This window comes from Chelonia mydas, chromosome 1, assembly GCF_015237465.2.
Source record: "Chelonia mydas isolate rCheMyd1 chromosome 1, rCheMyd1.pri.v2, whole genome shotgun sequence".
Taxonomy (NCBI): Eukaryota; Metazoa; Chordata; order Testudines; family Cheloniidae; genus Chelonia; species Chelonia mydas.
This window is the reverse complement of record NC_057849.1, coordinates 10425771-10638097: the sequence shown is the minus strand read 5'-3', so window position 1 is coordinate 10638097 and position 212327 is coordinate 10425771. Positions and strand designations below refer to the sequence as shown.

Sequence of the window (212327 nt, the reverse complement as noted above, 5' to 3'; positions counted from 1 at the left end):
CCCATCTCCCTCGGTCTCTTCTTACCACCAGTGATGGTTGTGGAAGCAATCTCAAACTTGTTTTGATAAGTGCTTCCCTAACACCTTTGTGTGTGTGTGTGTGTGTGTGTGTGTGTGTGTGTGTGTCCCTGCCAAATTCACATGCATGAAAAACACATCATGGACCATGAAATCTCCCCAGTGAAATATGCTGAGAAAGGGCAGAGCTGGAGGCGCCCCAGCTGGGGCTTCTGCCATGCACTGGACTCCTGCTGCTAGTCCTGGCAGGGCTAGGGAAGGGCTACACTTCCTCTTCTCCTGCAAGGGCCACTCCCAGAGCCAGGTCAGACCCCCTCCAGGAACCTTCCCTGGCTACAGGAAGCTCAGCACTCCAATCTGCTTCCTTTCCCCATTGCTCCTGAGCTGCAGAGGGAAGGGTCACTACATAGGGAGCAATCACGGAGCTGGCCCTCCCTGGCTCTGGACCCAGAACTTGGGGCTTAAAGGGGCATTGGATTGGCTGTGGGGGGGGAACACAAGCCCCCCCGACCACAGGGCCCTGGGCAGTTGCCTACTTGTAAGGCCAGCCCTGCACCCCCAAAAAAGTGATGACCCTCCCATACCATGCAGCCCTCACGTCTGTGCTATTTGCTGCTCTCCGGTTGCCCAACTCTAAGGCAGTGCTTCTCAGCAGCAGCACAGAAATAAGGGTGGCAATACCATGACTCTCTACAGTAGCCTTGCGACCCTACCCCACAACCCTCTTTTGGGTCGGCACCCCATGGTTATAACACCATGAAATTTCAAGTGTAAATATCTGACACTGTGAAATTGACAAAAATGGACCTTGAATTTGGTAATGTTATATATATAGATGATATATAAACTTGTCTAAACTAAAATCTAGCACTTAAAACTAACATTTTAAGTGCTAGATTTTAGTTTAGACAAGTTTTTATCTTTCAGTACCAGGCTTCACGCCTGGCCTGCTGAAAATCTTTGGAAGAATCCCACATCAGTGACAAATGTCACATTTGTAAAATATTTAAGCTCCATTCAATGAAAGAAAGAGTGGTGAGGCTCAAGTGTTTACTCGTGGAAGCAGCACATTAGCCTCCATTGGACTCATAGGGAGAGCACTCCAAGTACATCAGTTTCAGTATGGAGTGACCCAACAGAGATGTCTGCATCTCCTCGGTCCTTTTAGCTGTTGCTGAAGAAGAGGCATAGGCCCTCCTCAAGTTAGGTACCTTGCTCGGGTATGTCAATACCGAAGTCAAGTAGGGGCAGAGACTCTAAAAGACATTCAGATGAGAGTCTCTTCCTAGAGCACTCTTCAGCGAAGAACAAGGGATCCCTACCTCTGGAGCTTGTGCCAGGTCTGTCAAGGGCATCCCCTGAAAAATCACTGTGGTACAGCCATCAGTCATTGCCACTCTCAACCACCCCAGAGGCATATGCAGGTACAAGGGATCTGCTTATCCGCTCGGTACCAATATCCCAGGCAATGTAGGAACGCTTACAGTCAGTTCTGAAACCTGCAGCTCCTACCTCACCACAGCAGGAACCCGTGGTACCATTGCCTCCCAAGCTTGTGCAAAGGCCAGTGCAGTTGAAAGGCAAGCCTCTGAAGATATCCCTAGCACCACCATCCCCAGGTTCAGGTTACCTGTCCACAGTTCCAGCTGGTTCTGCCCCCCAGCTGTCATTCATTTGATTCTTCTTCAGACTTTGAAATGCACTTGTCTGTATCCCATCCAAGACCGAGGGCACATGCTTCATCAGAGACATGGGGAACATGGGTTAAGCAGGAATCTCAGCACTGGCAATAACCTGGTCAAGGATAAGTGTCAGGCCCAAAGAAGTGGCCATCCCCTCCTCCCACTAGGGTCTCCCTGCAACCTGGCTAAGTTAAAGTTTAACTTCTCCATTTAGTCCTATCAGAGAGGAGTATCTCTGGAGCAGGCACCCCTAATCCTCGTACTGCACTCCTTCTACACCTAAAACATCAGAGTTTGGCTATTAGTTTTGTACGAATACATATTGCAGCGATTTGGACCTTGCACACCTTGGTGGATAATGGATCCTGTTTTTCCAACCCCATCATCACCAGATTCCTAAAGGGCTGGGTCAGATTGTACCAAAACATGCAATATCCTATCCCTCCTTGGGATCTGAACTTGGTCTTACCAGAGTTGATGGGACTGCCATTACAATTTTGCTCTCTGCTCCACCTATCTATAAAGGTAGCATTTTTAGTTGCCATTACCCTGGCCAAAAGATCAGGTGAGTTAAGCGTCCTAGTGTCTCGACTGAAATTTCTCACCAAAGTAGTCTCTAATTTTCATTTTAACCAGGTAATCTGTGAATGTTCTTTTTTGTAATCTCATGGGCAGACTACCCTGTCACAGGGGCCAACTGCCTCTTGAGTTCCTTTCTTTCACTGATGCAGAGGGATTGAAATGGCTAGCAGTGTCCTTACTCTAGCGCACTTGCGTAGTTAGTGTTTTGATCAATTTGTATATAATTAACTTTAGAATAGTTTTTAATGTAGGTTATTTGGTGGGGGGTTGGGCAGGGATTGATACATTTGTATTTTTGATAGTAGTGGGTTTAATTTTGGGTAATCCTTCAGTCCTCTTCTGTTGTCCTGGTTTTAGTCTTCTGGAATCAAACAAAAGTCTCACAGTTCTTGAAGTGATTATCCACAGAGATGTCACACTGGGTATGCACGCCTCCCACATCCATAAGACTGGATTCTTTTTGAACAGAAGTATTTGTTGGGGCCTCATCTGCACCTTGGAAGTCCTCACAACCATCATAGCTGGGAGTATAATGGGCAGGACAGTCTTAACTGCCATTCAGTTTCTGCCGTTCAGTACCTTCCTATCACCCTTGGCAGTGACAGGGAACCCTGAGGTGTCTGCATCTCTTGCACCTATAGAGAGAGTTAATTTTCAGCTATTTCCTTAGGTAAGCTTATTTACACCATTGTTGTTTTAAAGTACTTAGTTACTCCATGGTATTGATAGGTTTTCTTGCCCCACCCCCATCCCTTGTAAAAGGGTTAGACTCCCCTATGCAGAAAATGGCCAAAGTTAAATCACTAGGATTCTAGATCTGCCTGTACTGTGATGCAGAAATGCCAATAAACGATGGGTACTGTTGTATTCATTTATATGGAATATATTGGCTAAAAGTTTTAACATAACCCAGTTACTGTCCAACATTAAATGGTGTTAAAAAAACAGTTTGGGGTTTGGTATACAGAGACCTCAGCCTGCTTAGTAATATAGCAAACCCACAAATAAAATCCCCATTTTATTAAAGATAAAGAAAAGAAGGAAAACTACTTAAAGCATTTGAAATGTTAAGCATTAAATAAGACGTTCATTTTAACAATGTCCCTCATTCCCTTTCCATTTAGCTGGAGAGAGTTTTTAAAGGGGAAATAACCTTCTCGTTTGACAGTCTCTTTGATGATAATAACTTGTTGGGATACCATTAAAATTAACTGACAACTAAGGCCCCAGAACCAAAGCACCTAAAATCTGTAACAAGAAAAATGGTGATAAGACTTGGCCATACAAAAGTATAAAGTTTTTGGACTTTGAGTAAAATAAAAATCCCCTGACAAATTTGGGGTTGCAGAGGATGAGAAATGTTGACATTAAAGAATCATAGTGTGCTCTCCAAAATCCTGCTTCGAATAAATTAAGGGGGAGGATAATATACAAATACTGAACTATAACACTAAAATGAAGGATTGCTAATGATAAACTTTGTTAGTTATATTTTTAATAAATTATAATTATGGATAATGACTAAGTAGAGATAAGGTAACACACCGCCAAGGCTTTGCCTGGTATTAATGTATTTTGTTAGTTTCCTTCTATATAATTTGCTGACTTAGTTAAAATGGTAATGTTGGTAAGATAAGTTATGGGTTGTGTTGGAAGATGTAAACAAGAGGTACAAACATGCAATGACAAATTTAAAACAACCTTTTTCTTGGAAACTTAGAAACAAGGTGACCCAGATCAACTTTATCCAGAAATTGCAAATTCAGCAGAAAAAATATGGACAATAGATAACTAAAGCTTGGAGGAAAGTTGGGCAATGGAGAATGTGAAAATATATAAGAATCCAAGTAAAAATCAGCCCAAAACTGGAGAAACACTGGATCAGAAAGTGGAGAATGGGAGGACTTGTGGCACCTTAGAGACTAACCAATTTATTTGAGCATGAGCTTTCGTGAGCTACAGCTCACTTCATCGGATGCATACTGTGGAAATCGCAGAAGACATTATATACACAGACACCATGAAACAATACCTCCTCCCACCCCACTCTCCTGCTGGTAATAGCTTATCTAAAGGGATCATCAAGTTGGGCCATTTCCAGCACAAATCCAGGTTTTCTCACCCTCCGCCCTCCCACGAACAAACTCACTCTCTTGCTGGTAATAGCCCATCCAAAGTGACCACTGTCTTCACAATGCGTATGATAATCAAGGTGGGCCATTTCCTGCAGAAATCCAGGTTCTCTCACCCCCTCACCCCCCTCCAAAAACCACACACACAAACTCACTCTCCTGCTGGTAATAGCCTATCCAAGGTGACCCCTCTCCTTACAACCTGCATGAAAATCAAAGTGGGCCATTTCCAGCACAAATCCAGGTTTTCTCACTCCTCCACCCCCATACTCACACAAACTCACTCTCCTGCTGGTAATAGCTCATCCGAAGTGACCACTCCCCCTACAATGTGCATGATAATCAAGGTGGGCCATTTCCAGCACAAATCCAGGTTTTCTCATCCCCCCCCCCCCACAAACTCACTCTCCTGCTGGCAATAGCTCATCCAAACTGACCACTCTCCCCACACTGTGCATGACAATCAAGGTGGGCCACTTCCAGCATAAATCCAAGTTTAACCAGAACGTCTGGGGGGGGGGGGGAGGAAAAAACAAGGGGAAATAGGCTACCTTGCATAATGACTTAGCCACTCCCAGTCTCTATTTAAGCCTAAATTAATAGTATCCAATTTGCAAATGAATTCCAATTCAGCAGTTTCTCGCTGGACTCTGGATTTGAAGTTTTTTTGTTGTAAGATAGCGACCTTCATGTCTCTGATTGCGTGACCAGAGAGATTGAAGTGTTCTCCGACTGGTTTATGAATGTTATAATTCTTGACATCTGATTTGTGTCCATTTATTCTTTTACGTAGAGACTGTCCAGTTTGACCAATGTACATGGCAGAGGGGCATTGCTGGCACATGATGGCATATATCACATTGGTGGATGTGCAGGTGAACGAGCCTCTGATAGTGTGGCTGATGTTATTAGGCCCTGTGATGGTGTCCCCTGAATAGATATGTGGGCACAGTTGGCAACGGGCTTTGTTGCAAGGATAGGTTCCTGGGTTAGTGGTTCTGTTGTGTGGTATGTGGTTGTTGGTGAGTATTCGCTTCAGGTTGGGGGGTTGTCTGTAGGCAAGGACTGGCCTGTCTCCCAAGATTTGTGAGAGTGTTGGGTCATCCTTCAGGATAAGTTGTAGATCCTTAATAATGCGTTGGAGGGGTTTTAGTTGGGGGCTGAAGGTGACGGCTAGTGGCGTTCTGTTATTTTCTTTGTTAGGCCTGTCCTGTAGTAGGTGACTTCTGGGAACTCTTCTGGCTCTATCAATCTGTTTCTTCACTTCCGCAGGTGGGTATTGTAGTTGTAAGAATGCTTGATAGAGATCTTGTAGGTGTTTGTCTCTGTCTGAGGGATTGGAGCAAATGCGGTTGTATCGCAGAGCTTGGCTGTAGACGATGGATTGTGTGGTGTGGTCAGGGTGAAAGCTGGAGGCATGTAGGTAGGCATACGCATTGTGAAGACAGTGGTCACTTTGGATGGGCTATTACCAGCAAGAGAGTGAGTTTGTTTGTGGGAGGGCGGAGGGTGAGAAAACCTGGATTTGTGCTGGAAATGGCCCAACTTGATGATCCCTTTAGATAAGCTATTACCAGCAGGAGAGTGGGGTGGGAGGAGGTATTGTTTCATGGTGTCTGTGTATATAATGTCTTCTGCGATTTCCACAGTATGCATCCGATGAAATGAGCTGTAGCTCACGAAAGCTCATGCTCAAATAAATTGGTTAGTCTCTAAGGTGCCACAAGTCCTCCTTTTCTTTTTGCGAATACAGACTAACACTGCTGTTACTCTGAAAGTGGAGAATGAGGCTGAAGATTATAGCAGAGGATCATTACCAAGCAGGTCATGGAGATCTTCTTATTGGCCTTACTCTTCTGATAGACATTTGAGATTTTGTTCTTGGAAGACTTAAAGACACTCATGAGAGAGCTCCTTGGAGCTCATCTCACTGGTCATCCATGCCATCCCTACGCTAGCCTTATAGGACAGCCTGGGAAGTCTCTCAATTGACAAAGATGGATTTGACTATCCATTCCAGACATAGGCCTCCTCCACCTCTGTCTCTTTTGGAGGATCCATTGCTTCCATGGGTCTCACAATAACTGGACAATCCTGAGCGGGCTTCTGGTTCAGCCTGAAGACCTAAGCCCACCTCAAGATCTATCTCAAGAGGCATTACTGCCTCCTCTCAGTCTGTAATAATCATGATGTGGCTCTTGTTCCAGGATTCTCAATACCACTACCAGATTATTTTAAAAACTTACTTTAGGACCAGGCAGAGTAGCAGTGCCTATTAACTAGGCTGTATTAGATCCTGCCACACTGTGGCAGACTCCAGCCAATCTCATAATGCCAACAAGAAGACCTGACAAATGCTATTGGGTCCCCTCTAAGGGTTCTGAGCAGTTCTATTTGCATCCCACCCAGACATCCCGGCCATGAACAAATGATAGCGCCAGGAATACTTCCACACCACACCAAAAAGACAGAGAAGCTAGATTTATATGGCAAAAAAGTGTACTCTACTTGAGTCTACAAAAATGCATATCTACCCACCAAGCACTTCTAACTATGATTACATCATCTGGGAATCAATGAGTAAAATTGTGGATAAGCTCCAGCAGTATGCGAAGGATAAATTTAAGGCTCTGATGTCTGAAGGGCACCTTGTGACTAGATCTGCTCTTCAGGCCACTTTGGACTCCACAGATTCTGCAGCTGGAGTAATGGCTGCAGAAGTCATTTTGGCTCCAGAACTCTGGCATACCTACATGACACTCAGGGATACAACCCAGACCAGTAAGGGGGTTTATCACCACCTGCTCTGTAACACTGGGTGCCTCTGTGCTGTATAGCTTTGGTCCAGAGCCCTGAAACCAAAAGCATATTCACAGTACAAGAGCCTGATCTGGGCTTCCTTGTAGGGTGACACCCACATCCTCCCAGTCCCAAGTGCTCCCAAAACATTTTTCTTTGCAGTGCTCAGCCCCCCCTTACTGTAGCACCCACAAAACCTTATGAAGTTCACTGCTCCTTCAAAAAAAAGACAGCACGCAGCAACTTATTAACTTAACTAGGGTTAACAAATACTCAACATCAGTCAAAGCCCTGTGTTGGTTTATGGTAAAAGTAAAACAAGTTTATTAACCAAAGGACATAGATGTAAGGGATACCTAATAGAAATAACAGGGATAGAAATGGTTGCAAACAAACAAAAGTAAGAAAACATTTAAGACTTCAATCTAACTTAACAAACTAGAGTCCTTTGTTCAAAGAGGTTTTTCTACCAGTCTTTCTTCCAGTTTTTTTGCTTTTTGTTTTTTTGGCCAGGAGGCTTCACAGAGTGTAGTGTTTGGGGTCTTTGTCTCCTCGGATGCAGGATAGCTTCGGGGTTTTCTCCCCCTCTCTTTATACTCCAGTGAATCTTGGAAATGTATTCTTCTGAAGGGTCTCCCAGCTAAAGTTCTTTTTCCCTGCTGGTGGAGATGCCATGCTGTAGACTCCAGGCTCATTCCCCCACTCCCCTGATGATTTTTACAATGCAAATGATCTTCCTGAAACCTCCATTGCACATAGTCTTTTGGGCACACCAGGCATAATTTACGTAGGAGACACACACAAGCAGGCAGAACCACATTCCTTTGCCTATGGTGGTGTGACTTATGTGCTGCCTGCTACACATTTAAGGAACATAATTTTTAGAACATATTCATAATTTTCCATGCATCCCCTGTAACCCGGGCTGCAGGGGCCAGGTGGCAGGGCAGTGGCAGCCCAGACCCCAACCCTGAACCTCTGACCCCCATCATGCGGGGCCAGGCAGGCGGCTGCCTGCCCCAGTCTCCCAACACACGGCTGCCCCAACCCCTGGAGCTTGTGGGGCCGAGCGGCTGCCCTGGACCCTGTGGGGTGGGCTGGCTGCCCTGGACCTTGGGACTCATGCCATGCAGGGTGGGCTAGCTGCCCACCCCGGTTCCCTGATGCATGGCTGCCCAGGCCCCCAGAGCTGCCCAGGCCCCGCAGAGCTCATCAGGAATATGGACTTTTGCAGTCTATGACAATTATCCCATTCCCATGCTACTGGGAGAAGACTTAGCCAACCATGTGAGGCTAACAGAAAGGGTGGGGATGGTCACCCGCAGCCAGGCTAAACAGGCCTCCACGCCTAACTCCATTCCTGAGCCTCCTAAAGTAACCCAGCCAGAGGTGGTGGAATGAGACTCCAGACCAGAGTCTATGGCAGCAGCTGTAGATCCAGTTCCTGGAACCCAGCCAGAACCAGCCCAAGAATCGGAACTGGCGGAGCAATCAGCACCAAAGCCCACGCTTGCAACCCCACCAAAGTCAGGGGAGCCAGCACCAAAGGGCTCCACAGAGCCTGCAGCTGTAGCAGCAGCTAAACCAGGTTATCTACCAGTCTCTGGAAGTTGGTGGGTGCATTTCTCAGTCCAAAAGGGAGCACATTACAGCCAAATTGCCACCCCACTGACAGACCTGACCAGGAAAAAACAGCCAAATGCCATTTAGTGAACTGAGAAGTGATAGAAAGTCTTTAACCAGCTTAAGAAGGCGTCTGACCCTGTACTGATGGCCCCAGACTTTGACCAACCGTTCATTGTAACCACAGATGTGTCCAAGGGTGGTATGGGATCAGTTTTAATGCAGGAAAGACCAGATCAACAATTCCATCCTGTTGTGTTTCTCAGCAAAAAACTTTCTGAGAGGGAAAGCCATTGGTCAGTCTGAGAAAAAGAATCTTATGCCACTGTGTATGCTCTGGAGAAGGTACGCCCATACATTTGGGAACGGCAGTTCCACCTGCAGACTGACCATGTTGCACTGAAGAGACTTCATACAGTCAAGGAGACTAACAAAAAACTTCTTCGGTGGAGCTTAGCTCTTCAAAACTTTGAATTTGCAATACAACACTTTTCAGGATCCTCTAACAAAGTGGCTGATGCACTCTCCCAGGAAAGTTTCCCAGAATCAGCCGGGTAAAAATGTCCCTGCACTCTAAGTCATTGTAGTCCTTGAAATGTAAAAGTACTGTTTAGTTCTTCATGTAATTATTAGTGAAATCAGAGGTTCATGTATCTTATTAACTCTGTTTCCTAAACCTCCAGGAAGAAATCCCAGTCATAAGAACATAAGAATGGCCATACTGGGTCATACCAAAGGTCCATCCAGCCCAGTTTCCTGTCTACCAACAGTCACCAATGCCAGGTGCCCCAGAGGGAATGAACCTAACAGATAATGATCAAGTGATCTCTCTCCTGCCATCCATCTGACAAACAGAGTCTAGGGACAACATTCCTTACCCATCCTGGCTAATAGCCATTAATGGACTTAACCTCCATGAATTTATCTAGTTCTCTTTTAAACCCTGTTATAGTCCTAGCCTTCACAACCTCCTCGGGCAAGGAGTTCCACAGGTTGACTGTGCGCTGTGTGAAGAAGAACTTCCTTTTATTTGTTTTAAACCTGCTGCCCACTAATTTCATTTGGTGGCCCATAGTTCTTATATTATGGGAACAAGTAAATAACTTTTCCTTATTCTTTCTCCACACCACTCATGATTTTATATACCTCTATCATATCCCCCCTTACTCTCCTCTTTTCCAAGCTGAAAAGTCCTAGCCTCTTTAATCTCTCCTCATATGGGACCCGTTCCAAACCCCTAATCACGTTAGTTGCCCTTTTCTGAACCTTTTCTAATGCCAGTATATCTTTTTTGAGATGAGGGGACCACATCTGTACGTAGTATTCAAGATGTGGGGGTACCATGGATTTATATAAGGGCAATAAGATATTCTCTGTCTTATTCTCTATCCCTTTTTTAATGATTTCTAACATTCCATTTGCTTTTTTGACTGCCACTGCACACTGCGTGGACGTCTTCAGAGAACTATCCACGATGACTCCAAGATCTTTCTCCTGATTAGTTGTAGCTAAATTAACGCCCATCATATTGTATGTACAGCTGGGGTTATTTTTTCCAATGTACATTTCTTTACATTTATCCACATTAAATTTCATTTGCCATTTTGTTGCCCAATCACTTAGTTTTGTGAGATCTTTTTGAAGTGCTTCACAGTCTGCTTTGGTCTTAACTATCTTGAGCAGTTTAGTATCATCTGCAAACGTTGCCACCTCACTGCTTACCCCTTTCTTCAGATCATTTATGAATAAGTTGAATAGGATTGGTCCTAGGACTGACCCTTGGGGAACACCACTAGTTACCCCTCTCCATTCTGAAAATTTACCATTTATTCCTACCCTTTGTTCCCTGTCTTTTAACCAGTTCTCAATCCATGAAAGGATCTTCCCTCTTACTCCATGACAACTTAATTTACATAAGAGCCTTTGGTGAGGGACCTTGGCAAAGGCTTTCTTGAAATCTAAGTACACTACGTCCACTGGATCCCCCCACATGTTTCTTGACCCCCTCAAAGAACTCTAATGGATTAGTAAGACATGATCTCCCTTTATAGAAATCATGTTGACTTTTGTGCAACAATTTATGTTCTTCTATGTGTCTGACAATTTTATTCTTTACTATTGTTTCAACTAATTTGCCCGGTACTGACGTTAGACTTACCGGTCTGTAATTGCCAGGATCACCTCTAGAGCCCTTCTTAAATATTGGGTTTACATTAGCTATCTTCCAGTCATTGGGTACAGAAGCTGATTTAAAGGACAGGTTACAAACCATAGTTAATAGTTTCGCAAATTCACATTTCAGTTCTTTCAGAACTCTTGGGTGAATGCCATCTGGTCCCGGTGACTTGTTCCTGTTAAGTTTCTCAATTAATTCCAAAACCTCCTCTAGTGGCACTTCAGTCTATGACAATTCCTCAGATTTGTCACCTACAAAAGACGGCTCAGGTTTGGGAATCTCCCTAACATCCTCAGCAGTGACGACTGAAGCAAAGAATTCATTTAGTTTCTCTGTGATGACTTTATCGTCTTTAAGTGCTCCTTTTGTATCTCGACAGTCCAGGGGCCCCACTGGTTGTTTAGCAGGCTTCCTGCTTCTGATGTACTTAAACATTTTATTATCTTTTGTGTTTTTTGCTAGCTGTTCTTCAAACTCCTTTTTGGCTTTTCTTATTACATTTTTTCATTTAATTTGGCAGTGTTTATGCTCCTTTCAGCCAGTGAGAACCCAACCTGAACGAAGCTGGCCAGCACCATCTGTGATTTGGGGGGCGTGTGATAAATGAAGGGAGGGGTAGCTCCTTTTTATGGACACCCAGCCAGCCAGTTATCTGTAAAATCCTCTTGGTAGCTGTTCTCTGCTTGCTTTATCTGTAACGGGTTAACAAGCCTCCCTGCATAGGTTTAATAAAGGGTGGGGGAGTGGGCACCTGACCAAAAGAGCCAATGGGAGGGCTAGAACTTTTTAAAATTGGGGAAAAAACTTCACTTTGTTGTCTGTTGTTCTCTCTGGGCTGCAGGGACACGGAGCAGCAATGCTATAAGCAGGAATGCTGTATAAGGTTTGAACCAGGTGTGAAAAATTTTATTCCATACCTAGAAGGAATCATTGGGACAGGGAATGTTTAGATAGACATGATCAGGTTTATTTCTTTATTTTGGCTTGTGGATCTCCTCTGTGCTAATCCGAGATGCTTTTGTTTGCTTGTAACCTTTAAGCTAACCCCCCCACCTCAAAAGCTATTTTGGGGGCTTAATTTTTGGAATTGCTCTTTTAAAATCTAGCAAAAGCCTAAATTCGAGATGTATTTTCTTCCTTTTTGTTTTTAATAAAATTTACCTTTTTTAAGAACAGGACTGGATTTTTGGTGTCCTAAGAGGTTTGTGCATATGTTTTTTAATTAGCTGGTGGCAACAGCTAATTTCCTTTGTTTTTTTTCTCAGCTCTTCCCCAGAGGGGGGTGAAAGGGCTTGAGAGTACCCCAAAGGAAGGAATTCAAGTGCTCCTTCCTGGGTTCAAAGGGGTTTTTGCATTTGGGTGGTGGCAGTATTTACCAAGCCAAGGTCAGAGAAAAGCTGTAACCTTGGGAGTTTAATACCAGCCTGGAGTGGCCAGTATTAATTTTTAGAATCCTTGCAAGCTCTTGAAGTGCCAGAGTGGGGAATCAGCCCTGACAGCTCCTCATTCCCAAAAGAAGGGGGTGCTCCCGAGTCCTGTCCTGGACCTGCAGAATTTAAACAAATTCAATGATAGATCAAGTTCAGCTTGGTCTCCCTGGCAGCTATCATCCCATCTCTAGGTTTTGGCAACTGATATTCTGCTCTTGCTGCCCAATATGCCTGCTTTCCTGTGAAAATCTGGGCCACAGAAAATATCTAAGGTTTCTAGTTGCGGACCAGGATTACTAATCCACTGTCTTCCCTTTTGGCCTGCCATCTGTTGCAAGAGTGTTTAACAAATGCATGGTAGTAGTAAAAGCTCACCTCTGGAGAGCGTGCATTCAGGCATTCTCCTACTATTACCCGGGGTTCTTTTAACCCAAAGCTCTTGGTAACTTTTACTCTGTGCGAGGTGGTGTCAGGAAACAAATCAGGAGAGACACAGCCGTCTGACTGATAGATGGCTGGCACAAACAGGACAACACGAGTGCTTTCTCTTAAAACTAAACTTTACTTAGTCTCAAGCACTTACACATGTCTGCAATAGGTTAGTAAAACACCCCCAACCCTCGATAATTACCGAAGCTGTGTGTGGCTCTCGAGTGGCACAGTGGCAGGTGGGGAACACAAGATGCATCCAGAGGGACAGTCCAGTCCTGAAGTGTCCCCCCTACTTCAAACTTTTCCCCCTTATTTATACATTTCATTTAGTAATAGAATGACATGTTCCTTAAAGAAAACTTGTTAAGCAGGCAGTTCCAATGGTCCAGCAAGAGGCTCCTTCTGATTACTGATTGATCAGCTGTGGGTTTTTCCAGAGTTTGCAGCCTTGAGGCCCCAATAGACATTCCTGGGGCACATCCTGCTCTCCTAAAATGTATGTATCAGCAACTTCAACACAATTCTTATCAGGAAGGACATCAAGCTGCCCTTTCTATGGCACTCGGAACCCCCCCCACCCCCTCCGCCTTGGTCAAGCTGAATTTGCTACATGGCCACTTTACGGCCTGCTGACTTGGCTGCTTTTAGCAATAAGTCATAGTGGTTTCAGACCCTTTACTGGTTTGCTGACATCTCCCCGTACACTACCTGGACAAAGCATCAAGTGGAGATCAGTATTCAGCAGAATTTACTGCTTGTTTACTCAACTGGGCCTAATAATAAACAGAGACAAATTGGTTCTCAAACCCATTCAAAGAATCTAGTTCATTGGGGCGAAACGCCATTCCGCAACAGAAACTGCATATCTGCCCCAGTACAGATTTGATGGTCTGGACCTGTGCAACAGTCTACAATCTCACCCCAACACAACAATGAGGTCTTGTCTAAACTGTTGTGACAAATGTCATTTGTCACTTACATGGTTCACTATGCCAGACTGCCTCCGATGCTTACAAGAGTGGCTGAAGTCTGCATATCATCCAACCAAACATCCTCTGGACATGCGGATTCATGTTCCTGCCATGGTACTTTCCTTGCTGAACTGGCAAAAGGATCCAACCAACATTGACAGGAGAGTTTTCTACTCCACTTCTCTTCCACCTTCACTTTGAGTAGACACACTTCTCCCGCAGTGGCGAGCCCATCTGGAGGAGCTACGGCCACAGGCTCTGTGGTTGGAAAAAGAATCATCACTCCAGATCAATGTCCTGGAGCTCCGAGCCATACATAAGTCTTGTCAAACATTTCTCCCTCATATCAAAGGTGCCAGATACACATCATTGTTTTGTGAGGCTATTAACCAATGGATATTTTTTATCCAGAATGAAATCACACTAACAGAGTCTCACCTTCTAGGAGCTCAGAATGTTATAAGAAAGTGCTTGCAGCCTTTTTCAGAGCAACTCTATCACTGAAACAGTTTGAGAGATCAAAATGAAATTGGGCATGGAGTCAGCTGATATGGAAGGGAAGGTCCTTTCAGCATTCCAGTGAAAACTGATTTCAATTTGGTTGTGTTATGACAGTTTGAAAATCACATCAATTCAGTGCTTCTGGATTTATACCTGTGGAACGGAGTGTGCATCTTGTTCAAGACAGCGGTGTCTGTACAAAATGTTTCAGATTATAGAATTATGTATTTTATAATTAATAAAATGTATTTGCCACAGAATCCACCATTTACTGTACAATACTGCTCCAGAATATAACCAGGCTGTTATTAAAATTGTGTTTCTAGCCCTTATGATTGAAAGAAAACTTTAAAAAGTTAACAAAATGTTCTCCTTCTAAATTTGAAAAACAGTCTGAAACTATCGCACCGAGAAATGAAAATGACCTCAATTCTTCAACCGCCTGTTAACTCTGAAACCTAAGGATCACTGTTGTAAGGCTTTTCTAACACTAAAAGTTGACATTTCTTGACTTAGAGATGACTAATTGGACAACTTTAATGTTCTCTTACTAAATTTTTTGATTGAGCAAATATAAATTGTATGAAGAAAACACAGTATAATATGTAGTTTTAGCAGAGAATGCTGCCAAATCAGTCAGTATGCTATAAAGTGACACTACTTAAGAAGAGATCTATATAAAGGTAAAACTGGAAAGATGACAAACTTGTGCAGTTAAACTCTATCTCTTTGGAAAAGTGGAATAATTTTTTGAATAGAGTATGACTTTGAGCACTAAGTGACAGATCCTGATAGACTGTGGACAAGATAAATGTGGGAACATAAAAAGACAGTACATGCTTTATTTGTGTTAGCTTTCTGGAAGACCCTGTGTGAGGAAAGCAAAATTCACTCTGAACAGTAAAGGGGGAAAATGTGTTTTTTAAACATAAGATAACGGAAAGTTGAAAAAGTACTGTTTTTCTTATTAGATCAGCCACTGAAAGTGGGTGAGCCCATGCTGAGGAGGCTGTGCACCATAATTGCCAGCTTCATGGGATTCATGGAGAGATTATTTTCTTGTTGGAACTCTGTCAATTTATTTTGTTCTTCTGTTCAACTTATCAATAAAATGTAGAGCAGTGATTTGGCAGAATGGGCCTTGCAGATGGGGCATTCATAGATGGGAGAGATGGGAGGGACAATGCAGCTAGGTTTGGGGGTGAACGGGAAGTAGGAGAACACGGCCTGGTGATGAGGGGGTGGGCGATGCACTGAGGGTGGTTCAGGAAGTGGAGCAGGGCCCCTCGTGACGTGGGGGTGAGTTAGGGAGGGAGGACAGAGCTGGCTGAGGGGATATGGTTGGGGATGAACAGGATGGGAGGGGAAAAGGGGCTTGGAGAATGCAGGGGAGAAGTTCAGGGGAAGAGCAGGAGGGTGAATCACGTCCTGCCATGGGGAGCTGGGTGTAGGGGGACTGGAGTCAGGTATGGGAGTGAGTTGCTGTGACGTTATTGACAGAATCTGTAACCGAAAAGATCATTGTTGCAACCAAAGTCCTGTAGTGGAACCGAATCTTGTATAAAGCAGGTCAAATAAGGTGTCAAAGACAAGGTTATGGTTTGCAGGGTATAATTATGCTGTCTATATGTGTGTATCATTTTTGTAGTTAAAGTTATGAATATTGGCTCTATACTGTCTGTATTTCAAACTTATGCTGTGCTTCTGGATGACACCCCAGACAAGTTGGTGTCAGCTCTGCCTAGGCTGCTTGATGGCCCATTAAGGACCATCAGCTACACAATTGTCCCATTGAGAGAAGGCAGATACGCCTTGTGACTCATGCAAAGTATGCAGGGATTGCCCATGTGACTCCAAACTCCATATTGCTGTAATTTTCCACAGTAAGAACAAAGAGGCGTTCTTACACCTGGAAAAGACTATAAAAGGCTAATGCCTCATCTCCATCTTGTCTTCAATCCTGCTTCATACCTTTGGAGGAACTTTGCTCCACTGAAGCTTTGAACCAAGGACTGAAAGACCCATCCCAGCTGTGGATGTACTCCAGAGACTTGATTTGAACCTGCAGTTTATTCTATCACTGCTACAAGCCTGAACCAAGAAATTTGCCATTACTGTATGTAATTGATTACATTTAACCAATTCTAGCTCTCATCTATATCTTTTTCCTTTTACGAATAAACCTTTAGATTTTAGATTCTAAAGGATTGGCAACAGCGTGATTTGTGGGTAAGATCTGATTTGTATATTGACCTGGGTCTGGGGCTTGGTTCTTTGGGATCAGGAGAACCTTTTTTCTTTTACTGGAGTATTGGTTTTCATAACCATTTGTCCCCATAACGAGTGGCACTGGTGGTAATACCGGGAAATTGGAGTGTCTAAGGGAATTGCTTGTGTGACTTGTGGTTAGCCAGTGGGGTGAGACCAAAGTCCGCTCTGTCTGGCTGCTTTGGTTTGCCTTAGAGGTGAAAAAACCCCAGCCTTGGGCTGTAACTGCCCTGCTTTAAGCAATTTGTCCTGAATTGGCACTCTCCGTTGAGTCCCACCAGAACCAGCATCGTTACAGTTGCACTAAGGGGAGAGTTGGCGAATAAAGCCAGGAGGAAGCCGGCAGCCGCTGGGGAGACGTTTCTCAGGGCTGGCGTTCACCTGATGTTGGTGAGGACTCAGTGGGGATGGGGACACCCTCCCAAGGGATGTGTGGGTCTGTGCTGCTGCTGGGGGCTCTGCGCCTCCCCCTTAGTCCACGTGGAGAAGCGGATCAAGGCCAATGGAAGGCAGAGGAGGAGCACAGCCCACAGGGGTGCATGGGGGCACTGAACAGGGAGGAGGGAGCAAGGCTTGTTGGGTGGGGCCTGCCATGAGGGGCAGTTCAGGAGCTGCAGGAGCAGTGGTGGTGTTAAATGGGGGGGATGGAGCAGGGGGGAAAGGAAATGGGACTTGCCATGGGGGGTAGTGGTGGAGCAAGGAGAGAGGGGAACACGGCTGGCTGAGCGGGATTCACGTGGGAGCCAATCAGGGAGGGGGTAACAGGGGCCACCAATGTATATTTGGGGGGAGCTAGACGTGCAGAGCAGGGATTTGTTGAGGGAGTGAGGCAAATGGGACGTGGCAAAGGGCAGGTTCAGACGCGGGGTGGGAGGGTCTTGGGGCTAGGAGGGGGCGGGGATAGAATTGGGTGGCAGGTGGGGCTGGGCCTGACTCTGGTGGAGGGAGAGGAGGGGGCGGGGCTGGCACTGAGGCAATAGGAGCAGAGGGGGCGGGGCTGGGCCTGAGGCAGTGGGAGGGGAGAGGAGGGGGCGGGGCTGGCCCTGAGGCAGTTGGGGCGGGGCTGGCACTGAGGCAATAGGAGCAGAGGGGGCGGAGCTGGGCCTGAGGCAGTGGGAGGGGAGAGGAGGGGGCGGGGCTGGCCCTGAGGCAGTTGGAGCGGGGACGGGGCTGGGTCTGAGGCAATAGGAGTGGAGGGGGCGGGGGCTGGGCCTGAGGCAGTGGGAGGGGAGAGGAGGGGGCGGGGCTGGCCCTGAGGCAGTTGGAGCGGGGGCGGGGCTGGCACTGAGGCAATAGGAGCAGAGGGGGCGGGGGCTGGGCCTGAGGCAGTGGGAGGGGAGAGGAGGGGGCGGGGCTGGCCCTGAGGCAGTTGGAGCGGGGACGGGGCTGGGTCTGAGGCAATAGGAGTGGAGGGGGCGGGGGCTGGGCCTGAGGCAGTGGGAGGGGAGAGGAGGGGGCGGGGCTGGCACTGAGGCAATAGGAGCAGAGGGGGTGGGGGCTGGGCCTGAGGCAGTGGGAGGGGAGAGGAGGGGGCGGGGCTGGCACTGAGGCAATAGGAGCGGAGGGGGCGGGGGCTGGGCCTGAGGCAGTGGGAGGGGAGAGGAGGGGGCGGGGCTGGCCCTGAGGCAGTTGGGGCGGGGCTGGCACTGAGGCAATAGGAGCAGAGGGGGCGGAGCTGGGCCTGAGGCAGTGGGAGGGGAGAGGAGGGGGCGGGGCTGGCACTGAGGCAGTTGGAGCGGGGGCGGGGCTGGCACTGAGGCAATAGGAGCAGAGGGGGCGGGGGCTGGGCCTGAGGCAGTGGGAGGGGAGAGGAGGGGGCGGGGCTGGCCCTGAGGCAGTTGGGGCGGGGCTGGCACTGAGGCAATAGGAGCAGAGGGGGCGGAGCTGGGCCTGAGGCAGTGGGAGGGGAGAGGAGGGGGCGGGGCTGGCCCTGAGGCAGTTGGAGCGGGGACGGGGCTGGGTCTGAGGCAATAGGAGCAGAGGGGGCGGGGGCTGGGCCTGAGGCAGTGGGAGGGGAGAGGAGGGGGCGGGGCTGGCCCTGAGGCAGTTGGGGCGGGGCTGGCACTGAGGCAATAGGAGCAGAGGGGGCGGAGCTGGGCCTGGGGCAGTGGGAGAGGAGAGGAGGGGGCGGGGCTGACACTGAGGCAGTTGGAGCGGGGATGGGGCTGGCACTGAGGCAATAGGAGCAGAGGGGGCGGGGGCTGGGCCTGAGGCAGTGGGAGGGGAGAGGAGGGGGCGGGGCTGGCCCTGAGGCAGTTGGGGCGGGGCTGGCACTGAGGCAATAGGAGCAGAGGGGGCGGGGGCTGGGCCTGAGGCAGTGGGAGGGGAGAGGAGGGGGCGGGGCTGGCCCTGAGGCAGTTGGGGCGGGGCTGGCACTGAGGCAATAGGAGCAGAGGGCGCGGAGCTGGGCCTGAGGCAGTGGGAGAGGAGAGGAGAGGAGGGGGCGGGGCTGGCACTGGCACTGAGGCAGTTGGAGCGGGGGCAGGGCTGGCACTGAGGCAATAGGAGCGGAGGGGGCAGGGCTGGCACTGAGGCAGTAGGAGCGGAGGGGGCGGGGCTGGCACTGAGGCAGTTGGAGGGGGGGCGGGGCTGGCACTGAGGCAGTGGGAGGGGAGAGGAGCTGGCACTAGGGCAGTTGAGCAGAGGGGGTGGGAGACGCTGTCTCTGTTCTTGCTGCACGTGGTTGGCCGGTGTCTGTGAGGAGCCTCAGGGATGGGGCTGCAGGTCTGGGCCCTGCTCCTGCTCCTCAGCCCAGGTGAGGGGGGCAGTGAGTCTGGTGGAGATGCCAGAGCGGGTAGATATTTGGGGTCATGCTTGCAAGGTGGAGGCCATGCAGGGAAGGGGGGAGCCAGGAGTCAGAGCAGGGTTGTGAGGGAAAACAGGGCCAGAACAGGAGGAGGAGCAGGACTGGGGCACAAGGAGGGGAACAGGGGCTTGAGGGGAGGGGGAATATGGGGTCTTGGGGGCAGCAGGGAGCACTGGGGGGTAAATCAAAGGGTGGGGGATTTGTGAAGCCGGAGCAGGGCGCACGGACGGGAGATTCAGGAGGTGCCAGAGTGGGACTAAGAGCAGGATTTCCTGAGAGTAGGTCAGGGCCCGGAACCGGGTAAGAGGCAGAAAGGGGATGTGGGCCTAAGGGTTCATGGAGGCAAACTGGGAAGGGGGGCAAAGGGACTCTTTCGGGGGCAGGGAAGAGTGAGCACAGATGACCAAGGGGGAGGTCCAAAGTATGGGGCAGGGAGGGGTTAGAGCCGGAGGTGATGGGCTGTGAGGTGTTTGGATCCTGGAGCAGGGTGGCCCTGAGCACCAGCTGGAAAGGGGCGAGTTGGATCAGGGAGGGGGCTGGCGGGATGCGGCTGAGGTGATGTCTCTCAAAGACAGTGCTTGGCTGTGTGTTAGGAGCCTCTGGGGTGGGACTGCCTCCCGAGGGTTGCGGGACTGGGCTGGTGCTGAGACTTTGCTCAACTCAGTTTAGATGGGGAGAGGGGAGTGGTGCCTGTCGCGGGGGGCGGCTGGGATGGCAATGAGGGGGAATGGAAGAGGGACCTATTCAGTGAGGTTGGAGGAGGGATCGGAGAGGGGCCCGCCAGGTGGGATTCAGAGGGAGGCAGAGCAGGGAATGAGGAGCCAGGCCCATTGAGTTTTTGGGAGGTTGAGAAGGATTTTTGTGGGGGCAGGGGCAGAACAGCGTTGGGGAGCAGGGGAAAGGTATGGAGTAGGGAACTGAGGGGTCATGGCTGCAGTCAGAGATAGTGGGGAGCAGGGTCCACAGAAGACTTGAAGGGTGCTTTTACAGGGAAGGTGGTGTGTACCCCACACAGGGTGAGTGTTCTGGGAGGTGGGGGGAGAGCCAAAGTGTGGTGGTTGTGAGGGAAATAGGCATGCTGAGGACTTTTGGGAGCAGTGCAAGGGGGGCTCGGGGAGCTGAACATGGAGCTCGGCCCCGTAAAGGATGTTTCCAGGAGCTGTTGTGAGTGAAGAGCAGTGCCAGCTGAGGTGGAGTTTGTGGGGGACTGAATCAGGGGCAGAGAGTGAGGCTTGGCAAAGTGAATTTGGGAGGAAAGAATAGGGAAGGAGTGTGGGATTTGCTGAAGGCTTTATTTGGGGTGTGGAGCAGGGAGGGCAGAGTGAGTTCCTCTGCGGGGTGATCTAGGGTATAAAGGAAAGAGAAAGGAGTACAGATTGCTGAATGGGGAAGTTGGGGGGACTGCAGGGAGAAGGAAATGGGTCTTGCCCAGTGGAATTTTGGAGGGCCTGAGCAAAGAGAGAAAGACAGATCTCCACAATGGGGGTATAGGTGGGAATGCAGAATATAGATGAGGGGAATATAGCTCAGTAATGGGGGATTTTGACTGAGTAAGGGGGGCCAAATGTTCTTTTGAGAAGAGGTTTGCAGTGGCCAGGAACAGGGAATGGGGAGTGTGGCTTACAGAGTGTGGTTTGCAATAGTAGATGATGAAATGGGGTCCTCAGTGGTTGCAGGGGCAGAGTTGTTGACACCGAGGGAATAGTTGTGGCGTGCGAGGAGGACAGAGCAGGGACAGTGAAAGGAGGTATCTGGAGCATAGGGCTCATTGAAGAATACAGTGCAGCAATGGGAATATGGGGCTTGCCATGGTTGAGGGTTGTGTGATGCAGAGCACGGATAGAGGAGCAGGGCTTAACATGGGGTGTATTAGAAGAATGAAACTGGGTATGATGGGGAAGGTGGACCAGGGAGGTGGAGTCAGGTAGAGAGGGTAGGTGTTTGCTTGGAAGAGAGCCTATTGAGAGGGGAATACAGTGGGGGTGGCTGGAAAATCAGGGTTATGGAAAAAGGATGGAAGGGGCCTGATGGAGAAATTGGCTTGTGTTGGGGTTGGGAAAGAGAACCAAAGGAGTAGTAGTGTTCTTTCTGTATTTAAGCTTCTCAAATGGTTTACGAACATTATTGAATTAAGATGCAGACTTCACCTATGTCCCTGGAATTGTTCTTCCTCGCACATTGTACAAAGTGACTTCTGTATAAAATGATTTGCAGTGTCAGAATCTAGAAGCACATATCCTAATAAATTGTAAACGCATATTCTATTTAACTTATTTGAAACTATTTCTCTTTCTAGGCTTTTCTGAAACTTTGAAATTCTCTTACTCTGAAGTAATAGTGCCAAGAAAGCTTGAACCAAGGGATGGCATAGATACCAAGGTAGTACTACTTTCTAAGAAACTTGGAATTGCTATGCTGAATCAGACTAATGATCCACGAATCCTGTCTTTGGTAACCACCAGTACCAGATGCTTCACTAGGAGGTATAACCACCTCTATAATAAAGTATGTAGGGCTGAAAGTTTCTTCCTAATCCTGAGCAATTAGTGGTTTGGTTGTCCTCTGAAGCACAAGGTTTGATAATCTTTAATATAGTCTGTGCTTGCCTGTGTAACTGCACTTGACATTTTTATGAGTGTAACTCAGTGTGCATTAATAACATTTATCATTTGACCATAGTTAAAACATATAGTACCCCTCTACCTTGATATAACGCTGTCCTCGGGAGCCAAAAAATCTTACTGCTTTATAGGTGAAACCGCGTTATTTCAAACTTGGTTTGATCCATCGGAGCGCGCAGCCCCACCCTGCCCTGCCCCGGAGCGTTGCTTCACAGCATTATATCTGAATTCGTATTATATCGAGTTGCGTTATATTGGGGTAGAGGTGTATGTTGTTCATTGCAAGAATCTAAGGAATTCAGAAGGTACTTATTAACAAGGGATAGAAGCATTACACGATGTTTAAAATATTTATCCTCACAAAATTCCTGTAAAGTAGGGAAGTACCTCTGTGAGCTGGGAAAATCCAATTTAAAGAATAGTCATGCCATCATAAGGCTCTTCTTGTCTGTAACTTCTGGTAGGGGGAAATAGCCCATTTGTCTGGGCTTCTTTAAATCCCCTGAGATAGGGGTGGCCAACCTGAACCTGAGAAGGAGCCAGAATTTACCAATGTACATTGCCAAAGAGCCAAAATAATACTTCAGCAGCCCCCCATCAGCTCCCCCGCCCTGCTCCCAGCACCTCCCACCACCGGCAACCCCACTGATCAGCGCCTCCCCCTCCGTCCCCACACCTCCCGATCAGCTGTTTTGTGGCTTGCAGGAGGCTCTGTGGGACAGGAGGCAGGAGTGAGGGCATGGCAGGCTCAGAGGAGGGGGCAGGAAGGGGTGGAGTGGGGGCAGGGCCTTTGGCAGAGCCAGGGGTTGAGCACTGAGCACCCCCTGTCACATTGGAAAGGTGGCACCTGTAGCTTCAGCCCCAGAGTCGGTGCCTATACAAGGAGCCGCATATAAACTTTGGAAGAGCCGCATGTGGCTCCAAAGCCACAGGTTGGCCACCCTTGCCCTGAGAAATAGTTCTGGCATTCTGACTGTATTGATAGTCAGTCTTGAACTGCTCCTTATTGTACTAGGATTAGATGTTCATGCTATACATCCTTTAAAAAGGTAATTTTGCTTGGTATGAGGTATAGAATTTGACCTAAGTTGTCATAGTTTACAATTTCACATAGTTTAAGGATTCTTAATATATCTTTTCCTATTGGAAATATTCTACAAGACTTTTATGAGCACCAAGTGGTATAAGAGTCTAGAAGAATGCAAGTTTTATGACCCAAATCTTAACCAAGTGAGGCAAGTACCGGATGAAACATTCTCCCTGTAAAGTAAAACAGACAAAAAGCCAAAAACGAACTCAGCACTTCAAACTGAATTTCAGCCTTCTGTATCAATGTTTGACTCCTGGGGAACAACTCCCTCTTGAGGGCTGGTGTACACTACTGCTTAAGTCGATGTAATTACATCACTCAGGGGTGTGAAAATGACATCCCCCTCAGCGACGTAAGTTTCATAAACTTAAAGCGGTGTCCACACCAAGAGAGGCTTTTCCGCTGACATAGCTTCCGCCTCTCACAGAAGTGGAATATTTATGCAGACAGGAGAGCGCTCTCCCATCAGCATAGTGCATCTTCATTTCAGCCCTGAGTTTCCACCTGGAATTGTATGTCTCCCTGGCTCCTGCAGCTTTGTGCTCTGGCTAAATATCACAATATAGCCCTTATGATAAAACTGCAACCAGTAGTCTGTGATTAAGATAGTGACTTAGGACCAGAGTTTTGAAGGTATTTAGGTGCCTTAATATTCAGATAGTCATCTAAATACCTTTCAAAAGACTTTGGGCTAAGGGCCTGACTTTTTTAAACACAACTCATCTAAAGAATGCCTGCATCATAGAACACTATAAGGAAGTACGGTGTTTTCTTTCTAAAAATCAGAAGGTTTCCCTGACAGCAGGTCCTGACAATGGACTGGCATGTGTGGGATTCATGCTCTACAGTTAACATACAAACTATGAGGTTGAGACACCTTTTTTGTGGAGCACGCATGCTATGCAAGAATAAATCACAATATCCACTGAAAAGGTGTTATCCTACAGGGCAATGTGCAGTTCTGAGCAGCTGTACAGAAGAGACTGCTGCCAAGTTAAGACAATAAGAGCATCAAACTCTGTTCGATTTGACTCTACCCATTATTCCAAAATTGTTGTTTAGCCTCAATTTGCGACTGCATAGTAGTGCTATGGCAATGGTGTTTAGTGTCGACTGTGAAGCTCTGTCTATGTTAGGGGAATTCTCTACATGTTTCCCATTTTTGCTGACACTGATTTGAGCAACACCAGTTTTAGCAATACTGGGAAGCCTAATGAAAACACTCCCACAGCCACAGGCATTTTTCACGTTGTGAACTAGACTTGTTCTGAGCACATTTAATTGATATGGTGTTAAATACTGTTGGGACTGTGGGAGGTTGGTTTATATTGTGGATCCTAATACTGCTCATGGTGATCCAGCTGGACCAGTATTGGCAACTTTGGAAAATATTAGCAAATCTCACTACTATAGAGAGTCCTTTGATGAAAGGAAAAAAAAAATCTTCTCTGAACACAGTCTGAGGAAATGTATGAATACATTTTTTATAAAATGGGATACAGTATAGGTATTGATTAGTAAGAGTTTTGGAATACTATTGAATTATACTTTTTATTTGAATGCTCTAGGAGGAGGTGTCTTATCTAATTAAAGTAGAAGGAAAGTTCCATATTGTTCACCTACTACAGAAGAAGTAAGTGACTGCTCTCTTCCAAAACTTTCATCTGCTCTTTTTATATAGAAATAGGTGTACATGGGGCTTTACAATCAAGTATGAAGACAAAAGCTCCTGGCCCCAGAAGCTGTCAGTCTAGATATGGAGAAATAACAGAAGTGGTAAAAAAGTAGAAGATGGGATGCAAGGAAAACTGCTTTTATAGGGGGCATTAGTTAGAGCAGTAATAATTAGGGAGGGACAAGTGTCTCCATACTTTAAAGTTAAAGCTACCTGTCCATTATAAACTTTATTTTTTACATGTTTTCTAACTTTGCCAAGAGATACACTGGACAATATATGCTAGGTGAGAACTCAGACCAGGAGGCTCTTCTTGGAGGTGGTCTCTGCTGTGATACAGCATGGGCAGAAGGCAGCAGGAGAGTGATATGGGAGAGAGATGTAAGCCCCAGGATGAGGAGAAGCATTATTCCCTGTAGAGGGAAAAAAGGTTGCTATAGATTAATTAAAAGTACCTGAAGTCAATTAGGGAACCTGAAGCCAGTCACCTGATAAAAACCCACTGCTTCAATCAGCCAGAAAAAGGAGTTGAAGCAGTTTGAAGGAGTTGGAGCAGAGTGGTTTGGTGTTGGAGCAGAAAGCAGTTTGAAGGAGTTGGAGCAGAGTGCAGTTTGGAGGAGTTGAAGTAGAGGAGAGTTTGGAGAAGTGCCATGGCTGGCTAGAAGACCAAGACCCTAGGTAAAGAGATACCCTGCCTGTGCAGAGAGAGGGCAGGAAGCCCCACAAGCTGAAGAGCAGAAGTAGTAGAGGGAAGTAGCCCAGGGGAAGGAAGCACTAGTTCATGTGGTTTGCCACTATACCTAGGGCCCCTGGGCTGGGACCCGGAGTAGAGGGTGGGCCCGGGTCCCTCCCTCGCCACTACCCTTCTCTGGGTTACTAGTGGGACAACAGATACCCTCGTTCAGGGGCAGGAAACTGCGCCCTGAACCCCTGCCCCCCACAAGAAGAGGAAGCGCAGGACCCATCATAATTGTGCTGGCAATTTGCCACACTGCATATTGGTACAAATAAGATTTGTGCCTCCCTGTGCTGCTGAGCTTTGGCAATCCTCTCTTAAAGAGGTGTCCATGGAGACCACATGAACAGTCCCTCCCAGAGCCAATGTTCAGAGCCAATGTTAGGAAATGTCATTGTGATGGTGTACCCCATAAGGCTTTATGGAAATATGCTTATGAATGTATATATGACATAACTGGAATATATATTATGCTACATATGCCATATAACATATCTCTGTAAAGGTTATGATCTACTGAATCTATTCATCCCATTTGTATGCATGTATCATTTTTATATTTGAAGTTATGAATATTGTCTGTGTGCTTGCTTGATTTTTAAGTAGCCTTAGTAAAGCATTTGGTCTGCTTCTGGAGAAAGGAATGTTCAAATTAAGTGCCCAATCAAGAAACACTTAACAAACAATGGATCTTGGAAGGCTCCAATCCACATAAGAAGTCTACTTGAGGATGTTCAAGGTAGCATGTGACCCATGGCTGCTACCTGTAAGTTCTGAGTCATGCACGGACATGTGACTCCAAAACTCCATCTTGGAGCTGGACTTTGCATGGGGGGGTGTCTCCACCCACAAGAATCTATTTAATCCCCTGGGAGACCCCTCCATTTTGTCTTCAGCTTGCTCAAGAGATAGCCTCTTCACCCTCAAGGATACCTGAAAGAAACTGGAACAAAGGACAGTAACTACAGGGGATATGAGTGATTGCTGGACCCAGACTAGAAAGAGACTAGTCTGTAAAAGGAAGCTTACTGGAACACCTCTGAGGGTGAGGTTTTATCTGTATTCAGTTTTCTTACTGTATTAGACATAGACTTGCGTGTTTTGTTTTATTTTGCTTGGTGATTCACTTTGTTCTGTCTGCTATTACTTGGAACCACTTAAATTATGTATTAATGCCGGGGGGGGGAGGGGGCGACAAACAGCTGTGCGTACTCTATATCAGTGTTACAGAGGGCGAACAATTTATGAGTTTACCCTGTATAAGGTTTGTACAAGGTAAAACAGATTTATTTGGGGTTTTGACCACATTGGGAGTTGGGCATCTGAGTGTTAAAGACAGGAACACTTCTTAAGCTGCTTTTAATTAAGCCTACAGCTGTTCGGGGATGTGGTTCACACCTGGCTCTGGGTTTGCAGCAGGAGAGCAGGTCTGACTCAAACTGGGCAGGGCACTGAAGTCCCAAGCTGGGCGGGCAGGGAAAGCAGAGGAAGAAGTAGTCTTGGCACATCAGTTGGCAGCCCCCAGGGGGTTTCTGTGATCCAACCCGTCACAGTCATACAATCCCTTATTGCGTTGGCTTCTTCTTTTCGGCATGTAGCTGCAGGTATTGGAGACCATCTTTCTGTGCCTGGAGAGAAGTTCTACGTTTTTTTAAATTATCCTCACCATCATAATCACCAGTTGCTGTTACTCTGGCATTTCCCCAAGGCACACAGGCTGGGATACAGCTTTTATTATATGTTGTTCTGATGCCCACTGTGGTTCATTTATGAAGGTTTTAACATTTTTCTTATTTGAACTTGAACATAAGAAAGACCATACTGGGTCAGACCAAAGGTCCATCCAGTCCAGAATCCTGTCTACCGACAGTCGCCAATGCCAGGTGCCCCACAGAGAGTGAACTTAACAGGTAATGATCTAGTGATCTCTCTCCTGCCATCCATCTCCTCCCTCTGACAAACAGAGACACCATTCCTTACCCATCCTGGCTAATAGCCATTAATGGACTTAACCACCATGAATTTATCCAGTTCTCTTTTAAACCCTGTTATACACCTAGCCTTCACAACCTCCTCAGGTAAGGAGTTCCACAGGTTGACTGTGTGCTGTGTGAAGAAGAACTTCCTTTTATTTGTTTTAAACCTGCTGCCCATTAATTTCATTTGGTGGCCCTTTGTTCTTATATTACGGGAACAAGTAAATAACTTTTCCTTATTCACTTTCTCCACACTACTCATGATTTTATATACCTCTATCATATCCCCCCTTACTCTCCTCTTTTCCAAGCTGAAAAGTCCTAGCCTCTTTAATCTCTCCTCACACTGCACTACTTTTGTGGTACCCTGTTTTTCATAGGCTAACTCATTAGTTCTCTTGTAATCATAAACCTTTACGTTACTTTATGACAACAGTAAAACGTCGTTACGCTAAGGAAGTCTCTAAAATTTCTTCCTGGCTACCAACTGTCACTTTGTGGAATCTACTCAGCTATTAATTTCAAAACATCAGGATATCACAAACATAGACACAAGTTCAGCAGGTTCTTTATTAAGTTACTTGTGCTAATATATCCTAAGGCCTAATTATTGACTTCTACATCCTAAATTTATCTGATATCTTTTAACTCTGACTACACCTCATTCCATTTAGCTGTAAAAAGCCTTTAGAAGGGGAAAACCCCCTTTTTGACCGTTTCTTAAATGGTAATGACTGTCTTTTCTTTTCTTTCTTAAAAAAAAGGTAGTTGACGTGCTGGAGCTGTTGTTGCTTTTGTTGTTGAAGTTGGATCCCATTGCCTAGAAAACAAGACAAAAACACACAAAACGGGAAAGAAAATAAATCAGCAAAGATGAAAAATGCAGCTTCTGTCTCTGGTGTTGATTCTCATCTGCAGGGGCAGCCCATCCATGTAGGCGAACTAGGGTGCCAAGTTAAACGGGGTACCAAATTTGAGGAAAAAAATCAATTTGAGAAAAAATGAAATAGATGAAAAAAATACATATAAAATAAAGATGTCATTATTTCAATTCCTGTGTGTGTACAGAGGGAATATGAATTCTAATTCATTTATCTACATTTCCAAGAATTTATTAATATGTCAAATCTTTCATTTACTGCAAAAATAAGTCATATTTTTAGCAAAAAAAATTTTCAATTTGCAACGCAGGGTCAAGATGATCCACTCCACAATTTTGATAAGCAATAACTCAACCATAATGAAACATCTGCCAGAGGCAAGAGCTGCAATGCTAGTGACACCTAACTCGAATATACATCAAGGTCGCATAGCCGGAAATTCATGTAGAGCGGAGATATCACGAGTTGATACATGTCAAACGGTCACTTTAACACACGTCGCAGGTAGACGATTAAGAATTGATTAAATTGATTAAAAATTGTTTCTTGGTGCCAAAGAATAACATCTTTCAGCATTATAAATCCAAAATGAGTATCTTTAACCATTATTAAATCTTAGAGTTATTATCAGGCTGTATAATTATTAACTTTCTTTGTTATAACTGGTTCACAAGTAACAAATAAGGTCCATAAAACAAAAGTAACAGCGTTAACACTTAATAGACTATGAAAGTGATGATGTCACACTCCAAGCGGGTAACTGTGAGGAAGGGGTGTCCTCCAACTGGTGTCAGGTTATAACGCTGAAAAAGGTCATTTTGTTTCCATGTAAATGCTGTAACTGTTTTAATAGGTAGGTGAGTCTATGTTACTAATCATTGAACCTTTAAGCAGTGAAAGGACATGTTGGGATGGCTACAATGTGGTTTAAATCGCCAATCATGTGGTGTGTCAGCCATCCTGAACGCTATAATGCTTGCTGTCGGGAGCACAGTTAGTACATAACAATATTTAAAGGCCCTATTGCAGAAAGAGGAAAAAGAAAACCCCCAGGAGCTGAGTATCATAAACAAAATGTTGAGAAGGAAAAGGACCAAGCAAAACAGCAGGGATCCTTCTTGAAATATTTTCTCTTTAATCCAAATAAAGATGGAAGAAGTTCACAGCATCCAGAAGAAGGAATTTTACTTGAAGAGGAGGTTAGCTCACATCCGCATGGAAGTATTTTGGAACATCAAGATGAAGGTATATTACTTTGAGATGAGGGTAGCTCACATCCACAAAAAAGCAGTTTAGAAACTCAAGATGATGGAAACTTACTTCTAGATGAAGGCAGCTCACAGCATCAGACTGATATGGAAGTGGAAAAAAATTATTTACCTTCAGAGACATATGCAGAAATTGAAGTAAATGAAGTAGAATTCTGGAAGAAAGGATGAGGAAGTTACAAACAAGTTACAGTATGGGGCCCAGCTTCGTGGCCCAGATGTGATGACAGTGTGCGGCAAATTCTCGTGGAACAGGGTCCCGAACAAGTTCATGAATTGCCCTTCCCTAAGGATGGAAATAAAAGAAAATTCGCTGCTCAGCATTACAAGAGGAAACTCATTAATGGGGAAGAAATTCATTGAAACTGGTTACAATATTCAGTGTCGAAAGACTCTCTGTGTTTTGCTTTTGCTGCAAATTGTTTAGAAATTGAGCAATTGGTACATCACTTACTGAAAATGGTTCAAAGGACTGGAAAAACATATCTTCAATTCTCTCTTCACATGAAAGAAGTACAGAACATTTGGAATGTTTTCAAAATTGGAAAGAACTTGAATTATGATTGAAAAAAGGAAAAACTATTGAAGAAAATGTACGTGTGATCAAGGAAAATGAAGAATATTGGCAACAAATATTAGAGCATCTGATTGCTTTAGTGAGTTCTTGGTGGGCAAAATTTAGTATTCCATGGCTGTGGTAGAAATGAAAAATTATACACTCCAGGTAATAGAAACTTTTTAAGATTTGTTGAATACCTAGCTTTGTTTGATCCAGTCATGAAGGAGCATCTACATAAAATAACTGATCATGAAACATAGGGTTCATTACTTAGGAAAAAATATTCAGAATGAACTGATTCAAATCCTAGCAAATGTCATTAAAAAGAAAATTGTAGAAGCTGCCCATTCTGCAAAATAATTTTCAATAGTACTGGACTGTACCCCAGATGTGAGTCATGTTGAACAAATGATGATCATTTGTTTTGTGGATATGGAAAAGTCTGCAGATGAAGATGGGATTTGTAATAATAAAAAGTATAATTAAAATTTTAATGCATTTTTTTTAAAGTGAACTGAAACATTATCTAGCTGTCGTGTACAAATCTATTCGGAAAATTTTGTGTCTCTATTTGATCTCAGAAACATTGGTTGGACAGACAGCCGGACAGACAAACTGAATAATTAAGCCTCTGTTTCTCCTTGCAGGGGAGAAACAGAAGCCTTTGACGTATTTATCTAGCTCCAAGTTCGTGGAATACCTTATGTCCAGCTTTGGAGCCACACTGGAACTGAAGCTAGATTTGTCTTGAGCATTTGTCAGTGCCAAGGGCTTCAAATTTGCCAACTGTAAGGCAGGAGCTGATGAGTGCAGATGGTGATGGTCCTTCAGTGCTGGGGACCTTGTCAGCACTGGAAAAGCTCCAAGTAAACATGCTTCTTTCAGTGTCACATTTCTCTCAGATCCAGCATTTATAAACAAATTCATACAAAACTCTCTCTCTCTTGCTCTGTCTCTGTGTTGCCATGTCTGCAATGTCTATAATAATACAGAACTGTTGAATGAGGTGTTCTTGGGTTTACTTAGGAAATGTGAGTGATGCCCAGTAGATAAAGCACTGGATTGGGATTCTATTCCCAGTACCACTGGTTCATTGAGCAACACTGGATATGTCATGTCATCATCTTGTGCATTAGTATAATGCAAAAAGGAGTACTTGTGGCACCGTAGAGACTAACCAATTTATTTGAGCATAAGCTTTCGTGAGCTACAGCTCACTTCATCGGATGCATACGGTGTTTTCTCACCACCACCCCCTTCCCCCCCCCACACACACAAACCCACTCTCCTGCTGGTAATAGCTAAAGTGGATTTGTGCTGGAAATGGCCCACCTTGATTATCATACACATTGTAAGGAGAGTGATCACTATAGATAAGCTGTTACCAGCAGGAGAGTGGGGTGGGAGGAGGTATTTTTTCATGCTTTGTGTGTATATAAAAAGATCTTCTACACTTTCCACAGTATGCATCCGATGAAGTGAGCTGTAGCTCACGAAAGCTTATGCTCAAATAAATTGGTTAGTCTCTACGGTGCCACAAGTACTCCTTTTCTTTTTGCGAATACAGACTAACATGGCTGTTACTCTGAAACCTGTCATTAGTATAATGGTATCTCTGCATCAGGTACACTCAATTCAAGTTTTTCTTTACAACCATGAGAACTAGGAATATTTTTGTAATTAATGCATAGATGCTGGAGCACAGCTTTGTGGCAAGAAGAGAATTCTGCAGCAAATTCACATCTGCAGAATGCACTGGGTCTTGACTGTAGATTCACATAAGACCATTTAGGTGGCTAAATAAAGGTATTTAGCCATCTAAATTCCACTGAATTTAGTGAGAGACAGACACCTAAATACCTTTGAGGAGCTGGGCCTTAGACCTTCTGTAGCCAACAGATCACATGCATCAAGACTGCAAGCAGCAATTGTTGGAATTTTTGGATCTGGTTTTAAGACTAGGGTATGAGTAGACAATTCACCAGAAGTACCTTTTATTTCCCAAAGGCTGATCAGCTTCTTACCAAAGGAAGTACATCCTCTATGCTGTACTCAATGTCACTATAAACCCCTACTATGATAATGTTTCCGTAAGTGTAAGGGTTCCCTCCCCACTCTGAACTGTGGGGTACAGATGTGGGGACCCGCATGAAAGACCCCCTAAACTTATTTCTACCAGCTTAGGTTAAAAACTTCCCCAAGGCACAAATCCTTCCTTGTCCTTGGATGGTACTGCTGCAACCACCAAGTGAGCTAGACAAAGATTCAGGAAAATGACCACTTGGAGTTCCTGTTTCCCCAAAATATCCCCCCAAGCCCTTACACTCCCTTTCCTGGGGAGGCTTGAGAATAATATTCCAACCAAATAGGTAAACAAGGTGAGCACAGACCAGACCCTTGGGTTTTTAGGACACTAAAAACCCATCAGGTTCTTAAAAGCAGAACTTTATTATAAAGAAAAATGTAAAAGAAGCATCTCTGTAAAATCAGGATGGAAGGTAATTTTACAGCGTAATAGGATTTAAAACACAGAGCATTCCCCTCTGGGCAAAACTTCAAAGTTACAAAAAACAGGAATAAACCTCCCTCTTAGCATAGGGAAAATTCACAAGTTAAAACAAAAGATTATCTAACACATTTCCTTGCTATTACTTACAATTTTTGTAATCTTGTATGCTTATTTCAAATAGGGTTTTAGGAGATGTTTTTTTTTTTCCCGCCCTGGTCCCTCTCTGTCCCGAGAGAACAAAGAGAGCACAAACAAAAATTCCCGCCCCCCCCCCCAGATTTGAAACTATCTTCTTTCCCCATTGGTCCTTCTGGTCAGGTGCCAACCAGGTTATTTGAGCTTCTTAACCCCTTACAGGTAAAGGAGGGATTTTATGCTACCCTTAACTGTATGTTTATGACAGTAAGACTAAACAATGGCTTGTTATGTATGGTAGAGCAAGGAGGAAGACCCATCACATCATCCAGGTGTCCCGTGGTCTTGGCTGTCCAACAGGCCTGCTGAGCTAAAGCTTGATGCTCAAACCCCCTTTTTGTATTCCATACCTAAATGTCAAGTGCACATATTTGTGTCAGCTGGTGTTCTGCTTGTCTCAGATACATTCTACTGCAACAGTTGCTAGTTGCCTCTCAACGCAGTTTTAACTAGCTTGAACTAGTTTTGCGGTTTTAGCTGACAGCAAAACAACACCTTTTCTTCTTAGAAGAACGACTTTAATTTGCCCAACAACAGCAAAACTAATTATAACCAATTTTACCTAATGACTGACTATCCTGATCTATATTTCTTCAGCAGGGTCCCCTGCTTTTGGATTTCTAATTTTTTTTTAAAACCTTTTATTTTCAGAATGTTCATAGCCCCAGATTTCCCAGTTTTTACTTACAATGAGAAGGAAGAATTAATAACAGATTATCCATATATACAGGTAAGCATGAGATATGTACTCTCTAAGGTACAATTCTGAATAAAATTAAACTGCCATACTCTAAAGACTAGATGGATGAAGTTTGTCAGTTTTGGTAACAAATTACTGGGTTTTCAAATTGGTTCTAATTTGAGGGACTTTTCTGAGGAGTAAGACATTTCCTGGGCTGAAAGATGATTAATTTAACCCTAGGTATGATTAATAAACCCCTGGTTAATTACCTTACCTTAGACTTTAGTTCCTTCTGAGTAGCTGACACATTGGGCAGTTGAGTTCCTTCATTTAAGGTCACTTGCTAGTTGTACTTCGTCCGGGGTGATGCCAGAGCATTCAGTATTCTCTGTCGCTGTCTTCTGCCAGTTCTTCCTTGGCCTTCCTCACTTACACATTTCATGGATAATAATCCTGAGGTAAAATACTGAATTTTTAAAATTCATTAGATAAATTCTAGCTGAAAGAGGGGATGACATGAAGAAAATGGGTTGTCAAACTGCTGAAAGTTGCAAAGATTTAAAATAAAAGTTTAAAACATTGTTGGCCATTCCCACTATCTGTTTCCATTTTTCCCCCTTCCCTTGTTACAAGTGAGCAGGACTCATCTTCCCTAAATAGTGGCAAAATATTTTTGCTTTAAAATCAAATTGTTAGGGAGCAGTGGTTGTATTCTGCCAAGTATACAATGAATGTAGAGGCAAATGAATAGTTACTGGAGGGCCAACAGCCTTGCTGAGCTGTAGAAGAAAGTAGATTGGGAAAGTATGATGATGGGAAGAGCCCAGTCCTTTTCCCACTGAAGTAATTTGTTAACCTGATTTTTATAGGGCTGATTTATTATAGGCTCACCAATTATCTGACCAGAAGATAATTAGGTTCTTATCCCAAAATCAGGCTACAAAATTACACAACGTAGAGAGTTCAATACTTTGTACAGACACTCAGGGTGTGTGGCAAGGACATTCACACTGAGGACAAAGTCAGGCTTTAAGAAATTTTTATTAAAATAAAGGAAAGTTATCAAAGCTCCAAATCACAGAGCCAAAAAAAAAAAGTAGTAGTAAAGTAGTTCTATAGACACTTGTGGTATCATCCCTTTACAAAAGGTATTTAAACTAGAGTGTTCACACCCTTCCTTAGGGACCTGGTGGTGAGAGACAAAGGACCAGCCTCTTGTCTGGCATGCCAAATGAGTTTGATAGTCCAGGTTCTTCAATCTCAAGATAATGGAGATCAGGGTCGAGTGCTGAGTAGCTCAGCTATATTGCAAAAACTGAGCTGGTAGCTAAACAAAAGAGGACTTGAAGCTAAAAGAAGGATGCCTCCACATGGTGGTTTGCCCTCCTATAGGATCTTGGCAATATCCTGAATATTCATCTCAGTGCTCAGCCTTCCATGCCCAAATCTTATTTCCTCACACGAATAAATCTTAGGGTACACTTACTCTATAGTCTAGCATATTCTTACTTATCAATAAGGCTAAGATTTTGTCATGGATATTTTTAATCAGTCATGGACAGGTCATGGGCAATAAAGAAAAATTTACAGAAGCAATGACCTGTCTGTGACTTTGACTAAAAATATTTGTGACAAAGTGGGGATCTGTGAGTACCCACACTGCCTGCAGTGAGGCAGCTGCACAGCGGCTAGGAGCTCCAGGGGACCCCACCAGGGGTTGGGTGTTGGAGCTCCAGGGTCCCCCACAGCCGACTGCTGGGAGCTGTGGGGCCTCCTGCTGCCTGCAACAGCTGGGGGTTGGGGGGTACCTCTGCTGCCTGTAAAGTAGTTCTAGAGACACTTGTGGTATCATCCCTTTACAAAAGCTATTTAAACTGGACCGGGAGATATGAGGTACTCCCACCACCCGCGGAGGCCTGGAGCTGTAAGGTTCCCCTGCTGCCAGCAGCTCTGGGGGCCCCCACTGCCTGTGGTGGCCGAAAGTCTTGGGGTTTGCCCACAGCGGTCGGAAACTGCAGGGTTCCCCCACTGCCCACAGCTCCAGGGCCCCCCACTACTGAGAGCTTGGGGCCTAGCGGCCAGAAGCTCGAGGGTTCCCCCGATGGCTGGGGACAGCTCTGGGGGCCCTCACTGCCTGCCACTGCTGGGAGCTTGGGGGTTCCCCCGCTGTCCACAACCGCTAGGAGCTCAGGGGCTCGCCCGCAGGGTGTACCGCCACTGCCTATGGCGGCTTGGAGCTGCAGGGTTTGCCAGAGGCAGCAGGTGTATCCCACAGTTCCTGGCCCCCGTGAGCAGCAGGGGACCCTACAGCTCCTGAGCACCACAGGCTGAAGTCACGGAGGTCGCTGGAAGTCATGGATTCGGTGACTTCCATGACCTCCATGACTAAATCATAGCATTATATATCCATAACATATCCATACGTATTAATGCCGATTATTTCATTTGTTAAACTGTTTCCTTTGGCCCAAACCATTAATTCCTTGTTCTTGTGGTGTACCTTGTGATAACAGGTATGTCCCAGAATTATGGTAAACATTCAGTTCCGCAAAGTCAAAAAGGGTAACTGGCAGGCCATTTATCTATGCCAAAGTTTACAAGTACTTATGCTAACTTGTTCTGGCTAATCATACAGGATACAGGCCTGCAGTGTTCCTTGCATTACAGCTAAATATAATGAAGTAATTGTGACGGTGCACCCCATAAGGCTTTATGGAAATATGCTTATGAATGTATATATGACATAACTGGAATATATTTTAGGCTACATATGCCCTGTAACATATCTCTGTAAAGGTTATGATCTACTGAATCTATTCATCCTATTCGTATGCATGTGTCATTGTTGTATTTGAAGCTATGAATTTTGGCTGTGTACGTACTTGATTTCTAAGTAGCCTTAGTAAAGCATTTGGCTTCTTGAGAAAGGAATGTTCAAATTAAGTGCCCAATCAAGAAACACTTAAACAACAATGAATCTTGAAAGGTTCCAATTCACATAAGAAGTCTACTTGAGGACGTTCAAGGTAGCATGTAAGCAATGGCTGCTGCCTGTAAAAACTGAGTCATGCATGGACATGTGACTTGCCCATGTGACTCCAAAACTCCATCTTGGAGCTGGACTTTGCATAGGAGAGAGGAGCGGACTCTCCACCCACAAGAGAGAGTCTATGTAAACCCCTGGGAGATCCCTCCATTTTTTTCTTGAGCTGGCTCAAGAGATAGCCTCTCCACCCCCAAGGATACCTGAAAGAAACTGGAACAAAGGACAGTAACTACGGGGGATGTGAGTGATTGCTGGACCCACACTAGAAGGAGACTAGTCTGTAAAAGGAAGCTTACTGGGATTCCTGTGAGGGTGAGGTTTTTATCTGTATTCAGTTTTATCACTGTAGTAGACGTAGACTTGCATGTTCTATTTTATTTTGTTTGGTAATTCACTTTGTTCTCTCTGTTACTACTTGGAACCACTTAAATCCTACTTTTAATAAAATCCCTTTTTACTTATTAATTAACCCAGAGTATGTATTAATGATGGGAGGGGCAAACAGCTGTGCATACTCTCTATTAGTTTTATAGAGGGCGAACAATTTATGAGTTTACCCTGTATAAGCTTTGTACAGGGTAAAACGGATTTATTTGAGGTTTAGACCCCATTGGGAGTTGGGCATCTGAGTGTTAAAGACAGGAACACTTCGTAATCTGCTTTCAGTTTAAGCCTACAGCTGTTAGGGGACGTGGTTCACCCCTGGATCTGGGTTTGCAGCAGGCGAGCAGATCTGGCTGAAACCAGGCAGGGCACTGAAGTCCCAAGCTGGCAGGGCAGGGAAAGCAGGGGCAGAAGTAGTGTTGGCACATCAGGTGGTAGCCCCCGGGGGGTTTATGTGATCCAACCCGTCACAGTAATGTCTACTGAAATTTTTCAGTACAAAAATATAAGTCAAAATAATATATGATGTTTTTCTTTATTAATTTGATTATAATATAGCAAGCTAGCAGGCTAGCCCCATAGACTACAAATTTGCCAAACTTCCATTGATTTCACAAGGAAAAGTTTGTGCCTGAAGGAAGGAAATCAGAGATATAAAAAAAACCACTCACTTGTAGCAGTTTGCAAGCCTCATTTTCTTTGGGTTATTGGTAGTTTTTCCTTCTTTCATGTAAGCTTTGGTGCCCTTTAACCTCAACTGAAGGGAGAGAGCAGTGGAGGTGGCCATAATTGTTGCAAGCCATCATCTTAAATTCACCATTCCGGAGCCACTCAGAAGAGAGATCACAGTTGCCAAGCACACTAGAAAGATATGGTTGACATTCTTACCTCTCCCTTGCACGTGCATTGTTGGTGGATGAGCATTACAGACCCTGGTGCCCCAGTAACCCTTAATTTCCTTTCCAATGCATACATAGTTAAGCTGACTCTTCTTGCGTCTCTAGGGAAGCTTTTTACATACCAATATAAATACTGTCAAATGTGGAGAGGACACAGCAAAGGAGGCAATGCACTTCAGTGGCTAATTCACCAGAGTGGAACTGAGGCCTGGGTTTAATTCCCAACTTTATCTCTGACCAGTTGTGTGGCAGTGGGAAAGTCACTTTACATCTTGTCCCACCCATTTGTCTGTCTTGTCTATTTAGAATGTAAGCTCTTCGGGGCAGGGACTTTTCTTACTATGGGCTTGTCTATACTTGAAACACTGCAGTGGTACAACTGCAGTGCTGCACTTTGTTACTGTAGCACTTCAATGTAGTCAGTAGCTATGCTGATGGGAGGGGTTCTCCCATCTGCATAGGTAATCCACCTCCCCAAGAAGTGACAGCTAGGTTGATGGAAGAATCTGTCCATTGATCTAGCACTGTCTGCACCAGAGGCCAGGTTGGCTTACATGCTGCTCAGGGGGGTGGCTTTTTTTTACACCCCTGAGCAGCGTTGACCTAATTTTTTAGTGTAGACCAGGCCTATATATTTTCACAGTGCTGTTGTGTTAATTTTGATGGAATAAATGTGCCCAGAAAGTCAAAGGTGTTACTGTGACACTGTCCCTGTACAGTGTTTATAGGGCTTGATTTCTGGAATAAATACAGAGACCTTGGCCTGCTGAGTGCCATAGCAAACACGCCATTTAAAATTGTTTCCACTTTTTATTAAAGATACAGCAAAAGAAGCAAAAAAAAGTTGAAGCATTTGAAATGTAAAGTATTAATTAAAGCTTTTGTGTTAACAATATCCCTTATTCCCTTTAGCTATAGAGTTTTTTTTAAAAGGACCCCCCCCCCCAACCCCACCCATCTGACAGTTTGTTCAATGGTATCAAAGATAGTGATATATCCCCTTTTTTGTCAGGGGAAAGAGAAACAGTTGAGATGGGATGGAGCTGCTGTTTAAAATCTAATCCTGCTTCCTTTAAGACAAAAAATGAGAAACACACACAAAAGAGGAGAGAAAACAACAGCTAAGGTAGAAATGCAGCTTCTGTCTCTGGTGTTGACTCTTACTTGCACCCTCATTGCTGGAGAAACACAGGCACAGCACATATTCTTATCAGGCACTCCTATATCTGGCAGGAGGTTTAGGGCATTGTTTTTCACTACGTATCTGGTCTCAGGCTTACAACTTTGTTGCAGAATACGATCTTGGCCAGCTAAGCCAGACTGTTGTTGGGGAAAAAAAAGGCAAAAGGAGAGAGATGGGAAAGAGAAGAAATGAGGTGGGGAAGGAAAAGGATACACGTTGGGGGAAGGGAGATGACAGTCTCACAGTCCAGGTGGTGGTCAGGATTAGCCAGATTCAGTGGAGGTGGTGTTATTGAAGTCCAGCAAACAGGGAAAGATTAAGAATAAGCTCTCAAAACTGGATACTCTCATAAAAAACCAACCTTCCACACAAACTTCCTCGTGGCTGGACTTTACAAAAACTAGACAAGCCATTTACAACACACACTTTGCTTCTCTACAAAAGAAAAAGGACACTGAACTATCTAAATTACTAAATTCCACAAGGGGCCACAACAGTGGTTCCCTTAACCCACCCAGCAATATTGTTAATCTATCCAACGATACTCTTAGCCCAGCAGAAGAATCTGTCCTATCTTGGGGCTTCTCCTTCTGTCCCTCCACCCCTATGAACATGATACAGTTCTATGGTGACCTAGAATCCTATTTTCGACGCTTCCGACTCAAGGAATATTTCCAACACACCTCTGAACAACATACTAACCCACAGAGACCTTCCTACCAAGACTAGAAAAAGAAGGATTCTGGGTGGACTCCTCCTGAAGGTCGAAACAACAGACTGGACTTCTACATAGAGTGCTTCCGCCGACTTGCACGGGCTGAAATTGTGGAAAAGCAGCATCACTTGCCCCATAACCTCACCCATGCAGAACACAATGCCATCCACAGCCTCAGAAACAACTCTGACATCATAATCAAAAAGGCTGACAAAGGAGGTGCTGTCGTCATCATGAATAGGTTGGAATATGAACAAGAGGCTGCTAGGCAGCTCTCCAACACCACTTTCTACAAGCCATGACCCTCTGATCCCACTGAGGGTTACCAAAAGAAACTACAGCATTTGCTCAAGAAACTCCCTGAAAAAGCACAAGAACAAATCCGCACAGACGCACCCCTGGAACCCCGACCTGGGGTATTCTATCTGCTACCCAAGATCCATAAACCTGGAAATCCTGGACGCCCCATCATCTCAGGCATTGGCACCCTGACAGCAGGATTGTCTGGCTATGTAGACTCCCTCCTCAGGCCCTAGGCTACCAGCACTCCCAGCTATCTTCGAGACACCACTGACTTCCTGAGGAAACTACAATCCATCGGTGATCTTCCTGAAAACACCATCCTGGCCACTATGGATGTAGAAGCCCTCTACACCAACATTCCACACAAAGATGGACTACAAGCCTTCAGGAACAGTATCCCTGATAATGTCACGGCAAACCTGGTGGCTGAACTTTGTGACTTTGTCCTCACCCATAACTATTTCACATTTGGGGACAATGTATACCTTCAAATCAGAGGCACTGCTATGGGTACCTGCATGGCCTCACAGTATGCCAACATTTTTATGGCTGACTTGGGAGCTGAGGAAGCGTTGTTCTGTCCCCTAATGCCCCTACTCTACTTGCGCTACATTGATGACATCTTCATAATCTGGACCCATGGAAAAGAAGCCCTTGAGCAATTCCACCATGATTTCAACAATTTCCATCCCACCATCAACCTCAGCCTGGACCACACCACACAAGAGATCCACTTCCTGGACACTACGGTGCTAAAAAGTGATGGTCACATAAACACCACCCTATACCAGAAATCTACTGACCGCTATGCCTACCTACATGCCTCCAGCTTTCATCCAGACCACACCACAGGATCCATTGTCTACAGCCAAGCTCTACAATACAACCGCATTTGCTCCAACCCCTCAGACAGAGACAAACACCTACAAGATCTCTATCAAGCATTCTTACAACTACAATACCCACCTGCTGAAGTGAAGAAACAAATTGACAGAGCCAGAAGAGTACCCAGAAGTCACCTACTACAGGACAGGCCCAACAAAGAAAATAACAGAACGCCACTAGCCATCACCTTCAGCCCCCAACTAAAAGCTCTCCAACGCATCATCAAGGATCTACAACCTATCCTGAAGGATGACCCATCACTCTCACAGATCTTGGGAGACAGGCCAGTCCTTGCTTACAGACAGCCCCCCAACCTGAAGCAAATACTCACCAGCAACCACACACCACACAACAGAACCACTAACCCAGGAACCTATCCTTGCAACAAAGCCCATTGCCAACTGTGTCCACATATCTATTCAGGGGACATCATCATAGGGCCTAATCACATCAGCCACACTATCAGAGGCTCATTCACCTGCACATCTACCAATGTGATATATGCCATCATGTGCCAGCAATGCCCCTCTGCCATGTACATTGGTCAAACTGGATAATCGCTATGTAAAAGAATAAATGGACACAAATCAGATGTCAAGAATTATAACATTCAAAAACCAGTTGGAGAACACTTCAATCTCTTTGGTCACTCGATTACAGACCTAAAAGTGGCAATTCTTCAACAAAAAAACTTCAAAAACAGACTCCAACGAGAGACTGCCGAACTGGAATTAATTTGCAAACTGGATACAATTAACTTAGGCTTGAATAGAGACTGGGAGTGGATGGGTCATTACACAAAGTAAAACTATTTCCCCATATTTATCCCCCCCCCCCCCACTGTTCCTCACACCAAAGTATGTTCTGGGACTCTGACTGTGGGAGCATGGGACGTTATTTCACTTGATGTGTTAATCTGTCAACTGCTGGAAATGGCCCACCTTGATTATAACTACAAAAAGCCCCCCCCCCCCGCTCTCCTGCTGGTAATAGCTCACCTTAAGTGATCACTCTGGTTACTGTGTGCATGGTAACACCCATTGTTTCATGTTCTCTATGTATATAAATCTCCCCACTGTATTTTCCACTGAATGCATCAGATGAAGTGAGCTGTAGCTCATGAAAGCTTATGCTCAGATAAATTTGTTAGTCTCTAAGGTGCCACAAGTACTCCTTTTCTTCTTTGTCTGTCACCCAGTTTGGTCAGGCTATCTCTCACGATGAGAACGGTGAATGTTGCACAGTGTTAGGGTGGATCCTGGGACCCCAGGAGACTGTGGGGGTGGCAGCCACGGTGGTGAAGTTTGTTCCTCCCAGTCCGCCTGTCTTCCAGCCAGCAGATACGTCTCTAAAATCATGATTTCTCCCCACAGTTTCTTTATGTTTAAGAATCCTAAAAGGGAGTGATAACCAGGATAGCCCATGCTTTCATTTTGTTCACTAATTAGGCCTAATTTGCGACACACCAGTTTAGGACCAGTTTAGTAGCCCCATGCTACTTTTGTTTACCAGACATGATTTCAGCAGAGTCCTTGAATGACATCACTAGGCCTTTTTGTTTGGACTAATTTGGCCCTTTTGTATCTTTCCCCATTAACATTTGTTACAGGTGATTGGAACATTTAAGCCTCTGCTGCTCTGGATTCCCCTAACAACAGTCCTAATAGATGGCCAAGAGACGGTGCTTGCTAGGGTCTATGACAGAATGGTAGCGGAGATGGGATCTACATGTTAGTCTATGAAGTTTTTTTAAGACACTTTTGGTGGGGGATTATACTTTTGCTCTACACTGAAAGTCGGGAACAGGTCTGTTAGTTTGTCTCAGGTATAAGTTAATTAGCAAGCATGAATTATGAACACTTCATGAAAGAGCAGCTTCTGAGCATGTGTGCATTGCTGCGGATCAGAAGAAATCTAAGTTGGTGACCATGCTGTGCTCATGTCTTGAGGTAGGATTGGCACTGCCTCCAGACCATTAGGTCAGAAGGGCTCCCTTTTTCTTCTGCAAGGCAGGCAGTTGACCGAAGAGATGGTGCCAGAGACTGTTCCACTGATGATTCTGCAGATGTAGCAGAAAGGGCAAGAGGTCCAGAGCTGTGAAGGCTGGAGTGGAAATGAAAGTTCTTGGAGGAGAGATGGTTGGAGCTGGTGGCCAAGTATCAGAAAGAGCAGATTGAATTGGATAAACAGAAGCTTGTTGACCAGGTCAAACACTGCTGGCTCAAAGAGAACAGAGTCAAGTCATGCCCCTGGGACCAAGGAAGAAGGATATACAACATGCCTAAACAGGGGCTAATAGGCAATCAGGTGGGCGTAGAATGAATCCCATCACTCTGCCTTTAGCCTGAGTCAATATGGACACCAAAGTATGTTCTGGGACTCTGACTGTGGGAGCATGGGACGTTATTTCACTTGATGTGTTAATCTTGATGTGTAATGATGTAATATGGTTAACTTCTGAAGGTTCAGGTGCAAGCTGTCAAGGCCAGAATCAGTGGCTGGGGCGTGAGATCTCTGTCTACCCTCACCTGGGAAACTAAGTCAATGCTGAATGTGTCTGTGGCCCAGATTTCAGCTGGGAGCAGTGAGAAACTGGTACAGCTAAGAGATGCTCTGGACCAGACCTCCTCTGGGGGCAGGGAAGACTATGGCACAGCTGACAGATGCTATGATTCAAAATTCCTCTGGAAAAGGGAAACTCAGGCACAGACAAAAGGTGCAATGTGTCAAAACTCCCCCGGAACGAGTGAGGCTAAGAGTGGTAAAAAGAGCTGCCAAATTCATGATAGTCACTAAAAGGTGGGAAATGCTCCAGAGGGGTGTGAAACAATCACTGGGAGAGTGTAAATGAAAAGGAGGTGGAAAAGTTCCCCTTAATTTCTGGCTTCCAGTTATTTGGTCATGATGTAATTAAACTTGAGGGAGATGGAGGGGGAAAAGCACGTCACCTCTCCCAGGAGGTGTGAAGATGGGGACTGGGCTTGGGGGAAAGTGAATAGATTCCACGTCGACCCAGCACCAGGGCCACTCTTTTCACAGAAGGAGACCCAAGGATCTTGGGACCATCCCAACCAATCCGAAATACTGGGGTGACTAGCATACGGGGGCCTGCTAACTCTGCAGCTAGTTCCCCTTTCCCTGGGATAATGAGGGAGGGAATTTATATAATGTAGGTAGGAGCCTAACTATGATGTTTTCATGATGATTGGAAGTGTTTAATGACTGAATGCATGTATTAGTTTGAATTAATAAGTAGTCACACAAGATGCACTGTCTGAAGGTGGGGTGCCAAAACATCCCTGGAGTACTGGTCAAGTAATCAAGCAAGAGTGCTTTCAATAAGGGAGAAATGTGATGGATTGGGAGTATGTCTGTACAATTTACGAATTCTGGTTCATCTTGGGAAGTTGTACTATGAAAACCTGCTGTGCCTATATGCATGTGGATCTATTATTGCTGACAGATCCTGTAGCAGGTACACATCAGGCAGAAATACAATAGGAGGGTGCTTAGGACTCCCATGACTCTATTCAGGAGCAAACCCTCTGAACAATGGGTGAGCTGCATTCTTAGCACATTGGTTTAGCTGACTCCCGTAAAGGGAAGAGGAAAAGAAAGAGCAGTAGAAAGTTACCCAAAAGACAGACTAAAGGAAGCCAGGATGGATTTAAAATAGCAAGCCACACAGAAACAGGGAGAGCCAGACAAGAAGGAGACCTTGAGAGCAGGAGGGAGCAAAAATCACCCAACATGTAGGAACCCTATGATGCAGGGTTTTCAACCCTGCCTGCTTTTCTGAGCCCAGATGGCCCTACAAACTCTGGGCAACCAAAGAGACTGACTTAATCCCAAAGAATATCCTGGTGTGGTAAGGAAACTGAGACAGGTACACTACATATAATGTTTACTGTTTTGTATGATTCATGGTCTCCTGTGCGTCACGTACTTAAGTAGGTCTGTTGTGTCCAGGTATTACAATGGAGTCTGCACAATGGGGCCCTGATTATCCTCTTGTTATTTAGGCCCTCCTATAGTATAAATAAACAATTAATAGGAAACTTCATTCAGGTTTATGAGTATCCTTTTTAGTATCCCCCACATCTGACAGTCTGACTCTCCCTTTGAGGATCGACTCATTTATTAAGTAATTTGAAGGAGAAGATTGGTTTATTTTCTAAAGAAGTATCCCCTAATCTCTTATGAAGGCTCTGTTGGAAATGACTGGAATCAAATAGTACTTGACTTTTATGCAGTTGTCTTCTAAAGTGGAAAAATAATATTGTTCTGGAATTGGTCTGCCTCCAGTTGGTGGGCAGAAAGGGAACAGTCCCTTGTCTGGACATGGTGGTTCCTAGGAAGAAAATACACAGATAAGATTGCATTTTCACTTCAGTTTCTTGACAACACGCCTATATTTTTCAGAAGCTTGTTACAGATGGTGTCGTATTTTCATATAAACCAGTAGTCTTTCCTAAACCTTTTGACGGAGCAGGTGAAGCAAGGTTACGTAGTTTGGGAGTTAAATTGAATCTGATTTATCCCTCTTCCTTTACCTTCCTTGGACATGATTCCTTTGGAAACATTCATGTCATTTCCAATAGGCCTCCTTTTCTGTTACTATCAACAGCTCGTTGAAGATGTAATAAGGTAGCAGAAGCGTGAATAGTAAGTATTAGGAATTCATTGTGTGAAAGGTTTAATATTTGAGAACCTCTCTTTGAAGCTCACTCAGTTTCAGCTGCATTATCTCTGCACTGTTAACATGAGTGTAAAGCAACAAAACTTGGTTTTGACACCAAAGTCAGCAGATCTGAGTACACAGGAGAACAGATCTGCTGAGTGAAAAGGTAGCATTTATACAGTCATTTTTCATATTAGAACCACATTTTGAAATCAGATGCAAAAAAATTAGCCATTGCATTGTGTATATTTAATTTAGTGTAACTAGAATTTGCTATTCTATTTGACTAAAATTAATGATAGAAAAGGAAAACTTTTTTTTGGACCATGCAGGACAATTGCTACTACTCTGGGTATGTGGAGGATGTCCCAGAATCTGTTGCAGTTCTCAGCACCTGCTCTGGACTCTGGTAATGTAAACTCCTCAGTATGCTAGATTGCAAACATTATGAATTTTCTTCTTCTGAAATGGGAAAGTAGATTTAACATAACAGAATAACTAGTTTAGTGCCCTTTTACTTTTTCCTAATGCAGATTTCATGCTAATGACCATGTTAAGGGTCATTTGCTGCCACTGCATAGGGCTAGAATCAGAAATTTATAATCTTATTTTTTTATTCTATTTTATAGATTGTAAAACAGTATGTAGTGCAGTGATGACTGATCTGTGGCCATTTGGGGGCCTTCTGGCTTCTAATTGTGCCTCCCAAAGGTGGCAGTGTTACCAAGAACACTGATACTCAATTGTAAATTGGAAATGTTTTTCCCTCGATAGCACTTTCCTTTTAGAAGGGAAGGGAGGAAGTTTCTATTAAAGTTCTACAAAAACTGCATTATGTATCAAAAATAATTCAGATGGAAAATTCTGGACCAGCTCTAATATTTTTGTAGAATTTTTCAATTTTTCCAAATCTCTAAATCACACTTCAATTTTGCAATTCTCAGGGGACATTTGAAGATTTACGATTTAAACTATGAAATTGAACCTGTTAAATCTTCCTCTACATTTCAACACGTTATTTATCGAATGGCAGCTGATGAAGACTCACCTGGTCGATGTGGAGTAACTGATGAAGATATCGAAGATCAAACAGCTAAAGGCAGAGACCATCAAATATCTAAGGTTCAGATGGAGAGACAGCTTGTAGTAGATGTAAGTGTTTTATATGCGTTCACATAAAGTAAATTGGTATTATGTGCAGGGGTAGTCAATAGGCAGACCGAGGGCCAAATCCAGACTGCCAGGTGCTTTTGAATGGATGCCAAAATCTTTTTATTTATTATTATTGGATTTTTTATTATTTTCTCTGGAGTCTGGATCTTGACTATAGCTTGACCAAGAAATCAGGACATTGATAAAAAATAATTGACCACCCCCAGGTGGAACATACTGAGCTGTGAGTGCGAGAGGAAGACCCTTTGGAGTATGGACAGAGAGAACTCCAGAAGGGACTCAAAGGCAAACCAGTGACACCAGCAGAGGAACAGAATCCAGAGTAGGAAGTGGCCCAGGGAGGAGACGTAGATGCATCCATCCCATAGGCTGCACATTTTCAAATTGCTGCTTAATTGGGCTCTGGGTTGGAACCTGGTGAAGCAGAGAGGGCCTCGGTTCCCTTACTCCCAGCCATTGATGCTTGCTGCTGGGTGACATAACTCAGAGTACTGCCACCAGAGGATGTTACTGGAATTGGACCCAAACCCACCACCTCCTATATGTGGTGGAGAACATTGGCAACACCCAAGTCCTGTTAAAAGGACCACTGGAGCACTGATTGAATGACCTTGAAGAGGCCATGGATATAGGAAAGCTGCTGAAATGGATTTTGGAGAACTACCAACAGCAAGGACAACGGCCCAGCACCAGACAAAACAAGAACACCTGATCCAGCAGGTGGTGATGCTATTATAGCCCAAGGGGGCATCCACATCACAGCTCCTGGGCCTATAGGAGATGCTCTCCCCATTGAGCTGCTCATCTGGCTCATGAAAATGGGCCCTGGAGATGACTCCGAAGCCTTACTGATCACATTTGAGTGGGTGGCCACCGTGGCACTTTGGTTACCAGAACATTGGGCCACCCTGATAGCGCCATACTTCACCAACCCTGTGCAATTGTCTGCTGGAGGTTGGACCCCACTGAAGCACTAGACAACACCAGGTAAAAGCAGCCATACTTGACTACTTAGGTATCAACCCTGATATGTTCCACTGGAGGTTTATTAAAGAGAGATACCTGGCCCTGTGTGGTGGCCCAGTGTCTCAAGGACACTGGGCATTGGTTAGACCCAGAAAAACAGGCATAGTGCAGGTGGTGGAAATTCGTGTGTTAAAACAGTTCGTCCGTATTCTCCCAGTCATGGCAAAGGAGTGGTGGAGCACTATCCACCGTCAACCCTGGCAGAGGCCGTGACCCTAATAGAGAACTACATGTCTGCTGAGGGGCCAGCCTCACTGACACCAAGGGCAGTGCCCCTGAAAGGAAGATTCTGACCTCTAAAAGGGGCCGGGCTCGGAAGGAAAGTTGAGAACAGCTAAATCAACTGTTATCATAGGAGGTGCCCCTGGCTGCAGGGAGAGGCCTAAATGCAGAGGCAGAATGGAGGGGGGACCAGGGCCCCCAAAGAGGGGGATATGCCCCATCAGGAGGACCCACTGCACCAGAGGCGGGCCAGCCAACAATGACCCAAAGGGCACATGCTTTGAATGTGGATAGCAGGGGCATTTCAGGTGGGAGTGCCTGTTTGTGGACTCCAATTATGGGTAGGCATGGACGGCAGTCACCGGAGCCTGGAAACAGGGCCCAACTAAAAGATGCTGCTGTCAGTATGGGTCAATGGCACCAAAGTATGGGCGTGATGGACTCTGGATGTAGCCAGACCATCATGTGGACTAGCGTTCTGGAGTCCCCCTACATGGTGGGGCCCCACTATCTACCTCCAGTACATCCATAGGGATGTGCTGCCCTACCCCGTGAGAAAAGTGCAACTGGAAGTACAGAGCCACACTGAGACTTGCCAAGTCAGCTTAGCGACCACTCTGGTCCACCTAGCAATATTGGGTCAAGACTGGAGATGGTTTGGATGGTTTTGTTCCACTCCAGCAGCAGTGGGCCAAAAATCCCATGGTCAACAGAGGCTGACCCAAACCCAAGAATGAGGTGCTTATGTGACAGGGCAAGACCGAGGGTCCTGGTGGGGGACCCTCAGGCCAGACAGGAATGCTGACCCACCAGCACCACATCCAACCTTCACCCAGTTTTAGGACATAAAAAACTAACGTCTTATTTGTACTTCAGTCCTTTTCTGCATTAAGGATTGTGGGATTTGGTGGGTTACACCAAGCAACTGCAGGTAGTTTTGGTTTCCCAGTGGAAGAACATGAAGAACCACTGCTCTAAAGAAACCTATTAGCAAAGAAAAATTATTATATTTTATAGTAGCACTTACCCATTGCTGTCAATTAGCTTCATGCAATTCTTTTCCAATTTATAGTGTTGGTGCCAAGAAAATGGTATTTTGCAGAATCATAGTATTATAGAATTGTAGGACTGACAGGGACCTTAAGAGGTCATCTAGTCCAGTCCCCTGAACTCATGGCAGGACTATGTATTATCTCGACCATCCCTGACAGGTGTTGTCTAACCTGCTCTTAAAAATCTCCAATGATGGACATTCCACAACCTCCCTAGGAAGTTTATTCCAGTACTTAACCACCCTGACAGTTAGGAAGTTTTTTCCTAATGTCTAACATAAACTGTCCTTGCTGAAATTTAAGCCTGTTGCTTCTTGTCCTATCCTCGGAGGTTAAAGAGAACAATTTTTCTCCCTCCTCCTTGTAACAACCTTTTATGTCCCATCAGTCTTCTTTTCTCCAGACTAAATAAACCCATCTTTTCCAATCTTCCCTCATAGGTAATGTTTTCTAGACATGTAATAACTTTTGTTGCTCTTCTGTGGACTTTCTCCAGTTTGTTCATGTGACGGGGTGCGCTTGCCCTGCACTGGTACTGCAAGGGTTAACTCTACTCTCTGGGCTGACGAGGCCATGCCCCTCGGCCCTGCTGGACATGGTCTGGCTGGGGAATAGGTATAAAAGGGAGCAGCTCAGCCCATTCAGGGCTGACTAACCAAGAGGGAGGACACACACTGCAAGCTCCAATCCGGGAGCAGCTGAAGCCCAAGATAGCAGAAGCCAGAGAAACCGAGACCCAGGAGGACACCCAAGGAGTGACCGATCCACATAGACCAAAGTGTCCAGAGACCCCAGAGATGCCAGGACCACTGTGCCAGGGACAGGATAAGAAGTAGCTCAGGGGGACTAGTCATTGTGACAAGTGGTGTCAGTATATTTTGGGCGGATTTGCCACTGACCCAGTGGCGAGAATACTTGCCACTGACAGGGCCCTGAGCTGAGACCCAGTGGAGCAGGGAGGACTTGGGTCCCCCTACCCGGTCGCCACCCCTAGGTGGTGGCCTACTCCCCTGACCGGCCACTGTCGCCACACAGCCCTACTGAAGTGGGCAGGTGTACCAACTCTGGTCATTGGGCCATGCAGCTTTCAGAGGGGGCAGCCCTACTGACTCTGGCTGCTAGGCCACACAGCCCTCCTGAACCAGAAGGTCATACTGTTGCTGGCCATACACCCCGGCTGAACCGGCTAGCCATACTGACTTGGTTAGGTCCCACAGCCCTGTGGGAGAGGGCTGTCACACTGTCTCTGGCTACTGGGCCACGTAACCCTGAGAGAAAGGGTGACCATATTGATTTTTACCCCTATACCATGCTACCCCAAGACTGGGGTGATTGGGTAGACGCAGCCGTTGTGAAATAATTACCCTCACCCCACCACAAGATGGGATGGGACGCAGTTTCCCTGTGACAGTCCACATCTTTCCTGAAGTGTGGCACCCAAAGCTGGACACAATACTCCAGTTGAGGTCTTATCAGCTTGGAGTAGAGTGGAAGAATTATTTCTAACGTCTTGCTTACAATACTCCTGCTAATAAATTCCAGAATGATGTTTTCTTTTTTTGCAACAGTGTTACACTCATATTGACATTTAGCTTGTGATCCACTATGAACCCTGTGACATTCTATACCTTGGGGGAGCATCTTGTAACCCCCATATTCTTCATTTGTATATAACTGTGATATTGCATATAAAGCATGCCATGTGACCTGCTGAAAGTCATTTCTCTATCCATATACGTATATCATTAATGCATATGGAGTTATGAGAATTGTGTTGTATGGTGGTCACTAAAACATGCTGTAAGTTGGGGAATCAGCCAGATAGTAGCTCCCCAGAGGCAACAGCAAGGAAAGTAATCAAAATCCAAGTGGGGTGTCAAACAACCCATCAACAACCGCTGTCCAGCAGGGGAGCTACAATGCAATGACTCACCTGCATGGGGCCACACCAGGGGAATTGCTCAACTTTGCCTGGAGACTCAGCAATGCCCACCCAGACATGCCTGGATTTCTGTTTTCCAAGCACATGGACTGAGGATATAAAACTGAACACAGTGGGTCCATGCTTGGCCTTTCTCCTGCACCTACCTATGCTGAAAGCAACAAGGACACTCCGAAGACTCCAACTCAGGGGACTGACCCAGATTTCAAGGTGAAATCTGTGTACTATGGACTGAAATATCCAGTGGGGTGAGAAAAACTGCTTAATCTAGATGTTGCCCAGTCTAATAGGGTTGAGAGTTTAGACTGTGTGCTTAGATTTTATTTTATTTTGGTAACTAACTCTGACTTTTTGCCTATCACTTAAAATCTATCTTTTGTAGTCAATACATTTGTTTTAGTGTTTATCTTTATCAGTGACTTTGTATAAAGTGTGTGGGAAATCTGCTTAGGTTTTGCAAAGGCTGGTGTATATCCACTTTGCATGGAAGAAGTAGTGAACCAATTAATAAATCTGTATTGCTCATCTTGAGCAGTGCAAGACGGTATATTCCTGAGGTACAGTGCTGGGAGCTGTGGGGCGGAATTGGGCTGGTGCCTTTCTCTGTGTGATTCATGAGTGGCTCTGGGAGTATTCCTGCAATCTAGCTGGGTGTTGGGCTCCACATGCGGTTGTGCTGAGTGATAACAGCACCTGGAGGGGTTTGCTGCTGATCATTAGCAAGGCATTGTGAGAGACAGCCCAGGCTGGAGAGAGTTCAGGGAGCACAGCGGTCCCATGGTCCCAGGCTGCACCCTGGAGATCCTGTCACAACTTCCAGGTCCCTTCTGTAGTACTCCTTTCTAGGCACTTATTTCCCATTTTGTATGTGTACAACTGATGGTGCTTTCCTAAATGGAGTACTTCGCATTTGTCCTTATTGAATTTCATCCTGTTTCCTGCAGACCATTTCTCCAGATCATTCTGAATTTTAATCCTAGCCTCGAAAGAACTTGCAACCCATTGCAGCTTGGTATCGTCCACAAATTTTATAAGTGTACTCTCTATGCCATTATCTAAACTGTGAATCACTGATAACTACTCTCTGGAAATGGTTTTCCCACCAGTTATGCAGTACCTTATAGTAGCTCCATTTAGGTTGCATTTCCCTAGTTTGTTTAAGAGAAGGCCATATGAAGCAGTATCAAAAGCCTTACTAAAGTCAAGCTATACAACATCTACCACTTCCCCCTATCCTAAAGGCTTGTTATCCTATCAAAGAATTATAATTCTGTAAGATTTTCCCCTTGGGTGAGTGACATAATACAGGAGAGTATGATTCAGGGTTGTATTTCTATGATTCTACATGCATTTAAACGCCTCAATTTACTCTACATAACCATGCTTTGTGTCTTTACTTCCAGAAAAGTGAACTAAACACTTTGTACACATCTACCAGATATTTAGAGTGTTATTTTGTTGCAGACAAAGCAAAGGTAAGTATTCAAATGATAGTGTTTTGTTCTAATTATAATGTCAGACTTACAAACTATTTTAGTAGTGATCCTTCTGCTCTTAAATCTCCCAGTAAAAATATATATATATATGAAACACTGAAGTTTGATGTATAGATTAGGATGTGAATTATTCTCCTTAGTCATTGGTTAGAAATATAGATATGCCCTTTAGTTGATGAAAGTTGGGCATTGTAAAATCAGCAGGTCCAAATAACTTGCGTCAAACAGTTTTAAGAGAGATGGCTGATGAATTTGCTGAAACACTGATGCTGATTTTCAATGAGTCTGAGAACACTGGGGAAATTCCAGAAGAATGGAAGACATTTATGTTGTGCCAATACTATAAAGGGTAAGTGGGATGACCCAGTTAATTATAGGTAAGGCTTTGATTTAGTGACGGAGGTCACAGAAGTCACAAATTTGTGACTTCCAGTGACCTCCATGACTTCACACTTCGGTTGTCAGGAGCTGCAGGGTCCCCCAACACCTGCAGAGGCTGGGAGCTGCAGCATTCCTCGCCGCCAGTGGAGGCCGGGAGTGCAGGGTTCCCCGCCACCTACAGGGGCAAGGACCTTCGAGGCACCCCTGCCACCTCTGGTGGCCCCCGGAACTCCAAGTCGCGAGGGGAAACCCCAGAGCTCCCAGTTTCCGGGGACAGTGGGAGAACCCCCAAGCTCCCTGCTGCCGCCATGGCCAGGCGGAGGGGCACCCCCCCCAGCTCCCAGCTGCCCCACTTCAGGCAGTGTGGAGACCAACAGATCCCCATTTTGTTACAGATATTTTTCGTAAAAGTCACAGACAGGTCACAGCTTCTGTGAATTTTTCCTTTTTGCCCATGACCTGTCTGTGACTTTTACTAAGAATATCTGTGAGCAAATCTTATCTTTAATTATAGGCCTGTCAGACTGACATTGATCCCGGGGAACATAGTGGACTGACTGATACAGGACTAGATTAATAAAGAGTTAGAGGAGGGTAATATAATTAATGCTAATTAACATAGGTTTATGGAGAATAGATTCTGTTAAACTAAGCTGTTCTCTTTTTTTATGAGATAAGTTGGGCTGATAAAGTAATAGTGTTCATGAAATAGACTTATTTAAGGCACTTGTCTTGATACTGCACAACATTTCAGTTAAAAAACTAGAATGATATAAACTTAACATGGCACACATTAAAAGGATTAAAAGTTGGCTAAATGGTTTGTTCTCAAAATATCAGGGTGTAGCCATGTTAGTCTGTATCCACAAAAACAAGAAGGGGTCTGGTGGCACCTTAAAGACTAACAGATTTATTTGGGCATAAGTTTTCGTGGGTAAAAAAACACCTCTTCAGATGCATTTTTACCCATGAAAGCTTATGCCCAAATAAATCTGTTAGTCTTTAAGGTGCCACCGGACTCCTTGTAGTTCTTAAAATGTAATTGTAACAGGAAATCATTATTGAGTGGGTGTGTTTATAGTGGGGTCCTGCAGGGATCAGTTCTTGTCCCTATGCTATTTAACATTCTTCTTCGAGTGCTTGTTCATGTCTATTCCATTGTAGGTGTGTGTGCTTGCCATATGCACCGGTGCTGGAAGTTTTTCCCTCAGTGGTATCCGTAGGGGACCGGCTCTGGCACCCTCTGGAATGTCATGTGTATGCCGAGGCATAAGGGACACTGCCAGCTCCACCCACTCTCAGTTCCTTCTTACTGCCATTGTCAGTGCTGGAACGTTTACTTGCCTTGGCAAACTTACTTCCCTCAACTGCTCATTGTGAACTTTGCTGTATATAGTTGTTGAAAAGTTGAGAGTTTTTAGTTCCCTTAGTGTAGTTTAGCGTTAGTTTGTAGTCCCTGATGGAACTCAGCCTTGGGACACGGCATGCCCCGGTCCTTGGGCTTCAAACCCTGTGACTTGCAGAAAACCTATGCCAGTCAGTGACCCCCACAGTATTTGTTTGAAGTGCTTAGGGGAAACCCATGTTAGCAACAAGTATTGTATTTGTAAAAGCTTTAAACCTTGGACCAAAAAGGAGTGGGACATTATGGAGTTGGCACTTACACCGGCACCAGAGCCATCCAGATCAGACTGTGCTCCTAGCCCCATGGTCTCTGTGCGGAGCACACCACCGGCGACAACTTTGGACCGGCGTTGATTCCCCTCCCCGGTACCAGCTAGAAAGCAAAGAAGGGCCAGGAGGGGACATTCTCCTGTGTCCCATACAGGGAAGGAGAGGGCCGGAAGAGAGCAAAGACCTGTGAGGGGCAGCTCTTCACCTCCGGATGGAGGTCGGTCCCCAGCTCCTGCTAAGTGAACTAGCCCACTCCAGGACTCACCCACCACCCCGGGAAGCAGCAGAAGCATTTGGCATCTGGCAGTGTCGTCCACACCGGAGGCCTTTCAGGTCTCAAAGGACATTCTGTCCCTACCAGTGTCACCCATGCTGGCCACAGAAGTTTCCCGTTCCAGGGGAAAACCTGCCTTGGGACCCTTCCAACGGTCCCCATCAGTGCGGCACTGCTCCTCACCACAGGAAGTGTCCCCCCAGTGCTCGCCTGCACAGAACCACCACGCCCCAGTTATGGGTCAGTCCACTCATCAGAGTCATAGAATCATAGAATATCAGCGTTGGAAGGGACCTCAGGAGGTCATCTAGTCCAATCCCCTGCTCAAAGCAGGACCAATCCACAACTAAATCATCCCAGCCAGGGCTTTGTCAAGCCTGACCTTAAAAACCTCTGAAGAAGGAGATTCCACCACCTCCCTAGGGAACACATTCCAGTGCTTCACCACCCTCCTAGTGAAAAAGTTTGCCCTAATATCCAACGTAAACCTCCCCCACTGCAACTTGAGACCATTACTCCTTGTTCTGTCATCTGCTACCACTGAGAACAGTTTAGATCCATCCTCTTTGGAACCCCCCCTTCAGGTAGTTGAAGGCTACTATCAAATCCCCCCTCATTCTTCTCTTCCGCAGACTAAACAATCCCAGTTCCCTCAGCCTCTCCTCATAAGTCATGTGTTCCAGTCCCCTAATCATTTTTGTTGCCCTCCGCTGGATGTTTTCCAATTTTTCCACATCCTTCTTGTAGTGTGGGGCCCAAAACTGGACACAGTACTCCAGATGAGGCCTCACCAATGTCGAATAGAGGGGAACGATCATGTCCTTCCATCTGCTGGCAGTGCTCCTACTTATACATCCCAAAATGCCATTGGCCTTCTTGGCAACAAGGGCACACTGTTGACTCATATCCAGCTTCTCGTCCACTGTAACCCCTAGGTCCTTTTCTGCAGAACTGCTGCCTAGCCATTTGGTCCCTAGTCTGTAGCGGTGCATGGGATTCTTCCGTCCTAAGTGCAGGAATCTGCACTTGTCCTTGTTGAACCTCATCAGATTTCTTTTGGCCCAATCCTCTAATTTGTTGAGGTCCCTCTGTATCCTATCCCTACCCTCCAGCGTATATCCTCTCCTCCCAGTTTAGTGTCATCTGCAAACTTGCTGAGGGTGCAATCCACACCATCCTCCAGATCATTAATGAAGATATTGAACAAAACCGGCCCCAGGACTGACCCTTGGGGCACTCCGTTTGATACCGGCTGCAAACTAGACATGGAGCCATTGATAGCTACCTGTTGAGCCCGACAATCTAGCCAGCTTTCTATCCACCTTATCGTCCATTCATCCAGCCCATACTTCTTTAACTTGCTGGCAAGAATACTGTGGGAGACCGTGTCAAAAGCTCTGCTAAAGTCAAGGAACAAGACTTCCACTGCTTTCCCCTCATCCACAAAACCAGTTATCTCATCATAGAAGGCAATTAAATTAGTCAGGCATGACTTGCCCTTGATGAATCTATGCTGACTGTTCCTGATCACTTTCCTCTCCTCTAAGTGCTTCAGAATTGATTCCTTGAGGATCTGCTCCATGATTTTTCCAGGGACTGAGGTGAGGCTGACTGGCCTGTAGTTCCCAGGATCCTCCTTCTTCCCTTTTTTAAAGATGGGCACTACATTAGCCTTTTTCCAGCCCTCCGGGACCTCCCCAGATCGTCATGAGTTTTCAAAGATAATGGCCAATGGCTCTTCAATCACATCCGCCAATTCCTTTAGCACTCTCCTATGGATTTGTGCTCGTCCAGCTTTTCTAAATAGTCCTGAACCACTTCTTTCTTCACAGAGGGCTGGTCACCTCCTCCTAATGCTGTGCTGCCCAGTGCAGCAGCCTGGGAGCTGACTTGTTTCTAAAGACAGAGGCAAAAAAAGCATTGAGTACATTAGCTTTTTCCACATCCTCTGTCACTAGGTTACCTCCCTCATTCAGTAAGGGGCCCACACTTTCCTTGACTTTCTTCTTGTTGCTAACATACCCGAAGAAACCCTTTTTGTTACTCTTAACATCTCTTGCTAGCTGCACCTCCAGGTGTGATTTGGCCTTCCTGATTTCACTCCTGCATGCCCGAGCAATATTTTTATACTCTTCCCTGGTCATTTGTCCAATCTTCCACTTCTTGTAAGCTTCTTTTTGTGTTTAAGATCAGCAAGGATTTCACTGTTAAGCCAACCTGGTCGCCTGCCATAGTTACTATTCTTTCTACACATTGGGATGGTTTGTCCCTGTAACCTCAATAAGGATTCTTTAAAATACAGCCAGCTCTCCTGGACTCCTTTCCCCCTCATGTTATTCTCCAGGGGATCCTGCCCATCAGATCCCTGAGGTTGTCAAAGTCTGCTTTTCTGAAGTCCAGGGTCTGTATTATGCTGCTTTCCTTTCTTCGCTGTGTCAGGATCCTAAACTCGACCATCTCATGGTGACTGCCTCCCAGGTTCCCATCCACTTTTGCTTCCCCTACTAATTCTTCCCAGTTTATGAGCAGCAGGTCAAGAAGAGCTCTGCCCCTAGTTGGTTCCTCCAGCACTTGCACCAGGAAATTGTCCCCTACACTTTCCCAAAACTTCCTGGATTGTCTGTGCACCACTGTATTGCTCTTCCAGCAGATATCAGGGTGATTGAAGTCTCCCATGAGAACCAGGGCCTGCGATCTAGTTTTCCGCGAGTTGCCGGAAGAAAGCCTCCTCCAGCTCATCCCCCTGAATCGGTGGTCTATAGCAGACTCCCACCACGACATCACCCTTGTTGCCCCCGCCGTCAGTCCTCAGACTCCAGGCAGTGCTCCTCTGTCTCGAGGAGGCGATCGCCAGGGGAACAGCGCAGACCAACAGAGGTGCAGCACCTGTCCTCGTGGCCCCGGTTCCAATGATGCCCGAGCTGCTCTCCCAGTGTACAGCACTGCTCTGGCAATTTGAGCTGCTGGTCCAGGGGCCATTACAAGTTGCCGGAACACCAGTATGGTTCTCTGCGGGTGCGCCCACGATCCCTGGTGCAACGGCCTAAGTCCTACCATTCCCTCTTCCGCTTGATGGACTGCTTGCTAAGCGTCAGGTGTAGATCGCCAGGTTACCATCGCCAACCCACTGAAAAGCACCACCAATCAATGGGATCGCGGCACCGAGGGTCATCGCCCAAGTGCAGATCCTCAGCAGAGCTCCGGGTTCGGCACCGACAGGACTGGGGTAGCAGACGGCCTTGGCACCGTCCTGGTCCCCCAGATGTGGACCTTCCTCCTTGGGCTCTGACAGCAAGGAGGATTCCCTGCCAGTGGGTCAGGGCCACCCATCGGGAGCACTGGCTTTTGCCACAGCACCTCCCAGTGCAGCATGGCCTCAGGGCTAGTGGCCTGCTTCCGGCACCTCTGGAATCCCTGAGGGTTTCCACAGCCCTCATAGGGGCATAGGTTGGCTTCGGGGGCATTGGACAAGCAGTCGGCGATGGTCTACCACCCTAGATGTGACCCTAGAGCGGACCCCTCAGGGTCACCTGGCCGCAGCAGAGGTGCCCATGGAGGAGGCGACAGAGGTGGCAGACCTGCCGGTACCCGCCTCCTCTTTATCCTCACCTGATGAGGTGATTACGGGACCCTCTCACCCAGAAGGATGACGCCAGGGCTCATCAAGAGCTTTTAAAGAGGGTCGCCTCAAACCTGGGGCTTGAAACTGAGGTGTTGGTGAAACCCTCAGACTCCCTCTTCAGTGTGCTAAGTTTGGCAGCCTCTGCCAGGGTGGCATTGCCTGTGCACAAGGGAGTGGCAAAAATTACGAAGACTTTGTGGCAGACGCCTTTGTCACTGTCCCCCATGTACAAGTGGGCAGAACATAAATACTCTGTGCCTGTTAAGAGTTACGAATACCCTACCTCTAACTCCCTCTCCCCTTCCCTCTTTGGGGACCCCTCTCATGAGAGACTGTTTGCTCAGGAGGTGCAGGGCCTTCTGCAGGTGGGAACTGTGGAGGAAGTCACCCTAAATTTCAGGGGCAAGGGGTTTTACTTCTGTAATTTTTAATCCCAAAGGCAAAGGGGGGGGGTCTAAGACCTGCAAGACCTCAACAAGCATGTCTCCCTGGCCTCCATCATCCCTTCCCTGGATCTGGGAGACTGGTACACCACCCTCGATTTGAAGGATGCTTATTTCCATGTATCGATATTCCATGGACACAGATGTTTCCTGCGCCTCATGGTGGGAACCACCCACTAACAGTTTGCAGTGCTCCCTTCCGGCCTAGCAACAGCCCTGAGCGTGTTTACCAAGTGCAGGTTGGTGTTAGTGGCTTACCTCAGACGTCGAGGTATGCAGATTTACCTGTACCTCGATGACTGCCTCATCAAGGGCCACTCCAGGACCCAGGTCCAGTGCAGTGTCAAAGTGCTGCAAGCCATGTGCCACACCCTAGGCCTGTTGATAAACAGGCAAAAATGAACATTAATCCCAGTCCAAAGGATAGAATTTATTGGAGTGGTACTCAACTCTATGCAAGACAGGGCATTTCTGCTGCAGAACAGATTCCAGACAATGTCAGATCTCATTGCCAGCGTCTCCATACATCCACTCACCACGATCCGGGTCTGCCTTGGACTATAGGGTCACATGGCAGCGTGCACTTACGTCATCCGCCATGTGAGGCTCAGACTGCGGCCCCTTCAGTTGTGGCTAGCGACAGTCTATTCCCTGTCCATGGATTACCTGGACAAGATCATCACAATCCTACCGAAGGTACTTACCTCTCTGCAGTGATGGACCGACACAAGGTTGGTGCTGGAAGGAGTGCCATTCAAGAGTCCATGGCCCACAGTCTCCCTGTTGTTGGATGCCTCCGACCTCAGTTGGGGAGCACATCTCGGTATGCTGCAGACCCAGGGGCCATGATCTCTAGAGGAGCTGTCATTACATATAAACGTCAGGGAGCTCAGAGCCATCCACCTAGCCTGTGGTGTCTTCCTGCCACAGTTGTTCAGTCGAGTAGTGCAGGTGTTGATGGACAACATGGCCTCGATGCTCTATGTCAACAGGCAAGGGGGGTGTGCGCTTGCCAGCTCTCTGTCAGGAAGCACTCTGCCTGTGGGACCTTTGCATCCAGGACGCGATCCACCTGGAAGCTTCGCATCTCCCTGGCGTCCAAAACACGCAGGCGGATCACCTTAGCAGGTCCTTTTTCTCTCAGCATGAGTGGTCGCTCCACTTGGAGGTCATCCGTATGCTCTTCCAGAAGTGGGGGGCTCCCTGACTAGACCTGTTCGACACCAGACAGAACAGGAAGTGTCATCAGTTCTGCTCTCTCTAAGGCTATGTCTACTCTATGAAATTAGGTCAAATTTATAGAAGTCGGTTTTGTAGAAAGCATTTTTATACAGTCGATTGTGTGTGTCCCCACACAAATGCTCTAAGTGCATTTAATCGGCATTTAGTCGGCAGAGTGCATCCACAGTACCGAGGCAACCATCAACTTCCGGAGCGTTGCACTGTGGGTAGCTATCCCACAGTTCCCGCAGTTTCCACCGCCCATTTGAATTCTGGCTAGAAATCCCAATGCCTGATGGGGTAAAAACATTGTTGCGGGTGGTTCTGGGTACATATCGTCAGGCTCCCCCTTCCCTCCCTCCCTCCGTGAAAGCAACGGCAGACAATCGTTTCGCAACTTTCTTCCTGGGTTACCCGTGCAGATGCCATACCATGGCAAGGATTGAGCCCGCTCAGCTCACCATCACCATATGTCTCCTGGGTGCTGGCAGACGTGGTACTGCGTTGCTACACACCAGCAGCTCATTGCCTTTGGCAGCAGACAGTGCTGTATGACTGGTAGCCATCGTCGCCATACTCCAGGATGCTCTTTTAGCCAACCTCAGTGAGGTCGGTCAGGGGTGCCTGGGCAAACATGGGAGTGACTCAGCCAGGTCATTTCTCTTTTAAGTTTTGTCTCATGGCGATTCAGTCCTGCCGGCAGTCATACTGCACTGTCTGCTGCCAGCAAGATGTATAAAGATAGATGAAGTGGATCAAAACAAGAAATAGACCAGATTTGTTTTGTATTCATTTTCTCCTCTCTTCCTCTGTGAAATCAATGGCCTGCTAAACCCAGGGTTTTGAGTTCTATCCTTGAGGGGGCCATTCTGTTTCTCCTTGATGCAAAGCCACCCCCTTTGTTGATTTTAATTCCCTGTAAGCCAACCCTGTAAGCCATGTTGTCAGTCGCCCCTCCCTCCATCAGAGCAACGGCAGACAATCATTTCGTGCCTTTTTTCAGTGCAGACGCCATAGCACTGGGAACATGGAGCCCGCTCAGATCACTGCGGCAATTATGAGCACTATAAACACTGCGCGCATTATCCAGCAGGATATGCAGAACCATAACCCGCAAGAAAAGCGAAACCAGGCGAGGAGGCGGTGACTGCAGTGCGGTGACGAGAGTGATGAGGACATGGACATAGATGTCTCACAAAGTACGGGCCCCTGCAATTTGCACATCATGGTGTCAGTTGGACAGGTTCATGGCATGGAACGCCGATTCTGGGCCTGGGAAACAAGCACAGAATGGTGGGACCGCATAGTGTTGCAGGTCTGGGACGATTCCCAGTGGCTGCGAAACTTTCGCATGTATAAGGGCACTTTCATGGAACTTTGTGACTTGCTTTCCCCTGCCCTGAAGCACAAGAATACCAAGATGAGAGCAGCCCTCACAGTTGAGAAGTCAGTGGCGATAGCCCTGTGGAAGCTTGCAACGCCAAACAGCTACCGGTCAGTCGGGAATCAATTTGAAATGGGCAAATCTACTGTGGGGGCTGCTGTGATGCAAGTAGCCAATGCAATCAAAGATCTGCTGATATCAAGCGTAGTGACCCTCGGAAATGTGCAGGTCATAGTGGATGGCTTTGCTGCAATGGGATTCCCTAACTGTGGTGGGGCTATAGACAGAACCTATATCCCTATCTTGGCACTGGAGCCCCAAGGCAGTGAGTACATAAACTGAAAGGGGTACTTTTCAATGGTGCTGCAAGCACTGGTGGATCACAAGGGACATTTCACCAACATCAACTTGGGATGGCCGGGAAAGGTACATGACACTCGTATCTTCAGGAACTCTGGTCTGTTTCAACAGCTGCAGGAAGGGACTTACTTTCCAGACCAGAAAATAACCACTGGGGATGTTGAAATGCCTATAGTTGTCCTTGGGGACCCAGCCTACCCCTTAATGCCATGGCTCATGAAGCCATACACAGGCAGCCTGGACAGTAGTCAGGAGCTGTTCAACTACAGGCTGAGCAAGTGCAGAATGGTGGTAGAATGTGCATTTGGGCATTTAAAAGTGCGCTGGCGCAGTTTGCTGACTCGGTTAGACCTCAGCGAAACCAATATTCCCTTTGTTATTACTGCTTGCTGTGGGCTCCACACTATCTGTGAGAGTAAGGGGGAGGTGTTTATGGTGGGGTGGGAGGTTGAGGCAAATTGCCTGGCTGCTGATTATGCGCAGCCAGACACCAGGGCGGTTAGAAGAGTACAGGAGGGTGCGGTGCACATCAGAGAAGCTTTGAAAACCAGTTTCATGACTGGCCAGGCTATGGTGTGAAAGTTCTGTTTGTTTCTCCTTGATGGAACCCACCCCCCCCGGGTTCACTCTACTTTCCTGTAAGCTAAGCACCCTCCCCTCCCCCATTCGATCACCGCTTGCAGAGGCAATAAAGTCATTGTTGCTTCACATTCATGCATTCTTTATATATTCATCACACAAGTAGGGGGATAACTGCCAAGGTAGCCCGGGAGGGGTGGTGGAGGAGGGAAGCACCAGGTGGAGTGGTGGAGGAGGGAAGGACAAGGCCACACAGCACTTTAAAACTTATTGAATGCCAGCCTTCGGTTGCTTGGGCAATCCTCTGGGATGGAGTGGCTGGGTAGCCGGAGGCCCCCCCCGACCGCGTTCTTGGGCGTCTGGGTGAGGAGGCTATGGAACTTGGGGAGGAGGGTGGTTGGTTACACAGGGGCTGTAGTGGTGGTCTGTGCTCCTGCTGCCTTTCCTGCAGCTCACCCATACTCTGGAGCATATGAGTTTGATCCTCCAGCAGCCTGAGCATTGACTCCTGCCTTCTTTCAGCAAGCTGACGCCACCTACCATCTTCAGCCCGCCACCTCTCCTTGTGGTCATATTGTGTTTTCCTGCACTCTGAGATTGTCTGCTTCCACGTATTTTGCTGTGCTCTGTCAGTGTGGGAGGACAGCATGAGGTCAGAGAACATTTAATCATGAGTGTGTTTTTTTCGCCTTCTAATCTTCACTAGGCTCTGGGAAGGAGAAACATATGCAGCTGGTGGAGGAAAAAAAAGGGAGAGGGGTTGTTAAAAGGACACATTTTATAGAACAGTGGGTACACTCTTTCACAGTAAACCTTGCTGTTAACATTACATAGCACATGTGCTTTCATTACAAGGTTGCATTTTGCCTCTTATTGAAGGTATGCCGGTTTGGTGTGAGAGATCACTCACGCAGGGCCGGGCAACAGAATTCAGCTTGCAGGCAGCCATTTTAAGCCACAGTCTTTTGGCTTTTTCAACCTTCATAACATGTGGAAATGGTTTCAAACACAGCGCCCTCATTTCCCATACGAAGTAGCCGTTGGGTTGGCCATTTAAAAGGAGGGGCTGCGGTTTCTAGGTTCACGTGCAGCAGAAACCCATCCACCCCCTCCCCACACACACACACATTTCTCTGAGATGATGTCTTCACCCCTCCCTCCACCACCTGGCTAACAGCGGGGAAGATTTCTGTTCAGCCACAGGCAAACAGCCCAGCAGGAATGGGCACCTCTGAATGTCTGCTTAGTAAAACCACCCTATTTCAACCAGGTGACCAGAAATGATATCACTCTCCTGAGGGTAACACAGAGAGATAAAGAACGGATGTTGTTTGAATGCCATAAACACCCGGACCGTATGCTGCAATGCTGTGTTCTGCAATGATTCCCGACTACGTGCTACTGATCTGGCGTGATAAAGTGTCCTACCATGGAGGACGGAATAAGGCTGCCCTCCCCAGAAACCTTTTGCAAAGGCTTTGGGAGTACATCCAGGAGAGCTTTATGGAGATGTCCCTGGAGGATTTCCGCTCCATCCCCAGACACATTAACAGACTTTTCCAGTAGCTGTGCTGGCCGCAAATGCCAGGGCAAATTAATCATTAAACACGCTTGCTTTTAAACCATGTACAATATTTACAAAGATACACTCACCAGAGGTCCCTTCTCTGCCTTCAGGGTCCTGGAGCCTGCCTTGGGTGGGTTCGGGGGGTACTGGGAACAGGTCCAGAGTGATAAACAGATCCTGGCTCTTGGGGAAACTGGTTTCTCCGCTTCCTTGCTGCAAGCTATCTATAACCTCATCATCATCATCTTCCTCGCCCCCAAAACCCGCTTCCATGTTGCCTCCCACTCCTTCGATGGAGTCAAAGCACAGGGTTGGGGTAGTGGTGGCTGCACCCCCTAGAATGTCATGCAGCTCATCATAGAAGCAGCATGTCTGGGGCTCTGAACCGGAGTGGCCGTTTGCCTCTCTGGTTTTTTGGTAGGCTTGCCTGAGCACCTTAATTTTCAAACGGCACTGCTGCAGGTCCCTGTTATAGCCTCTGTCCTTCATGCCACTGGAGATTTTTTCAAATATTTTGGCATTTCTTCTTTTCGAACGGCGTTGTGCCAGCACAGATTCGACTCCCCATACAGCAATCAGATCCTGTACCTCCCGTTTGCTCCATGCTGGCGCTCTTCGGTGATTCTGGGACTGCATGGTCTCCTGTGATGATGAGCTCTGCATGGTGACCTGTGCGGGTGAGCTCGCCATGCTGGCCAAACAGGAAATGAGATTCAAAAGTTTGCAGGCCTTTTCCTGTATACCTGGCCAGTGCATCTGAGTTGAGAGCGCTGTCCAGAGCGGATAGCTCCCGGAGGCCAATACCACCGAATTGCATCCACAGTACCCCAAATTCGACCCGGCAAGGCCGATTTCAGCGCTAATCACTCGTCGGGGTGGAGTAAAGAAATTGATTTTAAGAGCCCTCTAAGTCGAAAAATAGGGCTTCATCATGTGGATGGGTGCAGGGTTAAATCAAGATAATGCTGCTAAATTCAACCTAAACTTGTAGTGTAGACCAGGCCTAAGGCCTTGGCGGGGGTGCCCTTTCAGATACCTTTCTCCTGTCATGGGTGGGGGATCTGATGTACGCATTCCCACCAATTCTGCTGATCATCAGGGTCTTATCAAAAATCAAAAGTGACAAGGCTCGAGTCATTATGATCGCCGCGGTGTGGCATCGCCAGCACTGGTTTGGCACGCTCATGGATCTGGCCATGGCTGCTCCATGGCCACTGTCCAGTTTCCCAGACCTAATCTCACAGGCTCACGGTCGGCTCCTGCACCCAAACCTTCCCTCTCTTCACCTCATGGCTTGGCTGCTGTGTGGATCAACCCAGAGGAACAGGCCTGCTCTAGTCAGGTACAGCAGGTTCTCTTGGAAATCAGAAAGCCCTCCACCCGAGCGACTTACCTGGCAAAGTTGAAGCAGTTTTCCTGCTGAGGGTTGGAGCGAAGCATCTCCCCGACCCGGTCATCTCTGCAGTTCTTCCTGGATTGTCTGCTCCATCTAAAGCACGAAGGCCTCATGCTTTCTTCCATCAAGGTGCACTTGGCAGCCATATCAGCCTTCCACCCACATGTCCAGGGCAAATTGGTGTTCTTGCATGAGATGTCGATCCGGTTCTTAAAGGGCCTTGAAAAGCTCTTACTGCTGGTCCAGGATTCGGTTCCCCATGGGATCTCAACCAGGTCCTCTCTAGGCTCACAGGCCTGCCCTTTGAGCCTATGGCTTCTTGTTTCATTTCCCATCTGTCGTAGAAAGTTGCTTTCCTTGTAGCCATTACCTCGGCAAGGAGCGTATCTGAGATTAAGGCCCTGACTTCAGAGCCTCAGTATACAGTGTTCTACAAGGACAAGGTCCAGCTGCAACCTCATCTGGCTTTCCTGCCTAAGGTGGTGTCCCCTTTTCATGTCAACCAGGATATCTTCCTCCCAGTGTTCTGTCTGAAGCTGCAGTCAACCAATGAGGAGAGGCAGCTACACACATTGGATGTTCGGCATGCCATAGCATTCTACCTGGAGAGCCCCAAGCCCTTCCACAGACTGACCCAGCTCTTTATCACAACAGCGGACAGGATGAAGGGTCTCCCGGTGTCCTTGCAGAGGATCTCGAATTGGATTACCACCTGCATCCGGACCTGTTGTGAGCTGGCTTAGGCCAAGCCACTGCCTATAGTGAAGGCCCACTCCTCAGTGGCCTTCCTGGTGCATGTTACTATCCACGACCTCTGCAGGGCTGCAGCATGGTCTTTGGTACACATGTTCATGATGCACTACACCATCATCCAACAAACAAGAGATGACGCTGGATTTGGCAGAGCTGTGTTGCAATCAATATGTCAATGAACTCCTACCTGCCTCTGGTGGTACTGCTTGGGAGTCACCTACAATGGAACAGACATGAGCAAGCATTCAAAGAAGAAAAGACAGTTATCTTTTTTTGTAACTGGTGTCTTCGAGTTGTGTTACTCATGTTCATTCCATGACCCGCCCTCCTTCTGAACTGTCAGAGTTTCTGACAAGAAGGAACTAAGGGTGGGGGGAACCGGTAGCATCCCTTATACCACGGCATACATGCACCACTCCAGAGGGCACCAGAGCCAGTCCCCTACGTTACCAATGAGGGAAAAACTTCCAGCACCGGTGCATGTGTCAAGCACACACATCTACAATGGAATGGACATGAGCAACACATCTTGAAGAACACCATTTACAAAAAAAGGTAACTGTTTTTTAAAATCAGTAATGTAGAAGAGAACATAAAATCAGCATTGATAAAGTTTGCCAATGACACCAATGGGAGGAGTGGTAAATGTTGAGGACAGGTCACTGATACAGAGCAGTCTAGATTGTTTGGTAAGCTGGGTACAAGCAAACAATGCATGTTTTAATATTGTTAAATGTAAACGTATAACTCTAGAAACAAAGAATGTAGGCCATACTTACGGGATGGGGGACTCTATCCCGGAAAGTGGTGACTCTGAAAAAAATTTGGCCATTGTCAAGGTTCCTTCCCCACTCTGAACTCTAGGGTACAGATGTGGGGACCTGCATGAAAGACCCCCTAAGCTTATTCTTACCAGCTTAGGTTAAAAACTTCCTCAAGGTACAAACTTTGCCTTGTCCTTGAACCCTAGGCTGCCACCACCAAGCGTGTTAAACAAAGAACAGGGAAAGAGCCCACTTGGAACATCTTCCCCCCAAAATATCCCCCCAAGCCCTACACCCCTTTCCTGGGGAAGGCTTGATAAAAATCCTCACCAATTTCCATAGGTGAACACAGACCCAAACCCTTGGATCTTAAGAACAATGAAAAAGCAATCAGGATCTTAAAAGAAGAATTTTAATTAAAGAAAAAGTAAAAGAATCACCTCTGTAAAATCAGGATGGTAAATACCTTACAGGGTAATCAGATTCAAAACATAGAGAATCCCTCTAGGCAAAACCTTCAGTTACAAAAAGACACAAAAACAGGAATATACCTTCCATTCAACACAACCTATTTTACCAGCCATTTAACAAAAGGAAATCTAACGCATTTCTAGCTAGATTACTTACTAACTTAACAGAAGTTCTGAAGAGCATTCCTGACCTGGTCCCAGCAAAAGCATCACACAGATAGACAGGCCCTTTGTTCCCCGCCCCACTCCAGCTTTGAAAGTAATTTGTCTCCTCATTGGTCAATTTAGGCAGGTGCCAGCGATGTTATCTTAGCTTCTTAACCTTTTACAGGTGAAAGGGTTTTGCCTCTGGCAAGGAAGGATTTTATAGTACTGTATACAGTAAGGTGGTTACCCTTCCCTTTATATTTATGACAGCCATCATGGCAGATAATCAGCTGACCTCCCAGTGTGGTGCTCTGGCCAAAAGGGCTAATGTGATCCTTTGATGCATAAATAAGGGAGTCTCATGTATGAGTAGAGAGGTTATTTTACCTCAGTATTTGGCACTGCTGCAACCACAGGCATGCAGGAGTGAAATCAGGAAGGCCAAATCACACTTGGAGTTGCAGCCAGCAAGGGATGTTAAGAGTAACAAGAAGGGTTTCTACAGGTATGTTAGCAACAAGAAGGTGGTCAGGGAAAGTGTGGGGAGGCAACCTAGTGACAGAGGATATGGAAAAAGCTGATGTACTCAATGCTTTTTTTGCCTGTCTTCACAAACAAGGTCAGCTCCCAGACTACTGCACTGGGCAGCACAGTATGGGGAGGACATGACCAGCCCTCTGTGGAGAAAGAAGTGGTTCAGGACTATTTAGAAAATCTGGACAAGCACAAGTCCATGGGGCTGAATGCACTGCATCCAAGGATGCTAAAGGAGTTGGCGGATGTGTTTGCAGAGCCATTGGCCATTATCTTTGAAAACTCATGGTGATCGGGGGAGGTCCCGGAGGAGTGGGAAAAGGCTAATGTAGTGCCCATCTTTAAAAAAGGGAAGAAGGAGAATCCAGGGAACTACAGGCCAGTCAGCCTCACCTCAGTCCCTGGAAAAATCATGGAGCAGGTCCAATTATGAAGCACTTAGAGGAGAGGAAAATGATCAGGAACAGTCAGCATGGATTCACCCAGGGCAGGTCATGCCCAACTAACATAATTGCCTTCTATGATGAGATAACTGGCTCTGTGGATGTGGGGAAAGCAGTGGATGTGTTATTCCTTGACTTTAGCAAATCTTTTCATATGGTCTCCCACAGTATTCTTGCCAGCAAGTTAAGGAAGTATGGACTGGACGAATGGATGATAAGGTGGACAGAAAGCTGGCTAGGTTGTCGGGCTCAACAGGTAGCAATCAATGGCTCCATGTCTAGTTTGCAGCCGGTATCAAACGGAGTGCCCCAAGGGTCAGTCCTGGGGCCGGTTTTGTTCAATATCTTCATAAATGATCTGGAGGATGGGGAGGATTGCACCCTCAGCAACTTTGCAGATGACACTAAACTGGGAGGAGTGGTAGATACGCTGGAGGGTAGGGATAGGATACAGAGGGCCCTAGACAAATTAGAGGATTAGGCCAAAAGAAATCTGATGAGGTTCAACAAGGACAAATGCAGAGTCCTGCACTTAGGATGGAAGAATCCCATGCGCTGCTACAGACTAGGGACTGAATGGCTAGGCAGCAGTTCTGCAGAAAAGGAAAGAGAAGCTGGATATGAGTCAACAGTGTGCCCTTGTTGCCAAGAAGGCTAATGGCATTTGGGGTTGTATAAGTAGGAGCATTGCTAGCAGATTGAGGGATGTGATCATTCCCCTCTATTCGGCATTGGTGAGGCCTCATCTGGAGTACTGTGTCCAGTTTTGGGCCCCACACTACAAGAAGGATGTGGAAAAATTGGAAAGAGTCCAGCAGAGGGCAACAAAATGATTACGGGACTGGAGCACATGACTTACGAGGAGAGGCTGAGGGAACTGGGATTGTTTAGTCTGCAGAAGAGGAGAATGGGGGGGGATTTGATAGCTGCTTTCAACTACCTGAAAGGGGTTTCCAAAGAGGATGGATCTAGACTTTCTCAGTGGTAGCAGATGACAGAACAAGGAGTAATGGTCTCAAGTTGCAGTGGGGGAGGTTTAGGTTGGATATTAGGGCAAACTTTTTCACTAGGAGGGTGGTGAAGCATTGGAATGGGTTCCCTAGGGAGGTGGTGGAATCTCCTTCTTCAGAGGTTTTTAAGGTCAGGCTTGACAAAGCCGTGGCTGGGATGATTTAGTTGTGTATTGGTCCTGCTTTGAGCAGGGGGTTGGACTAGATGATCTCCTGAGCTCCCTTCCAGGGAAAGGTATAACGTGATCCATTGGCTGGAAATTGAAGCTAGACAAATTCAGGCTCAAAATAAAGTGTAAATTTTTAACAAGGGAAGGTAATCAACCATTGCAATGACTTACACAAGGGTCATGGTGCATTCTCCCTCACTGACAATTTTAAAATTAAGATTGTAATTTTTTGAAAAGAATATGCTCTAGGAATTATTTGTGGGAGGTTTTATAGCCTAAGTGATAGTGTAGGTGAGACTAGATGACCACAATGGTCCCTTCTGGGCTTGGAATTTATGCATGAAGGAAAAAGTTCACTTATACAATGTGCCTGACCATGAAATATAATTGTCATTTGTCACTAGCTGTAGTTGTAGTTGTTCAGCCTCTGTGAAAATTATATTGATTAAGGCTGGATGAATCCACTCAAGATTGAGGAAGGGGTCTTAAATTATATCTAGAAGAATATGTTCTGTAATAAAATCCACAGACTGCCTCCTGTTGGCATCGGTTCTGCACCAATACATTGTGGATTGTTTTCTGAAAACACCCACTCAATATGCAGCAACAGTCACAAAAGCTAACAGAATGTTGGGAGTTAGGAAAGGAATAGATAATAAGACAGAAAATATCATATTGCCTCGGTATAAATCCATGGTACACCCACATCTTGAAGACTGCACACTGATGCAGTTGCTATGTCTCAAAAAAGATATATTGGAATTGAAAAAGACACAGAAAAGGACAACAAAAATCATTAGGGGTATGGAACAGCTTCCATATGAGAACAGATTAATGAGAATGAGACTTTTCAGCTTTGAAAAGAGATGACTCATGGGGGATATGATAGAGGTCTATAAAATCATGACTGGTATGTAGATTGTAAATAAGGAAGTGTTATTTATTCCTTATCTTAACACAAGAACTAGGGGTCACCAAATTATATTAACAGGCAGCAGGTTTAAAACAAACAAAAGGAAGTATTTCTTCACAAACTGCACAGTCAATCTGTGGAACTCTTTGCCAGAGGATGTTATGAAGGCCAAGACTATAACCAGGTTTAAAAAGGAACTAGATAAGATCAAGGAGGATAGGTCTATCAATGGCTGTTAACCAGGATGGGCATGGATGGTTTTCCTAACCTCTGTTTGCCAGAAGATGGGAATGGATGACAGTGGATGGATCACTTGATGATTACCTGTTCTGTTCATTCCCTCTTGGAGCACCTGGCATTGGCCACTGTTGGAAGACAGGATAGTGGCTAGATGGACTATTGGTCTGATCTAGTATGGATGTTCTTATGTTCTAATACATATTTTGCTCATATTTATAAGTTATTATTATATAATAAATAAGGCTAAGATTTAGTCATGTGGATTTTTAGTAAAAGTCATACACAGGTCATGGGCAATAAACAAAAATTCATGGCCCCATGACCTGTCCATCATTTGTACTATAAATACCCCTAAATCTTTGGTGTTCTGGGGGGCTCTGGGGGTGCAGCTGCTGCTCTGGAGGGGTTTTTTTGGGGCACCCACTGGTACTGGGGGGGTCTCTGGGGCACCCACTAGTGCTGGGGGGGGGCCCTCTGGGGTACCCATTGGTGCTCAGGCAAGGGGCTCTGGGACACCTGCTGGTGCTCAGAGTGGAGGCTCCATGGTACCTGCTGGTGCTTGGGGGGAGAGGGGCAGCCTGGGACAGCAGCAGCCACTGCTTGCTGGGGGTGGTCCTGCCAGCCCCAGACCACGGCAGCCGCTGCTGGTGGGAAGCAGCCCCGCCAGCCCGGGACCGCGGCAGACACTGCTGGTGGGAGATGGCCCAGAACCGCCACTGTTGCTGGTGGGGGGGTGGTGTGGCTGGCCCCAGATCCGCCAGAGCTGCTCGGGCGACCATGGAGTCAATTGCTCTTGCTGGCTGTAGAAGTGATGGAGGTCCCAGAAAGTCATGGAATCTGTGACTTCCATGACCTCTGTGACAGACTCGCAGCTGTAATAATAGATAATAAAAGGCTTGAAGCTAAAATAGGGAATTATAGTAGCTAATTTGTGAGTTCTTAATTTTCTAGAAATTATTAGCTATTTTTAAAATAGGCTATGGAATTTCATGGTTGTGACTGCTTCAAAAATATTTCTGTGCAGCAGCAGTTACTATACCAATTCCTTGCTTAGAAATCATTAGCTATGTCACTCTCCAGTATAATTTGGGTGATTTGAAAACTACTAGAAAAATTGTTATGGGGCACATATTGAGCTACAGGAGAGAAATAATAAGATCATCTTCTGCCTTTCATATTGTATTTACTTAACTATTTCTATCTCTAATTACATAGTGAGATATGAATACCTAAAAAGAAGAAACTAGCCAAGCCTATACTCTGATATTATTACAAGTTTAGGTGATGTATGTATATACATGCAGTGGAGGGGAATCACAGCTGTAGCTCATATTGTAGACATAGCCATAAATACAGAGCTGGATTTACTTCAGCTAAATGCACTGACAGGGTAAAAATGCTCCTGCACAGGGGCTCGATGAACAGACATTTATAACGTAAAACAATCCCTAGAGCGACTCCAGCTAGAGTGGTACTAAAAAACCCTTGATACACCTCCAGAAATGTTTGTGCCAAACGTGTCGCTATAATGCCAGGGTGGATGTAGTTACATTGCTGTGGGCCATATATGACTCTGCAGTGCGGATACTCAAAGGAGGGTTTGTTAAGCACATATTTGCATGGATGGGAGCTCAGACACCTGTAAACTCTGTAGTGTAGATAGACCCTTAATAGGTGTCCCTGCATTTGTCTGTATTAAAATGGGCTTAGTTAACTAAGCAATCCAGATAGTTCTGTGTAACGGAACTGTCTTTATTATAAACTTTACTAGTGATGAGAAACCAATTTAAAATGATTCAAGATCAAATATGCCTACTGGCGGGGGGAGACCCAAAACGAACAAAACTAGAAATGTTTCAAGTAGAGAAACAACATGAAGAAAGAAAATCTCCACACTCTGAATGGAGGTGAATGCATGAGTGAGAATCCAAACATAATGTAATCTTCTCTTCTCTAAAAATAATCCCAACCATTATTCCCACTCTTGCAGAGCTAGACGCTCAAATAAGGCTGCAATGAGTAGCAATCAGCTTAAGTGGTGATTTGATCAGCCTGTAACATTGGGAGATGATTTCTGATAGTAGAAGATTCTCTAGTCTACCAGACACAGAGATAACAAGACTTAATGTCTGGAAATTGAAGCTAAATAAATTCAGGCTGGTAAATTTTAACAAGGAAGTTAATTAACCATTGGAACAACTTATGAGGGGACATGGTGAAGTTTTTTAATCAAGATTGGATGAGTTCCTAAATGATATGGTCACTCCAAACTGAACATGAGCTTCCAATGTGATACTGTGGCCAAAAAGGCTAATGTGATCTTTGGATGCTTAAACAGGAATCTTCAGTAGGAACAGAATAGTTGCCTCTGTATTGGGTACTGGTGCAACCACTACTGGAATACTGCGTCCAGTTCTGGTGTCTACAATTCAAGGAGGATGTTTGATAAACTGGAGAGGGTTCAAAATGCCACCATGAGAATGATTAAAGGATTAAAAACATGCCTTATAGCAATAGACTCATGGAGCTCAATCTATTTAGCCTCAACAAAGAGAAAGTTAAGGAGTGACTTCATCACAAACTGTAAGTATCTACATGGAGAACAAATATTTGACAGTGGACACTTCAATCTAGATCAAAGGGTGAAAATCCTGACAGAATATATTCAGAGGAGCAAAATCACAGAAATATAATTGTCATGAAAATGGAAAAAGTAAATGAATAACAAAAAATGAGACGTGAAATGATATGTAGGCATATTTGTGTGAATCACAGTTAATTTGGAAAGATTTTTTCATGAAACATCTGCTGCTGTTTAAAGATCTCACATAGAATTAATTCTCTGTTCAGAATGGAGATTCTAAGATGTTTTGGTCTTTTTACTCCTAGTTTCGCCACGAAGATTCCAATGAAACTTTGTTGACATTGAAGATGCTCCAGTATGTACATTTAACAGACGAGGTGAGTTATTTACTCTTATTTATTATGGGCACAAATGTGACTGACATTATACATCTGCACTGGGGAATTGGGACATAAGAGGCCCTCTTAGCCTCTACACAGGTTACCTGTGTAGACTGTTGCATCTCTGGTGTAGATTAAGTCCAAATGATGTATCACCTTCTTTCCCATTGAAAGCAGAGCCTGTCATAATTTGAGGAGGAATTCTGTATTTTGGAAGAAATCAAGCCAGCTTTGTTTCCATGCTCCCACTAATTATCATCTTCATACCCTGTTCAAAAGTTCTAACTGTTTTATCTACTAGGTCATTGGAAACTGATGGTAAGGGGAAATTTAAATATGTTTTATCGCATTGCTGTTGTTGCTCCACTTTAGGTGAGTCTGCATCCTTGCACCTGTGATCAGAGCTTCTTAGTAGTGGTGCCCATTTGGGCCGTACGTACCCCCTCCCCCCATTTCGTGTTGCCCCCTGGCGGCTATATGGCACTGTGCGGCCAAACTGCCCTCAGTTCCTTCTCCACCGTCTTTGGCCTCAGATGGAGCCCTTGGCAGCACCTCCTTAGTTTCTTCATGTTTACCTTTTAGAGTTAGTATTAGTATAGTTATACAGTAGAGTTAGCTATAGCTACCCTCCTCTCCCCCATTTATTTCTTTTTAAAAAATCAATTATTAGTTACTGGTAAAATTCTGTTCACCCTTATAGAGTAGTCTAGTTTTCACTTCCTTTACTTGAGGGTGATCCCATGTATGATGAAATGAAGTTGACCTCACATTTAATGATCTCAAATTCATGCTTAGGATTCCTGTTGCTGATGCAGTAGTAGGTGGACCAATTGAACAAACTGTGTTTAGTAGCCTTCCATCCAAGGGAAGGTTCTTGTTGTGCCACTTTCCCTTTAGAGATTACCTTTCCTGTTTCCTGCAGGCATGGAGTAGAACCACTGTTCAGCAAAACATAGTCTATCTGCGATGGTGGTACAGACCCCACACTGTAGAAGCCATGAAAGAGTTGATAAGTGGATCAGTTATGTCTCCAGCCACAACTGTGTCCAATTAGCATCAGCTCAGATAAAAGTCTCCAATTTAGGCAGAATACATGGCTGCCAGAGAGGCTGAGAGCTTGAGGAAATGGGCAGCAGCAGACTGGGAAGAAGCGGCCCAAGGAGACAGATCTCTGTGGGGAGAGGATTAGAGAGTAGCTCTGTGAAAGATGCTTGTAAACAGGCATAGATGGAAGCAACCCAGGGAAGCAGCAGGGGATTGTATGAAGCAGACTTTAGCTGATTAACACAGGGACCCTGGGCTGGAATCCAGAGGGGAGAGAGGATTAGCCTGGGTTCCCCTCCCACTCTCCACAGAAGAGAGGTGTGAGCCTCAGGAGTAAATGGGCAAGGAAAACTGAGCCTAAATTAGGTCTGAAGGCCTGGTCAAAGGTCATTAGACTTTAGATTTATTTGGACTTTTTGTTTCCCTGGGAGGGATGAGGCTCTAAATGACTTGGTCCAGCAGCTAGGTCAAAAGAAGGGACAGAGCATCTAGTGGCCAGAGCTGCTGCTGGCGGGAGGCAACAGAAAAAGGAGCTGCTATGCCATGTCTAGCCATGAGGCGACATAGCAATCTGCGCCTGGTCTGGAGCTCACCAACTTCCAGTCATCAGGTACCTGAAAAGGCTTCTGAATTTAAAACCTCCATTTAAAAATCAACGGAGTAAAGAAACAGCCCTCACTGCACCCCCACCTTCCTCTGGGCTCCCCTTGCTAGCGAGCACTGTGCTACGTGTCTGGGAAGATGGGAGCTCCCCTGCCCTGTCACTAAGTTTCCACTGATTCCCTGCCATGTTAAGGGATCTGGATGATGAGGAGGAGGTTTTTCTCAGCTGCCCCCTCGGCTCCTTTGCCCTTTAACTACATGCAGAAGGAAAGGAAACCTTGGATTTTTGGGGGGAGGTGTGAGTGGGAGAAACAGGCCTTACCTGGTCTAGGGCTGTTGTTTTCAGGTCTGTCCGTTCTCCCTTGCTGAAAAGACCCTATAAATATCAATGGGATCATAAGAGCCATTATAAATAGCTTTTAAAATAATTGTATTTTTCAAAATGTCAGGACATACTTATTTAAAAGATGCTTTACCAGAAACTTGAACTTTGGAAATCTGTAAGGGTTTTTTTTTTTTAAAATAAAAAGTTGAGTGTCCCTCTAAAAAGTTTTACTTCGTATTAGTGCAGTTAATACATAGGTCTTCTATCAAGCCTCATTTAGTTCAGCCTTCTGCTAACATACTGTTGGATTGTTCTCTGCAATATAATTTTAAGTCATTAATGGTAATCCCCCGACTCAGTTACAGGAAGCACCATCCATGAGGTCCCCAGAGCTGTGCACAAGAGTGGTGATGTCATGTTAATGCATGAGAAAGTACAAGTGTCCATCACCAAAACAGAACAGAGAAACTGGCTGTATACAAAGTACTGCCAAACGCAAAAGTAAACAAAAGAAAGAAATAGATATTTTTCTGATAAATTCTTTCAGCTTTAGTAATCATGAGTGTTGTTTGTAACTATAACATGTAAACATTTTTCCAGACAGAAATGAGATTTTTCAGATCAACAGTGTCCCTTTAATATTATGATTTTATTTTGAGCTCCAATGCAGCTTCTGTGGCTGAAGAGGTAAACTGGAACACAGACTGGGGAGTGACACCAGCAGTGTGGATTATATGAAGGATTATATGGTTATATATAGCTTCAAAGTGTTACATGTAGATGATTTTTTTTTTAATATTTATGTTTTTAGATGTACCGTCCATTTGGCCTTCATGTTGTTCTGATTGCATTAGAGCTTTGGACAGAAAGGGATCTCATTACAATTACTCATCTTTTGGAACAGGTTATTGTATTTTATTCAACCTATGTTGGAAAATTCCTGATGGGCCGTGTACATTTCGACCACACACAATTAATTGTGTAAGATTCTTTTATTTTAAACTTTAAAAATATAGTAATACTGTTCTTTATATTTATAACTGTCAATATTAAATTCAGACCTTGAAGATATTCTGCAAGATTTTGTTTGGAAACTAGACAAAGTACCCCCACCCCCAAATGTATCCATTATTCTCCTGCATAGCCCAGCTAGCCATTGCAACATTAGGTTTTCCCTTGGGTTCTGTAGCCTAAGAAGCGTGCGCAGCTTGATAGTCTCCACCTACTTGGGAAAATCCTCAGTTCATTCTACCTCTTATGCAACAGCACAGATGGCTTCCAGACCTCCAGACCCTCATAGTACAAAGCAAATGTGAAACCCTGCTCAAATTCTAAATGTTTGGCCAGTCCTACAGTTTCTTATTCAGTTTGTTTCTTGTAATTGATTTTTTGGGGCAGATTTGCTCAGACTTCAGTTCTACATCACTCTGCTTTATTCACTATTCATGAACCAGGGTCCCAGTATGCAAACGTTCATAGATTATAAATCCAGATGCGACCGTTTGATGTCTTGTCTAACCTGCATAACACAGGTCATAGGACTTGCTTGAATTAATTCTTGTTTGAACTAGAGCATTGTGGTAGGAAGAGGTCCTGAGACATAAGCCCTTGTATCAGAGGCCTGGTATGAGGCAGGACCTGCTCACAGAATCTGGCAAGAACAGAGCTGATATTGCAGAAATACACATTCCTAAGAAGTGCTGGTCACAGAGTACTCACGCAAACACATCCCGATATCAAGTGGTACCAGAACATGTCAATATCAAGGATAGTATAAAAACATTCCCCAAGGGTAACAGGAACACACTGACCCCTCCTAAAAGATAAGGTCAGGATAACAGTACATAATAAAGGTGTTTTGATGGAACCAACATGTACAAGGTAATGCATAATAACTAGCCATGTCAGGGGTCAGTAACTATGTCAGAGGGGGAGTACTAACTTGTTTGTATTGGGGTATAAAGATGTATCTCAGAGGGAGTATCTTTGTCTAGCCTAAGGAGGAACGGAAAGTCCCGCCGTTCCCCGAGCTCGTCTATTGTTACAGGCATACATGTATTAGTGGTCCGGTAGAGTCTGCGGGATACTAGTACTGTGCTTCTCAACAGTAAACCTGGCTGGGTGCCTTCATCCTTTAACAGAGCTTGTGGTGATTGGGTAGTTTTGCTCAAAGTCTGCTGTGCCAGCTGTCTGCGCATGGCTGGGGCAGCATACAAAGGGAACACATACACTCAGCCAAACAGCTATCAACATCTAACAACAAACATATCTTTTAGAAAAACATCCTATCTTGATTTTAAAATTGCCAGTGATGGAGAATCCACCACAATCTTTGATAAAATGTTCTCATGGTTAACTACCCTAACTTTTAAAATATTTGCCTTATTTATGTCTGCATTTGTCTAGCCTCAACTTCCAGCCATTGGATCTTGTTGGGGGAAAAGCACTCCTCCAGGTTCCCCGGGTTTTAAATGCTTCCTCACTTGCAGGTTTCAATACTTGTCTCAGATGGGCACTCACAGTGTGTCCACTAACTCGGCAAGAAACATATACCTCAGAAGTGCTTGTACTGCCACAACCTCAAAGCCCAGACCAGAAAGGTGAGAGACTTACAACTTAAACTCCTCCTCCTAAACTGAAACCCCATGCCTTGGCATTGGCAGAGCCAACTAAACACTCAGCACTGAGTGGCTCAGCACGTCTGCATCCAACGGCACCACCTTCTGAAAGCACCATGAATTCGGTACGCATGCCGGCACCCACAATCATGCTGCAAAAATTGGTACCGATAGATATGTCTTCTACGGTACCAATGCCACCAACAACACAACAATTCCTGCACCACAAAGACCTCATGGTCAATTTGACACCTGCATCCCCTATTCTCAGCACTGACACTGCCCCCGCATGGTCAGTATTGAGCCACCTCACAACTCCATCATGTTTTTCTCCACCATTTTCGAGCAATAAGAATTATGAGGACAGATATTCTCCTCAATGTTCTTCTCTGGGCCACGATCCACGAAGACCAGACCCTCCGCACAGGGGATATTACATTGACCCCAAAGACACACACTGGTACGGTTACCCATGGTTGCCACCAAGACCATTTCCCCCACCGTGGGCATATTGGAACCTATGGGCAACATACCCCCCACAACACAAACCTTCCAGCCCACCCAGGGTGAGCCTACATCATTCACCCATACCTTTGGTACCAGGACCATTGGAACCTATAGAAGAGAGGGCTGAAGAGGAGGAAGAACCCTCTGACCAGGAGATGGTGCCAGCAACCCACTTTTCTTCATCTTCCTCTGAGGACACCATAATGACACCAACTCCCAACACAAGAGATGATTTCAAACAATTTCAAGATCTCTACAAAAGAGTTGCGAGCTCACTAGACATCTCACTGGAAGAAGTTAAGGAGGCACAGCACAAACTCCTGGAGATTTTACATACATTGGCCTCTTCCAAAATCACGCTTCCTATGAATGATGCGATTATGGAGCCAATTAGGTCAATCTGGCAGACTCCAGCAGCGATCCCATCTACGTGCAAGAGGTTGGATAAAAAAATATTATGTATCAGCAAAGGAAACAGAATTCCTCTTCTTGCACCCTGCACCCAATTCATTGGTGATGGATGCAGTTCATGAACGGGGCAGACAACAACACCCCAAAAACATGCCCTATGACAAGAACTGGAAGAGGCTCAACCTCTTCAGCCATAAGGCATACTTGACTGCAATTCTACACCTGAGGATAGCCAACTATGAAGCGTTACTGGCCAAGTACAATCATAATAATTACGCCAAACTCTCAGAAATTATTGAATTTATTCCAGAATAGAAAAAAGAGCAATTCAGGTCCATAATATTGGAGGGACAATTAATAACCAGGACAGTACTGCAGTCTGCTCTGGACTCAGCGGACACAGCAGCGAGGTCTGTAGCCACTGAGGTGGTGATGAGAACGGCGTCTCGGTTCCATCAGTTTGACCATGTGCTTGATTGTTTGAACGGTGAATTGGGAGTGCTTTGTTCCAGATGGGCCTGATTGTTATGAAAAGGCAGCCAGTTGCGACCCAGCTGAGCCGCGAACAGCGGAGAGGCTAACAGAGGGAGTTTGACTGGGTGTTTGCCTGGGGAGAGCCCACTGAGGCTTTCGTCTTGCAGGTTTCTCTGAGTAGTTACTGCAACAGCTGAGGAAGCTCTTAGAAGGAAGGTAATATGGATGGTGAGCCATCAGCTGTTGTGACCTGCACAGGATGTGCCATGTTTGTCTTTTTTCCACAGGACAGAAGCAACCTTGTCTGTACAAAGTGCAAGCTGGTCTCCATATTGAAAGAGAAGGTTCAAGGTCTGGAGAATCATAGTATATCAGGGTTGGAAGGGACCTCAGGAGGTCATCTAGTCCAACCCCCTGTATCAACTCTGCGTTGCATAAGAGAAAATGAAGATTTGCTGGACAGACATCAGGATATGCTTCTTCGGGCACAACATTCTGAAGAATCAAAGCAGGATGTGGTTATGAGAAGAACATCATGGTTGCAGGCTTCGGGAATTCCAAAAGAACTACAGCTAAAAGTGGAGGACCTTCCCTTCGATAGGGATAAACTATTCTCGTCTCAAACAGACGATGTCCTCCATACCATGAAGGCCTCCCAAGCAATGCTGTGTACAGTAGGCGTACACCCACCACCTGACAAAACCCCTCGCTTTACACCATACCTGAGGTCACGAGACACCTCATTTAACCATCAACAACCAAGATACTTCACTCAGAACAGACCCAAACAACGGGCTCAGAGATGAGGAGCTCCACAGAACCAGGCCTCGTCCACCCGTCCATCTACATCTAAGGCACAATTCTGAAGTCTTGGTCAAGGGTATGCATGATGTCCCCGCACCTCTACTGCCAATAGATACCCAATCCCACAATTTTGGTCACTGCCTACGCCCATTTTACCATGCCTGGGCTGCGATAACCACAGATCAATGGGTTCATACAATCCAGCTACACCATTCCTTTCACAGCTATACCACTCCCCTCCCCCATCCCTCTCCAGGGCTCCTCTCATGAGCACCTTCTGCAACAGGAAGTAGACCACCTCCTACTGCTGGGTGCAGTAAAACCAGTATCACATCAATACTGAGGGAGGAGTTTTTATTCAAAATATTTTCTGATAGAGAAGAAAGGAGTGGGATGGAGACCAATCTTAGATCTCTGAAAACTCAACAGGTTCGTAAGCAACCACAGGTTCAAAATGGTCACTCTGGCCACAGTAATCCCAGCGCTAGGCGGGGGGGGACTGGTTTGCAGCCCTCGACCTCCAAGCTACATACTTCTGTATTACAATACGTCCTGCCCACATACAGTTCCTGAGGTTCACAGTAGGACCCAACCACTACCAATACAGGGTCCTTCTCTTCTGACTGTTCACTGCTCCCCGCATATTCTCAAAAATGCTTGTGGTAGTAGCAGCACAAAAAGAAATCCACCCTGGAACTAACCCAGCAATTGGAGTTTATCGGAGCCGACCTAGACTCCATACAAGCCAAGGCAATATTGCAAAACCACAGATTCACTACACTGACCAATCTTATTTCCACGGTGACTATCCGCCCACAAACTTCAGTGAGGACATGCCTTCAGATTCTGGGACATATGGCAGCTACGACTTTCATAGTAAAGTATGCCAGACTCCATATGTGCTGTCTGCAGCACTGGTTGAGCATGGTCTATGCACCCAGCAAACACTCTCTCAACAGACGTGTGACACTACCACTAAGGGTTATCCTCTCCCTACAGGTTTCAGAGTGGTAGCTGTGTTAGTCTGTATCAGAAAAAAAAACAAACAAAAACAAAAACGAGGAGTACTTGTGGCACCTTAGAGACTAACAAATTTTTTTGGGCATAAGCTTTCATTGGCTAAAACCCACTTCATCGAATGCATGCAGTGGAAAATACAGTAGGAAGATATATATACACAGAGAACATGAAAAAATGGGTGTTGCCATACCAACCCCTAAAACCAGCTTCTAGCCAGTGACCATGCCGCACACCTCCACCTCCCAAACTCATCCACCAAACTCCATCAGAGCCATGCCAACCCCAGCTGCCACCTGCAATGTCTATATCCCAGAAGGTCCCATGGTCACAACTCTCCCCATTCCAGCTTCCCTCTCTTCATCCAAATGCACCCCATATCGGACTGGCTGCCCCCTGGTTGCGACAAGCCAGGCATACCACATCACGTCCCCTTCCCCGACGCTTGCCTCACACCATTTACCTACCCGCAACTCAGGTGCGTGTAGCCTCCCTCCCTTGGCATCCTATCCCGTCTGCCCTGCGAGGCACCCAGCCAGCCACCCTGATGCACCAGCCTGGGCACGCCCCCACGCCACTGGCTCCCTTCACCCCATGATACACCCACAGCCCCCGCCCCATCTGTCCCTTCACTCTGCCATGGGCCCCCCACACACACCATGCAGCCCAGTCACACCGTCCTGGTGCCCCGCAACGTGCCCCCGCCCATTCAGTAGACAAAAGAAAGTAGAGAGTTTCCTGTATGTAGATTCCTGTCACCTATATGCCTAAGTGTAAGGTGTTTTGCCTTCTCTCTTTTATGTTCTAGTTCTTTGCATGCTGATTCCCAGTTGTACCACATGGTGTACACATACATGCCATGTGCCCAAGTTTCTAACAAGCATTTCCTTTTTCCTCACATGCCCAGTAGACCTCCTTATGCTCCTGACCAAGGGCATAAGAGGGAGTGTGCCTCACCAGTTTCTTCTTATCGCTTTGTGGCCTGAGACAGAATTCCTATGTTCACAGATTTCTCCAGATTTTTTTTTAGATAGAACTTGTAAATAGATTTCTAAAGTTTTTATTCTTTGTAGCTTTTATATGAGTATAGTCAGAGTTTTATATTCTTCTTAGTATAGCTTCAGAGGGGTAGCCGTGTTAGTCTGTATCAGCAAAAACAACGAGGAGTCCTTGTGGCACCTTAGAGACTAACAAATTTATTTGTGCATAAGCTTTTGTGGGCTAAAACCCACTTCATCAGATGCATGGAATAAAAAATGCAGTAGGCAGGTATATATATGTTACAGCACTTGATGTCAGCACTTGGTGTCCATTTATTCTTTTGTGTAGAGAAAAAAAAGAAGAAAAAAAGAATAAATGGACACAAATCAGACATCAAGAATTGTAACATTTAAACACCAGTAGGAGAGTGCTTCAATCTCCCTGGACACTCAATAACAGACTTTAAAGTGTCCATTCTTCAACAAAAAAAACCTTCAAAAACAGACTTCAACAAGAAACTGCAGAACTGGAATTAATTTGCAAACTTGACACCATCAGATTAGGCCTGAATAAAGACTGGGAGGGGCTGGGTCACTACAAAAAGTAATTTTCCCTCTGTTGATACTCACATCTTCTTGTCAACTGTTGGGAATGGGCCACATCCACCCTCGTTAGCACTACAAAAAGTAATTTTCCCCTCCCTTGATATTCACCCCTTCTTGTCAACTGTTGGGAATAGGCTACATCCACCCTGTCTGAATTGGCTTCGTTAGCACTGACCACTCCCCCCCCCCCATTTGATAAGGCAACTCCCATCTTTTCAGGTGCTGTAATATATATCCTGCCTACTGCATTTTTCACTCCGTGCATCTGATGAAGTGGGTTTTAACCCACAAAAGCTTATGCACAAATAAATTTGTTAGTCTCTAAGGTGCCACAAGGACTCCTCATTGTTTTTTAGTATAGCTTGGGTTTTATACCTTATTGGAGACTCCCTCCTCATAGTCTGAGATTATATTTAAGAGTCCAAGGGCTCAATAATTGTGTTTCCTGCCCTTGCTCCTTCACTGTCAGTGACAATCACATTCTCTGACTCTACTGCTTTTGCATATCTCTGCAAAGTGCAGAATTTGTGTCTTGTTTCCACCAAGACTTGGGCAAAGCTCATGACCTTCATCAAGGAAACACCTAATGGAGAAGATATGAGGCCCCACTCTGACCCAAGCCAGGGAAACCCCCCTGTATATCAGCCCCAACAGGTAAGCAGTGCCCCTCCAAGCACATGCTTAGGAGCGGAGTCTGCGGGTCCTGAGCCCAAGGACTCTTTCTCCATGGCTTCCCATGAGAGTAGGGTGCAAACTCTTGAGAGCAAGGACAGATCCCCATCCAGGACTGTCCATAAGAGGTGTGATCCCTCCCTGAGCCCATCGAAGTAGGGTGAGCCTTCATGCATGGATCCTAAGAGACCATCTGGAAGCCCCCAGGGCAAGTATGAAAGAAAGATCTTGTTCCATCAGTGATTCTCTCTGTGAAACACAAAGACAGTCATCTGCAGTGCAGGAATGCAGGTCTGGATCGGTCATTCACATCAGCTTGCTCACCCAAGGACTGCACTACCTCCCAAGGGGTACCAGAACAATCGGTCCTGACCGTCAGAACCCCCTGGACACCGGGATATACAGAGACATATATGACACTGGAGGATACCTTCCTCCATTATCCACAGTCTCCCATCCTCTCTGGCCCAGGCCTCCTCAGGGACATTGCTACACCGGAGGAGGATACCACTTCAGTTTCTCAGAAGCCGTCTCCACTCCAGCCATCAGGAATGAGTGCCCCAGTCCTGATTTCTCCACCATTGGAAGGAGAGAAGTTTTTGGACTCAGACTTGTCCGACCTTTTGGCCACTCATCCACCTCCTTGGAGAGAGACAAGTTCTGATGGTCAGTTGAGATCAAGGTGCTACCCCTCCAGATATGACTTCCCCAGGGACCGCCCGTACCCAATGCAAACAGGTCATCCACAATCAGCAGAACCCTTTTTCTGGCCTTATTGAGGCCCATGGGATCTCTATGACATAGCCCAGCCCAAGTAGGAATCCTACCACATTTTTCTTCTCAGCTCCCACTGGATCCATTAGAGTATGAAGAGGAGCATATTGACCCATATCTACAGGTACTGATAGTAGCAACGGGACTCTCATCCTTGTCTCCAGATGAAGCAGTCCCTCCTTCCTCTCCATCTCTTCTGGACAATTATAGGCAGTACCAGGAGCTACTGCAGAGGATTGCCAATGACTTTCTGATACTGATGGAGGAGGTCCAGGACCCACAACAGTCAACTCCTGGATATTTTGTAACCTGGAGGCCCAAGTAAGGTGGCGCTTCCAGGTAATGAGGCCATTATGGAGCTGATTAGATTGGCCTGACACATTTCAGCATTCTGTGCCCCCACATGTAAGAGTCGAGAGGTGCTCTTTTGTCCCCCATAAGGGAGCTGAATTTCTTTTCTCCCATCCAGCCCCCAACTACAACAGCAAAGGAACAACCTGATTAACAAGAACTAAAAGAGGTTGGATTTCTTGGGGAAATATGTCTTTTCTTCTACGGGACTGGAATTCCATATTGCTAACAATCAGATCTTGTTAGCAAAATATTGATTGTAACAGCTGTTTCAGGCTAGTGGACTTTAAGGACAACCCTGAGGACAGGGTCCAATTTTGGTCCTTCATTGAGGAGGCCAAGTTAGTGGCTAGAACATCCCTTCATGTTGCAGTGGATGCATCCAGAGACCTGGCCACTGGTATAATCATGAGGAGGAATTCTTAGCTACAGTCTTTGTGTTTCCCCAGGGAGGTCCAGAATACCATACAGGACCTTCCCTGTGATAAGTGGAATCTCTTCAATGAGAAATGGATGAGTTCCTGCACTTTTGAAAGAGCTCAAGATTGACTTTTCACTCCCTGGGGATTTACAGTCTGGTCCCAAGGAGAAAACACCAGAGACAAGGCCACCCCCTCCTCAAGCGTTCTACCACCAGCATCCGTTGATCATGACAGACAGTTGACTCTTCGAAATTATCGATCAAGGTCACTCTATCGAGTTTATCACTGTCTCCCTTCACAAACCCCCTTCCTGGTCCCCCTTCAGGGACCACTTTCACAGGGTGATTCTTCATCAGGTTGCAGACTCCCTCCTGCAGTGCATCTCATCTGAGTCTCAAGGTAGATGTTTCTGTTGACTGTATTTACTAGTTCCCAAAAACACAGAGAATGAAGACCCATTCTGGACCTTTGGCAACTCAACATCTTTTTTCTGAAAGTTGAAATTCAGGATGGTTAAGTTAGCATCAATAATCCGCTCCCTTCAGAAGAGGATGTGGTTTGTGGTTCTCAACAGGAAGGACACAGGCTTTCATTTAGACATTCATCCCGACCAGAGAAAATTCCTGTGGTTTATTGTTGGCCGAGAACATTTGCATTTCAGAGTTCTTTCCTTTGGGCTAGTAACAGCAACCAGAATGCTTACACAAGATTTTCTTTGTGGTGACAGCCCAAATGAGATGTCAGAGTCATCCAGTTTTCTCATCTCTGGACGATTGGCTCTTGGTAGGTTGCTCCTGCCAAGAGGTCAGATCACTGATGGAGTTTCTGCTCCATCTTCTAGCAGCCCTGGGTATCTGCATAAACATAGAAAAGTTATTTATTACCCACAGAGAAGATAAACGACATCAGGGTCTGTTTCCATGACAGCAGAAAGATTTCCCACAGAAAGATTTCCATTAATGAGCAACCTGATAACAAGGATACTTGCAGACCAAGAACTACGGTGAGAATGTGCCTCTTGGTGTTAGACTACGGACTAGTCTACATTGGCAATGTTAAAGCGCTGCTGTGGCAGTGCTTTAACGTGGCTTGTGTAGTCATGGCAGAGTGCTGGGAAAGAGCTCTCCCAGCGCTCTCAAAAAACCACATCCGTGAGGGGCGTAGGGGTGCACTGTCTACACTGGTGCTTTACAGCGCTGAAACTTGCTGAACTCGGGGGTGTTTTTTCACACCCCTGAGCAAGACAGTTGCAGAGCTGTAAAGTGGCAGTGTAGACAAGCCCTATATGGCCTTGTGTACTTTTGTGATGGTGTTTTGCAAGTCTTCCTCCACAATGTCTGCAGGCCTGTCTCCGGTTGGTCTACTCACCAGATAGATCACATCAATTCCAGAGCGACTGTTCTCACCAGAGTTGTCACGTCCCTCATCTGGTGGTTGAATCAAAAGAGAGTGAGAATGGGTGTTCCTTTCAACTTTCCCATCCCTGTCACCATCATAGCAGACACTTCTCTTATGGGGTGCCCACCTGAAAAGCCGTACTGCTCAAGATACCTCAACCCCATGGAAGACCAGACTGCACATCAATATACTAGAACTGAGAGCTGTCCATCTGGCCTTCACAACCTTTCTCCCACTTACACATTAAATTCATATCTAAGTGATGTCAGACAATATTACCATCATCTTTTACGTGAACAAACAGTTCAGAGCAAAATTTCTTTCTGTTTGCCTGGAAGCAGTCAGGCTTTGTAAGTGTTGCTTCAGAAATCGCATCATTATCCAAACTGCATACCTACCTGCAGATAACCCGAGCAGGCATTTCTCTGTGGATGACGAGTGAGAGGTTCACGACTCTGCCCTGAGAAAAATATTCACTCAGTGGGGTACACCTGTTCCCAAATGAACAGAATACTTCTCTGTTTTGCTCCAAAGGAGCTATGTGTCACAGCTGCCAGGGCAACACTCTCCTGTTGTCATGGAAAAACAATCTGAGATATGCCTTTCCTCCCATTCCCCTGGTACCATAGGTCCTGAGAAAGATCCATCATGACAGGGCTAGAGTCATTTTCCTAGCACCCAGTTGATCCAGGCAGTTTTGATTCCCAGAGCTCTTCAAAATATAAGCCTGTCACAAATCAGGATCCACTCCTTTTCAGACCCCCTAACTCAGGAGGGGGGAAGAATCAGACACCCTAATCCGGATTTGCTCTGTCTCATGACCTGGTGTTTGGATGGGCATTGGAAATAGAATACTCCTCTTCTTCACCTTTTCAGGCTATTCATACCTAAAATAGGAATGATTCAAGTAGGACCTGCTACCTAGCTAAATGGAGATGTTTCTCTGCATGGGTGTAGCATAATCATCCTTCTCCAGGCACTGCAAGTATTCTGGTCATTTTGGATTATCTCTGGTCTCTAAAAGCTTAGGCCTTTCCATTAGCTCGCTATGTGTCCATCTCACAGCAATTAGTGCCTTTCTCTCTCCAGCAGACAGACATTTTGTTTTCACTCACCCAAGTACCATTCCTCCAGTGGTCAAACCTTCACCACAATGGGACCTCAGTCTTGTCCTGTGAACACTCAGCGGACCACTATTTGAAGCCCTGGTGACGTGTTCCATGTCCTACCTGTCCATAAAAGTTGCATTTTTAGTAGTTATCACTGTGGCCAGGAGAGTAAGTGAGTTGGGAGCCCTCATGGCAGACCCCTCTTTTATGGATTTTCACAGGGAAAACATCTCTCATCGCCTCTAGTCTAAGTTCCTTCCCAAGATTATTTGTGAATTCCATGTCAACCAAAGTATCCTTTGACCTGTCTCTTTTCTGAAGCCCCTTGATTCTGTCGAAGAAAAAAGACGTCTTTCTCTCAATGTCAGACGTGTCTTGGTTAGTATGGAGTCAGGGCATACTCCACAAGAGCACAAAACTGCCTCTACAGCATCCCTGCAGGAAGTTCCAATACTAGACATATGCAGGGCAGCCACCTGGAGCTCCATCCACATGTTTGCTAGATATGAAATGCTGGGTGAGGCCACTGCTGCAGGTGGGACAGTGGGAACTGAAGGACTGCAAGCATCTTAGCTGCTGGCTTCCTTGCACTCCCCTCCAGTTTGAGCATTGCTTGTCCATCATCCACATGTGGAATACACTTAGGGACCAGCACTTGAAGAAGAAAGTGAGGTTACTCATCTGTAACTGGAGGTTCTTCAAGATGTGTGGTCCCTATATGAATTCTATTACCTGCCCTCCGTACCCTCTGTTTTGGATTCTGTTGGGTTCGCAGTAAGAAGAGGAACTGGAGAGGCATCAGCCTGTGCTGCTTCTTATGCCCTTGGTTGGGAGCACTAGGCGGTCTTCTATGCATGTATAGGCCAACAGACACTGCTTGTTAGAATTTCCAGACTTGGGCGCATGGTGTGCATGCAATACCCTGTGTGTGTCATACTGATAAAGACCACACATCTTGAAGAACTTCCAGTTTACAAGTAAGAAAATTGAGATTATTTATTTTTTAAAAATTTTCTAGTTAGTTTTGTTGTCTAGTTATAACCAGCCACCTGAAAGGAATTTTATAAGTGCTGTAAGTTATAGATTCAGAATTGGAGTTGCTGCATGGGTGAGAAACTAGGAGAAGGTCCAAAAGTTTTCATATTTCTGATTAGACAAGTTGCTGTTTATTAACAAGGATGCTTGGGCATCGTGATCCAGAAGTTAGGAGTCTGTGTTTGAAGACAGAGAAAATAAATTAAGCTGATGAAATTTTGGATTTAATTTCCTCGATTGTTTTTACTTGCTCTTTCTTAACGCCCTTCATTCCAGCTCTCCGAGGCCCATATTCAACTAACCTTTTAGCATGTGGTTAAATCCCATTGAAATCATTGGGTCTTTGCTAAATTGGAACCTGAAAGTGCAGACAGCAATAGTAGGAGTATTCAGAGCCCACCAACAGCCCTATCATCTCAAGATCAGGTACCAGAATTCTTGAAGGCAATTTCTAGAATTAAATCACTTGTCAGATATCCTGCAGCAAAGTGAAATCAGCAGCTGGAAACAAATAGATACTTTATAACGTCATATAAAAGTTCACAACCTGGGTGTATCTATATACTTTTACCAAATACTGTAAAATAAACTTCAACTCATTGCGTGATGATGGGCCTTTCTAAGCTGCCATGTTTATATAAATACTTTCATTGCACCTTTTTCTGTACTACCATAAACCAGTTAACCAGTAGTGAAGATAATTTGGGCCAAAGCATCAGATGATATAGATTGGTATAGCTCCATTAAAGCCAATTTACACCAGGTGAGGATCTGGCCCTATGTATGTGAGAATGGGACAATTGCATTCTTACATGTATATTTGTCCTCACATAACATAAGTGACTTATTGAGAGCAAGAAGACAACCTTCACGTGGTGTTAAGTGTTGGGTTTTTTTGTGTTTTGTGCAAATTCACTATCATAGAAATCCACTGGAGTTCGCATTACCAACCTCCTACTGAAAGTAGCAATGATTAGATTTCCTTAAACTGCCCTTTTCAGAACTAAAAAAGAACAATTGGACCAGTCCTCCAAATATATCAACTTAATGTAGAAGGGATTTCCATAAAAAAAGTGGATTACCTCTCGAGGACTCTCCAAGACCATCATATTGACATTGTGGCCCTTCAAGAAACACATATGAAAGAAGACGACAAAGCTGCCAGACATAAAAATCTATGGCTATACCAAAATCACTGCTGTCAACCATCCAAAATATGGGCTAGGAGTGTACACATGGAATGGATTAGAGGATGTAGAAGTTTTGGAAGAATCATCGACTAGCAGAAGAGAGATCAGCATGGTTAGAGTGAGGGACATCATTATAGTAAACATATACAAGCCACGTAACATAATGTGGCCTGATCTCATCTTCTCTTCCCTTCCTCATCCGGCCATGTACATAGGCAATTTTAACAGCCATCACAAAGACTGAGGATACTGCTCAAATAACATAGCCAGGGAACAGAGCACAGAATGGGCCTCCCTCAAAGACCTCCACCTGCTCTATGATCCGAAGCAATCCATATCTTTTCTGTCTGCAAGTTAGATAATGGATCACAACCCTGAACTGTGTTTTGTGACCCATAACAGCACAGGCATCCCACTGGCCACAAGAACCATCTTGAGTCACTTCCTGCATAGCCAACATCACCCAGTTATCCTCCAGTTAAGCCTGAAAGTGCCTCTTCTGCAGTCGGTGCCAAAGCTGTGTTGGAATTTCCATAAGGCTGACTGGCCCACCTACACTTCAGAAACAGAACATTGGATCCCATGGCTCGAACTGATTCCTAAAAACTATGGCCATTTTACAAACATCCTAAAATTGACCACAAAGAAGTACATCCCATGCGGCCACCACAAGGCTTTCACCCCCTGCTGGACAAAATCTGAGTCTCTACTGAGGAAATAGGAAAGGAGCATGTGACGGAAGCTGCCCCTCACTGGCTGGCAAAGGGTTAATAGCAGCCCTTGGAGCATCTGCGCAGAACCCAGCCAATCAGAGGAAGGCTTAGAAGCAGCCAGAGCTAGGCTGGGCCCTATAACAAGGGCTGCAGGGCAGAGAGGAGCTCAGTCTCTCCCTGGAGCTTGAGGGAGAAGGACTGGCTACATGTAGAGAGAAGTACTTGGGACAGAGCAGTGCTGGGCAGGGTCAGGAGAGCAAGTGGAGCTCCAGCCTGGCTAACTCGCAGACTGTGGCCTTGATACAGAGACTGAGTAAGTGCTGGGGCTACGGGGAAGTGGCCCAGGGAAAGCAGGTAGCGGCAGAGGTGAAGGAGAGGCAGTGAGTGGCTACCAGATTGTGGCCCAGAGTACTGGGGCGGCCTGTCCCCCCCACTTTGCCCCACTGGCCGCCGAGGGAAGCGGCCAGCCAAAGGACTCCAGTTTGCCCCTGAGCAAGGGGCTGGACTAGGGTCTGCAGTTCCTCACTGCAGCGAGAGGCTGGGCGAAGGACTGCTGGTTCCCGCTAAGCGGGGAGACAACAGAGTTGGAGCACATGGTCAGGGAGTGACGTGGGTCCCCACAGACAGTGGAGACAGTGGAGAAGCAGTGACAGAGAGTGAGACAGCACAAGAGGAGGGCGCTCTGCTGGTGGACAGAGCTAATTCCCAGAGCAACCAGCAGGAGGTGCCAGGGTGGTGAGCATAACCTATTACAGCAGCAACCCAGATAAAGCCACTGCGCTGCTTCAGTCCTTGAATTCGGTGCTCCTGGAAATGTGGGAAGAGATTGTTGAATCTTGATTTCACCCATTTGAGCTACAAGGGCTCTTTTGTGGCAACTTGGAGGATCCCATCCAGTAATGCTACACCTGGCAAAGGTAACTGAAAATGCTGTCACCTCTCATCTTCTTTCTAACAGCAAGATGCCAACAGTGCTGGGGCTAGATTACGCGCCAGGAGGTCCAGCGGCAATTCCGTAGAAACCTTCACCAATGCCCGGAGGAATCTCCATTCTCCTCTGCATACTCTGTTGCAGAGATCAATGTTGTGCTATCAGAAACCAAAAGCTGGAAAGCTAATGAGATTGATGGCATTCCTCCAGAGTTTCTCAAGAACATGGGGAGATATTGATGGGAATGGCTGGCAGCGCTTTTTATTGCTGTGCATAGAACCAGAGAAGTGCCAACAAGCTGTCAACAGGCAACAGTGTTTGCCTACTGAAGCCTGGGAAACTCCCAGAGGATGCAGCCAACTACCACCTCATCTCTCTCCTTTCAACCATCAGCAAGCTCATGGAATGGGTGCTGCTCCGCCATCAGTCTGACATTCTCGAAGACATCCTCCCATGGAGCAGGCAGGATTTTGCCTGAAGAGGAACTGCTGTGACCAAGTGGCATCACTTACCAGCCACATTGACAGGATTCCAACGTAAATTGAAGATGGGGATTGCCCTTGTTGATTTGTACTTGGTATACGACACCGTCTTGAGACAGGGCCTCCTCCTCAAGATCCCCCATGTAATTCATTGCTAGCAAACAATCCATCTCTTGGTGGCAATAACTAGGGACTGTCGCTTTGAGGTACACCTTAATGGCCACATCAGCAGACGAAGAGCTCTTAACTCAGGCATCCTTCAGGGCTCCATCATGGCCCCAATACTTCTTAATCTATGTGCCATGGATATACCAACCAGAGAGTTGAGGAAATGTGTACATGTGGATGACATTGTCCTACCTGCTTAGCACACAAGCCTCCATGCCATCAGCTGCACCCTAATCCAAGATCTTAGCACAATGGCTAATTATTTCCAACGCTGGAAACTTAGGCCTAACCCGAAAAAAAACACGATGATTACTTTCTATCTGAACAATAAAATGGCTAATACCAAACTTGATGTGCAGTTCTGAGGTGAGAATGTCGGCCATGAGGCTAACCCAAAGTATCTCAGCATTACACTGGACCAGAGTTTGACCTTCCAACAAGATTTTGAGAACACCCACGTTAAGGTCAGGTCTCATGTCACCCTTATCAGGAAAATGGCCAGAACATCCTGGGGCTCCAATCTATAGATCCTGTGAACTGCAACAATTGCCTTTGTATATTCTGCTGCTGAATAGTGTGCGCCAGTATGGTCTCACAGCATTCACACTAAACTCCTTAATACCCAATTCAGTAATGCCATGTGCATAGTGTTAGGGATGCTCAAATCAACTCCAGTTGATTGGCTCCCGTTCATATCACATATCCAGCCTCCACAGATTAGAAGAGCTGCCCAGACATCTCGCTTTCTCAACCATGTCAATGCAAACAGGATCCCTTTGCACGATGATCTGCACAACCCGCCAAAGACAAGATTAAAATCTCACAACCCTCTGTGGAACCGCTTCAAGTCTCTTACACTTAACTTCAACACTGAGGCTCAATGGAGAGCCACGTGGAGTGTTTCGATGGCTCAAAACAAACAGCTCATCGTCGACCCCTCCAAGGAACCACTGGGTTTTGACTAATGTTGGAAAAACTGGTGCAGATTGAATCACATCAGGACATCTCATGGGAGATGTGGACAAACCCTCTAAATGTAAAATGAGGCAAATACCGGTATGCAACATTGTGCTGGCTATCAAACGTAGATATAGATTTGTAATTGTTGCTACCAAGGCATATGGAAGAAGAAGAAGTGACTTATCTTTTAATACAGTCACTAGTCTCAGCAGAAGACACTTGAGCAAAGATGTTTCCAGTTGGTTCTGATGGGGCAGACTTTAGCTTGTAAGTAATTCTGGATAGGTGAACATTCATATTATGAGAAGACGTATTTACAAGTAAGAGCATAATGTTTTCTTATAGATCTAAATACGGATCTTATATTTCACTCTTTTATTTATACTGAATTTATTTACAGCTATAAAGAACAGTTTAATATCAAATGCAATTCTGTATTTACTGTATTTACATTTACTTTATTTTGTATTTTAGGGGTGGAAAATATCCAGGGATTGATGGATATTCATATGGAGACTATCTGTGCACTGGTACTCCCTCAGTAGCTACTGTCAAAGTATGTGAAATATAGTCTACAGTATGTACACTTCAAAAATTGATATTTTAATTAATATAAATATTTTCTCCAGTAACATTACCCTAATAATTGATTGTTTCATAGCATTTAAGTCTAGAACTATTAGATCATCTAGACTGACATCCTGTATATCACAGGGCATTAAATTTCACCCAGTTATCCCTAGATAAAGCCCAATGACTTTAGTCAGACCTAAGCCTTTCAGTCCTTAGATGACTAAACTGTTGTGTGCCACAGCAGAGAACAGAAGAGACCAAGGTGCCACCAGGGCTCCTGCAATGGCAGGGAGTTGACTAGGTGAGCTATGCCTAGATGATTCCAGCATGTGATCCATGTCCCATACTGCAGAAGGAGGAAAAACCCCAACGTCCCTGCCAAACAGATCTGGGGGAAATCCCTTCCTTAAAATCTGGTGATCAGTTGAACCCTGAGGGTATGAACAAGGCATACCAGCCAGTCATCTAAGAAGGAGGACTCCCTGCACCTCCTCAAAGTCCTAGTCCGCCCATCCACTGTCTCATCTCCAGCTGTGGGTAATTGAATACACTCTGATGGGTCAGAGGAAGGTGGGGAAAAAAACCCAGGGTACATTTGATAAATTGTGCATTTTGGGGGCAGGGGAAATCCTTCCTGACCCCTGCAAACACCTGAAACCCTGAAGCATTCAATTTGATTATATTCCTTGTACTAATGCAGAGCTGCAAGTGTTATGAGCATGTTGAGGGCAATGCAAAGCTTTCTGTTCTCCATGGCTCATGAAGAGAGGTAATGAACAGGGGATTCATAGATTCCCAGAAGTCACTCAGGAGGGACCACTATGACTGTCCAGCCAACCACCCACACACAAAGGCCATAGAATTTCTCCCAGAATCTTGATTAAAGCATATCTTTTAGAAAGATACCTAATCGCTATGAATTTGCATCTTATTTCGAGGTTCAATTTGTCTAACTTTAACTTCCAGCCATTGGATCTTGTTATGGCTTTGTCAGCAAGACTGAAACTCCCCCCTCTTTATCAGATATCTGGTCCATGTGTAAAAAGCTATACACAGCAATCAAGTTGCCTCTCAACCATCTCTTTAATAAGATGAATAAATTGAGCTCCTTAAGCCTCGTGTCATAAAACTTGTTCTTCTTTAAATGCTCGCTCATATTCATTCCTCCACGTTAGGTGTATGCGTGCCATCTGCACAATCACTGGAGATTTTTTCCTCAGTGGTATCCATCGGGCTGGCTCTAATGCCCTTTGGCACTAAGCACTCATGTGCTGATAGGGACCCAGTTGGTTCTGCATCCTCTCAGTTCCTTCTTACCTCCTATGATGGTTGCTGGAAAAGCTCCTCTTGCTTACTGGTTTCGCTATCCCGGTTCTTTATTTTCTCAGTTTGGACTGTTGTAGATTAATTTTATATATAGTTAGTGAACACTTCTTGCCCTGTTAGCGGATTTTTGTCTGCTCCCGGTACTGGGGCATGCCTCGGTCCCCAGGTGTCAAGCTCTGTGCCTCCTGTAGCAAGCCCATGCTTGTGAGTGACCCACACTCCATTTGTCTGAAGTGCCTGGGAGACTCATATCAGGGACCGCTGCCAGATCTGTCAGGACTTCAAGCTCTGTATGAAGAAGGACATGGAGGCCAGGTTGAAGTTCCTCCTGATGGAGGCGGCACTCCATCCCTAATCAGAGCTGAGCCAGTCTGACTTGGCAACCAGTATCTCAGCATTGGTGCGGAGTGCTCCTTCTGACATGAGAATCTCTGCACTGTTCTTCGCTGGTACCAAAGAAAAAACGTAAGAAGTAGCTGGCAGAGAGGGGACATTCTCAGACTCTGGAGAAATCCAAGCACGTAGAGTGCCATGGAGTATGACCTGAGTCTGGCCAGTCCTCTGCCCCCACTCTGAGGGCGGCACCGTCAACTCCACCTCATAGGCAAGTTCCACTGAGTCCAGTCCTGGACCATCCTGTGATGGGTTGGATCACAGAAACCCCCTTGGGGCTGCCAACTGATGTGCCACGGCTACTTCTGCCCCTGCTTTCCCTGCCAGCTTGGGACTCCAGAGCCCTGTTTTGTTGAGCCAGACACGCCAGTCTGCTCCAACACAGACCCAGAGTCTGAACCACGTGCCCCAAATCTGCAGACTTAACTGAAAGCAGCTTAAAAAATGTTCCTATCTTTAACACTCAGATGTCCAACTCCCAAAGGGGTCCAAACCCCAAAGAAATCCATTTTACCATCTATAACGCTTATACAGGGTAAACTCATAAATTGTTCACCCTCTATAACACTGATAGAGAGATATGCACAGCTGTTCCCCCCTCCCCCCCACGTATTAATACATACTCTGGGTTAATTAATAAGTAAAAAGTGATTTTATTAGATACAGAAAGTAGGATTTAAGTGGTTCCAAATAGTAACAGACAGAACAAAGTGAATTACCAAGCAAAATAAAATAGAACATGCAAATCTATGTCTAAGAAAACTGAATACAGATTAAAAACCTCACCCAGTAAGCTTCCTTTTACAGACTAATCTCCTTCTACTGTGGGTCCAACAATCACTCACACCCCCTGTAGTTACTGTCCTTTGTTCCAGTTTCTTTCAGGTATCCTTGGGGTTGGAGAGGCTATCTCTTGAGCAAGCTGAAGACAAAATGGAGGGGTCTCCCCAGGGTTTACATAGACTTTCTCTGGTGGGTAGACACTCACTCACTCCCCCTGTGTAGAATCCCAGCTACAATATGGAGTTTTGGAGTCACATGGGCAAGTCACATATCCATGCATGACTCAGAACTTACATGTAGCAGCCATGGGTCACATGCTATCTTGAACGTCCTCAGGTAGACTTCTTATGTGGATTGGAGCATTCCAAGATCCATTGTTCCTTAAGTGCTTCTTGTCTGGGCACTTAATTTGCACAATCCTTTCTCAAGAAGCTGACCAAATGCTTTACAAAGGCTACTTAAAAATCAAGCCAGTACACAGCCAATATTCATAATTTTGAATACAAAAATGATACATGCATACAAATAGGATTAATAGATTCAGTAGGTCATAACCTTTACAGAGATATGTTACGTGGTATATGTAGCATAAAACATATTCCAGTTATGTCATATATACATTCATGAGCATATTCCCATAAAGCCTTATGGGGTGCACCGTCACACATCCCTTGGCACCGGAGGAGCAATGCAACACCAGCAAGATTGTGGTACCATCTATTCTGGAGGCATTTGTTGCAGCCAGGGACCTGCTGGCTCTTTCGGTACCACCATTGCCAGTGGTACAAGAGTTGGTGGTGTTGGTACCGGGCAGCAGAAAGGAGCCTGTGGCCCTGGGCTCCCATTCGGTACAGCCACCTCAGTACCATCTAGGCGGAAACTGTCCTTGCTTGTGTCAACCCAGGTATTCCCACCTCAGCACCATTCCCCAGCACCGATGGATACCTCCCTTCCATGTTCCCCAGAGGAAGGCTCATCATTATACTTGGAGGTAAAATTATTTTCCCACTAGAGGAACTGCTGTCAGTTCCCCACTGGGCAGCCCGACCAGTTGATGGACCTGGGCGCAGGGGTGTTGCTGAGTACTTGGCACAATGAGCACTGGCTTATGCAGATACAACAGCCATTTTGGAACCTCTGGGGTTTTCCCCCTATGCAAGGGCCCTCTTTCAGACACTCTTACTCTGTAGTCTCGGAAGGAAGAATGCCCCCACCCTACAACCAGCACGTGACCCGGACTCCAGTACCAAGCCTGAGGACCTAGATTTCTGGGACCCAGTCAGTGCAGAAAAAGAGGAGCAGGACCCCCTTCCAATATAGACCTCTTCTTTCTCTTCCCTGGATGAGGCAGTGTCTGGGATGCCTGTATCCTCCCCTCATGACGACTTTGCAGCTGACGAGGAGCTGAAAGTGGAGGTAGTCAAAGAATCCTCCCATAGCCTGGTTGATATTTTGTCCACTCCGGGCCCATTGAAAGTGACCTTCCCTCTCAATGAGGCCATTATGGTACCAGTTAAAGCCTTGTGGCAAACCATGTCCTCCCTACCTCCCACTGCAAAAAGTGCTGAAAAGAAGTACTTTCTTCCCACCCAAGTCTATGAGTACTTGTACTCTCAGCCCTCTCCAGGATTCCTGGTGGTCTTGGCAGCCAATGAGAAGGACAGACAGGGACAGCAAGGGGTGACTCCCAAAGCAAAGGACATAAAGAGACTAGACCTGTTTGGAAGAAAGGTTTATTCTACAGGAGGTCTACAGCTCCACAGCTCCAACCAGCAGGTGTTGCTGGGGAGATACAGTTTTAATGTTTGGAAGTTGATGATGAGATTGAAAGACTGTCTTCCCTACAAGTCCAGATAGGAGTTCTCTGATTTGGTGGAGGAAGGGAAGTCTGTGGCCAGTGCCTCCCCACAGGCCACCGTTTTTGGAGGCTGGATCCCTGGCTTCTGCAGTGCTCATGCATATTGTGACAGGGTCAGCCCAGATGGCTACAGAAGAGTGATAGAAGGCAGATATATTAGTCCCAGATTAAGTACTTTTCCCTAGGTAAGGTAACGGGCAGTTCCAAAACAAGCACGAACTTGCTGGAACCATTTAAGGCAGGCAGGCTAATCGGGACACCTGGAGCCAATTAAGAAGAAGCTGCTAGAATCAGTTAGGACAGGTTTCAGAGTAACAGTCGTGTTAGTCTGTATTCACAAAAAGAAAAAGGAGTACTTGTGGCACCTTAGAGACTAACCAATTTATTTGAGCATAAGCTTTCGTGAGCTACAGCTCACTTCATCATCACTTCATAGGACAGGCTGGCTAATCAGGGCACCTGGGTTTAAAAAGGACCTCACTTCAGTTAGGGAGAGACGCGTAAGGAGCTGGGAGTGAGAGGACGTGCTGCTGGAGGACAGAGGAGTACAAGCATTATCAGACACCAGGAGGAAGGTCCTGTGGTGAGGATAAAGAAGGTGTTGGGAGGAGACCATGGGGGAGTAGCCCAGGGAGTTGTAGCTGTCACAAGCTGTTCCAGGAGGCACTCTAGACAGTTGCATTCCACAGGGCCCTGGGCTGGAACCCCGAGTAGAGGGCAGGCCCGGGTTCCCCTCAAACCTCCCAACTCCTGGTCAGACACAGGAGGAGTTGACCTGTTCTGTGGGTTCCACCAGAGGGGAAGGTCTCTGGGCTGTTCCCCGACCTACATGGTGGATCAGCAGAGACTGCGGGGGTTGTTCTTTTTTTCCCCATGCTGGCCAGTGATGAGGTTATCTGACTGAACGGCAGATTTGAGCCACGAAAGTAGCCAAACTGAGGGCTGCCGTGAATCTCTGAGGTGAGCAAATCCGCCAATAAGCGAAGGACCCACCAAGGTAGAGGAGGAACTTTATCACAATATATATTCTGGGCTCCAGGCCTTGGGTCTGGAGGTCTAACAGTCCATCCTGAACCTTCCATTTGAATGCACTTTGCTCTTCTCCAGACAAATGGATGTGAAGTTTTACAGCCTGAAAGTTTCTAGAGCCACCCTCAAGTCCCTAGGTCTATATGCCCCAGTGCCTTCGAGGAAACACTTCAGGCCTCAACAACCAGTCCACTTTTCAGCTCTGCTACCATGCCAGGACCTGTTTAAGACGCGAAACAAGGGTTATAAATGCAAACATTTGCCCCTGTCCACTTCAGCCTCACTACTGGGCCATCACAGATACTTGGGAGGCCCCAAGCAGGACTTTTGATGTGGCACCTGAGGACGTTATACCAGTTTCTGTACCATATCTGTCCACCTTTTGTTTTCAAACCATCTCTCCCACTTCAGCCTAGTGTAGTCCCTCATCACCTCGGACCACTGGGTACTGAGTATGGTGGAAGAAGATTGCACTCTTTAGTTTATTTCCACCCCTCCCTGACACCCCCCCTTCCCCACCCCTCTTCAGGAACCCCTCTTCTTCTTCTCACAAGCAGCTTTGAGCCCTGGAGGTGCAACCCCTTTTCCGGGTAGGGACCGTGGAGGACGTACCTCAGAGCTTGAGAGGGAAAGAATTTTACTGCCATTATTTCCTAATCCCAAAGGCCACAGGGGTCTCAGACCCATCCTAGACCTGCGTTTCCTCAGCAGTTATCTCAAGAAATGGAAGTTCTGCATAGTCTCCCTGGCCTCTATTATTCCCTCCCTGAGTCCAGGGAACTGGTACATTGCCCTCAACTTAAAAGCCACCTATTTTCACATCTCTGTATTTCAGGACCACAGAAGATTTGTCAGGTTCATTGTGAACCAAACCCAATACCAGTTCCCTGTCATCCCCTTCGGCCTGTTGGCAGCCTTTCAGGTACTCACAAAATGCATGGCAATAGTGGTGGCCTTCCTCAGAAGGCAAGGGGTGTGAGTCTACCCTTACCTTGACAACTGGCGGATCATGGGCTCATCCGAGGCCCAGATGAGAGCCAGCATCCATCTGGTCCAATCTATGTTCCAAGCACAGGGCCTGCTGACAAATGAGCAGAAGTCAACGCTCATCCCCATTCAGGGGACAGAGTTTATAGGTGTGGTGCTTGATTGCACCTGGATCAGAGCCTTCCTCCCAGAGGCTTGCTTCCAGGCAATGTCATCCCTAATATAGCAGGTCAAGGCCCACCCCGTCATGACAGCCCATTTCTGCCTCAAACAATTGGGTCATATGGCTGCGTGCACATACATGGTACAACACACGAAACTGCATCTTAGACCTCTTTAAGCATGGCTGGCCTTAGCATACTCACCAAACCATCATGATTTGGATTCAGTGCTTACAATTCCCACCAAGGTTCTCACCTCTCTAGATTGGTGGAGGGACCCCTGGAGGTTGGCTTTGGTATTCCCTTCATCAGTCCCCAACCCTCAGTATCCCCAATCTTGGATACATCTAAGCTAGGTTGGGAGATTCACCTTGAGCACCTCAGGACTCAACATCTGTGGTCCCAGGAGATGTTCTCCTAGCATATAAATGTCAGAGAGCTCAGAGCAGTCCATCTAGCATGCCAGGTGTTTTTACTCCATATCGCAGGCAAGGCTGTGCAAGTCCCCAAGAACAACACAGAAGCCATGTTTTACATCGACATGCATGGAGGGGCACACTCTTCCCCCCTGTGAAAAGAGGCTATTCACTTGTGGGAATTCTGAGGGAAGCAATTTGATCCACCTTGTAGCTTCTCACCTTCTGGGATCCTGGATCAATGTGGCAGATCCCCTCAGCAGACCTTACTTCTCTCACCATGAGTGGTTCCTTTGTCCCAATATAGCCATGACCATCTTCTAGTCGTGGGGGACTCCCCTCATAGACCTGTTCTCAACCAAGCAGAACAGGAAGTGTCAGCTGTTTTGCTGTCTATGTGGGCAGAGCCTGGGCTTGTTCTCAAATGCCTTCATGCTCCCTTGGAAAAGCACCTGTTCTATGCATTTCATCCCATTTATCTCATGAACAAAGTCTTACTCAAAGTCAAGCAGGGTAGACTATAGGTTATTTTTAAAGCCCCATGCCAGCACTGGTTCACCACGTTATTGCACCTGATGATGCTTCCTCCCCTCTCAGACCTGATCTCACAATATCACAGCTGATTGCTCCACCCAAACCTCAAGGCCCTCCACCTGACTGCAGGGAAACTTCATGGTTAAACCCAATGGAGGTGGTCTGTTTGGTGCAAGTTCACCAGATGTTGCAAGATAGTAGGAAACCATGTACTAGAGCAAATTATCTTGCCAAGTGAAACCGTTTCTCCATGTGGTAATTCCAGTGAGGCCTCTCACCTGCTAGGTCACTTCTCCAGTCCATGCTGGAGTATCTGCTGCATCTGAAACAGCAGGGCCTAGACATTTCATCCATTTAGGAACACCTAGCATCCATTTATACTTTCCACCCTCCAGTGGATGGTATGTCGGGTTTTGCTTCACAAAATGTCCATTCGCTTCCTCAAGGACTCAGAGAGACTATACCACAGATTTGCGAATCCGTTCCACCGTGGAACCTAAATCTTGTCCTGTCCAGACTCACAGGCCCTCCCTTTGCGTAACTGGCACCATGCCCTTTGTAATACCTCTCCTGGAAGGTTGACTTCCTGGTACCAATTACTTCGGCAAGGAGGGTCTGGTTGATCCAGAGCTCTAATGTCAGAACCCCCATATGCGGTGTTCTTTAAGGACAAGGTGCAAGTTCACCTTTTCCCCATGTTCCTCCTTAAGGTGGATTCACAGTTCCATAGTAATCAAACTATCTTCATGTCAGTATTCTTCCTGAAATCACATAGGAATAGGGAGGAGCAGCAACTCCACATGCAGGATGTTAGAGGTGCCCTGGCCTTCTATATCAAAAGGACCAAATGGTTCTGTCAGTCCATGCAGCCCTTTGTGGCAATAGCAAATGGGATGAAAGGCCTGCCAATTTCGGCCCAAAGAATTTCATCCTGGATCATGTCCTGCATTTACATGTAATATGAGCAGGTGGATGCCCCAACTCCTGCCATCATGACCGCCCACTCAACCAGAGCTCAAGCTTCCTCAGTGGCATTTCTGGATATTTCTAGAGTGGCAGCTTGGTCATCGGTGCATAGTTTTTCATCCCATTATGCCATCATCCAGCAGGCTAGAGATGATGCTGGGTTTGGTAGAGCAGTCTTGCAATCCGCATATCTATCAACTCTGAGCCCACATCCTAAGGTACCACTTGTGAGTCACCTAATATGGCATGGGAATGAGCAAGCACTCAAGAAAGAAAAAATGGTTATTAATCTTTCTGTAACTGTTGTTCTTCAAGATATTTCACTCATGTCCATTCCACAACGCACTACCCTGCCCCTTGCTCAGAGTTAGCCAGCAAGAAGGAACTGAGAAGGTGCAGAGCCGGCCAGGCCCCTCATATGTACACATGAGCGCATGACACCAGAAGGCATTAGAGCTGGCCCAACAGATACCACTGAGGGAAAAATCTCCATCGACTGTGCACGTGGTGCACGCACACCTAATGTGGAATGGACATGAGCATCACATCTCGAAGAACAACAGTTGCAGAAAGGTTAGTATCTGTTTTTTTTCCAGCCCCTGGATCATTTTTGTGGCCCTCCACAAAAGTCCACAAAACTCTCTCCAGTGTTTCCACAGCTTTCTTGAAGTGTGGAACCAGAACTGGACACAATATTCTAGTAGCAGTCTTACCAATGCTGTGTACAGAGGCAAGACCACTTCCCTATTTGTATTTGATATTCCTCTTTTCCTATGTTCAAGGATTGCGTTAGCCCTTTTTGCCAGAGCATGCACTGACCGTTCACATTGAGGCAATTAGCTTTGATGATCCCCAAGTCCTTATAATCACTGCTTTCCAAGATGGTGTCTTCCATCCTGTATGTTAGCATGCATTTTGTTCATCTTTCTCAGATGTGCTATCTTACATTTGCCTGTATTAAAACTCATTTTGTTGGACTACGATCATTTAATCATGTGGTTCAGATCTATTTGTAACAGTAGTCTGTCTCCCTCATTATTTACTTCCCCAACAATATCTCATCTGCAAACTTTATCAGCCAAGGTATCGTATCATCATTGTGATGGGGTGTACAGGCCCTGAGGCCCCCTACTGGAGACCTTGTGGTCCTGCCACCCCACATCCCAGAAAGGAGCAGGGGAGTTGAAACCTCCAAGTGGCCTAGAGAGGCTGCAGGGAAGCAGCCAACCTGGACCTAGACAGCCCATGTAAAAGGAGCTGCAGTAACAGAGTTAGTCAGTTGCTGCCTGGAGCCAGAGGAGTGAGAACAGTGCTTCTGGCTGGTTGAAGGAACTGCAATACCAGGGACAGAGCAGTTACTGGCAGGGACTGCGGGAGCAAGAAGCAGCACCTGGCTGGCTGCTGGGACTCAAGAAAGACTTCAGCCTGAGCTAAGGGTGAAGGAAAGGTACTGGGAGTCCATGGAGAAGTGGCCCAGGGAAACGCAGCAATTAGTACCGGGACGCAACAGGTGGCTGCTACTTCTAGGGTCCCTGAGTTGGGACCCAGAGTAGCGGGCAGGCCCAGGTTCCCCCCCACCCCCGAAGAGGGTCAGTAATTATGAAAATGTGATATACCCTGGAAGGGGATCGAATGAACTGAATTGAAAGTGACTCAGCTGGAGACCTATTTTCCCAGTTGATACACCCACAGCTTAGTGGTTTTGTTATAATAGCTTTGTAGGGAACATTGTGCCACTTGATCATTTTTACAAGTAACTATCCAGGCACTCTCCAAAGTGAGGGGAATTTAAACCATATTTTCTGCCTTAGTCCTTACTCTCACCAGTATGAAGTCAAGAATCCAATGGGTCTGTATCCTGTGCAGTTATTTAGAAATATTAAAAAATGTGGACTCCCTACAACCAAGATATGGAAGCAATAGGTGAAAGTTATTTACCTACTCTTATCTTATCTGAAATTGATATCAGTGATCCATTATGACTAAGTTCTTCCTCCTAATCTTCCAAACATAGGGTTTCCATTTTCCCTCTCCCCCATTACCTACTTTTTACTTTCACATGAATGGTGAAAAATTGGAAGTGGTTTAGATGAGGTATAAGAATGATTCAGTCTGAAAAACCTGCTTTAAGGTGAGAGACTTAAAAAGTTCAATCTATTTGTCTTATCAAAGAGAAGAATCTGAAACTGGATGAATTCGGATGGGAGATAAGGCACAGTGAAGTTAATTAACCTTTACAAAAGCTTGCTAAGTGTTATGGTGGATTCTTCATCACATGGAGTCTTTAAATCAGGAATTGATGTCCCTATAAAAGAAATGCTTTAGCACAATCAGAAGTTCTGGATTTGATGTAGGAATTATTGGGTAAAATTCTATGGCTTGGGAACCTTGGCAGAACTAGACATATCACTTGTGAGTGGTTCATTTTTTCCCACCTCTTAAAATGATCTCAGAGGGCAGTGTAAAGAAATTATTCCTTCACCCTGAAAGTTCTCTTGTGGGATTCTGCAGTGTTCTAGATACATGTTTGCAAATGATATTATCCAATGTGTTCATGCAGTCACACAACACTTAAAATTTGGCTTTTTTATGTTCATATGTAAGTCATAACGCCTTGTCTTGGTATTTTGTCTAACTGTGTACAGGCAAGATCTAGATCAGTGCTTTATGATGCAATCAGTGTTGCACATGAGATGGGCCATTCTCTTGGCTTCCCTCATGATAATACTAAGAGAAATACAGCTAGAGGCTGTGTTTGCAAATGCCCTGGAGGAGGAAAATGCGTGATGTGGTCATATGCCTCGTGAGTAATGCTTGATTTTAAAGTTTATAATACAATAATTATGTCTTTTGATTAGCTCATTGTAAAGAAGTCACCTACATTTTTTCTCCCAGATGGTGGGATGGTTATTTACACTGGGTGGCTCCAGCACAGGCCCCAGTTCCTTCAGTTTTGCAAGGAGGCCCTGCCCTTTGTGGGGCTCCTTGAGTCTTTCTGGATGGTGGAATCAAAAGGAAAATTAAGTACCCCAATGGACTCGAGAGTTTCCCCTTCCCGGGGCCCCTCATGGGGGGAAAGAAGGTCCACAGCGCTGCCAACAATACAGGACCTGTGTAGTGGGTTTTAAGAAATCTCTTGGGCTGGGCTGCTGAGTCAGGCTTACTCTGTCCAGCTTACCATGGGTGTTTGCTATACTGCCCACAGGTTGGGGATAAGGTGTCCTGGATGAGAGTTCCGCTTGTGACTCCAGGAGTCACTGCAGCAGCCTCCTGCTTAGGGTAATCTTCCTCCTCCCCCTCCAACTGACTGCAGTTTCCTCCATTTCAAAGACCTCCTCCCTACCATATATGATTGACAAGACCAGCAGTGTGGGGCTAGCCCTTCCCCCACGGCATCTCTGGCACCTTCCTCATCAGTGTACACCCTATCACAGTCACTGGAAAATTAGGAGATTGTGGTTTTATTTGTATGAACTGGTTGCCCCTGGTGCACATGAGACAGGATGGTCCTTCATCTACATTGCATATTATATAGGAGGCACAGAATACCAGTTGAAAATGTTCTCATGTTCAGTCACTAACTCTTTTGCCCTTCCTTTTGACATGGATATTAGGCTTCCTGCCTTTGAAGAATCAATTAAATTCAGAAGTCTTTTCTGACTTGTATATGTGATATTTTTCCTTTGTTTTTTTTTGTCTCTCTCTCTCTCTTTTGGCTCTTTATTCCACATTTGACCTGATATCAATTGCTTTGTGGATTAGTTTGGAGTTCAGGTTGAAACCCAAGAATACTAAGGGATTATGGGCCCTACTCTCCTTTTACTGGCCTGTAGCACTTTGCAGCAGTGGTTCTCCTTCAAGTTATTGCAGATGTATACATTCCATTGTAGGTTTATGTGTGACCAGTGAACAAGAGTTGAAGATTGTTGCAATCATTACCACTGGGATTGCAAATGTGTGCTGTGTCCTTGTGCTCATACCTGAAGGGTATAAAGGACAATGCTTCTCCAACTCCCTCTCAGTTCCTTTTCTCTGGTTGTGATGGATTTGGAGCGCCCTGTGTTCCTTCAAGCCCTGGTTCTTTCAGCTCTCTTTCTCATCTATTGTTACTTGCAAATAGTTAGGCAGCAGAGGTGAAAGTAAGCTGGTACGGCGTATCGGGAAGAGCCAGTACGCCGTGCGGGACCGGACTGGCTTCCCCAGGCTGGTGCTTTAAAGCACCCCCGGGACTCCCCGCAGTGGCCAGAGCCCCAGGGCCCTTTAAAGTGCCACCTGAGCCCCGCTGCCGGAGCCCTGGGGTAGTGGTGGCAGGGCTCTGGCAGTGATTTAAAGGGCCCGGAGCTCCACTGCGGTAGCAGTGGCCAGATCCCAGGGCCCTTTAAATCGCCCCTGTGTCCTGGGGCTCCCAGCTGCCTCTGCAGCTGGTAGCTCTGGGGGTGATTTAAAGGCTCCATGGCTCCCAGCCTCAGCCAGCGCCCTGGGGCCTTTAAATCTTGATTTAAAGGGCCTGCCTCTTCCGGTCGAGGCCATGCCCCCTGTTCAGGACTCCGGAGTACCGGTAAGTCCTTTAAGTTACTTTTACCCCTGTTAGACAGTCACTAACGTAAATAGATTAAGTATTTGCTAAATGTTAGTTCTTCTTTGAGTGATTGCATATGTGCGTTCCACTCTTGGTGTGTGCATATCCCCGTGCACAGTTGCCAGAATTTTTTTCCCTTGGTGGTACCCATCAGGGTGGCTTGAGTGCCCTCTGTTGCTGTGCAACGGTGTCACGGGTACAAAAGACTCACCCAACCCTCCTCGGTTCCATCTCACCCCCTGTGACAGTCACTGGAACTGCTCTTTTTGCATTTGAAAGTTCTCCCAGTGAACTATGTTCTCTTGTTTTGTAAATAATTAGTGTTAAGGTTATTAGTGTTTAGTTAGTTAGATTTTTTTTTACCATCTCAGGATTTCAGTCAACTCCCAATACCCAGGGATGCCTTGATCACCCAGCTTCAAGCCCTGTGTTTCCTGCAATAAGGCTATGCCCATGAACAACCTGCACTGAACTTGCTTGAAGTGCCTTGAGGAAGCTTATATCATAGAGTGTTGCCAAATGTGTAGATTTTAAGCCACACATGAAGAAAGATCATGAAGCCAGGCTAAAGTTTGTATTCATGGAAGAGTTCTCGAGATCTCTATCTGAACCAGCTTAGTCAGACTCAGCACCAAGTGCCTCAATGTCAGTAAGGAGTGCGTCTCCTGCTATACCTGAGTACTGACACTGCTCGCATTCCCCAGTGGCTAAGAAGAGGCATAAGAAGCAGATGGCCGAAAGGGAGAGATCTCTGGCACTGAAGTCTGCTAGGCATGGGGATAAGAGTAGACTGCGGTCCAAGCCCAAGCACTCTTCTGAGACTGCAGAATAATACACTGTTGACTTCAGTGCCTAGGCAGTTTTCATCTAGTCCAGAGACAGAAGGAGCTCCTTCCTCATCTGTGGCACCACAATGACACAATCTTAATAGTGACCCGCCAGAGGCATTTGTGGCTGCCCGGAACATCCTGACCCTGTTGGTGCTGGTATTGCCAGCAATACAAGAGTCAACGCTATCGGTGCTGGCACACATGGGACAATGGGCAGGATCGCTACTACACTTGGTATTGTACCAGCCTCATGTACCCCTGACAGCTCACCCTTCAGTACTGTTGAAGAGGGAACCTGCAATGCTCGCTTCTCTGTGGGCCTCTCCACCTCAAGCACCAGTCGCTGGCATCATCTGAAACTGCACCTCCATGGTGAACAGAAGGAGAGGAGTCGTCTTCTGAATCAGAGGTTCAATCCTATGTTTTCCGTCCTCTGAGTCACTGTCACTGCTCCTCCTCCAGACATTTCCACTCTTCCATGGATCCACTCATAGGAGTACCATTGAGTGGTTGGCAAGGAATTCACTGGGGGCCTACACCTGTCCCGTGGGGTCTATGGAATCCGTGGGGCTTTCCCCCATTTACAGATTGTATTCCAGGCACTCCAATTCAGTTACCTCAGAAAGGAAAGCAGCACCTACCCACTGGCAGCACCTGTTCTTCATGTAGCGTCCCTATGGGTGCTCCACTGTAGGTGTGCTTGCATCCCTGCACTGCTAATCGGAGAACTTCAGTAGCAGTGTCCATTGGGCTCGCACATGCACTGTCTCTCCTCGTGCTGCACCACAAGGCTAGCCTATGTGCATAGGCTAGCCCTCCTCAGTTCCTTCTCAACCACCTCTGGCTAGAGACAGAGCCATTAGCAGTCCATTAAGACTGTTGTCTTAATCTACATACCTATAGTTAGTTAGTCTCCTAGTTATAGTTCTAGTTGCTGTTTTTCCCTTGAAAAATAAAGTTTCTTTTTCTTTTTACTCCCATGTTTTCTTCCCCATTGGGGATCTTTCCCCCAACAAGGTATGCCCCCTTTTCTGGGCTTCAAAAAGTGCCTCATTTGTAAAGAGGTGATTCCAATTGCAGATAAGTGCACTCATTGCATTTGCTGCCTTGGGAGAGGCCACATACAACAGAAGTGTGGTCTTTGCCAACAACTCTGGCCAAGATCCTGCAAAGAGAGAGAGCTTTCCCAGAAGATTATCTTCATGGTGGCAGCTAAAACACCAGTTTTCTGGCAGACATGAGTCTTCTGTACAGCCTTCTACATCTAAGGACTGAGGGTTGAAGAAGCAGGCTGTGGAGATCTCTCACAAATCATCTAAGAAAAGAGCAGGAAGCCCCCACAGTGAGTCATGAGATAGCTGCAAGCGATCACCATCTCGCTTGGTATCTTTGGCAATGAAGCCTTCTCAATCTGGCACCCATGGCTCATGGAAACCTACAGCAACCAGTACCGCTGACAGGCCCATGGATTCAATGGGCATGGGCACCGAGTCATTGGCACCAAAGGACAGGAGTAAGCACTCCTTTAAAAAGGCATTCCTGGTACCCAAGTCCACATCGATACCACCAGCAATGGCTCACCCAGCATAGGAGCCACCGGTGCGGACAAGATCTTCATCCCCCCAGCACTGTCACCAATGCCAGGATGATTGGTAAAGGCGTAAGTCTGCCATTCAAGAGACCTCTGCATGCCGGATGCACCCGAGTCCCCTCATCTCAGTAACCAAGACCTCTGCACCAAGCCTCTACCAAGCACTGGAATTATCCCCGCTGCCATGCCATATCATGCCCCTCTGCTCTCTACCGAGGGTTCAGACAGTTATCCTGAGGAGGTAGTTTTACAGTACTCCTGCCTCCTCTTTATGGTGCTCATTACCAACAGAGCCCAAGGATATACCCACTGATGGCTCCACCACCACCATCCTGGTGTGGGAACACATGGGCATAATCACCAGGCTCTATGCCATCACCATCCCAATAGCCATATTGGGACCCTTGGGCAGCACACTGCCAGCATGTCTCTCAAGCTCTGAGCCTCGCCCAAGAACCCTTGAGGCACACTCCCTGGGCTGCACCATCCAAGGCTTCAGAATCATCTCACGATGTAGAGGAACAGAAAGCCAATAATGATGAGGAAGTGACTCCAAGGACCATATCCTCCTCCTCTCCAGATGAAGCTGTCATGGCTTCCCCACCATCTTTGGTTGACGACTTTCGTCTCTTCCTGGAACTGGCAAAGAGGGTGGCAGACGCTCTCCAGATTCCATTGGAGGAAGTCAAGGATACCCACCATCAACTCCTTGATATCCTTCACCCTTCAAATTAATGAGACCATTTTAAACTCGGCAAAGACTATGTGGCAAACCCGGCATCAGTGGCCCCAACCTGCAAGCGAGCGGACAAAAAATACTATGTCCCCGCCAAGGAATCTGAATTCCTATTCTCCCACCCACCACCTAACTCCATCGTGGTGGGCACTGTCAACTGTCACAGCTGACAACACCAGTCAAGGGCTTCTCCCTACGACAGAGGGAGACACCAGGAAGGTGGGAGCCAGGGGGGTTTTCACCTTCCTCTGCAGCATTTGGCATGGGTTACTTGCTGATTTGAACTAGATTAAATGATGAATTCTCTGTAACTTGTATCTTTAAATCATGACATGAGGACTTGGATAAGTAATGGATGGATGAGGGTCCGTGGCATGTGATGTGCAGGATGATGATCACGATGATCTCTTCTGACCTTAAAGTCTAAGTCTTAATCTCTGAAAGGATCTGAAGACAGATGACTTAGCCCTCAGTAGTGTCAGTTTATGGAGGAAGACGTCTTCTTTTGTAATTAATCTCCCTGAGGAATATACTCAATTAGCAAATGCTCTTTTGGTGTCCAGGGATGAATTAAGGGCAACTTTTGACTCTTCAATTGCTTCAGCCAAGGCTCAGCCATTTCTTTAAGGTGTCATGCCTGGTTGAGATCAGTGGGCTTTCCTCTGAGACAGGAATGAGAATTGAAGATATTATTTTTGAGGGAGATTGTCTGTCTAGTGTAAAGACAGATGAGATTCTGGAGAAAATGTGAAATCTATAGTTTCACAGCTGGGTCATCGCTACTAGTCAGAGCCAGAGTCCACACTCATGAGACAGGAGTTGAGAGTCAACTGGGTCAGGATACTGGGACATCAGAAGCAGGAGATAAACTTTAAATCAGAGCCACAAGTCAGGAACCAGAGTCAGGCTGGGTCAGGATACCAAGGGGTCAAAGTCTGCAGACAAAATGGAGCTCAGAACCACAAAGTAGATACCAGGAAATCAAGATGGAGGAGCAGGAGTAGGAAGCACAAGGCACAAAGTCCAGAACAGGGAATAGTGCAATTGTTTGGAGAGCTTGCTGTTCTTCTTCAGGTGTTGAGCCTGTGAATGCTCAATTTCAGGTGTTGGTGTGTCCCAGCACTGTTGATTGGAGTTTTTCGGTAGCAGTGCTTGGTCAGGACACGTGTATGCAGTAGACATCCCCTGGTGCCATTGGAGTCTCATCTAGCATGCTCATCCCGACCCCCTCAGTTCCTTCTCAGCCATCCTTGGCTAAAGACGGAGCTTGGGACAGTGTAACAGCTTCTTCCCCTGTAGACAGAATAAGAGACATAATAGTTAGATAAATTAAATAAGTTAGTTTAGTAGATAGTTAACCTGTTCAAAAAAAGAAAAGTTTTTTCTCCTGTTCCCTGATGCCTTCGGAGCTCTCTGAAACATGCTGGGTTCCCCTGGCTTTAAAAGCTGTAGCTACTGCTGGGAAGCAATGCTGAGATATGATGGAAACTCTCTATGTGTAAGATGTCTCAGTGAATCACATATACCCAAAAAGTGTGTTCACTGTAACAAACTGAAAGCGAGAGCCTGGCACATCTGGGACCTCCCCCCTCAAGATGATCCTAATGAAGATATCACTTCAACCAAGCCCAGAAACGGGCCACCAACAGCCTCTCCATAAGAGCTCTCAGACAAGGTTGGAACCAACGAAGAGCTCAACTCCATCCTCTAAAGATAAGAGGAAGCCAGCATCGACTTCTCTGCAGAGGGAACCACACAAAAGGAAATGGTACCCTGTAAGTCGTTACCATCGGTGCCGACCATGTCTAGAGTCACACTTATGACTGACCTGGCACCTCCAGCACGGGCCTTACTGTGGAGCCCAAAGCAAAGACCACGGAGTTGAGACACAGGCACAGCCATGCCTCCTCCACGGCACCGCCTACACCGGCACATGAGGTGGATCCAGCGCCGAGCATGCTGCCACCTCCGGCACTGAGAACAACATCAGCACCACTGACGTCGGCACCGTCACCACCATTGTCAGCACTGTCGCCTTGTGGGTCCACCGGCACCTACAAAGGCAAGCCACAAGTGACTCCACACTATTTGACCGCACCGAAACCCTCGGCACTGCATTCATCGGCACCGGAGCAATTCCTAAAACAGAGGAATATATCAATATCTTTGGTGCTGCAGTCGCCATTTCTCAGCACCGATGGATCTCCCACCAGAAGCAGCGTCATGCAGTTCACTTCTCCCATGGCACCATCGGTACCAAGAGACAGTGAGGATTAGGGCCAGGGCGACAGGGTCTTCTCACAACACTCCTCGCCTCCTCACCACATACCTGTTGGAGGCACGCTGAGCGCCAAAAGCCACCATAGTCAACCATCATACCTATTGTACGGACAACTACGGATGTGTGCCCCCATTGAGTTTCCCATGCAGTGACCGCCCTGGCCTTCATGAGCTGCCTACAAAGACCACTATGCCAGAACCTCATTGCCACCCAGAGTCAAACTTAGGTCTTCTCCATTGTCCCCAGTGGCTACAACATCCATAGCCCCAAAGGAGATCACAGAGGAGAAGAAATCGGTCCAGAAGATGTCACCAACACACAACTCTTCTTCTTCCCCCGACGAGGCCATCATGCCACCTCCACCTACAATGGCAGATGACTTCAAACAGTTTCAAGAACTCTTTAAGAGAATTGTGCTGAGCCAGGACATACTGTTGGAGGAAGTCCAAGAAAACCAGCATAAGATGCTCAAAATCTTACAACCCTCATCTTCCTCAAAAATTGTACTACTAATAAACCATGCCATTCTGGAACCTGCCGAAACATGTGGCAGACACCAGACACCATCCTACCCACATGCAAACGGGCTGACAGAAAATAATATGTGCCAGCCAAGGGAATGGACTTCCTCTTTTCCCACCCATCACCAAACTCACTAGTGGTTGAGGCGGCAAACCATTGCTCCAAACAACCTTACTTCAGATCCACACCTCAGGGTAAGGACCACACAAGACTGGACCTCCTCGGAAGGAAGGTAGTGAACTACAGCACCTTCTTGGCAAAGTATGACTACTACAACTATGGGAAGCTTACCAAGTTCATGAATGACCTTCCAGAGGACAGATGAACACATCTAGTCCCTATGGGCCTATGTATGGACCAGTTGGACCATGTTGGACATGGACCAGTTCATCTTTAATTTGTTCCTGCAAGCCCCACTGCAATTAGTACAGGTGTGCTGCTTCATTCCACTCTGTATCTACTGTGAGGCGGTGGAAGTGTGCTGCACAGGATGCCACTGTGCCTTGCCCCTGCTGGAGTCTCCTCAGAGTGGCCTCGGCTGTTCAAACTCAGTGCGGGTCATCAAAGATGGCTGATATTGACTGCAGAAAATCTTCCCAGTTTGAGAGTACCGGGCTATGGCCTTCCATCAGAGGGGACAAAAGAACATAAGAATGGCAATACTGGGTTGACCAAAGGTCCATCTAGCCCAGTATCATGGCCAGGTCGTGCGCAGCCAGACCTACTGGTCAGAGACAGAGTCCACACTCACGAGACAGGAGTCGAAAGTCAGCTGGGTCAGGATACTGGAAGGTCAGAAGCAGGAGACAAACTTGAAATCAGAACCATGAGTCAGGCCATATCAGAATACCTGGGGCTCAGAGGCAGGAGATAAACTAAAGATCAGAACCATAAATCAGATGCCAGGAAATCAAGCTGGGGGAGCAGGAAGCGCAAGGCGCGCAGTCCAAAACAGGGAGGGGCCCAGTTGTTCAGGTACCTTCCTCTTCTTGCTGCTGGCTTCAGTAAGATCAGCAGGCCCATCAGCTGTTTTAGGACTCTGCTAATAGGACCTTAGGGGCAGAGCTTCAAACTGGGACTGGGCTTCATGGGCCCTAGGTAAACAGTTGGCAGCAGGCTGTTGGGTGGAGGATGGAGTTTGGCTTAACCCTGTGGGCTCAAATTCAAGACCCATGAGTTATGACATACAGCTAGTTCTTTAGGTGTTTGTTTATAAAAAAAAAACAAAAGATCATCATCTGTCCATTGTTTAGGTATCAGAGATGATACCCACCTTCTTCTTCAGCTTCTTCTACATGTGCCAAAGAAGGAATTATTAAATGGCAAAAAAAATGTGTTAATGTAGAGATAAGGTTGCCAGGTCTTAACTCCTGCCCTTCCAGAATATTGAGTTCAGCAAAACTCAAAATTCTGAAAACCAGGAAATACAGAGTTAAGGTCATAGCCCACACAAGCTTAACTGTGCTCCTCTGGACCTTGCCATAGCCTCTGAGATTTCTCTGCATTCACTCCAGTGGCATTCATTGTGTTAGGTGTAGCTATATTGAATGGTGGAGGAATAAACTGGAGCAGCTTGGAAGAGTTGTGATTGTGATATATGGAGATTTCATTGTGAGGTGGGTTATGAGATCAGTCTGTGGATTTAAATAGTGTTAGGGAAAAGTATAGGTTTGGGTGGTATCCAGTGTGCAGGTGTGAAGAGGATGTAAAACAGTAAGAAGTGGTTGTTAAATTTTGCAAGTATAGTATTGGTTGGGGGAACAGGATCAGTATTTTGAGTGTAGGGGAAGTGCAAGTACCACCTCTCCATTACAGTGAAAAGGTAGAATGGGAGTATGTGTTATGGGCATATTGGGGTATCAGTCAAAGAAGGCAGAGTTGAGGTTGCATGGGCTTTTATGTTAACTCAGAATGTCCTGGTGTAGAAGCCATGAACATATAAGAAGTTGCTCCTTGCTGTCTCCTGCCCTGTGCTGCTGCATACATATGTTGTAGGCAACAGCTTATCACATGTTACTTTGCGTGTGTAGCCCAAGGTATATGCTGAGTTGGGCCCTTTCTGCCTTCTACTCACCTCCAGCTGTGACTCCTGCCTTGGCTTCAGCCAGGCTTCCCCAGCCATGCCCCAAGTTGACCCTCTCTACTCCTCCTCTAATCTGGTCCTTTCCCTGACATGCCCTGCCCCCTACCAGGACATGTCCAAACAGAATACCCCCTTATGGAGTGTGAGTATGCCCAGGTATGGAGAGCAGAACAAGGACCCATTAAAATAATGGTCCCTGTATAGATCAACGGGACAAAAGTACAAGGTCTGTTGGACTTTCTACCAGGGCTAAGGCAGCTTCTATGGCTTTTTCCAAACATGTTCCTCTTGTGGAAATTTGTAGAGCAACAACCTGGACTTCAATGCATACTTTCACTAAGTACTACTCATTAGACTTAGAGTCTATATCAGATGCAAAGTGTAGTATGGCTGTTCTGCAATCATTGTTCAGTTAGGACTCCGTATCCCACCATCTTGGATTACAGTTGCTGCTTGTTCGTCTATCCCATGAGTGGGAGTATGCAGAGGCCCCGCAAAGAAATAATTAAGATTACTTTTGTGTAACTGGGGTTCTTTGATATGGACTATGCCTGTGGACACTCTCTGCCCATCTTTCCCCACTTCCTTGGAATCCTACTTACCAAGGGATCTGGGATGTGGGGGAAGGAACTGAGGTGGCTGGAGAGCCACACCCTTTTATACCCTTACCATGGAACATTAAGTGTCTACTAAAGAGGTGTGTGAATTCTCCAGTGGGCATTGCTAGCTTGGGTTCCACTGATCAGAGCATCCCATGAGTGTGAATATGCAGAGTCCATCTCGAGGAACTCTGATTACAGGTAAGTAACCTTCATTTTTCAAAGATTACCTTTCATAGGCCCTTGCTAGGACTTCACCCCCTCCTAGTTCTCCAAAGCCACAATGTCTGGTTCTTTCTGACCATTCTTCTCCCTCCTAGCCCCTGCTGGGAAAGAGGATATTCCTTTCAAAACAGCTTTGTCTATCATCATGTTACAAACAGGATGCAGAAGAAAGAATTTCTCACCTGGGAATTTTTTCTGTGAACGAAGTCCAAAACTACATATCCCCCACACTTCAGTTACTGGCTAACCTAATCTGAAGTTATAATTTTGCTAAACTTTGACTGGAGAATAATGGAGAGGAGTCAGTGGAAAAAGTTGGAAAATTCTCAACTACTACTGGTAGGCTCTAAGTTGATTTACATATATAGGAAGACTACCGATCTGGTCTGTACTAATGGAATCAGTCTGCAGGAAAGAATGACCCAGGTATGGAATTCTTTTTTTAAAATGGGATTCATTATAAAATCAAAAGTATTTTAATTCATTTAAATTTTAACTTGAGGACCACAGAATATTCCATTGAAAATGTAATACAGGGTTGATTTGGTGCTACAGTATATACATTTTTAATGATCAGTGTTATTCCTGAGTCAAGCATAGTTAGTCTGATTTTATATCTAAGTGCATAGTCAGTTGGTCTCCGTTCTATGTTGTGTGTTAGAGAATTTCATTTAATTTTAAATTAAATCTTCAAATTTTATCTGGGTGAACAGCTTGAAGGTAATACATGTTTCTGCTTCAAGAAGAATATTGTTTGGGTTGCAAAGTCAAGCACTTAAAAATTAGGAAAATGCCACATTTAAGATTCCCATTATACCTATGAAAGCGGCAAAGAGTCCTGTGGCATGTTATAGACTAATAGACGTATTGGAGCATAAGCTTGTATTCTTGCTTGCATATTTATACCTGCCTCTGGAAATGTCCGCTACATGCATCTGAAGAAGTGGGTATTCACCCACGGAAGCTTATGCTCCAGTACGTCTGTTAGTCTAAAAGGTGCCACAGGACTCTGCTGCTTTCACAGATCCAGACTAACACAGCTACCTCTCTGATACTTGACACCATTATACTTTTGTGCATCCATCTTGTGTGCTGAATGAAGCTATTTGTTCCATTTTTTATTGTTTGAATTTGTCTAGCTTCAATTTCCAGCCATTGGATTTTGATATATTGACAGATTAAAGTGCTCTCTAGTATTAGATATTTTCTCCCTGTGCAGGCGGATAATGTGCACAGAGTTCAGTAATTGCTCCAGAGGATACTATTTCAACACGATAAGAAAACCAGGAAAAACGTGCCTTCTTAACATACCAGAAAAGAAAATATTTGGAACACAGATGTGTGGTAATGGTATAATAGAAGATGAGGAGGAATGTGACTGTGGTATGGATGAGGTTAGTAATTAAATACTTTAGTTTCATGCACATTTTACAGAAGCATTGTTAAGTTTGGTTTATCCAACTTCAAAACTACTCCGTGAGACATATGGTTTTACGATGGAAGTGCTGTTCATGGTTCCAAAGTTAAGACTCAGAGTTGAGTTTTGCATTTAAAGCAGGATTCAACTATTTTGTTATTACATATGAAGAACACATCTTATGCACATCAAAATTACAGTTTTGAGTACAAAGCAAATTACTCTTTGAGTACACAATACATTTTATGAGGATATTTTTAAAAAAGCAGGAATACATTTCCCCCATCTGTTTAATTAATCCATAAACTCAGGGATCACACCATATGACTGGAGAATTGCTTAATATAGTACTTATTTTTAAGAAAGGGAAAAAAGTGATCCAGGAAATTACAGGCCTGTTAGTATGACCTCAATTGTATGCAAGGTCTTGTAACAAATTTTGATAGTGAAAGTAGTTAAGTGCATAGAGGTAAACAGTAATTGGGGTAAAATACAACATGGTTTTACAAAAGGTAGATCATGCCAGAGCAACCTGATCTCTTTCTTTGTGACGATGACTGATTTTTTAAGACAGAGGAAGTGCAGTAGATCAAATCTACCTGGATTTCAGTAATGCATTTTATACACTTACACATGGGAAATTATTAGTTAAATTGGAGAAGAAGGGGATTAATATGAGAATTCAAGGGTGGATAAGGATGGTGAAAGGGGAGACTGCAAAAACATCATATTGAAATGTTAACTGTCAGGCTAGAGGGAGGTTACTGGTGGAGTTCCTCAGGGATTGGTCTTGGGGCCAATCTGATTTAACACTTTTATTGGCACAAAAAAGTGGGCGTGTACTAATAAAATTCGCAGCTGGCACAAATTCAGGAGGCCAATATGGAGGAGGACCAGAATATCATAAAAGAAGATCTTAATCACCTTGAAAATGGAGTAATAGAAATAGGATGAAATTTAATAGTGCAAAGTGCAAGGTCTTGCACTTGAGGACTAAGAATAAGAATTTTTGTTAAAAGCTGGGGACTTATCAGTTGGAAGCAACAGAGGAGGAGAAAGTCTTGGGTGTATCGGTTGATCACAGGATGACTATGAACTGCCAATGTGATTCATCAGTGAAAAAGGCTAATGTGCTTCTAGGATGTATCAGGAGAAGGGTTTCCTGTAGAGATAGGGAAGTGTTAGTACCATTATAAAAGGCACTGGTGAGACCTCATCTGAAATATTGTGTGCAATTCTGGTCCCCTGTGTTAAAGAAAGATGAATCAAACTGGGACAGGTGCAGAGAAGGACTACGAGGATGATCAGAAGAATGGAAAACCTACCTTATGAGAAGAGACTGAAGGAGCTTAGCCTAACCAAGAGAAGACCTAACCAAGAGAAGGCTTAGCCTAACCAAGAGAAGCCTGAGAGGAGATTTCATTGCTCTCTATAAATGCATAAGAGGGTAAATACCAAGGAGAGGAGTCATTTAAGTGCCAATGTGGACACAAGGACAAACGGATATAACTGTCCATCAACAAGTTTAGGCTTGAAATGAGATGGTGGTTTCTTACCATCAGTGGAGTGAAGTTCTGGAACATCCTTTCAAAGGGAACAGTGGGGGCAAAAAACCTAACTGGTTTCAAGATTGAGCTTGATATGTTTATGGAGGGGGATGGTATAATGAGACTGTCTATAATGGAATGTAGCCAATCTGTGACTGCAAGTAGCAAATATCTCTAACAGCCTATGGTGAGACAAAGATGGGGATTGACCTGAGTTACTACAGAGAATACTTTCGCTGGTGACTGGCTGTTTGGTTTTCTGCAATGCTAAAGGTCCAAATGACTGCCATATTTGTGGTCAGGACGGAATTTTCCCCCAAGTCAGATTGGCGGAGACTCAGAGCGAGGGGAGTTTGCCTTCCTCTGCAGCATGGGGCATGGGGCACTTGCAGGTTTAAACTAGAGGAAATGATGGATTCTCTGTAACTTCAGGTCTTTAAATCATGATTTGAGGACTTCAGTGACTGAACCAGAGGTTATGGGTCTATTGCAAGAGTGGGTGGGCAAGGTTCTGTGGCCTGCAAGGTTCTGTGGCATAGGCGTAGATGATCATGATGGCCTTTTTTGGCCTTAAAGTGTATCAGTTTGAGCCCAATACTGATCATAAGGCCTACAACTTCCATTCAAATCAACAGAAGTCATGTATAATGAGGCACCACTTTGAATGCATTTCTTATGTGAATTCTACTATATGTACTACTTGCCTACAAACAGGATGAAGCCCTTTGTGTACAAACCTAGCCCCATCTTCCATGACCACAGAGAGCCCTTTTGCAACAGGCCTGTGTGCTTCCACTGGTAAAGGGAAGGTGCAACAGATGTGGGGGATTGTGCAAAGGGTGTGCAACGCACAAGCCCCCTGCAATGTTTACTTCTGCCATTGGGATGTAGCTTTTGTGGAAGAAAGAACTGGAAGTCATTGAGTCCAGTCCCGTGCTATCACAAGCAACCCCTTCATATAATCCCATCAAGCTCCATCTTAAAACTAGTTAGTTTGCCCCCTACTACTCCTACTGGAAAGCTGTTCCACGCCTCTGATAGTTACTTCTAATTTCCAGCCTGATTTCATTTATGGCCAGTTCATTGTCCTGGTAGGCTGGATCTTTCCTTTTTTATGTATCTTCAGAGTGCATGCCAGACTTACTTGGTCCTAATGTTTAAAATTGGATTTCCTAACACTTGTGTTAATGTCAATGCTCAAGTCCTGTACACAGTAGTCAAGTCTGGAGAAAGACTGATGGATTAGCCATTCACACAGAGGGAACTGATAGTTTTTTCTTCTGCTTCTTCCTCTCTACCCCACTAGTGGCACCAAACCTGGACCCCAGCAGGAGTGGTCAGAAGTACTGTCCCCTTACTTCTTCTTCAAGTGCTGTCCCTGTGGGTGCTCCACTTCAGGTGTTGATGCATCCCGACACCATCGATCGAAGATTTATGGTAGCAATGTCCACGCACTAGACCTAACTCTGCTGAACACGGAGCTCTGGGGCAGTGTTTATCACTCTTGCCAAACTTTTAGAAAAATAAGTTTCACTAGTTAGTCAGTCATTTTAAAAGTTATAGTTAGTGCTAGTGATAGTTTTCATTAAAAAAAAAACACATTAACTTTCCCCAGTTTTACCCTCCCCGTAGTTTTGCCACAGCGGGGTTGGTTAACCATTAGACATGCCTGGCTTCCCAGGCTTTAAGCGATGTGGCTCTTTCCCCGTAGCAATGCCCATTTCAGACAGGCACCCTTGCTGTGTCCAATGTCTTGGGGAGACGCATATCCCGCAAAAACACACCCACTGCAGTAATCTGAAAGCAAGAGCCCAGCATAACCAGGATCTCCGCTTGAAAATTATACTGATCGAGAAATCTCTCCAACCAGAGCCAGACCAACTAACCTCCTCTCTGGGCACCCTCTTGGCAGGGACAGGAGACATGCCTTCCTCTAAAAGACCGAGGAAGAGGGCACAGATGTCTCCGCAGAGAGCACCGCAGAAACATAGGCGGTCTCTCCCCATTGGCACCGACGGTACCGACATCAGAACTGCCACAAAATCTACTGCAATAGAGAGATTTGTCTGTCCTGTTGGCACTGCAGTCCCTACTATTTGGTACCGAGGGCTCTCCTGTAAGTTATAGAGGAGATCCCCTACTTCTCATAATGCTGTACACTCGTCCAATGAAGACGATGATGATGTGCAGGAACCATGCACTCTCTCACCACACCACTCATGACCGAAAGAGTGATGACCACCCTGGAGCCAGATGGGGTCCAAATGCCCTTACAACCAGATAGCTGTGGTACGGATCGCTGTGGATGTATCCACCGATGGCCTTCCCAATGCAATGGGCCTGACCCTAGGCAACTTACCAGGGCCTCTGCTCCAGGCCACCCAGGGCTCATAGAGGTGAGCTGTGGTCTAATCCCATGTCACCCATCCCGCAGCAAACGGAGGCTTAGGATGTTGGGGATGACACAGAAACAGGCACAGATCAGGGAGTGACATCTCCAGCTCACAATTCTTTCTCCTCCCCAGATAAGGCAATTATTCCACCACCGCCTATCTTGGTGGATGACTTCAAACAGTTCCAGGAACTGTTTAAGTGGATCGCCCAAAGCCAGGACATCCCGTTGGAGGAAGTGTAGACAAACCAGCACAAGCTGGAACAAATTCTACAACCTTCATCTGCTTGCAAAAGCACTCTGCCCATCAATTTATGTGATTTTGAAACCAGCAGAGACAGTCTGGCAGACACCAGCCTCAATTCCGCCGACATGCAAAAGGGAGGATAAGAAGTATTCATCCCTGCTAAAGGGGTGGACTTCCTCTTCTCGCACCCACCTCCCAACTCCTTGGTGGTCAATGCAGCTAATCAATGAGGCAAACAACAACAGTTTAGATCGACTGAACAAGATAAGGAACACAAGAGGCTTGACCTCTTCAGGCAAAAAGTTTACTCCTCAGCGACATTTCAATTCCAAGTCACCAACTATTCAGTCTTGTTGGCTAAATATGATTATGATAACTATGGCAAACTTAGCTCATTCACAGCAGAGCTCCCCAAGGAGAAGTGATCACAATTTCAGGCCATGGTAAACGAGGATCAACTCATAGCTGTCTCAGAACAATGGTCGCACGCTTCACCGGAATCCGGAGAAACTCCACCTTCAAGCGTGGCTCTTGCTTGTTTCGATTATGGTGAACTAGCCTGCTCGGAAAAAGTTAAACACATTTATTTCTAAACAGCAGGAAAGTGACCATGCATAATAACTTCCTTCAAACATGGAAGAGATTCTCTGCCTGGTGTGAAGAAAAATATGTGACGGCCTCCACAGCGCCACTACCAATACCTACTGGAGCTGAAACATTCGGGTTTAGCAATGAGCGCGATCAAAGTGTATCTTGCAGTCATTACAGCATTCCAGCATGAGATTGATGGGACCTCGATCTACGCACACTCCATTACTAAACACTTCCTCACAGATTTCCAGAACATTTACCCAGAAATTCGCCAACATACTTCGGCCTGGGACCTCAATCTGGTATTGAAGTGCCTCACCAGACTGCCATTTGAACCATTAGCTATCTGTTTCCTCCTACATTTATCCATGAAAGTGGCCTTTTTGGTTGCTATTACTTCTGCCAGATGGGTGAGTGAGATAGCGGCTCTCATGACCAATCCTCCTTACACAATATTTCTCAAAGACAAGGTCATGCTACGTCCGCACCCAAACATTTTACCAAAGGTAGCACGATGATTTCATGTGAACCAACCAATCCATCTTCCTACGTTCTATCACAAGCCTCATGGGACTCCAACAGAGACTGGCTTCCATTCATTGGATGTTAGGCGTGCGTTATCCTTTTACCTGGAAAAGACCAAATCTTTCTGGAAATCTAGAGTTTTCGTTTCTACCACTGAGTGTCCGAAAGACTGTGCAATATCCACTCAGAGACTGTCTAAATGGGTCTCCGTGTGCATTCAACATTGCTATCGTATGCTGAACATGGACCCCCCTACGCACATCAAAGCGCATTCCATATGATCAGTTTCTGCCTCAATAGTGTTCCTCAGCAATGTTCTGATATTAGGGTGGCCACTTAGGCTTCTGTCGACATATTCACTGAGCACTCAAGACTCCAGGGCTGATGCCATAGTTGGCCTAACCTTATTCACCTCTGTGACTCAAATGAACCCGAAGTCCTTCCTGCCTTCTGAGGGATACTGCTCTACAGTCACCTGAAGTGGGGCACCCACAGGAACAGCACTCAAAGAAGAGAGGGTTACTCACCTTGTGCAGTAACTGAGGTTCTTCAAGGTGTGTGTCCCTGTGGGTGCTCCACTACCCATCCTCCTGCCCTCTACTTTGGAGTTCAAAATAAGGACTCTGCGGTAGAGAAGGAACTGCAGGGCTCAGGTCATGCACGCGCTAGACGCAGCGCCAATTGCACTGTGAGACGCCTACTACGCGCGCGTGACCCCCATGGACACTGCTACCGTAAATCTCTGATCAATGGCACTGGGATGCACTGAAACCTGAAGTAGAGCACCCATTAGGGACACACATCTCAAAGAACCTCAATAACTGCACAAGGTGAGTAACCTTCTCTTCTGCTGCAAACAGGACTATTATTCTGAATATAGGGCACTGGCCCTCCCAATGAAAGTGAATCCTGAATTGAGAAGGTCCCTTATATCATGAGTGAAACTCTTTACCCAAGAGTCTCCATCAGTGAATGTGAGCAACCAGTACAGTTACATTGTCAGAGTGGAGTGGTTCCCAGAGGAGCAGTTGACAAGAGTAAGGCCTGTAGAACTTACTGCTGGACTCAGCCAAAGGGAATCCACTCTGCAATTGTGAACCTGATGGGCTCTTGAATCTTGTTTCCCTGCCTGCTGATCTGGTTTCTGTAAACCCAACTATACTGTCCCTAATTTCAGCAAACCATGGTACGTCAGGAATGCCTTGTGATATGCTTGTCCACCCAGAAATCTTTCTGTTTCTGACTGAGATATTGTTCACACACTCACATTACTATCCATGGCTACTCTGGATACCATAGCAAAGAGGCTGAATCCTGGCTTTAAGTGCAAAGTGGAACTCAAATTATGAAGTCATTGCCAGCACCTCCATAATAGATGTGTTGTACTAATTTAGATGGAATATATGAGTCCAAAGAGTCAAAGTTGTTAACATAACCCAGTCACTATCCAACATTAACCAGTGTTAAACAAGGTTTGGTATACAGACACCACAACCTACTTAGTATCATGGCAAGCATCCCAAATCCATTTAACCTATTATTAAAGATGCAGAAGAAAAGGAAAAACAGTTCAAGCATTTGAAATGTAAGGTATTAAATAAGGCTTTTATTTTAACAATATCCCTTATTCTTTTTCCTTAACTGGACAGAGATTTTAGAAGGAAAAAAAACCTCATTTGGCAGTGTTTTAGATGGTGTCAAAGATGGTAATAACTATTCTTATTGGGGAGAAGAGAGGAAGGTCAGTTGAAATGGGCTGGAACTGTTGTTTTGGCTTTTTTTCTTGAAGTCCAGTCCTGACAAACCAAGACAATTACACAAAACGAGATAGAAAAGAACAGCAAAGATAGAAAATGCAGCTTCTATTTCTGGTGCTGACTCTTACTTACAGCCTTATTATTGGAGAAACACAGGCACAGCACATGGTCTTATCGGCCACTCTGAGACCTGACAAACTTGTACCAACATTGGGCTGTTTAGGGCATTGTTTTTAGCTGCCTTTCTGGTCACAGGCTTACAGCCACATTGCAAAATATACAGTCTCAGCCAGCTAAGCCAGGCTGTTATTAAACAGAAGGAAAAAGGAGAGTGTTAGAAAAGAGAAGGAACAAGGTGGGAAAGGAAGAGGACAAGCTGGGGAAAATTAGGGTGGGGGTTGAGAAAGATGAAGTCTCACATCCGAGCTGGGGTTCAGGATTTAGCCAGAGCATGTGGAGGTGGCAGTGCCCTTCTGGGTTCCTTTCTGTAGACTAAGTTGGTCAGTGGTATCTGTAAAACCCTCTTTGTTTAATTTAATTCACTCTGTCTCCATCTTACATCTTTTCTTAAACAATTTCATATAACAGGTCGTTGTGACAATTTATAAACCTTCACTTTCTTTGAGGCCCTGTTTCCCCCCCTGGTGAAAAGCTGACATATATCCTCTCTATCTGGTATTATTCACTCCTTGGTTCTTTTAGACTTAGAGTTAAAGGGCTTGTCTTCTCTCCTCAGGAACTGGAAAACCAAGAGATACACTCTTGCTTGTGGTATTATTATGTAGCATCACTTCAAGCCTAAATCACATAGGGCTTGTCTATAGTTGAAATGCAAGGATGGCACAGCTGCAGCACTGCAGTTCTGTCTACACCGTGGTGTTTACACCAGAGATGATTTCAGCTTAATGATGTCACACAAGAGTGTGGATTTTTCACACCCTTGAGTGACGTAGCTAGGTCAACCTAACTTTTTCATGTAGACCAGGTCTTACACCATCATACACCATGATCTACTTACATGGGAAGCTTCTGGGGCTAGGGACATCAAGCTCAGCTCTCTTCAGCCTCTTCAGTTTCCCTTCTCAGAGCTCTGCTAACATTTCCTCACTTAGCCCATTCTGTAGGCAAGTCTAGCCTGTGACTGACCTGTCAAAATTACCAGATCTCCCTCTCTAAAGATCCACTTTCCAACTGTCACCTTGACCAACCCCTCCCCGTCTGATGATGTCACCACGACATCACCACTGGTGTTGTCACCAGCCTGAGCAGTTCCTTCACACTTACATTTTACCATTAAGCTTATAATTAGGGTAAATGTGTAGGCCCAATCAGTACAACTGGCTACAAATAGACAGGTCAACAGCTTGGGTAACTTCACTGGGGTCAGTGTGACCACCTGTTGTCTCAGCTAATTTGCATGCCACAATTCTGTTGGTTATAATGACTCTCGTACAAGGAGAGACTGTACATATGTAGCTTTCTTGGCCAAATTCCCGGCTCTTTAAAGATTATGTGGCTGCATACTATCTTGGACATCAGTGCTTAAAAGGCTCTCCACCTTAAAAGGTTGCCTTGGCACCACTCCCATTTTGGCAACACAGCCAAGGGAACTAAGGCAGAAGTACAGGGGGTGCCCTTAAAGCATGGAGACATTAGGACTCAGGGACTATGCTATCCACACCCCTAATATCACATAGTACCAGTCTCACTAACACAACCCTGCAAGCCAGTAAGTCTATTACAAATTCAGTGTCGTGTCAGAATCACAAGTACACTTTGGTTTCTTTGTTCCACTCTAGTGTATTGGTGAATCTACATTTAAAAGTTTACATTAAAATAAAACTATTTAATTTTGTTTGCACATATCTTAAAATCATTATAAATATTACATATATCTGTGGTACTTATGTGACCCGCGTCACTGTAATGACTAGTACCTCTCCATCTTTTTAATGTATTTATACTCACAACACACCTGTGAGATTGTATTTCTCTATTTCCCCATTTTTACAGATAGGGAACTGAGAAACAGAAAAACTTAGTGACTTGTCCAAGCTCCAGCAGAGTAGGGAATTGAACCCAGTGTCCTTTGTCCCAGGCTGCTGGACCATCCTTCCTCTCTTGGTAGCATTCTCTTTGGATTCTTTGTGTAGCAGAAATTGCAAATAATAATAATAATATTAATACTTTATAAAAATGCTATGTAATTAGAACTATGGTTAGGGTGACCATATTTTCCAAAGGGAAAATGGGACACCATGTCGGGCTAGCCTAAGCCGCCTCCTCCACCCTCTCCACACTGAGCTGACCCCAGCTGCTCATCTGGGCCTTGCCTGGCCCAGGCTATGGCTGGGGCTGGTGTTGCTGCTCAGTGGAGTCCTGCCTGCCCCCCACCCAAGCCCTGCCTCCTCCCCTGTGTGGGGCTGGCATCACCACTCACCCACTCCTGCACATTCCTCTGGACCCCACTTTTTTGACAAAAGAGGCCATTTGTCCCATTTGTTGGCAAAAGCAAATGGGAAAAATGCCCACTTTTGCCAAAAAAGTTGAGTCGTCTGGGACAGGGCTGAGAAAAGGGATTGTACTGGCCAAAACAGGGTGTATGGTCACCATAACTATGGTGAGAAATGGGAATTTGTCTCTCAAATTCACTGAGTTTTGTTACTGTTTGAAATCAAACAATAAATGGTAAGAGTGGTGTTATTACAGGAGAGCCCCACAACAGATTTTTAAGGTGAGGTGCCATTCATTTTGTACTTGAAGGTGTGCCTACGGGGTGGTTGTTGCCTATCCAATTGTACAATAAAGCCAGGTGCTGCCTGTGTTTCTGGACTTTGCTGCAAAAATTGTCAGGTAAGAAAAACCTGTAGTAGATTTTGTATTTTATGGTAAACTGAATGTTTAATTACTTTCTTTTAAAGTTAATACCAGTGGCAATGCTACTCATTTTCACAATTTCCTTCTCAAGTACTAGATCTGCTAATCCCATGTAGATGTGTTGGGATTACAGTTTGGCAACTTGTTTTTAGCAAATAGTTGCCTAACCCCAACCCAAAACTATTTACTAATTCATGTAGAGTTCACTGAATGATTTTGACCAAACCAAAATATTAAAATGTTTCAATAATGTTCAAATGAAATGTTTTGTTTCACCTCAAATGAAATGTTTTTGTTTTGACTTTAGGCATTTTGACAGATGCAAAGGAGGAGAAATTTGCAAAATTCAGGGGGCGGGGCTCCCTTATAACTATTAGCCCAATGGCTAGGATCCTCTCCTGGGATGTGGTAACCTGATATACAATTCCCCACTTTGGCTGATGTGGAGAAGGGACTTAAATTTGGGTTTCCTATATTACAGGAGAGTGCCCTAGCCACTGGGGTATGGGGTGTCAGTGTTTCTCAATGTCACCTGTTGAAGCTGTTCCATTTTTAAGAAATAATTAAGTAGCCATTGGAGTAGGGACTTAAACTTGGGTCCCCTACTGTCAAGGTTCTTTCCCCACTCTGAACTCTAGGGTACAGACGTGGGGACCTGCATGAAAGATCCCCTAAGCTTATTCTTACCAGCTTAGGTTAAAAACTTCCTCAAGGTACAAACTTTGCCTTGTCCTTGAACCCTATGCTGCCACCACCAACCGTGTTAAACAAAGAACAGGGAAAGAGCCCACTTGGAGACGTCTTCCCCCCAAAATATCCCCCCAAGCCCTACACCCCCTTTTCTGGGGAAGGCTTGATAAAAATCCTCACCAATTTGCATAGGTGAACACAGACCCAAACCCTTGGATCTTAAGAACAATGAAAAAAGCATTCAGTTTCTTAAAAGAAGAATCTTAATTAAAGAAAAAGTAAAAGAATCACCTCTGTAAAATCAGGATGGTAAATACCTTACAGGGTAATCAGATTCAAAACATAGAGAATCCCTCTAGGCAAAACCTTAAGTTACAAAAAGACACAAAAACAGAAATATACATTCCATTCAGCACAAACCTATTTTAGCAGCATTTAACAAAAGGAAATCTAATGCATTTCTAGCTAGATTACTTACTAACTTAACCGAGTTTCTGAGACTGAATTCCTGATCTGTTCTGGGCAAAAGCATCACACAGACAGACAGACCCTTTGTTTCCCCCCCTCCAGCTTTGAAAGTATCTTGTTTCCTCATTGGTCATTTTGGTCAGGTGCCAGCGAGGTTATCTTAGCTTCCTAACCCTTTACAGGTGAAGGGGTTTTGCCTCTGGCCAGGAGGGATTTTATAGTTCTGTATACAGAAAGGTAGTTACCCTTCCCTTTATATTTGACACCTACATTCTAGGTAAATGCCAAAAATACCAGATTAAAGAATCATTCTCACTTTCCTTCCTAGGAATAACTATCCCAATAACTATCCATTATCATTATACATGACTGAATAGTCACTGGGCCAGGGAAAGCTTGAGAATGATTCTATAACCCGGTAGTTATGGCACTCATCTAGGAAGGCAGCTAAAGCTATCAATGACAGACTGGTGAGAGGTTGAAAGGACCTGCCCATCACCATCCTCTCCAGAATGTTCTGCCTCTATTGGCAATGCGTAGATCCAAGCCCTATTGGAATGTCTACTCAGCTTTTGGGAGTGAGCCTCCCAGCCTAGGTGATCAGACTTGTGCTAGCAGTGTGTGCTCTAGTGTGCTGTGTAGACAGTGCTTTGATGTTGCAGCTTGGGGTGGAGCTTGGACTCCAAACCTGGGGTGGGTGGAGTGAGCTTGAGAGCACAAGTTCCAGCCTGAGTCAAAATGTCAAAGCACTGTCTACACAGCTAAAAATAGTGCACTAGCATGAGCTCTGCTAACACAAGTCTGTGGCCGTTGGCTGGGAGGCTCGCTCCCAAATACTGTGTAGACATAACCTATGTGACTTCAAAACATCCCCAAATTGATATTTCCCCCAATATTATCTTCCTACATGGACTTCTAATTTCTCTCTATTGTTATTCTCTTCCTTCATCATCATTCTTGGCTTCCTGACATAGCCTGGAGCACTTTTATTTCCAGAGTCATCTGAGCCTGGGCACTCTCAAGATGGCTCACATGAAGAAGAAAAGGATTGCCTATTCTCCAGCTCCCAGTACAAGGCATCCTTATTTAGATGGAAAGAAGTTCTTCTGCTCCCTCTGGAGATCTCTCTGAGATTCCTCAGATCAACTGGAGAAGACATAGTTGACAGCCAGGCCCCAACTAAGAGTTCTGCAATAAAGGATAAAGTCACCTCCCCTGGACTCTAGAAAAGCCTATGTCAATAGCAGAGAGTTCTTGTGCTATCACTGATGCAATAAATGTGGCATCCACTACCACGGGATCCAGTACAGTAGCAGAAAGTACTTCCATTCAGCCCACCCTACAGATCATTATCTTTACTGGTCAGGACATACGGGACTCAGCAGAGAAGCTCCCTGGGATTGGAGAAAATCTTTCTCTACCATCGTTTCAGCCCTGTACTTCTGTTTTCATTGCTCTCAGAGCAATCCAGCTTCACCACATCACCCGATCTTTCCACCCCAGTTGCTCAGGAAAACTGGGCAAACATTCCAAAGGATATTTTCTGATAGATGTTTAGCACTGGGCACACAGCCAGGCCTTCTTTTTCCCCAGTGCCCAGTTATTCAGAAATATTTGCCACAAGGCTGCATTTACTCAAAGATTCATGGAATCCTCTAGAATCAACATAGGAGGATGCATCCAGACTATACTTTCAGGCCACAGATAAAACAAAACACATTCTTACAGATCTACTTTGCTACTCCAGACCTGTCTTTCTTTCTCCAAATGGAAATCTCAGCCTCTCTCTCTGATTTCTCCTTGTGGATGTCCAGCCATCAGCTCAAGCTCAACATGGCTACAAAGGAACTCTTCATCTGTTTCTCTCCAGCCCTTCCATGCCCTCCCCACTACCTCCTTTCTTGATCACTGGACAATACCATCATGTCTGTCCCTTAGGCCTGTAATCTGGGTGCCATCTTTGACTTAGACCTCTGTCTAGGACCTCAAATCCAGGCAGTTTGTAAACCTTGCCAATTCTTTCTGTATAACATATCTAAGATATGGCCTTTCTTATACAATCACATACCTAAAACTCTTCCCTGTTTCCATCTTCTCAACTTGATTACTGCAACATCCTTTTCTCAGGTCTTGACAAATGCAATCTTTGCCCACTCATATCCTTTCAGTGCTGCTCCAAATTTCATTTTCCTAGTGTGTCACTTTGATCATGTCACCTGTCTCTTTGCTTCCCTCCACTGACTCCCTCTTCTCTATCACATTTGTCTTCACCTAATTTGTCTTTACCTTCAAGGACCTTCATGGCCAAACCCCACCATATCATCTTGTTTGCTATTGAGTGCTCGACGCTCAACTCCAATCTACCCTTGATGCCAGCCTCCATTACCCACTGGTTAGAATGAAAGTCCTTGTTTGAAAATTTTTCTCCCATGCTTCCCCTCATGTTTGGGAGGAGCTCTTCATAAACACTGATTAAAATTAAGTAATTATCCTCCAAAACCCATGTCAAAACTCTCCTTTTCCTTAATGCCCACCAAAAATTGACAATAGTTAGGTTGCTGGTGAGCTGAGACCACTGCCTAAAAAGCTGTCCAGTACTGTCAGATTGTTTCTTGTATGCTTCCACATCTGACTGTATCCATCATTTGTCTCTTGTCTTATACTTGGGTTCTGGCTCTTTGGGGCAGGGACTGTCTTGTTGTTCTGAGTTTGTACAGCACCAAGCACAATGGGGTCTGATTCCTTGACTACGCCTCCTAGGTGGTACAGTAATACCACTTGTACTAAGTGCTCCTTCTGAAGAGGATATTGATAGGTGGGTCCCATCCCCCTCACCCCAGTGACTGACAGATCCAGCTTCTGAACACTATGGGTGAAGTGTCCCCAGCTCTAGCCTCAGCAGACTCAACATGGAAAAAAATGAGTAGATGGGCAAAAACTATTTTTCCTTTCTTCATTGTTATTGATTAAAAGCATGAAGAGTTTATCATCATTTGGGAGTGGAAAAGAATCACAAATATTTTAAATATTGGAATTAGAGTGCACTACTTAATAAACAGTACAAGGAGTATTTATGTTGCATCTTCCTCTTATCTTATCTATGTTAAAAAAAATGGCAAAGAAACTTCAGGTGGCTTTTTTCTTATCTGTTCGATGTTTGGGGACTTCTAAAACAAACATATTTTAAGAAGGTAAATGGTGGCTCATGAAATAGGCTTCCAGAGAGAAATCACATCCAGATCCTTGTATTCTTATTTTAACAGCTTCATAGACAAGGGAAAATATGCAGAGAAAGTATTGGTGAGTGTGACCTTCCCGAGTACTGCAATGGGACTTCAAACTGGTGCCCACAGGATGTATTTAAGCAAGATGGAACTCCATGCGGTACCAAAGACTGTTGTTTCCAAGGGAGATGCCATAACCATGAAAGACAGTGCAAAGCTGTATTTGGCAAAGGCAAGACCTGCATTATTATTTATAAAAACACATAGCCGCATCAATTAACTCTTACGAAATTGGCCAGTTCTTAAATGATACCTAATCCCAAGATGGCAAACAGACTTTTTGGCCAGGGGGCTCTGCACAAAGGAGAGAGAGTTTGTGTCGCTGCTGAGAGTGGCTGCAGTCTTGGTTGATCCTGCCTCACCTCTGCAAGGAATCTGTCCTTCTCCCTGAACTTCCCCTGTCTAATCAGTGGATTTTGCATATCACACCTAAAGATAAGAATTGTTATTCTATAACACCAATCACTGAAATATCTAAACAGTCTCACTGTGCCCTACTTCCCCTGCTGCTGGATTCTACACACTTCCCTAGCTCAGGAAGCAATAGAAGAGGTTTGGAGTGGCTCCTAGCACACAAGACTGCTGACTTTTGGGAACAGGTGATTTGGAAAGTTGGGGTAGATACCTTCTTAAGTGGTATGGGTGTCTTCTTTGGCTACAGAAGGTGCTTGGTGAGAACTAATGAGATGGGAAGCATTTTAAAGAGGAAAGAGTGCTGAAACACCCAGGAAGAATGCAATCATTCTCAGTATCTACTTTGGTGTGATAGGGTGGACTAGATCCGGAGGCCTCCTGCTGGAGGCCTTGTGGCCTGCCTCTTCCCTCCCTAGAAGAGAGCGGAGGAGAAGTCCTCCAGTCAGCCAATCAGAGGAGCTGCTGGAGTGACCAATCAGGGGCCAGAAGGGCCATATAAAAGGAAGCAGCAGTGGCAGAGCAGCCAGTTCCTTCTGGTAGGTCAAAGAGGGAGGACTGGGTGCCTGGAATGGCAGCAGAACCATGGACAGGTCAGTGCAGGCAGTCTGACCCCAGGGGATTGAGCCCAGAATCTAGCCAGACTTGGGGGAGGGCTGTGATGGGCCCTGCTGTTCTGGTTGAAGACTGAGCCCAGGAAGGGCTGCTGAAAGGACACCAATGAAAGGTACTGAGGTGGGCCCCTGTTGTGCTCTTAAAGAAGGTAGTACCTCTGGGGAAGAAGCCTTGGTGCTATGGCCACATTCCAGGGCTGTGAAAAAGAACTGGTGATTGTATAATCTGGAATGGGGGACTGTGTGTGACTGAAGGGCTGAGTCACTGAAGAGCTGCTGAAAGAGCCATCAGCTGGGGAGGTACTTGTGAGAAGCAGGTGCCACCCCATTGTAAGAACTGAAAGAAAATCAGGCATACACCTGACCAGAAAGGGAGTGCCTGTGAGAAATGGGTGCTGCCCTGTTCAAAACTGAGTGATTACAGGCATATATCAGAACAGAGCGGGGGGTGCTTATGAGAGGTGGGTGCTGATACCATTACATTTGGTCTGAAGGGTTAATATCCTAAACAGATGTAAAATTCCCAGTTTCTATGTTTGGGTTGTTTGCAGTGCTCGTTTACTATTTTTATGGTACTGAAGCACACTGCATTAGATTTTTTTTTTAAATTAGATACTTTACTCGACAGATATTGGCTATATTAGGCTGATGAAAAGGTGACAACCCTCATTCTCAGGGATCAAATGACTCAAACCCACAGTGTCTAGTTACTAGTTATGAATATTTCCTTGCCTATTGTACATGCCAAAGAAAAGATGAATGCTCCCAATTCTTAGATTTGTAGATTTTTTTTTTCTTACTAAATTTATGGATGCTTCCTTTTCTGGAGACTAGATTCCAAAGAAAAGGATGAATGTTCTCTTCTCAAGCATCAGAGCCCTACAGTTAACTTTTGAGGAGAATCAAATGATTGTGAGAATCTGGGGAATCAGACATGGGACTGAACTACTTCATTTCTGTTTGATTGTCAGGAATGCAGGAAAGGAACATAATCTCTTGTGAGGAGGCTCCTGATTACAGGGAATTATGTGTAATCTCTTGCTAGATCGAGCATTTTCTCAAAAAATCACTGTACTCAAGATATTCTATTTTAGAATTCTTCTTAGGATAAGACTAAAGGCAAAACCAGAACTGTCAGTCAGGATAGGACTTGATTCCCTTACCTATAGTTGCCTGGAAGTTCAGTTCTACTTCCAGTCAAACTAGAAGATAGTCTCCAGAACTCTTCCTTCACTCTTTGAAAATCCCATGAATGCCTGTCCAGAGAAGCCAAAATAAACCTTTTAGCTGTTCAGACTTCTAAATTTAAGAGTAACAGTTTTAGAAATGTCAGGACATAATAACCAAGAGCTATCCACTGGATCACCCTTGTCCACGTGCTTGTTGATCCCCTCAAAGAATTCTAGTAGATTGGTGAGGCATGATTTCCCTTTACAAAAGCCATGGTGACTTTTTCCCAACAAATCATATTCTTCTAAGTTTCTGATAATTCTGTACTTTACTATAGTTTCAACCAATTTGGCTGATACTGAAGTTATGCTTACCAGCCTGAAATTGCCAGGATCACCCCTTGAGCTTTTTATTTATTTATTTATTTTATTAAACTCAACATCGTGTTAGCAATCTGCCAGTCATCTGGTACAGGGATTGGTTTAAGTGATAGTTTACATACCACAGTTAGTAGTTCTACAATTTCATATTGGAGTTCCTTCAGAACTTGGGTGAATACTATGTGTCCTGGTGACTTATTATTGTTTAATTTATCAATTTGTTCCAAAACTGTCTCTACTGACACCCCAGTGTGGAACAGTTCTTCAGATTTGTTGCCTGAAAAGAGAGGCTCAGGTGTGGAGCTCTCCCTCACATCTTCTGCTCTGAAGACCAATACAAAGAATTCATGTATCTTATCTGCAAAGGCCTTGGCTTCCTAAGTGCTCCTTTAGTGGCTTGATAGTTCAGTGGTCCCACTGATTGTTTGGTATGCATCCTGCTTCTGATATTTTTTTTTTAAAAATGCTGTTAGTTTGCATGTCTTCGGCTAGTTGATTTTCAAATTCTTTTTTGACATGCCCAATAATATGTTTACACTTGATTTGCCAGTGTTCCTGCTCCTTTCTATTTTCCTCAGTAGGGTTTGATTTCCAATTTTTAAAGGATGCCTTTTTGTCTGTAACAGTCTTTTACTCTTTATATCCATTCTGGCATTTTTCCTCCTCTTCCTGGCTTTTTTTCTTAATTTGGGGCATACATATAATTTGAGCCTCTTTTTTGGTGTTTTTTAGAAGTTTCCATGAAGCTTGTAGGCATTTCACTCTTGTGACTGTTCCCTTTAATTTCTGTTTAACTAGCTTCCTCATTTTTGCATATTTCCCCTTTTTGAAGTTAAACACTGGTATGGTAGGTTTCTTTCGTATTTTCCTCCCTGCAAGGATGTTAAATTGAATTGAATTACATTATGGTTGCTATTACGGAGCAGTTCAGTTCTTGCACCAGATCCTATGCTCCACTTAGGACTAAATCAAGAATCGCGTCTCCCCTTTTGGGTTCTAGGACTACCTGCTCCAAGGAGCACTCATTAATAGTGTCTAGAAATTTTATCTCTGCATCCTGTCCTGAGGTGGCATGTTCCCATTCATTATGGGGATAGTTGAAATCCTCCATTATTACTGGGTTTCTGTTTTTGTTGCCTCTCCAATCGCCCTGGGCATTTCACAGTCATTGTCACCATCCTGGTCAGGTGGTTGGTAGCATATTCCTACTGCTGTACTCCTCTTATTCAAGCATGGAATTTGTATTCATAAAAATTCTGTGGTACTGTTTAATTAATTTTAAGGTTGTTCCAATATTTGACTCTATTCTTTTTCTCATGTAGTGGTGATCTCCCACCAGCATGACCTACTCTGTCATTCCTATGTATTTTGTACCCTGGTATTACCATGTTCCATTAATTATCATTCCATCAAGTTTCTGTGAGGCCTATTGTATCAATATCCTCATTTAATACTAGGCTGTCAAGTGAACCAATCTTAGCATTTAGACTTCTTCCATTTGCATACAAGCATTATTAAAATTTGTCGGTATTTGTCTGCCTTCATGTGATGTAAATTTCATAAGTCCTGAGACGTGCAGACCAATTTTGAGACATTTCTGATCTACCCCATTTGAAGACTGCCGTGTCATGTCTGACAGGACAGCTAGAGTGCTATATCACCGGAAAAATGGATATTAGAAATAATACACAGCAGATACACTATCCAAGTCAATTCTCTCCCTTTATTATAATCCCAATTCAGAGTCAACTCTCATGTGAACCTATTTAGAGCAGAAGCTCTCTCCACAGGAAGAAGGGGTCATAGTACAGGGAGTCAGTGTTAAAACATTTTATTCCAGGTACTTCCTAATCCCAAAGAAGGACTGAGATCTCTGTCTTATAATAGACCCAAAGAAACTCAATTCTTTGACCCTGGCTCAACCAGACTATCTTCAGTGATCTGAAACTCAAAAAAAAAAGTCCTACTAAAAGTAGAAACTAGGTCAAATTACAAAGGATGAATATAAACAAAGACCACAAGTATGTAGAGAAACATTAGACAGGCCAAGGCACAAAATAAGACTAAACTAGCTAGAGACATAAAGGGTAATAGGAAAACATTCTACAACTACATTAGAAGCAAGAGGAAGAGCAAGTAAAGGATAGGCCTGTTTCTCAAAGAAGGGAGGAGGAAACAGTAACAGAAAATATGGAAATGGTTGAAGTGCTAAATGACTTTTTTGTTTCAGTTTTCACCAAAAAGGTTAGTAGCAATTGGATGTCCAACATAATGAATGCCAGGGAAAATGAAGTAGGATCAGAGGCTAAAATAGGGAAGGAAGAAGTTAAAAATTACTTGGACAAGTTGGATGTCTTCAGGTCATTGGGGCCTGATGGAAAAACATCCTCGAATACTCAAGGAGCAGACAGAGCCGATGTCTGAGCTATGAGCATTATTTTCGAAAAGTCATGGAAGACGGGAGCGATTCCAGAGGACTGGAAAAGGGGCAAATATAGTGCGCATCTATAGAAAGGAAAATAAGAACAATCTAGGGAATTACAGACCAGTCAGCTTAACTTCAGTCTCCAGAAAGATAATAGAGCAATTAATCAAGCAATCAACTTGCAAACAACTAGAAGATAATAAGGGGATAAGTAATAGTCAGCATGGATTTGTCAAGAACAAATAGCCAAACCAAACTAAGCTTTCTTTTTCAGAGTAATAAGCCTTCTGGCTGTGGGGGAGCAGTAGATGTGGTATATCTGGACTTTAGTAAGGCTTTTAATACTGTCTTGCATTGCCTTTTCATAAACAAACTAGGGATATTCAACCTAGATGGAACTCCTATAAGGTGTGTGTGTATATGTTATCAGTGGTTCACAGTCAAGCCTAAATCTGAATAAATGATTGCAAGCAATAACAGAGAGCCTCAAGAGTGACAGCCTGTAACCTCATACTAAAAGAACTGACTAATTAGTGGTGTTAGAATAAAGTCTAGTGGGACCCATATCCTACATGTGCTTCGTACTTAGAGAAGTAGGTCTAAGAATATTGGACTTCTCCCAGTTTGCCCACTACCTTGTGGATATCAATGTTGGACTCCTATATCAGCACAGCCTTCTTGCCAGAGGAAATTTGGCAAAGATTCTATCAGCCATAGCCTTGCTGCACCAATTTCCATGTGAGAAAGTCATCATCTTGCTCAGATTAATGGACCTCATAGACTCAGCTATGCAGGTGAAACATTATACCTAACTGGAAATGTGGTCTATCCAGCAGTGACTGACAAACAAGTAGACCTATTTTAGATATGTCTCTAATATTGACCATATCAAAGAATGTGACCCTGCTCCTCTGTCATGGTGGACTGTCTCAAGATGAAGAGAGTAGTTTTAAACTATACAGCAGTAACAGCAACAATAGTTTCAACTACATCCAACCTTGGCGGGGAGCTCACATTGATAGTTTGTGGCCACTAGAACTCCCAGGACACTAAACTAGACATCAGTATGCTGGAACTCAGAGCAATATGCTAAGCTCTCAAGTCTTTTCTGCCTCACTTAGTTTTGACCACAGTGCAGCTTAGCAGCTGGCATATGTTGTCCTTGCTATCAAGTAAAGTGATGTTTTATATAAACAAGTAAGAAAGCACTCATCTACACATCTATGCAGAGAAGCAGTGGCTGTGGGGGAGTGGTGCAGTACAGGGAAAATCTTGTATTGAATGCTACACCTTGCAGGGAAATGCAACAGTACTGCGGACCAACTGGGTAGACACACAATAGAACTCCAGGATTGGTCATTAAAGATCTCAATGATACACAAGATCTTCAACCTGTGGGGGTCCTCTGCATGGAAGAAAACAAATCCTCATTCTGCGTTTGTTAGCAACAAGCCAGAGACAGTTTATTACGAGCAATTGCAAGGGAAGACTGCAGTCAGACAGGGAGGGCCCCGACCATAGGCAGATCTTCCCCTTACAAGCAGTATAAGACAGGTATTTATACTTTCCCGTTACATACATCAACAGCTAACGGTTATCCTTTGTTTATACAAACTCCCTCCGGATGCTACCTTATCTCAAGGTTTCTGCTTAAGTCAGCATTCCATCCTTATCAACTAAAGCAAGGCGAAGACAGTATTTCTTACAACTCTCGCGTGGTTAGGGTTAGGGTTACCTTTCACTCTATCCTAAAATTGACTAAGATCTCTTCCCCCAGATCCTCCTTTTTCTCTTAATTCTGCTTGCACATCTGCATATAGACCTGATTGCAAGTAGGCAAAATGTCCCAGATTTTGCTCAAAAGCAGGAAGAGACAGCCAATCCATCTCAGACACATTCCTAGTAAACTGGTGTCAAGGTTGTCTATATGCTTCCCACCCACCCTCTGATTTCCCCTCATTCACAAAGTGATAAAGATGATAAAACTGGACAGAGCCAAAGTAATTCTAGTGGTTCCATTGTGGCCAAGATATTTAGTGTTTGCCAGGTCTCCATTTAACAAAAGGAGTTTACCAATCTCTCCTTCCTCCAGATTTGTTGGAGAGTTGATCACCCAGATCTGACAACCTAGACTACAGGTCTTTGATAGAATTAGAACAATCTTGCTGTCTGCTGGTACATGTCCTACTTTACTGTAGGAAAGAATCAACCTATAAGTGTTATAGCTTCAAAGGGAAGAGATTCGGTCTCTGCATAAAGAGTAGTAATGTAGTTACACCAATGGCTCCAGTTCATCATATTTTATAATAACTGCTGCAGCTGAAACTTTCAGACCTTCTTTATCAGCAGTTAATGTCCATCTAGCAGTTGTATTGGTATACCACTCTCTCATAGATAACAAGTCTGTATTCACACACAACATAGTTAAGACCTTCATGAAAAGGTTCACTAAATCTTCCTACATGTAAAAGGACCCGTATCCAGCAAGGAAGCTCCAGTAGCTAATGAAGCTTCCGCTTGAGCCAATAGCAGAATGGTGTCTATTTTAACTCTCAGTGAAAACAGCTTTTATCATAGAATCATAGAAATGTGGGGCTGGAAGGGACCTTGAGAGGCCATGAAGTCCAGCCTCCTGTGCTGAGTCAGGATCAAATAAACCTAGACCATCCCTGACAAGTGCTTGTCCAACCTGTTCTAAAAAACCTCCAATGGGGATTCCAAAGCCTCCCTTGGAAGCCTATTCCATAGCTTAACTAACCTTATAGTTAGTTTTTTCCTAATATCTAATCTAAACTCCCTTGCTGCAGGAAGTGAGAGAGCCATACCATCTGTGTAATCATGGCGGGCTGCTCTGTGTTGAAGTACTCTAAATTCCTGAGGTACTAGCAGCATGCCTGGTGTACAGCAACTTTGAAGCAAGTCCTGTAGGTGGTTCAGCAGCTAAGCCTTGTAGATGCTAGCCCTGGTAGGTCCCAATAATCACTCAGCCCAATGCTTAAGTGAAAGGGTAATGTGCTAGGGCTGGCAGGGAAGGGAAAGTCTGCAAATACGCTAGGTATAAAGGCTTAAGAGTTACAGTTCAAAGTTCTCAATAGGGGTTCTTGTTTTGGGCCGGGGCAGTCCTATTGAAAATCAGGATGGTGCCCTTTCCAGTCTAGTCCCTATTGAAGTAAATAGGCTCTTGCCAGTTTCCAAGCTAGGCTCAGTTTCTCTCATTGGGGCCCTCTGCTCTGGCTTCCTGTCTCTGCCTCATAAGTCCCATACAGACTTGCTCCCAGCTGTAATATTCAGCCTGTTCCACAGGTGGCTCCGCATACAGTTCCTGGGATTTCTTCTTTGGAGCTCCTGGTTTGTCATGTGGCTGCTGCTTTTTAAACAAACAGAGGCCAGCCCCCTCCTGGTTCAGGACCTTTTCTCCTCCTGCCCAGAGTAAAAAGAAATAGTGTGAAGGACTAATGGGGGTTGAAGTCTCTTGCTTCGCCAATCCATCACATCTGCTAGAAGAGAGTAAATTGCAGGCCCTCATGGTTGGCCCACCATTCACTCTTTTTCATAAGGATAGAAGAGAGCTACATCCCCATCCCTAATGTGGTGACTGGGTTTTAACTTTATCTGTCAATTAACTCACTAGCCTTTTTTTCTAAGGCCACACCTGTGCAGGAGAAAACACGCTTCTTACTGTAGGTGCCCAACAGTCTTTAGCTTATTTCTTCAATAGGGCTAAATGATTCTGATAGTGCCATAATCTATTCATTTCTATCCTGATAAAAAGAGACAAGTACTTAAGTCTCATACACATTCAGAATTGGTTAAGCTGTACTTTCATGAGACCTACACTTTAGCATCATACCCTATTCTGGATAGAATTCAGTCACATTCCACTAGGACCAAGGCAGCTTCTATGGTATGCCTTAGACATATTCCTTTTATACAGATCTATAGTGTTGCAACTTTGAACTCTTTGCAAACACTTTACAAAACCCTATTCTTTGTATTTAGGATGCAGATTGGATGCACAATATGTCAGGGCAGTACTTCAATCTCTCTCTATTATAGGACCCATCTCCATCCAAAGGGAGCACTGCTTGTCAAACTGTCCCAGGAGGTGGAATATGCAGAGGACACTCAAAGAAGAAATGGAAGTTATCAACCTGTAGCCAGATTCAAGATGTACTGTATATTCACTCTCCACACTCACCCTTCCTTTTCTTTAGAGTCCTAAGTACAACCTGAGAATTGGATGAAGTGGTTGAAGTCACTGAGGTGGGTGAAGAGCCATGCCCCCTTTTATAGCCTTGCCCTCAGAAAATCCAGGAACAGTGAGGGCAGGGGTAGGAGAGGATGTCAGAGTTCCAACCGGCACTGCTACCTAAAGGTTCCACCATCACATCTGCACCAGGGGTGCTTCCCATGAGGGTGAATATGCAGACTTCATTCCAAAGAACTCTGGTTACAGATGAATAACTTCAGTTTCCCCTTAACTCCTTGAAATGATTGGAGGAATTAGTAGACTATGTTGTGTGTTTTATTTCTGTCTTGTCATTTACCTTGTGCTTCTCCCCCCCCCCCCCCCCCCCCCCCCCCCCCACTCCTTGCAGCAGCACAGCTGGCCCCATTGAGTTGTTTCAAAGCAGTGAATGCTAAAGGTGACCGGTGTGGCAACTGCGGTGGAGACGGACTTACTTACAATAAGTGTCAAGACAAGTAAGTTTTTTTTTTTTTTTTAATATATAATGTCTCTGAGCCACTGGAAAATGTACTAAGAAGAAACCCCTGTAAATAAAAAAAAAACCCTTATTTTAAGTAGTGTCAGAAAATCAGACAAATGAGGAGATGCAGAGCAGCATTTTATGGACAGTACAGTTTATTTAAACCTTTCATTTTCACCCCCACTGTGCTTAATAAGGTGTCATAAATATAAAAGGAAGGGTAACCACCTTTGATCCAGGGAACAAAGGCTCAAGCAGTGCCCAAACACACAATCTCAACTGATCCTGTAACTTTAAGTAACCTGAAAGAGAGAGAGAAAAACAAGCAGTCAAACTCATTAACCTCAAGATTAGTAGTCCTGAACTGCCCGTGGGGTGCTCTTCTCTTGTTAAGTTAATAAGAGGTATTATTTCCACAAATTACTGTGAGTCCAGAAAACAAGACTGCTAATATAAATGGGTATAGAAAGGCAATGAAGGGGTGACCTACCACCTTCTCTCACACAAGGATCTGGGTTGGCAGTTTAGTTTAATAAGAAGTCAAGAAACTTTAATGAAAGTCTGTTTCATCAACACAGAGCCCATTTGGGCTCCTTTCTTGGGGTAAGTATCCAAAAACAAACTTAAACAGAATTTCCCGAGTCACTTACAGAATCCCAAAAATCTATCCCAGGTTATGCCTCTTACCTCAGAGCCTTGGCAAACGAGAGAGGTTCCTTCCCAGGATCTCTTATCTGTTTGACTCTGAGAAACTGCAATCTGTCCATCCTCCCTCCCAAAGAACTGCTTCAGCTCTCTTATAGGGAATCAGCTGCTTGGGGTTCCTTCCTGTGCCAGGTGTGTCTGGTTGAATCATTTAGCAAGACTGCTCCAGGCTTCAAGTCTCCTCATATTGGATTCTTCACGTCTCCTGCAGGGCAGCTCTCTCGCTCTATCTCACTCCTTTTCTTTTTCACAATGGGCCAAAGAACTTTGTTTCAGGATAGTTCTGTTGATTATCAGGAATAACCATTTTTATAATTGTTTACTATGCTTAATCTTAACTAAATCCTATGAACGCAAAGAAAGTATTGATATTTAGAAGAAGTCATTTGAGCTGTTTTAAGACAGGCCAAGTAATGAATGTTAAGAATCTTAAATCCAATTAAATCCCAACTTTTTCTGTTTACCAATAATTGATATTCTCTCCAGGAATTCTATGTTCTCCAGGAATATAGGGTCTAATCATTTGGTACATAACAGGAGAAACTTTTAACAAGAAGCATTTCAATATCACAATAAAACCAGTTTTTTAATCTACTCTATTGACAGCATTTCAGTTAACTTCCTCTCACCAATCTATATTGAACTCTTCAGGAGGTTGTCCTTGGGTAGGTTTTCATGAGCTTTTTCTGGTGATGGCTTCTCTGTTCTTATGTATCTGTAGCACTTTGTTTGTAGAGCTAGACAGGATGAATTGATGGGTGTTATATGTTGTAGCAGAGGCTGAGGGTGTTCATTGGAGAGTTTTTATACTCTTCTTCCTATTGTCATAAAATTATAGGAAAATACCCCTCTTTAAGTCTTGTTTAGATTTAAGGTTGGCTGCTTGTCATCCTTTCACTGGCTCCATGCCTTTGAGGGCTGGTTTTAGTGACACTTGCAGCTTCTAAATATGCAGTCTGCTTAATGAATAAAGAATGTATATGCTTCTAATTGTCTTTATTCTTTGGCAGGAAAATATCAGAAAACTTGTAGAGTTTTTTAATTTTCTTTTTATCCTGTCTATTTTCTGAGATATTCCTTCAATTATATTCAAATTCAACAGGAGATAAAATTCTGTTCTCAAAAAGTCCTAAAGCTCCTGTTCTTTATCTAAAAGTTTTTCGTTTTCTAAACAGTCTCTTTGAAATGCAATATTTGTAGCTTAAATAGTTATTAAAGAAGTCCTTGATTCTTCATAATTTTGGAGAGAGGATTCTTTTTGTCTTCCAGAGTCGGGTGAGGGAGTTGTTTTTGTACTGTTAAATAATTAAGTAATCCCCCACTAATATAAATATTCTATACATTAAATGGCTTCTTGTATTATTAATCAGTTTAATAGTTTATAGTACTAAATTTGGTACATACAACATTTGACATAGCAATGATATTAAGAAATTATGTTAGAAGCTTTGCATTTAGGTAACCTATTTACAATTATGCATTTCATGGAGATGTTTGCCATTTCAACACGTAAGAAATAAACAAAAGGTTTATAACATTTCCAACTATATATGTTTTTTTTAAAGGCTCTGTCATAAATATAAAGGGAAGGGTAAACCCCTTTAAAATCCCTCCTGGCCAGAGGAAAAATCCTCACCTGTAAAGGGTTAAGAAGCTAAAGGTAACCTTGCTGGCACCTGACCAAAATGACCAATGAGGAGACAAGATACTTTCAAAAGCTGGGAGGAGGGAGAGAAACAAAGGGTCTGTGTCTGTCTGTATGCTGCTTTTTGCCAGGGATAGACCAGGAATGGAGTCTTAGAACTTTAGTAAGTAATCTAGCTAGGTATGTGTTAGACTATGATTTCTTTAAATGGCTGAGAAAATAGCTGTGCTGAATAGAATGAATATTCCTGTCTGTGTGCCTTTTTTGTAACTTAAGGTTTTGCCTAGAGGGATTCTCTATGTTTTGAAACTAATTACCCTGTAAGGTATTTACTATCCTGATTTGCAATGTGACGGAGAGACTGCCGAGACTCATCAAGCCCTCGGATCGCTACCCCTTCCTGCTTCTTCATGTGGGCACCAGTGATACTGCCAAGAATGACCTTGAGCAGATCACTGCGGACTACGTGGCTCTGGGAAGAAGGATAAAGGAGTTTGAGGTGCAAGTGGTGTTCTCGTCCATCCTCCCCATGGAAGGAAAAGGCCTGGGTAGAGACCGTCGAATTGTGGAAGTCAACGAATGGCTATGCAGGTGGTGTCGGAGAGAAGGCTTTGGATTCTTTGACCATGGGATGGTGTTCCAAGAAGGAGTGCTAGGCAGAGCCAGGCTCCACCTAACGAAGAGAGGGAAGAGCATCTTCGCAAGCAGGCTGGCTAACCTAGTGAGGAGGGCTTTAAACTAGGCTTACCGGGGGAAGGAGACCAAAGCCCTGAGGAAAGTGGGGAAGTGGGACACCAGGAGGAGGCACGAGCAGGAGCGCGTGAGAGGGGAGGGCTCCTGCCTCATACTGAGAAAGAGGGATAATCAGCGAGTTATCTCAAGTGCCTATATACAAATGCACGAAGCCTGGGAAACAAGCAGGGAGAACTGGAAGTCCTGGCACAGTCAAGGAATTATGATGTGATTGGAATAACAGACTTGATGACACAACTCACATGACTGGAGTACTGTCATGGATGGATATAAGCTGTTCAGGAAGGGCAGAAAAGGTGGGGGAGTTACACTGTATGTAAGGGAGCAGTATGACTGCTTAGACCTCAAGTATGAAACTGCAGAAAAACCTGAGTCTCTGGATTAAATTTAGAAGTGTGAGCAACAAGGGTGATGTCTTGGTGGGAGTCTACTATAGACCACCTCATCCCCCTGGTCTGGTGGACGAGGCTTTCTTCCGGCAACTTGCAGAAGTTACTAGATTGCAGGCCCTGGTTCTCATGGGAGACTTCAATCACCTTGATATCTGCTGGGAGAGCAATACAGTGGTGCACAGGCAATCCAGGAAGTTTTTGGAAACTGTAGGGGACAATTTCCTGGTGCAAGTGCTGGAGGAACCAACTAGGGGCAGAGCACTTCTTGACCTGCTGCTCACAAACCGGGAAGAATTAGTAGGGGAAGCAAAAGTGGATGGGAACTTGGGAGGCAGTGACCATGAGATGGTCGAGTTCAGGATCCTACCACAAGGAAGAAAGGAGAGCAGCAGAATACAGACCCTGGACTTCAGAAAAGCAGACTTGGACTCCCTCAGGGAACTGATGGGCAAGATCCCCTGGGAGAAAAACATGAGGGGGAAAGGAGTCCAGGAGAGCTGGCTGTATTTTAAAGAATCCTTATTGAGGTTACAGGGACAAACCATCCTGATGTGTAGAAAGAATAGTAAATATGGCAGGCGACCAGCGTGGCTTAACAGTGAAATCCTTGCTGCTCTTAAATACAAAAAAGAAGCTTACAAGAAGTGGAAGATTGGACAAATGACCAGGGATGAGTATAAAAATATTGCTCGGGCATGCAGGAGTGAAATCAGGAAGGCCAAATAACACCTGGAGTTGCAGCTAGCAAGAGATGTTCAGAGTAACAAGAAGGGTTTCTTCAGGTATGTTAGCAACAAGAAGAAAGTCAAGGAAAGTGTGGGCCCCTTACTGAATGAGGGAGGCAACGTAGTGACTGAGGATGTGGAAAAAGCTAATGTACTCAATGCTTTTTTTGCCTTTGTCTTCACGAACAAGGTCAGCTCCCAGACTACTGCACTGAGCAGCACAGCATGGGGAGGAGGTGACCAGCCCTCTGTGGAGACAGAAGTGGTTCGGGACTATTTAGAAAAGCTGGACGAGCACAAGTCCATGGGGCCGGATGCGTTGCATCCAAGAGTGCTAAAGGAGTTGGCAGATGTGATTGCAGAGCCATTGGCCATTATCTTTGAAAACTCATGGCGATCGGGGGAGGTCCCGAAGGAGTGGAAAAAGGCTAATGTAGTGCCCATCTTTAAAAAAGGGAAGAAGGAGGATCCTGGGAACTACAGGCCAGTCAGCCTCACCTCAGTCCCTGGAAAAATCATGGAGCAGGTCCTCAAGGAATCAATTCTGAAGCACTTAGAGGAGAGGAAAGTGATCAGGAACAGTCAGCATGGATTCACCAAGGGCAAGTCATGCCTGACTAATCTAATTGCCTCCTATGATGAGAACTGGCTCTGTGGATGAAGGGAAAGCAGTGGACGTGTTGTTCCTTGACTTTAGCAAAGCTTTTGACAGTCTCCCACAGTATTCTTGCCAGCAAGTTAAAGAAGTATGGGGTGGATGAATGGACTAAAAGGTGGATAGAAAGCTGGCTAGATTGTCGGGCTCAACGGGTAGTGATCAATGGCTCCATGTCTAGTTGGCAGCCGGTATCAAGTGGAGTGCCCCAGGGGTTGGTCCTGGGGCCGGTTTTGTTCAATATCTTCATAAATGATCTGTAGGATGGTGTGGATTGCACCCTCAGCAAGTTTGCGGATGACACTAAACTGGGAGGAGTGGTAGATACACTGGAGGGTAGGGATAGGATACAGAGGGACCTAGAGAAATTGGAGGATTGGGCCAAAAGAAATCTGAGGTTCAACAAGGACAAGTGCAGAGTCCTGCACTTAGGACGGAAAAATCCAACGCACCGCTACAGACTAGGGACCGAATGGCTAGGCAGCAGTTCTGCAGAAAAGGACCTAGGGGTTACAGTGGACGAGAAGCTGGATATGAATCAACAGTGTGCCCTTGTTTCCAAGAAGGCCAATGGCATTTTGGGATGTATAAGTAGGGGCATTGCCAGCAGATTGAGGGATGTGATCGTTCCCCTCTATTTGACATTGGTAAGGCCTCATCTGGAGTACTGTGTCCAGTTTTGGGCCCCGCACTACAAGAAGGATGTGGAAAAATTGGAAAGAGTCCAGCGGAGGGCAACAAATGATTAGGGGACTGGAACACATGACTTATGAGGAGAGGCTGAGGGAACTGGGATTGTTTAGTCTGCAGAAGAGAAGAATGAGGGGGGATTTGATAGCTGCTTTCAACTACCTGAAAGGGGGTTCCAAAGAGGATGGCTCTAGACTGTTCTCAGTGGTAGCAGATGACAGAACAAGGAGTAATGGTCTCAAGTTGCAGTGGGGGAGATTTCTTGAAAGACTCTTCAAACTGCTTCCTTTCTTCTGTTTCCTCTGACCACACCCTTCAACTCTGATTCCCCAGCTGGCCACATAGTCCAAAAAGATCACATAGAATCATAGAAACATAGGGCTGGAACGGACCTTGAGAGGTCAGCTAGTCTACACACTCATGTTGACGCCGGGCCAAGTAAACCTAGACCATCCCTGAAAGGTGTTTGTGTAACTTGTTCTTAAAGGCCTTCAATGACAGGGAATCTACAACCTTCCTTGGAAGCTTGTTCCAGTGCTTAACTATCCTTATAGTTTGTTTTTTGTAATAGCTAACCTTAATCTCCCTTGCTGCAGAGTAAGCCCCTTACTACTTGTCTTGCCTTCAGTGGACAAGGAGAACAGTGGATCACTGTCCTATTTATAACAGCCCTTAACATTTTGGAAGACTTCTTTCAGGTCCCCCACCCACCCCACCCCCAGTCTTTTCATTTTGTTATCTTTTAGTTTGCGAGAGACAGTGGGAATTGCAGTCTATGATATAGGTGGTTTGCAACGGCTCACGTGACTGAATAGGCCTATCATAGATTTCCATGATCTTTGGCAGTTATTGCAAATGTATGTATCTTGTTTGGGAGCTGCTGTTCTCTTCTCAGCACTAAACATACCCCACTTTAACCTATCTGCATAAGTCAGCTTTTTAAAAACCTTTTATCATTTTTATTGCTGTCCTCAGGACTCTTCAATTTGTCTTTTTTTTTAAAGTATGACTTCCAAAACTGGACACATACTCTAGGCAAGGCCTCACCAAGTCAAGCGGAAGAATTAACCCCATGTCTTAAATACAACTCTCTTGTTAATACACCACAGAATGATATTAGCCTTTTTCACACTGCATTATATTGTTTCCTACCACAGTGATTTGATCCCTCAGATTTGAAACAGGACAACAATGACAGAGCCAGTGAGAATTCCAATAGAAATGAGAAAACTACTCATTTTCACCTGTACATACCAGAGCACTTTACAGAGGAGGGTAGTAGGGCTGGTGATAGAACAGTAGACTTACAGTATAGAATCAAAATTCAGGAGACAAACTCAATTCTTTATTCCTCGGCATCAGGCCAGGAGTACTGCAGAAGCAACCTTTCACAATGCTGTGCTGTCACCTCTCCACCTTGCTGCTGCAACATTGAGCTCCTGTTTGCCACGAAGGGCTGTGTTCAGTTCAGAATGATCCGTAATTGTGCTGGAACATTAGTAGGGTTAACAAGTCACACAGGGAATGGGTGTCAGAAAAGATTTATGGGAGAGACTTGTCTTCTTCCATAGTAAGACATACCACAAATATCCCACAGAGTTCTTTAAATCTTTTAAGCAACTTTGTTCTTTTTTTTTTTTTTCTTTCAGTGATGTCTTGTGTGGAAGACTGCAGTGTGTTAATGTTAAAAAAATACCTCAGATGAAAAGTCTTGGGTCCATAGTTCAAACCCCAGTTGATGATATCTTGTGTTGGGGTACAGAATTTCATGCTGGGAGAGACACGGTGGATGTTGGCTCAGTGGGAGATGGCACAGCATGTGGTGATAACAAGGTACTGTAGTAAGTCTAGTTAGATTTGTGAATAGGGTGGAACAGAGATTAAATGGAGAGGAAGGCCTTGAACATCTCTTCCCCACTCCAGGTTTCCTTCCCTTCTTTTACTTGAAAAACCTTAGCGATCCCTGTAAGGACAGCCTGTTCTCACCCACAAGCAGCTGAAGAAGACCAGCTTAACTCTCTTTACAAGGATCAGGAGATGTTCTATTCCCTTTTGTGTGGTGGATGGAGAAATGGTAAGTAGGGGCCAGTGTCACAGTCCTGAGGTTCTCTGCGCTTTTGAAAATTCCACCTCAGGGCCTAAATATCTTTACAAATCTGTCCCTAGATGTCGTCTTCCCTCCTGAAGTTGCTAAGCTATCTAAATCCATCTTCATTTGCTCAGTATATGCCAGAGCATGACTAAAAAGACAATACCGTTCAGGAAGAATGTTTTAACAAAAAAGTTGATCTTGCAACATGGTCTGAGTATAGTTAAACTTGAATTAAGCCTTCTCCGCCTGGGTATCTATCTGGGTTTGAACTACAAATCTAGATACAAAATCCTCAAGTGTTAAAATAGACCCCAGATGTTTTAACCACTATTTCAGGGGCGGGCAAACTATGGCCCGCGGGCCACATCCGGCCCATCAAACCATTTAAGCCGGCCCCCAGCTCCCACCGGTGAGCAGGGTCGGAGTTTGCCCCGCTTTGGCACTCCAGCCGGGGAGTGGGGTCGTGGGCTTGCCCTGCTCCACACGGCTCCCAGGAAGCAGCCAGCATGACCTCCCTCCGGCTCAAACCCTCACGCCCCCCGGCTCCTCTGTAGAACACAGAGGCATGGCCAAGTGGCTCTGCACACCGCCTCGTCGGCAGGCGCCACCCCCGCAGCTCCCATTTGCCACAGTTCCTGGCCAATGGGAGCTGTACAGGTGGTGCCTGCGGCCGGGGCGGTGTGCAGAGCTGCCTGGCTGTGCCTCAGAGCCAGAGGGGGGATGTGCTTCCGGGAGCTGCTTGCGGTAAGTGCTGCCTGAAACCTGCACCCCTGAGCCCCCCCACCCCGTTATCATCCAGTCCCCTGCCACAGCCCTGATATCCCTCCTGCCCTCCGAATAAGGTAAGCCTAGCTTCAGTACCAGGCAAACTGATTGAAACTACAGTAAAGAACAGAATTATCAGACACAGAGATGAACACAATTTTGTGGGGAAGAGTCAACACCCCTTTTGTAAAGGGAAATCATGCCTCACCAATCTATTAGAATTATTTGAGGTCAACAAACATATGGACAAGGATACAGTGGATATATTGTATTTGGACTTTCAGTAAGCCTTTGACAAGGTACCTCACCAAAGGCACTTAAGCAAAGTAAGGAGTCATGGGGTAACAGGGAAAAATCTCTCATGGATCAGTAACTGGTTAAAAGACAGGAAACAAGGGTAAGAATAAATTGTCAGTTTGCTACTTACCTGTCTCCATTCTGCAGTGTTCCCCAGAGAGCTGTACTGGGACCAGTGCTGTTCAACATATTCATAAATGATCTGGAAAAGGGAGTATATATTGCAATGAAGACAGGTTCAAAGAATTCATTTAGCTTCTCCGCAATGGCCTTATCTTCCTTGAGTATTCTTTCAGCAATTCGATCATCCAGTGGCTCCACTGACTGTTTGGCAGGCTTCTTGCTTCTGATGTACCTTTTTTTTTTTTGGCTATATAGTTTTTGAGTCTTTTGCTAGTTACTCTTCAAATTCTTTTCTGGCCTACCTAATTATATTTTTACACTTGTTGTGCTACAGCTTATGCTCTTCTCTATTGTACTCAGCAAGATTTGACTTCCAATTTTTAAATGATGCCTTTTAGCCTCTAACCAACTCTTTTTTTACTCTCCTGGTTTTAGTCATGGTGGCATTTTTTATCCTTACTACTTTTTTTTTTAAATTTGGGGTATGCATTTAATTGGAGCCTCTATTATATTGTTTTTAGAAAGTTTCCTTGAAGCTTGCAGACATTTCACTCTTGTGACTGTTCCTTTTAATTTCCATTTAACTAGCTTCCTCATTTTTATGTACTTCCCCTTTTTGAAGTTAAGAACTACAGTGGTGGGTTTCTTTTGGTTCCTCTCCCCCCATCAGGATGTTAAATTCAATTACATTATGCTCGCTATTACCAAACGTTTCAACTGTATTAACCTCTTGGACCAGATGCTGTGCGCCACTTAAGACTAAATCAAGAATTGCCTCTCCCCTCATGGGTTCTGGGACTAGCTGCTCCAAGAAGCAGTCATTAATGGGATCTAGAAAGTTTCTCTCTGCATCATGTCCTGAAGTGACAAGCTCCCAGTCAATGTGGGGGTAGCTCAAATCCTCCATTACTACAAAATTTTCTATTTTTTATAGCCTCAATTTCTAGGAGCATTTCACCATCACCATCCTGGTCAGGTGGTTGGTAGTACATTTTTACCGCTGTACTCTTATTATTCAAACATTGATTGCTGCCATTCTACCAAGTTTCTGTGATGCCTATTATATCAATATCCTCATTTAATACTAGGCACTCAAGTTCACCCATCTTGGTATTTAGATTTCTAGCATTTGTATACAAGCACTTTTTTAAAATTTGTCATTTTTTAGTTGTCTGCTTTTATGTGATGTAATTGAATGGGACTTTTTTCATCTGACTGTTTCACTTCAGTTCCTACTGTTAGACGTTGATACATGTTTGGCTGTGTGCATGTTCCCTCTGTGTGCTGTCCCAGCCCTGTGCAGACAGCTGGCATAGCAGAACTTGAGCGAACTGCCCAATGATCACAAGATCTGTTAAGGGATGAAGGCACCCAGCCAGGTTTATTGTTGACAAAGCATGGTACTAGTATCCCGCAGACTCTACTGGACTGCTTATATATACACCCATAAAAATGGACCAGCTCAGTGAACTGAGGGACTTTCCATTCTCCCTAGGCCAGACAAAGATACTCCCTCTGAGATACATCTTTATACCCAATACAAACAAATTAATACTGCCCCTCTGACATAGTTACTGCCCCCTGATGTGGCTAGTTCTCACTCATTGCCTTGTACATGTTGGTTTGATCAAAACTTCTCTATTCAGTACTGTCATCCTGACCTTATCTTTTAGGAGGGGTCAGTATGTTCCTGTTCTACTTGGGGAGTGTTTTTGTACCATCCTTCATATAGGGATGTTCTGGTACCACTTGATATTGGGATGTGTTTGCGTATTTACTCTGTGACTAGCACTTCTTAGGAATGTGTATTTCTGCAATATCAGCCCTGTTCTTGCCAGATTCTGTGAGCCTCATACCAGGCCTCTAATATCAGGGCTTATGATCTCAGGCTGTCTTCCTACTGCACCTACCTGTACTTTATCAACATCCATCCTCTCCTCTTTACTAGGATGTAGAGAATCCCCATTAATAGATCCTCAATTATGGGATGTCTTTGTCTGTACTGTGTGCTCCTCTGAACCTGTCGGCTTTACCCCCAGTCCCTAGTTTAAAAGCTCCTCTAACACCTTGATAATTTTAAATGCCAGCAATTCAGATCAGTTTTGGTTTAGGTGGCACCCGTCTTTTCTGGATAGGCCCCCCTTTCCCCAAAGATTCCCTAGTTCCTAATAAACCTAAACCCTTCTCCCTATACCATCATCTGCATGCATCCGATGAAGTGAGCTGTAGCTCACGAAAGCTTATGCTCAAATTTGTTCGTCTCTAAGGTTCCACAAGTCCTCCTTTTCTTTTTGCAGATACAGACTAACGCGGCTGCTACTCTGAAACCTGTCATCCATGTATTGACACCCTTCCATTCTGCCTGTGTAACTGACCCTGCATGTGGAACTGGAAGCATTTCAGAGAATGCTACCATGGAGATCCTGGACTTCAGTCTCATACCTAGCATCCTAAATGTGGCCTCCAGGCCCTCTTTCCTCATTTCCATATGTTATTAATACCTAAATGTACCAGGACCACCAGCTCCTCCCCAGCACTATACATAAGTCTGTCTAGATGTCTCGAGAAATCCACAGTCTTCACACCCAGCGGGCAATTCACTATATGGTTCTCCCAGTCATCACAAAGCCAACTATCTATGTTTCTAATGATTGAATCCCCCATTATTATTACCTGTCTCTTCCTAATAACTGAGATTCCTTCCCAAGAGGTATCCTCAGTGCTAGAGGATACCATGATATGAAAGGAGGGTCCCAACTATGGGATCATTTCCCTCTGCTCCAGTTTGATGTTCTCCTTCCCCAAGACTTTCTTCCTCCTCAGTAGCACACAGGCTGTCAGACTGGAGCTGGGATCACTCTACAGTGTCCCAGAAAGTCTCATCTGTGTACTTCTGTGTCCCTTAACTCCTCCAGTTTAGGCACTCTGGTTTCAGGAGCATGTACTCAGTCTCTGAGGGCCATGAGACATTGGCCACCTCTCCCCATCTTCACCTGGCCATGAAAGGTGGTATCGCTTCTGCATGAAGAGTTGGGGAACTAAGGGTGTTATGGGACATGCACCCCACAATGGCCAAGCAAGAGCTGGGTGGGACCAGATGGGCCTAAGCTACTAATTAGGCTACAAGCAAGAGTTAATTGATGAGGAACAGGCTCACTTGGACAGGAGAGGTGGGGCTTCTAGAAAGCCAAGTAGCTGTCTAGAGAGGGGCATGGCAGCTAGGGAAGGGCAGTCACCCCCTGGAAAGAGAGAAGTGTTTGTGGCTGCAGGATGACAAGCTGCACAGACTTCCTGAGAGGAGGGAAGATGGCAAACCCAGAGGCGGGGAGCCAGTTAGGTAGGAAAAAGCTCAGGGAAACAGCAGCAAGGTCACAGCCAGTACAGGTCTAGGCTGCATGTTATAGGGTATACAGGGTGGACTTTGGTACCCCTACCGGACACTGGGTAGTGGTTTGGAGCACTGAAGATGCCTGCCAGACAGCTCATCCATAAAGATTGTGATTTTTCCCCAGAAGGGGAGGGACTTAGTAACCTGGATGGAGTACCAAGCCACGGACCTGAAGCGGCAGCACCGAGAGCGAGAGAGGCCACATAAGGAGAGAAGACTGGTGGAGAGACCACTGAAGAGGATGCAACTGAGAGACTGAGCTAATCTCCAGAGCGGCGAGCAGGAGGTGCCATGAGCAGAGAGGAACCCTGTCACTGGGGGGCTTTAATTGCAGTCCCTCCCAGTACAGTATTCTTCAGGAAGAAAGGTTCATGACAACCATATCCCAAGTTTCTCCCAAATGTATTTTCTGAATTCTATATTAACCAGATTATTCAGTTTCTAGTCTCCTTTCCTGAAATCACACCAGACCAGGGAGGAAATTGGTCTCTACACTTTGGATGTCAGAAGGACATTAGCCTTTTGTCTGGACAAAACTGAACCCTTTTGAAAGACTCCCAAACTGTTTTGTTTCATTTACAGACAGATTCAGGGAATCCACAGAGTCCATTCAAAGACTCTCAAGGTGGATCTCTTCTGAGGTATTAGCCCATTCTACAAGATCCCAGTCTACTTCTCTAGCACTCTTGAACAATGTTCTAGTGGCTGAAATTTGTAGAGCACCAGCCAACACTATGCCTTGGTTCACACAGCCAGATCACATGCTGCGATTGGCAACTAAGTTGTGTCCTCAGTGTTGGACTCCAATCCAAAGCGCTTTCCAGGGATAGTGCTCAGGAATCTGTAAATTCAAGCATCCTGAGGCACACTTCTGAAAGGAGAGGTTACTACCTTGTGCAGTAACTGCAGTTCTTTCAGATGTGTTTCCCTATGGATGCTCCATTCTCCTCCTTCCTTCCCCTTTGCTTCAGAGTTTCATCTTGTTGGACTTCATGGTAGAAAAGGAACTGAGGGAAGTTCACTAGCACACTCTATGTATCCTCAGTACAGGGCACGAAGAAGTCTGGAGTGCATGAGTGGGCCAAATGGGTACTGCTACCGAATATCTCCAATCAAAGGCACAGTTACCGCACAAAGCGAGTGACCTCTCCTTCTGCACAGTGTCTTTAACTTCTGAACTGGTAACTTTTCTCCCCAACAGCATCAAATAAAATCTGTATTTTGATGCCGGATCCACCCTTTTTCCTCTCATTTCAGTTTACTACCATCATCCTAGGAATTTCAGGTTGATGCCCCATCTGATCCAGTTGTTACTCAGCTCTTTACTCTCTCCTCCCCATATGATTTTCAACTATGTATCTGTTTATAAATAGGGCCCTACCAAATTAACAGCCATGAAAAATGTGTCACGGACTGTGAAATCTGGTCCCCCCCCCCGGGTGAAATCTGGTCTTGTGTGCTTTTACCGTATACTATACCAATTTCATGGGAGAGACCAGAGCTTCTCAAATTGGGGGACCTGACCCAAAAGGAAGTTGCAGGGGGGCCACAAGGTTATTTTAGGGAGAATCCTTCTGCACTGCCTTCAGAGCTGTGAGACCAGAGAGCTGTGACTGCTGACTGAGGGCCCAGCGCTTCAGGCAGCAGCGCAGAAGTAAGGATGGCAATACCATACTGTGCCATCCTTACTTCTGCACTGCTGCTGGCAGCAACTCTGCCTTTAGAGACGGGCTCAAGGCCAGCAGCCGCTACTCTCTGGCCATCCAGCTCTGAAGGCAGCACAGCCGCCTGCAGCAGTGCAGAAGTAAGGATAACAGTACAACAACCACCACTACAATAACCTTGCAAACTCCCCCCCGCCAACTCCTTTTTTGGGTCAGGACCCCTATAATTACAAAAACATGAAATTTCATATTTAAATAGCTGAAATCATGAAATTTACTATTTTAAAACTTTTATGACTCTGAAATTGACCAAAGTGGATCATGAATTTGGTAGGGTCCTATTTATAAAGCATAAATCATAATCCTAAATGTCCATTTGATACTCTAGACGCTGTCTTGAGCAGCTGCTCATTGGGAATCTCCCCAGCAGGAATTTTCCTTAATTCTTCAAAAGGCATAGGATATAAAATGACAGACTAGTTTTCTATCAATTAATGCTGGAAATACTGGCCAAAAATGATTAAATCTGACCAGGTGACAGGGTAACAGGTGAAGGTAAGGAATTTTAAATGCAATGCAATGAATAAAGGATGAGCCAGTAAAGGAATACAAAGGAGGAGGAGGAGGGTTATATGGTCAGAAAATTGAGCTAGGATGATATTTTTGAATCGATGGGGACATGCTAGAAAAAAGGATGTTGCAGTAATCAAGAGGCTGTGGATGACTTTTAGCTGTTACCATGTATGGCTGCTCCTTAACTCAATTGATATAGTCATCCAGCATTACTCTCTTAACTTGGCAGCTGATGCCTGTTTCAAGAAAGCAGTAGTGCAAGGCTTTACACTAAAAATACTTAAAGGAGAAGTTCTGTTTGCCAGAAACTGACTCTTTGAGTAGAATGTCCACATAGTTCCACCCTTGCCACTTCTTCAGAGTCTCTGATATGGATTCTGAAGAAGTGGAGGTAACTCTGTTCTGCAAATAAGCACATGCATGACCTTAATGCTTCCTATTTTCTAGAGGGTTTTGACTGTGGTGCCAAGATCACACTGTGCTAAGAAAATTTGAAAAGTTATTTACCATTAACCTTTCTTTTTGACCTATAGTGTGGTTTCCACATCGAATAACCAGTCAGAATACAGGCTTTCCTAGTGCCATTCTATTATCTAATGTATATTTATTTCTGAACTTTTACAGATATGTATAAACAGGACATGTGTCAATATAAAAACTCTGGATTACGATTGTAATTACACAAAATGCAATAACAGAGGGGTAAGTAGTAAAGATTTTAACATTCTCTGAATTTCAGAGTATAATATGTAGAACACTGAACTTAGTCTCTTAGCAGTGATGCTTCACATTAGACTTAAGATTATTTTAGTCAGACAAGATCTTGAAAAGCAGTAATTAAACTATTTTGAAGGCAGAATCTTATCAACTATACATCATTTGATGAAAAGCCACATATGACACATGATACAGTCAGAGCTGCAAAATAGCCAGATCTCATGCCATTTTGGATTTTATTGCTAATAAAATTTATTTCTATATGTTGCACTTACAGTCAACTGGGGAGTTAGTGCAGAACAAGAAATTCAGGTGTTACATTCTCATAGCACAAGAAAAAGGTTTTCTGGGGCCTTCAAGAATAGGCCTACATGAAGCACATTACACTAATGCATCTTGGAGCAAACAAGGATAGGATTTAGAGGGTTGCACACTTCATTGCTCCTGTAGGCCAAGTTCATTGCTTGCACAGTCTTGCATCCCTCTGTTAGAGAGTGAACTGCTACATAGTGGGGGGGGGGAGAGAAAACAAGTAACAAAGTCCAATTAAGAAGTCCCCTCAGAGGCTAATGCATATGGGAGTGTTCTGGACCTATATAAGTATGACCCAGGTCATTCCAAGGAGGGAGAGAAAGGTGTGGTGACACTCTAAAAGACTGAAATGCTGAAGCAGTGCTGTTGGAAATAATTTTCTTAATACATTTACTAAGGTTCACCATGATGTAGAGTGCACATAAGTATTCCTTTATTAGTCTAAAGGCCACTTGGTGTTGATTATATTCAAAATACAAATACCAGCATATTATATTTTAGTGACAATATAATTATAAGCATTGCGCAAATATGCACAATAGGATCAAGCTTAGGATAAACCTTTCTACTTTGCATGACTGCAGAGGAATAAGAAAAAGCTGTGACAAAGGAAACCCTAACGTTTTGCCTTTTATAACATTATAATCAAGTGATATCATTGCCGGTTATCAGACCTTAGCTAAAGCCTGAGTCAGTTTATGGCTGAACTCTGACCTCTGGACTGGTTGAGACAAGTTTAATGGCTGGACCCCCTCTCTTATCTTATTTTACTGTATTTCTCCCTAGCTACTGGATTAAGCAGTTCTTTATAATAAAGAAGTGTATACAATCAATTATTTACTGCACCTGGTACCCAATTAACTATGTTTTCTTTATTTTTAAAGAATTATTTACTGCATCTGACCTAAACATTACATAAGATAATGCTGGTATTTCAAGGATCTGTATAAATTTAACACAAACACCATTTCTTCTCATTTCACAGTCTCTACTTCTCATTCTTTTTGGTCACATGTTTTAGGCTTATCACTTGCACTAACATCCAAACTCAGTTTAAAATAATAGTTTACCAGGTCTATATTCCTACAAGTACATAAGGGAAAACAGCTCCAGAAATGGTTAGGAGAAGACAACAAAACACTGATGGGGATGGGGGGGGGGGGAACTAAATACTATATATGCCTTTTTAAGTATAAGTACATTAATGATTATCTGCCAAACTCCCTGGTCCAGGAGAGAATCCACCAGTTCACATCTTCTGTTTCTCCCTATAAGCTCCTTGCTCCACCTTCCAATCCACCTTTTATTTCAGGAAGTCCCTGCAACCTCCCTGCCCCTTCCCTCATACCAGGGGCTCTGTATTACCCTCTATGCTCTGCCTTCCCTGCTCCCAACCCCTGTGGCAGGGGTTTGGTGTGTCTCCTCGTTCTCCCCCTGCCCCCCAATGATCTTTTTCTCCCCTGGGATGGACAGACAGCTTGTCTCTTCCTCCCCCAACAACAACCATGGAGCAGACTTTGGAGAGGCTGCACACGCGCGCGCGCACACACACACACAGAGGAAGGAAGAGAAGTGCTGTGTGTAGGGCCACTTCACTTTGCTCAGCCACAAACTGAGGTGAGGTCTCCATTTAACAGCAAAGGTCGTCATCTTCAGGCCAGCAGAAGGTGGTGATAAAACATTTTTGACCATCATTGTTACCTGGGATTCCTTGGTTTACTGATGGATACAGTATTACCCATATTCCTCACAGAAGGGCGTGAGACTTAAAGTCCTTTGAGCTCCTTAGATGAATGGTGCAAAATACTTGATTAATTTTATTCCTTCTGAGTAGGCTTCTCATCCACATGTCATTTCTCCTCTTCTATATTGTCTTTTGTTTTCTCCCCAATTTTCATCCCTTCTTCAACAAGAAAATGATAGAACTTGAGTCCTGTGAACTTAGGCATTTATAAATGAACTTCCTAGGAATGTTTACAAACCCTGTATTTTATGGCAGTCCTATGACAAACAGCCCTTGTTCTGTCACTTAGTGAAGAGACTGAAAGGCTCCAGAGTGTCAGCAGAATGGGAAACCTCAGAAAAAATTTGCTCTCTGTAGTAGGAAGAGGGCCTGAAACATAAGCCCATGCATCAGAGGCCTGATATGAGGCCTGAGGCCTAAAGTAGAAGCAAAGTTAAGTTGTGAGTAAGAGGCAGGCCCTGCTCACGGAATGTGGCAAGCATAGGGTTGCTATTGTAAACACACATATTCCTAAGAGGTGCTAGGCACAAAACACTTACGCAATCTGTCAAGGTTCCTTCCCCACTCTGAACTCTGGGGTACAGATGTGGGGACCTGCATGAAAACCTCCTAAGCTTACTTTTACCAGCTTAGGTTAAAACTTCGCCAAGGTACAAACTATTTTACTTTTTGCCCTTGGACTTTTGCTGCCACCACTAAACGTCTAACTGGGTTTATTTTATTAGGAAAGAACCCGTTTGGAAACGTCTTTCCCCCCAGAATCCTCACCGAAACCTTGCACTCCCTTCCTGGGGAAGGTTTGATAAAAATCCTCACCAATTTGCATAGGTGAACACAGACCCAAACCCTTGGATCTTAAGAACAATGAAAAAAGCATTCAGTTTCTTAAAAGAAGAATTTTAATAGAAGAAAAAGTAAAAAAGAATCACCTCTGTAAAATCAGGATGGTAAATACCTTACAGGGTAATTAGATTCAAAACATAGAGAATCCCTCTAGGCAAAACCTTAAGTTACAAAAAGACACAAAAACAGGAATATCCATTCCATTCAGCACAGCTTATTTTCTCAGCCATTTAAAGAAATCACAATCTAACGCATATCTAGCTAGATTACTTACTAAGTTCTAAGACTCCATTCCTTTTCTGTTCCCAGCAAAAGCATCACACAGACAGACACAGACCCTTTGTTTTTCTCCCCCCCGCTCCAGCTTTGAAAGTATCTTGTCTCCTCATTGGTCATTGTGGTCAGGTGCCAGCGAGGTTATCCTAGCTTCTTAACCCTTTACAGGTGAAAGGGTTTTTCCTCTGGCCAGGAGGGATTTTAAAGGTGTTTACCCTTCCCTTTATATTTATGACACAAGCACATTCCAGAAGGGTGGTACAAGAACACCCTGAAAAACACATTCCCCAAAGATAACAGGAACATGTTGACCCATCTTAAGGATAAGGTGTCATAAACATATAGCTAAGGGTAGCCTAGAATTCCTCCTTACCTGTAAGGGGTTAAGAAGCTCAAATAACCTGGTTGGCACCTGACCAAAAGGATCAATGGGGAAAGAAGATACTTTCAAATCTGGGGGGGAGGCTTTGTTTGTGCTCTGTATTGTGTGTTCTCTGGGAAAGCAGAGAAGCATCAGGTCAGAAAACTCCTTCTCCTAAAATCATCCTAAAATGAGTCTCAATATTGCAAAAAGAATACGTAAATAAGGCAAGGCATGGTAGATTATCTTTTGTTTTTAGCTTGTGAATTTTCCCTGTGCTAAGAGGGAGGTTTATCCCTGTTTTTTTTTTGTAACTTTAAAGTTTTACCTATAGGGGAATCCTCTTTGTTTTGAATCTGATTACCCTGTAAAGTTACCTTCCATCCTGATTTTATAGAGGTGCTTCTGTTACCTTTTTTTTCTTTATAATAAAATTCTGTTTTTTAAGAATCTGGTTTACCTATTTGGTTGGTAAGTTATTCTCAAGCCTCCCTGGGAAAGGGGATGAAGGGGCTTGGGGGGATATTTTAGGGAAACAGGAACTCCAAGTGATCCTTTTCCTGAATTTTTGTCTAACTCACTTGGTGGTGGCAGCAGTACCCATCTAAGGACAAGGAAGGATTTGTGCCTTGGGGAAGTTTTTAACCTAAGCTGGTAGAAATAAGCTTAGGGGGTCTTTCATGCGGGTCCCCACATCTGTACCCTAGAGTTCAGAGTGGGGAGGGAACCTTGACATAAGGTCAGGATGACAGCATAATAAATATAGATGTTTTGATCTAACCTACAGGTACAAGGCAATGGGTGGCACTCTGATACATTAAGGGTGATACGTAACTTGTTTTTGTTGGTGTATAAAGATGTATCTCAGAGGGAGTGTCTTTGTCCGGCCTAGGAGCTAGTGGAAAGTCCTGCCACTACCTGAGCCAGTCCATTGTCACAAGCATACGTGTGTTAGTGTACCTGTAACCATTGAGCTGCGGCTTTCTCACTGTGCGTTATCTGCAATAAACTTAACCAAGTGCCTTCGCTATGAGCCAAGTCTGTAGATTTATTGGGTGGTTCGCTTGATGTTTGCTGTGCCAGCTGTCTGCGCAGAGCTGGGACAGAACACGGTAAAACTCATGGGAGAACACGCACCCAGCCAAACATCTGACAACACTCTCCTCGGTGAGACTGAATCTATCCCATGCTAACTAAAGGAGTAATTTGCTAGGCAGGACAAAAGGCTATTAACTGTAGGTAATAGTTTAGCTTATACACCAAAATTAATGTGAGGAATCAGGAAGAGATTTACATAGTTATTTCAAATCCTTTTGCAATGACTGACATTGAGAAACAGGAAGACTTAACTTGTCCTCAAATTCCAGTGACATGCAATATCTGTGTGTAACACTGCAGGAAAGTTTTAAATATCAACAGCTCAATGGCAGTGGAGTCACTGGGGTTCCTGATAAATTGTCCAAAGTCCCAGCATGGCACAGACTAGATAGGATACCTACTAGACACAGCTATAAGACTTGGGGAGCAGGAGCTAGAACCCTGATCCTTTGGCTCCAAAAATCCAAGTCTGTACTGCTTGAGATAAAGGAGAGCTCCTGTAATAGCTACTAATGGAACTGTGAATCTCGTTAAAAAGCAACATGAGAGAGTCAGTCCATAAACTTACCCTCCTACCAGCTAGACAATGTTCAGCCTGAGCAACTGACATTCTCAGGAGTTGGTGTCTAGCAGTCAGTTGCCCGTCTGTAAGGTGATCCGTGCAGACCACAGATGCAATTATTATTTAAATCAAACACACACACAAATGGGAAGCTGGGACAAGAAGCCCAGGATGTATGTGCCCTAGTCTTAGCTGGACTGTGAGGGAGTTAAACTCTTCAGTGGGCTGAGAGGAAGAGCCCAGCCTATAAAGATCACCTTAAGTGTCAGGTTGAGGAGAAGACGTGAGGGCTGTAGCACATTAGCTAGCTGAATGGTACTGACAGAGGAAGTCATAAGAAATTAAAGGTTTCAGTAGGAAGCAGGTGCTCCTGGGAAGAAGAAGCACGGCTTCTGCCCAAATGGAGGGGAAAGGATTTTGTGTGTGGATTGGAGCCTGGAAATGGGACAACCACTCTCTTCTTTAATCCCTTCAAGAAAGGGGGCCCCGGAATATTTGGCTGTTCTGATGAAAGGGAATGGAGAGATTTTAATTGATAACCCTGAGAAAAATAAATGTGGTTTATGAAGTTCTAATAACAAAAATTCAAGTAGTACCTTTACTAAGAATTTTTCTTAAAACCTAGGTTTCAGAGTAACAGCCGTGTTAGTCTGTATTCGTAAAAAGAAAAGGAGGACTTGTGGCACCTTAGAGACTAACCAGTTTATTTGAGCATGAGCTTTCGTGAGCTACAGCTCACTTCATCGGATGCATCTGCAGTTTCCACGATATGCTATGCATCCGATGAAGTGAGCTGTAGCTCACGAAAGCTCATGCTCAAATAAACTGGTTAGTCTCTAAGGTGCCACAAGTACTCCTTTTCTTTTTTCTTAAAACCTAGTTCTACAATATAAAAACCATCTGGCTGATTTTTTGCCTGACCCAAGGTCGCTGTACTACTAAGTATTAACCTGAGCTCAACCAAGTTCTAACCAAGATCTCTGGGGCAGGAACTGTCATTTATCACATATTTGTGCACCAACACAATGGGAGCCCAACCTTCTTCTGCCCTTTAGGCACTACTGCAACGTAAAAGTTAAATTATGACAACCAGCATTGTGTCCTGTCCTTGATTTACACCTAGAAGTAGAAAACCTGTTTTATAATCCCATGGCTCCTTCTTTACCTTACATCAGTCAATGAGCCAACTCCTGATTTCCAAGTTGCATTTCTAGCACTAGATGGAGCAGTGCAGAAATACTAACAGTAGCACTTACTTGGCTGAAATTGGAGTTCAAGACCTACAGGTTAATAAAGCCAGCTTCCCCTGGCTCTGAAGGTAAAACATACTCCTCCAAGATAAACATGCCCAGATCTCTACCTTTTATATTACAAGCCGGAAAGAAGGAAGAAACCAACTCTGCCATATGCAATCTGCTGTTGCTTTCTAGATTCCTATCTTTCCTCTTGGGGCTTTCCACATGATTTCACTAGGGGTTTCGATAACATTAAAATGTCTTTTATACGAAATTAATAACTCTACACATTGGATTTTCTCATCTGAGGGGAAGTTTGCTCTATCGTGTACTCTGTTTTCAAAGGCTTTGAGATCCCTATCAGATTGGGTATGCAGTGATTCCATTAAACTTTGTCTTTCAACTGCGAAATACAGTCCTAATGAAGTTAAACTGAAGGAGAACTGATTTAAGTGGTTAGAGAAGTTGGTTCAATTTTTAGATCTCTTGGTCAGCCACTAGATGATAAAGATTGCACACTAATAAACCAAAGGCAGTACATTAACTCCTCCTGCCAAAGATGGAGACTCTGGGTAACTAGTTATCTTGGTGCTCCTGTCAAGAGACTTGGAGAAACCTAAAATAGCAGATAAGAAACTACCATTCTGTCTTTTATTTAGTATGTAATGCCATACAGTACAGGGCAGTAAGATTGCACCAAGAGCTCAGGAAAGCTGTATTTTCATCAAATTGCTCATTTGGTTCATGTTATTTATACCCTTATTCTATTTCAGATGTGCAACAGTAAGAAAAACTGCCATTGTAATTTTGGTTGGGCCCCTCCAGACTGTACATTAAAAGGATTTGGAGGAAGTGTTGACAGTGGACCCCCTCCAACTACCACTAGTAAGTGCTGTGAAAAACTAAGCGCTCTATATTTTATCCTGTTTTTCAGTCTCAAGCCAGGAATCTATGACCTGTATTCTAATGTGGTCTTTGTAGCTGTCACCAACACCTCTATACTATAGCAATGTGGTCAGTTGGAGCTGCCCTTGAAAGGAGCTGGAAGTCTTTACTTATATAACACTCAAAAGGCCTGATTCTGATATTCTTACTCATACCAAGTGTAGCCCAATCCATAAATTACATATTAATTATATTGATTACTTAAGAATTCCCAGTTATCACTCTGAGATTTGACAGGTTCTTGTCCCAAGATCAGGCCCAGTATTATTAAAATTACCGTATAGTTGAGAGCCCCTTTGTGCACAGTTGCAACACTCTCACTATTCTATAATAATTTATTAATACATTTAGCAAAGTCACAAACACTCGAACCCAGTAAAGTGAATAGAGATAATACAGAATGTACATCTGAACATCCATATACTCACACCATCCCTGGAAGAACAGCCTGAAATGTTAACCATTATCTTCCTCATCACCATCATGTTCCTCATCATCTCCAGTGGCCATCATCCTGGCACCTCCCAAGGGCTACACCTCTCTCTCCTCCCACACACAGGCTTGGATGCAACTTTTATAATATGTTACACTAATGCCACTATGTCTAATGCATATTCAATAGGGGTTTCTCCCCTCTTCCTTATCTGTATTTCTTCACCCTACTAATGTTAAGGTGCCCTTCTCCTCTTGGTTAGTATACTAATGATCTCAACTTATTATCATATACATCAGTTCATTGCTATGACACTCTTGTGGTCAGATATCTGCAGATGTTCTCTCCAAAAACCAGTGTTAGCTCATGTTCCTGTGGTTGGCTGGTGTCATTATGGACAAAATTCCCACTTACACACTCTATTTCCAGTTCCCCAAAACTTAGGAGTGGCGTTTAGGCCATTTATCTGTGCCACAGCTCATAGGTTGCAAGCCTTATGTTAACTGCTGAAGCCCATGTCTTACAGGTTACAGGCCTGTAGGTTCCTTATATTACTGCCAAATAAAATAAATGCTAAAGCTACACAGGTAGCATCTTACTTCACAAATGGATCAGTGGGATCTTGTGGAGATAAGGTACTATTCATCATGAATGAATGGATCAGAATCTGGCCCTAAATAGACACCAGAGGCAAAAGAGTAGTGTAAAGAAGGTGATGCACTTTTTTCTACCTACCTTCTAGGGGGTTCCTACCCAAACCATTTGAATTTTTCTTCTTCCTTATGTAGCATTTCTCCATCTTACCATAACCCTAAATCCCCTAGTCCTAGTAGTCATCCATTCCTTTTAACTGGTTATTACTTTACAATTTTTGTAAACTCACTGAATTCCCATATCTCCCCAATTCTTCCAGTGATTGTCCACATATAGTCCATTTCTGGGGTGCATCTGGGGTAAAAAGGACTGTTCCAGGTTGTTGAGCACCAAGTAATTTCATCTTAAAAATGACTAAATTGTATAGTCTTGAGTAATAAGAAATAATAGGCCAAATCTTAATAAAGTTCTCTCTTAATACCAATTCAGGGGCATGACTCCCACTGTTTTAGTCACATGAGGTTATTTGCCAGGCCTTAAAGGATACCACAACTAAACACAAGCAAAATAATCATAATTATTAACTATGACTATTATTAAAGAAAGGGAAAAAATTAAACCCAAAAGAGAACACAAACAATAAACAACGGTTACTTCACTTACAATCTTGTCTATATGTTTCTCTGTGGAGAGCTTTGACAGACATTACACTTTTTCAGAGTTTACCCTTGATCTACCCTTGGAGGGGGCCAAAGTACCTCATTTCCCAAAATTGGGAGTGAGCCTTGTCTTAGTGTGTCATAGATAATAAAACAGTTTATAGATGGGCAAAAGACTTTTGTTTAAGGGCAGAGGAGCCCTTTTTGAGTTATAATGGATAACATAACAGGTTATAAATAGGCAAAAGTGAGTAATCTTAACTACGTGCTATGAAGTAAAAAAAAACCTATTTAAATCAGTTCCTCAAAGAAGTCATTCAAGGAGCTTCACTGAAAGAGGCAAATTGATGAAATATTAAATCCAAATTAAATCCCACTTTTTCTCTCTGTTTACCAATGTTAATTTATGTCTCCTGCCCAGGAATACATAGGTGTCACTGTGCCTCAGTGGGTCACAGCTGAGAATATCAGGTTCAGGACAAACAGCTGAGAAATAGGGCAGACTCACCCTAAACTAGTAGTTATTCTGTTATTAGATATACTAACCCAGTGACCAAAGTAAACTTCTGTCTCACCACATTAGTTAAAAAGAAGTCAAAATACAGTCTCCTTAGGCATTCTAGCCCTTATCTCACCACACAGACAGTTGACTGTATGATGAGTGGTTATGGAAAACCAATTTCATCTCATATAGGGTGTCAAGGTTCCTCCCCCACTCTGAACGCTAGGGTACAGATGTGGGGACCTGCATGAAAACCTCCTAAGCTTATCTTTACCAGCTTAGGTCAAAACTTCCCCAAGGTACAAAATATTCCACCCTTTGTCCTTGGATTGGCCGCTACCACCACCAAACAAATACTGGTTACTGGGGAAGAGCTGTTTGGAAACGTCTTTCCCCCCAAATACTTCCCAAAACCTTGCACCCCACTTCTTGGACAAGGTTTGGTAAAAAGCCTCACCAATTTGCCTAGGTGACTACAGACCCAGACCCTTGGATCTTAAGAACAATGAACAATCCTCCCAACACTTGCACCCCCCCCTTTCCTGGGAAATGTTGGATAAAAAGCCTCACCAATTTGCATAGGTGACCACAGACCCAAACCCTTGGATCTGAGAACAATGAAAAAGCATTCAGCTTTCTTACAAGAAGACTTTTAATAGAAATAGGAGTAAATAGAAGTAAAGAAATCCCCTCTGTAAAATCAGGATGGCAGATACCTTACAGGGTAATTAGATTCAAAACATAGAGAATCCCTCTAGGCAAAACCTTAAGTTACAAAAAAGATACACAGACAGAAATAGTTATTCTATTCAGCACAATTCTTTTCTCAGCCATTTAAAGAAATCATAATCTAACACATACCTAGCTAGATTACTTACTAAAAGTTCTAAGACTCCATTCCTGGTCTATCACTGGCAAAAACAGCATATAGACAGACAGAGACCCTTTGTTTCTCTCCCTCCTCCCAGCTTTTGAAAGTATCTTGTCTCCTCATTGGTCATTTTGGTCAGGTGCCAGCGAGGTTACATTTAGCTTCTTAACCCTTTACAGGTGAGAGGAGTTTTCCTCTGGCCAGGAGGGATTTTAAAGGGGTTTACCCTTCCCTTTATATTTATGACATAGGGTCCTACTAATCCCAAGAGATCAGTCACTTAGCCAGGTCAATATCACAATAATCACTCGGCTACCAATACTTTAGTAACTAAAATCATGATCTTACATATAAAGCATGTCTTTTAAGGTATTAGGGGAAAGGTTATGATCTGCCGAGAGTCATTTCTCTATCCATGTATGTGTATCGTTAATGCATATGAAGTTATGAGAATTGTGTTGTATGGTGGTCACTAAAGCATGCTGTAAATAGGGGAATCAGCCAGATATTAGCTCCCCAGAGGCAACAGCAAGGAAAGTAACCAATGCCTGGGCGGGGTGTTAAACAACCCATCAACAGCCATTGTCCAGCAAGGGAACTACAATGCAATGACTCACCTGCATGAGGCCACACCAGGGAAATTGCTCAACCTTGCTTGGAGAGACTCAGCAATGGCCTCCAGACATGCCTTGACTTGAGCGCCCGAAGCACATGGATTGAGAGTATAAAACAGATAGAATGGACACATACTGGGCCCTTCTCCTGCCCCCATCTATGCTGCAAGCAACCAAGACACTGAGAAGAAGACAAGACTCCAACACAGGAGACTGGCCCAGGTTTAGGGAACAAACCTGTATGTTAAGGACTGCAATATCCAGTGGGGTGAGAAAAACTGCTTAATCTAGTTGCTGCCCAGTCTAATAGGGTTGAGAGTTTAGAGTATGTGCTTATATTTTATTTTATTTTGGTAACCACTCTGACTTGTTATGCTTTGACTTATAATCACTTAAAATCTATCTTTATAGTTAATAAATCTGTTTATTTATTCTCCCTGAAGCAGTGTGTTTGGTTTGAAGCGTGTCAGAGACTCCCCTTGGGATAACAAGCCTGGTATATATCAATTTCTTTGTTAAATTGATGAACTTATATAAGCTTGCAGCATCCAGCGGGCATAACTGGACACTGCAAGATGGAGGTTCCTAGGGTTGTGTCTGGGACCGGAGATATTGGCTAGTGTCATTTGGTTGCACAGTCCAAGGAGCCTCTTACATGCCAGAGGCTGTGCGTGAACAGCTTCGGAGTGGGGGGTCTCACAGCAGAGCAGGGTAAGACTGGCTCCCAGAGTCAAGGAGTTTTGGAGTGACCTAGCAGATCACTGGTCCGGATAACACCAGAGGGGAACATCACAGGAGTCCAGGGTCACATGAGCATATCACATGCCTTACATGGCTTGATGACTCACAGGGGGTAGCCATTGGCCCCTTGGAGGCTGAGGCATCTGTCAGAAGATCTAAATGGGGGGAATGAGTTTCTTCTATGGCTCATTGTGAGAGCTAAGTCTCTTTAATGGGCCATCAACTCAAAGCTGTCTAGCCTTGACGTACATCTTATCTGGTGTGTGTTACCCAAGAATACAGCACATAGGTAAGATACCAGTGCATAGCCAATATTCATAGCTTCATATACAAAAATGATACATGCATATAAACAGGATAATCGTACTTAGCAAATCACAACTTTTCCATTGACACTTTACATGCCATGGTTTGTACAAGATTTGTTTTGGTTTAACAGGAGAAGCTGTTATATCTTAAATGGCAATAAAATTTCAATGTTTGCAGTATTGTTGTAGCCATGTTGGTCCCAGGATATTAGAGAGACAAGGAAGTAAAGTAGTATCTTTTATTGGACCAATTTCTGTTGGTGAAAGAGACAAGTGAGCTTCTTCACCTTGAATGGTCCCTTAGAATATGTGTTAACTACTTATGCAAAACATCTGTTCCACCTTATATTTAGCTGTGACACTCTAAGTACTACCTTTCCCAGACCTGAAGAAGAGCTCTGCATAGCTCAAAAGCTTGTCTCTTTCACCCACAGAAGTTGGTCCAATAAAGATATTACTTCACCCATCTTGTCTGTCGACAAGCATTTCAGTACCATTAAAATCATTACAAGAAAAACATTAAATTTAATCCCTTGACAGGGCTTTACAACTTCATTTCACCATACATGTTGAAATCTTGATGATGATGTCATCTGAACTGGAAGGTTGCTTCTTCTTGATGCTGCTCTTTGGCTGTTTTCTCCTTAGCTGGCTTGCTTGTAGAGACAAGCTAAGCAGAGATGAGAGGCTATAGTGAATGCTGTAAAGTTGAGGATAGGAGCAGAGAGAATTTGCTTAATTCTGAGGGTATTTACACCCTTCTCTTTCCGTAACTTCATGGAAGGAGGAAAACAACTCTTTCAGGCTAGGCTGGATTCAAAATTTTCTGTTGTCGTCCTTTCATTCGCTCAACACCTTCATTGTTTGGTCTTGGTAACAATTTCAGCTAGTGAATGGTGATCTGCTAGTACTTGTGCAGTAGGGTTGTAATTTTTCCTGAACTTGATAGTTATACTGCCTTTCTCTTTGTGGTGGGAATTTCTCTGAACACCATTTAAAGTTAGAGTTATAACTATTTTATTCAGTCCATTTTCTGAGATATACATTGAGTTTCATCAGGGTATAATAGGCGTTTACATTCTATTTCAAATAAGTCCAAACACACTTATTTTCTATATAAAAAGAAAAGGAGTACTTGTGGCACCTTAGAGACTAACAAATTTATTTGAGCATAAGCTTTCATGAGCTACAGCTCACTTCATCGGATAAGCTCACGAAAGCTTATGCTCAAATAAATTTGTTAGTCTCTAAGGTGCCACAAGTCCTCCTTTTCTTTTTGCGGATACAGACTAACAGGGCTGCTACTCTGAAACCTGTCATTGTTTTCTATATAAACATTTTTCAGTTTTCAAATAGTCTTTTTAAACTTAATTCTTAAAGTGTCTTTAAATTTATGTAGCCATTTACAAAGGCATTGTTGCTTCTTCTTAACAGTCTTTGGAGAGCTGGCTCATGTATTTCTGGGTTTAGTAAGGAAATTTCTTAAGTGTTTCCGATTGCTATTAATTGGGGAAATAATTAGTTTTTGTTTGTGTGTTCTGCACATCCCCACTTACTGGTAGTCTCTCTTTGTACTCAACAGTAGAACCTTCTCCAAGCAGGGCCTGATATAGGACACGTGTCTCCACTCCTCCCTCTCACCTAAACTACTTTGTACTAAAAACTGAGGGTAAGACTATGTCAGAGGGCACTGTGCGCTCTACCCCCTCAGTTCCTTCCAACCACCAGACAGAAGTGAACTGCTCCTGTCCTTTGGATCCAGGGTTTTCTCCATTTATAGTGCCTTGTTAGTTTATAGGTGTTGTTCTTAGTGTAGCCTTTAGTATAAAGTGGTTTTAAGTATAGGATAATAGAGATAGTGTAATATACTCTGTAAAGTCAGTTCCTTGTGTTATGCAAAACCGTAGAGGAAGAGTATGGGCTTTAAGAGCTGTGCTTCATGCCCTGCTGTTTTTCCAGCATCAGAAGAACACGTAAAGTGTCTTAAGTACCTGGAAGAAGGGCACTCTCCCTCTGGGTGTTTCATTTGCTGAACTTCCACTCCCAGTGCACACAAGAACAGGTAGACCAGACTGTAAATACTGTTGCTCAAAGGAGGCCTTGGCTGCTAAGCCATCCAGTTCCAGGCATTCATCAGAAAGGAAAAATAAGAGGCCTGACTCAGTTCTAGTAGCTTCCTCTAGCAAGACTGAGTTCTACATCATTGGGATCTTTGTCGATGCTCATTTACAGTTCTTCAGCTAAAGCTGCCAGGGCTTCAAAGGCACTGGAAATAGAAAAGGGCTGTTGACCTGTCAGGGAACCTAAAGACATATTGATTCCAGCTGTATCAGTTCCAAAGAAGCAGAAGCTGAGGGAGAACAGGGGCACTGTTAGCAGTGCTAGATCTCACTAGTCAGACTTATCAGATCTGTCTGATACAAACATAACCTTTATGGTTCTGACTTTGAAGTTCAAATCAGTTCCGGGTTCTATTTCAAAGCCCAGTATTATGTAGCTGAGTGTTTTCCTGGATCCAGTATTTTCCAGGCCCATTTTCTGCTCCAGTTCCTAGACCATCATCAGGCCAAAGAGGATATCAACAGTAGTGGCTGATGTCTATCTTCCTCCACGTGAGTGATCCTCAGATCTGACCAACAGAAACTTGGCAAAGGAGAAGAGGGAGTCATCTTCAATTCCAAGGTCTGCTTTGTCATCATCTGAAAAGAGGAGCATAGTAGAGTAGGCTTTCTCCAGATCCTTCTATTCCTCCTCCTAAGACTCCTATGGGATCTCTAGGTAGATCTTTCTCACACTTTACTTCTCTTCACCGTCCAGTTGCTATGTTTTCTCTGGTGACATCCATACCACATCCAAGGTCGGATCTGTCCTTAGAGCAGGATAGAGGAGGACTCAAGAGACCTGCTTCATCCCAGGTTATGCTACCCTATCTGTTTGCTCCTCCTCTCATGGGTATATTTCCAGATCCCAACTACTGGAGACACTGGCAACCATAGTCTTCATGGCCCTAGAGTTTCACCACAACAATTTTTGAGGGAGGATAGAGAAGTGAATTGTGAAGTATAATCTGTTAAGTATAATCTGGTGGCTCAACAGTCCTCAGATCTAGTTCCTCCAGATCCGTTGGTAGTTCAGATAGTATTGCCTGATACTCTTTCTGAAGAACAGGATGAGGAGATGGGTCCTCTTTTTCAACAGGAGGAAATGGATACTGATTTTGATCTTGATTTGTCACCTAACAAGCGTGTGGGTGTGACTTGGGCATCCTCCCTTTCTGAGAATGTTTGGAATTCCATTAACTTGTGCTTCTTCTTCGAGGGGTGTCCGTGTGGCTGCTCCACTTTAGTTGTCTTGGCGCCCTGCGCTTCTAATCAGAGATTTGAAGTAGCAGTGCCCCAGATGACCGTGCACATGTGGCAGCCATCTCACACCACTCCGAGTGGTTACCCTGTGTGCGCAGCCAACCATCCCCCAGTTCCTTCTCTACTGCCTTTGGCTTCAGTTGGAATGACAGCAGCACCTTCACAGCTTTAGCTATTTCTATTATTTCAGTTCTTTCCCAGCTAGTACCTCTCTCCCTTAATTTCTTCTTTAATTTTCTTTTACAATTAAAAAAAAATCGTTTTCCTAGTCCTCCCCTTTCTCCTGCTTCAGATGGGAAACTCCCAATGACAGAAGAGACATAAGAACGGGATTATTCCTATTCTTCCTTTCAAAATAGCCTCTCAAAGATGCCGGGTTCTTCAGACATTATCTCACTTGAGGACTGTCTATACCAGTCTCTGATAGCCACGCGCACTGTGTCTGTTGCCTGGGGGAACACACATATATTTCAAAAGTGTCCCCACTGCAAAACAATGACAGCTAGGACAAGGAAGACTAGGGATCTCCAGTTGAAACTCCTGATGATGGAGAAATCCCTCAGACTAGCCTCCGACCCAGAGTCTGGGACACCTGGTCAACGGTCTCCAACAGATGCCTCAGACATGGGACCCTCTTCTAAAACAGCTACTGAGGACTCTGTTCCTAAAAAAAGCAGTCTCACTCTTCACCACAGTGAGATTTGCCTCAGAAAAAGACATCTCTGACCACAAAGTCTGCCCCAGTACCGACAGCACCGAGAGCACTGGACCATGAGGCACTGGGAACATCTGGTACTGAGATGTTCCGAGGAGCTAAAGACCTGGTATGGTCTAGCTGTCATGGAGGTACACATACCAAAGTCAAGACTCCTAGCTCAGCACCGGTGGAGTCAAAGAAAACCCAGACTCTGACGGCACCCCAGCCAGACTGGGACCAAGCCTGGCTATTACCCCCACTGGCTCAGCCCCTCCCCTTGCCAGCGATGAGGAGGAGGAAGAGGAGGCAGGGATGTACACCCCTCACCATTCCTCACCCAAACCTAGAGCCTCGAAGCACCAAACATCTCTGGATGGAAGAGGCTGGGAGGTTCCACAATGGGTGCCACCCCCATGGCTCTCCCACCAAACTTGACATACTCAGACCCATGGGCATTTTACAGGGCACAGAACTTCAGGCTCCCCAACCCACCCAGGTCCAGAACAATGTGATCACCTTTGTCGCCTTCCCCAGCTTCCTCAGAAACACTGGAGGAACAAGTTGAAGAACCTGAGGATGTGGCTGCAGGCACTAGCCTCCCACCTACCCATACCCTACCTACTAGCCAAATACATGCACAACATGTTTTCTCAGATGGCAACCTTTATTGAACATCTTCCAGAAGACAAAAAGAAGCAATACAAGGCAACATTGCAGAAGGTTCCCTCATTGCTAGAACAGCCCTGCAGGATTCTCTTGATTCTGCTGACACAACAGCATGATCCATTGCTACGTCCGTAGTCATGCATAGGATTTTCTGGCTCCATCTTTACAGGTTTCCCAGGGAAGTTCAAGCAACCATAGAGGACCTACCTTTTGAAGGCCAAAAATTTTTTGCACAGAGCATGGACGTCTCCTTGCACATTGAAGGACTCCCAGGCAACATTAAAGACACTCGGAATCTATGTCCCTGCAAACAAAAAGAAACAAGGCAGATTCTATAATCAATGATTCCGAACTGCCCAATACACCCAACCTCAAAGACACTACAACCAGCACCACAAACCGAGGCAGATGATGCCGACAACCACAAGATCAGTCATCTATGTCTCAGCCATCCACTTTGAGGCAAACATTTTGAAGTGTTGGTTGAGGACATGAGAACCCCACGTTCTCCAATCCCAGAATTATAGCCAATCTCCAGCCCATTTGAGGACCGCCTGTTACCATTCTACCCAGTCTGGAAAGCCATCACCATGAACAAATGGGTTCTGGAAATTTTCCAGAAGGGCTACTCCATCCCTTTTATCTCTATTCCACCTATCCACCCCGCTTCCCCATCCCTCCTCAGGGACCCCTCTCATGTGCACCTGCTAGAGCAGGAAGTAAATCATCTCCTACAATTAGGTGCGGAGGAACCTGTGCCAGCTCAACACAGGGGCAGAGGGTTTTATTCAGATTACTTTCTCACTCGGAAGAAAACAGGTGGATGGAGGTCCATTCTGGACTTGGGAAAACTAAACAAGTTTGAGAGAACACAATGTTTCAAGATGATGACTCTAGCAACTATAATTCTGGCATTGGAGAAAGGAGTTTGGCTCTTGGCCCTTGACCTACAGGATGCTTACTTTCATGTTACCATTCACTTGGCACTCAGGCGGTTCCTGCAATTAACTCTAGGGAACCTGCATTACCAGTACAGAGTGTTCCCCTTCAGCCAGTCCACCGCCCAAGGGTGCTTTCCAAGGTTCTCGCCATCGCAGCAGCACACCTTCACAGGCAGGGTGTGATCATCTTTCCCTTCCTAGATGACTGCCTTCTAAAAGCACCAACACATCAGGCAGCAATCGACGCCACTCACACCACTATAACCCTGTTTACGGACCTCGGGTTACAAATCTACCTTCAAAAATCCACTTTGATGCCCACCCAACAGTTCGACTTTATAGGGGCACACCTCGACTGCCTCACAGCAACAGCATAGCTACCCCCACAACGCTTTCTTACTTTAACAAATCTAATTACAACAGTAAGAGACAGCCCACAAACGTACACCAGAACGTGCCTACAACTCCTGGTGCACATGGCGGCTACAACGTTTGTCGTGAAACATGCCAGGCTCCATGTGAGATGCCTACAGGCCTGACTCCACACAGGCACTCACTAAACAGACATCTTACAATGCCCAGCAGTCTAAAAGACTCGTTCACATGGTGGACACAACATACAAACGTTTGCCCAAGTGTTCCCTTCCGACAAAAACTTCCAACTGTAACAATCACCACAGACTCCACTCTGGTGGGATGGGGGGCACACTTGTGCGACAATACCATCCAAGGTTGCTGGTCCCCAGCAGAATCTAATCTCCACATAAATCTACTGGCGTTAAGGGCAATCTGAAACACCTGCTAGCACTTTCTCCCTCTGATCCGCAACAGGACTGTCCAGATTCTTACGGACAACTTGATCACTATGTTTTATGTAAATCACCAAGAAGGGGCCCGATCTTATCCCCACTGTGCAGAAGCAGTCCACCTCTGGCAGTGGTGCATCTCCAACAACATAGACATCATAGCATCCTATCTGCCCAGATGCCAGAATGCAACAGCAGACCACCTAAGCAGGAACTTTTCACAAACCCACGAGTGGGAGATGGATCCCGGAATAATAAAAACTATATTGAGACAATGGGGATTCCCCTCAATAGATCTGTTCGCAATGGCACACAATGCCAAGTGCCCACAATACTGCTCTCAGGCCAGACTGGGGCATGACTCTCTGGGAGACGCCTTCCTTGTGAAATGGGAGGCCCCACTGCTGTATGCCTTCCCCCCAGTCCCTCTTTGAAATCACCTGTGCAAGAAAACATCCATCCAGTATTTGACATCTTTGGAGCTACCTTCACAGACAGGCCACTCCCTATTTTGGATGGTATTTTGCAACCTGCTAAAGTAATTTGGTCAACTCCTACTTCTTGTCAGTTTGTGTCCAAGAAAGTGAACAAATTGTATCAGGTTCTCAGGAAGGTTTCTCTTATTTTCTTACCCATCCGATACCAAATTTTCTGGTGGTGGCAGTTGCCAATAACAGGTTTAGGTCTAGCCATGCTCACTCTACCTCTGTGGATAGAGAGGAGAGGAAGATTGATGCAGTTGGGAGAGAAGTTTTCTCGTCCTTTTCTGTGGAAATTAGAGTGGCTAATTAACAGGCAGTGATGGCCTATTACCATTTCCATTCGAAGAAAAGAATGGCATACTTTGTTAGGGTTACCAGAGGATAAAAGAAGACTAACTAATGCTATTCTGACAGAAGAACAAAACAAGGCAAAGATCTCAGGGCATCATTTGATGCTTCAGATTCTTCTGCCAGAGCTTTTGCATCTGCAGTCTGCTTGTGGTGGTATGCTTGGCTCTGTCATCTTCTTTGGCTGAGGACACTAAAGTTAAAATGGAAGCCCTCCACTTTGAGAGTCTGTTCAGCAATAAGACTGATGAACTTTTGGAGATATTAAAGGAAATTCAATCCACTGCTTCTTCTCTGGGTCTCTATCCCTCAACCAGAAAGAGACCTTCTACTTGTTCTTTTCTATACCAGTGGCAGTATTTCCCTCAGTCTTCTACTTATTTTTCCTTTAATCAGAGGCAACAGAAACCTGTCTTCATTTCATAGCCAGCATAAAAAGAGGTCTTTCAGTTCTAGACCTAAGGTGATGCAACTAGCTCCTCTTCTTCAACTTCAGAAAACATCAGACCTCAGATTTGATGTGAGGATCGAGAGTCATTGACCAATCAGCAAGGATCCATCCCCTCTTCTATTTGGGGACAGGATAGCCCAATGCATTAACAAATAGAGGCTGATTACATTGGATGTATGGATACTAGAGAATATAGAGACAGGATATGCCAATCAGTTAAAAAAACTGCCCCTTTTCAATTCTTCCACCCTTTCCTCTTGTGGGACCTGACTCACAAAGTTATTTTACTAATGGAACATCACAAGCTGCTCTAGGTAGGAGCTGCAGAGGCTGTATCTGAACATCTCTTCCTGAAACAGAAAAAAAGATGGGATTCTTGGTCTGATTTTAGATTTCAGAAAATTGAACAAGTACATGTGGAAATTCTGGTTTCATTTTTTAACCCTGGCCTCCATACTTTCCTCACTTACATTGATACCACCACTCCTGATTTCAAGAATGCTTATTTTCATTTTTATATCTGACCCAGTCATTGAAAATACCTGCATTTCGCTGTGGCAGGGTGCCATTTCCAGTACAAGGTACTCCTTTTAAGCCTATCATCTTCACTAAGAGTCTTTTCAAAGTGCATTTCTGTGTAACCCTGTTTTCTCAGATGTGCTGCTATTTTTGTTTACTCATATTTGAACTATCGGTTACTGAAAAGTGCTACACATGAGGATCTGTCACTCCACATCAAAGTTACAATCTCTGTCCTTTTGGATCTGGGTTTGCTTCTCAATGGCAAGAAGTCAAATATCTGTCCAACTCAGAGAATCCCTTTTATAGGTTCTATACTGGACTCAGTAGAAGGAAGAGCTTTTCCTCCAGAAGACAGTCTATAACAAGTGATTCTGCAAAATTGAGTCTGTCAATACTGGATCCTCTTCCTCATTCTCATGAGTTTGATGGCAACTTCCACTTATGTAATCCCCTTTGCTCATCTCAGAATGCACCCAGTGCAGCATTGGATGTTCCCAGTTTGCACATCCAGTCGGGACAGTCTTCATATGTTTGTCACCATTCTTTGGGATGTTCTGGATTCATTGATGTGGTGGACAAAGAGATCAAATATTCTCAGAGGGCGTCCTATTCATTCACCCTTCACTGTTGGTTACAATAAGATCAAATACATTCTGTACTGGATGGGGAGTCCCTTTAATTCAGTTTACAATCCAGGGTCACTGGACTTTTCAAGAAAAGAACTTTCACATCAGTGTCTTGGAAGTAAGAACCATCCATTTGGGTCTCAGTTCGTTTCTCCCTCATGTACAAGAGAGTGTGGTATATGTGGCAATGGACAATACAACTACTATGTATGTGAACAGACAGGGGGGACATCATTCCTTCCAGTTATGTGCTAAAGCAGTCAGAATATGGGATTGGTGCATTCTTCAGGAGATCTATCCAGTGGCCCTACATTTAGCCTGGGAAAACAATGTGCTAGCAGACTGTCTCAACAGGGACAGTTCTCAGATTCATGAGTGGTCCCTGAAGGATTGAGTCGGTAGCTTTTTATTGTATTTAAAGTAAATGTATTGTTGATTACTACACAACCTTGGGTTCATCTCCAACTCCTACAGTTTCAAGCTCAACAGAGTGAAATTGCATCTGGTGCTTTTCTCAAATTTGGAGGCTCTAGGAACACATGAAGTCCAAGAGTAATCATCACAGACACACAAGTACAAAGTCTTATTTTAAGAGATGATATAAGCAAGCTGCAGATTCTTAAGGGGCAAGTTGCACTTGCTTACAGCTTGGAATCCCCATGTGTTCCATTCACAGGCTAAAAATCCCTTTAGTGGGGGTCCAGCACTTCCCCTCAGTTCAGTCTTTGTTCGTCAATTGTTTCCAGGAGTCATCTTGTGTGAGGAGTGAAGAACACCAGATGATGTCACTCCCTGCCTTATATAGCTTTTGCATATGGCGGGAACCCTTTGTTTCAAAGCTTAGTTCCCAGACCTGTCTGTGGAAAAACAGATGGAGTCTAGAGATATGTGGTTACATTGAATGTCTTTGTAGAGTCATAGCAGCCATTACTCATAGGCTGTCAGTAGCATTCTCAAGAAGGCTTCCCAGGTGGGAGATAAGCTTCTTCTAAGGCCTACTGTTTTTTCCTAATAGCTCATTGCCCTGAATAGGCCCTTCCTCACCCAGCTATCTAGAATGAAAGCCTCTTGTCTAGTGGGCATTCTCCAGGTGTAACTGCATTTTGAAATACAGATATTTAGTCAATATTCACAAATTCAGATACAAAAATGATATATGTATACAAACAGGATAATCATAGTCAGCAAATAATAACATTTTCAATGACATCTCACATAACTTATCTTGCATAAAATACATTATAATTATGTCATAATCATATCATAATAATATCACTGTGAATAATATGGGGTGCAGTGTCACAGGATGTTTCCTGATGGGGGTTTCCTGTGAAGCCGGACCTTGGTTTTTTCCACTTTTACCCAACCAGGTAACCCTCTTTTATTTTGTAATTCTGACCACACCTAACATCTTATTCATATGCATGAAGATGTCAGTCCTCTTTTCCTTTTCGGTATTTCCACACCCCATGAATACTGGGGTGCGGCATTGGGATGTGGTCAGGAGAGACATTCAAAGATGTTACAATCAGGTGTCTCATGGTCTTGGAAAATACATTGCAATGCATGTTTCCGTAACATCGCATGTTTGCACATCTTATGCAGTAACCTTGTGACCTTGCTGGCATAGGGTTATTCCTAGGCCACCCACTCATGTCAAGCATTCTTAAGCCTGGCCTACTATGTCTAAGATAAAATCTTACAGGTGTCAGCCTATAGGCCAGTGGTGGGCCTCAGGGACGTGCTAGCTGCCGCTTCTCACAGCTCCCATTGGCCGGGAATGGCAAACCGCAGCCACTGGGAGCTGCGGGCAGCCATGCCTGCGGATGGTCAATGTAAACAAACTGTCTTGTGGCGCACCAGCGGATTAGCTTGACGGGCCACGTGCAGCCCATGGGCCGCAGGTTGCCTTCCACTGCTATAGGCATTGTGTTTCAGCCATACTTTACTTATATACCTAATACACACTCATCACTCCAGGAGCGTGGCCATAGGCTTGGTGGGGCCCCTCGCGAAGAGTGCCACGAGCTTCCGATACACCTTTTTTATAGAGGAGATGCCACTTGCTTCTCCGAGGCCATGCCACTGAGGAGTGCCACAGCCCTCCTTCATTGCAGCAGAACTCCTAAAGATCTTCACCTAGGTGGGCCTGCCCCGTGAGATTCTGACCAACCAGAACACGAATTTTATGTCCTGACTCCTCGGAGAGGATTGTGGCCTCGTGGGAATCAAAAGACTCCGGACATCCATATACCATCCGCAGACAGATGGTTTGATTGAGCAGTCCAACCCAATATTAAAAAGCATTCTCTGGAAGTTTCCACTGGACGAACTTCACCGGTGGGAGCAGCTTCTTCCTCCCCATTACTCGCCATTTGGGAGGTGCCGCAGGCCTTCACTAAATTTTCTCCATTTGAGCTGCTACGTAGCCGCCAGCCACGGGGATTGCTGGATCTCATGAGGGAGACATGAGAGCAGACACTGTCCCAAACCAAGGGTTTACTCCAATATGTAATACAGCTCCAAGAACTCCACATAAAACAAAGCCTCCGAGCTGTCCAAGGAGCCCAGATGAGAGGATATAATCAGGGCACACAGGTGCAGACCTTCGAACCAGGAGATCAGGTCCTTGTACTGCTCCCCTCCAAGGAGTCAAAATTGCTAGCTTGCTGGCAGGATCAGTATGAGGTGATCTGCCAGACAGGCCTTGTCAACTGTGAGGTCCAACAGCCCAACTAGAAAAAGAAGTGCCAGATTTACCACATTCATCTTCTGAAACCCTGGCACGAAAGAGAAGGGCTATTGATGATCCTCTACCCCCTGGAACACAAACTGGGGCCACAGGCCATCATGGAAACAGAACCTGAGACACCCCTGCTCGGGGATACACTCTCAGAGGACCATCTGAAGCAAGCCCGGTGTCTCACTGAGGCTTTGCCTAGGACTTTCACAGCCATGCTGGGGGAGACCACCCAGGTCTGCCACACCATCTGCACCAACCCCAGAGAGGTCATCCATGGAACAACCCAGCCGCTCTTGCGCGACTAGTAAGAAGTAGTGGAACAGGATGTCCAAGCTATGTTAGAATTTGGGGTCATCAAGCGATCCTCCAGAAGTGGCAGAGCCCTATTGTGCTTGTCCCCAAGCCGGACGGGACCTGGCAGTTCTGTATCGACTTCCGGAGGGTCAGTGTAATTTCCCAATTCAACACATACCCAATGCCGCAGGTAGACCACCTGGGAGAGGCACAGTATATTACTACCCTGGATTTAGCAAAGTTACTTTAAGGTGAATAAATGTTCTTTCTCCCTCCACACAGCAATTCCTAGCCTCTCCTCCAGCAACTTCAACACACTTTCATTCAGTCCCCTCTCTCCTGCACAGATATGCATTTTACACACACGCTGGTGCTGCTGACATCATGGAGATAGCTGGAGGCACCCAGAGACATGAGTTAAGGCTGTTGCTCTGTAGTGTATGTATCACCCAGAATTCTTTTCCCATGTGGTGCCTTGGGTGTTAGTGCCACTGCTTTAGAGAAGTGTTTTTCTGTCCATGGGATAGTCACAGGGAAGGACTCTGTCTGGCCTATATACTCCTTCCATGCTTCCTGTGGGTCCGAATCTGCCCCCTAGAAGGTAGTTGGTGCAGAAGGCAGTGGCTCGCCTATTGGCATAAGACAGGAATGTTGTGTGATCTGTCCCAGGTATCTGTTCATTTGTGGCTGCAGTTCTGGATGTTGGGTATGACATTTAAAGCTCTGTCTAGCCTGGAATCCAGGTTTCGAGAGACTGCCTCTCTTACAGCGGCAGCTAACATTTGCTGGGGTGCTCTGGTTGAATTACCAGGGTTGGGAGAAGCAGAGCATTCTCATTTGAGACCACTTACATATTTGTAGACTGTTGCCATGATCCCCCTTAGTCATTGCTCAACCAAGCCTGTATCTCTGTTACTTTTTCCTTGTGAATCAAACCCTCAAGATCCCTGATAGTTTCGTTATTTTTTTTCACTCCCCCTAATCTGTAAATATCCTTCTGTTACTGTAGTGCTGAACAATAAACTCAATTCCAGGTGTGGTCACTCTAAACCCATATGGAAAAGAAGTATTCTTTCCTTACTCCATGATCTGATGCTTGTGCATACACAACCTGAAACTGCATTAGCTTTTTTTTGGTCAGCTATATTGCATCATAATTCATGTGCAATAAGCCAACCCCACAGCGTGCCCACGTGCTGCCAGCACCTGGCATCCATGACTGGGGGAATGCACAGCAGAAACAAGCAGCAATGCTGGCCCCTTTTCTGCAGACCAAACAAATGTGGAGGCCCTCTTTGCTAGTATTGTCAATGTACATACGAGATAGCTGTATGTGTGTGTGAGGCGTGCACACTTCATACAGGGACAAGCTTCTGTTTACACGGAAATGTTTGTTACAGTTGTATGAGTAAGTCCTAAGTGCAAACAAAGTGTAATGTTCTGTGTCTGTTTCTTTCCAAGTGTCCAATAGTGACATTGTCATCATTATGGGAATAGCAATTGGAAGCATACTTCTTCTTCTTCTGGTTCTCAGTTTTGCTGTGCATAAAAGAACTCAAATTGCTCAGCTCTTTAGCAGGTAAGTAAAATTCCATTCATATTTACACTATATGATAAGATTATGACACTTTTACTTATTTCTAATCCCAGCTCCCCCAGTGTTACACTTGGCTGTAAACTTGCCAAGCATTGCTGGTCACCTGCAAAAGCACCTCTGTTACACTTCCTAACTGGTCCATTATTAGCCTAGGGTGCTGTCACAGATCTGATTGGGCTCCCCACTGCTGGACACTCACCAGACTGCTGTGAGGTAATCTAATTTAGAGCCAGCTGGAAATTTTCTGCCAAAACTTAGTTTAGTCAGAAAATGCCAGTTAGGCAGATTAAAATGTTTCATCAAATCTAGTACAGATTCAACGAAACCTTCATCAATCACCATCCCCCCCAGTGCCAGGGGATGGAGAAGGACAGCACTGGTGTGCTTTACCTTCCCACCTTTCCCGTAGCTCCAGAGGGACAAATAGTTTCTGCATCGGAAGCTCTGCCTCCCCACTTTCCCAACTGGCTGTAGGAGACAGACAGGCAGAGCACCAGGACAGCACCTTACTTGCTCTGGGAACTTGAGGGGATTGGCAGGGAAACAGAGAGAAGGGGCTCTCTGCCTCTCCAGCAGCAGGGCTGGAGGCTTCTTGTCAATTTATTGTGAAATTGACTTGAACCTTCCTTGAGGGTAGCTGGGAAGCTAAAAAGTTATGTTTTGGTTGTCTCAAAGTGGAATTTTTCTTCCAAGTCCTTTCTTCAATTTTTTTTTTTTGTGGTTTTGACATTTTGTCCAGTTTTGGGATTAAATATTCTCAAAACCATGAAAGTTTTAACAGAAGGAGACTCCCTCACACACTTCCTCTTTTTGCCCACTTCTAATCCACACATTGAATCCCATGTGCCCTTTGCTTGCTGGAACAGGGTTGAGTTAGTATTCTTGTCAGCAAGTTAAGGAAGTATGGGATGGATGAATGCACTATAAGGTGGGTAGAAAGCTGGCTAGATTGTCGGGCTCAACGGGTAGTGATCAATGGCTCCATGTCTAGTTGGCAGCCGGTGTCAAGTGGAGTGCCCCAGGGGTCGGTCCTGGGGCCGGTTTTGTTCAATATTTTCATAAATGATCTGGAGGATGGTGTGGATTGCACTCTCAGCAAATTTGCGGATGATACTAAACTGGGAGGAGTGGTAGATACGCTGGAGGGGAGGGATAGGATACAGAAGGACCTAGACAAATTGGAGGATTGGGCCAAAAGAAATCTGATGAGGTTCAATAAGGATAAGTGCAGGGTCCTGCACTTAGGATGGAAGAATCCAATGCACCGCTACAGACTAGGGACCGAATGGCTAGGCAGCAGTTCTGCGGAAAAGGACCTAGGGGTGACAGTGGACGAGAAGCTGGATATGAGTCAGCAGTGTGCCCTTGTTGCCAAGAAGGCCAATGGCATTTTGGGATGTATAAGTAGGGGCATAGCGAGCAGATCGAGGGACGTGATCGTTCCCCTCTATTCGACACTGGTGAGGCCTCATCTGGAGTACTGTGTCCAGTTTTGGGCCCCACACTACAAGAAGGATGTGGATAAATTGGAGAGAGTCCAGCGAAGGGCAACAAAAATGATTAGGGGTCTAGAGCACATGACTTCTGAGGAGAGGCTGAGGGAGCTGGGATTGTTTAGTCTGCAGAAGAGAAGAATGAGGGGGGATTTGATAGCTGCTTTCAACTACCTGAAAGGGGGTTCCAAAGAGGATGGCTCTAGACTGTTCTCAATGGTAGCAGATGACAGAACGAGGAGTAATGGTCTCAAGTTGCAATGGGGGAGGTTTAGATTGGATATTAGGAAAAACTTTTTCACTAAGAGGGTGGTGAAACACTGGAATGCGTTACCTAGGGAGGTGGTAGAATCTCCTTCCTTAGAGGTTTTTAAGGTCAGGCTTGACAAAGCCCTGGCTGGGATGATTTAACTGGGAATTGGTCCTGCTTCGAGCAGGGGGTTGGACTAGATGACCTTCTGGGGTCACTTCCAACCCTGATATTCTATGATTCTATGATTCCTGGCTTTGTGCCTCTGGCCACACACTCCTGGAGCAGACCTCATGTAGGAGACCCCTCTTGGCAGCCGTGACCTCTGCAGTCTAAATGCCTAGGTCCTAAAACTAGTGCAATTTCCCCAACAGCTTTAGCACATTCCCCAGAATCCCACCGAAGGTGTGAGCTTTCTGGTTTACAGTTTACCTTTTCAGGGGTACCTCTAGTGAAAGCCAAGAGACATACACAGACTTCCCATTAGTGATGGGCATGCTGGCTATCTCCACTGCCTTTCTAGGTGCCAAATCTGTATTGGTTTTGGGAGCAGGTCTAGGAAGAACAGGTAGATGACACTTAGAGTGGGTACTCCCTGTGATCCTCATCAGACCCAGGCCTGCACAATCCCCACATATAACAGTCTTTGGTAACTGAAGTGACCTGTTGACTTTCACTGCAGCCTATTCTCCTGATAGGCCTTCTTGGGAAGAGACCATGGGAGACTCCTCTAAGGCTTCAAATAAGTTGTTTTCCAATTATCCTCTGAGAGTTGTCAGCACCAAGAGACCTAGATCACTTCAGAGAATTGATGCCCAAAAAAGAAGTGTTGTTGAGGCTCCAAGCTCCTTCAGTATTGAGTGCCCAGTGCCATCTAAAAAAAGGCTTCCAGTAGCTCTAAGTCTCCTGGTACCCAATACTGCTGGGAACCACCGATTGGACACACGGCATGGGTCAGTACCAAAGAAACCATACAAGAGACACTCTGATGTTTCGAAAGTCTCAGTACTGACCTCTGCACCCTCCACACCATCCATGGCCTCTGAATCACGGAAAACTAATGTGCAGTCAGATCACCAGATGCCCCCAAAGACCAGAGTAGCACCAGTACTTACCCCGCTTGCCTTAAACTCTAACTAGTCCCCCCTCTATTCAGCTGACCTCTGGTCCTGGAGGAGTTTAGCTTCCCTAAAGACCTCTTTGTCTCAGATGAACCTGACTCTCCACTGCACATAGGTACGCAGGGTCTTTTGGTATCCCACTTGTCCTCTATACTGTCTTTTTCCCTGGTACCAACATACCGCCCTGTTCTGAAAATACAATTCATGGGGCATACTTGGATTCACTGACAGCCAGGGTCTACCTCCCCACCGACAGATTCATAACATTAGCATATCTAGTCAGGACCATTCAGGGGAGTCCATGAACTGCAGTAAGGAATTGTGCACAGCTCCTGGGTCATATGGCAGCCTGCACCTTCGTGACTGATCATGCAAAACTATGCATCCGCTGCTTCCAGAGCAGGCTCAGAATGGCCTGTTTTCTGAGCAGGCAAGTCATGTTTTCCCTCCCCATGAAGAACTCCCTAGACTGGTAAAAAAATCAGTTCAATGTCTGTGCTGGTATTCTTTTCATTCTCCCACCTCCAGCAACAACCTTCACAATGGATACATCTCTTGAGATAGGGAGCTCACCTCAATACTCTCACAACTCAGGGTAGATGGTCACCTCAGGAAACCAATCTCCACATCTACCTTTTGGAAGTTAGGGCTGTCAGGAATGCTTGCCTTCATTTCTCACCTCTCAATGGGTCAAATCAGTTAGATCACGATGGCCAATATGGCCTGCATATTCTACATCCATAAACAGGAAGGAATAATTACTCAAAAATGTTCCAGTATCTGAGATATTGTAGGGCTGCTACATGGGCTCCATTACATACATTTTCTAATCACTATGCCTTGATCCATGCCACCTGATCCAAGGCAGCACTTAGTAATGAGGTACTATTGTCAGTTCTGGGCTTAGTTCCAAAGCTCCCTCCTCCTTCTAGGGATACAGCTCAGGAGCCACCCAAAGTGGAGCACCTATAGAGACACTACTTGAAGAAGAGGTTTCTCAACTTATGCCATAACTGCAGTTCTTCGAGATGTGTCCCCCTGTGGGTGCTCCACTATATTCCCTTCTCTTCTACTTCAGACTGTTCTCAGTAGGATGTTTGGATGGAGAAGGAACAGAGTGCAGTTCTCCCGTACAGCTCTATATATCCTCAGTGTGCAGCACAAGGGTGCATAGTATGCACACACAGGCTGAATGGACACTGCTAATGGAAAATCTCCGATTAAGGGCTCAAGAGGCGTATGCGCACCTGAAATGGACTAACCTATTCTTCTGTAGGAGGTAGTCACTCCTCAAAACAGGAGCAAAAGAACTAGCACCTTCAGCAAGAAAGGGAAAGGGGTTTATTCAAGGTACTTCCTTGTCCTAAAAAGATAGGGACCCATCTTGGACTGCAAGGAACTGAACAAATTTATCTGCAACCTGAAGTTCAGAATGGTGACCTTGTTGCATATTATGCCTTCTCTAAATCCAGGAAATTGGTTCATGGTCCTTGATCCATGGTCCTTGATCTTAGAGACGTCTACTTCCATGTGAATACTCAACCAGCACACATGAGATTCCTAAGGTTCATGGCCAGCCAGCAACACTACCAGTATCAGGTCCTTCCCTTTGGACTCTTGGCAGTACTGAGAGTTTTCATTGAGGTATTGTAGGTGTGGAAGTTTACTTTAACCAACACAGATGGTGATGTACCTTTACTTGGACAATTGGCTTTTAAAGAGACAATCTTACCAGGAAACACAGGAAGCAACCACCATGCTTCTAGACCTGGTCAGAAGGCTCAGTCTCAAGATGAACCTGGGAAAATCCACCTGCAGCATGCAGATAATTTATCAGAATGTGGGTGGACAGTGTGAGGACAAGGGCATACTTATAGATTCATAAATTCCAAAGCCAGAAGAGACCATTTTGATCATCTACTCTGACCTCATCCATAATACAGGCCATAGAACTTCCCCAAAATAATTCCTAGAGCAGATCTTTTAGAAAAACATACAATCTTGATTTTAAAATTGCCAGTGATGGAGAATTCATTGTGACCCTTGATAAATTGTTCCAATGGTTAATTACCCTCACAGTTAAAAATGTATGCCTTATTTCCACTCTAAATTTGTCTAGCTCTAACTTCCAGCCATTGGATCCTGTTATACCTTTTTGTGCTAGATTTTGTGCTAGATTTGTGCTAATAATTTCGTTATTAAATATTTGTTCCCCGTGTAGATACTTATACATTGAAATCAACTCACCATGTTACCTTCTCTTTGTTAAACTAAATAGTTTGAACTTCGAGTCTATCACTATGAGACATATTTTTCTAATCCTTTAATCATTCTCTTGGTTCTTCTCTGAACCCTCTCCAATTTATCAACAGCCTTCTTAAATTGTGGGTACCAGAACTGGACATAGTATTCCAGCAGCAGTAGAAGAAAAATAATCTCTCTACTCTTACTCAAGATTCCCCTGTTTATGTATCCCAGGATCCCATTAGCACTTTTTGGCCACAGCATTACACAAGGAGCTTATGTTTATCTGATTATACACCATGACCCCCAAATCTTTCTCATAGATTCATAGACTCATAGATATTAAGGTCAGAAGGGACCATTATGATCATCTAGTCTGACCTCCTGCACAACGCAGGCCACAGAATCTCACCCACCCACTCCTGCAATAAACCTCTTACCTATGTCTGAGCTACTGAAGTCCTCAAATCATAGTTTAAAGACTTCAAGGTGCAGAGAATTCTCCAGGAAGTGACCCACTACCCATGTTACAAGAGGAAGGCGAAAAACCCCCAGGGCCTCTTCCAATCTGCCCGGGAGGAAAATTCCTCCCAACCCCAAATATGGTGATCAGCTGAACCCTGAGCATGTGGGCAAGATTCACCAGCCAGATACCCAGGAAAGAATGCTCTGTAGTAACTCAGATCCCACCCCATCTAGCATCCGATCACACGCCATTGGGCCTATTTACCACTAATAGTCAAAGATCAATTAATTGCCAAAATCATGTTATCCCATCATACCATCTCCTCCATAAACTTGTCGAGTTTAATCTTGAAGCCAGATAGGTCTTTTGCCCCCACTGCTTCCCTTGGAAGGCTATTCCAAAACTTCACTCCTCTGACGGTTAGAAACCTTCATCTAATTTCAAGTCTAAACTTCCTGATGGCCAGTTTATATCCATTTGTTCTTGTGTCCACATTGGTACTGAGCTTAAATAATTCTTCTCCCTCTCCGGTATTTATCCCTCTGATATATTTATAGAGAGCAATCATATCTCCCCTCAACCTTCTGTTGGTTAGGCTAAACAAGCCAAGCTCCTTGAGTCTCCTTTCATAAGACAGGTTTTCCATTCCTCGGATCATCCTAGTAGCCCTTCTCTGTACCTGTTCCAGTTTGAATTCATCCTTCTTAAACATGGGAGACTAGAACTGCACACAGTATTCCAGGTGAGGTCTCATCAGTGCCTTGTATAACGGTACTAACACCTCCTTATCTTGCTTGACGCATCCCAAGACCGCATTAGCTTTTCTCAAGGCCATATCACATTGATGGCTCATAGTCATCCTGTGGTCAACCAATACTCCAAGGTCCTTCTCCTCCTCCGCTACTTCTAATTGATGCGTCCCCAGCTTACAACTACAATTCTTGTTATTAATCCCTAAATGCATGACCTTACACTTCTCACTATTAAATTTCATCCTATTACTATTACTCCAGTTTACAAGGTCATCCAGATCCTCCTGTATGATATCCCGGTCCTTCTCTAAATTGGCAATACCTCCCAGCTTTGTATCATCCGCAAACTTTATTAGCACACTCCCACTTTTTGTGCCAAGGTCAGTAATAAAAAGATTGGTCCCAAAACCGATCCCTGAGGAACTCCACTGGTAACCTCCCTCCAGCCTGACAGTTCACCTTTCAGTGTGAGCCGCTGTAGTCTCCCCTTAACCAATTCCTTATCCACCTTTCAATTTTCATATTGATCCCCATCTTTTCCAATTTAACTAATAATTCCCCATGTGGCACCGTATCAAACACCTTACTGAAATCTAGGTAAATTAGATCCACTGCGTTTCCTTTGTCTAAAAAATCTGTTACTTTCTCAAAGAAGGAGATCAGGTTGGTTTGGCACGATCTACCTTTTGTAAAACCATGTTGTATTTTGTCCCATTTACCATTGACCTCAATGTCCTTAACTACCTTCTCCTTCAAATTTTTTTCCAAGACCTTGCATACTACAGATGTCAAACTAACAGGCCTGTAGTTACCCGGATCACTTTTTTTCCTTTCTTAAAAATAGGAACTATGTTCGCAATTCTTCATATCAGCCGCTCCATTATCATGCCTGGGATCAACATCAAGTTGACAGGCCTATAATTAAGCCTGTCCTGTTCACCCTTTTTTAAAATTGGCACATTTGCTTTCTTCCAGTATTCTGCAACTTCCCCAGTGCTCCAAAACATATTAAGAATCAACATTAACAATCCTGCAAGCTCCTCAGCTAGCTCTTTTAGAACTCTTGGACAGAAGTTACCTGGACCTGCTGATTTTAAAATGGCTTACTTTAGTAGCTTCAGTTTAACATCTTCCATAGATAGTAGTGGAATGGAAAGAGGTTGTTATCACTGTAGCAAGGTGGAGTGGCCTCCTTCTGATACAGACAGGGAGGAACCACTCCCCACCTCCTGGTGGAGCCAGGCCAGGCCCAGCTCTTGCACTAGAAGCAGAGGGGAGGGACAGGAAGTATAAGAGGCAGAGCCTCCAGCTCAGTTGAGGGAGAGCCAGGGAAAGAGTCAGGCGCTGCTGCCTTGCTGCTTGCCCATGAACTAGGGACTGAGCTGTGTCAACCCCTGCCTCTGGAGGAATATCCAGGGGAGCTGCCACCTGGCAAATATCTGGAGGAGCTGCCACTCGGTGAATACCACGAGGAGCTGCTGGAACTGCTGGCTGCCAAGTACCTCAAGGACCCATGAGCAATAAAGCCCTGTGACCAAGTAGGGACAGAAAGTAGCCCAGGGAAACCAGATACTAGTCTGGTTGTGTTTGCTGAAGCCACAGTCAGCGTTTTTCAGCAGGATCCCAGTTGACCAAGTAGTGGATTCCCCACCACTGTTAGGGCCCTGGGGTGGGACCTGGTGGATTAGGCTGCCAACCCCATCCTTGGGATGGCAGCCTACCCACCTTAGGTCGGATAGCCTGCATTTGTTTGCTGTCTTCCCCAGCCAGAGAGCTGGGCGATAGACTGCTTCTGCTGTGTCTATCCAGGCATCTGGAGCCTGACTGTCTGCCATCTGCTATAGACTGTTTTTGCTCTGCCCCACCAAGAGGGCATGAGCCTGACTACTTAGTATTGCTTGGCCCTGCCCAGAGGGCTGAGCCTGGCTGTGTTTGCTGCCTGCCCTAGCCAGCGGGCTGGCTATAGACCCTTAATACTAATTTAGAGTGCTAATCCCCTGTTGATCGGCCCTTAGCCATTAGGTGGTGTAGCGAGGCAGAGGGCCTTCCTCTGATGCAAACAAGGAGGAACGACTCCAAGCTTCTAAAATCACCATATGATGATACTGTAGATGTTTTTACCTAAATATAGAACAGAGATATTTTTTGCATATCTGCCTTTTCTGTCTTATTATTGATAATCTACCGTTTCCATTTAGTAATGGACCAATACCATTGTCAGAATTATTTTTGTTCCAAATGTATTTAAAAAACTTATTGTCTTTACCCCTGCTGGTCATAGATTTTTGCTTGTGTCCCTTTGCTTCAATTTTCAAATATTCCTAACTTCTGATTTATATTCTTTACTCTCAACTTCCCCTTTCTTCCATTTGTTATATATTATTTTGTTATTTTCACAGCTGTTTTTACTTCCTCTCTAAATTAGAGTGGACTTTTTAACCAGCTCTGCCTTCTTCCTTGATTGTGGCTTTTGGGGCATCTAGTAAGGTATTCTTAAATGGTTCCCAATTATCAGTCACATTTTTCTGATTAAATTCTTCCATCCAGCTGATTTGGCTCATAATTGTTTTCAGATTTGTGAATTGGCTCTGTTAAAGCACGAAGCGTCTATATTACTGATCTGACTTTATTCTGCTTTCATATTATAAATGGGATCAAGTCATGATCTTGTACCTCACCTGCCATTATTTTTTAGTTCTGTGATCAGTTCCTCTTTAGTTGTTAGGACAAAGTCTAATATAAAATTCCCCAATGTTAGCTGCAACACTTTTTGAGTTTGGAAATTGTCATTTATTATGTTTAGAAATTCGAAGAACGTTTTAATACTGGCAGCATGAGAATTCTACCATATGTCACACAGAAGATCACTTCCTCTCTATTGTCAAACTCAGACAGGAAATCTAGATGACCCTCAGAATGTCAGTGTGATGCTGCCTGGCCCTTTTAGGTGCTTGCAGCGGTATGACCTATGTTGACCCTGTTTCCAAGGCTCCAGATGAGATGGGTACAAGTTTTGTTATGGACTGTATACATGCCAAGCAAACATGGTCTCTATTTATTAGTCACAGTCCCCAAGAGGGTCTTAGCCTCCCATATTTGGTGGGAGGACAGAGGAAACGGTGTGTGTGTTGGGGAGATGTGCCTTACAGAAGTCTCTGGATATTACATCATGAAGACTCCAAATGGGTTTCTGGTACATTCTAGAGAGACTAGCTTCGCTGGTCATCAGAGTGCACTTATTTTACTTTACAAAAAGAAAAGGAGTACTTGTGGCACCTTAGAGACTAACCAATTTATTTGAGCATGAGCTTTCGTGAGCTACAGCTCACTTCATCGGATGCACACTGTGGAAACATCTGATGAAGTGAGCTGTAGCTCACGAAAGCTCATGCTCAAATAAATTGGTTAGTCTCTAAGGTGCCACAAGTACTCCTTCTCTTTGAGAATACAGACTAACACGGCTGTTACTCTGAAACCTTATTTTACTTTGTTCAGGACCTATTATAATAGCATCATGACTGCAAATGTAATAAGAAACTTGTATGTGAATGTAGGAGTATCTTACCTGCTCTAGCATTGGGTGCTTCAGCTGCCGCAGTTTCCCTTCTGCCTCCAGTCTTCCACAGCTGGTAGGCTGCTCTGCTGCTTTAAGTGGGTTTATTTGCATTTTTCCCTCTGGCCAAACCTAAATTTAGCATCAATCCACTTTCAGGGATCAAAGGTTATACCAAGTGCTATGGAAAACCTGGAGTGAGGAATTCCAGAGAGATGGAGGCTGGCAGGAGCCAACATTTGCACACTGATGCCAGTTACTTAAGAGCAACCTATTCAGCTAGACTGGTTTAATCTGAAATGCAGAAACATGATTATTTAACATTCTAACACAGCTGGTTTGATAGATGTTAGAAGCATCTTCTCAAAACCATGCATAATAATTACAGTTTCAGCTTGTTCACAAACTGTATTGTCTAAACAGCATGTGGTTTGTATTGTAGGCCCTCCAGAAAAAGACAGACAGCAGAAGGTAGATCTGATGCTGCAGACACAGTAAGTGTTTTTCACATAGCTCACTTCAGTTACTCTTTAATATGCGAAGAGCACATGAGCATTCTCTAGTCTGGAAGATCAAAATTTCTCTTCCTTTTTTTCAATTTGAAAAATGATCATGGAGATCTGAAAATAATAAAGCCAGAATATGACAGGAGGAGCACCAGTATTGCAACTACTACAGATAAGGTTCCCAAAGCCATTCCATCTTAATCTTTTATTTTTAGCTCCTTGTAGCTTTCCAAAACATTCACATTTGGGGGTGAATTTTTTGAATCCCATGGGTTGCTTTTATTTTGGTTGGTTAGGTTTTGTTTTGTTTTTTTAATAGTAAGCAAAAAAGTCATTGAGCTATTTTACAAACAAGGAGATTTGGAAACACATTTTCCCAATGCAAAAAAAAATCTGCAAGCTTTCTCTCAGTTATAGCACAGGAACATTTTGGGATAGCACTTGATATTTGGCAGGAAAAAAGCCCTCTTTATACATCCCAGGACTGTATTAGCCATTTTGGCCACATGTTTAGCTAATTATCCATGAGGACCACCAAATCTTCTTCAGAATCACTGCTTCTCAGGATAGAGTCCCCCATTCTGTAAATATAGCCTACGTTCTTTGTTTCTAGATATATACATCTATATTTAGCCATATTAAAAATGCATATTGTTTACTTGTGCCCATCTTACCAAATGGCCCAGATCATTCTGTATCAGTGACCTGTCCTCTTTGTTGTTATTTACTATTCCCCCAATGTTTTGTTTGATCTGTAAACTTTATCAGTGACGATTTTATGTTTTCTTCCAGGTCATTAATAAAAATGTTAAATTAGAGCCAAGAACTGATCCCTGTGGGACCCCACCAGAAACACACCCAGGCCCGCTGAAAGCAATTCCGGGTGCCAGGGCCAGGGCCAACCCTGAGGAGAAGGGTTCTGGGGCGGAAGTGACGATTTGTCACTTCCGGGATGCCGTTACTTCCCATATCGACTGCACCGGCCCGTACGGGGCCCCCCAAAGCGCTGGACTCGGAGCAATCGTGCACGCCTGTAGGAGCCCTGCAGCCCACCCGGGCGACTTAAAAGGGCCCGGGACTCCCAGCTGCCACCGCCGCTACCACTGCAGTGGTGGCAGCCAGGGCCCCCTGGGTCCTTTTAAATCTCCCAGTCCCCTGGGCAATTGCCCCTTGCCCTCCCCCGTCGGCGGGCCTGAACACACCCATCTGATGATTCCCCATTTACAATTACTTTTTGAGACCTAATAATTAGGCATCTTTTAATCCATTTAATATGTGTCATGTTAATTTTATATCTTTCTAGATTTTAAATCAAAATAGCCACATTTTGGGGCACCTGCACCTGTATTTCCCACTCATGGTCTGGCAACGGCACCCATTGTAGGCTCCTGGCTTTTCATCCATCATCTCTCTTGGACATAGACCTACATCTCTCTTTCTCCTGAACAGGGTTTTCTCAAGCTGCACTGTTCCCTGCCTATACTGTGAGTTTCCCAGCAAGCCAGAGGGCCTAAACTGACCTGTGTCTGCACTTTGTTTTCTCCTCAGAGGCTATGAACAGTTGTCATTGCCCACAGTTCTAAGTTACCACACAGCCCTTTCTAAGCAAGCACATTATTCTTAAGGTGAAAGCATTAAAAACACAGATTAAAATACAAGAATTTACACGTATGCTAAAAAGCTTACCAGATGTCACCCCACTCCAACTCCACCCCAGTGGCAGCTATCAGTTCTTCCAAACCTTCCCCACACCCACTGGGGACAAAAGGTCCTGTGCATTTTCTGGATCAGAAAGAAGGCCCTGAGTGAATTTAAACACAGGCTATTTATCCAAAAGTCCTTTCTTTGTCTGTTGGCCTCTGGATAATCCAGTTTGAACTAGTATATGTAAGCATCACCCAGGCAGGTGTACTTCTCTGGAAGTGTTACAATCTGAGTGAATTTACCTAATCACCCATCTTCCTCTCTACCCCCCATTTTTCTTAATTCCAGGAGGAACTGTAGTTACCTTTCCCATGGCATTACTTATAGTCCCTGTTCCACAATGGTACATACACTTAATACAGTAAGATCTCCAAAGATAGTGCAGGACATTGCCATATTTGTTACAAAAATATCATGTGGTACCAGATCAAATGCCTTACAGAAGTCTCTGGATATTACATCAACACTATTAGATTTATCCATCATGTTTACTGTTTTTAAATATTGGCATAACATTAGCTTTCTTCCAGTCTTCTGGAATTTCCTCTGTGTTCCAAGACTTATTGGAAATCAACATTAATGGTCCAGCAAGCTCCTCACCCAGCTCTTTTAAAATTCTTGGGTGCAAGTTATCCAGACCTGCTTGTTTAAAAATATCTAACTGTTGAGTAGCTGCTGTTTAACATCCTTCTGAGATACAGTGGAGTGCAAGGAGTATTTCCTTTGAAATGACTACATCATCTGTTTTATTTTTACCCGAGTATACAACAGAAATATTTATGAACACTTCTGCCTTTTTCTGCATTATTATTGATAGTTCTACCATTTCATCTAGTAATGAACAAATATGATGATTAAAATTATTTTTGTTACTAATATACTTTAAAAACTCCTTCTCATTGTCCTTAACTCTGCTGGCCATGTATTTCTAATTGTGTCCCTTTGCTTCCATTATCAATTTTCAATTTCTAGCTTCTGATTTATATTCATTACTTTCAACTTCTCTTATATTATTTTTCACAGCTGCTTTCACTTCCCCTCGAAGCCAGATTGTTTTTTTTTAACCAATAGTCTTCTTCGTCGTTTGTGAGCTTGTGGCTTTTGGGACATTTAATAAAGTGTTCTTTAACAGTTCCCAATTATCATTCACATTTTTCTGATTACATTCTTCCTCCCAACTGCTTTGGCTTATAATTGTTTTCAGCTTTGTGAAACTAGACCTTTTAGAACATCAAATATATATCTATCACTGGTCTGTACTTTATTCTGTTTGCACATTATAAAGGTGACCAAGTCATGATCTCTTGTACTTAATTTAGCATTAATTTTGAGTTCTGTGATCAGGTCCTCTTTATTGGTCAAGATGAGGTCTAATAAAAAACTTCCCCATGCTGAGTGCAACACCCTGAGTTAGGAAATGGTCGCCTATAATATTTAGAAATTGCAAGGATGTTTTAGTAGTGGACGCATGATAATTCTAGCATTTGTCACTCAAACTGAAGTGTTAAGGTTGCATGACTAAATACTCAAAAGTCAGATGATGCCAAAGTTAAAATTGCAACCACAACCTTAACTTTGCCCAGTTGGGGGAACACTTTTATTATACATTACTTAATTACGTGGTTTATTATTTTTCTAATAATCTAATATATTAATCACACAGTTGCAACTTTACATATGCATGTAGCATATTTTAGTCAGGGTCCAATCAATGTTCCCTCTAATTTTTGACAGGCCATGTGCGCAAAAAATTTCTTCTGTGCAAACTGTTATGCTTCAGTGCAAATTTGTGCATGCGGTGTTTCACTGTGTGCGTGGGGTTTAGGATCTGTGTGCGTGCGCACACGCACGCAGCTTAGAGGGAACAGTAGGTCCAATGTAATCCATGATTCCGTAGGTGTGGAATTTGCCAAGAAGCTCCTGCTCCAGACGCTAAGATTAGTTTCTAAAATTCTGTTCTCACACATAAAAAGAAATCTATTGGTCAGGGGTCTGACTTCTGATTTAACCACACCCACCAAAATATCTGAAACTGTTGTTTTGTCCAAATTGCTCTCTATATTAATTTGGAACTGCCGCACAGCTCGGTTTGCTGCTTCTATGACAGAACACACAGCCTCTCAGCAATCTGTTCTGCAAGGGGGAGGGGAGAAATATAAGCCACCCACAGCAGTCTTTCTACACCTTCACCTCCTCTTTAACCTTTCCTTCTTCAAGGGATATCCCTGTGGGTGCTCCACATTAGATGAATGTGCTTTCCTGCCTTTGGATTGGAGAATTTCAGGAGCAGTGACTACTTGGGTCTCCCCATCTCGCACCGCTCCTGGTGGCTACATGGCGCTTTGCAACCAAACCACCCTAGGTTCCTTCTCCACCACAGAGTGCATATCTGAACTCCAAAGTAGAGGGGAGGAGGGAGGGACATCCATCTTGAAGAAACTCAGTTACTGCACAAGGTGAGTAACCTTCTCTTCTTCTTTGAGGAGTATCCCTAGGGGTGCTCCATTTTAGGTGACTGTAGAGCACTGCCCCTCATTGGAAGGATGGGACTTCAGAGTTGGATCTGCAAGGGATAAGACAGTGAATCCTAACAGAGCATCTGAAATCAAGTTTTTTTCAATTGGACCTCGTCCGGTGGTTGTGTGAATGGGTGAGGACTGGCATGAGGAGTAAACGTCCCCTTCCTCCTCCTCATTATCCTCACTGGAAAAAGGAGGGGTCGATTTGGATGGTGGTGTAGATTGGAATAGTACCGAGTGTGCCAGAGTAACATCACTACCAAGAAGGGGAGATTCCTGTGTTGCAGAGACTAACAGGTCTTTAGGAATTAAAGGAAACTAACAGGAAAAGGAATTGTAGAACTGTGGCCGGGTGCGACTCACTACTGTGACACCTCCTGCTGGCTGTCCCAGGGATTAGCTCTGTTCGCCAGCGTGCCCTCTTCTGGTTGTGCCTCGCCGCCGTCACTTGAGCTCCTGGACCTGTGTCGCACCAAGGACCATGGCGTCCTCTTCAGGACACAGCCCTCTGGCTGTGCCGCATTCTGTGCTCCCCCCTTCCAGGGGAATGTTGCAGTCCCTTAGTCCAGCCACTTCCTCAGTAGCAAATTGTGGGGCGGGGGGGGTAACCCTGGCCTGCCCACTACTTTGGGTCCTAGCCCAGGGACCCTATAGATGGCCGCTGCTTGCAGCGCCCCCTCTGACTCCTCAGTAGATTTTGCTGGGCCACTTCCCTGTGGCCCCAGCACCTTCTTTGCCCTTGCCTGAGGGCCTCAGCCTGCAAATCCCTGCAACCTGCCAGGAGCTGCCTTTAGCTCCCCAGGTCTCTGCCTGCAGCACTGCTCTGTCCATTGTGCTTGCTGCCTTCAGCTTCCAAGGCAGCCAGTCGACCTCTCTCCTCAAGCTCCAGGGAGTGACTCCGCTCCCTAGGTGCTCTGCTCCCTAGTCCTTCTTATATGGGCAAGCCCAGCCCTGATTGGCTGCTCCTTTAAGCCCTTCTGTGATTGGCTGCTTCCTGCGCAGCCTCCCTAGGGCTCTATTAACCCCTTATGGGCCAGCGTGGGGCAGACACCCCATCACAAGAAATCTGAGCATCGGTGCTGCAGAGGATGTTGGTGGTGGTGCCACTGAAATTGTAGAGGTTGTTGGGTACCAATGTGGCTGTGCTATGCACAGGGTGACCGGTAGGTGGCACCATAGAATGCAGTGATACTAAGCTGCCTGGTGCAGTACATTTAAGCGGCTCTGTGGGTACCATGGATGAGGAAGGAAGCTTCCCTTTGCCATTCCTCTCAAAGCCCATCCAATTAGGGTCTTTGGGTTCTGCAGTATCAGTGATACCAGAGGATCCCACTGACTCGTAGGTGCTCAGCAGTACCATGGTCCATACTGAGAGTGTCAAATGAGCTAGTGATTGTTTCTTTTTAGCTGATTCCCTGGAAGGGGAGGTTGTTGCTCGCTTTTTAACCACCTTGTTTGACGACAGCAATTTCCTCTGTGAGGATGACAGGGAATGTCTGTTGGAAGCTGTTACTGGAGTTGGCAGAGACCAGTACCTGGGGGAGGGTCTGTGGTCCAGGGTCGGAAGCCACGAGCAGTGACTTTTCCATAAGGATATGTTTCAACTTGAGCTTCCTTGCTTTTCTGGCGCGAGACTTGAGATTGTGTCAATGGGAGCACTTCTGAGGTATGTGTATCTCACCCAGACAACAGATACATTGAGAGTGCCCGTAACTCCTGGCAAGAAAGGCATTTAAACCCCAGTGATCCGGGCATGCCCCATAAGTAGCGTTTTCCCAGGTGAAGGAAGTTAAAGCTACGCTACACTACAAGGGTGAACGGAATCTTAACTAATAATAATTTAAAAAAAAATTGAAAGAAGTGGGGAGAGAGGAGGATAGCTATAGCTAGCTAACGCTACTCTAAAACTATATTAACACAAACTCCAAGAGGTAAATGTGAAGCAAGCAAAGAGGTGCAGCCATGGCTCTGCCATATCCAAGCAGAGACTCTCTAAATGGATTTCTGGGTGCATTCATCTTTGCTACCACCAGGGGCTCGAACACACTCTGCCTGATTGCTCTCCACTTTGATAGCCTTCATAAACAGTGTACCCATATATAGCGATGCGAGGACTCACCGGCGTGGCACGTCCTGCTGGTAGTCTCAGGAATTAGCTCTTTCCAGCCTTCGGAGCGCCCTCTGCAGGCTGGTGTCTCGCCTGCCACTGGCCCCGTGTCCCTCCCGGACCCCAATGCCCTTTACCCTGGGGTTCTGCCCCAGCAGTAACCCACAATCTGGGTCTCCCCACCCGGGGAACCCCCAACCCTCTATCCCCACCTTGCCTCAGTGGCTACTGCCAGTCACCATCTAGCCCCCGCTCACTGGGGCAGACTGCAGTCTGTAATAGCCACTCATCATTGGCAAGAGGGGTTAGAGCAGCTGCCTCTGCCTATTCCCAGGCTACCCCTCTGTAGCTCAAGTACCTTTCCTGGCCTTTAGCAAGGCCTGCAGCTTGGGGGTTTTCCAGGCTGGAGCTCCCCAGCTCCTCTGGCCTTCCCCCAGCCCTGCTCCACTCTAAGTAACCTGCTCAGCTCCCAGGCAGCCAGGTCCTTCTCTCTCTACAGCTAGAGAGAGACTCTCCCAGCTCCTGGCTCACTGGCCTTTTATAGGGTCAGCTGTGGCCTGATTGGGGCATGGCCCCAGCTGTGGCTGCCTTCCCAATCGGTCTAGCCTTTTCTCGCAGCCCCAGCCCACTCCCAGGGCAGGCTTTAACCCTTTCAGGGCAGGAGCAGGGCGGCTACCCCGCTACACCATAACAGACATCTGTAAAGCAGCCACCTGGGCCTCAAACTAAAAGTTCATGGAGCATTACACAATTGAGCAAGACTCAATCTAGGATGCTCTGTTAGGACTCACTGTCTTATATAATATCTTCTACACTTTCCACAGTATGCATCCGATGAAGTGAGCTGTAGCTCATGAAAGCTTATGCTCAAATAAATTGGTTAGTCTCTAAGGTGCCACAAGTTCTCCTTTTCTTTTTGCGAATACAGATTAACACGACTGTTACTCTGAAACCTGTCTTATCACCATTTGCAGATCCAACTGTGAAGCCCCATCCTTCCAGTGAGCGGCATTTCTCTACAGTCACCTAAAGTGGAGAACCCACATGGACATTCCCTGAAGAAGAGAAGGTTACTCACTTTTGTGCAGTAACTGAAGTTCCTTGAGATGGGTGTCCCTGTGGGTCCTCCACTACCCACCCTCCTCCCTTCTACTTTGGAATTCAGATATACATTCTGTGATGGAGAAGGAACTGAGGGTGATTTGATCGCACAGCGTTATGTAGCTGCCACGAGGTGGCGTGAGATGGGGAGAGCGCATGTGCAACCCAAATGGGCACTGCTGCTGAAATTCTCCAATTGCAGGTGCAGGGATGCACATTCATCTGAAGTGGAGCACCCACAGAGACACCCATCTCAAAGAAACTCAGTTACTGCACACGATGAGTAACGCTCTCTTCTCCTCTTCTCTTTCCTCCATCCCTCGAAGCAATCCAGAAACAGACCTGGGCCACAGGGTTCAGGTGGTGCAGCCCATGCCTGAATCTGCAAACAGTCTGAAACAGTAGCATCACCCAGAATTTACCACCACATCTTCAAAGGACTTGAAACAGTCATTTTCTTCATTTACCTGAAGCTGTCTCAGAATTTCTAGACTGCTGAACTGGGGTGCCAATAGAAATGAGATACAGCTTGCAGCACAGTATACAAGGCCCTGCTTGCAGTACTGTGTATGCAAATTAATCATGGGCCAGGAGAGAGGAGAGTCATTTAGATGAAAAAGACAAAGTAAAATGTGCACAACACATATTACAGATTATGTGTAACAACCTAAAGAACCAGTGAAAGCTTGGTGATGTAGATAGGCCATAAAGTCTGCAGGTAAATTAGCTGTGTAGATAACTGCTTCATCCCTTGAAGTGAACATAGGGGAACTGTACTACTGGTTGAAAAGAAAATATTTAGCACTGTATATGGGTTCAGTCAACAGTACACTTAAGTAAGCAAAATTAGCATAAGTATTCAAGAATGAAAACCATGTTAAAAGACGTTACAAGGCCACCTACATTGACAGGCAATTTAGCTTCTTACTAGGGTGATCAAATGATTACAAAAAATAATCACAATCGCAAGATTAAAATAGTCATGATTAATGGTAGTTTTAATCACACTGTTAAACAATAACAGAATAGCAATTTAAATTTATTATAAATATTTTGGGTGTTTTTCTATATTTTCAAATATATTGATTTGAATTACAATACAAAATGCACAGTACTCACTTTATATTATTATTTTTATTACAAATATTTGCACTGTAAGAAAAAGTGCAATCTACAGTCAAAGCGTGAAGGGATATATAAATATTTAGCATATCTGGCACATAAATACCTTGCAAATTGGCTACAACAGTGCCATGCCAACGAACCCCCGTTCTCACTTTCAGGTGACATTGTAAATAAGAAGTGGACAGCATTATGTAAACATGTTTGTTTTAGCGATCGGCTTGAACAAGAAGTGGGACTGAATGGATTTCTAGGCTCTAACGTTTCACATTGTTTTGTTTTTGAGTACAGTTATGTGAAAAAAAATTCTACATTTGTAAGTTGCACTTTCACGATAAAGAGATTGCATTACAGTACTTGTCTGATGTGAATTGAAAAATACTATTTCTTTTATCTTTTTACAGTGCAAATATTTGTAATTAAAAATAATAATATAAAGTGAGCACTGTACACTTTGTATTCTGTGTTGTAATTGAAATCAATGTATTTGAAAATGTAGAAAAACATCCAAAAATATTTATAATAAAATCTATTGTTGTTTAAAAGTGTGTTTTAAAACTGCGATTAATCACAACTATTTTTAAACCAGTTAATTTGCTTTGCATTAATCGCTTGAGTTAATTGCAATTAGTTGACAGCCCTACTTTTTATTTAAGTTTTTCATCACCTGAACTAAACAGAGGGAAGGCTGTGCTGCTAGTTGGATAAAAACACAGTGTATCTGGATACTGTCAAAGGTATTGCAATATAGAGAAAATAAAAAGATAAGAGTAAAAGGTCATGTAAAAAGTCCAAGGACCTAGTCCTGTGTTTCTGCTTGAATGGACATGGCATTCTCCCTAATGGAGCTACTTGCTGGCCTGGGGCATAAAATTATACTGGAAATTTCACATCAGTGTAAGTACTCAAGAGTGAAAAATGCATTGCAAGATGCTATACACACACACACACAAACTTGTAGAAAAATTGTGTAGTGATCTATGAAATTTGAAAACAAGTATGTGAACATGCAATGCAATATCCCAAGGCACTCACACAACGGGCAGAATTAAGCTTGTGTATGCTACCGGCTGAGGCCTGGAGGCATCTGTATTTTTTATTGTCGTTTTATGTATTTATTTATTTATATCTCTTATATGCCCTGGACTGTGTGGTTATTTATATTTTAATTTTGTAATATTTTCCAAGGGAGAAGATTGATGAATAGTGAGACTTTTATTATAAATCTAATGAAAGAAAGAAAATGTCCTGACTTGCGTGCTTAGCTGTACAGCATGAAGATCTCTTAAGGGCTTTTTAAAAATGTTTTGGCATAATAATTCATATCACATGGGAAACTGGTAGACTTAGCAAATAATGTTTCCATATCAGTCAGTAGCACATAAAATCATAGTGCCTGAGAGAGGGTCTTTGTGAAAGTAAAACTGGAAATGTGACTTTTGCCTCTTCAAAAGGGAATATGACTGCTTAGAACTCTGAATGCCAGATTCTGAATGAGTGCAGGCAGGATAAATGTGGTTACATAAAGTTTACCAGTTAGATAGACTATGGTTTAATCATTTTACTGTTTTGTTTTTTTAGAAAAGCCTGAAGAAAAAAAGCAGTATTCGGTCTAAAAATTAGAAGGGAAGCAATTTGTTTAACAAAACACAGGATACTGGACATTTGAAAAATCAATTGTTTTCTTATCAGTTCAGCCACTGAAAGAGCATGAGAAACCCTGCTGAGATAGTGGTGTGTCAAAACTGCCAGTGACATGAGATTCATAAAGAATTTCCTTTTTTTTAAACTGTCAGTTTATTTTGTTCTTCTATTCCACTTTTTAATTTGAATAAACAGGTTTTATCCTTATTTATGCTTCTCTTTCTGTATTCACATAAGTGTCTCCTCAGAACTTCATAGAATCTCATCCTACTTCTAAGCTAGTCATGTCCTCTAGGATTTATCCCTAGAACTCTCTATCCCTAGGAAGCAGAAACTTAGCTGTTCTTCTTGGAGTGCATGCACATGTGCATTCCACTATAGGTGTGTACGCGCCTCATGCACAGTTGTCAGAGAACTCTTTCCCTCCTGGTACCCATCGGGATGGCTGGAGCAACCTCTGTTGCGACATGCCACTGCTTACTAGTGTGAGAGGTGGAACTGCCCCCAACCTCCCTCGGTTTCTTCTTACCATCAGTCATGCTTGATGAAGCAATCTCAAACTTGTGGTAAGTGATTTCCTCCCTCGTGTGTGTGCGCTTTAAGGCCCATTCAAAGAAAGAGTGGTGAGGCTCAAGTGTTGACTCAGGGAGGCAGCACTTCACCCTCCCTTGGACTCATCTCACGGGGAGAGTGTCACAAGTACATCAGCTAAGGGAGGAGTGGCCAACCTGAGCCGGAGCCAGAATTTACCAATGTACATTGCCAATGAGCCACTGTAATACGTCAGCAGCCCCCCGTCAGTCCTCCTCCCCCCAGCTCCCAGCACCTTCCACCCACCGGCAGCCCCCCTGATCAGCGCCTCCCCCTTCCTTCCCCGCATCTCCCGATCAGCTGTTTCGTGGCGTGCAGAAGGCTCTGGTGGGGAGGGGAGAGGAGCGGGAGCATGGCAGGCTCAGGAGAGGGGGCGGGAAGGGGTGGAGTGGGGGCAGGGCCTGTGGCAGAGCCAGGGGTTGAGCAGTGAGCACCCCCCGGCACATTGGAAAGTTGGCACCTGTAGCTCCAGCCCCGGAGTCGGGGCCTATACAAGGAGCCGCATATAAACTTCAGAAGAGCCACATGTGGCTCCGGAGCCCCAGGTTGGCCACCCTTGAGCTAAGGTATGGAACGGCCCACTGGAGATATCTGCAGCTCCTTGGTCTTTTTCGCTGGTGCTAAAGAAAAGGCATAGGCCCTCCTCAGGTTAGGTACCTTGCTTGGGTGTGTCAATACCAAAGCCAGGTAGGGGCAGAGACTCTAGAAGACATTCAGGTGAGAGTCTCTTGCTAGTGCACTCTTCAGCTAAGAAGGGATCCCCATCTCTAGAGCTTGTGCCAGGTCTGTCAAGGGCATCCCCTGAAAGATCTCTGCGGCACAGCCATCAGTCATTGCCACCCTCAACCACCCCAGAGGCATATTCAGCCAAAAGGGATCTGCTTAACCGCTTGGTACAAGTATCCCTAGCAGTGTAGGAAGGCTTACTGAGCTCCTATCTCATCGCATGAGGAACTTGTGGTACCATTGCTTCCCAAGCTTCTGTAAAGGGTAGTGCAATTGAATGACAAACCTCCCTGGCAGCACCATCCCCAAGTTCAGGCTACCTATCCATAGTCCCAACTGGTTCTGCCCCCCTGCTGTCATTTGTTCTGGTTTCTTCTTCTTCAGACTCAGAAATGTGTTTGTCTGTGTGCCATCCAAGACAGAGAGCATACACTCCATCAGAGACATGGAGACCATGGGTTATACAGGAATCTCAGCACAGACCTCCTTCTAAGGGGCAATGGCCTGGTCAAGGGTGGGTTCCAGGGACATATCAGTGGACATTCCAGACACAGTTTATCATCCTTCCTCCCACTAGGACCTCCATGCAACCATCTTGGTCTCTGGGGCATCAACACAGAGGGCATCATTCTTCAGGACTGAGATCGGTACTGAGCAGCCAGAAGTCACTCAGGCAGCTTCCCCACCACAAGTCCTGGAGCAGTCACCACCTCAGAATCCTGTTACATCCTTGTCCTTGTCACCAGACAAAGCGGTTGAGGACAGCAAGCAATTCACCACTGCCAGAGGACCACAGAGCTCATCAAGATCTATTGAGAAGTGTGGCCTGTGTTCTTGACATTCAGACAGAGGAGATGTGTGAGTGCTCTCACAAGTTGGTGGACATCTTAGTATCAGTGGTCACTCCCAGTGTGACTCTGGCATTTAATAAAGCCATTATGGAAGTAGTTAAAGTACTGTGGTGGACACCCTCCTCCTTGCCTCCTACAGTAAAGTGAGTTGAGAGGAGGTACTACGTCGCCTTTAAGGGACATGAGCATTTGTACTCTCACCCTTTCCTAGGTTCCTTGGTGGCATCAGCTGCTAATGAATAAGAAAGACAAAGACACTGAACATGAATGCTGAAAGGAATAGATTCAAAGAGACTGGACTTGTTTAGGTGCAAACTTTATTCCACAGGAAATCTGCAACTCAGGATTGCAAACCAACAGGCATTCCTGATTCACTAAGACTTCACTCTCTGGGAAAATGCTAAAAAATTTAAAGATGAGTTACCAGAGGACTGTAGGCAGGAGTTTGCAGTAATTGTGGAAGAGGCCAAGCTGATTGCCAGAACTGTTCTCCAGGACAGTTTAGAAGGCACAGACTTGGCTGCTTGAACATGATATCAGCTATTTCTTCTTCAAGTGCTTGCTCACGTCCATTCCACGTTACATATGTGTGTGCTGCATATACTGTCGCTGGAGATTTTTCCCTCAGTGGTATCTGTTGGGCTGGCTCTAGCACCCTCTGGAGCCACATGCTCATGCACAAGTATAGGGGTCCAGGCCACCCCTGTACCCTCTCAGTTTCTTCTTACGACCCATGAGGGTCACTGGAACAACTTCTCTTGTTTCCACAAGACATTCATCAGTGGTTCCGTTATTCTCAAATTTAGTTACCTTCGGTTTTTATTTTCTAGTAGGTGTGTTCATAGTGTATAAAGTAATAGTGTATACAGTTAGACCCCCCTCTTGTAGCTTAGAGGGGCTTCCTCCACCCCTGGGGCTTGGCATGGCCCAGTCTCCGGGCTTCAAACCCTGTGCCTCCTGTGGCAAAAACATGCTGGTGAGCGACCCACACTCCAACTGTCTGAAGTGACTGGGGGAAGCTCACATACAAAAGTGTTGCCAAGTCTGCCGTGAATTTTAGCCTTGTATAAAAAAGGACAGGGAGGCTAGGCTAAGGGCTATCCTGATGGAAGCCACCCTTAGACCAGTGTCAGAGCCAAGCCGGTCAGACTCATCACCAAGCACCTCAGCTTCAGTACGGAGTGCTCCTCCTGCAACTCAAGTTTCTCAGCACTGTTCCGCTTCTCCAGTACTTAGAAAGAAGCAGAAGAAACAACTATCTGAGAGGGGACGCTCCCTGGAATCAAGAAAGGACAAGCAAGGCGAGTGTAGTAGAGTATTACCTGCGTTGGGCCACTCCTCCTGTCCCACTTCACAAGTGGCACCATCGACTCTGCCCTGCTTGCTGGTGCCGTTGAGTCCTGGTGCCAGACCATCCACTGACACCAGGGCAACATCGTGGCACCAGTGGGATTGCGGTGCCATCCACCCCAGAGGCCTTAGCAGCAGCCAGGGACCTGTTGATTCTTCTGTTACCACCCACCCCAATAAGACAACTCCTGGCACTGGCAAGAGTGTCGAGTAGAAGGAAAAAGTGTGAATTGGGAGTGCTTTGTTCCACGTGAGCCTTGAGTGGGCCTGACTGTTATAAAAAGCCAGTCAGCTGCAAACCAGCTGAGCGGCGAACAGCAGAGAGGCTAAAAGAGGGGGTTTGCCTGGGAGTTCGCCCGGGGAGAGCCCACTGAGGCTTACATCTTGCCGGCTTCTCTGAGTAGTTACTACAACTCCTGAGGAAGCTCGTAGAAGGAAGGTAATATGGATGGGGAACATTCAGCTGTTGTGACCTGCACTGGATGTGCCATGCTTGTCTTTCTTCCACAGCCAGAAGTGACTTTGTGCAAGCTGGTCTCCATATTGGAAGAGAAGGTTCAAGGTCTGGAGAAACAAGTATCGACCCTGCGTTGCATAAGAGAAACTGAATATTTCCTGGACAGACATCAGGATATGCTTCTACGGACACAACATTCTGAAGATTCAGAGCAGGCTGCGCAGCGGGGACAGGAGGACGGTGAAGAAATTTGGCAGCATGTGACCTCCAGAAGAAGAAAGGGGAGCTTCCATGTACCAGCAGCGCAGATACAGGTAAGCAACTATTTTCATGTTCTCTCCACAGGTACTAATTCGGAGAGTGGACCAGATGATACATCTGAGGGAAGGGAACAGAAGGAGACTCAGCCGATTGGAAGGCATGAGATGCACTGTCCTAGGGATGGGGGTTCCACGACCACCGCTCCAAGAGGAGGAGGCGGGTGGTGGTGGTCGGGGACTCTCTCCTCAGGGGGACTGAGTCATCTATCTGCCGCCCTGACCGGGAAAACCAAGAAGTCTGCTGCTTGCCAGGAGCTAGGATTCACGATGTGACGGAGAGACTGCCAAGACTCATCAAGCCTTCGGATCACTACCCCTTCCTGCTTCTCCACGTGGGCACCAATGATACTGCCAAGAATGACCTCGAGTGGATCACTGCAGACTATGTGGCTCTGGGAAGAAGGATAAAGGAGTTAGAGGCGCAAGTGGTGTTCTCGTCCATCCTCCCCGTGGAAGGAAAAGGCCTGGGTAGAGACCGTTGAATCGTGGAAGTCAACAAATGGCTACGCAGGTGGTGTCAGAGAGAAGGCTTTGGATTCTTTGACCATGGGATGGTGTTCCAAGAAGGAGGAGTGCTAGGCAGGGACGGGCTCCTCCTAACGAAGAGAGGGAAGAGCAACTTCGCAAGTAGGTTGGCTAACCTAGTGAGGAGGGCTTTAAACTAGGTTCACCAGGAGAAGGAGACCAAAGCCCTGAGGTAAGTGGGGATGTGGGATACCGGGAGGAAGCACGAGCAGGAGAGTGCGAAAGGGGAGGGCTCCTGCCTCATACTAAGAAAGCAGGACAAACAGCAAGTTATCTCAAGTGCCTGTGCACAAATACAAGAAGCCTGGGAAACAAGCAGGGAGAACTGGAAGTCCTGGCACAGTCAAGGAATTATGATGTGATTGGAATAACAGAGACTTGATGGCATAACTCACATGACTGGAGTACTGTCATGGATGGATATAAACTGTTCAGAAAGGACAGGCAGGGCAGAAAAGGTGGGGGATTTGCATTGTATGTAAGAGAGCAGTATGACTGCTCAGAGCTCCGGTATGAAACTGCAGAAAAACCTGAGTGTCTCTGGATTAAGTTTAGAAGCATGAGCAACAAGGGTGATGTCATGGTGGGAGTCTGCTATAGATCACCGGACCAGGGGGTGAGGTGGACGAGGATTTCTTCTGGCAACTAACGGAAGTTACTAGATCGCAGGCCCTGGTTCTCATGGGAGACTTCAATCACCCCGGTATCTGCTGGGAGAGCAATACAGCAGTGCACAGACAATCCAGGAAGTTTTTGGAAAGTGTACAGGACAATTTCCTGGTGCAAGTTCTGGAGGAACCAAGTAGGGGCAGCGCTCTTCTTGACCTGCTGCTCACAAACCGGGAAGAATTAGTAGGGGAAGCAAAAGTGGTTGGGAACCTGGGAGGCAGTGGCCATGAGATGGTTGAGTTCAGGATCCTGACACAGGGAAGAAAGGAGAGCAGCAGAGTACGGACCCTGGACTTCAGAAAAGCAGACTGACTCTCTCAGGGAACTGATGGGAAGGATCCCCTGGGAGAATAACATGAGGGGGAGAGCTGGCTGTATTTTAAAGAATCCTTATTGAGGTTACAGGGACAAACCATCCCGATGTGTAGAAAGAATAGTAAATATGGCAGGCGACCACCTTGGCTTAACAGTGAAATCCTTGCTGATCTTAAACACAAAAAAGAAGCTTACAAGAAGTGGAAGATTGGACAAATGACCTGGGAATAGTATAAAAATATTGCTCGGGCATGCAGGAGTGAAATCAGGAAGGCCAAATCACACCTGGAGTTGCAGCTATCAAGAGATGTTCAGAGTAACAAGAAGGGTTTCTTCAGGTATGTTAGCAACAAGAAGAAAGTCAAGGAAAGTGTGGGCCCCTTACTGAATGAGGGAGGCAACGTAGTGACAGAGGATGTGGAAAAAGCTAATGTACTCAATGCTTTTTTTGCCTCTGTCTTCACGAACAAGGTCAGCTCCCAGACTACTGCACTGGGCAGCACAGCATGGGGAGGAGGTGACCAGCCCTCTGTGGAGACAGAAGTGGTTCGGGACTATTTAGAAAAGCTGGATGAGCACAAGTCCATGGGGTCAGATGTGCTGCATCCAAGAGTGCTAAAGGAGTTGGTGGATGTGATTGCAAAGTCATTGGCCATTATCTTTGAAAACTCATGGCAATCGGGGGAGGTCCCGGATGACTGGAAAAAGGCTAATGTAGTGCCCATCTTTAAAAAAGGGAAGAAGGAGGATCCTGGGAACTACAGGCCAGTCAGCCTCACCTCAGTCCCTGGAAAAATCAGGGAGCAAGTCCTCAAGGAATCAATGCTGAAGCACTTAGAGGAGAGGAAAGTGATCAGGAACAGTCAGCATGGATTCACCAAGGGCAAGTCATGTCTGACTAATCTAATTGCCTTCTATGATGAGATAGCTGGCTCTGTGGATGAGGGGAAAGCAGTGGACGTGTTGTTCCTTGACTTTAGCAAAGCTTTTGATATGGTCTCCCACAGTATTCTTGCCAGTAAGTTAAAGAAGTATGGGCTGAATGAATGGACTATAAGGTGGATAGAAAGCTGGCTAGATTGTCTGGCTCAAAGGGTAGTGATCAATGGCTCCATGTCTAGTTCGCAGCCGGTATCAAGCGGAGTGTCCCAAGGGTCGGTCCTGGGGCCGGTTTTGTTCAATATCTTCATTAATGATCTGGAGGATGGTGTGGATTGCACCCTCAGCAAGTTTGCAGATGACCCTAAAGTGGGAGGAGAGGTTGATACACTGGAGGGTAGGGATAGGATACAGAGGGCCCTTGGCAAATTGGAGGATTGGGCCAAAAGAAATCTGATGAGGTTCAACAAGGACAAGTGCAGAGTCCTGCACTTAGGACGGAAGGATCCCATGCACTGCTACAGACTAGGGACTGAGTGGCTAGGCAGGAGTTCTGCAGAAAAGGACCGAGGGGTTACAGTGGATGAGAAGCTGGATATGAGTCAACAGTGTGCCTTTGTTGCTAAGAAGGCCAATGGCATTTTGGGATGTATAAGTAGGGGCATTGCCAGCAGATTGAGGGACGTGATCGTTCCCCTCTATTCGACATTGGTGAGGCCTCATCTGGAGTACTGTGTCCAGTTTTGGGCCCCACACTACAAGAAGGATGTGAAAAAATTGGAAAACGTCCAGCGGAGGGCAACAAAAATGATTAGGGGACTGGAACACATGACTTCTGAGGAGAGGCTGAGGGAACTGGGATTGTTTGCTAAAGTCTCCTGCACAAGAGAAGAATGAGGGGGGATTTGATAGCTGCTTTCAACTACCTGAAAGGGGATTCCAAAGAGGATGGATCTAGACTGTTCTCAGTGGTAGCAGATGACAGAACGAGGAGTAAGGGTCTCAAGTTGCAGTGGGGGAAGTTTAGGTTGGATATTAGGAAAAACTTTTTCACTAGGAGGGTGGTGAAGCACTGGAATGCGTTACCTAGGGAGGTGATGGAATCTCCTTCCTTAGAAGTTTTTAAGGTCAGGCTTGACGAAGCCCTGGCTGGGATGATTTAGTTGTGGATTGGTCCTGCTTTGAGCAGGGGGTTGGACTAGATGACCTCCTGAGGTCCCTTCCAACCCTGATATTCTATGATTCTAAGGAGCTTGTTTACCCCAAGCTCATATCCAGCACCGTGTTTTCTGGTACCAACTAGAGGGAAACCAGCCCTACTGACATCAGTGAAGATTTCCCCACTCTGGCACCATTTCCTAGACCCTTGGCACTGGGCGGTGGAAGTGCGGGATACCGCCTTCCCATGGCCTCCTCAAGTGGACTTGTCCTCAGAGTTGGAGGTTAAGACCTTCACCCAATCATGGAGCCATCACCAGTACGTCACTTACATTCCACCAGATCTTGGCACGTGTGTCCCTCCCCCTCCACCCCTGGCACCTGGCCCAGAGGAAAGTGGCCGATGCAGGTCCAATCACCGTTTTGGAATCTGTGGGTTTTTCTCCCAGTACTGGGACCGCCTTCCAGCCATTCATACTTAGTGGTGTCTGAGAGAAGGGCTCCTCTATTGCATCTGTGGCACCCGACCCAGACTCTGGTACCGAGCCCAGTACCAACACTCAGGACTTAGGCCTGCAGGATATGGTCGGTGGAAAAGAAGAGGAGGAAGGCTCCCCCGACCCAGTGCAGACCTCCTCCTTCTCTTCCCCAGATGAAGCCGTCTTGGGACTGAGCAGCTTGGTGCCACAGGATGATTTTAGAGCTCACCAGGAACTATTGAAAATGGTGACTTCCAACCTGGGTCTAGAGGTGGAGGTTCTTAAAGAGTCCTCCCACAGTCTGACATTTTGGCCATGGTGGCCCCATCAAAGGTGGCCCTCAGTGAGGCCATTATGGGTCCCATCCTCTCTGACTCGCATGTCAAAAAGAGCAGAGAAAAAGTACTATCTTCCTACCAAGGTATACAAATACCTATATTCCGACTCCCCCACCCCAGGTCCCTTGTGGTCACAGCAGCCAATGAGACAGACTTATGGGACCCTCTGTTTAAGCCGCTGGCATTGTGCCCTCTGTTGTATCTTTCCTGGAAGGTCGCTTTCCTGGTAGCGATTATCTTGGCCAGGAGGGTCTCATAAATCAGGGCCCTTACACCTGAACCCCTTTATGTGGTGTTCTTTAAGGACAAGGTTCAACTGTGCCCCCATCCAGCATTCCTCCCAAAGGTGATCTTGCAGTTTCATAGTAATGAGTGTATTTTCCTGCCAATTTTCTTCCCAAAGCTGCTCAAGAGTACAGAGAAGCAACGTCTACACACTGGATGTCTGGCTTTTTACATTGAGAGAGCCAAGCTGTTCTATAAATCCATGCAGCTCTTTGTGGCAATAGCAGACAGGATCAAAAGCCTACCAATTTTGGCCCAAAGAATTTCATTCTGAATCACTTCCTGCATTCGTACGTGCTATGAGAAAGCAAGCGCCCTGTCTCCTGCCACCTTGATTGCCCATTTGACGAGAGCTCAGGCCTCATCGGCGGTGTTTCTGGCCCCAGTTCCGATACAGGATATCTGCAGGGCAGTGACCTGGTCATCAGTACATACTTTCTCCTCCCACTACATCATCACTCAGCAGACTAGGGATGACACCAAGTTT

At 45.1% G+C, this 212327-nt stretch overlaps 1 protein-coding gene across 1 annotated transcript; it reads left to right on the top strand.

Annotated features, from left to right (window-relative positions):
* The first annotated feature begins 19326 nt into the window (after positions 1 to 19326).
* Positions 19327 to 203098, top strand: LOC114021339 (disintegrin and metalloproteinase domain-containing protein 20). Its single transcript, XM_043527312.1, has 21 exons — positions 19327 to 19369; positions 21717 to 21799; positions 24700 to 24764; positions 33582 to 33660; positions 46011 to 46117; positions 46653 to 46860; positions 52527 to 52598; positions 73854 to 73925; positions 76712 to 76881; positions 93997 to 94078; positions 105194 to 105351; positions 117214 to 117388; positions 127234 to 127323; positions 131769 to 131961; positions 141388 to 141493; positions 148713 to 148896; positions 156590 to 156667; positions 163887 to 163998; positions 182180 to 182297; positions 192637 to 192688; positions 202835 to 203098. Exons 1-21 carry the CDS (start codon positions 19327 to 19329, stop codon positions 202874 to 202876), a joined length of 2289 nt encoding a protein of 762 aa, XP_043383247.1. The 3' UTR covers positions 202877 to 203098.
* The last annotated feature ends 9229 nt before the right edge of the window (positions 203099 to 212327 follow it).

Coding starts and splice junctions, on each gene's coding strand:
- LOC114021339 (XM_043527312.1), top strand. CDS start 19,327: ATGGGGCTGCAGGTCTGGGCCCTGCTCCTGCTCCTCAGCCCAG. Junction 94,079..105,193: donor CCTCAGTAGCTACTGTCAAA/GTATGTGAAATA, acceptor AACTGTGTACAG/GCAAGATCTAGATCAGTGCT. Junction 148,897..156,589: donor CAGCATGTGGTGATAACAAG/GTACTGTAGTAA, acceptor GAACTTTTACAG/ATATGTATAAACAGGACATG.